The sequence below is a fragment of the Apodemus sylvaticus genome, chromosome 11 (assembly GCF_947179515.1).
Source record: "Apodemus sylvaticus chromosome 11, mApoSyl1.1, whole genome shotgun sequence".
Lineage (NCBI taxonomy): Eukaryota > Metazoa > Chordata > Mammalia > Rodentia > Muridae > Apodemus > Apodemus sylvaticus.
The window spans coordinates 98,580,829-98,869,186 of NC_067482.1; the positions used below are offsets into that span (position 1 = coordinate 98,580,829).

The 288,358-nt window shown below is 42.4% G+C and overlaps 4 protein-coding genes and 1 long non-coding RNA gene across 9 annotated transcripts; 2 read left to right on the forward strand and 3 right to left on the reverse strand.

Moving 5' to 3' along the window:
• Positions 1-11,323: 11,323 nt before the first annotated feature.
• Positions 11,324-63,664, reverse strand: Sanbr (SANT and BTB domain regulator of CSR). 3 transcript variants are annotated; one of them, XM_052198621.1, is made up of 22 exons: positions 63,517-63,664; positions 61,255-61,391; positions 58,782-58,940; positions 55,153-55,339; positions 53,564-53,657; positions 51,177-51,415; positions 48,028-48,086; positions 46,182-46,342; positions 44,723-44,809; positions 44,511-44,621; positions 39,727-39,850; positions 36,803-36,955; positions 30,413-30,558; positions 28,735-28,834; positions 26,339-26,371; positions 25,039-25,138; positions 21,124-21,215; positions 19,744-19,772; positions 19,494-19,567; positions 18,454-18,542; positions 14,272-14,363; positions 11,324-12,394 (listed from the first exon to the last, which is right to left on the reverse strand). In XM_052198621.1, exons 3-22 carry the CDS (start codon positions 58,929-58,931, stop codon positions 12,331-12,333), a joined length of 2,184 nt encoding a protein of 727 aa, XP_052054581.1. In that variant the 5' UTR covers positions 58,932-58,940; positions 61,255-61,391; positions 63,517-63,664; the 3' UTR covers positions 11,324-12,330. The 3 variants fall into 3 exon arrangements, with proteins under 3 accessions (XP_052054581.1, XP_052054582.1, XP_052054583.1); XM_052198622.1 differs by having other exon boundaries at positions 11,324-13,103; XM_052198623.1 differs by lacking the exons at positions 53,564-53,657; positions 58,782-58,940; positions 61,255-61,391; positions 63,517-63,664 and having other exon boundaries at positions 55,153-55,237.
• A 14,523-nt stretch (positions 63,665-78,187) lies between these two features.
• On the reverse strand, positions 78,188-97,577 carry Pex13 (peroxisomal biogenesis factor 13). The gene is made up of 4 exons (XM_052198689.1): positions 97,385-97,577; positions 86,102-86,796; positions 80,333-80,458; positions 78,188-79,479 (listed from the first exon to the last, which is right to left on the reverse strand). The coding sequence occupies exons 1-4, from the start codon at positions 97,474-97,476 to the stop codon at positions 79,178-79,180; spliced, it is 1,215 nt and encodes a 404-aa protein (XP_052054649.1). The 5' UTR covers positions 97,477-97,577; the 3' UTR covers positions 78,188-79,177.
• A 91-nt stretch (positions 97,578-97,668) lies between these two features.
• Positions 97,669-163,431, forward strand: Pus10 (pseudouridine synthase 10). 3 transcript variants are annotated; one of them, XM_052198296.1, is made up of 19 exons: positions 97,669-97,930; positions 99,839-99,979; positions 102,712-102,960; positions 103,434-103,520; positions 130,907-130,941; positions 133,126-133,237; positions 136,156-136,217; positions 136,786-136,831; positions 138,006-138,070; positions 140,280-140,365; positions 141,185-141,310; positions 145,119-145,184; positions 146,489-146,545; positions 147,509-147,585; positions 147,682-147,737; positions 149,330-149,447; positions 154,020-154,162; positions 157,651-157,750; positions 159,544-163,431. In XM_052198296.1, exons 2-19 carry the CDS (start codon positions 99,854-99,856, stop codon positions 159,580-159,582), a joined length of 1,650 nt encoding a protein of 549 aa, XP_052054256.1. In that variant the 5' UTR covers positions 97,669-97,930; positions 99,839-99,853; the 3' UTR covers positions 159,583-163,431. The 3 variants fall into 3 exon arrangements, with proteins under 3 accessions (XP_052054256.1, XP_052054258.1, XP_052054257.1); XM_052198297.1 differs by lacking the exon at positions 97,669-97,930 and adding an exon at positions 97,937-98,077; XM_052198298.1 differs by lacking the exon at positions 145,119-145,184 and having other exon boundaries at positions 97,670-97,930.
• A 4,754-nt stretch (positions 163,432-168,185) lies between these two features.
• Positions 168,186-168,597, forward strand: LOC127695921 (uncharacterized). Its single transcript, XR_007980139.1, has 2 exons — positions 168,186-168,423; positions 168,480-168,597. It is a non-coding gene; the product is annotated as an uncharacterized LOC127695921 (long non-coding RNA).
• On the reverse strand, positions 168,417-201,711 carry Rel (REL proto-oncogene, NF-kB subunit). Its single transcript, XM_052198204.1, has 10 exons — positions 201,153-201,711; positions 191,631-191,773; positions 187,447-187,595; positions 183,334-183,425; positions 179,224-179,364; positions 175,171-175,275; positions 174,852-175,064; positions 173,970-174,038; positions 173,772-173,840; positions 168,417-172,753 (listed from the first exon to the last, which is right to left on the reverse strand). The coding sequence occupies exons 1-10, from the start codon at positions 201,160-201,162 to the stop codon at positions 171,975-171,977; spliced, it is 1,770 nt and encodes a 589-aa protein (XP_052054164.1). The 5' UTR covers positions 201,163-201,711; the 3' UTR covers positions 168,417-171,974.
• Positions 201,712-288,358: the final 86,647 nt, after the last annotated feature.

The following is a 288,358-nucleotide window of genomic DNA, read 5'->3' on the forward strand; positions in this document are numbered from 1 at the left end:
TGATACCTCCAGAAGTTCTTTTATTGTACAGGCTTGTTTTAGCTATCCTGGGTTTTTGTTTTTCCATATGAAGTTGAGAATTTTTCTTTCAAGGTTTATAAACAATCTCAGGCTTAAAAGATGCAATAGAAAAAATTGATACATTGGTCAAAATAATGCTAACTTAGACTTTTATAGTTTTAGGCCCTATATTTAAGTCTTTGGTCATTTTGAGTCAATTTTTTTCTTTTTTTTAAAACAGCATTTTATTGTGTAGCTCAGACTGATTTAACTACCAGCCCCACCTCAAACTCAGTTCTGTATTCTTTCCCGAGTGCAGATGTGTGCCCATATGCAAAAATCTGAGCAAACTTTTGTATATGGCCCTAGGTAAATGATTTGATCCATTCTTTGATATGTGGACATAAGGACTTCCAAGCACCATTTGGTAAAAATGTCATCCTTGATGCACTGCATTGTCCTGGCACTGTGTCAGAAATCACAAGGGTTCATTTTAGGCTGTGGTATTGTTCTGTGTGTCTATACATCAATATCACAGTGTTTAGCTCAAGATATTTAAAACCTACTTTTCAAAATCTAATAGCATTTTTGGGTAGATATTTTAAAAAGTATTTCTATGTCAATATAAAAGTTAAGTCAATAGCTACTCTTTATTTGACAGTGTCTGTTCACTGCTAAGACAAAAGGCTGGGCCCCTTCGTCTTCATAATCAACTGACATGATGGCATTTCACATAAGATGGTGTCACCAGGAGTAATCAAGTAGGTTATAATGCTCTGTAATGAGAGCATCTCTAGAGATAATGGGCCAGCATGGTAGGAGCAGAAGACTGACCCATACAGGGCTTCAGCAGATATATTGCTGTATTTCAGATAATTATAGCCAAATTTCTCACTGACTAAGAGAAAGGTAGCAATTTTAAAATGGAGAGTTTGAATGAATCCTTTCTGATGGACCTGGGCTCGCAACTGTGAGCACACCACTGGTTTCCGGTATAGGTGAACTGTTTTGAGAACTAGAGAAGTTAACACTACACACTTATACCTCCTCTTCGAATCTACAGAGTAGGCTGGGAAGCTGAAACATGGCAATAGAAACTAGCCTGGCTAGGAACCAGCTTCCAAACCCTTCTGCACTCTGAGGAACTAGTGTTCTGTGGGGAGTTGATTCCAGAGAGAAACAGGCAAAATGGGCTGAGCTCAGAGCATCTCATGCCAGCTCATCTGGAAGTACTCATGAAACCACATGAACCAAAACCCAAAAAATGGAGTCCTGTACCCAGTGTCTAAATCTAGGATAATTTAAGCATCAAAATAATGAGATTTAAGGGCTGGAGGGATGGCTCATGGTTAAGAGTACTGGCTACTCTTGCAGAGGACCTGGGTTCAATTCCAAGCACTCACATGGCAGCTCACAACTGTCTGTTGTTACTCCAGTTTCAGGGAATTAAACACCCTTACACACACACATGCTGGTGAAATATTACTCCATTGAAGTAGAAATGAATTTAAAAGTGACAGTGCTTCAGGGAGGTGGTATGGTTCAGATGCTCCAAGGCCCCAGGGGAAGAAAGCTGTTTGAAAACGCCAGGACAGTATCACTAGCTGGCACGCCAGCAGACAGACCCTTCAACACCTCTCACTACTGTCCACAATCCTATGCATATTTTAAATGAATCACCACATGGAAGTTTGCTCATGGCCACTAGCACATACAAATCAAATACCACCTCTTACAGGCTTAGGAAAGGGCCAGCCTCAGTTAAGAAAATTGGATACTTAGCGTCTGAACAAAATTGGCCCCCTGCTGGCAAAAAGCAGGGGGAAATATAGCCATCCTTAAAATGTTCTTAAAGCATTTCTCTGTTTAAGTACAAATAAAAGTTAAAATAGGGGTTTATAAGTCCATTTCATAACCTTTAGTTATCTGATAACACCAAATCCACTTTTAACCAACGCAACATCTTCTAGTCTTTTTAAAAAATATTTTTAAAAGATTTATTTGTATGAGTACACTGTAGCTGTCTTCTGACACAACAGAAGAGGGGATCAGATCGCATTACAGATGAGCTACTAAATTGAACTCAGGATCTCAGGAAGAGCAGTTACTGCTCGTAACCACTGAGCTACCTCTACAACCTTCCTCTTGTTCCCTAGAAACAGTCCGGATTTGGCTTCTCCAGATCCATAGCTCATTCTGTCTAGTCATTTGTTTTCTTCATCTCTGAAGAGTGATGCATAAAGGATTATAAGCATTTTCTCATGCTTCTCCTCACATACTTGGTGGTTTAACCAGACACACAGTACACCATTAGGCTGTTTCCTCTGTTTGCTTTGAATCACTACATTGTCATCTACTTCCCTCTGATGTCCCTTGACTATCTTTTTAATGTTTGTTCTGGGGCTGAGGGGCAATGCGTCAGAGGTTTAGAGCACTTGCAGTTCTTGCAGATGACCTGAATTTGGTTCCCAGCATCAACATGGAAGCTCACAACCTTCCAGTTCTAGGAGACCCAGCCCCCTCTTAGACCTCTGCAGGAACCAGACATGTGTGCAGTGCAGACACAAACATGAAGGCAAGGCACTCATAAAAACAAATCTTACAAAAGTGTGTATGGTGTGTATATCCTATGCATGTAAGTGCAGGGACCAGTGCCCTGGTGTCCATGTGGAGATCATAACCTCGCTTTGGTTACCCTCCATTTTCCTTGAAACATTCTTCTTTGTAGCTATGTGCATCTGGTTAGCAAGTCTGCAAACTCCCAAGGAGCTTTGCTTCAAGTGTTTCCCACGTCGTGCTGGGATTACAGATGTGTGCAGTCACACCTGTTTTTGTATGAGTTCTGAGAAGCCAAGCTCAGGACATGTGTTGGCTGAGTTATGTTCTGCACACAGTCCACCGACTTAAAGGCAAGAGCTACTGCAGTTGTAGATGGAACATTGATACATTGCTTTCCTCCACAAAATCCTCCATACTGGATTGTACTCATAGATAAGGCATGGTTGTCAAGTTTACCTCATCTGTGTCCTCCTGAGAACAGTGCAGGAATATACCAGTTATAACAATGCCCATTCTTGCAGAAGACAGATGCCTTTTTCAAGCTCAACTGGTTTAAGTGGTCAGTGAGTCTCAGTAAATACTGATGCTATAATGCCAGGCACATCCCGTGTTCATATGGTCTTACCTATGTATTTGTCAGCTTTTCTACCTCTGGCTGCTGCCCCCTGCTTCCAATATTGCTGCATATCCAGGCTTGTTTCTTGTCAGTAGTGCAAGTCAAATCAAGCACGTATCCACATACTTCCTCATGCCTGTGTGTCTTATGCAGTGAACCTAGCACGGTTTTCTTCACTTTGTCATCCTTCATGTATAGATCTCTGGTCATGTAGACTTTATCCTAGTATATGAAGTCTGGTATAACCCCAATCATTTTTCCAATTCCATATTCAATTGCTCTGATGCTGTTCATTAGGAACCGCTGCAGGCACGTGAGATGCCAACCTTATGATACTAAATTACTTTCTTGAGCTTGTTTATGGGAATTCTACTGCATCTCCGAGATTTGTCAGTAATACGGATTCCAACAACTACCTAACCTGCTAACCTGTATGGATGTCTTGGGTACAGTACAATTCAGAGAACAGTGGCAGGCTGGTTAACGGGAGGTAAAAGTCATGCTGGTTGTGAAAAAAAGCCCCACAGTCCAGGCGTGCAAACAGCACAGCCCAAGGCCAGACCTTCCCGGCAGAGGGTTTCCTCACTATGTGTTAGGCAGTCCATTCAAGTGTGATATATGCAGTTATTGATGGCTAGTAAGTATCTCCAAGGATGCTGGCAGGATCATTTTGTGTGTGTCACTGCCCTTAGACAAGCCTCCATCTGTGGGCCTGTATATCCACAAAAAGCAGACTAGAATGCTGCCCTGTGCATGAAGGTGCAAGCATGCGTGTGTGCACACGCATATGCACACACCCATATTCATTTTGTCTATTTTCGAAGACAACTTGCTGGATGTATGTGTGCTGACAGGGTCTACTTTGAGCACTGCGTCTGCCCCATACTGCTCTGGTAAGTGGCTCTTAGCGGGATTCCTGTGGGTGACGAGTCATCTTTCTCAGGGCTTCGTATTTCAGCATTATCGCCACTATCAGGCATTGTGAATGCACGGAAGTCCTTGATGTTTGTGGGACTTCTTAGATGCGCTAAGTTTTCAGCTGCTTTGCCCCGTTGATCCTTCTTTTCCCACATTCATGACATGCACCCAGTTGAGATCAATGTGACCATCTCTGAGACTGCCCATTCTTCATTTTCTCTCTGCACTATTTTAAATATGAGTGTATTATGTGTTTGTTGCACAGGTAAACATTTGTCAACAGTTTATGTGTTCACTGCCATTCCTTGACAAAGAGAACATTAATGTGATGTCTCTCTAAATAAAGTTTTAACATCATCCATTAAAGATTTGGTGTGCCGGGCGTGGTGGCGCACGCCTGTAATCCCAGCACTTGGGAAGCGGAGGCAGGCAGATTTCTGAGTTCAAGGCCAGCCCGGACTACACAGAGAAACCCTGTCTCGGAAAACAAACAAACAAACAAAAGATTTGGTGTGATAATAAAGTGTTGCAAGATGAAAATCATAAAAATATTTTTAAGAGGAATATTTTAAGAGCCTGATGAAACGTTTGTTCCTTGTTTCAAACAGCAATTAAACTGATTATTATTGATAGTTAATCTATTACATGGCAAGCCTTTTTTGACAGAATTAATAATTATCCAAAAGATAAATTGTTAAAATGTGCTTCCATATGTGCTTTTATATTTCTATAGATTTATACATGCATCCCATAAAGAATGCATCGACTGTGGGAATAAAGCTCATATAATTAGATCACATGTTTATTCTTTTGAATTTCCCCTTGCTTCAGCCCAGATAATTAAATCGGGTGCTGTAGCTGCTATTTTTAAAATGTTAAAAATCAAACTTTTAATTTATATATTAATAATAAATAAATATATATAGCTCATGGCTTACAATTGCTTGAAATTATTTTTTCTTTAAAATTCTGCTAATTCTTAAATTTTACAATTATTTATACAAATACAATTCAAGTCAAAAAAATTTAGAAAATATACATATGACTATTGACACCTTTTCAAGCTTTCTAGTTACAACTGTTTTAACATAGAAGCAACTAAAAACTAAAATTAGTCATTACATATATTATTTTTCTATATTGGATGTTCCAAATCGGATTAAGACAAATATAACTATTACAGTCAGTCATTTAAGATGTTTTATTAACAATTTAATATTAATCATATTACTGTGATTCCTTATAATCCTCAAGGACAAAATATTGTGGAACAGACCCATACAACTTTAAAACAATATTTTTATAAATAAGAGGGGAGAATCATATCTCTGTATACCACAAAAATTAAAAAATTTTAATGCGAGGGAACTCTCTGAGTGCGAAGAGGGCATGTTTGTGTCTTTTTCTGCAGGATGCTGAAGGAGCATGCTAGCTGCCAGAGTATGATAATGCTGAGACAAAGAATGATGCTGATTATAATCACTGAAAATGGCCATAGTCCTCAACACCTTTGGATGCCTCCTACTAATGCTGACACCACAGACATCTGCAGACTCAATATCCCTCTTTGCATGGCAATTTTATTTCGCTGAAAATTAGACAAATTATAAACAGATTAAGGGGAGATATTGGCTACTGCTAATTGCTTCCCTTCAGAGTGTCCAGAGGCCATATATTTAAATTTTATAGATTTCAAGTACAGACCAGGTAGAATGTGACCTGCCATTTGTTTTCTTTAAGACATCCACAGGATTTACTTTGTTTGGGACCCTTGGGATAGCCACTGGACTTCTTGTGGGATTTCATCCAAGTAAAATGCAATTTTACACCCCCAGCTAATTTTCTAACAGATGATGAGTTCTTCAAGGCCTCTAATCCCTCTACAAAGGGGTGGTGTACACTTTTACAAATTAAGGTAACCACCTATGGAAAATCTTCCAATTTAAATTGGCAAAAAGGTTATGAATGGGGTCTTCACCTCTATCAATCTGGCTCAGATACAGGTATTATTTTCTCTATTAAGCTCCTTAAAGAACCTTCATATCATTCCCAGCCAGTCCCAATGGGGCCCAATCCTGTGTTGGTACCTTGTCCTGTTCCTCCTAAAGGAGGTGACCAGGGCACCACCTGTGCTTCCTCTCTTAAAGGCACCTCCCTACCTTCTGTATTTACCCTCCGACCACCAGCCAGGCCACTAGACACTATTCTACCTATACCACCCCCACAACCAGCTTCCACTAAAAATCTTATCCTTTCTTTAATCAGACCTTTCTTACCTTAAATAAAACTTCCTCCGAACTTGTCGAAAATTGCTGGCTGTGCTACCATTCCTAACCACCTTTTTTTTTTTTTGAAGGAATTGCCGTTCTCCGTGATCCCCTCCAAGTTGATGATTCACGATACTGCCATTGGCAGAAGGGCGCTTGGCCAGGTCTCTCATTAACCCAAATATCTGGCCGGGGACTTTGTGTGACCTCTAGTGGAACAAATGTCCCCTTAGTCTATGCTCATTTGTGCAATGAAATCTTTTCTCCCTCTCCTGGAAATTTTTTCACCCCCCCCCCCCCCAAAATGGAACCTGGTGGGTGTGCCTTGATGGCCTCACACTTTCTCTGCCTTGTTTTTTCTAAATCAAAAGGATGGAGAGATCTCTGAGTTTTTCATTCTTATTAAGATAGTTCCTTGTTAAAAACAAAAACAAACAACAACAAAAAAGATGGTTCCTTGTTTAGTTTATTACCACTGAAGATTTTTTCCACCGATGGGATCAATCCATATCCACTGATGGCTGCACCTCTTTGAGCTGCTCCCGCAGAGAACCTATCTCTGCCATCACTATCTCTATCCTACTTGGCCTTGGAGCTGTGGGAGTGGGGACAGGTATTTCTTCCCTTGTTCTTTCTAACTCTAGGTACACAGAAGTCAGTGCCATCATCGATCAAGATGTCCAATGCAGGGGATAGATGATCTCTCCGACTCCACTGACTCCCTAGCTGAGGTCGTCCTCCAAAATAGGTGAGGACTTGATCTCCTGTTCCTTCAATAAGGTAGACTTTGTGAAGCTTTAAAAGAAAAATGCTGTTTCTATACTAGTAAAACAGCAGTTGTGAAAGATAGCATGAAAAAAGTCAGAGAAGGACTAGAAAAACCAAAGAGAGAAAGAGAACAGGCAGAAAGCTGGTATGAAAATTGGTTTTCCACCTCTCCATGGCTCACTATCCTTTTACCCAGTATCCTAGGACCCTTTGTAAGTCTATTATTGTTATGTTCTTTTGGACCATGGGCTTTTAATCGCCTCAATACCCTAATTAAAGAACAGGTAGATGACTTAGCAGCCAAGTCCATTCAGATACATTACCATCGTTTGGCTATGGAGGATTGAGAGATGGCTACCCAGCATCCCCCCTCCCCCCAGGGCAGTTACAAAACAGCCCAAACAGCACAATCATGTGCCCTGGCAGAGAGAGCATTCCTATTACAGCCATTCTAGTCAGGACTCCAGGAGGAGCCCTCAAACTCAAGGCACCCATAATAACATTGCTGAGTAGTTAGCAGATGACAGGCACCTTCCCAGGACCACGCCCACCTAAGACAGGATTCTCTGGAGACTGGCAGAGATATCCAGCGATGGGTAAGGGATGATGGAGCATCGGGTCATACAATTCCTAACTAAGACAGGCACTGCTCCATCTTTTTGGTGCCTCATCTGCTTTATTCATCAATGGCTGTCCAACCTCTGCTCTCTGTAATACAGAGAAGGGAGAAATGCCAGGAGCCATTCTCACATAGATCTCAAAACTTCCTCCTTTCAGTCATCTTACATGCTCAAGTCTGCTTTTAGAAGAAAAAATATTAGCTTTCAGGTCTGCCAAATAGCAAGTTGGTCAGCACATACAGAGCTCATGTTGGTTAGAACAAACAGAGCTCACCTGCAGTTAGGTTACCATAGCAATCTCTTTCCACTTCACCTCCTTGTGGTCATTTTAGTTTGCCAGCTTCCTTGAAGCCCAAGCCAGCTTTGTCATGAGATTCTGAGAGATGATTCTGAAAGACTACTTCCTAGAGACAATGTTTAGAGACAGTGCTTGCCCCCTGAGACTGTGCCCCGGAGATAATGTTTGCCCCCTCATACCCCCTCTCTACATTCTGCTTGCTTTCCTTTATATTGTAGTGTGTAAAACAATAAAACTTGACAGCTTGATCAGAATACTGTCTTGCTCTCTGTCTCTTGACCCTACATTCTCTCCTAGGTGGTCCAGGGAGTCTGCTGACTGTCCTGCGGGTCAGGATATCTATCCATACTGTTTTTCAAGACAAAGTCTCTCACTGGAAGGTTAAGATTGATTGCTTATTGTGTCCCAGAGTTCTGGCTTTCTCTGCCTCCCCAGTTGCTGAGATTACAAGCACAAGACATTATACATGGTTTTTTAAAATATGGATTCTGAGAATTAAAATGTGGCCTTTTTTCTTGTGCCTCAAACATCTACGGAGCCATCTCCAAAACCCTATAATATTATTTTCATACAGAAAAAGCAAAGAAAAAGGTGGATGAAATATAAGGACAGAAAATGATTGCAGGAGACTCAACACTGGTGGGTCAGTAAAGATGGCCGAGTGAGTTATGTGCTTAGCAAACATACAGACCTGCACTCAGATCCTTGGCACCCACATAAAGGTATGAGTATGACTATGTGTGCCTATAACCCTAATGCTGGGGGCTTTCCAGCCATCAACCTGGCAGGAAAATGGGAAGCTCCAGGTGAATAAGAGACTCCATCTTGAAGGAACAAGATGGAGAATGGTTGAAGAGGGAAACTACAGAAATAATCACCGGTGAGCTGGAAGATGCCTGTAATCTCACTGTAGCTGACAGAATGCTACAGTGCCTGCCACTGTCCAAGCCCTCACACCATGTGCCAGTGAGAGGTCAAGGAGCCATGACTATAGCTTATTTAAGATGCCACTCTACTTATAACTGAAGCGGAGTAGGTTTTAACAGAATGCAGTTGGTGTCAGTTCACAATGAACTGGACTGGTATATCTATCTCCCTATAAGTGAGAGTCAGATCGGTTTTGAGAACTCAGGGTGATGTGAGGGAATCTAGCAGATGCAAATGCCCTTGCTGCTGCCATGCTGGGACAATACAGGCCTCAGAGACACAACCCACAGGCAAACTCCAGGGAAACAGAGCTTGGTGTCATCTCCTCTAATCATTTTATAATTTGGGACACCTAAGGTGGTCAAGAACCCTGGGTCTGTTCTCGTGGGGCTCACAGTTTGTAATGAGAGTCATGCAAACCAACAAGTAAGCACTGTATCAGAGCCATGTCCGATACCTACACAAAGAGCCTATGATGAGACAGGGCTGGTTTTATATTGGGCAGTGGAAAGGAAACCCAAAATGTGGTTTGTATGAAAGAATCTTGTGGACAGTGGGGCCGTGGCAATTCCTGGGGAAGCAGGTGAGGCAGTGAGGCTAAGCTGTGAGGCTGGGCTTATCCTGGGATTGCAGGGTGGGTTAGAATACAGCAGAGCAAGTTTGTGAATACTAAAGTATGAATACAAGGTTACGCATATTCTAAATCACCAGAATTGCTCTGTAACAGATTATACAAAGTCAGAAAGACATTCAGGGGAGTCAGGGCATTTTTAATACTTCTGTAAAAGATATGATGGGTAGGCATAGTGAGATGGAGGGAAACAGATTCAGGTGATCCTTCCTAAGCCCAAACACACACACACACACACACACACACATGCAAGTGCACATGCACATGCAAGTGTACACACATACACAAGCATGCACACATGCTGTGCTGTCACGGGAAAACATTCAGAAGCACCTGTTGAAGTACAACAGAAAGACACTACTGAGGACCGCAGTGGCAGGCACAGGGACCAATGTAATGGAGCACTGTAGTGGAGAAACTGGGCTCAACTCTGAATACAGTCTGACAAGAAGTTTTAGCAGAGAACAGCATAGAATCACTGAATGGAAAGCATAGAATCACTGAATGGAAAGCATAGAATCACTGAATGGAAAGCATAGAATCACTGAATGGAAATATTTTGGGGAGGAGGATTCTGGCTAAAGTGATGGAATCAGATTCTGGTTGTGGACAAGCCAGATGGTCAGACATCCCCTGCAGAACAAGGACCCTGATCTTCCAGAGATGCTAAGCAGATGGTGGGCATTGTGGGAGGTAGGCATTCTTGCAAGACTGACTAGCAGAAGGGCTAGGGGATGGTTCTGACAAAATGGCTGAGTAATGATTCTTCTTAAGCATGCACATTCTTGTTCTCCTCTCTCTCTCTCTCTCTCTCTCTCTCTCTCTCTCTCTCTCTCTCTCTCTCTCTCACACACACACACACACACACACACACACACACTAATTCAAATTATAGGAAGAGGTAAAATAGACTTTCACCTTAAAGAATTTGAAGCTACCTTCCAAAAAATAATTGCATAAATGATATATGATATTTATGGAGAGATTACTATAAGCCAGAAAGTACTGTATTAATTATTTACACCTTCTAATTTACTAACTCCCAATAATTATATAACATTATTCCAGAATTAGTTTCCTGTACAGGCCAGATTTTAGGGAAATTGGGAGTGCTAGAATTGGACTGGCCAGGTAACCCAGTGCCTCTGGCCTGTGAGTTACTCAATGATATAGCAAGGGGTTGGCTGAAGAATTACCGCCAGGCTTGGAGACAAAAGGCTTTTGATTGTTTATTTAAATTTGCCATCAGCAAAAAATATGATAGTTTCAGCCTCGGGTACCAAAACAATTAAATACCTCACAATTCCTGACTGAACACTGCAAAGAAAGGTAACACATGCTGTCGGGCAACTGTGCAGCAGCACTGTTACCAGATCACCTTTCCTGCAGCGTTTCCACTCACGCCTGTGTTAGTGGGGATCAAAGCCAGGCTGCTGTGCATCCGAGGCAAGTGCACTACTATGGAGCTGTGCACCCGGCCCGCTGTAGCATTTCAACCCTTAAATGCTTTGCTAAGTGTTCTGTGACTGGGTCTCAAATGGGGGATTTTCCTACTTCAGTATCCAGAGTGATGGCGTGTGCTGCCACACTCAGATAATAATCTTAAAACCTAAGATTCTCACCAATTTCCACAGCTAATTTTCCAGGGAATTATGTAGAATACAGCACACTGCAGTCTTCTCAAACAGCAGGATGAGTCAGATCAAGGGACTTTCTCCATACTTTTTGTCATTGCCATTTATTTCAGTAAGTTTGAACTCAGAATCTATGTAAGGAAAACCTTAAAGTACTTGGCAGAAGAACTGCCTGTCCATGTATCACAGATAGATACAAAATAAAAAGCTTATTCTGTATAGAATGAGATTTCAATAAAGTCTGCTAACATCAGTCAGTAAACCAGCCCCCTCTGGGAGAAGCAATGAGCACTTTTATGATGTGTGAAAATCAAAAGTGCATATTCCCTTCTAATTACAATGATTGCAGGCCGCTTACACATATAAATCCAAATTCTTCTATCAGAGAATTCAGGAGCCAATTATAATGCTGGTAGCACATGGGACTTACACATCACATACAAAGAAATACTTTCTTGAAAATAAATATGATATAAGCTACTTCCAAAGTGTCAGATAACTGAAAAGCATCTGTATACCATAATAAAACTTCCAAATAGAGATTAAAAACATAATTATCAAATAATTAAAGAGTTTTATACAGCAACTAAAAGATTCTAAAAATTATAATTTCTTTTTGTGCAAACTAGGTGTAAGACTTGAACTTTTACAACTGCTGTTCTGTTATGTTATCAAGATTTATTCTCTGAATAATTTGAAGACATGAATCATAAGGCAAAGAAAAACTAAACATAGAAACACTGTGCATCTCATGGGTCTCAGAGCCTATAAACAATTTACAAACACATAACTTAGTACATGCTTACAGTCTGCAACAAAATTTCCCTGAGTATGCTATCTACCTGGTTAGAAAAAAGGAAAACATGATCTATAAAACAGCTTTATTTGAACATATGAAGTTTCCAGCCATCTGATCTATCTGGGAACTTTAAGACATCTCTTCGTAACTAGCAATCACACGCTGTGAGGATGCTGCGTAGACTTAGGGAACGGATGGCTCTGGGAAGCCTGCACCTAACTGTGCCACAGAAAGGAAATGACTCACTACCTGACACCCACCACATGCTGCTTCAGATTCAGAGTGTCTTAGCTTCATCCAGGAGAGAGGCAAGGACCGGATTTTAGGCTTATATGATTTACAGATAAGTATGAAAAACTGAAAGAAACAGAAGTTGAATTAACATTGTACCATCCATGTAATAATACTGAAAAGATTAACCCTTCTTGACCAACATGGTATTGAAATAACCTTGCCTTGAAACTCTATTAACATAGCTTCAGGATCTGTCACTCCTTAATATCCATACAAACTAAATTTAACATTACTGGATAGTTCATCATACAAAATTCATTTCTCAATGCTATGCCTAAGACAACAGTTCCCAAACATACAATGATCAGTGTCCATGCATAGTAACACTACCAGTCATGTACCCTTAATTTCTCAGGGTCTTACCAACTTAGGTATTTGACAAGTTAGGTCTCTTCTTTGTCAAATAAATAAAGGGTAACAAATATTAGGAATCTTAACTATGTAAAGTTTGCAATTATCTTCTACACAGCCTAGAATTATACAAAGAGAAATTTATATAAGAAAATTTATATATACAGTTAAGATTTTAATGAAATCTAACTATATATTTGTGTAAGCATGATTTTTGTGATTTGCAGGAATGACTAATAGAGCACCTATCAGTCACTGGCATGATTTATGTGGTGTGCAGGGATAACTCATAGAGCACCTAGCAGTCACTGTTTGAAGATCTTCAAGAAGTGAGCATTTCAGATGTCCAGAGTGTGCCTTCTCTCTTTTTATATTTAGGGTGGTTTATGCAGGACGCCCTTGACCAAAACGACTTTTAGACCTAGGTTTTTTAAACAGAAAACAAAGTCAGATTTGCTTCTAGAACAACCTGATGTTGCTGCCTTAGTCTGTTTGACAACATCAACATTTGGTGAAACTTTGTGTCACTCGCCATGAATCTTCTAAAACCTGGAGTGAGATGCAGTTTGGAATTCAGATTTTTTAAAAATACTTTTTGGGCAGAGAGAATACAGTATGTCTACTGCATAGACTAGGTCAGGGGCAGACCCATAATGAATGGATGAACACAATGCTGCTTCAGGGAACAAGCGAATGCTTAGAATATGAGAAGAGTAAAAGGTAGTGATCAACATAGCAGCTCAAGAGGAACTGAGCACAGACTTATGAAGACTTGATTTCTGAGCTTTGTAGATTTCAGAATTACGGACCAGGCACATTAGTGTCTCTCACACTTGTGCCCACATCTCTGTAACTTACAGTCTAACAGAACATTTATGATAGCAAATGGTATGAGACTTACCAGTTAATTTTATTACGAGAAGTAAGGAATGTTTCTGATAAAGAATAAGACACCTATTGCCTTCTTTGTAAATGGGTCGAGCTAAGCAGGTCTGTCAACCACTTGGCAGAATAAAGGCTTGGGAAAGTTGATCGTTCAAGAGACTTTAGAAAATGCAAAGCCCACTTAAAATGTAGATGGCCAGTGCTCTCTCTGGTCCATGACCACTTCCCCACCGTGAGAATTTACTGCTGTCTACTCTGCGACACACACTGCCTATTTCTACACTAAGAGAGAGAGAGCAGAGAGAGATGGGGGCATGAAAGAATAGACATTAAAGACTTGGGGATTTCCGTTTCACTGACATGTAACCTATACATAGTATGGCAGTACTGCCAACGCATACAAGTGAATGAACCGTACCACTCAGCACTATTATTACTAGTACTTTGTTATTACTGTCTGGGGATAAGGGCACTGGGTGTGCTAGGAAAGCACTAGGAAACCTCTAGGCTGGACAGCCCCTGCCATGCTCACTTGTATCAGCAGAATGTGCATGAAACTTCCCATGACCTTTTAAAAATATTTTAAGTTAAAATCAGTTCTGACTTTGATGAAATAAGAAACTGAACTCAAACTACGTGCTTTTAGTGTTCACATGATTTACTCTGCAAAGCTAGAGGCATCCTGCTTGCTTCCTGCGATTTACCTCTGGTTTTTGTCTGAGCTGTTTTGCCGGGCAGTGACAGGCACTGAGGCTTTGATTTGTGCTTCAAGCCTAGAATAAATACCTCCTGCAAACTGGAAAACAAAGAAGGAAAATTAAGTTACCTTCAAGAAAGAAAGTCTAATATATAACATGACATATTTCCAAATTTAGAAAGTAATTTTAGTTTTAATCTATAAAACTTAGGCTTGTGATTTGTTATGTACAGTAAAACTTACCATTTTGGTACACACTTTTGTTTTTTTGACAAATGTATACAACTGTATAACCTTCAGCAGTGAACATACAGACCAGTCTGTCTGCGGCCAACCGTCTAACACATCCGCTGGCTCTCAGCTGCTTTTCTCTTCATACGGTTTAGCATTTTCCACAACACGATGCACATGGAGTTATACAGTAGGTGGAACTTTCAATCGTTTACTTCCCTTAAGTAAGCACAATGCACAGATTTGTCCATATTGGGTTATATGTGTACATATGAGGTTTCACTCTGTGCTGTGCGCCTGTGAGGCTAGAGAAAGGTTATTAGTAGCTCTCTAGCATTGTCTGAGGTAGGGCCTCTCACTGGGCCTGGAGCTCCAGTTACTGTCTGCTAGGCTGCAGCCAGCAAGTGTCTTCACTCTCCTTGGTGCTGGTTCTAGGCACACACAGGAACACAGCTGGCTCTTGTCTGGGCCTGGAATCTGAGCTCCAGTTCCCATGCTGCTCTTAGCTACCATGTGATTTCTCTGACTATTCTTTTTTAATTTTTAAAAATGTGTGGTTTATTTGTTAAGCCCCAAACTTCCCTCTCCCCTTTAGGAGGGTCTTATGTAGACTAGGTTAAGTTTCAAATTACTAAGTAGCCAAAGATGAACTTGAACGTGTGACCTGTCTGTCTCCATCTTTCGAGTGCAGGGATTGTAGCACCACATCTGCTTTATATAGAACCGGGAGTCAAACACAGGGCCTTTAACATGCTGGGTGAGCATGAATTATACCCTTAGTACCCAAATACTCTTAAGCCTGAGTGTTCTTTGAAAGAAAAGGGTTTAGTGAGCTGTTATTGAAATTAGCAAAAAAAGAAAGGGCAGGTCTTGGGGCACAGTTCATTATTAGTAAGGCTCCTGAGGAGTTGGGTCAGTGCCCATTAAACCTGGAGATTAGAAGTATTTAACCGAACACAGTTGAGCAAGTGTCCTTGTGGAATGGTGGGGCATCTTCTGTGTATAGGGGGAGGCCCCAGGAGACAATGGGGGTGACCCATCTCCTGTAGCCAAGCAGGACTCCTAGTGGAGGGATAAGGATACTAACCCACCCACAAAAGCTTCAACCCAAAATGTGTCCTGCCTACAAGATGTGCAGGGACAAAGATGGAGCAGAGACTCAGGGAATGGTGAGCCAATGGCTGGCCTAACTTGAGGCCCATCCCATACGCAAGCACCCATCCCAGACACTATTAATGATACTCTGGTATGCTTGCAGAAAGGAGCACAGCATAGCTGTCCTCTAAGAGATCCCACCAGCTGCTGATAAAAAGAGATACAGAAATCCACAGCCAAACATTAGATGGAGCTCGAGGAGTCCTGTGGGAGAGTTGAGGGAAGCATTGATGCACGCAAAGGGGATAGGGACTCCACAAGAAGACCAACAGAGCAAACAACCTAGACCCTTAGGGGCTCCCAGAGATGAACCACCAACCAAAGAGCATGCACGGGCTGGACCCAGGCTCCCTGCACATCTGTAGCAGATGAGCAGCTTGGTCTTCCTGCAGGTCCCCAACAAGTGGAACAGGTTGTCCCTGACTGTTGCTTGCTCGTGGATCCTGTTCCCTTAACTAGTCTGACTTGTCTGTCAGTGACTTGATATGTCAGGGTGTAGTGATATGGGGGTTGGGGGAGGAGACCCTCTCGGAGAAGGGGAGGGTAGAAATGGGAAAGAGGCTGTGTGAGAGGGGGGCAGGGAGGAGGTGGGGCCTGTGATCAGGATATAAAGTGAACAAATAAATACATTAATAAAAAGAAAAGTATTCAATTGTGACAGTCATCCAACCTCATCCTCCCGAGTGCTAAGACCATGGATGTGCACGATACATGCTGTTTGAGTTAAGCCTCCTCTATCTCTTTTCTAGCCCTTTTAAATCCAGGCGGTCTCAGAACTTCTTGTCACATTTACCAGGGAAAGCACATCATTTTGGGGCCTTTCTAGTTTTTCACAATTATGAATAATTCCACTATAAATGCATAGCATTTTTTGCAGAACTGTCACACTATTTTATACAATGCCCAGTCCCTTGCCTTTGTACAAACTGTATGGCAGAATTCCATTTGGTTCACATCTTCACAAGCACCTAAACAAAAATGTCAGGCCTCAGATGATGTGAGTTTGTATCTTTCTAATGGCCAAGGATGCTCCATTTGTTCTGTCTACTTGTTACCTGCAGCCCTTTTGTCCAGAGGCTCAGCTAATCCTTAGCCTTGTCTACACACTCACCATTATCTTCAATTATTCTATTATTTTGTATGTATGGGTGTTTTGCCTCCACACCTGTGTGCCAAGTATGCAGTGCCCTTGGAAACAAGAAGGGGGCCTTGGCTCTCCTGGGACTGGGGAGACAGAGGGTCGCGAGCAGCCATGGGGTGCTGGGAACTGGACATGGGTCCTCAGGAAGAGCAGCCATGCCTGAAGTGCTGTGCCATCTCTCCAGCTTCGATTATTTCACTCTGAGACAGGGTCTCACGTGTCACCCTGGCTGGTCCGGAACTTACTATGTAGGTCAGGCAGGCCTGGACCTCACAGAGATCCACTTGTCTCTGCCTCGAGTGTTGGGATTGAAGGCATGAGCCACCATGCCCAGCTTGCCTATTTATCTTTATTAGATTATTTTATTTTCAGTTATTGAGGTTTTTGAGATTATAACTTAATTTCAACATTCTCCTTCCCTTTCTAGGAATCCTTTATCAGACAAATGTTATACACATAATTTATTACTATATATGAACTGTCTTCTAATCCTTTCTCTTTTCATTTTTGACACAGGTATCACTATGTAGCTATGGCTAGCCTACCACCCAGACCAGTTGTCTTTTAGTTCTCTTTACAGTGGTTTTAAAGAAAACAATTTTCATTTTGGAGAATTTTGATTAATTATTCTTTTGTGGATCATGCTTTAGTATTGAAGCTAAGAAATTAAAGGTTTTTTTGATAATTAATTTAGTGATGCACACATGTATGTGCGTATATATGTGCACAAATTTACAGACCTTTTAGCTGAGCAAGTTTTATCTAACTGAAGGTTACAATAGGTAACTGAGATTTTCTTTTATGTTGTCCCATTTATTTCATTTAACTTTTACTGCTGGGGATTGAACTCTGGGCCCTGTTCATTCTGCACATGTGTACTACCAATGGGCTACATCCCAATAAGGAAGTAAAAATCTGCACAACAGGATTAGGGTGGAGTCATGGTGCACTTACAATACAGACACTAATATAATTACTGACAGTAATTACTGAGGAATACAAGTAGAGTTCAGGTCTGACAATGCAAGATGACATTGTACCTTAGCCTAACATCTAGGTAATATTATATAAAGATGACCAAATCCAGCACTTTTCAGTCACCTGGTCAATAATGCACAGCTAACCCACTCTTGGTGTGACATTATACTTTAAGGGCAATGTATTTTATCATGTGTGATACAGGAAACCTATGGACCACAGATAGGTTTCATGTTAAAAATAGAACAAGGAAAGAACACTTTATTTAAGTGCAGTATAATAGTTGTGGGTTTGAATGAAAATGTCCCAGATCGACCCATAGGGAATATGGTACTCTAAGGAGGTGTATCCTTGTTGGAGAAAGTGTGTCACTGGGGTGGCCTTTGCACTTTCAGAAGCTCACGCCTGTGGATCAGGATGTAGAACTCTCACCTACCTCCCCATGTCTGCCTGCACACCACCATTCTTCCCTCCATGTTTCCTTCCATGATGATAATGGGCTAAGCCTCTGAACTGTCAGCCTGCCCTAATTAAACATTTTCCTTTATAAGATTTGCCATGGTTATGGTAGAATAGAAACCCCAAGTAAGACAATGGTTAATTGTCTTATTCACATTTCATGATGAAATAAAACTAGAAAGGACATTTTTATGTAAGTATAGCATACTGGTAAATAATTCTTACTTCTTTTGATTCCTTTGCCTTGACTCGGTCCAGATCACCCAATCTCATTTTTATTAGATGCCCTGTAATTTCAGACATCCGCCGCTGATCTGAAGGTAAAAATTAGAATATTAATTTTCATGAGAATAACATAGTTTTCACTTTTTAAGAAAGACTACAATCAACAAAAATTTATGAAAATATCCTTTGCTATTTTTTCAGGTATATAATTCTATATATGTTAATAATTTAAAGTAGTATGTAGCAAATGGTTAATATACAGACAGCTATACGGACTGCCTTTCAGATTGCTAGATGTAGTCTGTGCATGTCTCCCAAAGGATGGTGTTAAGTCTGATCCCTACTACAGTGACACCGAGGGTGCTGAAACCTTTAGGAGCTGGGGCATGATGGAAAGTGGCTAGCTCACTGGGGTCACCAGTCCTAGAAGGGATCAGTGTTGCTACTTTGTGCCCACTTAATTTCTGTTTGTCATGTGACTGTTTTCTCCTATGCATGCTCCCTAGGATGGTGTCTGCTCTGCTAGGATTATAGCCAGAAGATTTTCACCAGAGACAAGGAGATATTGATATTGCAAAACTGTAAGCTTAATAAACTTGCCTTTATAAAATACTCAGCTTTGAGTATTCTATCATAAGAACACAAGGCTAAGACACAGCCTAAAACATATTTACTAGTTTTCACGGTAAAGTATGTAAGAAGCAAAGTCTAAGATATCTTAAAGTCACAGATGCATAAATAACACATCACCCTGGATAGTCTGGGGATGAACTATGACTGGTGCCTAGAGAGCCTTCAAAAACACTCAGCATGCTTCATGAAAGGCAATTCTTGGGGCTAGAGACATGGTTTAGTGGTTAAGAGCAGAGATTCTTCTTGAATGGGGCCCAAGTTTGGTTCCCAGCGTCCATGTCAGGCCCATAGAAGCCCAGCCTCAGGATATCTGACGCCCTCTTCTGGCTCTAATGGTACCCATGCTCACCACCCCAACCATAAACACGGTTTTGCTACTAACATGTGTGTTACGCAATCATACTTACCATCTTCTCTCTGTGCATCTTGGTTGAATCTCAAGGATCTCGTGGCGTCCCATTTATTCTTCTGCATACTCACACTATTGGATACATTGAACAAACAAGCACTGCTGCTGCTTACAGAAACCCCGTGTCAAAAGCAAAAAACAAAAACAAAAACAACAACAACAAAAAAAAACCCACCACCACCACCAACAAAACAAGCAAATGAAAACAAAGAATAGCTTTCCAGTTGGATCATGGAACAAATACTCACACAAAAGGAGACACATCTCTTGAAGTTGACTGAAAAAAAGGGAAGATAACATTAATGTCTAATTAGAGTATATTTATTAATTAGCGTTCTACTTAATTATAAGAACAATTGACATTTATTGAGTTCAAGACACTATTCCAAGATTATCTAGAACTGTTATTTCATTTAAACCTTGCAGCAACAGCTAGGAGTGGTGGTGCCCTTGTTATCCCAGCGGAGGCAGGCAGGGCTCCATGAGATGAAGGCCAGCCTGGTCTACATAGTGAGTTTCAGGCTAGCCAGGGCTACATAGTAAGACTCTATTTAAATAAGTAAGTAAATAAATAAATAAATAAAGTCTTGCAGCAAAAAAAGACCTATAATAGTGAAACAACCTTTTTAACTTCAGTGAAGTTAAAAATCTTCACCAAAGGAAAAAAATAGACTTTGAATTCAACTTATCTGTTGAATTTTCGCTAAGCTTATGCAGTATATAAAGATTAATATATATTGTATAAGATTGTAATATATAATCTTAATAAAGATTATATTAATAAGCTTATATTAACAAGCTTATGCAATCTCAAAAATTAATCTATTCATACATCATACTTAACTAAGATGAATGTGCAACCCATCCATTGTAACTATAGATCTTATCTTCTTATTTAATTGTATGTACATTGGTGTTCCTCCTCCATGTATGTCTGTGTGAAGGTATTGAATCCCCTGGAACTGGAATTATAGATTCTAGTCTGTGAGCTGCCATGGGGGTGTTGGAAATTGAACCTGGATCCTTTGGAATAGCAGCCAGTGTAACTCTTGAGTCATCTCTCCAGCCCCAGGCAGATCTTGTCTTAGAACTAGTCTTTAATACATTTTGGAGCTCAGGGAGTCTCTTCAGTCACCTGAAGCTACTACTGTCCTATCAGTTCTGACATCTTATTTCTTCTATGGCACAGGAAAATAAAAGTGAATTTTATAGGTAATAAAGTAGAATTAACTTCAATTTTAAAAGTCTTTTTACTTTTTACAAATGCATTCTACTGGTTAAAATTTTAAAAGGTTAAGCAGCACATATGATGCAGTGTCTGTAGAAGTCCTTTCCACGTCAAGTTCTTAGGGACAATCAATATTACCAGCTGCTTGTGCAGCCCTGAATGGACTCTGAGGCTCATGCGTGGGGAAGGAAATCTGAGCACAGCTCTCTTCTCTTCATGGAGGATGGTGTATCGTGCCTATGCTCTGTGTCACGCCTTCCTTTCCCAAAGGCCCTGTATCTATCTTCTAGAGTCTCACCCACTAGCTAGCATCCACTAAGTTATTCATTACTCTATTTGCATTGTCTTGGCTACACTTGCTTGTTTACTGCCTACAAGGACTTAAAAATCATACAATCACCTTCTCCAGTGTCTTCTCTTTCTTTTGAGAACAGGGTGAGGACAGTTGTTTTTTTGGTGGCTTAGTAAATTTCTTTGGCTTCTCCTTTTTCCCTGACAAACAAAGGAGAATGTTAGGAACAAGCATCCCATATGCCATAGCTACTTCTCAATAAGACAGACACTTCATCAATTCTCTTTCTAAGAGGGGAGAAGAGGAGGAGGACCAGCGATGTCTACACAAGCCCCCCATGCACAGGAAGCCAGGCTGAAGCTGCTGCACAGGGCTCATTCTATCTTCTCTCTTCTTTGTACCTGATGAAAGCTTTGGGGAATGAGGGCAGAGTAAGCCCACTGCTTTGGGTGCTAGTTCAAAATGCCAGGGAAACTACATATTTATTAATCTAATTTGACAGTGGAATCAACATCTTGGAAAAAAATGAAATTTTAGAATAAGGTACAGAGTGTCAACATACACACAAAAGCTTTAAATGAATTTTGTTCAGGAAGGAGGCAAGGCAGGAATGGTTTGGAAAGCAGCCTGGGACAAATTATATTCTAGAATGTAGTCTTCTGAAGTTAATATCCTAAGTCTATTCTGGCCAGGAGAGAGGTGGAATCTAGAGGGGAAGGGATAATACCAAAACAAAATAAAACAGAGAATAAAGGTAAGAAGAATTCACTGGTAACCCTCCCAACAATTCTTTGTGTACTACTTCCACACTTTGCTATTGTCACTACTGCACATGGGAAACGTATATAGAGAGATATGATGCACATACAATGAGGCTGAGGATACTACAGTAAGAATAGGCAAGATAATAATAGATTGAGCTAGATACATGGGCTAGAAGACACAATAGGACATATGGTGATGGTATGGTACAGGGCATGGCAATACCTTCTAAGTTAATTGATATGAAAACAACAAAAATACTATCAAACCTATTGGAAAGTACTGGAAAATAATCAAAGTTAGGCACAGAGTTAAGCAATTCATACCTGAGAACTTTGTGAGATAAGAACTATGAATGTTGGGTCCTCTTGTCTAAAGACACTTCCCACAGGGAAGACCCACTTTGGACCAACCCAGGGACAAAAATGACACAGTCCAAAGCAATAAATAAGCTGTCAATATGAGAAAATATGGGCATAACTCTACATACTTATCTGAGTGTTAAACTATGCCAATGTGAGAAACCCTATCCCCCTAACAGCTACCTATGCTCGCAAGGAAGAACTGTTGTTACTGGTCAGATGATAGGGATTTCTGTGACTCTGACTGAGTTCATTCTCCAAGATGCACATGTCTCAAGCTTCAGACTACTGGGTTAAAGTGTCAGAGGGCAGATTTGGATCTGGAAAAACAACTGAAAATCTATGGAGAACTTATGAAGCAAGGACACACTAAGAAGTGAGCCCTGGTATATGGATGAAAACTGTTCAGATTCTTGGATGTGACAGCCTTGTCAACTTGGCTGTGAATACAGAATGACTGAGGACCCACACTCCTCTGCCTATGTGTCTGTGAGAGTAGAAGAGACTTCACTGTGGAGGGAGGACCCACCCTGAAGGTGGGAAGCATCGCCCAAAGACTAGTTAGTCTCTACTGAATAGAAAAGTGTTTTTTAGTGAACACAAAGTGAAAGACAGAAAGCAGAAAGCGTAATTAACATGGAATCATTCTACATTAAGCTCATTAATGTTAAGGAAACATTTGGAACTAGCAGAAGAATCAGAGAGTGTGCGCAAAGAGCATTAGAAATGACTAAACGTGTAACTTTAATATCTAGAAAACCTGCACGCATTTGGAAATCAAACAACATCCTTGTAAGTGGTGAAGAAAATTAGAAAAAGCCTGACTGATGATAAACCAAGCTGGCCATGGTGGTGCATACCTATAATCCCAGCACGTTGGTGGTGAGGGGAGACTATCTTGGGCTTACACTTCAAGTACAGCCCAGCAACCATTACACACAAGGCCCCATCTCAAAAAGGAAAACAACAACAACACAGGCTTAGGGTGGAGCTCAGGCAGTAGGCTGCTTGCCTACCAGGCACAAAGGAGGTAGAAAGGGAGGATCAGAAGTTTAAGGACTTTGGGTACATGGCCAAATTATAAACTGGCTGGGGATTCATGAGACCTTGTCTCAAAGCAACACACACACACATACACACACACACACACACACACAAATTCCAACCCCTGTCTGTATGTATGAAAAAAAGGTCAACATTTATGAAGTGTATAGCAGCAGTATTTAGGGTAAAACACTTTTAAATATCTTCAGCCTTCTTTAAAAGTAAGAAGAAACTAACAATCTAGTTGGCCATTACGGCACACACCTGCAATCCCAGCAGTCCAGAGGCAGAGGCAGAGGGGGAGGGTCAAGGCCACCCTTTCCTACAAGAGACCCTGCCTGAAAACAGCAGAAACAATAAATGTGCTAACACCTCAACCACACCAATGACCCAAGCTTCAAGAATTAAAAAATCCCTTTCTGGCAGTGTGACTTCCCTGAGAGAACATGCTGTTTGAAAAGACTCACCCTCATCCCTCTCCAGGAGAGCAGAGATAAAGAAGGGCACCTGCTGCAGAGCCCAGATCCCTACTTCATGAATGTGACATGCTCAGGATGCTGTGACCTCCCCATCTTTACCCATGACAAACTCAGTTCCAAGTAATTATAGAGAAGGAAATACTATGAGAGCAAATGTAAAACAAACTATAGAGATATATATGACATACAAATCTGGTTTTTTGAAATTGTTAGTAGTAAAACTATAAACTAACCAAGGAAAGAAGACAAATTACTAATACCACAACCAGAGAAGCTAGCATTAGATGTCCTTCAGGTGCAAAAGGAAGAGCAACTTCATGCCAGTGAATTAGGTGAGATACAATTTCTTCAACAATATGCATTAATAAAACATAAAAAATTGAAAACTTGAGCAACATTACAATAAAGAAATCAAATTCATAATTTAAAACTGCGTATGCAAAAAAAAATCCCAGGGCCAGACAGCTTCACTGCTGAATTTTATTATGACATATGAGAGAAAATCTGAAACATGCTACTATGGACTAGAGATAGCAGGGCTGGGCTGCACTCGGTGATGAGCACTGCACAGCAGCCTGAGCCCTCTATGTCAGCCCCTAGTCCCATCTCCAATCCCTACCAAAAGTGTAAACAATACACTTTCTCATTTAGGAAGTTAGGACTATATGATATCAAAACAGAAAAAGATTCCTAAGAGTGCTGGAAATATTCCAATGGTCATCAACAAAACGTTCTTAGTCATTTATTAGCATGTCAAATGGTATAAAACATAAACTTCATATCTCCTTGACAAATTTAGTTTAACACTTGAAAAGCCATCGGTATTAGGCTGACATAAAGGGAAAATCTGTATGATCTTAAAAAGCATTTGCTAAATCACAACACTCCTTCACTACAAAGTCTAGCACTGCAGAAGTAGATATGATCTTTCTTAACTGAGGAATGTATTCATAGAAACCACTAGCTAGTATTAAAATTTAGTGGCTAAAGACCGGAAGTGATAAGCCGCTCGATGTGGGCAGTGGGGCTGCAGCTTCGCTCACTGCTCAGTCACGCCCCAGAGTAAAGAGCAGCAGGGTTTATTGATTCTCTCTGTTTGTATTTGTGTGAGCATGTGAGCACCATGGCACCTGTGGAAGCCAGAGAGGCAACCTGTAAGCAGAGCTGGTTCTGTCGACCACGTGGGTTCTAGGTATGGCTTGGCAGCAAGTGCCTTTACCCAATGAGCCATCAAGGCCAGCCTGGCTTAGGGAATATTAATGAATCTTCCTTTTCGTTCATTTTTCTTGTGTAACCTTACTAGACATACAAAGTCAATGCTTCCATTAAAAGATTCAGAATATAGCTGTCATACTGTGAGGGTTAATTTTAATTACTTTGTTTCTTGGCAATTTCTTCTTCATCACCAACTTCATCTTCAGTGACCTCAGACCCGGTGGTATACTCTTCCTCTTCTGAGAACAACGACTGCTGTTTCTGAGTATAGAGAAAGATTCATCTCTTTCAAATCCCACATTACCATCACACAGTTTCCCAAGAAGACATTTAATCCAGTGGGGCTGGAGACATGGCTCAGCAGTTATGCATGTGCACTACCCACCTCCTGAAGGACACTGGTGGATCCCAGGATCCACATCAGGTGCCTCAGTGACAGCCACCCATAACCTGAGCTCTGCAGTATCCAAGACCTCTGGCCTCTGGGCACTCAGACATGCATGTGCACATACAGACACTCAGATAAAGGGAAATAAATACTTAAAAATGGACTAATAAAATACTGGGTGTGGTAATGTACACACTTGGGAGCAAAAACAAAAGTATGGTAAACTTGAGGCTAGTCTGTTCTATACACTGGAGAATATGCCTCAGGGGAAAAAAATCAACAAATATACACAATCCAGTTCTACATGTCAGTGGTACCAGCACTGGTAGAGGCAGGAGGGTCAGGAGTTCAGAGTTATTCTCAGTTACATACACATTCCAGGCCAGCCTAGGCAATATAAAATTATCTGAGAAACCAAACAGCAAAACAAAACACCCCCTCAAAGGAACTTATTATTAAACTCCAATGTGATTTAGTCACATTTATATGCTTGATTATTTAGTATGTAGACATAGGTGAGAAAAGCTCAGAGAAAACTTCCAAGAGTCAGTCTCTCCACCTCATGGGTTGCAGGGCTCACACTCAGGCCTTCAGGCTTGGTGGCATGCACCCTTAACTGCTATGCCATCTCACGGCCCTAAAAGTGACTTAACAGTGACTTTAAAGAGCCTTTAAAGCAGGGCTAGAACAATGGCTCAGTGAATAAGATCATTTGTTGCTCTAGCAAAAGGACTATAGGTCATGTTCCAGGACTCAGGGACGCAGTGTGGATCAGAGGCCGGCTACTACAGCCTCAAGGGCACTGTGACACTGATGGCACATAGCCATCTTTTTCTTTAACCAGAATCTTGCCCCAGCCTTCCAAATTGTGGGAATACAGGCCTGAGTCACCACACCAGGGTGTATGTTTTTCTGAAATAATCTATGGTATTTTCTTCATAAGTACAAAACTGGACAGGCTGGCAGGAAGACAAACATTTAACCACTGTTTCTAAAATAAGATGCTAAGATTTCACTTTATCTTCAATGTAGAAGCAAGATGTCCGCAGCAATGGAAACAGTGGCTCACTTACCAACTGCAGAGTCCAGTTCTTCAGTGACAAGAACTGTAAGGCAGAGAACAGTAGGTTAACAAGCCTGCATGGGAGCTCTGTATTTTCACAAGGTTACAAGTTACATTTTCAGGTTTAACTAATTTAAAACTTAGGCTGAAAACGATATCTTAGTCTAATATGCCAGTCTTAAAATCCCTGCCTAAAATTGCTAGCATCAGGAAAACAAATCCCAACTCCGGTGAGTCTATAAAAAAGAAGGCCGTATTCACGCTGGCAGGGGCATACACTGCTGCAGCCATATGGAACTCAGGATGGAGGTTCCTCAGCAAACTCAAACCAGAACTCCCGCGACCCAGCGGAAGCACGCAGTGTTCACGCCCAACCAGCTCCAACTCGACATGTTACAAGATAGTCACATATTTGTGCTTATGGTTGTACTATTCACAAAAAGCCAGGAAACAGATCCAGACTAGATTTTTATCACCAAATGACTGGATAAACAACATATGGCACATACACATGGAACGTTATGAAGCCTTAGGGAAAATGGCAGCTGCAGGAGAATGGATGCTACTGGAAATCCCTATGCTAAAGTGAAATAAATCAAGCTTAGACAAATATTACATGTTTTATTGTATATGTAAAACCTAGTTTTAAATTATCCATATGTGTATGTGCATAAATGTATACAATGAATGTATTACATGGGTGCCTGCTTTTCTCGCCTCTAACCGGGACCTGGTCTGTGTGCTCTTACGTCAGTGTGTGAAGCCTCTCACGTCCGCCCTCTGCCTTCTGCTCCCCACTCTATCTTCTCACTGTCCCCACTTTCAACAGGCTCCTCTCTTCTTCTTGCCCTCTCCCTTCTTTCTGCTGTGCCTCCTGTGTCGTCACTCTGTTCTCCATGCGTTCTCTCCTCTCCCTCACCTCTCGTCTGTGTTCTCTCTCTCTCTGCTTGTTCTCTCCATGCCCTCGCCCTCTCTCCTACCGTGCCTCTCTCTGTTCTCTCTCCTCTCCATTTGTTGTTCTCCTCTCCGCCTCTCCCCTACTCTCTGCGCTCACTGTCTCTGCTCTCTCTGTCTCTCTCTCTCTCTCCTCTCTGTCTCCGACCTTTCTCACACACCATTTCCCCTCACACTCTCTCCTCGAGGTATCTCTCCACTCCACTCTCTTTAGCTTACTTCTCTCCCTCTCTGGGACCAGCAGGCATGCCTCGCCTGAGAACACCCTGTCTTCTAGTGGGCTCTGTGCTCTGTGCTGTGTATGACGTGGAGGGCCTGCTTCTCCCCGTCTAGGGGTCCCTCTCACTGTCTCTCCTCACTCTCCTCTGGCCTTCCTGCATCGTCTTGTCCTCTTTCCTTTTCTCTTTCTCCCCCTTCTCTCCCCTCCATCTTGCTTCTTCTTCCCCTGCCACGCTGAGCTGAGAACACACAGAGGGCAGTCCTGTCTCCCAGCGGTATGGCTGGGCAACTGTTCCTGTGCTTCTGTGTTCTCTCCTCTGTTCTCTCTTCTCTCGTGTCTCCTCTCCTCTCTCTCTCCCCCAGGCTCCCCCTTTCTCTTCTTTCTCCATTAGTTCACCCCTCTCTCTCCCTCTCCCCTCTGCCTCGATGAGAGTGCATCTTCCCAGAGATGCTCTGCTTTCCCTGTACTCTCCCATTAGGTATAAGAGAGCGTTCTCTTCCTTGCCTCCTGCCTCCCCCTTTATCCCAGCTGTCCCTCTCCTGCTCTCCTCTCCTTGCTTTCTGTCCCTCCTCCCTCTCCCTCCTCCCTCCCCTACCCCCTCCATCTCCTGTCTTCTCTCTCCTCCTCCTTCCTCCACAGGGCTCCACTTTCTCACCTGTACCCTCTATTTTGGTAACACCTTCATGTTTGCATTTATTATAAATTTTATAGTGCATATGTGATTCCTAAATTATTACTCATCATCTAGCACTTGTGTAGCTGTCAGAGTTCCTCACTTTCTCATATAGATCCTACCTCCTCCATCAAAGGCAGTGCTAATAAAAAGCAGCTCAACCAAAAGGAATCAAAGCTATTCTGGTCACCCTTAACTTTTTTAAATTTTGAAGCTTTTGAAAAATGAAACACATTTCATACCAAAACATTATAGAACAAGAAAAGAACAAAAGATGGACTTACATTTTCTTCATTTCTCAATTCATTATTTGTCCATAACAGAAAGCCTGAAGGTTTTTTTTTATATATATATAAAACTTTGTCAGTTATCAATTCATTGAAGTCATACATTATTTTACAGTTTTTACATACATTATCTTTACAGTTCTATTCACTCAGCATAATATTGTATTATGACTGCATAATTAGCTCGACTTCAATTTAAACATATTAGGTGCCTGTCAAAGATAAAATGTCATCCACAGTTTCATATATACATTAAATGAAACGTCACTCACAGCATTGAGCTCCCCAGCTTTGGAGCCCCACGGTGTATTTGGTTCCAGTAAAATTTCATATTCCAGGCCTTTTTCATCACAGGAGCCAGCCCCAGGATCACTTAAATGAAGAAGACATTTTTCAGAGAGACATTCAATTTCTTAACAATTTACAGGAGGGGTTAGAGCACTTGCTACTCTTGTGGAGGAAACACTGGGCCTCACAGCCGCCTGTCACTCCAGCTGCAGGGAAATGTGACAGCCTTTCTGGCTTCCCTAGACACTAAACAAACAGTGCTCTTACACACATGCGGACTACTTTATTATTGCAAATATTTCTTATAGCTTGTTTTTTGTTTGCTTGTTTTTTGTTTTGTTTTGCTTTTTTTGAGAAGGGGTCTCTCTGTGTAGCCCTAGATGTCCTGGAACTCACTGTGTAGACCAGGCTGGCCCGAAACTCTGAGATTAGTTGCTCTCATCTCTTCCTATAGCTGGCAATCTTTCTGCTTTTAGTATGTTCAGTAAGTACTTACCCTGGCAGATCTCCCATGAGAGGCACACTGTTACATGAGAAACCCTATCTGCCGGGTGGGAGGTGGGAAGAGGCCGGTGGACTGCTCTTGCTCTCTGAAGCCTCTTTAGAGTCCTCTAGTCCAGCTGACAGCGTGTTGCAGGCACAAACCCACAAAAGTGATCGCAGAATGACTGAATTAAGAGTTCTGAGTTACAGAACAATGATCCAGGGGCCACCGGCTTCCCCATTTGTGTCAATCAAGTACTTAACAAAATCTTGGCATGGGCCAGCTCCCTGTGGAAGTTTTTTCAGCAGGCTTGAGGCCCGAGGGCCAACCCCAGGATGATGTGCGAGACCAGGCTGGGGTGGGGGTTAAGGAAAGTAGGGAAAGAACTCAAAATTTTAAAATATTGGGTTTAAGATCTCAACAATTTTAGTTTCTAAGTTTTTTTGTTAAGTTTTTCCACACCTTAGACTTCCTGTATTTTTATATTTTATCTGTCAGATAAATGTTTTGGGTGTAAAGCATTGTAATTTCAGTGAAACTTTCTTTCCTTCCCACCCTCACCCCCTGTGCTGATACTTTTATGTCAACTTAACACAAGCTAAAGTCATCTGAGAGGAGGGAACCTCAATTACAAAAATGCCTCCATGAGATAGATCTACTGTACCAAGCCCTTAGGGCATTTTCTTGTTAGTGATTGAGGTAGAGGGCCCGGCCCACTGTGTGAGCCACCCCTGGGCTGGCGGCCCTGGGTTCTGTGAGACAGCAGGCTGAGCAAGCCGTGAAGGAGCCAGCAAGCAGCGCTCTTCCACGGCCTCTGCGTCAGCTCCTGCCTGCAGCTCCTGCCCTGTCGAGTTCCTGTCCTGGCTCTCTTCAGTGATGGACTACAATGTGGAAGTGTGAGCCAAAGAAATTAAGTCTCTCCTCTCAAACTTGTTTTTGGTTATGCTGTTTCATCACAGAAATAGAAACCCTAATTAACGCTGGGGTCAAACCAGGCCCTTGTACATGATAAACAGCTGCTGTACTACCAAGACACATCCCCAGCCCTTTAGCTTAGTGCTCTGAAATCGCAACTCTCTGAGGACGGCCAATATTGATATGGAAACACTTGGAGACAGTGGATCATGAGAGGGAAACCACCAAATAAATTGAACAAAATAGTGTTTTTTTTTTCTTACCTAACTGCATCTTTTAAAAAGGGTACAACAATGACATCTTTGTGCTTGTGCAGATCATCCAGTATTCTAGCAGTTGGGCAAGAAAGCAAATCATCACTTTCTGCTTGATCATGAAGAAGAACCATGTGGTCCCTCACTTTACAGCCCTGTCAGACATAAGAGACACTGTAGAAGTAGGTTCATTATACAAACAATCTTTTCAGATGCAGTGGTCACCCATAAATGGTACACCTATGTTAATATGGCACATATACACACCAAAGCTCAGGGAACAGTACAGAAAAGGAGGGAGAGACATAAGACAGGGAGAAGAAGCACTGTGAGGTGCTATTTTCTGGGCATGGCATGAATACTGCACTCAGGAACTCACAGCCAATGTGGTTACCTGTGTGTGGTGGTTGAATAAGAGTGGCACCCCTAGGCTGGTATGTTTGAATGACTGGTTATCAGGAAATGGCACTACTTAGGAAGGATTAAGAGGTATGGCCTTGTTAAAGAAAGTGTGGCACTAGGGGTGGGCTTTGAGGGTTCAAAAGCCCAAGCTAGGCCCAGTGAGTCAGTCAGTCAGTCAGGCTGTCTGTCTGTGTCCACCCCACCCCTGCCTACAGATCCAGATGTAGAACTTTCAGCTCCTTCTCCAGCGCCATGTTCCTGCTATGACTAAACCTCTGAAACTGTAAGCAAGCTCAATTAAATGCTTTCTTTCATAAGAGTTGCCTTGGCCATGGTGTCTGTCCACAGCAGTAGAATACTGGCAAAGACACTTTGTAAGAGCACACCAACCTAAATTACAGCACAGACAGGGTAGATGATCTCAGGTTCTGCCCCTGACTGAAGAGCTACTGGCTGTTGATAATTCCTAGGGGAGGGGAATCACTCATCTTGAAGAATGTGGCCACTGGCAGGAGCGCCATGCTCCACTGGGTGGCTGGCCACACACTCACACACGTATGGGGAATACTAACTGAACTGAGAGGCTTATCCAAAAAAGGAAGAAAAAAACCCATGAATGTAGGAGGGAAACATGCTGACTGCATATGAGGAGAGCTGGAGTAAAGTGAAGTTTAATATGATCATATTTCATATCTATATTAAATTCTTAAGAATAAAAACATTATAGATCATATTTTCTTTTTTTAGTCAACATATTTTACACCTTTACCCTAAGAAAAAAAATACAGAAAAAAAGTTGAAACATAAGTATACATCTGAACAAATACCTGGAGATGATCACCATTCACATTAAGAAACAACACTGGCCAGACGGAGGCAGGTGGATTTCTGTTAGTCTGAGGCTAGGCTGGTTTACAGAGCCAGGTCCAGGACAAAACAACAGCAGCAAAGAGAAACAACACTGGGGGTCTAGATACATGGCTGGTGGCTAAGGCACAGGTGCTGTTGTGGCAGAATGTCTTAGGATTTCACTGCTGTGAAGACACCATGACCATGGCGACTCATAAATGACCACATTTAATTGGGGCTGCCTTACGGTTTCAGAGGTTTAGTCCACTATCATGGCAGGAAGCAGGGCAGTGTGCAGACCATGGTGCTGAAGGAGCAGAGAGTTCTACATCTTGATCTGCAGGTAGCAAAAGGGAATTGTGTTCCACTGGCAGAGCTTGAGCACACGTGGGAGAACTCAAATCCACAGTGACATACTGCGTCCAACAAGGCCACACCTAACAGTGCCTCGCCTTTCCAAGCATTTACACACGAGTCTATGGGGGCCACACCTATTCAAACCACCACACTGAGGAATAGAGTTCAACAAGCAGCAGACATGTCAGGTAGCTCGGAGGATCCAACACTGCTGGCCTCTGTGTCCCTGCACTCACATGCTCATATACAAACTCAGACACACGCCTGTAATTAACAAGAAACACTGATGCGGAGAGTGCTCAAGCCACTGCCTGATGACTTTGACCCCGGGGATCACCTGGTAGAAGAGAGAACTCACCCCTGTAAGTTGTCCTCTGGCCTCCACACACTCTGTGGCACGTGGGTCCTCAAAAATGTAATAATCGTTTAAAAAGGACACTATACATCTGTAACTCTTCCTGCTCCCATTCCCTCTTATATAACTGTTTCCTTTCTCTCACAAGATGGCCCTCTGTCCCATAGTCCAATTCTGATAGTCACCTCTTTCTTTTCTTTGTCCTTTTGCCTCTTGTAGGTATATGCCTAGACACTAGAGTTTAGCGTTGCCTTGTTTTCTTTAACTTTATGTTTTATAATTGAACCATGTTACCACATGTAATTGTAATATTTGCTTTAATGTATACTGTATCCCACTGTATGACCATCTTTTCTTTCCCTAAGATAGAGTCTTTCTATGCAGACCTAGCTGTCTTGGAATTCACTTTGTAGACTAGGGCAGCCTCTCAAACTCAGAGATCTGAGAGCCTCTGCCTCCTGAGTGCTGGGATTAAGGGTGTGGCCCATCATGCCTGGTTTACTTGTGCACCCTGAGGTGCAACTTCAGGATAGACATGGAGCTGTGAGCGAGGAAGGGAAATCTGTTTAGTCAACCAGGTCATCTGAATCAACCATGGTGATCAATGAGGCGACACTTCATGGCCAGATGTCTCTCACATCTGTTCATGGTTTAATCTTAGTTCATATTAGATTCCTTTCATCCTCTCATGAAGTTTAAAATTCCAATGTTAAAAAAAATTAGTGACTTGTCTGGTAAGATCATGTCTGTGTCAAACAGGTAAAGGTCCTTGCTGCCAAGCCTGATGACTGTGGCCACATGATGAAGACACAACGGACTGTGGCCAAGCTGTCATCTGGATAAACAAGAGTGCCGTGGCAATAGTGCGCCCCCACCAACACCTTAAAAACATTCATGATCAAGAAGCCTAGCAGTAATATCAGATATCACATCACAATGTATATGCAAGGATGTTCATTGTGACACTATCATAGCACCAATTTGGAAACAATGTATTTGTTCTTCCCTAGAAGATTGATTAAATATATTATGATATATGATAAGTAAAATGTCACAAAAAGATAACCCAAGTAAGCTACTGAATGAAAAAGGAAAATTCTATACCACTCCAGGGCATATACCCAGAGGATTCCCCAGCACGTAATAAGGATATATGCTCCACTATGTTCATAGCAGTCCTATTTATAATAGCCAGAAGCTGGAAAGAACCCAGGTATCCCTCAACAGAAGAATGGATGCAAAAAATGTGGTATATATACACAATGGAGTACTATTCAGCCTTTAGAAACAATCAATTCATGAAATTCTTAGGCAAATGGATGGAGCTGGAGAACATCATACTAAGTGAGGTAACCCAGTCTCAAATGATCAATCATGGTATGCACTCACTAATAAGTGGATATTAGCCTGGAAAACTGGAATACCCAAAACATAATCCACACATCAAATGAGGTCCAAGAAGAACGGAGGAGTGGCCCCTGGTTCTGGAAAGACTCAGTGTAGCAGTATAGGGCAAAACCAGAACAGAGAAGTGGGAAGGGGTGGGTGGGAGAACAGGGGAAGGGAAGGGGGCTTATGTGACTTTCGGGGAGTGGGGGACCAGAAAAGGGGAAATAATTTGAAATGTAAATAAAAAATATATCGAATAAAATTTAAAAAAAAAATAAAGAAAAAGGAAAATTACAGAACACTGTAAGGTGTGAAAATACGGTTTAGTAGAAGAGTACTTGCCTAGGAGGTTTGAGGCTCTACATCAAATCATAGTACTGCAAAAATCAAAAAAGCCTTTGGACAGGGAATGTAGCGCAGTTGATAGAAAGCTCGTTAGCATACACAGAAAACTTGGGTTCCTCCCTCAGTATTGTATAAACCAAGGGTGGTGGCACAGGCCTGTAATCCCAGCACTCTGGAAAGATCACACATTCAAGATTATTCTTGGTTATCTACCAAGTTAAAGGCAGCCTGAAATACATGAGAGCCCATCTTTAAAAGGGGGGCTGCAGAGATGGCTCAGCCGTTAAGAACACTTGTTTCTCTTGCAAAAGATCCATGTTCAGGAGTGGTAGAGCTGGGTCCTCAGGTGGTACAATGTCCAATTTTCTGAGGAACCACCAGACTGATTTCCAGAGTTGTTGTATCAGCTTGCAATCCCACCAGCAACCAGAACCCCCAGAGCTTCCAGGAACTAAACTACCAACCAAAGAGTACACATGGAGGGACCCATGGCTCCAGCTGCATATGTAGCAGAGGATGGCCTTGTTGGACATCAATGGGAGGAGAGGCCCTTGGTTCAGGGAAGGCTCAATGCCCCAGTGTAGGGGAATGACAGGGTGGGGAGGCAGAAGTGGGTGGGCAGGTAGGTAAGCACCCTCATAGAAGCCGGGGGAGGGAAGATGGGATAGGGGGATTCCAGAGGGGAAACCGGGAAAGGGGATAACAATTTGGAATGTAAATAGATAAAATATCCAATAAAAAACAGAAAAAAGGAAAAACAAAAAAGTCCAAGTTCAGTTCCCAGAACTCAAATGGTGGCTTAAGACCACCCACAACTCAGTTTCAGGAGATCTGATGTCCTCTTTTGACCTTCATGGGTACAGGACACACATTATACACAGGCATATATGCAGGCAAAACATGCTTACACATACATAAATAAATCTTTAAAATAAAAAAAGGGTAGTGTGAAATATAACAACATATCCAGTACCAACCAAACCCAACCAAGCCACTAAGCAAAAGCCCTACCAATAATTTGTGCCTAAAATGTATTTGTTTCTGAAGGCAGGGTCCTGTTCTGTAGCCCAGGCTAGACTGAAATTCAATATGTAGTTCAGGTTAGCCTTGAACTCTTTGCAACCTTCCCACATTAGCCTCCTGAGTGCTAGGATTACAGGTGTGAGCCAACATGCCTGGTTCACGTAATTCTTGAAAAGAAAGGTAAAGGAGCAAAGAAAACAAACAGAAAGATCTGGAGCACATGGTAGCAGAGACCGCGGAAGCAGGGAGCAGGCTGCAGCTGGCTCAGGACTATGATGCCTTTAGCTTTGACCAACAAAACTTTTCTTTGCAGCACACGAAGGTGAATGCAGAGAACATGTGACTCCCTTAATTGGGAGAGCCACACTTTCAGAACAACGTCCAACAACAGAATCATGAAAGGGGAATTCGGCGTGCTTGTTAGACAACTCCAAGGAAACAAGACAGAGCCTTACAACTCTTCAGAAGCACAGCAATGTTCTGGGAATGTGCTTTCGTGCTCCTGCCCTCCAGCCGAGGCAGGCAGGAGTGAGTGTGCTGTAAGGACATTATAGCGGGTACTATTACTCGTTCACATGCCTCGTTTTTGCCCTGTGAACCCTGGCCCTGTGATCATGTACAACGTGAAATCATGACAACTTTATTCAGGCAGACTTTTTAATTTTGACAGTATAAATTGTCTGATGATGTAAATGAACTTGGCTATTTTATGAGACTTGTCTGCCTCATTTTTAGGCTCCACTCCCCTAGGTCCAACTACCTCTAGAGATAAAACCATATACTCTCTTCTAAGGTTCAGGGAGCATCAAGGAAGAGGAGACAGAAAGAATTTAAGAGCTGGATGATACTGAGGGAAGACCATGAACTCCTGTCTTGTGGGTCTGACACCGTGGTACTCACAAGCTCACAACTGCAGTGGTCCTGATAGGGCTGGCACAAAACTAAACTTGTAAATATTCAGTCATAGAGGGGAAGGGACTAAGGGGGCCTGACCTGACACAGAGGAGGAGCTAATGGCAGTTGAGAGATTCTGGAGGAGAGGAAATCATCTGTAGTGATGTAGACACCCGTGAGCTATCCATGCTCCAGTATATAGTTTCAAAACAAAGTCTGTGTGAGTGAGCCTGGTAGTATCTAGTGTGTCACAAACAAAACCCACTACAACACAGAAAGACATGAAAGTGTGATGGGAACTTCCTGGCAGGAAGGGTGGGAGACAGGAGAGACAGGAGAAGGTAAGAGAGTGCGGAGGGATGAGTGCATTTACACATCTGTGAAATTATTAGAGTGATAAAAAAAGTAAGAAAGAAAACTGAAAACTGTTAACCAAGTAGGAAGTGGTGGAGAAAGATTTCTCTGTCTCTCTTTACTTCTGTGTGTGCCCTCTGTCATTTCCTAGGTGGATGTAGTTATACTTAAAAGGAAAAAGATTTTACATAAAAGTGTTAGGGGCTGCTGAACTATAAAAGAGAATATCAAAAGTTACCTTTGGCTTTTCTGGCAGAAATAACTAGGTTTGGAGGGTTATTATTAACAATAAAAACCATGAAGGTGTGAGGAGATGTTGGGTACTAGGAGGAGCTGAAGGGGGATAGTGGTGCCTGGGTATGGCCAACATACATTGTATAGACACATGGAACTTACAAAGAGTCAAAGGTTAAAACAAACAAACAACTTACCTTTGTGAGCTGAGTAGGATCAAATCGAAGAACCTTCTGGTTACAGCAGGGGTAAGTTCCAGTGCCCACAGTGTTTAGTGAATTTACTGTGCTAGAGTAAACTACCACTTCTGAGTGATACTGACAATGTGAGAATTCAATACAGAGGAAAGCCTGTGTAAAAGAAATATATGAAAATTAACAGTTATCTGCACAATGAAATACATCTCAAAATACTTTTCTGAAGAGTGTGTATTGCATATTTCATTCTAAGAAATGCACAGAAACAGCTCTTCTGCAGAGGCTCCAAGTAGTGAGCACTGGCCAGGGTCTGAGACGGGAATACTGAGTGAGTGGAGGCACATACACACGGGAACACTGAGTGAGTGGGGGCGCATACACATGGGAACACTGAGTGAGTGGGGGTGCACGCACACGGGAACACTGAGTGAGTGGGGGCGCATGCACACGGGAACACTGAGGGGGGCGCATGCACACGGGAACACTGAGTGAGTGGGGGCGCATGAAAACGGGAACACTGAGGGGGGCACATGCACACGGGAACACTGAGTGAGTGGGGGCGCATGCACACGGGAACACTGGGTGAGTGGGGGTGCATGCACACGGGAACACTGAGTGAGTGGGGGTGCATGCACACGGGAACACTGAGTGAGTGGGGGCGCATGCACACGGGAACACTGAGTGAGTGGGGGCGCATGCACACGGGAACACTGAGTGAGTGGGGGCGCATGCACACGGGAACACTGAGTGAGTGGGGGCGCATGCACACGGGAACACTGAGTGAGTGGGGGCGCATGCACACGGGAACACTGAGTGAGTGGGGGCGCATGCACACGGGAACACTGAGTGAGTGGGGGCGCATGCACACGGGAACACTGAGTGAGTGGGGGCGCATGCACACAGGAACACTGAGGGGGGCGCATGCACACGGGAACACTGAGTGAGTGGGGGCGCATGCACACGGGAACACTGAGTGAGTGGGGGTGCATGCACACAGGAACACTGAGTGAGTGGGGGCGCATGCACACAGGAACACTGAGGGGGGCGCATGCACACAGGAACACTGAGGGGGGCGCATGCAAATGAGGCTCTTTCTGAGGTGACAGGGAAATGCTAAAACTGGATGGTGTGCTGTAAGTGGTACCAACCGTGGGAATTCACTAAAATGAATGAACTATATAATAATCTATGGCATGGACTTACACCCCAAAAAGCTTCCAGAGAACAAAACCAAGCCTGCTTTACTAAAAACCCAGATGAGAAAAACTGATTTTAATATAAGCATCTAAATTAAAACTGACCAATATTTTTAAGAATTCTGGTGAAATATAAAATAATTTCATTTCACTTGGTTATTCCTTGACTTTTGTGATGGTAAATATTTAGAATCAGTATAATTAAAAACTGTGGCCTAACAGTCATTAAAGATAATAGCTTGTCATGGTATGGTTATGCGATAGGTTTTAAATACTCATGTAAGTTCATAAAAACCTTAACGGAAAACCAAAATTAACAATTAGTTTAACAACAAAGGCAAATATCAAAGCATATTAACAAGACATGGGAAGACTGCAATGCTCACACAGGCAGCTGAGGAGGGCGAGGGGAGCCAGGACCGCCACAGAGCGGGGACTGAGGGAATTACCCTGCTTTCTAATTATAGGCGCTCACTCAAGAGGTCTAAGAGCCCGTGCTTATGTGAAAACCTGTATGGAAATATTTATAGCAATGACTTCACAATGGCTCCAAACTAGAATCACTACAAACGTCTGTCAGCTGGTGAACTGCTCAACATGCTGTGTAACACATACAACAGAAGGCTACTTCACAAATAAAAGGAAACAAGGAGATTCATGCAACATGTTTAAATTTCACATTTATTCTATTGAATGAAAGACTCTCCACTCAAGCAGTTAATACTTATGACTCTATCTGTATGACTTTCTGGAAAGGGAGAAACTACAGGCAGACAGATTTAACAGTGACTGTCAACCACTGAGAAAGAGCTGGTTTAAAAATCACAGGCGACCAATACAATGTCCTATGCTCTCATGGTAGTAACACACTGCATGCATCAACTCACGATGTACTTCAATAAATCCGGTGTTAAAAAAGGATTTGCACACAGTCTGGCATTCTAAACTCTGATGGTTTTGATAAACTGTTCTTCCTTCTCTCTATTGAAAATCAAGGGAGTAAAAAATCTAAAGGGAGGGTGTTCATATGAGTTTTATGAAGAAAACTTTGGATTTATGTAAGATTAATTAGGAATGACTGTGAATCTGTAAAAAGTAATAAGTCTTTCAAGAACTAACATACTTGTGCTTTTGCTAAAAATTCAAATTATTAAAACCATGAACAAGGCTGAGACTACAGGTCAGTGTATAGCCTGGGATCCGACTTTAGAGCCCATGCTAGTATGGGAGTCAGGGAGAGAACAAAGTATTTTAGGAAATGCAATTGTCACTAAGCAGCTAGATGTGGTGATACACATGTGTAATAGCAGCACTAGGGACACTGACACAGAGGGTCATAACTCAAGGCCAGCATAGGACAGCTTGTTTCGAAAATCAAAACAACAGAAGGTCCAAAGGTGATCCTGAATTTCTAAGGGAATTTATGGCCCAACTGAGAAATAGTTTGGCTGGAAATAAGAGCAATAAAGATACACACACACACACACACACACACACACACACACACACGCATATACCATACACACATGTATACATATGTGGATATATACAGATACACATACATACATACCTTGAAAAAATGGATTAGATAGCAAAGACTCTGTTGTCTTCCTGAAAATACTTGTTTCAGCAATAAGCATAAGAAGAAAGGGAAAAATGGCAAAAGAAATAAAGGCAGATACAAACAATATAGTACCAGTCTCACCGCTAATTTCTTTAAAACCTCACCTGGTAACACCTTGAACAGGTCAGCCAGTTGATTGTGCCCCACAAACGCCAATAAACATCTCTCCAAGATTTCAATTCTTCAAAAAGACTATTCAAATATTCATGTACATCCCAGGTTTTATCTCTAGAAAAAAAGCCTCAAATATTACAAGTGAGAAATACAATCTGTTTTAACCAAATGTTTTGGCATTTGTGGTTCATTTCCAAGAATATTTTTAAGTGATATGTGTGGTATAGACTACACAGAAAAACAGGTTCAATCTCATTTGGACATTAACTTTGTGGGCATCAAAAGAAAATATGAAAAGGTTGAATATATTCTTATTTTGTTGAAATGAAATATTATTAAGTAGTTTGAACTGGCCAGTAGTTAAGAATCATTAGATGTTTGTTAAACACGAACTTTACATCATTTCACTTTACTTTTAAAAACTCTTTATTGTATATGAATGTGTTTGCATGAGTGCATGTGTCACACTGTGTGTGTGTGTGAGATAGATGATGCACGCATGCACACACACACACACACACACACAGAAGCACATACATAGGCCACAGGACAATTTGTGGGAATCAGTTTGCTCTTTCACCATTGACTCTCTTGTGCATCATCTGTCAATAAAATGCTGTTGGCTTATTAGCTTAGGCAGAAAGTAGGAGGTGGGAGTTCTGGTGCAGAGACAGAATTTCTGGGATTGAAATGTGTGAGTGCCCCGAATTCTGAGGAAGATGGTAGCTTAAAACTGAGGAGAAGTATTCATAAAATAGAACAAATGGGAAACTGAGTTATGAGACAGCAGAAATGAGCCAAAGCTTTTGGCCTAGGCAATTGTTCATAGTAATTCACTCTCAGAGCCATTATTTCATGATCTTGGAAAAGGCCAGTTTTTACACTGTGGGAGCTGCAGGTGTTAAATCCAGGTAACTAGGCTTAGTGACAGGCCCCTTTGCCTGACAAGTCATCTCAGGAACTCTGAGACCTTTACTTTAGCTGTACATGTTGCAGGTGTATTATTATTAGTGCTTCTAAATACTTCAATTATGTGATGGCTTAATACATTCTTTTTAAACAGTGTTTTCTAGTACTTGAGCAATATAGTATTATTAAATACTGTATTTCTTTAATACTGTTGGTCTTCACTGAATACATTTTAACACTGAGCAAAGATATAAACCGTATTTGCCATGGTCATATATAACTGGAGTATTTGTCTGAGTCAGATTATCTATCTATAGCTATGTATGTATGGTCTTTTTTTGTTGTTGTTTTTTCTTTTTGTTTTTTGTTTTTTGGATTTGGTTTTTTCAAGACAGAGTTTCTCTGTGTAGCCCTGGCTGTCCTGGAACTCACTCTGTAGACCAGGCTGGCCTCAAACTCAGAAATCCACCTGCCTCTGCCTCCCAGAGTGCTGGGATTACAGGCACGCGCCATTGCCGCCATCACCACCCGGCTGCATGTCAGTTTCTTACTAGACAGCCTGGACTGGCCTGGAACTTGCTACATAGCTCAGTGGGCCCTCAAAAACTAAGACCCAAGAGCTGAGCCTCTGGAATGCTGGAGTCACAGGAGCAGACTACCACATCCAGCTTCTTCCTAAGACTCCATTCGAAACTTTAAACTTTTGTTATTTTGGGGTATAGTTCAGTAAATAATGATGTGTAAATATGTTATCACAAACTACACAGGCACATCTGTCCTCATTTTTACAGGTTAAGACAGGGTTGCACTCACAGCTCACATTAGCCTTGAACCAGCAGTAGCCTTCCTGCAATCCCTTTCCTGGGATTATAGGCATTGAGACACCATGCCTGGCTTTAAAAACAATCTATTTATTTAAAACATATTGCTTCCTTTACTTTTTATTTTATGCATGAGGATTTTATCTGCATGTATGTCTGAGCACCAGGTCTGTGCAGTGCCCAGGGAAGCCAGAAGAAGGCATCAGGTGTTGTAGAACCGGAGTTAACAGGGTCGGGAGCTGCCATGTGTGGACTAGGAATTGAACCTGGGTCCTCTGGAAGAGCAGTCAGAGCTCTTAACTGACTAAAAGACAGTTTCTGAAATGTTTGTATCAACTGTTGCCTTGTAGAAGAATAAGTAGAACACCAAAAATAGATGTTGAAGTTAACGCCAATTTACTTTTTTCACTTACTACTAGTAACAGTTATTGCTGTCAAAATTGAGGTAATTTTCAATTTTCAAAAGGCAAATAAAGTCTCGACATATATATATATACCATGTGCCTATAAATAGTGAAAGTTCTGAAATTACTTATTAAGAGAAATATGAAACATTTTAAAATTGACTATGGTATTAATACGTCAAATTAAGGGTTGTCTTGTATTTGTTTTTTAATCTTTTTTAAGTTTATCTTTTAAAAATGATTTATTTTCCTTTTTTTGTACATTGGTGTCCAACTGCATCTCTTTCTGTGTGAGAGTGTCATATTCCCTAGAACATGAGTTCCAGACAGTTGTGCGCTGCCATGAGAGTGCTGACGATTAAACCCCAGTACTCTAGAAAAGCAGCCAGTGCTCTTAATTTCGGAGCCATTTCTCCAGTCCCCCCACCCCCTGTCCATATTTCTATTTTAATGTTTCAAATATAATGCTGGAAGATTCTTTTCTGTAAAAAACTGTATTTGTGTTATAGCTGACAATGAACTGAACTGATCCTTCTGTGTTCATTTCTCAAGTTCTTGAATTACATGTGTAAGCCACACTTGCTAAAGTTATATGTGTACATGTCTATGTGTGTGTACTGGATGTATGCACTTCTGTGGTTATGTGCGTGCATACAAGTGGGTTCTGGATTCTGAAAGCTATTTTGTATGTGTGATATATGGATATTTGTACATGTGGGAGCACCTGGCTATGTGCATGTGAATCAAGGCCAGAGGACATCATCAGGGGTCTTTCTCTATGACTCTCTATCTGTTTGGGAAAGGGAGCACCATTGAACCCGGAGCTCACTGGCTTACCATCACGCTTCAGAGTTCCTTCACCCACCAGCCTTAGTGTTACAAGCACATGCTGCCACAATCAGCTTTTTATGTGGGTGCTGGGAATACACACTCAGGTCTTCATGCTTGTATAGCAAGCACTGTATGCACTGAGACATCTTTGCAGTCCATTTATACATTTTTAATACAGAAAAAGAATCATGTAGAAGCAATAGTTAATATTTTAGTGAATATGTTCTTTAAATGCTTTCTACAAAAATATATCCCAGGCTGGTCCTGAACACTATGTAGCCAAGTATGACTTTGATTTTCTGTGATCATCTTGCTTCCACATCCAGAATACTGAGAGGACATCTTCAGAGCTCCGCCACTCTGCGAGTCCAGGACAACACGTTGGGAGCTGGGCGGAGATACTTAAATCCCAATGATTCCAGAAAGAAAGTTGTAAAGAAATGGTGGCATTGCAAGTCATGCAGACAAAGCAGAGTGTAGCTGGCTGCTAGGAGGCCTAGAGTATCATCCCCAGTCTGGTCTGCAACCATCTAGACAGAAGCAGCAGGCCTGGCTCTCCCGACTGCCTGAGACTCGATTGTGTTGGGCTGCAGAGCAACATGGCTGCCCTGCCTGTGAACATCAAGAGTCGGACTCTGCCATGGGAAGGGAAGAGGAGTGTGAACACAAGAGGGGTGGAGGCTGGAGCAGATGCTGAGCCTTCAAGTTCACTAAGTACAGCTCAGCAGTTCAGAGTATGAACTGTTCTCGGAGAGGACCCAAGTTTAGTCCCTGGTACCCACGTTACGCCAGCTCCAGGGATTTGATGTTTTTGGTCTTTGAGGGCACCCACACTCATGTACACGAGTCGTTTTAAAAAAGAACTAATTTTCTATCTTTTGTATAGCTATATGGCTATATTTTAGCTTGTTCAGTCATTTAAATTTCTTGGAAAGAGGGCAGCTAGTTCATATATTACTATACTTAGTAATGAATGATCTTGTTAAACACCTTCATTGACTCAATAATACCTCTTTGTAAAAATTCCTAACAATAGGATGTTGTCAAAGAAGCTGTGCATTTTCAAAGTTTCTGTTCTTCTGAGAATATAAGCACATGTATTATGTACTGATAAAGTATAACAAATAGATGAAGATAGATTATAAACTCCAACTTTAACGTTCCAGTTACCAAGAATAAACAAAATAAATTTAGTTCTCTTATAAAATTCAATGGAATACTTAAATAGATAATAAAAATGTTAGTGATAAATCACTTTAATGGTACTGACCAGAATATTTTAAGACTAATATATAATAATTTGTAGCACTTAGAAGTTTTAGGACATTATGAAACTCACCTAGTAAATACAATGTAGCGTTTACAATAACTTTGTTTGGAAAGCACATTTTTCTATGTCAAAGTTAGAATTATGCTCAGGGGCTGTCCTATTGCTATAGAAGTAATTAGCTATACAGGATGTGTATGGTGGTGCCTGCACATAATTCTGACACTTGGAGGTAGGAAGACATTAAGTTCAATGTTAGTTTAGACTATATAGCAAACAAGATTTTTGTCTCTATAAACCAGAAAATTAAGTTATATTTTTATAAATACTCTTTTGTTTGTTTGTTTATTTTCGGGACAGGGTTTCTCTGTGTAGCCCTGGCTGTCCTGGAGCTTACTCTGTAGATGAGATTGGCCTTGAACTCAGAAATCAGCCTGCCTCTACTCCCAAGTGCTGGGATTAAAGGCGGGCACTACTACTGCCCAGCTTGATAAGTATTCTTGAAATTCACACACAAAAACTGTATTTAATCTTTACCGCACCTTATGTGGATGTAGATAATATTTCCATGTCGATCCACATTGATTTTTCCAGGGATGCAAGGAATTCTTCTTTCTGTTTCTCTGGTCAAAAGTTTCTTACACAAACAGCATCTATAACAAAAAGGAAATGCTAAAAAACACCCAAGAAAAGAATTTAATGTAGCACGCATGTAATGTAACTATTATAGAGCATGGCAAGAAGAGCTTGTTACCGATAGAGTGTTGCTGCGCTGTTTCCAGAATCTGGATTTAGGTATTCAGGGTCAAACAGTCTTTCAATCTTCTTACAAAACAGTTTACTATGAAAAACAAATGACCGATAGATTAAATGTCTATATTTAGTATCTCAAAGTTAGTGGTCCCCCTTTCTTCTTCCCTCTCTTCCTCCTGTCCTTGTGTGTGTGTGTGGGGGGGGGCGGCTACACAGTGCCAGGTGCACCTACCTATTCTAACAGTATATCAAACTAAAATCAAATAAAAATAATAAAATATGGCTAATAATTATAAGCTATTAAGGTTTACATTGTGTTTTTAAACAATACCAGGTAGAGTATCAAGAATTAAATGGTATCTCCTGTTAAGCATAATATATCTGAGCTTCAAGTCTCCTCCACATGTCCTTCCTGTCATGGTTTCCCTTTGTAGAACTTTTGTTGGTCTTAAAGGGCACATATGAATTTTGAATTCCATCCCCATTTTTAAGTATGTTCTTAGGTAATTTCATTATATATCATTCCCTTAAGGGCTGAATTCTTGGATAATCCTCTTCTTTATCAATTTCTCTTTCTTTTAATGGATCATCCAGATTAGCACATTAAAAACATCTAGTACCATCTTTAAAAACCTCCTCTCTTGAGCTTATTTACCCTAACAAAGTACCGATCTCTCTATTTTTCTAAGAAACCATTCAGAGCAAACATCTGGACACCTTCCACACCCAGGGGGCCTGACTCCTCCTCTGTGCCTCCTCCAAATCCATCAGTTTCCACCAGCCTTTGCCTCTTGACACATCTCCTTGCTTCTCCTACCTATGCCTCATTTTTTCTACACAGCAACCTAAATCTCTTAAAAACAGATCTCAAAACAAAACAAACAAATAAAACCAACTCTGCTCTGTCTAAACCTAGAATAAGGTATATTCATTCTCCTTGCTCTGACCTCAATGGCCCCTGCAAGACATGGCTATCACAGGTCTCATATCATACCACTTTGCCCCCTTAAAATGATGCCTTAATCTTAACACAGTTCACTACTACCATATGTTCATATGTTCATTACACAAAATTGCTACCAAAATGATTCTGCAGACAAAGGTAACGGCCACCAACCCTGATCACCTGAATTTGACCCTAGGAATCCACATTGTGTAAGGAGAAAACTGTTTCTGGTAAGTGACCCCCTGACCTCCGCATGTGCTCTGGTGTGTGGGTATGCACACGTGCATGTGTGTGTGTGCGTGTGCGTGCGCGCGCGCGCACATCCACACACTTCACACTAAAATCAAATGTGATAAAAAATTTTTAATCATTAAGATTTACCATAAGCTTTTGGCTTTTTATTTAAAAGTAAAATAGAAATATACTGTTTATAGACTTTAAAATAGAGATTTCACTAAAATTAAGTAGAAATATACTTAATATAATACAATAAAATTAAAGTTTAAAAAATTACCTCCTAAACTTATCTTTTTTGTCTTTTAAGTCATCAATTTCGTTGTGTGTGAACAGGTCAGCTATGCGTGTAAGAAGATTTGCGTTGATACAGTTCATGTTGCACGGAGCAGCTACTATGGCATTCATATTTTTATGGCAATACTGAATACATTGTTCAACCTGAAAACACAAAATAAAAAATTTATTTTGAAAATAGTAACACAAATGATACTGTCAGAGTAATACCTTTCAAACAAAATTAATGAAAAGTCTAACCCATATATACATAGCCAGTAACTGGGTTTTGCCAATTTTGTTGATGTATACTATTAAATAGGTAAAATTTAAAAACACACATAGCTAAATTATTTCTAATTCCTTTGACTTAAAACAATAATGTATTTTGAATGACTGCAGCAGGTATAAATCTTAATCTGTATACTACAGCTCACATTCAAATGACTTCTATTGTTTTATTTTTATTTTATATACATTTGTATTTTGCCTGCAGCTTTATCTGTAAGGATATCTTGTAATTATACAGTTGTGAGTGCTGTGACTTGAACTCAGGTCCTTGTAAGAGCAGTCAGTGCTCTTAACTATTGGGCTGTCTCTCCAGCCCCTCAAATGGCTTCTTATAGGTTAAACCTAGCTATTAAGTCTCATTCTCCTAGGTAAGAGAGTTAACATTTCAGCCATTTAAGTATTTTCTCCATCTGGTCTACCTGATCTCTCCCTTCCTTCTTTTCTAACCTGAGGCAGAGTTATTTAGTGTAAGAGTAGAGAGGTTAGTCTCGTATTTTTCAAAATACTTTGCTGATGGCATAAAAGTAATCTTTAAGGGTTTAGGCTTCCAATCTCAAAGTTTAAGGACTCTGGATTTTCCCTGTACTCCTTGCTTGAAGCCAATATAAGCAGCTCCCTGAGGAATACCAGGAATGCAGTACCCAGTACACTGCAAACAAGCCAATAAGCTCATCTGCCAACACAGTAGTGTTCAGCTCTAGACAGTTTTATAAGGAACAACGCCCAAGCATTTATTTAAAAGATAACTAGAAAATATTAACCATGAAAGCATATGAAATTATTTGAATTCTAAAGATTTTTTAGTTTTGGTTTTGTGACATCAAGTTTGACCATGCATCCCATGCTAACCCAGATATTTATTAAATAAAAAATAAATATTTAATATTATAGTTTGAAATATATGTGTATATATTATAGTTTTATATTTGATCAGCCATTCTTAATCAATAGATATGAGCTATGATGTAAACACAAAACTATACTGTTAGGTAGCTGGATATTTGTTTTTTGTTTACTGAACTATACATGAAAGACACAGAATAAAACATGCCTAAAAGCTGGGCAGTGGTGGCACGTGGCTTTAATCCCAGCACTTGGGAGGCAGAGACAAGCAGATCTCTAAGGTGGAGTCCAGTCTGGTCTACAAAGTGAGTTCCAGGACAGCCAGGGCTGCACACATACACACAAAAAACTGTCTCAAAAAAAACAAAAACAAAAACAAAAAGCAAAACCAAAACCAAACAAATAACAATAACAAAAAGCCTAAAAATGATTTAAATAGTAAAACAATATATTACAATTAATTCTTCTTTTGTTAGTGAAAGAACAAAAATCTTGGAATAAAATTTATTGTTTAGTCTCAAATTATACAAATGGTTGCTCCAATTATAGACATAACATACAAAATGATACCCAGTAATCTTAATCCCTTCTCTCCAGAACAAAGTATTGTTACAAATTATACTCTTGAACTAACAACTATTTTGCTTTCTATACATTTAAAGGGGAGAAAGCATTATGTCAATAAAGGGGCTTAGATGTTTAAAATGAATACTTACTAATGAATCCATCTTCAAGAACTCTGAAGAAATAAGGATTGAAATGACATTTCCTGGCTCTAATAAAAAGAAAGAGCATGAAATTTCCTTTTGATAGTTAACCCAGTCTTCCCTTTTCATCTTAAAAGAGTATGGTACTTTAATAAAAATTGATATTCCTTGTTTATATCAGTTAGCTTGGTTACAAAAGAGAGAAGATTTAGTGTTAAATCATATGGTATAGAGAGACTCAGCAAACTTCTTCAGTTAGGTTCACGTTAAGTACAAAGACTCTAGCTGAAGATAATGACATGCAAAGGTTGCAGTGAGAAAAGTTAAACAATGAACAGTGATAGCATTAATTAGGAAAGTTATTTCAAAAAGACATTCAGTGCTGGCAAATACTTAAATGTAAAAGACCCTGAAATGTAATAAAAAATGTACTGACAAAAGGCTGAAGTTACATGCTGCTGCCACACTACGTGGGTCTCCAGGCACACAGATAAGGGAAGAAGGTAAGTCTATCATCTCTGTGAAATAGATTTAAGAGGAGAAAAACCCAGCCATTTCCTGATAGTCATTCTAAACCCTTTGTAGCAGAACAATGGGTAAGTCATTCCAACACTTCCCAAGTAACAGTTCTACTTAAAGGTTCTTAAGCTGGTAGGAAAGCTTCTTGGGAAATAGTTCTTAAGGGTACACTCTTCAATTAAGAACCAGTGGCTTAATTATAGGGGATTTAAGTAAGCATCTGCATACCTTTCTTGGTTAAGATAAAGACTGCTTCTGGAAAAAATATATTTATAGCAGTAACTATTTCATTTGACTTTTACTATATATACATGAATATGCTGCGGTAAACAAATTTTGGTATGTGTGTATGTGTGTGTGTGCATGTATGTGCATGTGTGTGTGTGTGTGTGTGTGAGTGTGTGTGTGTAATCTTACTTTTTTCACAACAGGCTACTATCTACCAGAAAAGAGGTATGTGTATACACACATATATGAATATATATACACACACATATTCATGACTAGATGATCTGAAATCTGGTCTTTGGCTTGATTTTTTTAAGACAACTTAAAAATGTTTAAAAACATTTATTTTTTGTATGTGTGTATTTTGCATATATATATATATATATATATATATATATATATATATATATATATGTCTGACTGTGTACATGCGGCAGCTGAGGAGTACTGAAAAGGGCACAGGATCTCCTAAAACTGGAGTTATAGATGGTGGTGAGCCTCCATATTGGGAATCCAAACTATGGCCCCTGGAAGAGCAGACAATGCTCTTAATCACAGAGTCATCTCTCCAGCTTGGCTGAAAAACTGACTTAATCTTAGAATTAGAATTTTTATTTAAAACATTTTTATCTAGAAATCTTTCCCACTAGTTTTGTCATTATAATATAAAATTTTATGAATCTTTTCAATACTGTAAGCATATTAATAAGAGTTTTTTGTTTGCTTGCAGTGCTAAGAATTGAACCTAAGTCCTCATGAATGCTAGGTGAATACTCTACCACTAAGCCATACTCCCAACCTCTATTATGTGTTTGAAAATATTCTGATATTGTCTAGTACATAGATTGTATTATTTCTTATATAAATCTATGCTCATTGAAAGATTACTTATTATTCTTTTTTTCAATTAATATTTTAGCATGTTAAATAATGGGTTTTATTGTGACATTTTCATATATACATGTCCCTTAACAGCTATCTTCTTATCATTAAGAACACTGTTTCTCAAATTTTAGTTTCAGGATTTCTTTACAATCTTAAAAACGGAGACTCCTGAACAGCTTGCTTATGTATCAGTATCTATCATACTAAAAATTATGTAAGGAGAGAAATTTTTAGAAGTTAATTTTAAAATACAATAATCCTAATACTTGTAAACATATTTTTGTGAAAAATATCTTCAAAATGAAAAAGACACAGTGAGTGACACTGAATGACTTTCTGTGAATTTCTTCAATGTCTAAGTCAACTGACTACAGAATTCTCATATCTGTTTCTTTTTCCTTTCTGAGACAGACACTCTATAGCCCAGGCTGGCCTTGACCTCACGGCAATACTCTTGTCCCAGGATCCCATGTGCTGGAATTATAAGCATGAACCGCTATGTCTGGCTTCATATCAGCTTCTTCTGCATTCGATTTGTGTGTTGTTAAGTTAAAACGTGATGAACAGTATCTTCTTGGAGGCTGAGTGACAGGATCTGGATCCTACCAATCAGCTTCTACTTGGCTCAGCTCTCACTGTGAGGGAGCCGGTAACCCTTTACACAATTTCTTTTTTAGACATTGCACAATTCTCATCTGGAAAAGGCTGGCTCACTGAGTTACGCATGTTCTGAATATCCAGACACTTCCCTGTAAAGAGGTATTTGAGAGTCAGTGTGTTGTTAATAAGACTAACAGTATTTCAACAGAAAAGGTTCTGTGTGTGGAGCAGCAGGTAAATTTTCCAAACCTTGAGAATTCACTTGAGAATTTGGCTCTTTGTCACTAATAACACATACTATCAACTATTTTCCTTTACATGACTAGTCTATTTATATAAAAAGTATCAAGCACCTATGATAAATAATCATCATTTATGAAAGTTGTTTTTTCAAGTGAACATGTTTTTCTACTTTTCAGTGTCAGCGGGTTTGGCTCATAACTGTACAAATGATTTCCCTCACAACAGCCATGTACTGGCATGCATCAAGTCTGAGGACCACCACCAGAGGCCAAAAAGGATGAATACCCAAGGGCTGAGAGTTAAGAAAGTCATTTTTACTGTTTCATTAAGAACAAGTGAACCTACATTTTTTTCCCTTTCCTTTTTTAACTCTGATTGCATGGTATGGAGAAAATGAGAATACCTTGCGCAGCCCAGCTTTGATCTGGGCTACAAAGCTCAACAACCTTGCACACCATCGCCTTTTCACATTCCAAACAGACCTTGTGTAAATTTCATTAACCTGGTAGGCCTTTTTAAGCGTCTCTAGAATCCTTTCTAGGATGTACAAAACATCAGTTTCTGTAATATGAGCATAAATACTAATATTAAATAAACTCCTGCGTCTTAGCTTGGACCTGAAGCAGCCACCAGATGACACACAAAGTTCACCACAAAATAAGCAACAAATTATTATTTTTTACCTAAAGTGGGAATCTCACAATCTTTACTCTCCTTAGTGTTCCTTTTAACATATTTTATCAACCAGTTGAAAATGTGAACATCACAATGAACTGAAATGTCCACCTCCTCCCAGCGCTGGGCATCCATAGATAGATATTCAGCGAAATACTTCATCTCTGATATCAAAAGATCTCGTGGGCAAATAAAGTCTTCCTTCAGGCTCTTGGCTTCATCACACACATGGATCACCATGTTTGGCCTTCATGAGAGAATGTTACACAGAAATGAGGCTGTTAGAACCTGACAAGAGGCAAGAACACTGATATTTAGTACAGGTTAGACCACAAAGGGATTTGAAGACTTGGGCCACAGAAGTCTATTTAACAGGGTTTGACATTCAGGATTTCTCCTTTCTTGTCTATCTGATTATACCTCAGATTGTGGTTAATTTTAGCAAGCTATCTACTTACTTAATAAAGAAATTAAAAAATATTGTTACTAATGGACTAATTGTTTAGACAGCTTAAATTTTATTGTTCAAGTTTTAATTCCCATAGAGTGGGTAAATAATAGACTTTGATTCTTGTGTAATGACTAACATCTTTACACCTTTGAAAAAGAAAATGATATCTAAAATGATTCAAATTTAAATCAAATTAAAAATCAGTATCACTTAGCCACTTTTAGCATCAGCAAAGTTTGGGTCAAGGCATTCACAAAATGTATATTAATGAGTACAGATTTAGTAAGTTTAGATAACACATCTGGAGGTTTGCTTCAAAAATTAGATACTCCTTGAGTTTACCTTCTTTAAAAGTGATACATTTTTCTGGGCATGGCAACTCACATGCACGACCCTCGGTGTGGGAGTCTGAAGTGACAGACAGACTGCCATGAGCTGGAAGCCAGTCTGAACTGCACAGTGAGTACCAGGCCAGTCTGGGGCACAGTGACACCCTGTGTCAAAATGCAAAAGTCAGCTAAAAGAGGGAGAAGTAGAGGCTGGGGTACAGCTCAGTTGGGAAAGTCCACGGAACTCAGTTCCTAGGGCTCACTGTAAAAGCACAATGCCATGGCACACTTCGTAACTCCACAGCTGGGGCGATCAGGACCTGGCCACAGCCAGCCTAGACAACTTCTGGAAAGTTTCAGGCCAGAGAAAACCTGTCTCAAAAAACAAAAAAACAAAACAAAAACAAAAAAACCCACCAGGCAAATTAGGCATGACAACCAAGCTTGTCTTCTGGCTTTCACATGTGCACAGTCACACACATAAATAAAAACAAACAAAAAACAAGAACCTGATACGCTGTCTTCATGTTTATAAAAAGGAAATAGGAAGAAATAAGTACTACAAATGTCAATTATTCTGTGCTTATTTCAATTTTACAAATTCCAAATACAAAATCAGTGTTTTACCTACAATTGGGATATGAGAAAAAGTATTCTAATCATACCCAGGCCAACAAGACGGTGCAGTGCAAAGGACGCCTCTGTCAAGCCCCTGGGACCCCCTAGTGTGGGAGAAAACTGATTCTGACCACTACCCCTGACCACCACATTCACTATGGGGCATATCTCACAATGGCTTGCTCGAGGCTGGCCTGGGAACCTGCTTAGACTCTGACTCAGGATGAATGCTAAAGGGCTGCAGGCACCACTCAGTGCTGAGTGCTTCCCTAGCTGTGCAGTACCTAGGCTCAAGCCTCCGCCCCAGGAAGAAAGGGTGGTGAGGGGGTAGGGAGGAAGAAAAGTAGCTTGGTAGATGAGTTTTGCCATATGTGAACTTTATATTAATAAAGCTGTTATTATAAATCTACCACAACTAGGGGTACAGGAAGGCTGTTTTAGAGATGAGAAAAATGTTTTGTATATTCATTAGCTGATAGTTATATGGTGTACTGTGTCAAAACAAGTAATCATTTATAGTGCATGCAACTTGCCCTATAAGAAATATACAAAACAATTCAAAATATCGAAAGCTGAAGAATACTGAAATATATTCAGATTTTTAAGTATTTGTATAGCAATTATATTAAAATAGTTCTAAAATAAACATTTAATCTCATTAATAAACTTCAAGAACTAATTACTTACAAGATTTTTCTTTGAGCATTGAAATTTACTTTCCAATGTTGTTACTAGATGTTATTTCTAATTTTTTAAAATATGCCAATTAATTTTTATTAAAAAAAAACCCAAAATATATAAATAACCCAAGCAAGTAATGTGTTAGGTATTATTTTTGTTGTTCACGCATAGATGATTCTGACTCCAGTGTTTCAACAACTGTGTAACGTATACCCTAAAGTATGGTAACTGACATACATTAGCATTAACCGTGTATTTGCACAGTTAGAGGTAATATCAGTATTAAATCTCATCCAACAAACAACTAGCCTCCTACCCTTCAGATTCTCCAGTCTCTTCTCCAGCATTACGAGCAGTACAGTTTTCACTTTCTGAAGAGCAATTCCTTGTGGTGGCTATACTATGTCTTCCTTAAATACAGAAACAGACACATACAAAAAAGGGGGTGGGTGGGTTAGCATTTCTAGCCAAGAATGGGTCTGACTTATGGCATGTAACATGGTAAATATAGTTTCCAAGGCAGTAAAGGTGGTATCTGTCAGGTGGCACCTCTTGCTTTAATGTTAATATTTTAAAGGGAAACAGAAGAAACATAGAAAACGAATCATAAACTGCTAATGTTATAGTGAACATTTTCAAAAGATTGTGATGTAGTATTCCAAACTAAGTCGAGGGTTCAAAAGCACAGTACAGCCTCTTCTTCCCGCAGTAAATGTCTATTTCAATATTCTGACAGCTGCTGAACTGAAAATGACTCATTCTGTGGACTTCTAAAGCCTGCGGCTTCCAAACGTAATTCCAGCAAACACCTCTTCAACCTCGCCACTGTGTCACTTGCATTTCTGTTAAGTGCATAAGACTGGCTGTAAGAGAAAGATGATGTTAGAGATGAGCAGGGTTCTCCACTGGTTTGGTTTGGTTTTGAAGTAGTCTGGCCTGGCAGTATATTCTTATAATCCCAGCAGCTGGGCAGCAGTGGTAGGTGGATCTCAGTGAGTTCTAGACCAGCTTGATGTACATTGTAAGTTTGGGGACAGCTAAGGCTACATAGAGAGATCCTATCTCAAAACAAACAACAGCCAACCAAAACAAAATAAAAATTTAAAGTAACTATGGTGGTACATGTTTTTATCCTAGCACTCAAGATTATCCTCAGCTACATAACAGGTTTGAGGTCAGCCTGGGCTACATGGAACTTTGTCATACACATACACATAAAAGTAAAAAATAGGTCTGAGTACAGCTGAACTTACAAATTGACTCTGATTTAGTTCTAGGAGAAGAAAAAGTCTACTACTCTTTTAGGTGGAAAAATACAAATGAACAATGAACAAAACGAAATATAAATTTCTATAAAACATCTATGTTAAATTCATTTAAAATAAATGAAGACTAGGAATATAGTTCAGTAGTAAAAGATGTATCTAGCATGAGTGAGGTTATCCCCAGCACTGCGTAATCTGGGTGTGGTGATACAAGCACCTCTCAGTACTTGGGAGATAGGAGGCAGGAAACTCAGAAGTTCAAGGCCATTGTCAACTATGTAGTGAGTTCAAGTTCAGCCTGGGATACATGATACCCTTTCCCAAAAAACAAAATTACAGCAAATAAACATACGTGAAAATATACGTGAAAAACTAGGATGACAAACTGAAGTAAATGATGTTGGTGTGGTTTAAATTTAGTTATGGAAATATCACTTAAGCTATATACTTAAAGTTAAGGTTTTTTAAAAACAACAAAGACAATGGGAATTTGTAACATTCACAAAGATAAAATACTGACAGATTTTTTTTACACAAGTGTTTGAATTAGCCTCTAAATAAAGAAAGGAAGGTTGACTAGAACTTACAAAATGTAGAATTTTTACAAGGACAAGTACTACATTTTATCTTATAATCTTACCTGCTTTAGAAACCGTATCTTGATCAACAGGAGTCTCTTGAAAATCTCCTTGTGTGTCCAGAAGTGAAGATCTGATGTAAGTGGCTAAGGTTTCGACAGGACCCTCTCCAGCAGCCATTACAGGGTTGTACTGGTTGTCAACAGGTGAACTTCCGCAGCTCTTCAGCTCGTCAAACCGTTTCACACACTGAGATCACAGTAAATGGCAAAAACGCAGGTTAGATAAAAACAAAACAACAACAACCAAACAACCAATCAAACAAAACCATTTTGTATAAAAAAGTGCAACATTGGTACTTCCTGTGCTAATCAAAAAATGTAAAAAGCACATAATGATCTTATACAAGCTTATTATCTTAATACGTGCTATTATTGAATAATATTACATGAGCAACCATTAAGTAACCATGAATGATAATCTTCCGCAGCTGTGTAGCAGCCATGGATGAACTGGGTACCTGAAAGGGGGGCAGGACATGAAAAAGGACAAAGGGGAGGAGCAGGGAGAGAAGGATGAAGCCAAGACAGGGGTTTCTAGTCAAGGCTCAAAGTCTAGTATTCAGCACTGTGTTTGTATAGGGAGAGCCCACAGACCCATCCTTTGTTTCAGCTGGATTATGTTGCAAAGCAAGCTCAGCAGGCAGTCTGCTCCTGTAGGAAATTGCAGGTTCCAGAAGATTCCACATAGGTCAGCAGGAGACCAACTTGTAAGGTAGCTACTCAAGGCTGGGGGAAGTGCACACTCTCCAGTCAATAAAATTTAATGATACATTGTTAAGTGTCCTAACTAATAGTAGAGAAGATGTATTTATTCATAGTTCTGAATAATCAACTTCAATATCATTAAGGTTATATAACTATATAAGGCAAAGTAAAAATAACGGAAAAGACATTTTTTACTTCTATTTTAACATACTTCATTTTTAAATTATTTTAGATTTATTTTACTTAAAATCTGCAAGTGTTTTGCCTGCATGTATGTAGTAAACAAGTAAATGCCTGATGCCCACAGAAGCCAGGAGAAGGAAGGGGCTGCGGCCCTGGCGGTGGGATTGCAGGTGGGCAGAGCCTCTGTGTGAGTGTTGTAACTGAGCCATGAACGAGCTCTCCAGTACCTAAAGAGACTCTTCTATAGTTTTTGTTGGGAAAACAGGAACAAAATTTATATTTTAATATATAAAATTCTGTAACTTTTTTCTCCTTTAAAAGTCAGAGTAGAAGTTGTTTTTAAAATGTGTTAACTTGGGCTAGAGAGATAACTAAATGGTTAAGATCACTGGGTTCTCTTTTAAAAAACCCAGGTTCAATTCCCGTAACCCACATAGCAGCTCACAATCATCTGTTAATTCAGTTCCAGGGCTTCCAAGGGCACCAGGTACATGGTGCACACAAACACAGACAAAACATCCCAGACATAAAATATTTAAATGAACGAAGTAAAAAATACTTAACTCAAAGGAATCATGTACATATGCTCTTGGAAGAAGAGTAAAGATTATCTTTATCAGTCATATTTCCCTTTGGTATGCATCTGTTGTTATCAGTTGATAATATTAGTAAGTAAAATACTTGGCTTTTATTTTTGTATTATGTTTCCATCAGGAATAATACCTAATTCTGTCATCATCTAAGTATTAACCAGGTCTGATCTTGCTTAGCTTTGGAGCTCAAATGAGACTAGGTATGTTCTGAGTGGTTCAGCCATAGAATTCTTCCTAACCTCGGACTAGGAACGGAACCCACTAGTACTAGCTAAGCAATGCCCTTAGCCCTAATTAAATCTAATTCCAACTTCCAATGGAAAGCAAACCCAGGAGGATCTGGCTTGTAACACTCTATTTTCTTTTCTTCTACTGCATATTTCAGGCTGTTGTTGTACTGACGACTGATCCAGGGCCTCAGACAGACTAGGGAAGCACTCTACCTATGAAGCTGCCAAAACTGCCAACGAGGCCACCACACAAGGAAGCAAAACTGATGGAAATAAAGCTATCTCGGACTAGACCATGCCTAATGGTGAAGGCAGCATCACAGGTCACAGGCGAGGCCAGAGTTTTCCTAGAAGGCAGGAGTGACAGGTTACAAAGAAATAAATCTGACTCTCCCTCTGCTCCTGAGCCCCCGTTCTGTCCTTGTCTACCCTCTTCCATTTGAAACAAATGTTTTCACTGTCACCCATTAGATGGCAGAGCCTCCTGAGGACATTTCACAGTGGTCCTGTGGCCTACTTGGAGTCCATCTAGGTAACATGCTAACACAGATCTACCCTGCTAGGTTTGACTTGATATTAATATACACTTTCTTTTTTTTCTTTTTAAAGATTTATTTATTTATTTATTTTATGTATGTAAGTACACTGTCACTGTCTTCAGACACACCAGAGGGCATTGGATGCTATTACAGATGGTTGTGAGCCACCATGTGGTAGCTGGGAATTGAACTCAGGACCTCTGGAAGGGCAGCCAGTGCTCCTAACCGCTGAGCCATCTCTCCAGCCCTCATATACACTTTCTAAGGAGATAAACGATAGAGATGGCCTTTCTTGTTACGTTTTAAGTTCATATTTGAATTCTTTCTGTTTTATCTCATGCACAAAACCATTTTTTACACAAATACATTTTGCTGGTTTTTGTCTGTGTCTGGACTGTAAATGTAGATGGAATGTTTTACCATGATTTTTAATTCAGTGACATTAAGACGAATTAGAAGTCCTAAACTGAAGAAATAAAACAGAACAAGACATCTCAACACTTAGAGTAAATAAGTAAAAATGAAACCATCAGTGGAATTATTGGATACTGTAATCCCAGTACTTCAGAGGCTGAGGCAGGAGGATCTTTATGAGTTCCAGGCCAGTCTGGACTACATAGTGAGCTTCAGGTATAGTGTAGCACTCCTATAATCCCAACATTTTGGAGGTTAAAGCAGAAGATATTTCACCCTGAGTTATGTTGTAAATTTCATATAAAAAACCCACAAAAATCCGGGGCTGGAAAGATGGCTTAGTGGTTAAAAGCACTGGCTGCTCTTCCATAGGATCCAGGTTCAGTTCCCGGCACCCACATGGCAACTCACCATTGTCTGTAACTCCATTTCTAGGGCAGTCTGACACCCTCACACTAATGCACATAAAATAGAATTAAACAAATTATATGTTGATCACAACAGAATGATAGTGGTGCATGCCTTTAATCCCAGCACTGGGGAGGCAGAGACGAGAAGATCTGAGTTCAAGGCCAGCCTGTGTTCTTATATTATTTGTTTGTTTATTTATAAAAACATATTTATTTATTTACTTACTTACTGAGACAGTAAATTTACTGAGACTGTGTAGCTCTGGCTGTCCCAGAATTTGCTCTGTAGACCAGGTTGACCTCAAACTCCTGAGTGTTAGGATTATATTAATGTTCCAGAGGATATAATGCCGTCTTCTGGTCTACTTGAGCATTATATGAATGTGGTGCACAGAAATCAGTGAAATCAAAACACTCACACACAAAATAAAATAGATATAATTTTTTCACTTAGATGTTTCTTTCAATCTCATGGCGGGGGTGGCGGGAGGGTCTGCTTCACTGTGCTGCTGTTGCCATCTGTATTTTAGGAGGGATCCAGGGGTTGTTACTCACTTCTTTGGGTGTTAATCCAGGCACAAGCCTTGCCACAGTTTCCCAGTTGATGGTCTGAGGGATTCCAATCAATGGATAAAGGATCATATCCAATACCATTTGGTTATTATTAGTAAGGAAATTATTGTTTTCTGAATATCCACGACTCATCTTTTAGAGCTAGAAATAGGAAAACAAACAGTATTATTACGTCTGAAATTCAGATGTTTTCAGAACATTGTGGACAAGTTATAGTCCATTCCTAAAAGTTATCTGTCACTATATAAAGAAAAAAATAAAACTGAAGTAAAGCAAACACCAAATAATCATCTAAAATCTCTTCAAACATAAAAGCTTTGAATACTATGACCTGAGAGATGGGTCCATATAAGAACGGACAGATGGATTAAATATGCAGTAAACAGGCAGAATCTTTTGCTTGCTTGTTTGTTTGTTTCAAGATGGGGTTTCTCTGTGTAGTCCTGGCTATCCTGGAACTCACTTTGTAGAGCAAGCTGGCCTCAAACTCAGAGATTCACCTGCCTCTGCCTCCTGAGTGCTAGGATTAAAGGTGTGTATGTCAGCACCGTCTGGCCTGAAAGTCGGAATCTTAGTGGCAAACTCCAGGTGACAGGCATGCAAGCTAAGCATACTGAGCTTGCAGACATAATAATATGAAACAGTCGAGCAACTTAACACAGCAGTTAATATAGCTGTGGTCATCATAATGATGTCAATCTATTATAGTGCTGATAGTTTTTATTATACACACACACACACACACACACATACACACACACAACCAACCAACCAAACAAACAAACAAACAAACAAAAAACCTTTGTCTTTGCTATATGTTAAATTTTTTCCAAGTAAAATGTTCAGGAAAAGTTGAGTATACTCTATTTTCCTAAAAAGTCACTAAGCATGCAGTTTATATACAGACTATTCATAGATAATATAATCAAACCATGAAGAAACCAAAATATGAAGCTTGCTGAAAGTATTATGATTTCTTTGTTTTTTCCTTGAGTGAATGTTCACGGCACAAATAACGCACTATGGCTAAGCATACTGAGCTTGCAGACATAATAATATGAAACAGTCGAGCAACTTAACACAGCAGTTAATATAGCTGTGGTCATCAAAATGATGTCAATCTATTATAGTGCTGATAGTTCCGTATGTTTGAAACAACTTCTCTCTGGAAAGTTCTTTTTCAACACTGTCTTCTGAAGCAATGTGAAACTGACCTGGCTGATGTGGCAGGAAACGTAAGAGCCAAATGGAGGCAGCGGTGGCGAGGCAGAGGCAGAGGTGGCGAGGCAGAGAGCCCGTGATCGCTATGAAAGCAGAGCTTGTCTTGAATTTACAACATAAGGAAACAGGGTTGTCGGAGTCAAGCACTTTGCCCAATGCCATAGATAAATGTCCAATTTCGATCTATATTCTCTCCACTCTCTAAGGAGAGGTAGAGAGGTGGGGATGGAAAGGACAGACTCTAACAGACTACAAAGTCAGTTTTGTTTCAATAACACAACTCCGAAAGCTTTGGTCTGTGAGGTGGGCTGGGAAGATTTTAAAAAGAAAGAAAAGAAAAAGAAACTACCTGTCCAAACCTAAAATATTTCAGGAAGCTCTTGATATCAATGCATTAAGACACACTACTTTACCTATACATTTATGAATACTTGGTTATATGTCAGGCTCTGTAGCTGAAGTTGGAACACAGAATTACAGAAGAAAACACTGGTGAAGGTTCATGCTAGTCATGTTTTTATAGTTTAGCTGTCATTAGTTTCTAGCTTAGGAATACCACTTGAAAATATGAGCTGCTCTGTGGAAAAGCGTGGCATAATATAGGGCAAAGATGACTAACCGACCAAGAGCAGTGTGCCCAGAGTCTAGACGGCCAGTTTGAGGTTTAGCATCATCATAAGCCACATTAAAAGCCCATGCCAGACAGTAAACAGAGAACCAAAAGGATCACCTTGTGAAAGTTCTCTGAGGATAATAAAAGCACCTCCCAAATGAGGCATGGTATATAAAGACAAAGATACCTCCTAGGATTGTGACATTTAAAATAGCACACTAGAAAGGCAGAAGCAGTCATCAGCACTAGGTGTTGTTTACATAAACACTGATATAGGGCATTAAATAGTAGCTAAAACAACACAATCCTATGTGTTTGCATAAACATTAAAAAGCAACAGTTAAGAGCACTTAATATTATCACACAGGACCTGGGCTTGGGTTCCAGCAATCAAGTGGTTTCTTACAACTGTCTATAACTCCAGTTACAGGGCTAGAATGCTCTCTTCTGGCCTTCATGGACACTAGACATATATATATATATATATATATATATAGTGCATACAGATACATGCAAGCAAGCAAACACAGGCACACATAAAATAAAAATGAATAAATCTAAAACACAAAGGAAACACAAAACACATTAAGCATTGTAAAATAATAGCTTTGTGAGACGTACCTTACTGAAGGCCCAGTACAGTGTACGAGTTACGAGTTACAAGTACAGATTCTGAAGTCAAACTGTCCAATTTTATATCTTGGTTCTACCATTAAGATATTATCTAGTTCAGATAATCCGTGTCTCAGTTTCCTCATCTGCAAAACAAAGGTTAAACTGTAGGTGTTCTGTCTTTCTGTGCTCTTGGTGGGAAGAATCACCAGACAGTGCATTTCTGAGATTCTGAAAGAGATTCATGAAGATAACGAAATGCGGCATGAAGTATGCTGCCGATAGATAACAGCACAGCAGGCCATGAACACTTTCCAGGCTTCACCACCTCTAGCAGTGCAGTCTTGGGCTTGCTATGAGGAAAACAATAACTACTCTAAGATGACTGTGAGAATTAAATGATGCCATAAAGTACCCAGCACAGGGTCTGCATACAAAATGCGCACCTTACTTTATTACGGCCAATTGTTTTTCCTGATCCTATTTTGGCTGCTACTGACATGAATTCTTCTCAAGATTTTGTTGAATCCCTTAGGAAGCACAGCCCAGAACAGAATCAGGGTAGGTCTTGTTTTGTAGCCCAGGCTGCCTTCTAACTCATGATCCTCCTGCCTCAGAGCACAGGGATTACAGGTGTGTACCGGCATACTCAGCTCTTAGGCTGTGCTTTTTATCTTTGATTCCTCAAAAGAACAACTAGCAAAACAGATAGTGCCAAAAAATGTTTTCGGACTTAATAAAAGTCTCAAAGCCTTAAAGAAACAATGTCTCTTTTGGAACCCACTGCAAGCTGAAGAGTCACAATTTATATGAATATTTAAGTACACTTTGTTTTTTTAATAAATGTGGAATTCTCAGTGAACAAAATATTGTTCTCTACTTACATGGGTAATGTGTGCATGCCCTTTTCTTAAGGACGATTTGGAAAGGGGTATTTATTTATAATTTGTCTGGACTTTAGGAGACATTTAGGATGGGAATGGAGATGTGAGGTCCTGGCTTTGACAACCAGTACTGGAAAAGAGAAAAGGCAAGAAAACAGTTTAAAGTATAATTCAAGGCAAAGACCCTTTGTGTGCTGCTTTTTGATTTTAACTTTCAGAAAATTTAATTAAATTAAAAGACATTTAATTAATGTCTTTTTTGGTGGTGGTGGCACAGTGTACTCTACAAATGAGCTAAATCCCCAGGACTTAACTAAAATTACAAGAAAGTTGTCTCCATCAAATTCTTAAAAACTTGTATATTTCAAATATAATACTCATTTATTCATGATTATGGATAATTTAAATACTTTGGGTGTGAATTTATTTTCTGTTGACACAACTGAATCTTTCCAATTAAGGGAAAAAACTATTGTGTATTCTAGTTAAATTAATCTATGAGAATGTTTCCTTTAGGATCTGAATAACATACAGTCTTAAAACAGCTGGCACATGCATCTCATTTTGGAGAATGGTATAAACGTATAAATAACTATGACCAAAAGAAAATATCCATAACTCAAAATTATCCTCTCATGCATGATACCATATTTTAAAAGAATTTAAGGCATAACATATTTGGTAAATAAATAACAGTATTTACCAAAAGCTAAAAATTCTTTTGTTTAACATATTAACACCTTTAAAGACAGACCATAACCTATTTCCTTATTTTGGCTTATTCATATGGACAAGCATCTGCTTTTCATTTTTTAATGAAAAGGGAGACCTGATTGCAGGAGTGGAAGGAGGGGTCACTGGGACAGGTGGAAGGCCTCTGGCACAGCAGAGGGAGGCTGTTAGTCCCGATTACAACACACTTGCTGACTCTCATCCACACATGTGACTCAGGCGGTTGGCTCTGGTTCTGAAGGACGGGACATCACTGCCCACCCAGGTAAGGAGCCTTTCTAAGCCCGGGTCCGAGGCTCCCTGCGCCGCGCGTCCTCGGGACCGGGGTTCCGCGGCGTGGGCGCCGACTCGAGGCGCGGGCTGGAGAGGAGCAGACAAAGGCTTCGGAAAGCAGCCTGCCGGGGACAGCGAGGGTCGGAGTGTGGCGGCCGAAGCTGGGCTCCGTCGCCAGGAGCGCAGGCGAGAGCGGCGGCGGGACGGGGCGGCTGGCTGCGCCCGGGCGTCCCCGGGCTTCCGGGCAGCGGGGCCCCGCACGGCCCGCCCACCCGCTCCCCCGCCGGCCGGCCGGCCCGCCGGAATGGGCAGCGGCGCTCCCGGCCCTCGCCCCACTTCCAGCTCCCCGCTGGATGCCCCAGCCTCTCGGCGTCGCTCTCACCTCCACAGGGCCGCGGCGGCCCTCACCGCGCCGGTGTCACCTGCAGCGGCCGACACCGCCCGCGCTCGCGCCCAGAACCGCGCGACCCGGCGCACACGCCAGGCTGAGGCAGCCTCACCAGCCGCGGCCGCACCCGCCTGCGCCCGCTAGCTGGCCGCGCTGCAGTAGCGCCGAGGGGCGGGGCCCGGCCGCGGCCCGGCCAATCGTAAGCCAGCGTCGCAGCAGAGCATCCAATGAGCGAGTAGCTCCTGTGGGGAGGCGGGTGCGAGTGGTGCCAGAGCGCAGCCCACTGCTTCCCGGAGCCTGCTCTTCACCCTGCCCTCTCTGGCTCTTCCTCTCTGGCCTGTCGCAGTGCAGCGTCCCCACCCTCTCAGCGTCCTGTCTCTTAGCAACTAGATCCTCAGCGCACGATCTTGAACAGCTGAAGCGGAGTGCACAAGAAGGGATACATGGGAGATAGAGGGAGCTCGAATTAAAAGAATAGAGGAAATCTTTCCCTGTCACTCATTTTGCTATAAGCCGCTTAGGTACAACAGAAAAATTATATGCTCTGATAGGGCGTTGGCTGGCAGTTAGAAACATACTGTAAACTGAAAAGCTGCTGACTTCTCAGATATAGTGTGGAAAATGACATCAGTGTTAAACTTGGAAGGCTAGTGGATGTTCAGTCTTAGAGCACTGATGGAAGTGGATTAGAGGCCAGAATGTGAGTTTGCGCTGGCAATCACTTCTTGATTCAATTAAAACAGTGTCCAGTAATAAACCTGCCTGCAAGCGCAGAGAGAGAGAGAGAGAGAGAGAGAGAGAGAGAGAGAGAGAGAGAGAAGAAGAAGAAGAAGAAGAAGAAGAAGAAGAAGAAGAAGAGGAGGAGGAGGAGGAGGAGGAGGAGGAGAAGAAGAAGAAGTTTATTCAGTGTAAGCTGTATATCAAAAAGAATATGGTTATGGTTTCAATCAAATCTTCATTTCTTTTCTGTTCCCCAGAGGAAGCTGAAAGTTCTTTTCTCTTCGATCGCTCATCTGCCAAGGCTTTCCTCCTTGCACGCAAATGGATCTCCTCTTCCACTTTGGGGAGGTGGTCTCAATGTGCAGGTAGAGTCCAAACTGGGCCCAAGGAACGAGGCTTCCACCGTTGGTAATGGGCCTCAGACTTCAGGGAGCTCTGAGCAACACAGTAAGACAAACCCTGGGATCATTTCGCAGACTGGGCTTCCTGTGGGGAGCCAACGGTCGCCATCTTGCTCTTAGGCAAAGACAGTGCTCACTTCGGCTTGAACCTCAGTGGCTGCACTCCTAGCTTTCCACCTCCTAGTCCTCTGCAGCAGGTAAGCCGCAGTTCCTGATTTATGAATGCTTCGAGACACCCAGGTCTTTGTAACCAGCCTTGTGAAGGGCTCATTTGTCAAGCTAATGCCTGAAGTAAAGGAAACCTACCATCTATGGAACATTTAAAAATATATGCCAGGCATGCATCTATTATCTACCTTAATCAGCATGGCAATGCACACTTATTCTTTTTTTAAAACAATAAAATAAAATATAAAACAAAACTAACACACCAGAATTGGACAAACAGAAGAAAAAGAGACAAGAGAAAGCACATGGAACAGAGACCCACTTGTTCACACACGGCAATCCCATAAAAACACTGAGCTGGAAGCCATGAGACATGTGCAGAGGGCTGCAGCCCCGTGCTGCTGCCTCTGTCTCTGCAAGCTCTTGTGTGCTTTGCTTGTGTTGGTTTAGAGGGCCTGGTTTCCTTGGTGTCCTCCGTCCCCTCTGGTGCTTACACTGTTTCCTCTTCACTGGGTGCCCTGCCTTCTGAGGGGAGGGATTTGATGGAGACATACCATTTAAGCTGAGTGTTCAAGGTTGCTCTCTCCCTCTCCCTCCCCCTCTCTCCCTCTCTCTCCTTCTCTCTTTCCCTCTCTCCCTTTCCTTCTCCCCTTCTCCCTCCTCTCTCTCTCCTTCCCCCTCTCTCCCTCTTTCTCCCTTTCTCCCTCTCTCCTTCCCCCTCTCTTCATCTCCCCCCCTTCTCTCCTCTGCCCTTCCCTTCCCCCCCCCTTCCTCCCCCTGCACACTGCCTGGCTGTGGATCTCTGCATTTGTTCCCATCTGCTGCAGAATCAGGCCTCTCTGATGCTTGAACAAGACACTGATCTATGAGGACAACACAATGGTGTTAGGAGTCATTTGATTGTGACTTTCAAACTTTTCTTTTTATAAAGTAGCTCACTCTTTATCCTCTCTCTCTCTCTCTCTCTCTCTCTCTCTCTCTCTCTCTCTCTCTCTCTCTCTCTCTGTAGTTAGTTTTACCCTAGGTCCCTGGTCTCAGGTTCTTGGTCAACTAAGCAGTGTGGGGTATGAGTTTTGTCTTGTGGAGTGGGCTTCAAGGCAAATCAGACACTGGATGACTACTCCTACAAGCTTTGTGCCACCATTAAAATAGCGCATCTCTTGGGCAGGCCACCGTTGTCAATCAGAGGGTTTGTGGCTGAGTTGGTGTTTATGATTCTTTTGGTAGCATGGAGAGTGCCTCTGTATACCAAAGAAACTAGCACATGGGGGGAAGGCTCTACTATGCAGGCACCAGCGTGGCTTCTCCATGTTCAATGAGTGCTGCAGGTGTTGTCTTCAATAGGGCCTTGCTGTCAGTTTGTAGAGAGCAACCTATATAGTCTCGACAACAGCCTGGGTTGTTCGGGGATTCTCATGGGACCCATTTGTCCAACAACTCAATTAGTTGTAGCTCAATCCCAGGAATGGAAGCTTCTTTTAGTGACAAAGAGATGGTCGGTCGGGACTTTGTCTCCCATTATTTGGCAATTTCATTAGGATCTCCTTCATGTAGGTGCATATTTTAGGAAGTTCTACTGTATTAGGTTTCCTACTACTCAAATGGCCCTTAATTTTGGCTGTCTCTTTTGGTATTCCTTCTCTTGTCCTCTCTCCCCTTATCTTTCCCACTAGAGTCTCCCATTCCAGACCCCACTCAGCCATCCATAACTACCTATTCTGTTTCCCTTTCCTAATAAGCCGTATGTCCCTCCTAGTCCCTTACTCTATACCTAACCTCTGTGACCTATGGATTCTAGCTGGGTTATCAATGACTTTACAACTAATATCCACATATACGTGAATACATACTCTAATATTCACATATACATGAATACATTCTCTTGGTCTTTCTGGATAGGGGATACTCACCCAGGATGATTTTTTTTTCGTTGCATCCTTTTGCATGCACCTGAAAGTTTATGATTTCATTTTTTAATGAGTGATATCTCATCATGTAAATGTACCACATTTTATCCATTCTTCTGTTGGGGGACATCTAGGTTATTTCCAATTTTTTGCCTGTTATGAATAGAGCAGCAATGAACATGTGATAGGATAAAGTGTCCTTTGGGTATATGCCAGTGATGGCTAGTTGTCTGTCAACTTGACATAGCTAGAGTCACTGGAGAGGGATCCTCAACTGAGAAATGCCAGGTGCCATCATAGGACAAACTAATAACTAGCAGGTGATCTTCCTGAGATGGTCTGCCTCAGATTAAAATAATCCACAACAGATTTGTTCCCATAGGCAAGACCCTGGGCAGGTAGGACTGTGTTCTTTAAGAAAGTAACCTAAGACCATGAAAGTAGCCCTAACTAAAACAATGCCCATAATGGCTATTTTTGGTTGTTAACTTGACTACATCTGCAACTAAAACTTCCAAATGAATGTTAAATGAGAGAAGTTTTGCTTAATTTGAAGTAGAAGAAACCCATTTCTAAGGCCTTTTAAATAGGATAACATACCTTTAATCCAGATCTTGAGGTGGGAAGACATACCTTTAGTTTAGACCCCATATTGTGCAGTAAGTCTATACAAGGACATGGAAGAAGGAAGCTCTTGCTCTTTGCCTGCTTGCCTCATCTTGCTAGCAAGTCCATTCCTTCACTGGCATTAGAGCCTATGTCTTCAGGATTCCATTGTCTACTGAAGACCAGATGAGACATGCAGCCTTGTGGACTGAACAACTACTGGATTCGTGGACTTCACAGACAGCCGTTGTTGGATCAGGTGGACTGCAGCTTGTACATTGTTCTAATACCCCCATCTCTATATATAATAAATATAATAAATATATAAATTCACTCACAAGTTGTTACTTTAAACCCTAATTACAATGCCCAAGAATGATATATCTGTATCTTGAGGTAAATCGATCCATGTTCCTGAGAAGGCACCCCCACTGATTTCCATAGTAGCTGTACAAGGTTACACTTCCATAAGCAATGGCTGTGTCACCCTTACTCCGTATCCTTGTTAGCATGAGCTGTTACTTGTTGCATTGGTCTTAGCCACTTTGATGCTGTAACATGAAATCTCAAAGTAGTTTTGATTTGCATGTCCTTGATGGTTAAGGATGCTGAACATGACTTTGTTTCTTGGCCATTTGTGTTTCCTTTATAAAAAATTTTGTTTAGGTATGTACCCTATTTTTAATTGGGTTGTTTTCTTGGTATCTATTTTTTGTGGTTCTTTATATATTTTGGATATTAGTCCTCTATCTGCTGTGCAGTTGGTAAAAATCTTCCCATTCTGTAGGCTGCCACTTTATCTAAAATATGGTACTCTTTGCCATAAGCGTTTCAGTGTCATGAGGTCCAATTCATTAACTGTTGTTCTTAGTGCCTGCACTGTTGGTATTCTGTTCAGAAAATCTTTCCGTGCTAATGAGCTCAAGGTTATTCTCTACTTTCTTTTTTTTAGGTTCATGTATCTGGTTTTGTTTTGGTCTTTGATGCATTTAGAGTTTTGTGCAGAGTGATATGGATCTACTTGCATTTTCCTACATGCACCCATACAGTTTGACCTTCACCTTTTCTTGAAGGTGGTGTCTTTTCCAGTGTGTATTTCTGGCTTCTTTGTCAAAAATCAGGTGTCCATAGGTATCAAGTTTATGTCTGGGCTTTCAATTGATTCCATTGATCTGTGGTCTTCTGTATCACATCTGTCTAGGCTAACTTTGAGTCTCTGTTGAGAAGTCAGGTGTTACTCTAATAAGTCTACTGTCAGATGATACTTGGTCTTTTCCTTTGTAGTTTTTAATACTTTTTTTGTTCTGTACATTTAATGTTTTGGCGAGTAAAATTTCCTTTCTGCTCCAGTATATTTGGTATTCTGTATGCTTCTTGTACCTTGATAGGCATCTTCTTCCTTAGATTAGGGAAATTTTGTTCTATGATTTTTGTTGAAAATGTTTTCTGTGCCTTTGACCTGGGTTTCTTCTCTTTCCTCTATTTGGATTTTTCTTAGATTTGGCCTTTTCATAATACCTCAGATTTCTTGGTTGTTTGTGACATGATTTCAGATTTAACATTTACTTTGGCTGGATTATCCATTGGTTTTTGTTGCCCTCTCTGGTTCTTAGGAGAGTGTGGTGACTGTGTGTTGCATGGTAGGAAATTCTTCTGGGATCCTGATGGGCTATTGGAGGTTCCAGGTAAAATGTGTTTCTAGGAATTGAGAGCTAATGCTTAGGGGTAGTGATCAGCTGGAGGAGGATTAAGGGGGTCCATAGAAGAGAAAAAAAATCAAGATTTGCTAAGTGCCCTGGGAATCAGGGTGGGGTGTGAGGAGAAGCCATAGCAGGTGGTTTGCTATAGGGCTGGGGATAAACTGGGGGACCAGCTTTGGAGGAGCTGAGGGAGCAGTTAGCTGATCTGCTTCTCTGGGTGGAGTCTCTGCAATCTTAACTACAATGAAATGTGAGACTACAAAGGAACTTCATTATTCTTGGAAATAATGTCACAGAGCTGGAGAGATGGCTCAGTGGTTAAGAGTACTAGCTGCTTTTCCATAGGTCCTGAATTTGATTCCCAGCATCCATGTAGTGGCTCACAACCACGTGTAACTTCAGTCCCAGGAGATCTGCTGTACCCTTCTGAACTTGGAAGGTACCAAGCATGCACATGGTGCAGACATACATGAAGGCAAAACACGCATGTACATAAAATGTCAAAAGTAAGTTGGAAAGATAATCTTCAGTGTTTGGTCAAGTGTGTAACATGAAGCAGCCTTTAGTCTTTTTCAACAACCCACACAGTATGATTTCTATCCCCACTTTATAGATGAGGAAAGTGGGATTCAGAGGGTAAATTCTACAAAAATGGCAAAGTTGGAGCTCAAATTCTGCTCTTGAAAATGTGATTAATAGACAAAGTAAAAAAACAACCACAGACTCCTCAGTTGGATATTCATAACTTTTATTAATTTATCAAACATCTTAATCTTCTCATCTCCCATCCCCCCCAAAGATATTGGTCCATTTCAACATATGAAATGATATATAATTTCAAATTAAGGACCAGTTATTAGAAATTAAATATTTATAGTACTTAAAACTCAGAAGGAATATTTGTTGGCTGTTTGAATTAGCAATGTACTACGCAGGCAAGGATGATCTTGAGCTTCTAATTCTTCTGCCTCTAACTTCCGGGTGTTGGGATTATAGACAGGTATGATACCTGCTTTACACAGTGCTGCTACCGTTGAGCCTGGGGCTTTGTGAATGCTCGACAAGAACTCTGACAATTGAGCTCCCTCTCCATCTCTGCTCTTTTTTCTTTTAAATGTGTGAGTGCACATACACATGTCTCTTTCTCTGTGTCTGAGTACACACATGGCCCATGTATGGCTCTCAGGGGACAACCTATATAGGTTCTGGGGATTGAATAATATCACACAGTTTGTATCAAAAGTGCCTTTACCTTTAAACTATCTCACTACTCCCAACTGCTTCTTGGTTTTTCAAAGTTTGTGTTCTCTTATACAAATGGAAAAACAAATACTATTTAATACAATGGTTGAAGTGTGTTTTTCCAAGGAATTTGTGATTTAGTTGCTATGTATCTATCATACATGGCTAATTTTCAAGGATTTAAAAGAACATTACTATAGATTGTAAAATATACACGAACCACACATTATAAAAGTATTTTCCTTTCCTCTGATGAGTTACAAAAGATTTAAGATCTCCCAGGTCTTAAGGCACATGTTTTCAAATGCTAATTTCAGTTTAAGGCTAAGTAAGATCTTGACAAAAATGACAAAATGTTTGCCAACACCATTTCCCTAGAATCATATCCCTTTCTGTTGTCTAGCATTAGTATCTTTTAAGTCTCCCTTTTTCCTCATATCCCACCAAGAGCATATTTCTCAGCTAATTTCTAATTAAGGAATAGTTTTTAGAAGTGAATTTTTTTCTACTTAAAAACCCTAAGCAACCAAAAGAAGCAAACCCACTATATATTATTTCCCATATGGTAAAACTTATAAGTAATTTTATATTAGATCCTGAAAACTGGAAGGAATTTCTAGCTGTGGCTGAAGCACATTATCAACACTGGTGGCCTTACAGGAAGTGGAGGAGAGGAGGCACAAGTGATTAGAACGGGTGAGTGGAAAAGTGGGAAGAGGGTGGTGGAAGAGGTGAGAGGAGACATTGAGAGGCTTGTGTTAGACTCTCTGGTTGCATATCTTAGCCTGCTGATGCTTGGCTGAGCCTCATTTTTGCATGTATTTGGTTTTCTGGAGCATGCACTGATCAACATCTTCGCTCTTTCCTTCTCCACTGGTGATTTGGAAACTCAGAGGTCTTTCTCTTTGAGCTATTTCTCTCCCCATCTGGAACAGGCCCTTCTTGATGGTAAGGCCCTGAACAGAGAAAGACTACAGGCAGGACAGGCATTCTTGTCACTAAGCAGGTCTACTGGTCTTCCAGGCTCTCCTTATCGAGAATGTCCCTGGACTTTTCAAACACCTGCCTCAGCCAGAAACACAAGGAAACAGCGTCTCTTACTCCAGTTCGGCCACATCAGCTACCACGGACCCATTTCCTTACAGCAAACTGCCTCCTTGAACCTTTTTCTCTCACAAGGAAAAAGGTGGCTTGGGTGGTCGAAGTCTTTTACTTCAAACCAGATTCTATGCTGCTCTAATAAATCCTTTGAGGGGTGATTCAATTTCCCTCTCTCAATCCCCGTTTCTCCAGCCCACTGTTTCTAACTGTAATATATGCAGAGAGCCAGTTCCCATAGCCAGAGCTCTTTTCAAAATGCACTTATCACGGATGATCCTTTGTTTCTCGAATTTGCTCAGGGTCTTGCCCAATACTTTCTCAGGAAAGGTGGATTGAATATGGATGGCCCACGGGAAGCGGCACTATTAGGAGGTGTGGCCTTGTTGGAGGAGGTGCAGCCCTGGTAGAGGAAGTGTGTCACTGTGGAGGCAGGGCTCTTGGGTCTCATATATGCTCAGGTCTGGCCAGCGAAATCTAGTCCTGACTCCCAGCTGCCTGTGGACCAAGATGTAGAACTCTTGGCTCCTCCAGCGCCATGTCTGCCTGACGATGCCATTCTTCCCAGCATGATGATACTGGCCTGAACCTCTGAACCTGTAAGCCAGCACCAATTAAATGTTGTCCCTATAAGAGTTGCTGTGGTCACGGTATCTGTTCACAGCAGTGAGACACTAAGTCAGCAAGCGTGGCATTTCACTGAGCAGCTTTAGACTTTCCAGTGGGAAGAGGTAGAAAGGCCTGACTGACAAACCTGTCCATACCAACAAAAGGGAGCAAGAAGGATAAAGACTGAAGAGTAAATTGTCAAGTCTTCTTAAATTCATCTACAAATTCAGTGCAATTCCAATAGGAATCATATCCGTTTGTTTTAGGAAATAGAGGAACTGATGGTAAAACCTGCTCAGAAGAATAAAATTCATAAGTAGTTATTTCTAGCAGAGTAATAAGGATAAGTTATTTCTGTTAGACAAGAAGATGTGATACAAAGTTAAGACAATTTTGTCAGCTGGGGAAATAGCTCAATGGGTAAAGAAGTGCTTGTCATGTAACTGCGAGAACCTAAGTTTGAATCCCAGAACTCATGAACAGTTGAATGTAGTAGTATATGTGTCGGTAATCCCAGCATTCCTTCAGGGAGATGGAGGGGGAGACAGGAGAATTCCCTGGGAGCTTGTAGGCTAACTAACCTAGATGATGCAGTGGGAAAAGACAAGGGATCCAAATAAGGTAGGGATTCAAGTAAGGAGGAAGCGGAGGACCACACCTGAGGTTGTTTTCTGATGTCCACACACATACTTTGCCATACACAGACCTATGCATACACATTGTACGCACAGATAAAAAGTACTGTCATAGGTCCGGAACTATATACACCGATTGAATATTTTCACACATATAAGGATTTGGTTAATAGCAAAATGAGAGAAATTATGTATGAATATTAGGAAAGCTGGTTATATTCAGGATAGTAAGAAGACACTCAGATAAAAGACTCAAAATTATATAACCAGGCAGCAAGGACATTTAGGCTTATAGAAAGGTACGGTGCATTAAAAAACAGCACAGCAGAGGGAACATCCTTTAGGTAAGATCTTTGCTACAGAAAACATAAAGTCAGACAAATCTCTGGAGGTTCAAATCTCTGAAGTTCAAACTTCCTACAAAGGAACAGAAACAGCAGCGGCGGTGGTGGCGGTGGCAGCATGTGTGCGGAGAACCAGCTGCCGCTTGGGTTGAGACTGGCTCCAATTCACTGTGATCCAGGATCTTCCTGACTACCTTCCAAGTGCTGGACTGCAGACTTGTACCACTTGCTCTTATTTTTTCCCCTCCTTTCTTATTAATTGCCTTCATCAATGAGCAGAGGTCTTAAGCTGGACTCAAACTTCAAAGTACAGCTAAGAAATTCAATTCCAATTAAAGATATAAATGCTAATAGCAAAATTATAAAGTTATAAAAAAGTAAGATGCAAAACAAACTGGAGGGATTTTCCATTATATTAAAGATACAATGACAACACTAAGTTATTTCCAACTTTTCAACCTGATAGGTAAATGCTATTAAAAGCATAGACCGTGTCTTAGGGCAAACCATAAGCTTATGTCACAAATGAACAACTAGAATGACTGAAAAAAAAAGTATTTTCCCCATGATGGATAATATTGTTAGCAGCTGTACTGAGAAATGTGTGGTTGGTAAAGCACACCGTGTATCTGTGATGGATTCCAGAAACGGCATTTACATGTCTCTGACCAAATAAGTGGGTTAACTCTTTGGTGGACTGAAAAATGACAGTATTAATCCCTATCCTTTGCCTCCCTGCTTTATGGGTGTGACCTGCTCTGCTGCCATGATCAACTGACATTTTTCAAACACTGAACCAAAATAAGTAAACCTGTAGAAGGCACAGCTTACAGAAAGCATTAGAAAAGCTAGAACTGTGAAACACAAAGGCTTTTTCTTCTAGGTGTCTGCTCACCTGGAAGGCTGAGTGGATGCTGTCTAACAACCGTGATTTTTTGCTAAAATCCTGAGCGAACTTCTTCTCAGTGACTAGAACACATCTTGTGAAAGAGGTCCCATGTACTTTACATTTTCAATTGACAGACGCCATCCTTACGCTTACTACGAATCCTGCTCAGGCATTTACACTGAAGCCCGTTTCTGTGACTAAGAACCCGTGTCTATGGTAAAGGTCACAGGTGCTTCTAAAGCTTTGCTGTGATAACTATCACGTGGAAACCTCTTCCCAATGTTTACTGTGTTTAAGGCTTGGTCAGACCACAACCTGCTAAAGTTGTGTTGAATCAAGTTTCTTTCTTAACTTCATACCAGTTGGGAAGCTTGCAGGCCCCAACATGAGGCTGTGCTTTAGGTTGTTTCTGTCAGATGGTCACAGGGTGAGGAAGCTTCCTAACCATAGTCTCAGTAATCAGACAAAGCGGACTAAGAGAAGACCGATTTACATGCGTCAGGTTAACAAGGGGGATGTAAAGGGAAGTGGGAAATGCTGGTGGGTGGGAAAACTGGGACAGCCTCTCCAGAGAATACAGGCCAGCTTCTAAATTACACATGCACACATGAAACACTTGGATATCCTACTCTAAGACAAAAACTTAGATGTGACCAAGTAAACTCCTAAGGAGACAGACCTGCAGAAGCAGAAGATGGAATGACAAGCAGCCACTACTAGACAAATGGGCGAACTACGCGACGTAGACACAATAGAGTTGTGTCTGCTAGCCAGAGCACACAAGGAGATTCTGAAAACCCAATTTTATAAAATAAGCAGAATAAAATTTATATGCCAATAATTTATATAAAATGTAAAAAGTTACAAACTTTTATATAATTTTTAAGGAACTGTATTCAAAGTATGGAAGATACCTAGGAAAGACAAACCCTAAATACGGGTAGGAGTGAGAAGTAGGGGTGAAACTGGTGTCACAATGATGAAGACTGTAGTTCATAAATTATGAGCAAAAATCAAAATTTATTTTATGCAGGCAGAGACACCTTTAAGACTTAAAATACTCTCTTGAAATGTTACTTATAATACAAAATATTCTTAAGTTGCCACATGATTTATAAGCAACTAACTGGCTTTAAACAAAACTATTTTCCCAAAAGATGAATTAAGAGGCTACACAATATAAAGACCTTTCAAGGTAACACTAAGAAAATTTCTTGAGTCTGATAACTATTCCACTTGTTTTCCTTTTTTGCTTTTTATCTTTTTAGACAGGGTCTATGTAGCTCTGGCTGTCCTGGAGCTCACCACGTTGCCCTGGCTGGCCTTTACCACAGAGATAACTGCACTGGCCTCTCTGGGATTAAAGTGTGTGACCACAACCAGCTTCCACTTGTTAAAAAACGTTACCTTTTCAATGACCATGCCCAGCACTAATTTTAATGTACTAGTTTGCGTATGTGCACGTGCTTGTATGAGTTTCTGTGTACCACATACATGTGGATGCTGTGGGGCGACAAGAGAACCCTGGGTCCCTGGGGCTGAATCCCAGATGGATGTGGGTGTGAGGAGCTGAGCCTGGGCTGTCTGCCGGAGCCACAGCATACGACGGCTGAGCCATCTCTGAGGCCCTCATTTTAAATCCTAAGTACATACACGTGAATTTGAGGTTTAGGCTGATATACTCTGTGACACATAGGATTTAAGATGTTTAAGTGCATAAGGAAAAACATGAAATTAACACATCATTTTACTTTTTAATATCCTTAAAAAAAAAAACCTCTAATAAGAGGCAGATCTAGCAACTAGGCTCAAAGTTATCAATGATGAAACAGAAAAATAATGAAACTTAGAACTTCAGTGAGTGTCCAATCTGAAATCCAGTCTTGAAAATCAAATACACCTTTATTTATTGTGTGTGTGTCTGTGATACAATGTAACTGTGGAGGCCAGAGGACAGCCTGCTTTGGCTGGTTCTCTCCTACCACATGGGTTCTGGGGATTGAACTCAGAAAGTCAAGTTTAGGGGCAAGTATGCTTTACCCACTGAGATATTTCACTGGACCAGGTCTCCTAAAATTTAAATTTGAGGTATTTTTATTTAATTCACCTGTAGACAATGTGTCTACATTTATTTTTTAATCAAAAAGAAATAACTGGGTGGTGGTGACAGTGCACATCTTTAATCTCAGCACTTGAGAGGCAGAGTTTGAGGCCAGCGTGGTCTACCGAGTGAGCTCCAGGACGGCCAGGGCTACACAGAGAAACCCTGTCTTAAGAAAAGAGAAGAAAACAAAGAAAAGAAAGAGACTCATTGGTTTGTAGTAACATATACACAATTTTCCAGGAGAAAAGTTAACTTAAATTGCAAGTTAACATTTATCTTTAAAAAAAGAAATCAAGTTTCAAATATTTTTAATTCTCTAGTAAAGTATTTTCACAATCTGTTAAAAATAAAAAACTTAACTGTGTAATTTGTTCCTTTTTCCATTAAAGACAGCACAAAATAAAGAGCAGCTGCACTCAGGTAAGTGAATAATCTTAAATGGCCGAGACTCGAGTAAGAAGTAGAACATGAAAATGTTCTTTATCTTTTCTTTCCAAGCTGACAAAATACAATTAAAATCCTTTATCTTTTTCTTTCCAAGCTGACAAAATACAATTAAAACTTTTGACGTCTATTTTCTTACTGTATCTTATGAATTATTTAATTGAAAAATGTAGTTTCCTGTGAAGCAATGCTACTTCAGGAAGCCCCAAGGATTATAATATTGGAGCTGTGACCAGTCCATTCATTTCCTCTAAACCACAAAACTTTCTGCCATTCTGGTCCTACAACTGTCTTCTAAGATTTTACTACAGAACGGACACAGGTAGTTATCAGGTTGATACTATAATCTAGCATAGACAGCCAAACAATAAAGACCCTAAAAGAACGTTTTGTCATTCATTTGTCTAAGCTCTCGTCCCTATACAACTGAAATATTAGTCACAAAACCTATTTTAAAAGTTCATTTTCTAAAACAACACTCCCAAACCCAAATAGCGCTGACTCAACATTTTATTTCTACTTTACTACTAGTATTTAATCTAGATGTCCAGAGTAACATTTAGACATGAGAACAGTTCAGACATCTCAAGTCAGAAAAGTATGTGTTTGTTAAAAACTTGGTTTTGAGAGCCATGGCCATGGCTCAGTGGTAGAGCATTTAACTTACTTTCTCAACTGGAGGTCACTACTGAGTGTCAGAGAACCGGCCTAGAAGACAGTACTGAAGGTGCTCATCTCTACCTTAAGATGAAAGGATACGTTACTTATTATATTGTCATTTTAAAAAAGGGCTTCCTACCAAGTCTTTAGCTCTTCTTTTCCGAGTATATCTTGGGTTAGACATGGTTTAGTATGAACTGCTCTAGAATTACTTATTTGATAAACATATCTATATGAAACAAAACCAAAAAAATCACTTTTTATCAAAACCCACAGCTGTTAGTAGTATCTATAAATGAATTCTGTGTCTATTTCTGATAGTAATAATCTGTAGTATATTCACAGCAAGTATATAAAGCTTTCAATTCTATGGGGAAATATAAAATTCACTATTAAGCAAAAAAAAAAAAAAAGGCAGTGTATTTGAAATAGCAAGCAAATTATAGTCTCAGTAGTGAAAACTAAAAGAAATCTGTCTAATGTGACAGACATGTTTTCAATATTTAAAGTATAATCTGATTCTGGAATTTACAAAAGTAATTATCTTATGCAGAAGCAGAAAATTCAGGATTAAAAATCGTTACTGCCAGTACTATTATATCATTAAGTGTAATTTTTTTAAAAGATTTATTTATTATATGTGAGTACACTGTAGCTGTCTTTAGACACTCCAGAAGAGGGTGTCAGACCTCATTATGGATGGTTTGAGCTGGGATTTAAACTCAGGACCTCCGGAAGAGCATTAAGTGTAATCTTAAAGGATTTCCATCTTAGTTGAAGAACAAAAATCATATATTGTGATTCACTCAGGATGAGATCTAGTTATATATTGTGATTCGATCATGATGAGATCCAGTTATATACTGTGATCTGCTCATGATGAGATCCAGTTATATACTGTGATCCGCTCAGGATGAGATCCAGTTATATACTGTGATCCGCTCAGGATGAGATCCAGTTATATACTGTGATCCGCTCAGGATGAGATCCAGTTATATACTGTGATCCGCTCAGGATGAGATCCAGTTATATACTGTGATCCGCTCAGGATGAGATCCAGTTATATACTGTGATCTGCTCAGGATGAGATCCAGTTATATACTGTGATCCGCTCAGGATGAGATCCAGTTATATACTGATTCTCTCAGGATGAGATCCAGTTATATACTGTGATCTGCTCAGGATGAGATCCAGTTATATACTGTGATCTGCTCAGGATGAGATCCAGTTATATACTGATTCTCTCAGGATGAGATCCAGTTATATACTGTGATCCACTCAGGATGAGATCCAGTTATATACTGATTCTCTCAGGATGAGACCTTGTGATGCTGTAAAGAGGTTAAGAAGCTGTCATTCAAGCCGGGCGGTGGTGGCGCACGCCTTTAATCCCAGCACTTGGGAGGCAGAGGCAGGCGGATTTCTGAATTCGAGGCCAGCCTGGTCTACAGAGTGAGTTCCAGGTCAGCCAGGGCTACACAGAGAAACCGTCTCAAAAAACAAAAACAAAAACAAACAAAACAAAACAAAAAAAAGCTGTCATTCAGAACCATCTCCTTCACAGTACTTCCAGTGACCTCTTAACAACACACTTTTATAAATACAATAAAAGATAATAGTATCAATTATTTGCTGGTAAAAACATTTCACCTAAAGTAAACTCAACACCGGACATAATATAGATCAGAAAATTTTTATTATTTAGTTTATTTATAAGGTTAAAAAAATTTAACCTTTTGTCTGTTCTTATAAGTAGATGTTATCACTCAATTTTTGAAGACTTCAAGTCAACTAACTCAGAACTTTAAAAAGCATTAGTGATCCCTTCTGAGGCAACGTGTGTGTTCTACTGTTCCAATAAGCCCAGGGATTGAGATAAGATGGAGCTGACAACTATCTCCATAATCTTAAAGCTAGGTGAAAATGTCCTCATGGTCCACGAGACAGTCAAGTGTAGCCAAGTCACTCGACCAGCAGCCAGCGTGGGACGACATAACGTCTAGCAGCCGAACACCTGGCACAGCCATGAGCAAATGCTTTCATTCAACTGCAAATTAATTTCTCTGTAAGAAATAATTTTTAAAAATACTCTAAAATATTGTTCGCCTGCCCACAAACATGAAACACATCAAAGATCTTGTTTGTCTCCATTTTTCCCTGTAGAATCAGGTACACCAGAAACTTTGTTAGTTTCAACAAAAACAGATTCAAAGGCAGCTTCCTGTTCATCCAAAGAATTGGTGGTAGTGACTCCTCTAATTAATGCTGGGTTGGTAAAAGACTGTTGTTGCTTGGGCATGGTACTCAAAGATTCTATTGTTTTTCTGCCTCTTCTTTTACCAAGGATTTTGACATAATTTGCAGGTATAAGTCCTGTTGTTTGACCGTCAAGACTAGCCAGAAGCCAACCACGCACTTTGGGCTGTTGTTCTGAAGAAAAAGAAAGATAGCTTTTAAGTACACTTTGGAATCCAACAGCATATTAATGATAACGGATGCTAAGCAGAATCAGAGTCTTGCAGTGAGCTATGTAAACAAACAGTATATGCACACACTAGCACACTTAACTGTCTTAGATCAGTTTTTCTTTTAAAGTAAAGAGATGGACTCTCAGTTATCCAAGCTGGCAATCTTCCTGCTTTAGCTTCCTAAGTAGTAGGGACAACAGATGTGTCTAGCTTCAGTTCCATTCTTAAATTTATAGCAAAGTAATAAAATATAGTAAGTAGTAAAAATTAAGTATTATAAGTATATGTTATATACTTACTAAATATTTGTCCTGCTGTGAAATGTCTTTCAGATTTTAAATTAGAATCTGAGAAAATACTTTAAGTATTGTAAACTGTATAGGGATTGGCAGTTTGGAATTCAAGGGTCTTGACTTTAGAAGAGAGTCTACAGGGAAGTGTTGTTCCAACACTAAGGGATATTCTTTCTGAGTGTATTGTGCTCTGACATAGGGTCTCATGCACATATAGTGGGAAGAGCAAGGGGTCAGCAGGGGTGGGAGGCACAGGAGGGTAATGGGTGACCGAGGAGTCTAAGGGAGGGCTGCCATAAGTTGAAGCCAGCCTGGGCTACACAGTGTGGGACCCTCTCAATCTCTTCCTTTAAAAAAAATAAATCAACCAACCAACCAAAGCACAAAGAGAAAAACAGATGAAAGCAAAACTCTGGCAACCATCGGCAAGTAAGCCAGTGAACAAGATCCTTTGTTTCAGTTTCAACGATTTCCTTTACAATTATTAAAAACTCAAGATAATTACAACTTGTAATTTGTTACCTTTGAGGGCTAAATTTAGCATATCACCAGCACGGAAAGAAATCTCTTCATCAGACACCGCAACAAAATCGTATTCTGCTCTTGCAACTACATGGTCATCCTCACCACTTGCCCAGTTTGTGTTGTCTATAAACAAAATCAATGGTAGGTTAAGAAAGTTTGCAAAATGAGATGCATAAATCCAGTTGCCAAGTGGACAGGTCTCCGTTCCTAAGTAACTTCTGTCACAAGAATACTGTGAATGGCAAGCTTACGATCATACTATCACATCCCTGACAAACTTTCCCTTTTCTGACCCTCTTTTACTTTCAGTCAGGGGCTGATCATTTTTTTTTCCCTTTTCCCTATGAAGGGTAAGCTGTATACATTTTATATATTGAAGGCCAGGAGGAAGTTTCCTAGATATTATAGGATCATTAATGTAACAAGAAAAAGAAATTTTATGTTTTTTTTGATGAAATTCAAAATAGCAGTTTGTTTTGTTTTTTGAGTAGTAGTAGTACATGTCTACCCAGGAGAAAAGAATATTTGAGGGAAGAATAATATTTCATTTATTTTGGGTTTAATGGCAAATACTCATTCATGAATACTAACTGATAATAAGGTTTGAGGTACAATTCATGGGTATCCGAGTTTGACTAAGCACAGTCATTACTGGGGAGAAGGACAGACTAGAATTCTGTCCACATCTCTGACTGTGATGTGTACCATGTTATCACACTGCTGACTAATCACTTCCAAATGATATATCAGTGGAAGCTCGTCAGTTACACAGTCTATGAAATATCTGAAATATTGATGTTTACTTTGCAATTGGAAGTCCAAAAGCTGCTCCTGGGATTCAGTTTGAACTTGGAAACCTGTATGGGAGTGGAAATCTCAGTGATTTTAGCATTTTATTAGCATATATCAATCATACATAATGATGGATTTCATTATGACATTTTTCGTAAGTGAATACAATGCATTTCAACAAATTCACCCCATTCTCTCAACCCCTCTCACTCCTGTTGACCCCTGTCCTTCCCAAGGAATCAGTCTTCACTTTCAATGTGCATGAGACCCTGTCAGATAGTAAAACAAAAAAGACAAACACAGTATCTCCAACTTCTATTAAGAAAATCCTTTTAAAAGATTTTTATTAATATGTATGTGTATCTGTTTGTGTCTGTCACATGTCTGTAGTGCCAGCAAAGGCAGACTGTGATCACAGATCCCCTGTGAGCCATCCTGTGGATGCTGGAAGTGAATTCAGTCTTGTAACTGCTGCACCATCTCTCCACTCCCCACTTGGACATTTGACACAACTTAATATAACAGACAAGTTATGTATCACAGGGGTAGATGGAAAGCTTACCTTTGAAACTACTGGTTCAATAATATCTAGTAAATATTTTTTCTTGCTGAATAGAATAATGAATAATCATAAATTTAGAAAATGTGTTTTTGAAAGATTTATAAATTTTGTTCTAAACTTTTTTTAGATTTCACATGTATTTTGATCATCTCTTGCAATGCTACTAAGTAGATTCTACTTCGGGCTATAATAAACTAGTGCTTTCAATTTTAACATTAGTCATACTGTGTAGGTATTCACAGTGGTAAACTATATCATTACTTCAAATTTATCATTGCCTCCTCAAGCAACTGAAAAGTATCAGGATCTACTGGGTTATTATGAGCCAGAGAAAGCTACTCAAATACTCTGCCCTTTTTCTTCTTTTGGGGGAGGTGAGGTCTGACACCAGTCCTTGTGCATGTTCAGCACACGCTCTAATAGCAAACTATAGCCATCACCCTTTACTTATCTTCAGTTTCCGATGCATTCTTAAGAAACTTTTTTATTGATACAGTCTCAAAGAGACTATCTGTGGATAAATTTTTTTGGCTGAAGATTTCCTTCAATGGCTAGCTAATGAAAGTTTGGTTGTAGTTTCTATTTCCTTTATTTTTGTGGGTGCAGTAGGAAATTTTTAGTTTTCTAAGTGTTGATTTCTGTGACTACTGTTCAGTCTGGTAGCTGTAATCATTTAACACAGCTATTGTGCCATTGCAGAATGAACATATAGTACTTTACCAAAATTCATTGTACTGTGTCTTTACAATATAACTTCTCCTTTTCAGTTCTAGTGTGCTACATATAACATCTTTATGAAACTGTGACTGTGGTGGTCTGAATATGCTGGGCCCATAGGGAGTGATGATGTTAGGAGGGAGGTGTGGCCTTGTTGGAGGAAGTGTGTCACTGTGGGAGTGGGCTTTGGAGGTCTCCACCCACCGTTCAGGAGAGCTTCTTCCTAGCTGCCTGAGGACGGAGATGTAGAACTCTCAGCTCCTCCAGCCCCATGACTGCCTGGATGCTGCCGTGCTTCCCAGCACGATGATAATGGACTGAACCTCTGAACCTGTAAGCCAGCTCCAATTAAAGAGCTGTCTTGGTGTTTCTTCACAGCAAAGACATCCTAACTAGGACAGTGACTTTGCTCAGAGAGAGAGCACTAGCCTAGCGTGCTTAAGGGTGGTCTAGGTGTAATTCCCAGCACAGCCACCACCACCAAAAATTTCTGTCTTAGTCAGTGTTCTACTGCTGTGACCACATTGTAAAGGAAAGTGTTTAAAAGGCTGGCTTAGTTTCAGTTCACTCCATTATTCTCATGGTGGAGAGCTTGGCAGCCTGCAGGCAAACCTGGTAGTTCAGAATTCTACATCCAGAACCAAAGGCAGGAGAAGGGGGAAGCCACCGGGACTGGCTTGGGCTTTTGAAACCTCAATGTCCATTCCCAATGACACACTTCCTTCAACAAGCTACTTTGTTGTTTCAATACAAAATCAGTCAAAGCAATGTGTAAGTATGGCTATATTTGAATATGCCTGAATTTCCTATAATCTTCACATCAAAAATCTGATTTTTAAAAAAATGTGTTCATGTAAATGTGCATGTGTGTGTGTGTGTGTGTGTGTGTGTGTAGGTCATAGGTTGATGCTGAGTATTTTCCTCTATCACTATTTTTTTTTAAGATTTATTGATTTATTTTTTGTATATGAGTACACCATTGCTGTCTTCAGGCACACCAGAAGAGGGCATCAGATCCCTTTACAGACGGTTGTGAGCAACATGTGGTTGCTGGGAATTGAACTCAGGACCTCAGGAAGAGAAGTCAGTGTCATTTATCCACACCAACTATTTTGTTTTTGACACAAAGTTTCTTACTGAACTTGGAGCTAACAGACTGGATAGGCGGGCTGGGATTGGATCCAGGGATCAGCTGTCTTCTCGAGTCACACATGCAAGGCTCTGCTCTTACATGGGTGCTGGCGATCCAAACTCAAGCAGCTCCTCCTGCTTCTGCTGCAGGCATTTTACTGACTGAGCCATCTCTCCAGCCAATCTTCTTATTTTAAAACTATTCTTTTTTTTTTCTGATTACTGAAAAGCATAAATAGTTTCAATTTGCAGGCCATCAGCAGCCAGAACTGTAGCTTTAGCACACACCTGTCTAAGCAGCAGAGAACTGAGTTAAAGGAACCAAATTTCCTCAGTGTTACTTCTCAGAAATCTTTCTATTGCCCAAACCAACTCCTTTATTTATTCATTTCTTTTCACACGGCAGATAAAAACATCCCCTTCTTTTGACTTAGTTCTGTGTGTCACCTTTTCTCCTCTTTACTATAAAAGGCTCTTTTACTGAATCCCCAAACCAGTTTGTAATCTGTCTCTACTGCCTTCCTTTTTCGTCCTTTTTCTTTAATGTTCTTTTAAGCCTGGCTCTTACTCTGTAGCTCTGGCTGGTGTGGAACCTGCTCTGTATGTCCAGCCGGCCTTGAACTTCTATCAGCCCCACTTCCATCTCTCAATGCTGAGATGATGTGGCATGTGTATCACCATGCTGTTTTACTCTTTCTTTTGGCCTAAAAACACCATAGGTTCTAATGTCCTTTTTCTTTTCTTTTCTTTTCTTTTCTTTTCTTTTCTTTTCTCCCTCCTTCCCTCCCTCCCTCCCTCCCTTCTTTATTGAGACAGGATCAAAATATATATCCCTGGCTGGTCCAGAACTAGCTACCTAGATCTTCCTGTCTCTAACTCCAGAGTACTGGAATTAAAGGTATGTGGCACCATGGCACCCAGAGATCTAATTTCTTAAAAGACAAAGCTGCTAAGAATGCAGTTCAGTGGAAGACTACTATAAGCACATCAAGGCCTTCATTCAGCCAGCATGTGCATGAAAACCAAGGTGCAACTATACTAATCTACTTTATTTTCCCCTCTCCTATTTGTTGCTTACCCCACCCACTCACACGCATATTTTCTGACTTAATTTACCCTTTACATCCCAATGGTAGGTGCCACTGAAATACCTTTGAAGTTTTACAGTTTCCAACAGTAGCCTGGAGGGCTTTCCTCCTCTTTCAGGAAGTCTTCCTTAAGTATCTGTGGCACTATAACAAGTTTCTCTTCCTCTTCTTTCCTCTAGGACTCCCCAACATCCTGACGGCATATTTTGTTTATTGTCTCCCAGCAGATTGCCACAAAGCTATGCTTTATATCCCTGTCTTCTAGAACTGTAACTGATCTGTATTGGGCATCCAGTTAATACTTGTTTACTTAATAAAATATCTATAGTAACTTGTTTAAAAGCCTATGGCACTTTCCTTCTTTGCTTTTATAAACCATATCTAATCAGCAACTCAATCTACTGTTTGTCCTTTTTCACATACCCTGATTTAATCTTCAATCTCTTTCATCAAGTTTAGCTGAACTCTTCAAATCAGTGTTAAGCCTTTTTTCTTAAAAAATGGGCCAAACAGGTTACTAGATACTCAACACAGTCCAACCCTTCACTGCACTCCCTCCTCCCCCGCCCCCCATATGCTAGGCATCAGACACAGGGTCTTACATACACACAGGAAGCAAGCAAACACTTTACTAAGGAGCTATACTTCTAATTACCAGTCTGAACTCTTTAGAAAACTATTTGTGTTACAAATGTTTAACACAAAAACTATCAATAAAAAATCATTTCCTTACTAAATGAGAATTAAGTTTCACAACAGCAGTTAAGATCTTTCTCTCTTTCTCTCACTATTAGCTTTCAGTCTAATTCTCACTATCCTCTATTCTGTGTACAAAGATAATTGTTGGCAAAGTTTCATTTTCTAATCATATATTTCTGTTCAAGCTGTTCGACCTTCTGCTTGTATTTGCCTGATGATTCTTTTCCCCCCCTTTTCTCTTTTTGGTGGTAATAGAGCTTGAACCCTAGGCTTCATGTATACCAGTGAGCTACATCCCTACAATAATAAAGAGGTATCAAAAGCTAACTCAGATGCCATTTCTTCCTAGTTAACATGGCCAAAAATAGTGGCTTCACTATTCTAGAATAGCTAGTCCCAGATTTATTTCTGCTTCTGCCTTACTATACCATTTTTGCCTTATTAAAATGGCCTGTATATTGTTATAATTACTCTCTTTCAATGTTTTAGAAAAATAGGGATTATGCTCTTTGGATCTTTAGATATTCTATAGCACCAAGTTCAGTAATTTGTAAATGAGTTAGGTTAATAATGTGTACTATTAAACTGAATACATCAACCAGCAAGCCATACTTTGTTATATAAATACTCTTTTTCTAGTTTTGAAGCTCTTAACTAAAAGGATAATTATATTATATTAGTAAATGCAAATGAATATAAAGAATGCTAATTTAACATATCCATTCTTGAAGTTTTCTATTGTTACATGGTTTTGAAGCTGTTTTTGATTATTCTTACCTGTTACTTCATCATTGTGTGTAGATAGAAGTTTCCAGATGAGATAAGGACCACCAAGGATAACAGCAAAGAACAGGAATATTGGCCAAGATTTTGCTGAGTTAGTTGCTTGGTCCTCGGCACTAAGGCAGGCCACAGTTCCTTCACTTTCTGCCCACAGGTCCTCATTCTCAGAGCCTCTTCTTAAACCCATCATCCACTGTAACCGTCTATAAAGATATCTTATAGTCCTAACTAATGCAAAGGCTGAAAAAACCTTTGTAAAGTGTATTTTTAGCCGGGAAAAGTGATTTGCTACATCCAATACAGCCCTGAAACTGTTATAAACGGCTGAAAAAGTAGCATCCATCATCATGCTGACAGAGGCAAAGGCATGCACAATACTTTCAATGGACTGAAATGCACCTCTGCTGCTTTCTTCAGCTTGCTGAACAAACCTACTGGGAGGAAGATCATCTACACGGAGGCGGTTAAAGCCCAAACCATTGTATCCATAACTATAAGGGCTATAGCTTCCATAAAATGAATTTCCGTAGGCTCCGTATCCAGAAGAAAATGAACTGTAAGCAGGTCTGAAAGTGTTTACATTGTTGCTCCCTGTCTGCTGGGATGGCCTGGGAAGAATGGGTGGGGGCACTCTGGTAAGTGTTGGTTGTCCAGGTCTTGTCAATAAAGTAGGGCCCAAATCAGCAGATCTAAAACACACATACAAAAAAAACCCAAGTTAATCATGCACAACATCTTTTGTCCAATAAATAAGTTTTAATTATGGCTACATATTTTTTTAAGGATTTCCATTTCTCTTTAATTGACTTCAGAGGTCGGTGTGGTAGGTGCTGGAGAGATGGCACTGGATGCTTTTCCAGGACCCGGGTTTGCTTCCCAACACCCAAGGGCAGCTACAGCTGCCTACAACTCCAGCATGGAGTTACAGGGATGCAATGGCCCTCTCCTGACCTCAATGGGCACCTCAAGGGTTTAATGCTTTTCTATTGGGTCATGCTTACGTGTATCTAGTTTCCAGAGCATATTTCTTGCTTGCTATTACAACCAGCATAGTAAAGAAGACTAAGCAAGCCCATGACAGAAGGACAGATGATATCTCCTCAATGCTGGATTGTTTCTTCCACTTGGCTTTTAAAAAATTTAAACAGAAAAAAAATTGGCAGAAAACATACATTTTTTAATGTAGACTCAATAACTACCATGATCTTACCATATTTTTTTCTCTCACTTTGGTCCACAAATTCTTGAAACATCTGAAATTAACTTCTAAACTTAATATGTGACCCACTAAGTATCTCAGCATTTCCCAAGAAAAAACATTTCAGTTACTACCCGTCACTAAAAGCTAAAATGTTTCATACAATCAATAATGCAATTAATATAAAAAAGCTAATCCATTTCCCAGAAACATTAAATAGCTTTGAAGTAAAATTCAGTTCCCATCAGTTTACCCATTTAATATAAACTTCAATTGTTTTTATTTTCCTAGTTGGAACACTTTCACTACTCTGTAAAGACATGTGGAGTTCACAGGGAGGGCAATGAGAATTAGGATAAATCCTAACAGGGCATAAGGACATACATGAGGGCACCGTAATCAAACAAATTGTTAGTCACACTATTTTTTTTTTCTTTTTTGGAGACAGGGTTTCTCTGTGTAGCCCTGGCTGTCCTGGAACTCACTCTGTAGACCAGGCTGGCCTCGAACTCAGAAATCCGCCTGCCTCTGCCTCCCGAGTGCTGGGACTAAAGGCGTGCGCCACCACCGCCCGGCCCACACTATATTAAGTGGGTTAAAAATACCCTGCATTCACTAGCAGTCACTTCCAGTTTCCTTTCCACTTCCAACCTTTGGTAAACACAAACTTACTTTGTCTCTATGACCTTATCTAGTCCAGATACTTCATATATAGTTGATTTTAGTTGTTGATGTATTCTTTTTTTTGTTGTTGTTTTTTGTTTTTTGGATTTGGTTTTTCTGAGACAGGGTTTCTCTGTGTAGCCCTGACTGTCTTAGAACTCCCGATGTAGACCAGGCTGGCCTTGAACTCAGAAATCTGCCTGCCTCTGCCACCCAGAGTGCTGGGATTACAGGCTTGCGCCTATTCTTGGGAGTAACATGGCTAGGTTCCTGTGTGCTTTTGATCACGTTGTTTCAGACAGCCTACTCTGGCCTATAACTTACTACTGTGTAGCTGGTCTCTCTAGTACAGGGATTAAATGCATCTGCCACTATCTATGCCTGTCTTTCAAGTCATATTTTCATCAACTAGTTAGTACATATACTTGCTTACTGTGCATTGCTATTAAGGATATATTATTGATGTATTAATAACGTACAGTACAGTAACTCATGCTCAAACAAATGTAAAACTTACACCTTTTCTTCAGTAAAGCCTCACAACCACCTTGTACTTTGGATTATTAGACAGAATTAATGTGGGAGCCATTTTAAATGGTGAGATCAGTTTGTTAATGTGAAAAACCCAGATCTAAACAGACTATATAATAGACATGAGTTCATTCCCAGGCATTAGGATTGAAATAAGATTGAACACTGCTTTGTTCACCTTCAGCTGAGGTTCCAGGTCTCCCTGTCCTATACACACAAATGACAAAGTACTGATTTTGAGGTTATAAATGAACTTTGGTGGGCAGGCAAACTTGCGAGTATGAGACCTATAAAGAGCGAAGGCCCATGGTAGAGTGCCATAGCATATGTAATTTGTAGCTTGTTTCTCTCACTTCAGCGTATCTCTAAGGCTCACCCTACTGGAGCATGGACCAATTCATGTGAGCACCTCTCCCCAAATGCCTCAAAGTGGAAGGGACTCAGATTTGAGATTCTGGAACATGGTGTACATATAATGAAGTGTTGTGGGGATGGCATTCAAGTGAAACATGAATTACACTTGTGTTTTGTACACTTTTACATACATAACCTGATGCTAATTGCACACACAGCTTTAGCATGCCTGTAACTTTTGTCTGTTTCTGGGCAGTCTAGACCTGGCTAAGGCTCAGGACAGCCTTGAGTTCAATGGCGCCCCTCTCGCGGGAGCACACCTATTTAATTTTCCATTCTTTTATTTATTTATTTTTGAGACAAGGTCTATTTACCACAGGCTGTTTTAGGACTATGCAGTCCTGGCTAGCTTCAAATTTATGAACCCTGTGTTTCACCTCCCAAGTGCTTGAATTACAGGTATATGCTTACATTTTAACCTCAACTTATTACCTGGTGTCAGATGTAAAAATTTACCTGTGGCATTATGTCAGTACTCAGGAAGCCGACATACTAAATATTACATTTAATCGTCGCAGAAACTGTCAGACCAGTTTCCAAAGCAACCATACCACTTTACAAATATTCCCATGGGCCAAATTTGAAGACTACATTCTTTTTCTTTTTTTCTTTTTGGTTTTTCGAGACAGGGTTTCTCTCTATAGCCCTGGCTGTCCTGGAACTCAATCTGTAGACCAGGCTGGTCTCGAACTCAGAAATCCGCCTGCCTCTGCCCCCCAAGTGCTGGGATTAAAGGCGTGGCCACCACTGTTCGGTGCCCACATTCTTTCTTGTTAATGGCATTTAAACAATAGTCAATTTAATGGCCAAGAAGTTGCATCTCACTGTGGGTCTTTTAAGACAGAGTCTCATGTAGCCCAGACTGGCCTCAGACTTGTTACAAAACCAAGTATGACTTTGAACTTCTGATCTTATTGCTTCCACCTTCTAAGTGCTGGGATTATAGGCGTTTGCCTCCTGGTCCAATTCTGCTATGGTCTTGATTTGCACTTCTCTGAAGCGTAATAATATTAAGTACTTTTTAAGTCCTTTTGGCCCTTACAGTCTTACCACAAGAAACAGCTTTATACTTCCCCCATTTACTGTTTCGTGCATACATATAGGGAACAGGCACATGCCATGGAGTGCAATATGGAGGTCGGAGGACACGCGAGAGTCCAAAGATGTGGCTGCAGTCATCAGGCTTGCTGATAAGCATTTTTACCCACAAAGCTACCTCATCAGCTCACTTTCCTCACAACTAAATGGGATTCTTATCATGGTCTTTTTAGTATTTATCTTCGTTACTGAATTGGAAGAGTCAAAATGTCTTTTTTTAAAAAAAAAACGTTTATTTTTACTTTCTATGGATAAATATTTTTGCCTCCATGTATGTATGTGAATTACTTGCATTTGGTACCTGTAGTGGTCAGAAGAGGGTGTAGAATCCCTTGAAACTAGAGTTACAGAGGGCTGTGACCTGCCATATGGGTACTGTGCACCAAGCCTACGTCCTCTGCAAAAGGAGCAAGGAGTAAGGGACAACTGTCCAACTTCCTCAAAGTGTCTTTTAAAACTGGTTTTTGAATAAAAAATTTATATATTTAGTTTATATATTGTATTTAACTTTTTCATCCCATTATATTCTAAAGTAGGATAATCAGGGCTGGTGAGAGAGCTCAGTGCATAAAACATGTTGTTGCCTTGGAAGTCTGGTGACATCAGTCTGATCCCTAGAACCACAATGGGAGAAGAGAACTGCCCCCCAAAAGTAGTGCTGATCTCCACACAGGTGGTGTAGATGCATGTCCTCTCACTTACACTTGATAATTGTTTATATCATGTATGTCATGTCTAATTGTAAAATGGTAATATCTGATGTCAGAGAAATCTTTACCTTAACATTATAAACAAGCTACAGAACCTTTACTTAAAAAAAAAATAACTAAATCTGATATTTAAAAAAGGAACAAAACTTGAAAAGGGCTAACAATAGCACATTCAGGAGTTCTGCTACAAAGTAAAAGCATAGGAGAAAAGTTGATATATTTAGATTTGATACAAGATAAATACACTTACTAACAAAACACACACAAAAGCATACTTTGATGAAGGCTGATGGTACAGGTTCATTCATTTCTGTGTCAGGAACCACAAGGTGAGTCAGGAAACTAGAAACAAAATGAAGGCTCTACTCAAATGAACTCAAGTGCTCACAGAGGCCAAGAGTCAGAACCTCGGTACCTATTACAAAGTATGCTGTGAACTTTTTTTTTTTTTTTAAAGTAACAGACCTTTCCAAAACAACACATGTTATTGCTATTATTCTTGGTTGTACTCCAGAACTAGATAGTAAAATCCTATTTCTAAAGAGCAGCACACTTTGGTTGTAGAATATATAGAAATCAAGCTGAAACTGACTTTAAAACTTCCTCCCTGCTGGCTAGCTAGCTTCTGTGTCAGAAGGTGTTATGCAGGCAGCCGTGGGAAAAAACCCACCATGGTGTTAGCAGCAGTGAACCTTACATGTTACAATACCATCCTGCCAGGCAAGATACACCCAATGATGAATAATGGCAAAGAGTAACTACTTTTAGATTGGATTTGAGGCTTGTTCTACAGGAAGGAATTCATGTCTGATACTATAAATCTCGTTCAAAAACCTCATGATTAGTCAGATCAAAGGCCCTGGGGTTGGGGGTTGGGACAAGGAGGCATATCTGATACTAACTGGTTTTGCTAAATAGGCACGTTGTAAACTACCTTTTAAGTATTTGTGTTTATACACATAGGGCTATCCTCAACCATGGCTAGAGAAACTTCAGCTTGTCTCTGAAGTTAAGAGCAGAGACTCTTAACTGGTCAGAGTTAGAATGAGTGACTATTGACTGCTTAGTCCTAAATGGGACATCTCTATCAACCCTTGCTCTACAAACTTAGGACACACCAGAAAAGAGGGGTGGAAAAAATGTGAGAGCCAAAGGGTGGGTGGGTGGGTGCTGTGAACACTGTCTTCTAGACAGAACAAGGCCATCCTAACTCATGAGCTCACTACAGCTATGTAACATGCACAAAACCTGTATAACATCAAGCCAACAATATCGAAAGTCAACATTCCAATAGGCGGTACTCAGTGCACTACAAAAAGATGTAACAAGATGGGGGTGAGGTGGGTGGGGTGGTATGCTGGAGGTGCGGGAGGGAGTGGGAGTGTATAATAGATGCATTGTTCAAGATGCAATGATCAAGATGCATTGTTTATATGAATGAAAATGGCAAAGAATAAACACAAGGTATTATATTTAAAAATTTAAAAAATAAAGTCACAGACCTAAGAAAGGAGTTGGCCACTGACATACTTCAAGCCTAGGAAACAAATTAACTTACATAGTTAGTATGTAATGTCTGTGGTCTAATCCACTGTTTTTACACTTGATTCTTATCAGATGTAAATGTAGGATTGGGTGCTACAGGTGCACACAGGTAGAAGCAAGGAGACTACTATGCAGAAAGAGAAAAGTAAAATTCTAAAATTCTTAATTTTATAGAAGCCATGAACATGAAGCGTAAAAAGAGAAAAAAGAAAAGTTAAGATACCAGGTTAACAAAAATAACAGTCCAAAAAAAAAAAAAAAGAAAAAAAAAGAAAAAAAAGAAAAAAGAAAAAAATAAATACAAAGATTCTAGATATTTAAAATCATCAGTGATATTATCTAGTTTTAAGAAAGTCAAATGAGCTGGGCATGGTGGTGCACACTTTGACATTAGCACTTGGGAAGGAGGCAGAGAGTGGTACATCCCTGTGAGTTTTTTTTCTTAGATATATTCTTTATTTACATTTCAAATGTTGCTCTCTTTCCTGGTTCCCCCCTCCTCCGAAAATCCTATAACCCATCTCCCCTCCCCCTGTTCCCCAATCAACCCACTCCCACTTCCCTGTCCTGGTATTCCCCTACACTGTGGCATTAAGCCTTCCCAGGACCAAAGGCCTCTCCTCCCTTTGATGTCCATCAAGGCATCTCTGCTGCCTATGTGTCTTGAGTCATGGGTCGCTCCACGTGTATTCTTTGGTTGGTGGTTTTGTTCCTGGGAGCTCTGGGGGTACTGGGTGCCTCATATTGTTGTTCCTCCTATGGCTCTGCAAACCCCTTCAGCTCCTTGGGTCCTTTCTCTAGCTCTTCCATTGGGGACCCTGTGCTCAGTTCAATGGCTGGCTGAGAGTGTCCCCCTCTGTATCTGTCATGCACTAGCAGAGCCTCCTAGGTGACAGCTATATTAGACTCTGGTCAGCAAGCACTATAGTGTTTGGATTTTGTAACTGTATATGGGATGGATCCCTAGGTAGGGCAGTCTCTGGATGGTCTTTTCCTCAGACCCTGCTCCACACTTTGTCTCTATATCTCCTTCTGTGGGTATTTTGTTCCCCCTTCTAAGAAGAACCAGAGTATTCATACTTTGTTTTTCCTTCTTGAGCTTCATTTGATCTGTGAATTGTGTCTTGGGTATTCCAAGCTTCTGGGCTACTATCCACTATCAGTGAGTGCATACCATGTGTGTTCTTTTGTGATTGGGTTAGCTCACTCAGGATGATATTTTCTAGTTCCCATCCCTGTGAGTTTTTGGCTAGCCAGGACTACATAGCAAGTTCCAGGCCTGCCAAGGCTACATATACACAGTAAGAGTTTGTCTCAAAAAGGCAAATCAAACATGAAATAAAAACACATAAATGTGAAGAAATGTATTAGAAATCTCAGACATGATGCCACAGCTTTAGGGAATGCCTTGTAAGTATAATACAAGAAAAAAAAAATCAGTTGTACACTGAGGAAAGTGGAGACCTAAGAACTGTATGTAAGGGTGGACTCCGTAATCAGACAAACTCTCCAATTAGAAACAACTAACTAGAAAACCTGGTGGTGGTGGTGGTGGTGATGACAAAAGAAAGAGATCTTGCTTACAGACTTATAGAACAAGGTACTGAGAAAATTTAAAATCAAGGTGAAGAAAGAAGCCATCCAGAGCAGTCTAGGGACAGCAGCTCATCTAGCAGGGACAGCTGCTTAGGTCACAGCACAGCCTGGGGCCTTAAAGGACTACATGCCAGTAGGAAAACAGATTGAGAGGAAATAGATCAGCTTTGGGCTAAACAACAAAAAGTACACTTCAAATCAGCCCAATTCTTGACTAAATTGAAGTACCCTACACTGCTGTTGCTCCAACAGTGAAAAATAAGTCTCCGGAGGAAGACGGAGCTCACAGGTCTTGAATCATCTTAATCAACCAATCTAAGGTTCAGCTCTCTACAACAAAACTGGGCCTCCATGATGACAAAATTATATGTTTCTTTAAAAGACCATTAACAATATAGTGCTAAGTAGCTACAGAAAAAATCCAGGAAATGAAACAGATTTTAAATTTAAACCATGCTTAAAAACAAGAAAGACAAGGATTTCTCAGCAAGTCATAGAAAACATAAAGTCAGACCAAAAGGAAATTACAAATAAAACAAAAACCTTTCAATCTATGAACTCAATGGCTGGTTTAATAAGATACAGATTATACTAAAAAAAAAAAAAATCAAGGCTTAGGGCTAAGGAGCTACTGTGTAAGTAAGGACTGAGTTTGGATCCTTAGCACTTTCATAAAACGCTGGAGACACGGTTCTATAATCCAGAGATGAGGAATCAGGAGGTCCTCAGGGTCTCCCTGGCCAGCAGTACAGCCTAAAGGGCTAGTCCCAGGTTCAGTGAGACCCTGTTTCAAAATATAAGGTGATAGGGTAAGACTCCTGAGGTTGACCTTTGGCCTCTAGACACAGATACAGACCTGCCACCTCCCCTCACTTGAGCACTGCACCTTAACCAGGTAGTTTTGTCATGCCAGTAATCCAGTATTTGGGAGTCTGAGGAAAGAGGATCTTGAGTTTGAAGTTAACCTGGGCAATTTATCTAGACTGTGTCAAAGAGACAAAAAAAAAAAAAGGACAAAAAAAATTAAAGAGAGGGTATATAAAGAGACAACAAACAGAAGCAATATTTTAAGGAGAATAAAAAGGCTGAAATTTTTCTGAAATTCATGAAAGATACCAAAGTCAGACCTAAGTATTCCTATGACTCCTACTCTGAATGAAAAATCGTATAAAGGCCTAAAGTAAGTAGTTTACTCTACTGGTTTAAAGATGAGTGTTCAAACTGCTGAAAACCAACCAACCTCAAACAATCAGAAAAATAGTGAAAGCAGCTGGCAGGGGTTCAGGGCAGGAGCATTTTTAGGCAAGAATAAAAGATGATGACTTAAATTATGAAAAAGCTACCAAAAAAAAAAAAAAAAAAGCCAGGAACAAAATGAGGTCTCTTGATGTTAAGACAGATGATCTCTAGATTCCTTGGTAATAATAGTAGGTATTTTTACAGTTCAAAGCACATTAGATAATGCTTCTTGTATCAGATACCATATTTAGAGGTTCTTAGCCTGTGGATCAACCTTTTATCTCCAAAAATATTTACATTATGATTCCTAACAGTAGCAAAGTTACAGTTATGAAGTAGCAACAAAAATGATTTTATGGTTGAGGTCACCATAACATGAGGAACTGTACTAAAGGGTTGTAGCATTAGGAAGATTGAGAGCCACTGGTTTAAAGATGAGAGTTCAAACAATATTTAAAGGTATAATTATGTTAAATACTTAGTGAGTTAAAAAAAATCAGAACAAGGTGATTGCCTGTAAACTGGGGAAGTTTAGGTAAAAAGACCACTGGGAGCTCAAGACCAGCGTAGGCTCCCTAGCAAGACTTTTGTCTAAGAAGAAAGAATGAGAGACAGACAGAAAGAAAGAAAGGAAAAAGACAGAAGAAAAAAAGGAATGAATAAGTGATTTCTTAAATACTTTGAGTACTGAATAGTGTAGATACTGAAATGGATGGAAAAATACAGCTATATGTATATAATTATGTTACAGAGGACCTAAGTATTATATAAAATCTTTTTTCTTTTTTCTTAACATTTATTTATTTTATTTTTTATATATAGCCATCTTGAGACACACCAGAAGGCACTGGATCTCATGCCTTCTTGGATCACAACACATGGCTGGGAGCCACCATGCTGTTGCTGGGAATTGAACTCAGAACCTCTGGAAGAGCAGTCAGTGCTCTTAACTGCTGAGCCATCTTTCCAGCCCCAATAAAATCTTAAAGAGAAAATTATCTACCTATAAAGGAATAAAATGGAAACTTTTCAATAGAAAAAATTTCAATGAAAAATTTTCTCATTATAAAACTGATATAAAGACAAAAGTATAATAAAAAAGAATCCAGTATCACATATAAACATAAATCTTAAAATAATACAGAATTCAGGACAGTATATTAAAAAAGGAAGCTAAGTAGATTTCATTTAAAAATGCAAGATAAGTTCAACATTAATGGAATAACCAGTAACTGTATACTATTAGTAAAACAAATAGACAGGTACAGAAGCCAATCATAAAATTCAAGGCACATACAACAAAACAACAACAAACCCAGAAGGCTAAGTAGGGCTCAGAGAAGTTTAACAGGATAGCAAAGAACACTCTTAGAAACATTCTAATGAAAATATCAGCATAAGTGTTGATTTAACATGCAAAATACAGTTTATCACTCTATTTGTGTCTATTAGTTACTGTGCCCAAGTGTTTTGGTACTTTTAAAAGAGCACCAGATTTCCCAACAGCAGAGAAGAGCTCCAATATACTGAGATTTTTATGCGCCAGGAAAATGTACAAACTGGCTCTGGAATCATGTCGCCTGGACTAAGGTATCTATTTACCCAAAGAAAACACACACAGGTTCGTGGAACTAATTCTGTTTTAAACTTTTGAAAGTTGCAGACCCATTTGTTACTGAATTAAATCAAAGCAAATAAAAACGTTATAGGCCTTAGACGACAGTAGTGCGCACACACACAATTTTGTACACAAAGGCCACCCACAGACTTCGAATTCCTGTTTTTGAATTGTTCTTTCAACCCTCAACCTGTAACGTTAAGCTAAGTTATGCTGGAAAAGAAAGCCAAGGGTGAGAGCCTGGATTCCAGGTTGCGTAAACGTGACCTTTGGGGCGTTCAACCAACTTCTGGAGAGGCTGTAAATAGCTTTTCCATGACTTTTGCTCCCTGTCCTGTCCCGGCTGGGCCAACGTCGCGCTCGGCAGCAGACCCAAGCTCGCCGCTCTGAAGAGGGTCAGGCTGTCCTGCCCACCGTGTCCAGAAATACGAAAAGGGCAGGAAGCGCCGCGGTCTTTGTAGCGCGGGTACCCGTGGGGCCGGCGGGCGCCCCAGGAAGAACGCACGGCCGCCCGGCCAGCAGGCAGCGGACTTGGGGACCCGCTCTGCACTCGCCCCAGGCCGACCGCGGGAAGCGACGCCTCCCCCCCAATAACGGCTTCAACCGCCCCTTGCCAAGTCCCCGCTCTGGCCTCCAAATTCGCGGCCCAAACACCTCGCACTCACTGGAAAGTGGAGCCGGGGCCCGGCCCTGGGCCGGCCCCGGGAATGCGGCGAGTCTCCCAGGGTTTGGGGGGCGGCGGCGGCTGCGAGGCCATCTCTCCGCCTGCTCCGCTCCGGCTCAGGGCAGCGACTGCGACGGCTAGGTGAAGGGGCGCCTCGCTTGCCAGGCACGACGGGCAGAGCACCGAGCCCTCCGCCCCGCCCCGCCCCGCCCACGCCTGACGTCAGGCCAGGGAAGCTGGAGGAAGGAGGATGGGAACAGCTAGTTCGCTGGGGGTGGTGGGGGGTGGGGGGTGGGGAGCGCGGAACGATCCTCTTTTCTCTAGTTTGGATCTCAAATTTGAGTAGGGGCTCATCGAGATTTCTGGCAGCAGCTACTACGACCTAAGTGCCGCGTCCATCGGAGGCTCCTTTGCGGGTCGACCCTTTAAGGCTCGCAGTGAAGCCCCTCGCAGGCTCGCGTTCGCAGAGCTAGTTGGAGTACAAGGCTGCTAACCGGACAGCCTTATAGATCACCGTGCAACAAGACGGGGTTCATGCATTCCTCCGGTGAGGGACCTGGTACTTTCGTTGTAAAGCTCTGGTTTCCTTGGGGAACACAACGGCTGGGCGCAGTACGTGCGCTGTCTTTACTCTTCCCCATTCCCACCCAGGGCGGAAAAGGGTTAAGTCTCGGCTGCCGCATCTTGGGAGAAGGTAAAGCCTCGGAAGTAGGGGGTCAGGGGTTAGGGAGTGGGTGTCGAAGAGGCGTGGCTGCAGCCCTTTTTGTTTGTTAGCCAGGTGGAGTGAGTGGGAAGTTTTTAGAACCTTAGCAAATAGAGTTAAGGGCTTGTTTGGTCAGAACAGGTTTTCCCTTACGTTTCCCATACCCCATGCCAGAGGACGGATTGTGCCTGTGCCAGAGGAAATGCGTTTAAAAAGATCTTAATGGTGTGAAACTCAAGACTATCTCAGCTATACTCCCTCTCCCCGGTGCTTTCTTTTCAATATATATTGTAATTATAAAAAAGGAAAAAGGAAGAAAAAAGCAATCCTTCCTCTCGGTTTGATGAGACTGGTCTAGGTGTGTGACACGTGGAGAAGGGAGTCAGTCCCTTTAGAGATTCTCACTCCTGGGAGGGACTTCTGTTGCGACTTTTCAGTTCTTTCAAACAGCAAAACGTAACAGCGGAGATCCTCTTTGAAACACTTAGTGTAAGAGGTATTTCTCAGGGCTTATTTTCAAAGATAAATCCAATATCAGATCACAACCCATTTCTTTTTATGAAATCCTACGATTTCATTTCATCGAGAAGAAATAACCCATCTAAGAGGTCTATGTCCTCATTTTTATGGTAACTGAGGCACGATTACTGCCAGGTGAAAGGGGGTTACAGTTCTTTACTTTGATTATTCCCTCTCTGTCTCTGTCTCTGTCTCTGTCTCTGTCTCTGTCTCTCTCTCTCTCTCTCTCTCTCTCTCAGAACAGGTTTGGCAATTCTTATCAGGTTTGGGAACTTTTCAGAGCCTAGAGATGGTGGTGGTTGTTTCTTGGCTTTGTATGATACCTTTATTCTAGTGAACTATGGGGAAAGAACATTCAGTCCTTATGCCAAAAGGAAGAGCCTAAATTTGAGTGTTGTTAATTAAATCTAGAGAGAAGGTTTCATTATTAAGAATCCTTTTAAAGAGCTTACTGATTTGTGGGGTTTTTATTTTGTTTGTTTGTTTGTTTGTTTGTTTAGAGGAAGATGTATTTGCTTCTCTTTTTACTTAAAAGTTAATTCTGTATTGAGTCAAATATTTGATGTTAACTAACAGAAACAGGAAAAAGTAACTAGTCAAGTTTCTCAGTTAGAGGACTATGACGATCCCTCCTCACTCCCCTTCTTTCTCTCTAGAGTCTCACTCAGTATGTAGCCAAGGCTGGCTTTGACTATTTAGCCCAGGTTAGCTTTGAACTCATGGAGATCCTCTTGTTTCAGCCTCTTGTGTACTGAAATGATAAGCATGAGCACTTACACCTGGCAAGAAGATGCATTCTTACATAACCATCTCAGCTCCTCAGAGACTCTTTATTGACATTAAAATAATCGGTTAAGTGGGCTGATGGAAGGGATTCCGGAACTCAAACACATACTTTACCTCACAGTTTCTTGATTTTTTTTAATAGAGTATATCCCCATATTGTAAATACTTACACTTAAAAAGTGAAAGGTTTACACAGGCAACCCTGAGTGGCCCCAAGTCCTGAAAGTTTTTAATGTCATGTCCAGAGCAAGCTTGGCTTTCTTTGTTCCTGTCCGCTGCAGCCCACATACTCACATAGTCAAGTTCATATTTTAGAATATAGATATGACAAGCAGGTTTTGAAGAGTACAAAATAGAACTTATCAAATGAAAGCTTTTCTTTTTTAAGGGCATATTGGTATGTAGCTGTAAAATACTGAAACTGCCCATTTTGTCCCTCTCTTCTAGTTGTAGTGTCTCGCTATGTTTCCGCTGACTGAGGGGAGCAGGCCTGTAGCACAGCTGTTGTTCAGTTCCGGCACCTGTCCAAGATGCATCTTCAGATTCTGTGGTGTGGGTCTTCCCGCACCGTACAAACACCCAGCCAAGGTATATTCTTTTTAAATTAAAGGATTTTTTTTTTTTTATACTTTGGAATGAATGTCACTAGCTTTGAGTACTGTGAGTAGTCTATAACTCCACTAAAGAAGGAAGACTAATAAAATTATTCCTACAAATGTAATTTTGAAACTGCAGTTACATTAAAAACTGGATGTAGGAATATAGTTGGTTTTCAAGTGACTACTGTTTAACAGTTAGTGTAGAGAGAGATCTATGGTGAGATTTTTTTGCTACATTTAATATTTATGTAGACATTTTATAATAAGCATCTAAACATCTTGTAGTAACAAGATATTGCTTCTCATATATATTAATATTATATATATATACTAAAAAATAATAGAGAAAATTTTAATTTTAAAAAACATAACCAAACTAATTTTCTATTTAAAAGAAGAAATCAGGGCTATGACCTGGCCTGGCCTGTTGCTTTGCATTAATGTATATGAGAAGCAATATGAGTATGATATGAGTGTTCATATAATGTATGCGTATGTTGTGAGTGCTTGCCTGTGTGTTTGTAATAAGTTCTCTCCTTCCACCATAGACTCTGGGAAATCAAACAGGTTGTTAGACTTGTGTGACAAGTGCTCTTACCTAACAGGCTGTGTTGCTTGCCTGGTTACCAGTCCCTGGCTGTGTATTACCACACAGCCTTCTGGTGCTGGGATAGAGCCCAGTGTTCTGTCATTGATCCATGGCCCCAGCCTGCCACTTGATTCACTCAGTGAAGGGGATACGTTCTGAGAAATGTGTCCTTAGATGACTTTTTGCTGGTGAGAACTTGATGGTGTATATTTAAGATGGCTGTAGAATTATTAGGCAGTGCAATCTTAAGCACAGCTGTGCAGTCTGTTGTTGTCAGGAGCATTGTATGTTACCTGGCTTTGTGGGAAGCCTTTAAAAACAAGTGCTTATTGAAGCATTATTCCTGATACTAGTGACATAAGAAAAGTCAGCTAGAGTCTCACTGACGGTAATCCCCAGGGAGCTGTGCCATTGAGTAGAATAACATGCTTGTGACATATGGTTGATACCAACAGGGACATTCTTTTTTAAGGCAAATACTTGTATACATGTGTAAATATATACACTCATACACACTAAGTTTTTTATTTTAAAAGTTGCTAATAAACTATGCCGCAGTCACTATCATTTTTCTGTCATTGTGTAGTTTCTACTATATTAGAAATACAAACAGTGCCTAGAGTGCGTCTAATGTTGCTACATGCCAAGCTCTCATTTAATCCTTGGTAAGTACATGCTGTGATTGTCTCTATTTTCAGATGAAGCGACTGAAACACAGAGAGGTTAAGCAGCCTGCCCAGAGTTAAACAGCTTTTAAATGAGGAAGCTAGGAATTGAACAGTGTGTTTGAATCCAAAGCCTAGAATTTGGAGCTAGAAGACGTGGATTTGAATCTCAGTTCCACCACTGAGCTTCAGTTTACTACTGTGTACATGGGAATGGTGACACCTTCTACCTCATGGGACTTTAAGGGACGTTATCAATGATTAAGTATGCGAAAGCAATCAGAAACCGGGAATGGTACCTAGGCAGTGACAGTTGCTGTGTGTGTCAATGCTCAGCCTGTATCCAGCTTTCTTTAAGCTTTCTTACATTCTCTTTGCACACATGTCTCTCTCTCTCTCTCTCTCTCTCTCTCTCTCTCTCTCTCACACACACACACACACACACACACACACACTGAGATGGAATCCAAGGCTTCATGCATTGAGCAAGTTTGTATTTCAGAATTCCTAGAAAAAAAGCCGTAGTGACTTGATTACTCCTGAATTGCTATAAACCAGTGGTGTGTGAGTCCCTGTTGTTAGTCTTCTCCATATCTTGTTCTGAGACATGTATTATCCTAATACGCTTGCATTACTCTTGGGTCATGGGTTTAAGATTGTAGCTATACATTAATTCCAAGGCAAACAACTTGGAATTGTTGTTTTTTTGGAATGGTTGTTGCATTGCTCTCCTAAAGGCAGGTTAAACAGGCTGAGATCTCAGTTGTCTTAAGTGACGAGGTGTATTGTTAACTTTGGCTGTGAGGACCAGCAAAGGTTCCAGTCTCTTAGAATTTAAGAGGTGTTTCTATCACAATGCATTGCCACAAGCTCATATTTCACAATTCCTAGAAAGCCAATGCTGTAGTCACTTGGTTATCCCTGAATTGATAAACCAGTGACATGAGTTCCTGCTATTGGTCTTCTCTTGTTTTGAGACAGTGCCTTATTATGTAGCCCTAGATGTATTGAACTCATAAGCTCTCTGCTGCCTCTGCCTGAGCCTGCTCTGTGGGATCTAGAGGGTTGGGATCCAGGACATGCAAGGCAGGGCAGTACATGCCTTTAATCCCAGTGCTCAGAGGCAGGGAAGGTTTCTTGCGCAAAACCAGTTCCTGATTACTCTGAATTTATTATTAATGTACTTAATTCATACACCAATCAAATGCCTATTACATATGTGATTTTTTTTTTCCAAAAGAATTTTATAAATCAGTGAAGCTAAAACCCTGACCTTAAGGAGAAAGGCTCCTCCTCAACAAAATTACAAATCTGGCTATTAGTTCTATTGGGAAGGTCGTTCACTACTAGTTAAAACAAACAAACAAAAGTCAAAAGTCATCACACTTGGCTGACTTTCACACTTCATTGTGAGACCTTCAATGCCACTTTAAAATGTTATTGCTTTTTCTCTTACTAACTTTTCAGGAGCTGCTCAATGAGCTACAAAAATTTCTAGAACCAGAAAAACATGAATTAATTTTGGAAGTTCCAAAGCCGCCATTGAAGAAAATTCGTTTACATGAAGATGGGATTGATAATCTGAGTGAAGACGGAAAGGAGGGAGTCTCTGTTACTGAAGACGCAAGTGTGACTGCGAAGCCTTCGAAGATGAGCGTGTGCAATGTTTGCTTAGGGATTCTTCAGGGGTTCTGTGAGAAGGGGTTCATCGCAGAGGTAAACACCCACTCCTCAGCAGAGCTGTGCTGGTAGATGGGGCGAGCAGTGAAGCTAGAGGTTTCCCACACACCACTCGTACACACTGACATTCGTGCCTGGTCGCTTTAACCAAGGTGGTCACTAACATCTCTTAATTTAAAAAGGCCAACTATTCTGAAATTGTCGTATGAACATACTGCAAAATTATTAGAAACTGACACCCAATGTGTTGTCCTGAACCTGCCAGATGTGCAGGGTCAGAATCAACAAATACTTAATCTCACAATGTGTATGACGAGCTTGATGCTCCAATGTGGAAGGCTTTGGTTGTCTTTGTTTTGGGCATGTGCTAGACCAGCGCAGGACCACTGAGCCTCAGCCCCAGCTCCTCACTGGATGATGGGAAGCTGGGTAGTGTCCGAGAAATTTTATTATTAGAGCCATATTTTCAGGAATTCTTAGGAGTTTACCTATTCTTACTACTCTTTTAGGTTTGCCAGAAAGTTGAAGCCTCTGGGTTTGAATTCAGCAGCGTGGTTTTATCTGTCTCCTTCCCGCCGCAGCTGTCGGTGAGAGAGGTAAGGCCATCGACCCACGTCAGAGCATGTGTAAACTGTGCTAGGAATTTCTAATTTCTAAAACACAAGCAGACAAAAATGGGAATGTAAACTCGGCACAGAGGCTCACACTTGTAACCTCAGTACAGGGTGTGGAAGCAGGGTGGTAAGGAGTTCGAGGCCATCCTGGACACGTTGCTGCCGTGTTGCATGATGGGACCTGAGCAAGAGTGGCCAGACAGGCCTCGGATTCATTACACAGGTGGCTTTGAATAAATTCGGGGTGTTGCACGTTCAGAAACCTTTACCATTGTCAGTTTTTTCTCGTGACCCCTCCACATTCCGCTTTCTGACTCCAGGTGTGGTTGTTACCCACAGTCTAAAAGGCTACACTGATAAAAGTCACACTGAGCTGAAAGGACATAATTTGAGAATTTTTTATTTGAAGTGTCTTCTAGATACTGGGTCCTAAACTTTGAATGCATCTAAGGTTTATTCACAGATAGGCATGCTGGCTCCTACCTGCAATACCAGTACTCAGGAGCTGAGGCAGAAGGATAGCCAGGTGTTTAAGCCCAGCCTGAAGAGTTTCCCAAGCACTGTCCCAGAGATTTGTATGTATTTGGGCAGGTAGGGCTTAGGAATTTGCATTCTAAACAGCAAACTCACCAGTGCTATTGTTACAAAGACTACATTGAGGAATTAATACTCTTAAGATTTTTTTTTTACATTTTTATTTTGTTTTGATTTTACATTTTTATTTTGTTTAATTTGTGTGTATTTATTTTGTTTAATCTGTGAGTATGCCTGTATGTGTGGTACCTGTGTAGACATCAAGACAACCTGCAGTAACTGATTCTATCTTTCTGCCATGTGGATCTGAGGCATTGAACTCAGGTTATCACCCTTGGCAACAGGTTCCTTTACCTGCTAAACCATCTTGCCAGATCAAAATTAAGAATTGAAAAAATATATATCTATATATTCTTGAGAGTGGGGAGAAGGGCTGTAAACTTTGGACAGGTGAATTTCAAACAATGCAAGAAAAACTGACATAAACATCTGCCTAAAAGGTATGTTATAAGTTTTAGGAAGTTCTGGGAAAACAAATTTAATTCAAACCAATAAAAGAAAGTTATTGGTTATTATTATAACCAATAAAACTTTTGAGAAAAATTCCCATAAATATTGGGAAGCATGGCCCTTATGGTGGTAGTGCATACCTTTAATCTCAGCACTTGGGAAGCAGAGGCAGGAAGATCTCTGTTAGTTTAGATCTCTGTAGATTAGGCCAGCCTGATCTACAGAGTGAGTCTAGGACAGCCAGGGCTACACAGAGAAACCCTGTCTCGAAACCTTCCTTTCCCCCCTCCCCCCCTGCCCTTCCCCATTGGGGATTTGCACCTGTAAGTTCAGCACTTGGGAAACTGGACAGGATGATTGCTGTAAGCTTGAGGCCAGCCTGGACTACATAGGAAAGCCTGTCGTAAATAATTTTAAAAGTGAAAATGAGGATGAGGTCTATGCCTAAGACAAGAGGATCCTGAATTCATCTAAGGTTAGAAAGAGGGGTAGGGAGAGGAATATGCATTTTAAAATTTTATTTTGAAAAACTTAAAGTATTGTTAGTAGCCTGGTGAACTCCTTGTTAAGTGTTGCCCAAATTGAACTACCAAGTTTTATTTTGCAAAGTTAAGATTAGTTATTAAAAAAATATAAAGCCAAAATAGAGTCATATTAATGCAAATATTAGAGGGAGGCTCAGCTCTATTAGAATTGCAACCAAAAAACCAGGCTCTCCAGTGGCCTGCAGACGGAGTGGAGACTTGCTAAGGGAGATTTGCATTGTTAGGTCAGGAGACAAATGAAGCAGGAGACAGGCCTTCGTGGAATGGTGTGCACTGCTGATCGATGGGGTCTGAAAACCTTGCTTTGCTTTTGGCCTTTCTGTCAGGGAAAAATGTGATCTTCCTCAAAAAGAAAAAAACAAAAACAAAAACAAAACAAAATATAAACCAACCAACCAACCAAACAAACAAACACCAGAGTTTTGGTTCTGCCAAGTGACACTTTGCTAAGTGGGCTCACGTCTTCTGGCATGTCTGTAGCATGTGGTGAGCTGGCAGAGCTTGACTGAGCCTCAGCCCGCTGGGTGGCCTGTCTCTCTCCTAACCCTGATTTCCTGTAAGTGGCTGAACATGGGCAGGGCCTGAGTACAACTGACTGGGTTGTGCTGGACTGTCTGTGTCTGAAAGGAGAGGACGGGTGACTAGTCCCAAGCTGGACAGGGTTCTTAAATACGGCCTCAAGTTCAGCCTCGGGAAACTCTGCTGAGGGAAGATGTTAGAATAGATGTTGTTACTTTCTGTCTTCCCAAGTCCTAGTCTCCAAAAGTAGGACACAGAGCCCTTTGATGGCGCCTGCACACTGGACACAGCATCCCTGAACTGCAGGGGCCTTCCTGGTGTGCTTCAGGGCTCTCCTCCTCTCTTCATCCATAGCTGTGCTAGTGAAGATGCATGTGAGCCTCCCTGTGGGCTACAGGACCCAGGGCTGGGAGTGCAGCAGGGTGTAGGATGGTACAGTTAGTTCACAGACGAGCTTATGAACTAGAAAGGTCTAAAAGCACGAACTAGTAAGAATAAACATGAGTTCTTGTGCCTGAGTTTAAAAAGCAGTTGCCAAGTAAAGGAATGATGTAATGTGTTTGCAGAGATGCCTCCCAAGTGTCAACTTTAAGTGTGGAGTTGCTTAAAGAGACAGTAAGCCAATCAGATGACGGGATGGGATACAGTGTAGCTGATATTTGGCTTTAGGTCCACTGGGATGAAGAGGTGACAGTTGTCTTCGGTTAGTGCTCCTGTTCTTGGAATGCCATGTGTCCGAGGAGGTTTGTGCTTTAGAAGGAACAAAGACAAGTGGGAAGGCATTCTGGTTAGTCTGTATTCAGAAGGTAGGCTCAGGATGGATAGAATTCTCATCCCAAAGGATTTACCAGAATGCATATATTTTTTGACACAGATTAAACCAAGGACAGGCAGCCACCAAGCTGAGATACATGAAAGGATGATCATCTTCTTTTTCCATTTATTCACTCACTCACTCACTCACTCACTCACTCACTCACTCACTCACTCTGCATCCCACTCACTGCCCCCCAGCTGACCCCCCAATCTTCCCCTATCCCCACTCCCTTTCTCCTCTGAGAGGGTGGTGTCCCCCCTGAGTATTCACCCGCCCTGGCACATCACGTCTCTGTGGGCTTATCTCCCTTGAGACCACACAAGGCAGCCCAGCTAGAAGAACACATCCCAGGTACAGGCAACAGTTTTTGGGACAGTCCCGCTCCAGGTGTTCAGGACCCACATGAAGACTGAGCGGCACATCTGTTACATATGTGCAGGGAGGCCTAGGTCCAGCCTGTGTGTGTTCTTTGGTTGGTGCTTCAGACTCTGAGAGCCCCAAGGGTCCAGGATCGTTGCCTCTGTCGGTCTTCTGTGGAGTGCCTGTCCCCTTTGGGGCCCAATCTTTCCTTCTCATTCTTCCATAAGAGTCCCCAAGCTCCATCTACTGTTTGGCTGTGGGTGTCTGCATCTGTCTGAGTCAGTTGCTTGGAACCTTGGAACCTCTCAAAGGACAGCCATGCTGCGCTCCTGTCTGCAGACGTCACAGAGTGTCATTAATAGTGTCGGGGACTGGTGCTTTCTGAAAGTTTCTCCACAGCCCCCATCCCTGCATTTCTTGTAGACAGAATACATTTGGGGTTGAAAACTCTGTGGTGGGTTGGTGTCCCAGTCGCTTCACTGGGGTTCCTACCTGGCTAGAGGAGATGGCCTCTTAGGGGTCCATATCCCCAGTGCTGTGAGTCAAAGTTAAGTTCTCCCGCATTGGTTCTTGGATGCCTCCCTTTTCCCAGGTCTCGGTCACATCCTGGAAACGACCCCCACCTCCTCACCCCATCAGTTGCAGATTTCCATCATTCTCATGGCCATTCCCCTCCCCCCCATGTTCCTCCCTGTCCCGTTCCCTTCATCATCCCCCCTCCCAGCCAGGTCCTCCCTCCATCTGCCTCTTATGACTATTTTATTCCCTCTTCTAAGTGAGATTCAAGCATTCTCCCTTGGGAGATCTTCTTAAAGCCCTTTGAGCTCTAAGTCCAGCATAGTGTTAAGAAGCCCTTCTGTTTAAATGCCGCTGCATTCCTTCACCTGGGAGTCTACATTCTTTGACTTCAGATAGAGAGGGCAATGACAAATTCATGATTCCAGCCAGTGAGCTTGGTAATCCCGGAAGTTTATTGGGATTACTTACTGGATTGTAGGTGACTCAGGCAGCTATGTTCCTGAAAAGCCACCTCAACAAACAGAATGACCTGTGAGAGGAGCTTTGGAGGCTCCCGTACAGCCTGTGCCCAGCGTCTCTACCCAAGAGCCTCTTGCCTTCCTAACTTGTTTGCTCTCTGGTGGGGACCTCATGAGTCTTGTAACTTTTATGAGCTTTCAGAAGTACTGTGAAGTGACTATTTCTTTTAAAATATTTAGTGTGTGTGTGTGTGTGTGGCATATGTCACAGTGTGCCTGTGGAAGTCAGAGAACAGCTTACAGTACTTGGTTCTTTCCTTAAAATATGTGAGTACTAGAGACCCACGAGGCTCTCTGGCTTGGCCCCGATCCCGTCAGCTGCCTGACGTCCTTGCCAGCTCGCCTGTCCATTCTGTGAGCCTCCTATTACCCTGCCCTGTTTATGAGAGGATACGTCCACCCCAAGGGAATGCCTGCACAGTGTGCTTCCCTGTCCACTGGCCTTTACACTCTCCGGCCCCTTCTTCTGTGATGTTCCTGGGGCTTGGGGGGAGGGGCAGTGTAAATGTGTGGTTACCATCTTCTGTGTCTGGCTGAGCCTTGGGTGCTGTGCCACACAATAGACACTTATTCTCAGCTTATGCAATAACTGTCTCCCATCGCAAAAGGGGCATTTCCTCCCATCAGTGAGGCTGAGAGCAGCAGTCTGGGCGTAAACACAAATGTTTGGAAATCAGTTTGAGAGACACCTATGTGTTTGATGAAGCACTGACAGCTCCCCATTGTGGCCTGTGGCCTCCTCAGTCATGACTATGTGTCCTGGGCCTGCAGCACTGTTCCGGCTTCCTTCCTGTGATGGGAGCCTTAATCCAGGTGGACTGTGCTGCCGCAGCCACTGCTCTGCTCTCAGGATTGGCTCTGTAAAGCCACACCACAGCATGACAAGGATTATGGAGGCTGCCCCAGACTGAACTGGGAAGTCTTGGTCATTCTTTGAGGGTTCTCTTTACCAGCTGAGTCCAGCAGAGGGCGGTATTGTACCATCAGTTGGGTTCATTTCCACCTTACAGCTAGTGTATGATGACCCCTTTGTTCACCCTAGTGACCTTAAATGAGTTATGTTGCATCATAAATGTTACTCTGAGCATATGAAACAGCATGTTTCTCAATGTGCAGTATGATATAGTTGGAGTTTTGTTTGTCAGATCAAAATGTATTTCTTGTCTCCATGTTTTATATTAAATACTCTGAATTAGTTAATAAAAGTCCCGATTCTGCAGCAGCACTCTTTGTTTTATTTAAGAAATTATGCTTTCTTATAATTTCATAAATTAATATTTTTAAAAATTTGTTTTATTTAAATTTGTGGTCTCCTTAACAGTTTGGATCTGTTACTCTCATTTAGGATCTGAAGAAAATAATGAATTCCTTTGTCCTAAGAAAGCAGAGACTCACTTGGCGTGGTGTAATTCTTGTAATCTGGCACTCAGGAGGCTGCGAGGATTGTGAGTCTAAGGCTGCCCAGGCTGTGCAGTGATGCCCTATATTAAAGGGAGTGCCGAGCAGGAGAACTAGAAGTCCTTACTCAAAGTTTTGCGAGCATTTACAGGTCGTGGATTTATTGGACTTAGATGCTTTGGTAAGGTCTCCCTGTCTGCTAGTGTCCTTACGTGTTCTAAAGGATGGTGGTTTCTGTTCTGTTAGTCCACAGATCAAGTGCAGATACAGGAGCCACTTGTTGTTGATGTGTGTGTGTGTGTGTGTGTGTGTCTGTGTGTGTGTGTGTGTAGGCCTGAGCTGGCTGTCTCATGACTTAGCAGTGATATTTTCTCCTTTCTCTTTATTTTCCATACTTTTTCAACTTAAAATTTGTATGGCAGACACCCCTCTTAGATATATAACACCCCAAAGGTCTACTTTATTCTGCTGTCCTTTCTGAACTTAGAAAGGCAGGTTTAAAGATTGCCTTAGCATCGATGGCCCCTGATAAGTTGGTTATAACTTTGTTCAGTCTCTATGAGGTCCTTGGTCCAGGGGTTTTAGGTCTGCAGGCTATGTACCTGCGTTCTAGTGTGTGTGTGTGTGTGTGTGTGTGTGTCTGTGTGTGTGTGTCTGTGTGTGTGTGTGTCTGTGTGTGTCTGTGTGTCTGTGTGTCTGCCTGCGAAGAAGCCAGAGGTCAACCGTGGAGTTCTTCTGGAACTTGAGACAAGTCTCTCACTGACCTGGGGCTTGCCCATTTGGCTGGCTAGACAGAGCTCCAGGAACCCACTTGTCACCACTGTAGGTCAGCAGGCCTAGAGTTTTTCTTTAGTTCTGGGGATCAAACTCACATCCTGGTGCTTTTGGTGGCAAGCATTTTACTGACAGGCACTTTTTCAGCCTTATGGGTTGCAACTGTGTCTGTGTGATGTGCAGTTGCACACAGCCTGTTAGTGCACACTCCAGAGGAGGGTTTGGGGGCCCTGTTGCTTTGAGACAGCCTCTAATTGAATCTGAAACTGGATAACAGTCAGCAAGCACCAGCAAGCCTCCTGTCTACCCTTCCCCATAGGACTGGGGTTACCCATTCATATGCAGCACAGTTGGCCTCTTAAATAGGTGCAGGGATTTGAACTCTTTACTGCTTGAACAGCAGTGCTCTTGCCCACTTGATCATCTTTCCAGTCCCCAGGCTACAACTTTAAAATCCTTCATAGCACACAAGTCTGTTTATGCAGCCACCAACACATACAATATTGCACTTTTGAGAGACATGGAGAAGGCAGGGAGGTGACTCAGCAAGTTAACACTGGTTCCCAAGGCCAGCGCCCCAAGTTCAGTTCCTTGGACCACATGGTGGAAAAGAGAGAACCAGTGCTCACAAATTGTCCTCTGACTTCAACACACACACCATGGCATGCACAGATGCCCATATGCACACACATGGACACACACACGAGAATGCAATGATAGTATTTGAATGTGTTTTCTTGCTCTTTTCAAAACACTGTAAAGCCTTGTTATCTCTTCATCCTGTGAATTTATGTGTATTTGACTTTACCTGATTGCTTTGGCTGCATGAGAATCACCTTACGTACTTACATTGTTTTATAATCCATTTTAAATATGCAAAGCCTTAAGATTCACTAGGGTGTTTTCTTACATGTGTATTGTACTTTGTACTAATTCCAGCAGTGCTCAAGTAGGGCTGGACCACTATGGACATGTACTATATATGGGATCCAGGAATGCAGTTGAAAACATAGCCAAGCATGTGTTTGAAATGATTAAAGACTTACATTTCCTTTCTAGTTTTGCCTTTTTACTGGCCTATCTTCAGCTGGTATAGGTGGAGAATGAGCAAGAAGGGAGAGGTTCGTTGCTATGGGTTTTCACCATGTGGAGGTATCCACGGGCTGCATTAAGAACAGTGAAGTCTACTGCTTTGATTTGCATGTTTCTATACCTGTGAATTATCTCACGGCATCTTTAGAACGGAGTCGGAATCCGTGGTGTGTAGAACTTAAAGGCAAGCACGATGGAGCAAACCCCTTAAGCGTGTCTCTGTTGGAGGTGCCACGTTAGCACACGGCCACTTGCCAACTGTGGAGATCCTTATGACACGGTTTCCCAGTGCATTAACTGTTAGGACTGTGGTCTAGTGTGCTAACTTTCAGAAAAAAGGAACTTCTAATTTAGGCTCTTCCTATCTCTGATTTGAATGACAGAGAAGTCATGTCAACCATCTTTTAAATTTTTTTTTATTTTGTTTTGACTGATATAATCACTTTGCTTTAGATTTAGTAATTCTGCCATGATTGTATCTGAAAGACATGTATAATGACTGTAAAGCATAGGTCACATATAAAACAGCTACTCTAAGTTTTTTAGGAAATAAACTATGGGGTTTTTTTTGTTTGTTTTTTTGTCTTTTTTTTTTTTTTTTTTTTTTTTTTAGCAAGATAAAACTCTTTTCTTATGACAGTAAGACATTGCCATTTATTGGGTATTTGAATAGGCACTCACTCAGACATCACAGGCCTCAAAGAAGGCTGGGCTTTTATCTCCATTTTTCTGTGATAAAATTGAAACTGAAGGTTGCATTACTGATGAATAGTAGAGTTAGGATTTGAACTCTGAACTAGCCTACCCCAAAGAGAATATTTGTAATTGTCACTGCCATATTGCCCACACTGTGATTTGGTAATACTTTAAACACAGGTTGTGCTTTGTGTTTCTAGCACGCATGCACCTTCTTTGATACTTTCTCCAAATACTGTGATATCTTCAAAGTTAGGGAAAGAATCCTTGGCTTTCTGTTTGTTTTTAAACAAGGGCTCTTATAATATTTTAATAAGAGAAATAATTTAAAGGTATCGGGAGATGGCTCAGTCAGTAAAGTGCTTGCCACACAAGCTTGCCCTGAGTTCGATCCTCATGCCCATGTAAAAGGATCTCTAGTATCCAAACCCCACATCAGGGGCACTGGGCGAAGATACCAGCACTGGGGAGGTGGAGGACACAAGAGGATTCCTAGAGCTCCCTGGCCAGTCAGCTTAGTCTAGTTACTGAGTCCCAGGCCCTCAGTGAGAGGGTGACTCAGAGAAACAAGGGGAGCTTTTGAGGGGCAGTACGCAGGCTGACCTGTGACCTCCATGTGCGTGCACACACCTTTGCAACACCAACAGACACACACATGATGTGAGTGATGAGTTGCCAGGTTTTCTTGCTATTTTAAAAAAGGTAAAAACATTTTATGATAAAATTGAAGATATACATGGAAAATATTTCTGATAAAATAGAAAAGATATATAGAAAAACACGTTAAAATTGGCAATTTTCATGGAAAATTAAAGAGTAAAGTGGTAGACATAAAAACATTGCTAAGTTAATTGAAAAAAGAAGTAGAAACATTTTATGATAGAATTAAAGATTTATGTGGAAACTATTTCTGATAAAATCGTAGAAAAACATGTTAAAATTGAAGATTATCATGGAAAATTTTATATAGATATAATAATGGTAGGCATAAAAGTATTCCTGTTGATTGAAAGTGGAATTATAAACATTTTATGATAAAGTTGAAGATTTACATGAAAAATATTTCTGATAAAATTGAAGAAATATATAGAAAAACATGTTAAAATTGAAGATTATTATGGAAAATTATACAGATAAAATGGTAGGCATAAAAATAATTCTAAGTTGATTGAAAATGGAATTATAAATATTGTCAGGTAAAACTGAAGATTTACATGGAAAATAGTTCTGATAAAATTCAAGAAATATATAGAAAAACATGTTAAAATTGACTATTTCATGGAATTTATACAGATAAAATGGTAGATATTTAAAAACCTTTCTAAGTTAATTGAAGGTGGAATTAAAAACATTTTGTGATAAAATCAGAGATTTACATGGAACACATTCTTGATAAAATAGAAGAAATATATAGAAAAAAATGTTAAAATTGAAGATTATCATGAAAAATAAGGCAGATAAAATGGTAGACATAAAAAAGCATTACTAAATTAACTGAAAGAGGAAGTACAAACATTTTCTGATAAAACTGAAGATTTACATGAAAAATACTTCTATTAGTCTATGTCTTTTTATTGGGGAATTAAGTCCATTGATGTTAAGAGATATTAAGGAATAGTGATTGTTGCTTCCTGTTATTTTTGATGTTATTTTTTATATTTGTGTGGTTATATTCTTTAGGGTTTATTGGAAGAAGATTACTTTCTTGCTTTTTCTAGGGTATAGTTTCCCTCCTTGTGTTGACGTTTTTCCATCTATTATCTTTTGTAGGGCTGTATTTGTGGGAAGATATTTTGCAAATTTGGTTTTATCATGGAATATCTTGGTTTCTCCATCTATGGTAATTGAAAGTTTTACTGGGTATAGTAGTCTGGGCTGGCATTTGTGTTCTCTTAGGGTCTGTATGACATCTGCCCAGGATCTTCTAGTTTTCATCATCTCCAGTGAGAAGTCTGGTGTAATTCTGATAGGTCTGCCTTTATAAGTTACTTGACCTTTTCCCTTACTGCTTTTAATATTCTTTCTTTGTTTAGTGCATTTGGTGTTTTGATTATTATGTGCTGGGAGGACTTTCTGGTCTGGTCCAGTCTGTTTGGAGTTCTGAAGGCTTCTTGTACGTTCATGGGCATCTCTTTCTTTAGGTTAGGGAAGTTTTCTTCTATATTTTTGTTGAAGATATTTACTGGCCCTTTAAGTTGTAAATCTTCACTCTCATCTATAATCCTTAGGTTTGGTCTTCTCATTGTGTCCTGGATTTCCTGAATGTTTTGGGTTGCAAGCTTTATGCATTTTACATTTTCTTTGACAGTTGAGTCAATGTTTTCTATAGTATCTTCAGCACTTGAGATTCTTTCTTCTATCTCTTGTATCTTGTTGTTGATGCTTACATCTATGACTCCTGTTTTCTTTCCAAGGTTTTCTATCTCCAGAGATGTCTCATTTTGTGATTTGTTTCTACGTCCACTTTTAGATCCTGGGTGGTTTTGTTCAGTTCCTTCACTTGATTGTTTGTGTTTTCCTGTAATTCTTTAAGGGAGTTTTGTGTTTCCTCTTTAAGGGCTTCTGCCTGTTGACCCATGTTCTCCTGTATTTCTTTAAGGGATTTTTTTTGTTGTTGTTGTTTCCTCTTTAAGGGCTTTTACCTGTTGACCTATATTCTCCTGTATTTCTTTAAGGGAGTTATTTAAGTCCTTCTTGAAGCCATCTATTAGCATCTTGAGATACAATTTTAAATCTTGCTTTTCCAGTATGTTGGGGTATCCGGGGACTGGCTGTGGTGGGAGAACTGGGTTCTGATGTTGCCACATAGCCTTGGTTTCTGTTGGTAGGGTTCTTATGCTTGCCTTTCACCATCTGGTTATCTTTGGTGTTAGTTGGTCTTGCTGTCTCTGGCTGGAGCTTGGCCCTCCTGTGGGCCTGTAAGCCTGTGTCTGTACTCCTGGGAGACCAACTCTCTTCTGACAGAGTCTGTGCACAGAAGGCTGTGGAGCCGCCTGGCTCCCTGGTGCAAATGGCAGCCTGAAGACCTCTGTCCCAGCAGCCCCACTGATCTTAAGCCCTATGTGCTCCTAGCTGGTCCCCTCCAGAGAGGAGGTAGAGATCTCACCTCTGTGCTCAGAAGTGAAAGTGGAGTTGTCAATTTTTATGTTCTTAATAACTAAAGTTTTATAAATTGATGAGAAAATAATTTAAAAGCTCAAGCTTTGTTAATTGAATTCATACAAAAGAATTTTCACATAAAATGCATTAAATTCTTTATTATTGCCGTGTGTATGTGTGTGTGTGTGTGTACATGCGCGTTGTCTCCCTGTGTGTATGTATGTGTCCACATGCACCATGCCATAGTGTGCCTATGGAAGTCATAGGGACTGGAGTTGTGAGCTGCCACAGGGAATCGGAACACAGGTCCTCTGGAAGACCAGCCACACTCCTGACCACTGAACTGTTTCTCCAGCCCCTTTCTCACATCTTAAAGATCTTTATTTATTTGTTTGGCTTGATGCAAGGTCTTATGTGTAGCCCTTGTTGGCCCAGAACTCAGCAACCCAGAACTCTCTACCTCTTGTGTGTTGGGATTAAAGGCCTGTGCCACCATGACCAGGTCTATTATTTTGTTAATCATGCATACATGCACACAAGTGCTGGTTTCTGTACCAGCTGGAGGTCAGATGCCCTGAAGCTGGAGTTACAAGCAGATATAACCTGCCCGAGGTGGGAGCTGGGAACTGAGAAACAGATTGAATGTCCTGCACACAGACTCCATGCCCTTAGGCACTGAGCCAACTCATTTTCTTCCATTTTAAATGATTGCCTTATAGGAAGAAAACAGGGATTGCTTGATGGGAATTGATTTGTTGGAATCTGCTGCAGAATAGAAATGCTTTCTTCTATATTTGAATAAGTCCTTGGTTGTACCTGCAGTAGCAACTTCCTGCACTGTCCCTTCAGGTGCATGAGGAGACTGCTGTTAGGGTCAACATTTCAGCTTGGTCAAAGCTCATAAAACAGCCACAATGCCATATATGTCGTGCCTTTTGCTTAGCATAACTTTTTTTTTTAAAGATTTAGTTATTTATTTTATGTAAGTGAGCACACTGTAGCTGTCTTCAGACACACCAGAAGAGGGCATCGGATCCCATTACAGATGAGTGTGAGCCACCATGTGGTTGCTGGGATTGAACTCAGGACCTCTGGAAGAGCAGTCAGTGCTCTCAACCTCTGAGCCATCTCTCCAGCCCTGCTTAACATAATTTAAGAGACTGTTTTCTAATAGATAATGCTTAAAAGGTTTTTTTCCATTTTCTAGTTTTTGCCACCCTTTGTGTGTATTTTAGAAAAATATGACTGTGCTGTTTGACAAAATCTTTTCTCTTTCTGAGAATATTTAGTTGCTGTGGTTATAATTTTCTTCTTTTCAATTTATTTTGATTTGACACATGCTTGTCTATACTTACAGGGCAGATGTGATGTTTTTATGTCTACATTGTATATAATAATCAAATCAGGATAATTGATACATTGTTTTAAATATTTATCACTTCTTTCTGGTACAAACATTTTTTAAAATGTCCCTTTCTAGCTACTCTGAAATATATATTATTTCTTACCATGCTCATCCTGACACCAGAGAGTCGAGAATCCATGACTGCGGACAGGCGGCCCACCTCCCGGGCTCCCGTCCGCCCCACCTCTCCCCCTCTCCCAGTCACTGGTTTGTTTTCCATCTATGCTATCGACTCTAGCTGGTACGTCTGTCTGTTCTTCCTTGTTTTCTTTCTTTCTTTCTTCCTTTCTTTTTATTTGTTTGCTGTTGTTTTGCAAGTGCTTCACAAATTAATTTTATAAGTAATATGGAGAAAAATGTGATAAATGAATTTCTATTATTTTGGGAGTTAATGGAATTTATATACAATCTAGACATGTAGAATGTCAATATGAGGTTATATGATGGGAAAGTGCTAGGTAGAAGAGAAGTGTGAGGAAAATTTGTTATTAATTAAGCTCATTTAAATATTTAATCATCTTTTTTTGGAGACAGTTCCATGTAGCCCAGGCTGGCCTCCACCTGTGTCTGTAGCTGAGGATGACCTTCACCTCCTGATCTTCCTGCTTCCACCTCCCGAGTGCTTTGTGTGCTAGGCAAGCGCCTTCCACTCAGGTCCCTTATTGATCCCCTCTGAACCAAAAGAATGGGCGTTTCCACTCAGCCAGCGCCGACGAGTGAGCGGCTATGGTTCTCACACTTGTGTCCTTGTATTCTGGTCACCTTTGCCTTTGTAACTCTCCCACCCTCTCCTCCCCTTTAAAATTAAGGTTTTTAAAAAAAATGTTTTATTTGTTTTGTATGTGTGAGAGAGGATGTAGGAACGTGTGCTGTGGCATCCGTGTGGGATGTTTATGCATACGTACCCCAGAGGTCGGTCAGAAGAGGCTGTCCGGGCCCTGGAGCTGGAGTTGGAGTCAGAGGGTTGTGAGCCAACATGTGGGTGCTGGGACCTGACTCATGGCCTTTGCAAGAACAGCAAAACCTCTTACCCTCTGAGTCATCTCTCCTAAATGTCTTTGTTTAATTATTTTGCTTTCTATTCTTCAGAAATTTGATTGACGTTTCCCATACAGCCAGCCTCTGTCATTAGATAGACCTAGCCTTTAGACAGTTTGTCACCAAATTATTCTTCAGAATCTGGGATTTTCTTCCCTCACTGGTCTTAAGCCGTCGGCTTCCCCCTTCCCAACCTCCTGTACCTTCTCTGCACATGTTATGTCAAGGTTTTCTAATAAAGATGTTGGCAGGTTCTGCACTGAACAGAGCACAGTTCTGCCTTTTCTCCTTAGGATTTTTTTAAAAGGCATTGTTGTTGAGAATTTCATACATTTGTATAGTATTACTGTCGTTTCTGGTCTTTCTTCTACACCTCAGCTTCTTCTCTGTCCCCTTTTAAGTTCATGACCTCTTCCTGTAATTATTATGACACACATGCTTGCATTCATGTGTGATTTCCCAGAGTCTGTGGTGGAAAGAAATAACTAACTTTCATATGTACATCTGTGTGCACACGCAGGGATGGGGGTGGGGGAGAACCTACTGACCCCATTACTAATGTTGTAATTACCTGTGGGGCTCGTCCCAGAGACTGGCTGTCCCTCCCTCTCAGCTACTGTTTACTTACAGCTCCTCGTATTATGGCCAATAATCCTTACTGCATTAGCGTGTGGACTGGAGAGGTCCCTCTGCGGGCTTTGTTTAGGCAGTCCTAGTGTTGAGGTTTCATGAGTGCAGCATCCCTGCCATATAGTAGGCATTATCTAGCAGCAGGAACCCTGGTTCTTGGGCCCGTACAATTTTCTGCCCCTTCTTCAGTGATGTTCCCTGAACTCAGGTGTAGGGTCATATGTCAGGGTACCAGCAGGGGCTGGGCACCTCATGGCCACTCCTGCATTTTGACCAGTGTGGGTCTCCTGTGGTGCCACTGGTTCGCACCACCAGAGATCTCTTGCTGGGTTTGTCACGGTTGTGGTTCATAGGCTTTATAACTATGTAGGACTATTGATTGCTGTTTCCCTTGGCACCTTACGTGGTGCCTTTGGATTCTATGAAAGCTAGTCTTCAGGGATCCTCCAGGTCAGTTCCAACTTGACTCCTCCAAGTCCTGCTCCAGACCGTGCAGTGTCTTGACAGTAGGGTCTTCACGTTCTGGAAGGCGACCAAGGGCGAGGCAGTCGCCTCTCTTGTTTGGGAGGAGCCTCTTAGGCTCCACTGACAACAGCTTGCAGAGGTTTCCCTTGCCTAGCATGGGGGCGTTTGTTAGAGAGTCTGTGACACATGTAGGGGAACCTCAGCCTCACTTAAACTTTACCCATTTATATGCACTCTTGTACATAAGTATCCACGGATGTGTATGTACATAAGTATTTAACACGTAAGATGTGTGTGTACATAAGTATTTAAACACACAAGATAATGTTCAGTGTTTAAAAGCCATCGTGTTCTTGATTACTGTCTTCTCTTCCCTCTGTTTTACCCTCACTCTGTCCTCCCCTCTTAAGAGTTCCTCCATCTCTCCCTTTCCCCAGAGCTGGTGTGTCCTACAGTGATGTTTTGTTGGCAGGTGTGATTCCATTTGCCTTGCTCATTTGTCTTTTTTGACCCGCACGTCTGTTGCAAAGCATTAATAGCTTGAAGCCAGCTCACTACAGACTGTTCCATTCAAATATTCATCTTATTACTTGCCTTAAAGTTTTTGCCTAAAATTAGAATTAAACATTTGGAAGAGACAAGGAAGGCTACGAGAATCCTTCTTTGTTAAAATGATGTTCAAAAGCTGCTCAGAAGGCTGGGTGTGTTGGCACATGTGGGGATCCCAGCACTAAGCTGAGGCCACAGTGCTGCAAGGCTGCAGTGTGATGCTAGCCAGGGCTGCATGGGGAGCCACAGGCCAGCCAGGGCTACTTAGAAAGCCAAGGCAGGAAAATTATGAGTTCAAAACCAGCCTGAGTACGTTAGTGAAACCCTGACTCAGGATACAAAAAGCACAGGGAGTGTGGAGTGCTTGGCCTAGTCAGTGCTAGGACCGAGATTCAGTTTCTAGTATCATAAGAAGAGGAGGAAATAGAAGAAAAAGAGGAAGAAGAAGAGGAAGAGGTGAGGTGGAAGAAGAAAAAATAAGCATCTCTATTTTTAAATCATTGTACAGAGCTTCAGGCAATTGTGTTATAAAAACAATGAGCATTTTTGTTGATTATTTAATTTAAATTTTCAGATCTACAAGGGGCATATTTTCTATAAAGTGCTTAATTTGACTGTGTCATTTGCTGTAAAATAGGAAAGAGAACTTGCACCCAGTTCCAGTTCTAAGACAGTTCCAGCTGTCTTAGAATCTAGTGTTTCCCAGAATACTTTCTGGCCTCCTCCTGGTTCAGGTGCTGGGCCTCCACAGGCAAACCCTGGAAAGCCAGTGTCTGGCTGGTACAGTGAACCTCAGTGCACAGGGAAAGCTTTATGTGTACATAGGACACTTTGTTAGACTTGGTAGTGTGTCCCCTTAATAGGTTTAGAAAATATAGATATCAGTAGCTTGACATGTAACCTAACTTTTACATTATAATAATGGATTTCATTAATTTGGAGAAATATCTTTCTTTAATAATGAGATTGCTGTGTGGGAGGCTCTGGTGCATTTTATATTTTACAGATGATTCTGTTATCACAGATCTTGAGTCCCTAGTGCAGGTGGAGATGACGTTTACAAAGGACTGGGGGACTGTTCTCTTTTGAACTGAAGAAAGTAAGACATAGATGATTTTAAAATAGTAGCACTTACTGTCTTTAAGTACATGGAATAAGTATGTAACTGATGTGCTCCAGTTAATCAGATTTTAGCCTGGAAGTCCCATTGGGCTGTGTCTTTTAATGAACAGTAAAAACAAATTTGTACTTACCATGTTAATTACATGGTCTTTAAAAATGTCTTGAGAGCCTGTTGGTTTTTAGAGTCCTTTAAAGCTGTTATCTCTTTATTTAGATACAGGTTGACCTTGAGTGTGCTAAGCAGCAGAGGATGGCCTGGAACCACTGATACTCCTGCTTCTGCCCACCTCCCAAGCCCTGGGATTGCAGGTGCAAGGAGCAGTGCTATCAGGCCAGGGCTGTGTGCTGCTGGGACATAACCCAGGGATTTCCTGCCCACCCACTGCATCCCCATCCCACCCCTGTTTTAACATTTACAGAATTCCTCTGAGTCTTTGTTTCTTGAAGAGAAGATGCTAAAGAAAGCCAGACTTCTTTGGAAGAGCATAGAAGGGATCTGAAAGGGCCAGCTGGGCTCACATAACAAGTGCAGCCAGTACTGCCTAGAGAGACCCTATAAATAAATAAATAACTAAAACATGAATCAATAAATAAAATAGATTAATAAGTAAATAAACATTCTTCCAATAGCTGAACAAAACAAAATATTTTGTACAGTGAATATACACTAATAAAAGTTTTAAAAAGAAAAATAAGGCAAAGAGTCTTTCTGCTCTAGTCAGTCACAGGGTTCTAGTAGTTTCCAAGCAAATACACCATGTAGCATTTAGTTTCTGATCTGTTGCTTTTACCCAGAAGTATATGAAGTTAATATTCCTCCTTCCTACCTCCAATTTTCTAGAGCAGCATTTTAGTGTATTTTTTACACTTTTGCCACATGCATAAAACACATATGTATGCTGTATTTTAGTTTGGGCTTTAATGGGGTATATATGCTCTATAAAATTACAACAACATGTGATGTACTCTTCAATATACAACTCACATATGGGTTCAATTACATTGCCTTAAGTAGTTCATTTAGCCAATTAACTGGCACTTAGATCTCCTTCAGGTTTTATGACACGTGAAATCCACAGTGAGGGTCATTGCACCAGCAGCTATGTATCCATCCTTGTCAGAAAGATGTTCACAGTGAGAATTGCTGTGACCAAAGGAAGCAGACATTAAATATGGTAAATACTTAAAAACAGATCTCTTAAAGGGGGCGGTTCACAGGGGTGTGTGCAGCCTCAGGCCCTCACCAGCCTAGGACTAGTGTAATTTAAAATACATTCTAACTTGCAAAAGTTATCTTGTTTTAATTTATTCTTATTTGATTTCTAACCATTTTTTAAATTTTTTACTAGGTATTTTATTTAATTTTAACTTTGCTTTCTTTTTTGTTTTATTTATTTTTTTCTTTAATTCACACTCCAGATTTTATTCCCCCGCCCCACCCATCCCTACCACCACCCTCCCACTGTTCCACATCCTATACCTCCTCCCCACCCCCTGTCTCCACTAGCATGTCCCACCTCCCAACCCCTAGCCCACCTGACCTCTAAGCTCCCTGGGGCCTCCAGTCTCTTGGGGGTTAGGTGCATCTTCTCTGAATGAACACAGACCTGGCAGTCCTCTGCTGTATATGTTTTGGGGGCCTCATATCAGCTGGTCTATGCTGCCTGTTTGGTGGTCTAGTGTTTGAGAGATCATGGGGGTCCAGAATAGTTGAGACTGCTGGTCCTCCTACAGGGTTGCCCTCTTCCTCACCTTTTTCAGCCTTTCCTTAATTCAACCACATGGGTCAGCAGCTTCTCTCCAATGGTTGGGTGCAAATATCTGCGTCTGACTCTTTCAGCTGCTTGTTGGGTCTTCCAGAGTGCGGTCATGCTAAGTCCCTTTTTGTGAGCTCTCCATAGCCTCAGTAACTGTGTCAGGCCTTAGGACTTCCCCTTGAGCTGGATCCCACTTTGGGACTGTCACTGGACCTTCTTTTCCTCAGGCTCCTCTCCATTTCCATCCCTGCAGTTCTTTCAGACAGGAACAGTTTTGGGTCAGAGTTGTGACTGTGGTATGGCCTCCCTCCCTCATTTAATGCCCTGTCTTCCTGCTGGAAGTGGGTTCTATAAGTTCCCTCTCCCTACTGTTGGGCATTTCATCTTCCTTGAGTCCTGAGAGTCTCTCACCTCCTAGACTCTGGTGCATTCTGGAGGGTCCCTCCAACTTCCTGCCTCCCGAGGTTGCCTGTTTCCATTCTTTCTTCTGGCCCTCAGGGCTTCAGTCCTTTTCCCTCACCCAATACCAGATTAGGGTCCCCCTCCTTCCCACAGTCCATTTCCCTCCCAGGTCCCTCCCTCTCCCCACTTGTGACTGCTTTCTTCTCCCTCCCAAGTGGGACTGAGGCATCCTCACTTGGGCCCTTCAGCTTGTTGACTGAATTGAGTGAGCTCTGTGGACTGTATCTTGGGTATTATGTACTTTTTTTTGTTTTTTGTTTTTGTTTGGCTAATATCCACTTATTAGTGAGTACATACCATGCATATCCTTTTGGATTGGAGTTACCTCACTCCGGATAATATTTTCTAGTTCCATCCATTTGCTTGCAAAACTCAGGATGTTTTTAATAGCCGAGTAGTATTCTATTGTGTAAATGAACCACATTTTCCATATCTATTCTTCTTTCGTGGGACATCTGGGATGTTTCCAGCTTCTGACTATCATAAATAAGGCCGCTATGAACATAGTGGAACATGTGTCTCTGTAGCATAATGGGGTATCTTTTGGATATATTCCCAAGAGTGGTATAGCTGGGTCTTCAGGTATATCTGTTTCCAATTTTCTGAGGAACCTCCAGATTGATTTCCTGAGTGGTTGTACCAGTCTGCAATCCCACCAGCAATGAAGGAGTGTTCCTCTTTCTCCACATCCTTGCCAACATGTGTTGTCACCTGAGGTTTTGATCTTAGCCATTCTGATTGGTGTAAGGTAGAATCTCAGGGTCATTTTGATTTGCATTTCTCTGATCACTAAGGACTTTGAACATTTCTTTTAGGTGCTTCTCAGCCATTCAAGATTCTACTGTTGTGAATTCTTGGTTCAGTTTTATACCCCATTTTTTTATTGCATTGTTTGTTTGTTTGTTTGTTTTTGGTGGTTAGCTTCTTGACTTATTTATATATTTTGGATATTAGCCCTCTATCGGATGTAGGGTTAGTGAAGATTTTTTCCCAATCTGTGAGTTGCCAATTTGTCTGTGAGTTGACCCTGTCCTTTGCCTTATAGAAGCTTTCCAGTTTCGTGAGGTCTCATTTATCATTTCTTTATCTTAGAGCATGAGCCATTGGAGTTCTGTTTAGGAAATTTCCTCCTGTGCCAAGTAGTTCAAGGCTCTTTCCCACTTTCTCTTCTATTAGATTCAATGTATCTGGTTTTATGTTGAGGTCCTTGATCTACTTGGACTTGAGCTTTGTGTAACGTGACATATATGGGTCTATTTTCATTTTTCTACATACAGACAGCCAGTTGGACCAGCACCATTTATTGAAGATGCTTTCTTTTTCCATTGTATATTTTTTGGTGTCTTTGTCAAAGATCAAGTGTCCATAAGTTTGTGGTTTTATTTCTGGGTCTTAATTTCTATTCCATTGATCAACATGTTTGTTTTTGTACCAATACTGTGCAGTTTTTATCACTATTGCTCTGTAGTAAAGCTTGAGGTCAGAGATGGTGATTCTCCCAGCTGTTCTTTGATGGTTAAGAATTATTTTCACTATTCTGGGTTTTTTGCCTTTCTAGATGAATTTGAGAATTGCTCTTTCCATGTCTTTGAAGAATTGTGTTGAGATTTTGATGGGGATTGCGTTAAATATATAGATAGCCTTTGGTAGGATGGCCATTTTTACTATATTAATTCTGTCAATCCATGAGCATGGGAGATCTCTCCATTTTCTGATTTTTATTTTAAAATTTTTATTTGTTTTAGTATCTTATGTGAGTGTTTTGCCTACACGTGTGTTTGTGTAACAAATGTGTGCCTGTACCTGAGGGGGTTAGGAAAGGGGGTTGGGTTCCCTAGGAGTAGAGTTTCTAAGGGTTGTGACCTACTATGCGGTCTCTGTGAGTTGAACTTCTCCAAGAACACTCATTTGCTCTTAAGTGCTGAGCCAGTTTTGCTTTTTGACAGGGTCTCATGCAATCTAGGCTACCCTTCCACAGCTACCGAGTCCTGGGCCTTGGCCTTGAACTCCTGACTCTCCTGACTCCCTGCCAAGCACTGGGAACTAGTTGGGTTTCTTTACCCACATTTTAATCTTTGCTTCTGATTTTTTACAATTGAGCAGTAAGAGCTGCCTGTGGCGAGCCTGTGGCGGTTAGGTTTTGCCTGTCCTATTTCTGCCAGCCTACTATTCATTTACTTTTGTTTATGGTCAACTCAACAAGTGTGAATTTATAGTTTTTATATATAAAACTTTGGTTTGGAGAAAATTTTTCTATAATTTTTATATTTCTTATGTCTCTCAGTTATGTAATATTTAATCTTAGGTATTTGTCAATGTATATGTTTTAAATCTTAGTTGAAAGTTTAGTGGGATCTATATTTTCCTCTAACATTTTCTTATTTTCTTATTAAGAAATTATATTTATGTTTGTGTGCACACATGCTCACACATGCTCCAGTACTCACATGTGTTGTTTATCTTGTGATATCTCAGTCCTATAATGCTGCTAGTTGAGGTAACTATCTTAAGTATACAGTTAAATTTTTCCTTTCTAAATCATTTTGTTTGAGATGTACATTTTTGCAGGGCGTTATGTTGATAGGCAATGGGTTGTGTTGTTAGTGACTTAAATGAATTAGACATGTTTAAAATCTGTGCTTTCACTTTATGATCTGATAAGCAATGGCAGGCACAGCTAGCATAAGCAATGTATTTGGGATCCTCAGAAACTTTCCAGAATGTGACAGATCATTTAATCAAACTTTTGGAGAGCCCTAGTCTAGATGTGTGTCTGACCATGACCAAAAGCAAGTTGAGGAAGAAAGGGTTTGTTAGGCTTATGCTTCTGAATCCGCTGTCCATCATGGAAGGGACTCAGGACAGGAACCCAAAAAGGGCAGGAACCTGGACACAGGAGCTGATGCAGAGGCTGTGGAGGGTGCTGCTTACTGGCTTGCTTTCCATGGCTTGCTCAGCCTGCTTTCTTATAGAACCCAGGACCAGCAGCCCAGGGGTCGATCCACACATAATGGGCTGTGTCGTCCCTCATCAATCACTAATTAAGGAAATATACTACAACTAGATATAATTAATTAATTAATTAATTAATTAATTAATTGATGGTTTCTCTGTGTAGCCCTGGCTGTCCTCGAACTCGCTCCGTAGATCAGACTGGCCAGAACTCACAGAAATCCACCTGCCTCTGCCTCCCAAGTGCTGGAATTAAAGGTTGTGGTACTATTAAAGATTGTGCTACAGCTGGATCTTATGAGACATTTTCTCAACTGAGGTTCCCTCCTTTCATATGACTCTTGCTTGTGTCAAGTTGACATAAAACTAGCCAGAACAGTGTAACAACTTACCTTTTTTGCAAGCTCATGTTTTCATCTTCTGTATTGCAAATGCAGTCATCTCTGTCTGTACTCCTGTATCCTGTGTCCGTGGATGTCTTGAGCTGAGCTGCAGCACAAAGTCCTCCTGGCCACTTGCTTTGCTTCCTTGGAGCTGGTTTGGTCCTGTTTGCTCAGGTGCTCTAGATGAGCTAGTGTTCATTTGAAATTAATTCTATCACTTTCTCTTCTTAATGCTAACATGCTTCCCATATACCTCCTCCCTTGCTTCTCTCGGACTCTCAGCCTCTGGCCTCTTTCTGTCTAACTTTTGTTACCCATGTGACTTGTATGATTAGGGTGGGCCACTTGGGATGACATAGCCACATGGGAGGTTCTTCCTCCTGCCCTCAGCATTTCTTAGGAACCTGTAGCTCTATGTCTAGACTTGAGGCCCCATGAGAACTCTCCTTGCATTGCTGTCAGCATGTCTGTTGGTGGGGTTCTTGTCCATGTCTTTTGATGATAGCCTGGAGGAAGGCATGGGATCCTCTAACTCTGGGATTGAAGAGTTAGGAACTTTTCCAAAGAAGTTGCTGCTTGTCTTGTCTTAGGTTGGTCGAGTGAATTCTTGGGACAGTGCTGTGCCTGAGGCAGGGGCTCGGAAGTCTCTAGGACAAAGGTTTAGTCACTGAGTTTTGTAAGGGTAGGTATTCCAATACTAAGCTCAAAGGAAAATATATTTGCAAATCCCAGCTATACCCATTGGCAACAGATGGTTAGTAAACAGATTAGTAAAAACTAATGTTTTTAACTCCAGAATTCCCTGGATTCAGTTGCTAAGTTGTAGGTCATGAGTAGTTTTCCTCACAGGCATTCTGCCTGTTCGAATCACATCCCTACCTTTTCTTCACCCCCCTCATGGATTTTCTTAGTTCCCGGTTAAATAAATTTCTTAGAGCTAAGAAAGCAACAGTTTTGGAAGGCACCCTGGAAAGTCTTAAAACTCACAGCCATTCTAGGACCTGGTGAATAGACCTGTAACATAATGGGCCTGCAGATTTATCCCGTCTGCTGATCTCTCCTGAGCAAAGCCTTTTAACACTCTCCAGTTTTATTGTAGCATAGCGGGGAACCTAGAGTAAAGGAGTCTTAGTGTCTTGTTGCATTTTCTTTTTCTCAGTCCCTGAGAGAAAAACAACAGGCAGGATTTCTGTCTCTCTCTCTCTCTCTCTCTCTTTCTCTCTCTCTTTCTCTCTCTCTCTCTCTCTCTCTCTGTGTGTGTGTGTGTGTGTGTCTGTGTGTCATCTGTGTGTGTTGCGACATTAGCTATGAGAAAAAGGTGTTTTGATGCCCCTAGCTGCCCACATAACTGTCAGCATTCCCTACTGAGAGAAGTCCACACGTGGGCCACCTTTGTTGTAAATAAACTGAAGAGACACGTGGGCTTCAGGGCTTCAGTGACAGTGCTAGTGTTTAGAAACTTCCAAATGCCTGCTGGTGTGGAAGTCCTGCTAATCTGTTCCTTTCTTACCTCTTTAACATTTTTTTTGTGAATGTGTGTGTTTTGCATATGTGTATGTATGTGCACTGTGTGCATGCAGTGCCCACAACCAGCCAGAAGAGGACGTTGGACCCCAGGAGCTGGAGTTACAGAGGGTTGTAAACTGTGGGTGTTGGGAATTGAACATGGGTCCTCTAGTGCTCCTAGCTGCTGAACCACCTTCCCAGCCCCTTTCCTCACTCCTCAGAGTCACCTCTGCTTCATCTTCAGCCGCTGGGCTATAGCACATCATTCCTGCCTTGAATCACTGGTTTATTACCTGGTATCTTTGGTTTGCTGAGTTCATGTCTTCCTTCACCCTTCAATCACAGTGGGTGTTTCTGGGGACAGATATGCTCATCCCGCTCCATTACATGAAATGCTTTTGAGTTTACCTTAGTGTGGAATCTTACTGTGTCCCTATGTGTGGGGACAGTGGACCTGTGAACTAAGTTCCTGTCTCTTCCTTTGCCTCCCTCGCCACCCAGGCTCAGCATTGTTAGAGCTCCCAGAGCCTTCCTGCACCCTCTGGCTTTGCACCATAGTGTTTTCTCTCTTTGGAGTATACGTTCTCCATTGGTTACCCAGGCGGTTCTCGGAACCAGTTCCTCAAAACTCAGCATGTATGACAGGGGTCCCCTGTCCTCAGATACAACCAAACGATGTTATTACCCCACCCTCACCCTTTGCCGCCCCCTTGGCATTTCACTGCCTTTTCCTTTTATTTTTTGGGTTTGCTCGTAGACAGAGACTTGTCTGTCGCTCTGCATGTCAGTAAGATCTTACTATACAGGAGGTACCCCCACAAATGACAAAATGTTGAGCCCTTTTACCTTAGGGCCAAGATATGCAGAGCCAAAGACAGAGTCACTTTGCAAGCGCCTGCCTCTGTGCAAGCCTTTGTTCCTTCCCTTACGTCTTGGTTACAAACCTAGATGTCTGTAGGGACCAGGTAGGAAATAAGGAATGAAGAGTGGGCTGGTCATTCTCTCTTCGTATTTCTTGGATACATGGCTACCTTTTTAAATAATATTTTTCATGTATTCTTTGAAATTTCATACATGTACACGGTGTATCTTGATTATTTCCAAGCCAGACCTTCCCTTCCACTCCCTCCGACCCTGAAACTCAGGACTTTGTTGTGCTAAATCTCCCCATGTGTGATGAATGTCAGCACAAGTGCTTCTCCACTGTCTTCCTACGCCAGCACAGAAGGAAGGTAGCGATGCCATCTGATGCTGGTGAGCTGTGCAGACTCGAGGACCAAGGGCTGCTTCTGTACACTGCTGTGAGGTGCTGGATGCGTAGGAACTTGGCCATTCCTAGGTTCTGGTTTTAGTCTTTGGGTTCATGTCCTGCTTTGACACTCAAAAGATTCTGACTTTTCCAGTTTTGTTTGTCTTAATTACTAGTCTTAGACAAGGGCATGGGAGGGTTATTTTGGCTCAGAGTTCCCAGAGGTTCATGGCCAGGAAAATATGGGAGCAGGCACAGCAGGCGGCTGGTCACGCTGCATCTGGTCAGAGGGCTCAGCGAGAGATGGGTGCTAGTCCCCAGCTCCCTCTCTCCTCCGGGTAGAGGAGTGCTTCGCCTCCAGGCTGTGTCCCCAGTGAGCACAGCACCTCAGCAAGCAGCAGGTCAACTGCCCTGGGATCTGCCTAGCTGAATGACGGCTCAGCTAGTGTTAGGTACATCTAGGATTAAACTTTGGGGCTCCTGAACTTTTGGGAGTTGACATATTGCCTCTGGTATCAAACTTAATTAAACTTGTTAACTTTAATGCCATTTGAATCTGTTGGGGCAGAAGAATTTATTGATTACTCTAGAGAATGGGTTTTTTGCCCCCAGCTGTCTAAAGAATTTATTAAAATTTTCTTGGTGACCTGAAAAGGAGAGATATGCTTCTTTTTCGTAGGCAGAAACAGGTCTGGGGCATAACATGTGGTAAAAAATTGAATAATTGAGCAGTACTACTTCCTGTGGATTCAGCCTTTTATCTACTGCTGTGTGCTTAGTTTTGTCCAGCCCGCAGCTTGCTTGAGCAGGGAGCCGGCAGAGGATTAGGAAGGGAAACCTTGTTAGCAAAGTGCTAAAGGCTTTCCACTTAATTTTGTGCTGCACCTGGTTCTCTGGTTTCCCTCAGCAGCCTCCAGTCTTCCGCCACTTTATGATCATGATGTGGTAAGATATTTCATACACTGATGTCTTAATGAGGAAGGAACTCAAAAGAAGAGACAGAAAGGTCACTAAAAAGTACAGAGGGAGCCGGGTGTGGTGGCACACGCCTGTAATCCCAGCACTCTGGAAGGCAGAGGCAGGTGGATTTCTGAGATCGAGGCCAGCCTGGTCTACAGAGTGAGTTCCAGGATAGCCAGGGCTACACAGAGAAACCCTGTCTCGAAAAACCAAATAAATAAATAAATAAAGTACAGAGGAGCCAGGCGTGGCGTCACACACATCTAGTCCCAACACTTTGGAGGCAGTGCAGGCAGAACTCTTGAGTTCAAGGCTAGCATAGTCTACATGGTGAGTTCCAGGCCAGCTAGGACTACACAATGAGAACCTGTCTCAAAACAACAAATGTGCAGAGAAAGGAGTATGAGATTGTGCCCAGCAAGGTTTCTATAGCGCATATTGACCAGTGAGGGAGACTCTGAAATTACCATAGCAGTATGGGGGTGCAAAGGAGTGGATTGCATCCTGCAGCCATTGGAGACACCTGATTTGTGTTGTAACAACCGCACCCTCTCCTTGGTGGTCTAGTTAGAGCTCAGCACTCAGCACACCTGTAACAACTGATGTGTGGTAAGTGCGTGCTTACTGAGTAGTAACCTGCCTGTATGTGTGTGCACACCTGGCACCCATGTGTGGCACCCATGGGGCCAGAGAAGAGTGAAGGACGTTGAGCACCTGTGTGGATGCTGGGAACCATACTCAGGTCCTCTGGAAGAGCAGCCAGTGGTTATAGTCTCTGAGCTGCCTCTCTAGCCTCCAAAATTTTACAAGTTTTAATTATTTTTTCCAAGAAGAAGTTTTCCCTAACACTGTAGAATTTTTAAATACATGAAAAAAGTTGAAAGACATGTCAACCCACATTAGATTCTATAATTATTACCATTTTACTATGATTATTTTATTATATGTTTTATTGTATATCTATTCTTTCGTTTGGGTAAATTTGTCTTGGTTTTTGTTTTGTATTTCAGAGAGTTGCAGGCAGAAGTACTACATTAACTCCTGACCATATAAGTATATCATAAGCCAGATAGAGTTATAAAAACAATTAAAACCAGAGTCTTCAGTTCTGTGTTTTAGAAGTAGTGTATGTGCTCAAACACTTTGGGCTGTTGGTTTTTGAGATGGGGTCTTATGTCGCTCAGGTTGGCCTCAAACTTGCTAGATAGCCAGGGCTAGCCTTGAACTTATGATGTTCCTGACTCTACCAAGTGTTAGGTTTGTTGCTGTATACCATGAAGCCTTGCTACTTTCAATTCCTAGACCACAGTGTGTCAGTTCTGCAGAGTGAAATCTTACATGTTTTTATTTGAACGGAGCCTGAGGTCACTGCAGTAAATACTGGCTCCTCATCTAATAGAGGAAGCTTAATTAGCGACTTGTTTAAGCCCTTTGCTAAGGATGTTGGAGCTGCATTCTTACTGAACACTTTCCCTTTTTTCTTTCTGGGTGTGACTAACTTGCCTACAGCATGCTGCGTGGTTGCTGGTAAAACAGGAAATGGGGTAAGTACTTTAAGTAGGGAGTTTTTACCCTCATTTAAACACTAGCTAGCTAGTTCTTAGAGTACCTTTACTACACTTTGGGTTAGAGTGGACTCTAGCTATAGAGACATTGGCACAGGAGATACTTTCTTTATGTGCCATGACCAACTTGCTTCCTTACACAGCAAGGACAAACCGCCTCAGTTAATGTGACTGTAGATACATAGTTGCAAGCATTAGGCACTTTTTGAATGTAGTTTGGGAGGCCATCTTAAGGTAGTAAATTTTAGATTTGTACTTGAAGCTAAGTTATAAATAAAACTAGATGATAAACCATGAAAAGTAAAATTCTGCTTAAATCAGAGCAACTGTGAGTTTATAGATAACACCTATTGGCAATCTCTCAGAAGACAAATAGGCTTTGGAATTTAGATCTTTAGATGTAAGGAATGTAATATGGTGTTAAATACAATATATAATGTATACCTTTCTCAGGGTGGTACTATGTAGTTAAATGAACCATTTCTATAGTGAAGAAAACCACACATGTCAAGTTATGGAAACAGAATCGTACATGTTCAAAGCAGGATTTGGTTGCCAGCTGCATTTAAAAATAACCTATTAATTCTTCAGAGTTTTTTTTTTTAACTTAATATTCTGTGACTTAAAGAGGAGCTGTGTGATTATTGGAAGTTCCTATATACTTCAGTGAGAAAAACTCAGAAGAAAACAAAGCTTTCTTCTATATTAGAAGCTTATCTATGGTTTTGAGGTTTATAGAAAAAGAATAATTAACCTGGTTTTTTTTGTTGTTGTTGTTTGTTTTGCATTTTATCTCTGAATCTTTCCTTTTTAAAGGAGAAATAGCCACATTTTTATCAAAGATTGAGGGCTTAATGAGGTTTTAAATTTCTAAGTTTCAAAGCCCTAAAATTTAGGTATAATAATTTTTTAAGTGTATAGAGAACATTTTAAGAGGATTAGCTTTTGTTGTAGCTCTTTAGATTCTCAGGTTTATAAATAATTTTAAAATACCTTATTTTTCTGTTTCTACTTTTTATCCTTTAAAGTATATTTTCTTGGGGCTGGAGAGATGGCACCACAGTTGAGAACACTTGCTACTCTTCCAGAGGATCCTGTTTGATTCCTAGCACCCACACAATCTCAGATCAGTTCTTTGTAACTAATACTTAACTGACTGTTTCTGGTCTGCAGTGAGTAGTTTCTGCTGGTCTTGCCAATTGTAAGGGTTACTGTTTTAGGTAATAACTCTTATCAGTGAAGATTAGACAGTAGTATTCGTGACTCCTGGGAGTTCAAGGTCTGGTCTACCAGGACAGCCAGGGCTATATAAAGAAACATATCTCACAACAACAACAACAACAACAAAAAACAAAAGAGATTACTCATAATTGGACTCTGCCCTTTCTGTTGTTACCAGAAATCCTGCGACTGGCCATCACAGTGTTTGTTATTTCTATTACTTGAATGATATAAGCTTGTTAGTTCAGTAATAATAACTTGAGGTAGTAGATTGGTTTTAGTAATTCTGTACTCTATTTACTTCCTCAATTCCTTTTTATTAACAATTGTAGGTTGTATGCTAAAGCTAGCTCTCATAATGGGCATTTATCCACACTGATGTTTTGGTTCATGAATAGATTTTTAAGGGAATGTGAGATCTTTATTTAACTCATACTGGTGAACATTTCAGAATGTTGATACTTGAGAATTTAATGTTTCTCAAGGCAGTGGGGATTGGGGAAAATGCAGCTTTTACTTTGATTCCCACAAATAAGCCCCACTGTCAGCAAGGGGGAAGATACAAATGTTTGTAGCATGGAGATAACATTTGTATTAGTTTTATAATTCCAAGCAGTAAGCATTCACCTTATTTGACCTTTCTGGAATGTATAAATCTTGGAATTCCAACTCAGGAAAATAAAATTAGTGTGCTTTTTTTTCATTGAATCTTCAAAAATAGGTTCACATGCCACTAAAAATGCCAGTTCTTTGCTGTCTCTAAAATACAGGCCGATGAGGTGAGGAATTTTTCTTGGGTTTATTTCATTTTCTATCTACTATATAAAACAGTCCCTGACACATAGTAGGCACACATTATTTTAAAACAGTTGCATTTATTTTCCTTCTTAACATGAACAATGAAGTTTTTCATGTAAGCGAATTAATTCTTATGTTATTCAGAAAGCAGAGTCTGTCCCTGGGAAGAAATGATGTAGTTCAGCTGAAAGAAGCCTACAAGTGGATAGCTCACCCCCTGTTCTCAGAGGAGCTGGGAGTTCCCACGGATGGAAAGGTATCGGACAATGGCCAGTGGCACTAGTGACCTCTGGGTCAGTGCTTCACCTCATGAATGCTGGGTACCTGGTTAGCTAGCAGCTTATGTAACTCTGTGACAGTCTCTAAAGGTTTTAAATGTTCATTTATAACTCTCTAAATTTATATTAAGGCCTCTTACTTGTTTTTTCTCTTTGTAATCCAGGACACTTAGGAAGATAACAAATCCCGGAACTCATTGACCTTAAGAGTCTAGAACTGACCCTTTCCCTGGCGTGTATCTGTGGTCCAGCTGGAAGGGCTGACTTACTGATGCAGAGCAGTCTATTAAAGCTGAGCCAGGAGCCAGGAAGATGGCTCAGTCGGGAAAGGTGCTGGGCGTGAAGCCTTGCGACCTGAGGGCAGTCCATACGCGCGCACACACTCACGCACCATACACACACACACATACTCACTCACGCACGCACGCACGCACGCGTGCACACACACACACAATACTCTCATGCACACATACACACGCACAAGCATGTGCACACATGTTGTACATGCACAGGATTTAAAAAAAAAAACATCTAAGCAAGTATTGAATTAATTCCAGACTATTTGATTTTGGTTTATCTGTGCTCAACTTGCTTTCAAATATATCTACATTAGCTTTTCAACTACAGCAAAATGGGTTCATCTCATAATACCTGAGTTACTTCAAGTCTCTGTTTCTAGGCCTTTGAATCTGGGACACCTGGCCACTGTTCCAGTTCTAGAGATAGTCTGGCCTCCGTCCTGGCAGAGCTCACCAGGTTCACCCTGTATAAAGCAGGGCAAGTGCCCAGCTCAGGAGACTGTAGGCTTCCCTAGCCCAGGGTCACTGCTCGTTTTTGCATGGAAGGGATTCCCCAGGTATTAGATATATCCCCACTCAAGTAAAGTCACAACACCATCTTTCTAAAGCTAACCAGGTGTTTGAAAACTATTCTAAATGAGATGCTCTATATCATTGTAAAAATAATCCCTTTAATTTCTTTTGCTGTTTGAGACAGGGTCTTGTAACTCAGGCGGGACTCTGAACTTACCATGTAACTGAGAACTTCTGACCCTTCCCCCCACCCCCTCAAGTGCTGCAGCCAGCAGGGTCGGCTCTGTAAACAGAATACTGAAAGAATAGAGTAAAACTACCTCACAGATGGTCTGAGAGGGGACAAAGTAATGAAAGGACTTTGGAAATTAGAGAATTCATTAATAAACAGTTCTTACCTCAAATTCCAGTTTTGAAGCAGATAATTTTAAAATTTACATACTGAGTCAAAGAACAGAAAGTGGGAGAACAAAAGACCTAATAATGTGTGAGTAGGTTCCAGCCGGTTCTTTAATAGAAAATACTTGTTTTGTTTACTTTTATAATGTAGATTAGGATGCAGAACAAACCAGAAGCCATTTGATAGTGTGGTCCTAGAGTCTAGGATTGGTAAGACTGCAGAGCCCAGTGTCAGGAGAACTCAGTACAAAGACACTGGGCCAGGGCATCTGTAGCTTGTGCTTCAGGATCACATTTTGAATAGTCTCTGCAGAGGTAAGATGTATATAGCATGAAATTATTTGTGTACAAAAAGTCTTGCTGCAGCAATTTTTTTAAATATCATGAGAATTTTCTATAACTTAATATCTCATAGTCCTTATAACTGAAAGTTATCCATGAAGTAAGATTAATAAGACAGCTTTCCAAAACATCTAATAGAAGTGGCTAGTGAAGAAGAAACCACAGTTTATGGTTTTATCTTGGTGGGATGGTATTGGAAAGCCGTCTTGTATTTGATTATTTTATAATGGGGAAATATCACTTTTGAAAAACCAAAAATTAAAAACACTTTTTTTTAAAAATCAAATTTGAATATGTTAAGAATAAGCTAGAACTCTGGGGAGATGACTCAGTTGGTGTTTGCTACACAAACTTTTGGACCAGAGTGAGAATTTCCAATACTGCATAAAAGCCCAGCAGAGTTGGATCTCCAGAGTGTGCTGACTAACCTGGTCTAACTGGTGAGGGACAGTTCCAGTGCAAGGTCCCCATCTCAGAAGATAAGGTTAGCCTCTAGCCTTCACATACACATGTCCATATGCACGCACACACACAGACACAGAGACGTGCACACACACATAGAGACACACATATACACAGGTATAGACAGACACACACACACACACACACAGAGGGAGAGAGGGAGGGAGGGAGAGAGGGAGGGAGAGAGAGAGAGAGAGAGGCTTCATCCAGACTTTAAAGATTTGAACAAAATATTTTTGTCCTGCTAGTAATTGTTTAGTAGGAGCCTGGAAGTGCTCTTCGATTTGTAGCTATTTCCTTCCAGCTCCTGACTTCGTATTCATCTTCTTTCTAATGTATGTATTTGTCCAACTTGTGTCAACAAGTTGATTTGACTTAAAATTTTATTTGGGAGGAGGAGTATTGGGCAGGTTTGGGTGGAAGGAAGGGAAGACAGAAATGTTGGAATTATGTTACAATCTCAAAAGATGACAAACCAACAGCCTTCTTTTTAGCAGTTTTGGTAGTCTCACGGTTACTGGGTTTAGAAGAAGTGCCTCCCTTCTAAAGCAAGCGAGCAGGTGTGAGGGTTTGAGGATTTTAGGTTCCTTGTAGCTTTTCTGAGCCAACCTTTGGAGTTGATTTATATTTCCATTCATAAGTTGGTAGCTGTTAGTTTCCTTTTGCTCATTTAAAAACTGTCTTTGTGCCAGGCAGTGGTGGCGCACACCTTTAATCCCAGCGCTTGAGAGGCAGAGGCAGGCGGAGTTCTGAGTTCGAGGCCAGCCTGGTCTACAGCCTGAGTTCCAGGTCAGCCAGGGCTATACAGAGAAACCCTATCTCGGAAAAACAAAAAACCAACCAACCAACCGACTGACCAACCCTGTCTTTGTCATTTGCAGAGCCTGTTCGAAGTGAGTGTTGTCTTTGCTCACCCCGAAACAGCTGGGGATTGCCGTTTCCTGTAAGTTACCCCATAACAAAGCAAGGGTCAATTAGGTGAAATTGTTAGTGTTTTTCTTTTTCATGGAGATAGTATTGTTTTTCTTTCTTGTGAATATTTTAGAACTTGTCACGTCTTAGCTTTAAAATGTGCCCCTTTGTAGAGATTCCTCAGAGAAACCAATACAACTCACAAATATATAACTATAGGTATATAAGATGTATTTAATTATGTCCACTTATAATTTCATTAAGTGTTCTTCTTCTTCTTCCTCCTCCACCTCTTCTTTCACCTCCTTCTTTCTTCATCCCTTCTTCCTTCCTTCCTTCTTTCTTTCTTTCTTTCTTTCTTTCTTTCTTTCTTTCTTTCTTTCTTTCTTTCTTTCTTTCCTCTTCCTCTTTCACCTCCTTTTTTTCTTCTTTTTGAGATAGTGTCTCACTATGTAGCTATGGCTGTCCTGGGCTCACTATGTAGACTAGGCTGGCCCCAAACTTATATACATACAATTGCCTCTACCTCCCAAATGCTTGATTAAAGGCATGCATCACCATTTGGCTAAATTTTTAACTTAACTTGAATTTTATTTCAGAGGTGAAGTTTGCCCAGATTGTTTCAAACCAGCCAAAAACAAACAGGTAAGTATTTTTACTTGTTATATTACCAATAAAGTGAGTATGCATTGGGTATGTGGCAAGATACCCAAGTCTGGGCTTTAAATATTTCCATTTGGTCAATGTATTTTTACCTTATGAATTTATTTATTTTCTTCTGGATTTTTTGAGACAGCCCTAGACAGGGTCACCTAGAACTCTCTGTATAAACCTGCTTGGCCTGGAACTTGAAGCTAAGGCCTTTTTGCAGAACTCCAATCATGCCACACATTCCCCTGCCTCAGCTCTTCTCTGAGCCACACAGCAGGGCTCCATAACCCACCAAATCTTGCATCTTCTGTACCTAAAAAATAGTGCTCTATGGGTGTGCTGCCAAGTTCTGCTCCCAGCTCGGGGTGTAGCTCCTTTAGCCCACAGTTGTATCTTCTGCGTGCTGACCCCAGGAAACACCTCCATTAGCATTTACCTCCAGGGAGCCAAGAGCCCCTCTGACTCAGGCTTACTTCCTTCAAATGAATTTGACTCTTCACAAGATGGAACCTTCGGGGTGTACGGTTTAGACACCTTTCCTGTTGTCCCAGTGCCGGGCAGGAGATTCCTCTTTATCTCTTTAATAGTTGTCCCACCTCATAGAAGCTGTGTTCCCCCTGACACCACAGGAATCAGGCCTGTACGTCTGAGTTCTCATCAGAGTTCTTAGCTTGCCAGCTTCGGCGAGAATGGCCCACTAGGCTCTGCCTAGATCCTTCAAGAGCTGCTCTCACTCAGGGTTCCTCGCTCTCCCACATTCTTCCCACAAGGCAGTTCTGCCGGCTTCGGCCACAGCAGGCTTGTCACACAGCAGTGGGCTGGCTTCAGCAATGATCCTACCTTTGTTACTTTGCCACTGCTTCGGAAAATACCCTGACAGAACATTGGAGATCTTGGCTCATAGCACTGTACAAAAAGGAGACAGTGAGCAGGTCTCTCCTCCTGAAGCCTTGGTCGGCCCTGGCCGCTTTTGTTAAGGACGTGGACTGGAGAAGAAGCCTGGAGAAGCCTCCAGGTGCAGCTAACAGTAGGGGCACTGAAGTTGGACTTGCTTTCTTAGGACGCTCAAGTATTCTTGATTTTCAATCTGTAGGATGATATAATTCCTCTAGTCAGTTGTGTTTCAGCTCTTGTTTAGCTGATGTCTTTTTCATTTCACCCTATATAGTCAGTATTCACCAGAATGGCAGTTTCGAAAGCTTTGACTAAGATAAAGGAAGAAGACTTCCTCACGTAAGTATAGAAATGAGGAGCACTATACACATTCAGGAGCAATGGGGACGCCAGCCTGGCTTCCCTCAGGCCGTGCGCATCTCAGGCCTTCTCATGCCCTGTCGCACAGCACCGACATGCACAGCACTTAGTAACTGTTCATCAAGTTACATGTGAGGCGCATGACTTCCATGTCGTACAGAAGAGGAGCCACACTGTGGCCCAAGTACAGGACTTACCTGCACAGTGGAGCCAGGCCTAATCCCTGGGACAAAACCAAACTCGTGATTTTGAGAGGACATTGATTTACAAAGCAGGACTTGCGCTGCCTAAGTTTTCAATTTAGTAATTTACTAGCCTAGTGCTATTCCTGTTCCATTCCCAAATCTGATACTTTGTAGTGTGGCAACCTCTAAAGAGAGAGGAAGAGGCAGGGGAGTGAGCGCACTGGGCACTGGGACAGAAGCAGGCTGGAGACGCAGGGGGCCTGGCTGCAGCTCTGCTCTGCGTCTCGTCCACACTTGGAATCTTAGCCATCTCAGCTGCTTCTTTTGACATCAATGCCCTTTTCAAAAATACAAATTTTTAACATTGTAGAAATGCAATAAACTATATTTTAATTATCAGTGCTTTGAAAAAATGAATTACTGTAGCTTTCCTTCTAGAAGATTTTTGAATAAATATCAAGCAAAAATTAGATGGGGCTTCTTACTATTTATGAAATAAAGAATGTGTCTCACAGTGGGATACTCTCATTAAATATAAAAATAAAGGCATTTTATCTAGAGGCTGGAGAGATGGGCTCGGTCCAGTCCCAGCACCCACATGACAGCTCACAACTATAGCGCGCTCCAGGGAATCTGATGCTCTCTTCTGGCCTCCTAGCTCACTAGGCCAGATATATATGATGCACGGACATACACGCAGGCAAAATATACATTCATACACAGAAAATTAAAACTAAAAAGATACTTTATATAAACACCAGTTCTAGGTTTCTAAATGATTTTATTGTTAAGGTACTGTGGGAAATCATAGAAAAGTTCTAAGCCCCCAGTTTGAGACTAAATCAGAATTTAATTATTAATAAGTAGCCTCTAGTTGGTGCTTTGGCAATTTCTAAATGATGGACAGAGGATACATTGTTACTTCTTCTCAGATTGATGTCCGTCAGCCAGCTAAGAGAATAGCACCCCAGCTTGTCCCTTTTTTCCAGACTCTGTGGCGTGACTGCTAGACTCACAGTTGAAATGAGAAGGAAGAAGGAGGGAAAGTGGAGGAGGACTCACCACAGGAAGGGCAGACCCCCCACAAGTGGGAGCACTTACTGCCGCAGACCAGCTTTACCCAAGCAGTGAAGGTTTATTCAGCGGCAGCAGGTGCCCAGACAGAACAGAAGGGTTACAGAGCCCCAAGGGGCTTCTGTGGTGTACATGTGGGTTTCCCCAGAAATCTGCAGCCTGTTAGAAATTACCACTGGGGAAGGTAGGATCCCCTGACTGTGTCCGACAACATAACAGCCCCAGATTGCTTAGCGCCACTGCTGCGTGTTAGAAGTGACTCTAAGGGCTGGAGTGTTGTCTCAGTAGTTAAGAGCACTTGTTGTTGCAAAGAGCGTGGGTTTGAATCTCAGCACCCACATGGGAGTTCACTGCCTCCTCAGGCACCAGGCACACATGGGGTAGGTACACAGATGTACATTCAGGTGAAAGAATTATACACATAAAATAGTAAAAATAAATCTTAAAAGGAAGTGGTTCTCAGTACTGATATCATAGCTTATGCCTGTAATCTAGTTCTCAGGAGGCCTGGTCGATATGGCCATACTGTGCAACACAGTGCGTTCCAGACCAACCTGGTGAGGCCCCCTCTAGAAACAGACGTGGGAACTGGAAGATGGCTCCGAGACTAAGCATACTTACTGTTCTCTCAGAGGACCTGGGTTCAATTTCTAGGAACCAGCGACCATTTCTGGCCCCCATAGGCCTTCTATACATGTGGTATACAGACACACATGCAGGCAAAATAGCCATGTACATAAAATCAAAGTAAATAAAGACAAGACGGTAAAATTTGAAAAGTAGTAAAGAACCCTTTTTGCTCCAAAACTCTTAAGGTAGGGAAAGGTTTTGTCCTTGAGTTCAGAGTTTCTCAGCCCAGGCTAAAGCAGCTCAGTTTTGTGACTTGTGTCTTAAATACTAGTGTCCATAAAATTTATTGTGTTTTTCAGGCAATTTCCTTGTCCTCCAAACTCACCAAAGACTGTATGCACTGTTCTTGAAGTTGAATGCACTCATGGTGCTGTTTTTGTCGCTGGTAAGTACTTCATCTGGAATGGACGCGCCCTGTGAACCTCCTTCCTGAACATGTCCACGGTCTGCCCTTCCATTCTGCTCTCATGATATAGAGAGGCCTGAAACTGAGCAAGGGAAACCCGGGGAGGCAGAGGGCAGCTAGTAACACTGAAAACAACCCTAACTTTACTATCCTCCCTATGACTAAACACCTGGCTTTATCCAGAGAAAAAGAAATTTTATTGACTTTCCTAATTGGTATATAACAACTAGGTTTTTGCTTTGTTTTCAAAAGTTATAGTTGCTGTTTAATAAAAGCTTAAATGAAATTGTTTTTTTATTTTTGATTGCCTCTGGTTGCTGCTTTTTTTTCTTTTCTTTTTTTTCTTTGTAGCTTTATTTGTAAGGCAGTGAGTCACAATTTGGGGAGTTTTTGTTTTTTTAGAAATGCTTAAAATTTTCACAAAATTAATTCTCTGTAATACATCATCAACAGTGACCATGATATTTTAATGATTGCCAGTTATCTGGAAAGGCAAGTCTTTTTATGATCATAGTGTTTCACAGTATCATGTAACTCTTTCAGTCTGTGAGTCACATTAGTAAATTATTTCAGTCATTGATACACTGTCTCTCTGTTTCTAAGCTGGCTATTCTGTTGTTACTTTAAACATGTTTATGTGATGGCTTCCCAAATTAGACTGTTTCTTAGTTAAGGTCTTGACCTCCTTTTACATCCTAGCATCCAGAATAGGAAACTTAGTAAATGTTGTTACTTCCCATTTTATCCTTATACATTAATCACAGCATTCTATCCAACTACCTGATATTTCTTTGGCAGGCAGGTATAATAAATACTCCAGAAATCTACCACAAACTCCTTGGATAATTGATGGAGAAAGGAAAATGGAAACTTCGGTAGAAGAATTAATCTCAGATCATCTGCTGACAGTGTTCAAAGCAGAGAGTAAGTGCTAAGACGGTGGCGTTTAAACCTTGTTACTCAGAAAGACTGCGAAGCTGCAGAAAGACGTCTCTATTTGGTAGTCATGCCAGCCTGGGCTCCTTGGCTCCAGGCTTCCCCAGAACAGCCACTATTAATGTTCAAAGGGCTTTCCAGCCCACGCTAGGTTTTAGTGCAGATAGCCAAGGATAGCTGTCCTTTCTCAGTGACTGCTTTCTCCTGGGAAACTCAAAACAACCAAGATTGCTTTAGACAAATGCAGTAAACGTGGGAAGCTCCTTTGGGGGAACATGAAGAAGTTCCCCCTCTCACGGCCAGTGCTTGCTCAGGAGTACTTAGCCCCTTAACCCTTAACAGAGGACATTGGGAGGAAGTTCAGGATTGGAGAAAATAGATCAAGAGCAACCATTTTACAGAGGTTTTATGGAGTGCATTGTGTCTAATTTCCTAGGTATTAATGAGCCAGGTTTGTGGGATGAGTTTCTGGGAAAGCTTATGTTTTCCTGTCCCAGGTTTCTGGGAAAGCTTATGTTTTCCTGTCTCAGCAGGCCTGGACGTCAAAGGCCGCTTCAAGTCTGTGATTTTACGTAGTAGGAATAGATAAGGAAAGGTCTAAGACTTCAATTGTAAAAATAAACTGTAGGCAATAGGCGATGTCAGTCTTTGGAGGGGGGCCTCTCATGGGTCAGCTAGGCCCTGCCTTTCTCTCTGAGAAGCACCTGGGAACACGCTCTGAAGTCCAGTGGAACTCTAGCAGTGCAGTGGCATCCTCCCGTTTATCCCGCTGACTGGTTAGGAACAAACACTTTAGACCACATCTCTCTCCTGATTTATTGTCTGTCATATGAGTAAGCTCCCTTTTATTATTTACTTTATTATTTTCACTCTTATGCACTGGCACTTACAACTGAGTGTTAAGTGGTACCGGATCTCCTGGAGCTGCAGTTAGTGGGCTGTGAGGTGCATCCTGTGGGTGCTGAGAACTGGGCTCAGGTCCTCCGCAAGAGCAGTGCATATTCCTAACTGCTGAGCCATCTCTTCTGTACCCCACCTTGTAAAGGTTTATATACATTGCTTCCTTCTGTGTGTGTGTGTGTGTGTGTGTGTGCGCGCGCGCGTGTGGAGGCCAGTGGTCAGTGATGGCTGTTGTCTTGGTGGGTTTCTTGATGTAAGCACCGTGACCAAGAAGCATGTGTGGGGAGGAAGGCGTTTATCCGGGCCATAGGCCACCATCAGAAGAAAGCAGGACACGATCAAGTGGGGCTGGACCGTGGGGCAGGAGCTGATACAGAGACCATGGAGGTTGCTGCGCTTGCTTCCCGTGGCTTGTTGACCCTGCTTTCGTTTAGAACCCAGGACCACCAGCCCAGGGATGGCACCACCCACAATAGGCTGGGCCCTCCCCCATTGATCACTAACTGAGAAAATGCCTTACAGCCAGCTCTCAGAGAGACGTTTTCTCAACTAAGGCTTCTTCCTCTGTGATGACTCTAGCTTGTGTCAAGTCGACACAATGGCCAGCACATCTAGATGTCTTCCTCGGTCGCTTTCCACCTCACTTTATGAGACAAGGCGGAGCTGAACCTGGAGCTTACCAAGGGGGCCAGCCAGGCTAGCCAGTGAGCTCCAGGGCTTTGCTCATGTTCACGCACCCACCAAGTACCAGGGTTACAGTTGCATGTTGTCACCCTTCCCTGTTCAAAAGTGTGTGTGCGCGCGCGCGTGGGGGGAAGTGTACGCGAATGCTGCGTCCAGGCTTAGGAGCAGTGAGTCTTTCGGAGCTGGAGTTCTGGGTGTTTGTGAGCTACGTATGTGGGTGCTAGGAACTAAACTCAGGTCCTGCTCAAGAGCAGCAAGTGCTCTTACCACAAAGCCATCTCTCCAGCTCGGGCTCCTGGTGCTAACGTGGCTGCTGCACCTGCACTCTAGGGTCCTCATGCTTCTGCGCCTGCGCGCTAGGGTCCTCGTGCTGCTGCAGGAAGCACTTCTGTGGCTCAGCTGTTTCCCTAGCTGCCATGCATTATTTTCTGAATGGAGAAAAGTGACCTAGAAGACTAAGGTTTTCCAAATTTTTAGGAAAAAGACTTTGTGGCATTGCTATGAAAGGTAATGGTTGCCGGGCGGTGGTGGCGCACTCCTGTAATCCCAGCTCTCGGGAGGCAGAGGCAGGCGGATTTCTGGGTTCGAGGCCAGCCTGGTCTACAGAGTGAGTTCCAGGACAGCCAGGGCTACACAGAGAAACCCTGTCTCAAAAAAAGGTAATGGTTTTTAATTTTCCACCTGAAGAGGGAAATATTGTCCCCTAACTGAAAACGTGGAGCCAGTTGTGCCTGGGATTGATTCTCAGTGGTGCAGCCTAGAATCCTGGTACTTGGAAAGCGAAAGCAGGAGATCTAGAAGGTTAAGGTCATCCTTGCTAAATAGTGAGTTTGAGGCCAGTCTGGAGTCTCCTGTCTCAAAGAACAAACCAAAAAACAGGCCAGGCATGGTGGCACACACCCTCCACCCCAACACTCAGGGGGCGGAGTCAGTCTGATCTCTGTGGGTTCCAGGACTGCCAGAACTATACAGTGGGACCCTGTCTTAACAGCAACACAAACCTCATCAAAACAAAAGACAAAAACAGGCTGGGCGTTTGTGGTGTATATCTTTAATCCCAGTGCTCTTCGAGGCAGAGGCAGGTGGATGTCTGTGAGTTTGAGGCCAGTGTGGCCTATATAGTGAGTTCCAGGACAACCAGAGATATACAAACCCTGTCTCAAAAGACAAACAAAAAAACCAAATACCAGACATATAAACAAAACTAGGTTGTATATCCAGTGTGTTCACTAAAAAATTAATATGAGTGCAGTCATCTGGACCTGGATGCTGACTGGCTCCTATGTGTGTGGTAGTGGTGGGTGCTAGAAGCTTGCTCAGAATCCCTGATTGATAACGGTCAGCCATGTTTCTCAGCTAGGTGACTTGTAACCTCTGATCGGTGGTTCATATCTGAGGGCTCTAGGAAGATGAGCTTTAACGGTTACTTCCTTGAGTTTGACAGCATATGAAACAAACCAGTGTTGGATGGAGCAGCCTTGCTTCATACACAGCCATTTGTCTCCTAAGGCAGACAAACTTGTCTCTCAGTTGCTTTGAACTAGCCCATCCTGTTATGTACCTGCTAATTCTGTAGGTAATAAGTATTAAGTGTTGACACATTCTCAAAGTCAGTGAATCTAGGAAGGTTTTCCTATTAATACATGTACTGCCTTATTTCTGAATGAAATGGTTGCTGGGCCAGTTCCCTGTGGTCTAAGCTCTGTGTCTGGGCTTTCTGGGGCCTTAAAGCCTTCAGCCATCTGCCCTGGGTCTGAAAGCCACCACATAGCTACACTACCACTTTTTTGTTTTTGTTTTTGTTTTTCAAGACAGGGTTTCTCTGTATAGCTCTGACTATCCTGGAACTCACTCTGTAGACCAGGCTGGTCTTGAACTCAGAAATCCGCCTGCCTCTGCCTCCCAGAGTGCTGGGATTACAGGCATGTGCCACCACGCCCAGCTGGACTACCACTTAATGGTCCCTGATAATCCTTGCTTTTCATTTTGCTTTTGACCTGACCTTTCCTTTGAGGAGATGCCTTAAAAACATGTAGAATTAGAGGGGCAAGGCAAGGCACAATGCAAGTTTAAAAGAGTAAATTGTAAGCATGTATTCTCCAGTACTAAAGACTTTCCCCTAGCTGTTCCTCATTACACACTTAACAGAGTCTTGAGGTTTTCCCTATAAATGGCTTCCAGGTTCTATCTAGGATTCAATCTGTTTTCTTAGATTTCAAGTCTGAGAGAGCTGTTGGTGTAGCTCAGTGGCTTCAGGGATGTGCTGCTAAGATGGATGGTGAGTCTGGTTCCCACCTCCCCCATGGTTCAAGGAGACCCTGACCTCCGTGTGAACACTGTGCCATATGCCTGTACCCGCAACACATCGCACAGACATGTAACACAACAGTAAACAGAACAAAGGGTAGACAATGGAACTGTGCTGGCAGGAATGTGTGTGCAGGGATGGTCTTACATTTGTTTTTTGCCCTATGTCTACATGCCACATCATACTTTTGCACCAGTGGCAACTGCCTGAGGATGCGGACGGAGCCCACTGGCCTGCCTTTGTTTCTCTGAAGCCCAGTGCTGCATTGCCACAGCAGGTGTCCTGAGGGATTGCAGCAGTGTCTTTGTGAGTCAGGACTCTGATGGTCTCCCACATTTGTCATTGTCCTTGTAGAGCCGGCTCCCAATGCCTCCCAGCCCCTCTCAGTCCTTGATCCCATCCTCTACTTCTGTCTTGCTGGTTCCAGTATGACCCGGTGGTTAATTGGTTCTAGTATTGGAATGTTGGGTCCACCAGCCTAGCTACTACCAGGCCTGCGTTTGCTAATCTGATGTGACTTCTGGCCTTTGCTACCTGCTTCTCCTGTCTTAGAAGGAAAATGACCACCTGTGGCCATATGGTTAAAGTGTCTGGAGTAATGGCTGCAGTGGTGGGGAAGTCTTCTATTTGATCTGTATCTATAACTCTGTTATATAGAGCTATAACATTGTCATCCCTGTTTGACATTTTTTAAGTGTTTCGTCTGTGATGATAAATCCATCTTGGATTGTGCATTGGTTTTAATATGGCTCCATGGTGGGTCTGGTTATATAATTAATTTACTATTTAAAGGTCAGACCTTTCTCTCAATTTAGCATGATTGGTCTTGTTGTTGGGCTTGTTTACTTGAAAGAAACAAAGACAAGGTTTTTGCAGAGAGCCAGTGGCCAGGGAGGTGGGACCTTCCTCGCAGCCTTGGCTTTGCATGAGATGGTATGGATGCCAGCTGGACTCTGGCTCTGACACCAGAGACACGCTGCTCTGCCAGGGGGTTGCTTAGCCCTGGGGTATCGCCTAAGTCTGTGAAGCTTGACGCTCACTCCTTTGACGCTTCAGGAAGTTAGAGTAAGAATTAAGTGATGTGTGCAGATTTACCCACACGTGGCATATGATGAGTAGTATTTATTATTACCATTACTGCTTTATAAGATTGAGATTAGAGAAGAGGTCATTAGTCCCTGGGGTCGCCTCCCATGGACTGCTGGGATGATTTCCACCACAGGTTGGGACAAAGAATCTCAGAGCTTCTGTGTCTCATCTTTTCTCTCTTACAGGTTTTAATTTCTCATCCTCTGGACGAGAAGACGTAGACGTGAGAACATTAGGAAATGGTAAGATGGCATCAACACCACCTGGTTAGAACCCACCTGCTCACTGCAGCCACTTAGAGCCAAGGGAAGACCAGGACCCTGCAGACGGGGCGCCTTGTGCACTGTGCAGGTCCTCTGCAGACTGACCAGTGTCTGAACAGAGTCATTCCTCGGAGGCAAGCTGTAGTGACTGTGTGCCTACAGAGGGCAATTTATTAGTTGTTCCACCTCAGAACTTCTCGGGCACGCGCTTTTAATCCCAGCACTTGGCAGGCAGAGGCAGGCAGATCTAGTTTGAGGATAGTCAGGGCTACCTAGAGAAAACCTGTCTCAGATTAGAGAGAGAGAGATGGAGACAGAGCCCCGGGGACGGGCATGGGGTGTACTTGTGGGGCAGAGGCGGGACAGCCACGGCTATATCGATAGAGCATGTCTCAGAAAACCAACAGACTATCTCAAAATGACCAATTTTCAAAATGTCTGTCTGTGTTTACAAATGACTGTTGCAGCTTTCATTTCTTTCCTTATTTACCGCGGTGGATTATAAGAAAGATGGTGAGGCGTCCTTCAGCTGTCAGACATTTGCAGTCCCTTCTCACAGGGTCACAGTTGTTGTGTGTCACGAGAAGAGTGGCTGGGAGAATGGATCTCACTTCTGTGCATTTGGCCGGCGCTCTCTGTGACAGTGCTAGGCCCGGCAGTGTGTCTAACTTAATTGGTGTCCATTGAAGTCTCATTTTGTAATTAGCACAAGCCTCTGTGAGGGCCTCTGGGAAAGGCGGCCATTTTCATGTGCTGCCTGGATGGGTTAGCAGCCCCCTTGCTTCAGCCCCAGAAGCCCCACTACTCTTTCTCGCCTACTTCAGTCCTACACTGCACTGACCTCTCAGGCCTCAAGCTCAGCCTGCTTCCCACGCCTCCAGCATTTGCCCAATGGTAACTCTTGTCAACACGCTTCTGTCTCCTGCCGGGGTGTGCTGCCAGGAAGGCCCTTTGCTGTGGAGCTGCTGAATCCTCATCGAGTCCATTTCACTGTGGAAGAGATTAAGGCGCTACAGCAGGTAAGGGCTGCGTGGCTCCACCAGGCCTGCGTTTGTGCGGCGCTCTGACTGAGCGGGACTGAGTCAGTAATTGTTCTTCTTTCTCTGCTACTGCAGAAGATTAACAAATCATCTGACAAAATCAAAGTCCGTGACTTGCAGCTTGTCACCAGGTAAGGATGGATGTGCTAGAGAGTTCAGAAGGGACTCTTTCAAAAGCTTCCAAAGATCATGTTTGTAAGGGAATTATATACAGAGTTTATTAAGGAAAACAAAAATCTAACAACCCAATTAAATGGGAAAATGATTAATTAAGTAGACTTTTTTCAAAGGAGGGTGTACGAGTAGTCCATGAACATGAAACAATGCCTAGCATCTTGTACAAGGGTTGTGCAAGTCAGAGCCATACCCAAGAGGATGGCTGTCACCAAAAATGAAAGTATCAAGTGCTGGCCAGGATGCAGAGGAACTGCCTTGTGTGTGGCTAATGGGGTTGGAAGCGTGGCCACGTTGACAGTCTCTCATAGGCTCAAACATACACTGATCACGTGACGTAGCTGCTCCACTTCTAGACATCACATCAGTGATAGAAATGAAAGTATGTATCAATCAAAGGCCATACGCAGATGGTTAGAGTAGTGTATTTACAAAGCAGAACAATAGCCACTGGTAACAGACCTGTAATTCTACTAACTGCTAGGTCAAGGCAGGAAGGCTGGAATTCAGGCTATCCTTAGCCAAGTCGTGAATATGAGGCCAGCCTGGGTTATAGAATACTCTTATTTTTAAAAAAAAATAAAAGGTAGTAGTAGATACTATTTGCTATTTGTCTATCTATTGAAAAACACAATGTGAAATCATCTCTTCTGATCCTTGGAAGTCCCAAGACTTGTTCTGGACACCTGAGACTGTAGATCGTACTGAATCTATAAATAGTGTGTTTTTCCTGTACACAATTGATGAAAAGGGTTGACTAAAAAAAAAAATGAGCACAAGTCAGAAGCAGAGAGAGCACTTGCTTCCCTTGTAGAGGACCTGGGTTCAGTTCCCAGCACACACACACACACACACACACACACACTTGGTGACACACAACTACCTATAACTCCAGCTCTGCCTCACAGGACACCAGGCATTCATGTGGCATAGCACACACACATACATGTAAAATAAAAATAAATTATTTAAAAAGTAAAGCATAAAAATATCAGCTAAATAATAAAACAGCACAATTATGGCAGTATACAGTAAAAATGTTAAGCATCGATTGCCTCATTTTAAAGTTTTGAATGTAATACTTTTGGCCTGAGGTTGACAGCAGGCAAAGAGATCCCACAGTAATGGGAGCCTACTGTCACGCCCACCCAGTGCAGTGTGACAGGGAGCTAGGGAGTGCCCGTTCATACTGCGCCACAACATTGTTAAGTGAATCCAGTTGCCAGATAGCACACGCTCTGTGGTGTGCCTGGCAGGAAACATGTAGGGAAATGGTAAAGATAGAAAGTCAGGTAGTGACCGATGGTCTTGGGTTTAGGGAAAGGAGTGGGAAGAAGGTGCTCATGGGTCTGGAGGGCCTTTCTGGGGGCAGTAGAACTGTGTGTCATAGGTTAGACTATGCTAGATGCACAGCTCCGTAGGCAGTGAAATTCATAGGAAGTATCCTTTAAACGGAGGATGCATGCACGCTATACTTCAGCCAGGCTGTTCTAAGGAAACAGCTTTGGGACAAGGTCTGTGTGTGTTGTTCCTTTGTTGTCTTGTTTAGAGAGGCGATAGGGCGTATGAAGGAAGGTGAGGAAGAAAAGACTAAGACCTACAGTGCCTTGATATGGACGAATAACGCCATCCAGAGGAAGGACATTGGGTTCCTGGATGACCTGAAGGTATGACATGGAGTCCGCTTATTTCCCTCTCCTTCTGCTTATGAACAAGCTCGTTGTCTTCTGCTGCACTCCCAGCACCACAGAGCTTAGGCGCTGGGGTCTGCACGGCCTGGCCCGGGGATCAGATACCTGCTGGGCTGACTCTTTGGGCCAGGGTTGCTGACTCTGAAGACAGACTCCTGGGCACATTCTTTTTTGGGAGTGGTGGAGGTGGGGTTTGAGACGGGGGGGGGGGGGGGGGGGGGGTTTTCTCTGTGTAGCCCTGGCTGTCCTGGAACTCTGTAGACCAGGCTGGCCTTGAACTCAGAAATCTGCCTGCCTCTGCCTCCCAAGTGCTGGGATTAAAGGCGTGCGCCACCACTGCCTGGCTGCTGGGCACATTCTTAATTGTGTAACTTTGGAAAAATTCCTTAATCTCTGTATGCTGTAAAATTAATTTAGAAAAATTAAATTAGTTCAGTTATACAAAGCATTTCAAATGGTACATACTACATAGGAAATACTCAGTAATGCTATTATTTGTCTGTCTATAAAAGTTAAATATAAAACAAGCTATGTTACTAGATATTGATCCTAAACTCAGATATGAATGAGTACATGTGGAAACTGTGTGTGCCACGTGCATTCTGGAAGCGTGGCACCGTGAAGGACGAGCAAGGTGGCCACCGTGGCTAAGAGTACTTGTACTGTGCGAGTGTGAGAGCCTGAGGCGGGACCTCAGCTCCTGTGCGTGTTGAAGCCAGCCATGGTCATGCGTGCCTGGAACCCCAGGGCTGTGGGAGGCAAGGCAGGAGCTCACTGACACTTGCTGACTGAGCCTAGCTCCGAGGTCAGTGAGAGACCCCATCTGAGAGGAGAGGTGAAAAGTAACAGAGTGGGGCGCCCGTGGTCCTTCCTGTGCATGAGGGATGTGGGAGGGGAGGGAGGAAGGAGAGGGAAATTCAACGCAAGGTCTGATAGTGCATAAATGAGCACAGAGTTAGCTGATAGTAAGTGGGTGGTATTGTGTAGCAATCTAGATGACCTCCTAAATGAATGACACTTGTTTCATATATAAATATGTGTGACACTTGTTTCATATATGTGTATATATATATATGTGTATATATATATATATGTTTCATATATGTGTATACTTACACACACATATATATAGACACACACACAAAGTTTATCTGTATAATGGAGTTTTACTACCCTTGGGTATGGTGGCTCAGAAGATCAAGGCAAGAAGATGACAAGTGTGAGCCCGCCTGGGCTATCCAGCTAGACCTACCTAAACGATCCAGATTATTTAAAGTGGTAACATAGGAAGAGTGTTGTCCTAATGCTAGGGGAAGCTGTAAGAACACCTAGAGGGTGGGGCCTTGTGATCCCAGCACACCCCAATGTGCCGTGTGCACACATTGATGGCTACGGAGAAAATAAGATGGCAAAAGTTTCCAAAAGTAGGATTTATCATTAGTCACGCAGAGTAAGGTACCCGATAGGTTTAAAAAAAAAAAAAAAGGATAAAGGATCTGAACAGATGGTTGAAAAAGGAGAAACTCAAGGTGACCAGGAATCGTTGTGAATGCTGCTTCACCTCCACGACAAAGTAATATATGACTTCACGTTGTTCCCTTAAACCAGGAAAGCGGACAGTGAGTTCAGTGGGGAGGGAGGAGTTGCGTGCTGAAGCAGAGATGGACAGTGTTTTAGATGGAAGGCAACATGGCTGTGACTGCAGGAAGGAAAAGATGCACTGATAGACCCAGCGCGCCCTCTGTGACAACCTCACTGCAGGAACATGACTCCTGTGTGAGGGTGGGCATGACAGGTGGCTTCCTGACTCAAGGGTGTGAGTTCAGGACCAGCCTGGGCTGCAGAGACCAAGCAAACAAGCCAGTCTCTGAGTGAGCCGTGCTTGGATAGCAAACAAGCCAGTCTCTGACAAGACCAGAAGCAGGGCACGCTTTCCCTTCCTGGCTTAGAGATTATCTGCACATAACCTGCCTGAGTCTGCCTCATGAGGCAAGAGCAAAGCCACGGCTGGCGTGGGGCCGCAGGGAAGCCCACACTGCTGTCCACAGAACCGTTCCACCCCTCCACCTCTCCTGCTTGGCCCTGCTGCCTTGGGCCTTTAAAAACATTGGAATTTTTGTTTTTGTTTCTTTGTTTTGTTTTAATTAATGTCTGAGTTGAGACTATTGAGGTTTAAATGAGGTTTTCATGAGGCCCAGACTGAGCTCAGGATGTGGCTGGCCAAGGATGCTGTTGAACTTCCCGTTTCCCTGAGTCCACATGAGCGCTGGGTTACGGGACGTGTCACCATGCCTGTTTTTTTATACTGTATTAGGGATTGAACCCAGGGACAATACACATGCTGTTGAAGCACTGTCCCAGATAAGCCATAGCCAACCTCAGATGAGGAGATACAACACAGACAGATTCAGACACTCAGTAGATCATGTATTCCTTCAGAGACTTGCAGATCAGCTGGGTGTAATAATGTGCATCTTTGATCGCCAGCACTCGGGAGTCACAGGCAGACGGATCTCTGAGTTCAGGGCCAGCCTGGTTTGTAGTCAGTTCCTGTCTATAAAGAAAACAAAACAACGGCCAAACAACCAAACAAGCCAAAAACCCACCAAAAATCACAGATGTAAGAATCACGTAGAATGATGTTTAAAAAATTGTCATTGCAAACAGTACGTTAGGGGCTGCCATCGAGGCTCAATGAAAAGTTAGCCCAATAAAAACAGGTTCAAGGGCTGGCCTGAGCTCCGTGGCAGCGGCCTGCCTGGGGCAAGGCCTGGTGTGATTCCCAGCACTGCGACAACAAAGCGTATTTGGGGGTTACCATAGGTCTAGTTAGAAAAATAACACAGAAAGGTGGTTTTATAGAGTACAGAAATCAGAGGCCACTCCCAAGTACACTGTTAGGTCTAGGTGGTTTCTAGCAACACTTTTATAGTTTTACAAAATTCCCATTGCTGTAACAATAAAGCTGAGTTAGTTCTCTATTCTGAGAAAAGGACTACTGTAGGTTCACTGCTGCTCTACTCCTTTTAAAGGGCAGCCTTCTTCTAAGGAAGAAACTGTGTGTGTGTGTGTGTGTGTGTGTGTATGTGTGAGAAGAGGGTGCGGGGGAGAAGTCTGTGTAGGAGAGCAGTGCTAAGAGCGGGTGTAATGGTTTCCTTTTGTGGTCTGAAAAGCAGACCAGAAAGGACACATGGCCTGAGAGCTGATGAGCTCTGCTGGGATTGGCTCTGGGGACTGGCTCATAGTCACTCCTGAGAGGGAGTAGCAGAAGCGGGGAGAGGAGCGCTCATTAGATATTTATTATTAATATTTGTTATTTTTAGACAGGGACTACTATGCAGCTCTGGTTATCCTAATGTAGACCAGGTTGGCCTCAAACTCACAGAGATCCATCTGACTGTACCTCCAGAGTGCTGGGGTAAAGGGTGTGCCACCATGCCAGATGGTGGCAGCTAACTCAAGGCCTACTGTTTGTGCTTTTTGCACATCCCTATATCCATCATTGTAACCACTCACTCGGTTCAGTCTTGAGCATAATTGTCTTTTTGGCTAGAGAAGGGCAAGCCTCTAGAGACACCTATACCATAAGAACTGTGCCCGCATCAGAATCGCAGCGGGGAGGCTGTTGAGTCTGCCCCCCTGGATCTCCACGCCCTTCAAGTATGCTCGTTGTTGAAACTTGCCCTCACTGCAGTGTCTGGAGGGAATGTAGATGTTCCTTTCTTAGCAGAGCAGTGGCTGCACACAGTCATGCAAATCAGGAGGAGCTGTTCCAGCAAGAAATCGCACAGAATTCAGAGTTCGTAAGAACCAACTTTTCTGGTTTGCCTAAAACCTATTTTTAAAAGGTTGAAGTAGTTGACCTTTTATAGTACGAATCCCTGTTTGTTAATTTATATCGTCTAACGTGAAGGGAATCTCTAATTTGATGTAATTATAAGAAAAGGCAGCCTGTATCACTGAAAAGCATCTGAATTGTTAAAATATATGCAGGTATTTGTAAGTCTGAGCTAAGAATCCTGGGAGAGTGTGAGTCACTGTGCAGGCGTAGCCCCCTGCTGACCTGAGACATTCTGATAAACACTGATGCGCCTTTCCACATAGTCTGTGTACAGCAAACCCCAAATAGTATACTGTTCGTAAATTGTGCTCACGTCCCGTACACACAGGTGACACTCAGGTCCACCATTTCCCTACCACTTCTCCAGCTGGAAGTCCTCTTTGTGGCATTAAAAGACAAAGGTAACAATGTTGTTTTCTAGCAAAGTCCTATGCCAGAATTCCCAGTGATTCATTAAGTTTCAAGGCAGGAGAGCCCTCGGGATCATTCCCTTCTGAGCCCCCTCTGTGGGAGTAGTAATATTCAGAAAAGGAGTAATTTGGAACTAGGCTTTGAGAAGGCCCCCTGTGTTAGAGCCTGAGGAGGCCCAGCTAGCTCTGACATCAGCCGTCCGCACTGACTCCAACCACAGCAGGGACTCCTGCACTGAGCTCAGGAGGCAAAGGCAGTGCTCAGGGCTGACTCTGACTGCATCGTACCTCCTCTAGGACTTAAAGATTGACCAGAAGACACCCCTCCGGGTCCTTCACCGAAGGCCTTTGGCTGTGAGAACTCGGGCCATTCACTCTATGGAGACACACTACCTGGATGAGCACCATTTTCGTCTGCGTTTGAAGACCCAAGCTGGAACGTATCCTTCTGCCTCTGGAGAGACCTAACCAGAATGGGATCAGATGTCCATGCCACCCTAACAACGCGGGCCAGTTGATCTGGGAGCTTGCCTTTGTTTGTTTGTTTGAAATGTGTTCTAATATACCATACCCAGATTTCATGGATTCCAGGCTGGAGGTGAACTCCTGCTCCTCCTGCCTCTACCTTCCAAGTGCTGGGATTACAGGCCTGTGCCGCCTTAGGTCTGGGATATTTTGAAAAGGACTTGAGTGTATTAATTCAATATTTTGAAATAGAATCAACACTTTGTTTGATGTCTATTTTCCTATTTATGCTTCAAAACAGAGTTTTAAACCATGAAATAGCCATCAATTCAATGTCAGCTTTAGCATTCTACAGTTGTATTACAATGTCTTACCATTGTGTAACATATGATATACTCAGGAAGTACTTTTGATTCATTTGCTGTCCTTACATGTTTTACAAGTCACATGTTCATAACCCTATTTGGTCCTCTTAAGTATTCCAGTGTTTGCCCAACTGGTTAGACAGGTGATTGAAGGAAACTGGTGTTTTACCTTCTGTAACGTTGAGACAAGCTCTCATGGTGTTGCCTGGGCAGGCTCATTATAGACACTTAAGATAGTCTCCGTTTCTGCCTCCCAGGAATACAACAGCAATACAGACAGACAAATGGCCTGCCCAGTGCTTCCTGACATGCTGATCGTAGCTCATATACTGGCCTTGTGAGAAAAAGGAAAAGAAACTCTACATATTGCTTACTTAAGCAATAATATATTGGTGTTAGTATTGACTATGTTTCAAGTAGAAAAGATTGGTACTTGGAGTTCTAAATAGCTACAGGTCAAAGCTGATATTTGTGTATAACATATTCTGACGTGTGATATTGGGGTCAGAACTGAGTTTTTAATTGGAGAATGTCAGTATTTTAGGCTTAGTTTAATATTCATTTTTTTTACAAGACTGCATCTCACTGTGAATCCTAAGCTGTCCCCGGTCTCAAGATTCTGCCTCTGCCTTCCAAGTGCTGGGATAATGGGCATGTCTCACCGTGCCTGGTTTTGGTATGTATGATAGAGGGGTGGGGAGAGGGCAGAGGAGAGAGGAGGGGGAGAGGGAGAGAGGAGGAAGAAGGAGGGGGGAGGGAGAGAAGAGGGAGAAGGAGGGGGGAGGGAGAGAGAAGGGGGAGAAGAGAGAGATCCAGTAGCATGAAATGCTAAGTGCCCTCTCACTGGCATGAAGGGAATGCCAGTTTTGTGTACAACACAAACCTGTCCAAGTGGGAGGAGTCAAGGCTGGCCACCAGAAGCCTTGTCCTGGTCCTGTTGTAAGGCACATGCCTCTCCGCCTCACACACTCCTTTCCTCCTCCTCTGGATTACCCTAGGCTGGATTGATCCAGCTGCACTGGAGGAAGAACTTATCTACTCCAAATAGCTTTCAAATCTTGTGGTTTGAATCTAGGGTGGTTTGTACAGACTCTGGTGGGCATCGTGTTTTATCTTTATTGTCTGGAGCACATTTGGCTATTGCATATGGAATTCAAAGAAATTACAAGTTAAAATTTATTTTCACTTTGGTATTGGGGACTGAACCCAGGGCTCATTCATAATAAGTATATATCCTACCACTGGGCTTCACAATCTACCTCAAATTATAAAGGCAAAGTAAAACAAATCCTGCCTTTAGTTTTACATACCAAGAAGAAATGCTGTGTCATTTGGAGAAACTAATACCTTTTCAAGCCTGTTAAGACATTTTGGAAACAGCTGTGTACAGGTACTTAATATATTAGCCCAGAAACACTGGTAAAACTCTAGCTAGCTTGTAGAGTATGCGGGTCTTGATGCACGAAGCTCCTTCAAGCTGCTGGTCTCGTGTGGCTCAGTGCAGGGCTGTTTGCGCCCTGTGTGGCGCCTCTGGCGTGGACTCTTGCCCTATGTCCGGCGCCTCCATCGTGGACAAGGCCCAGGCCTTTCAGCTGCCTTCTTTGGGGCTTTGCGGTTTGCTGCTTTCTTTATTGTTACTAATTTTCTCTGTAGAAAACCAGAGAAAAGGACTGGTAATTGAAGAGAAATTATGAATTAAGGAAAAAGAGTCACTAGCTAATTGTCTGAGTAGAGCAGACAGGGAGCAGTGAGCTAGCCCGCGCTGCTGTTTCTCTGCACCCTTCCTGTGCAGACTATTGGCTGCTTTCTACTCCATTGTGCTTTTACTAATGCAGCTTTTGTTTGTTTGTTTGTTTGTTTAGTGAACATGGAGAAAAGGTGTATTTTTCAGATAGAGTTAGGGCTACAGTACAGTCCTGTAGAGTGCTAATCTTAACAACAAATTCCAGATTTAACCATTGCCTTCAGAATGTAAAGACCTATATGAAGAAAACAGAGTTGCTAAGACCAGTCTCCCAAAAGAATTTAGCCAGGCTCCGATGGTCTGCAATGCAAGCCTTGCACTTGGGTTGTTGTATGTTCAAGACAGCCTCAACCACTCAGTGGTTTCAAGGCGGGGCACCCAGAAGTGTAAGCACAGAAAGAAACAAAAAGCAAAACAAACACCGCCCTATTCCCTGCGTGCTCCCACTCCTTTTCTGGCCTGTGACTCCACCCACACAGGACGCCAGACACCCACAAGACACACTTGCATCCTAAATAATAGGCATTAGTCTTTTTAGACAGGCGGTGGTGGTGTGAGCTTTTAATCCCAGCACTCCAGAGGCAGAGACAGTCCAGTCTCTGTGAGTTCAAGGCTAGCCTGGTCAAAAAAAAGAAAAAAAAAAAGATTAAATTCCTACTTTAATTTTCTCTTCCACCTTAATACTAATATATTCCAGGGTTCCACGGTCACCGAGGGTACTTTCTGTGCAGTCCTGTGGAGACATCATTGGTAGATACCAATTAACCATTATTGACAAATGGGACAGATAGCAAATAGAAATGGTGAAAACAAACACACACACAAACGTTTAAAAAGCAAAGCATTGGGTTGGGCATGGTGGCGTGAGCCTTTAACCCCCAGCACTCAGGATGCAGAGGCAGGCAAATCTTTATGAGGTTGAGGCCAGCCTGGTCTATACAGTGAGTTCCAGGCTAGGTTCACACGGTGAGATGCTGTCTCAAAATCAAATAAACAAAAAATGGAATTATAGCTGGTTTAATGTATACTCAAATCCTGGCATTTTAAGATGAGATAATTAGAAAAATTCAGAGCCTGGGGCTGAAGGTGGGGCGCAGTGTTTCCAGTCCCTCACTTGGAAGGCGGAAGCGGGAGGGTGGTCTGGGCTGAAGGCACCTTGCCTCAGTCAGTCACAGCACGGCCGCAATAAGCTTGACGTGAACAGGTCTGGTTGTACGCTGGCATCCAGGCTGGGACCATACATATCTCAGGTCAGACTTTAGAGATGTTGTAGCATTTGTAGATTCTATTTATTTTTCCCTTCTACTTGCCGAAGTAGTTGGTACTGCATAATCTTTTCCTTAAAGAGACCTAGCTACATTAAAGAATTTGTGCATGGAGACTTTGGGAGAACCAGGCCGAACATCGGCTCTCTGATGAACATGACCGCAGACATTCTCGAGCTAGATGTGGAGGTAAAGTATTGTATAGGAAACGCACATCTTCACGGCACACTAGATGTGGAGGTAAAGTATTGTGTGGGAAATGCACATCTTCACGTCACACTAGATGTGGAGGTAAAGTATTGTATGGGAAACGCACATCTTCACATCACACTAGATGTGGAGGTAAAGTATTGTGTGGGAAATGCACATCTTCACGGCACTCTCAGCTACATTAGATCTTGTGACAACAAACCGAGTAGCACTACCTGTCTTCATGGGTGTTTTTACACAAAGGGTGTTTTGTGTGCTAGACTTATTTTCTTTTTGTCTGTGAGTATTTCGTCTGCATGTGTCTGTGCACCAAATGTGTACCTGGTGCTCCCAGACATGAGAAAAACGTGCTGGGTCCCCTAGAACCAGAGTTACAGATGGTCATGAGCTGCCATGTGGGTGCTGGGAATAGAACTCAGGTACTCTGAAGGAGCAGCTGACCCTCTTAACCACTGTGCATTTCTCCAGCCCTGGACTGCAAAAAAATCATCTTTGGAATTTTTTTTTTTTTTTTTTTTGGTGGTTCTTTGGATTTTTGGATTTGTTTTTTTTGAGACAGGGTTTCTCTGTATAGCCCTGGCTGTCCTGGAACTCACTCTGTAGACCAGGCTAGCCGCGAACTCAGAAATCCGCCTGCCTCTGCCTCCCAGAGTGCTGGGATTACAGGCGTGTGCCACCAACCCCCCATCCCCCTACCCCCCCACCCCCATCCCCCACCCCAGGCTTGGAATTCTTATTAAAACAAACATCAACAATTTGCGGTACTTGTGAGTCACCTTGTGGTTGCTGGAATTTGAACTCTGGACCTCTGGAATAGTCAGAGCTCTTAACCACTGAGCCATCTCACCAACCCACGAAGCTTTCTCTTAAGATCCCACAGAAAAACCAAGATAGGGTATGTTTGGCCTTCCCGGAATGTGAGTCTGTATTTTTGTGTTTCTGGAATGTGATTATATGGGCTGGAATAGATTGCTTGCTATGATTTTTATCTACAAGAACAAAGTGAGGGTGAGTAGCCATGGAGACTAATTGGATTTATTTAGTTATTTTATGTTGTGGGACAGGGTCTTATGGAGCCCAGGTAGGCTGTGAACTCTTATATTTTATGGTTGTGAGCCAAGCCTTTAACGACTGAGCCATCTCTCCAGCCCGGCTGTGAACTCTTGATCCTCCTGCCTCTATCTCTGAACTGCTAAGATTCCGGCACATTTCATGACATCTAGCTTGAAGAATTCTGAGATGAGAAGACACAGTGCTTGTCTGGCTCTGCTGATTTTCTGTATTCATCTGCCTTTCATTTAAATCACTGACTGCTTGAGCCATGTGCAGTGCTGGCCAACAGTGGTCCCACTAAGTGCCACCGGGTGACATCATTCTGTAGTTTAAGTCCACCATGGTGTTTGCCCAGTGATGGAGTCACCTAGTGACACATTTCTCAGCATGTGGCCCTGCAGTTTTGCTATGCTAAATAGGAGGGTGGTGGAATGAAGGACAGTCAGAGCAACCCTTGTTGAGACTTCTGAGGAAAAATAGTGTGGCTGCCCAACTTTGAATTTGTTTATACTTTACTCATAACTGACATTACAGTGTTTCAGTTTCTTCTCTTAGGAGTTGAGAGGCGTTTAATAGTAATTGTGCCTCGGTTAGTTCAGAAATGGTGGTCAGTGTTGCCGCTCTTAACAAATGTAATTAATTCTCTTGTATTACAGTAGAACTGCCCCAGAAATGTTTGGCAGCATTTGTGTTTTGACGACTCGCTTCCCTCCTGTCAGTCTGTAGATGCCGACTGGCCGCCTGCGCTGGATGACTAGCTCTCACGTTGGAATGCAGAGGGCTTTCCTGGCATGGTGTGGACATCCAGGTGGCATATCCTGGAAAATGGCTGCTTACCCGCCATAGCGGTGTCTTCAGAACCACTTGGATCATGTTGATCTGCTCCTAAAGTTCACTGTAACATCTCAGGATCTATATGTATGCATATTTTGTGTTGTGTTGTTCTAAGAATGTCTTATGTTTTCTCATTCCCCATCTCATGACCACAAAACCAAAATAGGAGGAATCAAACCATTTTCCTTCTGGTCTGTTACTTAGATATGAAATGGGAGGCACTGTCAATCAGGAGAGCTGGGACTTTTAGCATGATCTCCTACAGGAGATGATATCTTTAAAGTAATTTGCTAAAGCTTTCAGATCATCTGAATAAATGAATAAATCTGAAAAACTAGACACATGTAGAAGAGTGTCCTATAATATTCCAATATGTCAAACACAAATCTGCTTCTAATATTTTTCCACTTACCCTCAGGCAAGCTTCTATTATCAATACTTTAAGGAATGATTTGTCATGGTCCTTATGACCCCCAGGTTACTATTTTGATAATCGGAAATTGTCAGTACGTGTCTCCCGCAAAAGCCAAGTGACACCTTACCACTCATTGGAAGCAGACTCTAGACACTGCCTACATCTTTTGTCTTTTACTTAAAGAGAAACAAGTGCCTTCAGTAACTTTTGTCCCAGAGTTATAAATTTGAAAATTCAATAATGCTAAAGAAATAGTGTTTCAATTATTTTCTAATTTCAAATGTTTTCTAAATATCTAACATATCTAATTACATAAACAAGGAAACAAAAGTTAAATGACACAGTTACTCTTGTCTGCATCTCCAGGGTCCTTTCTATAACCTTGCCAGGAGCACCTGCCACTCCTGTGGGTGACAGTGCCCTCAAGAATGCCAGCAGGTTGGCTTCTGGAATTGAGAGATCAAGTGGTACCCCTGAGAAATGGCTAATGTATGTCTTATATGATCTCATAATTGTCACTTATAATGGCATAGTGAAGAAAAATTTTAAACATATTGAACCAGAAGAAGATGAATTAATCATTAAAAATACCAGAAGGGAAGCTCAATAAAATGTAGATTTAAGTAAAATTTTCATCAGCTAGTCTAACTTCTTGAGTTTTTTTTTGATGTATTGATTTGAATAGCATTTGATTATTCACATTTCTCATCTTTGCCCACAATTCGCACTGATCCTTAAGATGTATTCTATGAGGAAGATGTTTTTGATTGAGATGAAAGGGCAGCCTGCTCTTTGAAACCAGGTTTCATCGTGTGTGAATAATAGCAAAGGGTTTTTCATTGTCAGAAAATTGCAAAGGGAATAACAGAACCTAATTGATAAAAAGTGAAAAGTTAAAGACTTCTATGGAATGTTTCTTGCTTCTGATGAAATTTTGCTAAAACATTTAAATCATTTGGAAAAAGCCTTTGAGCATGCTTTTTTTTTTTTTTTTTAAGCTCAGTTTTGAATGAAATGGACTCAAAACATGAAGGTCTGGGACTCCCAGCAAAGCATTCCTTGAATTATTTCCTGTTGAAAGATAAACAGCGGCTATAGACACTCAGTCCTTGGGCGGAGGGCAGCGGCTCAGGGAGGCTGTGTGTCTGCCTCCCTCTGCTCACACTGTGCCTTCACTTTGCTCCTCTTCTATACGGTTTGTTTACATTCAAAGCAATGTTTATGTTATTTGCAGAATGAGTTAGGTCTCTGTTCTTATCTTTGTTGCAGATGTAACCTGTAGCTTATTTTCAGGAAAAATAAAAATAAAAAACAACTCTGGAGAGCTAGAGAGAGCAAGAAAAAGAAAAGGGTTGATAAAGGAGACTCTTCCGAGTAAGATAGCTGGTTACCTGTGCAAGTTAGATGAAGTGACTAAACAAGTTAGATTTACATTTCCTAAGAGACAGCCAGCATTGTCTTTCCCTTGGGGCTGTATAATATGTTTCTAAGTTTATTTTTACCAGTTTCATACACAATATAACACAGTAGTCACACTTAGTCCATTTTCTGTATTGTTTCTGAGACAGGCTTTCTCTCTATAACCCTGTTGTCCTAGAGCTCACAGGTTTCTGCCTGCCTCTTCCTCCAAGGTGCTGGGATTCATGGCCTGTGCCAGCACGCTGAGCCCCACTTTATCCCCCCACCATCTCCAACAAAAGCCCTCCCTACAAGACCCTTTCCACTGTCGTGTCTTTGTTCTGTGACCCACTGAGATTAACTACCTTTGTGGGTATGGATGTAAAACACAGAACTCACAAACAGAAGCAGCATTTAAGCCGGTGCGCCTTCAAGCATCTGTCAACAGCTAGTAGTTCTTGGGGAGAGGCAGGGCCCCGTGACCCACTCCCTACCCACGCGAGCATCATGGTACCGTGAGGTCATGACTGCTACAGTCGTGTCATCTTGTCGAAGGCTGTTTCGGCAGTCCTCAGCTAGCTCATCGACTCTTTTAAACCTACCCTTGAGAATGAACCGAGTGAAGTGAGCTTTGTGAGGGAGGTCACAAGACACAGGGTTTCACTTTGTAGCTTGGGCTGCACTTGAAGTTACGATTCTCCTTCCGCTGCCTCTCAAAGTGTCTGGATTATATTCATGAGCCACAACCCCCGTCCAGATACAAGCTTTTCTGACTGGTTTTAAGATAGCTCTTAGTTAGGCTTTCTGTTGCTGTGATGATACACCATGGACAAAAGCAACTTGGGGCAGAAAGGGTTTATTTCTCTTACACTTCCATTATTGACAGAAGTCAGGGCAGGAACTCAAGCAGAAGGCAAGGAGGAATGCCGCTTACTAGCTTGCTCTGCTGAACAAGAGCTCCATACACCCAGGGCCATGTGCTCAGAGTGGCTCCGCCCACAGTGGGCTGGCCCTCCCACATCAATCATTAATCAAGTTTGTACTGTAGGCTGATCCTATGGAAGAATTTTCTCCATTGAGATTCCCTCTTCCCAGAGAGCCTAGCCTGTACAAAGTTAACAAAAACTAGCTGGCAGAGTCTCTGTCTTACTATGAAAAAAGTATTACTTTCATATCTTAAATTTTTTTTCCTTTCAAAATGATTCAAAACTTAATTAAAAAGTACAAAGGAACTTTCCCACGGAGTTGCTGAGTCAGCCCCACCTCATCATCCCAAATACATACATAGAATGTAATTCCTAGAAGACATCTTGTAAATTACAGGCCACCCACCATACCAGGAAGTGAGCTTCCATAGACCACCATTACCTAGCCCAAATGTATCAGCCAGGTTGTCTGTCCATCTGTCTGTCACAGGCTCCATGAGCGAGCCCTCCCACTTTGTAGTCAGTGTATGCTGACATTCATGAAGCAGTTGTACAACTTCAGACCAGTTCTTTAGTGGATGATGCTCAGCTGCGGTGTGCCTGGTACTAGATTTAAGCACGTGAGAGCACCACAGAGGAGAGGTTTCCTCCTTGCATCTTACCAAATTTCCCAGTCCCCAAGTTGGTAATTGGGCAAGGTATTGTCTATCAAACTCTTCTGGTCTTAGCGTCCTCTCTTGTCCGTCTCTACTCAGTGCCTTGCAAATAGACCAAATTTTCATTCATCAGATTGGAATCCACGGAAGATCCCTACCTAACGCAGTTATTACTGATTCTAAGGAACAGTTGCTAATGCCTGTCATTCTTTTCACACGTATTGAATGGTATCCCACTGAGAGGGAGAGCCTTCTCTCCCTTACTGCATGGGTTTGGATTGTAGCCTGGGCTTGCTTGTTTGTTTGTTTGTTTGGTGGTGTTTGGGACTGAACCAAGACAAAGCAGTGTTGTCACTAATAGATTCTCATTTTATTCAATGACTTGGTAATTTGTCACTGATATCATTTCTAAGTATTAGTCTGAGCAGTGGGAATTCTCAAGCTCATTTCTATGTCCTTTTCACATTATTTCCATCATTCTTTGAGCATTCTTTTTTGTTTGTTTTGGTTTTTGGTTTTTTCGAGACAAGGTCTCTCTGTGTAGCCCTGGCTGTCCTGGAACTCACTCTGTAGACCAGGCTGGCCTCAAACTCAGAAATCTGCCTGCCTCTGCCTCCCAAGTGCTGGTTAAAAGCACTGTCTGGCTAAGCATAGTCTTATAAAACAAAGATATCCCATGCTTTTTATTTCTTCTGCACTAGCCACAAAATAGGCAGTTTCTCTAAAAAGACCAGGTTCCATTTATGGAAAACGGTATTTTTTTTCTAGAATAAATTTCTTACATTTATCATGTGCATATCCATGTGTGATACAGCATTCATGTGGAAGTCAGGATAATTTGTGGGAGTCAGTTTAGTTCTTGGTTACCATGTGGATTCTGGGGATGGAACTTGGGTCATCAGGCTTGGCAGCAAGTCTTCTAAAGCAAGCAAAGAAGAAATGCTCCCAAATTCTGATGGCAGAATCCAACAAAGATGTCACTAAAATGAAACAGGCCAGTACCCCTGATGAATATACATCAAAAAAAAAAAAAAATTAGATGCTAGCAAGACAAACTCAGCAGCATACCCAAATGTGGCCCATTGTGACCATGTGGGGTTACCTCCAGGATTCAAGGATGGTTTAATGTGACAAAAGCAGTCATAAATCCAATGTTATTTTTAGAAGACCCATCTAAGATATGTATCTCACAAGATATCTAAGGTATGGTATCTCACAAGAGATACCAAGCAATTGAAGCAAGTTTAGGCCATCTGAAGTTGGAGAGGCAGGGATGGTGACTCTACCTGAAATCCTAGGACTTAGATGGCAGGGTGGGAAGAATAATGAATTTGAGGTATAAAACATGATCTAGGCCAGCCTGACCCCATTCCAAAATAATAAAGATCAAGGCCTGCAAGGACTAAAGATGTAGCTCAGGTTGCAGAATGCTTGCTTAGCATGCTTGAGACCCCGGATCCCACGCTCAATACCTTGTTAAAACAGCATGGTAGTCCATTCCCAGAACCCGAGAAAATGCAAGGCAGAGACGTAGGAGAACTGAAGTTCAAGGTCATCCTCAATGACCCAGGGCGTTAGAAGCCACCCTAGACTACAATATTTGATTTCAAAATGGTGCCTAAACATTTCAGCAGCCCAAGTAATACGCACTGGCCCAAGTGTACACACTGTAGCTCATAATCAGCTCATGCGTTTACATGCAGCCGATCACTGACAGAAATGTCCAGAACACATCATGTTTGAAAGAACAGCAGAAGGCATTGGGAAACTGAGTCTACTTGCACATGTATACAGTAAGTTCCTTAAATCACATATTAAAGGTCACATGAAAATCACCTCAAATTTTCAAAGCTGAAACTAAAACTAGAGAAAAATAATATGGGGGGCGGGAAGCACCCTGACTGGTCTAGACAATTGTGTTTTTGTATTTGCCACCAAAAGCAAAAGTGGATAAACAAGACTGCTTTAAAAAAAAAGGCTTCTTTGGGACATCTAAGAAAAGAATAAAATGGAAAGAAGCCTGTAGAATGAGAGAAAATATTTGAAAGTATACATCTGGTAACAGGTTGCTGTCCAAAACTCACTCCAATAGCAAGAAAACAGGATGCACTGGTCATCCCTGAATCCCAGCAGACAGAGCTCTGAGTTAAAGGCCATCTTGATCCACTCAGTGAGTATAAGACCACATGTTTTAAAAAAAAAAGTTTGTAGTTGGCAAAATGGATCAAGAACCACTACTACCTATGTTCTCAGAAGACAAAGGGCCAACAAGCCTAAGAAAAAGAAAATTCAATCATCAGGGACACACACTTAAGACTGAAGTATCACTTATTAGAATAGCTATTGTCCAAAAGAGGAAGAGCCGAAGAGATGGCTCAGCAGTAAGGACACTGCCGTCCCCAGCATCCACACAGACAAGTCTGAGTGAGCACATGGAGGAAGGGGAGACCCTGCACCATGGCTACGGATGGACACTGCTTCCGCTGTGCTGAGATTTCCTCAAAGAAAGCCATCAGCACTGGGTTTGTATCTGTATCCCAAGGGGAGGAAAGCAGTATGTGATGTCTGTGCCCCTGTGTCCATGGCATTATAACAACCAAAAGAAGCCAATCAGTGCCCATTAATGGATGAATAAAGAATATATACTACATACACACAGTGAAATAGTACCCAGACATTAAAAAAGGAAGTCCTGTCAGTTGCAACAATTCAGATAAACATAGGACAAGTGGGGCACAGACAGACAAATAGATAATTTACAAGTGAAATTTAAAAGTGCTGAAGTCAGAGAATGGTATGTTGGGAGGCTGGGAAAATGACTAGTCAAAGAGCACAAGTTGGGGATGGGGAGCTCATCTCCACAGAAATAACATGGACTGGTGAGAAGGCTCAGTGGGTAGAGGCGCCTGCCCCACAGAAACCCAGCGACCTGCGTTTGCATCACGGAACCCACGTGATGCAGAGAACCAACCCTTGCAGCTGTTCTCGAGCTTCTACAAGTAGGTGAATAAAATCTAATGAAAAAATGTAAGCCTGCGAGAGAGAGTCACAGTGCCCCATCTCGGCACGGCTCTCACGCTCTTCTTCCTTACCCGGTGAGGGCACTGAAGCAGCCGTCTATCTGCCAGCCAGGGAGAGAAGTCTCAACCCGACCACACTGCCACAGGGAGGCTGAACCTCTTAGTCTGTGGGAATGAGTTGTAGGGGCAAGGAAGGGGGACAGGTGTGGAGGCATGTGTCTGGAACCCCAGTACTCAGGAAAAGCAACGCTGGTATCTGTGATTCTGAGGGCAGCCTGATCCCATTGTGAGTTCCAGGTCAGCTTAGCTACATGGTGAAACCCTGTCTCACAAACAAACCCAAGAATCCTTGAAAGGGCATTTCAATTACTTCTTGAGACTACTATTTCAAAGAGTGGTTACAGATAGACATGGATCCTGAGAACATTTTATAAAAATGCCTAATGTTCCTAAACATAATAAAAATGTTAAAAAATAAAGAAATTACATTGATATTTTGTAAGCAAATAGCAAAATTTTAACAAGAATTTTTAGGAAATGGTTTATTACATTTCATTTATTTTATTTATTACAAAAATCACAGTATACAAAGATATTACAATAGGAAAACAATATGCTGTATAATAAAAGGCATCTTGACATTAAAAAAATATTTCATCTTGATACAAAGCTTAACTAAGGTACTAGCATATGAGAACTTAAAAAAAAGATTCATCAGAGCCTTGAAATTCATTCATCATTGAGCACGTAACGTCAGCTTCAATGCTGACAACTTAGTGGTAGGGCACTAACACTAACCCTAACGTGTACAAGACCCTGGGTTCAATCCCAGCATGATGCCCCCCTCCTCTCCGAAATCTAATCCTAGCACTCAGAAGGGAGAGGCCAGTCAATATTCAGTTTAAGGTCAGAACAACAGCAAAGATTCCACTGTTTTGTTGAGGGCCTATTAACCATGGCCACCAGTGTTTTAAAGTTCTCTGACTGATGGCTGAGGTCTCCAGTGTTACCCACGCTGATTCCAAGTTCCTACCCTCAAGCATCTCTCCTGCCTCAGCCTTCCAAGTGTTGGGGCTACAGAATACATCACTATGGCTGCTTCACTGAGAGCAGTGAAGTCATAGTTATCCCAAGGTACCCCGGCCTTATCTGACTCCATCTCGTGGCAAGTTATACTTTGGTTAAAGAAACTTAGAAAGCAATCACCCTAGATAAATTTGGTATTTTATCAAAAAATATGTATCTGCTAGAAACTCAATTTGTTGGAGTCAACATTTCTTTTTATTTTGTTTGTGATTTGTTGTTGATGGTTTGGTTCAGTTTTGGGTTTGTTGTTGTTTTTTGAGACAGGTTTTCTCTGTGTATTCCCAGGTGGCCTGACACTCTGTAGCCCAGGCTGGCCTCAAACTAATAGAAATCTGCCTGCTTCTGCCCCCTGGGTGCTGGGATTAAAGGAACGCATTACTGCCGCCTGGCTTGTTTGTGATTCTTTAAAGTTCTGAAAGCTAAAATAAAAGTAAAAATAAAAACAATTCCTGAAGTTGTTTGGAAGGCAGAAGCAGACTTCCATGAGTTCCAGGACAGTCAGGGCAACACAGAGAAACCCTGTTTGGAAACAACAAAACAAAACCAACCTCCCCAAAACAAGACAAAAAGACCAAAGATAGGAAGGACAGGAGTGAGTTTTGGGTCTTTCTGCATACCTTTCAGTCAGATCTGATTACTTTTGAGATTTGATTGCATCCACTATTGACCTTGACGTTTAAATTCTGCCATGATGTTCAGTTTAAATATTCAAGGGATGAAGTTGGATAGACAGGGGTCTCACCTCATGCCTATGGCCCACTGCTGGGCTTACAAGAATAGCACGGGCTTTCCATTCATAGATACAAAGGCATTCTATCCTCTTCTTTGCATATCCAACCTCTGAACAAACCCGAAATCCTGCAGTGGCAGCATCACAAGAGTCAAAATACTCCCAAGACTCTCAACTTCTGCAAAGACACGTAGTCACAAAATTCCAAAAGTAAAGCCAGTAACTGACTTCCCTCGATAAGGTCCAAAAGAATTTCTCCATATGCAACTTAGACATTTGTCTAAAGAGAAGCCTGCATCACAGCTTTCCCAGAGTGTTCATCCACCGTGTGATTTTTTCTCTCTGGGTACTGAGTGGCTGGGGATGTTTGGATAATACACTAATCAGGGCCCAAGAGAAACACAGCTATTTGTTTGTTATCTTTAACCCGGTGTTTCTTTTCAGACATTGCTCAGCACAAACACAGCCTGGGAAGTGGGAAGGTCAGGCTTGTATTTCTCTGGGGGTGGGCACTGAGTCTCAGCTGTGTGCTAGGTGCACTGAGTCTCAGCTGTGTGCTAGGTGCACTGAGTCTCAGCTGTGTGTGCTAGGTGCACTGAGTCTCAGCTGTGTGTGCTAGGTACAGCTCGGGACACGCTTTGTTCACTTTATATTTTGAGATAGGAGCTCACAAAGCTGTTCCCTTGAACTCACTCTGCAGACCGTGCAGGCCTGGAACTTGTGATCTTCTGCCTGAGTGTCTGAGGACCAGCAAATCCATTTAGGCTGCCTAAAATCAGTCTCTATTCTTTATCTTGCTTCATGCTGTCTGATAGCTTATGGTAAATCTTCAATATGCCAGCCAATGATTAAAACTTGATATGGTACAATTAGACAAACTGGATCATCAATTTTAAGTCTCAACATGGAAAATATAGCTTTTCTGAGGCTGTGGAAACACCACACGGCACAGGAAGACAACTGACAACCCAGTTACTCTACACTAAGGTTTTCTGAATGGAGAACTAATTGACAAAAGAAAAGTATAGGAAGCCAGAAGGCTCTCCCGACCAAAATTGGAACAGTGGTTTGGAGGTATGGAAGAGAACTTCTGGGGTCCCAGGTATAGTGGGTTGCATAGTTTTTACATAATCAAGAATTCTTCAAATTGTACCTAAAAGTTTGTCCATGTTAAAGTGATTGGCTGTATGTGTGAACCCTCACAAGAAAAGAAATGTACCTTTGTGAACAAGAGTTGACTACCATCACCCTTATTTTCTACATGGAGCATGGCACTTTGTACAATACACACTTACAGAAATGTCGTATGGACTACATGAACACAAGCTACTGACATGTCTGTGCAGAGTAAATTGTCAAGGAGTACCTCTGATCCGCAGGCAGGATCTCTACCTGATACTATACTGTTGGTACTGTGATTTCCAGGAGAGCTGCTTTAGGTATCAAAGAGCCTCAGGATAGTTTTTATAATTTTATGATTTTGTTGTTGTTACAATTCTGGGTATCAAACACAGGGCCATGCTCTCCCATGGCTATGTGCCAGTCTGCATATATTTTTGTAGGAGGGGTAAGAAGAAAGAGGAAGAAGGAGGAGGAGGGGGGAGAATAGGAGGAAAGGAGGAAGAAGAGGAAGGGCAGCAGCAGTTGGCCAGGAGAGAAGCCTGGCTCACAGGACAGGCTATCTTGGCATCATTACTTTCCCTGCAGGGTTAAGCACCTTCCCCATTAAAAACTATATCCTCAAATATGACTTTATAATCACCCTCCCTTTCTAACAAATAGTTACGATTTATTCAGCACCAGTTAGGCCAGAGTCTATGTCAAGTGCTAGAGTCCCAGAGATATATGAGAAACACTTAGCTGACTACCACCCACTGGGGGGCTGTAACACAGGGGCCGTGGCAGCAGCACCAAACCTTGCAGAGAAGCCTGCTGTTAAAAGGAAAGTGTTGGGAGCAGAGGCAGAATAGGTTACATATTATAGACACCCGTGGGAATAAGTTCAACATGCTCCAACTACTAGTATAAGAGGAATAAGGTATTAAAAAAAACCTTAAACATATGGAAAAGATATTCACCGAAGAAAAAGAATGAAGATGTCCAGGAACAGAAGGGGCAGACACATGATACTGAGTGGGCAGACTCAAAAGGACAGTGCATGACTGGAGGACAATCAGCTATGCCTTGGAGGTCGCTATTGAACCTGTGACAGCAGTGATGCCATGAGGGAAGCAGGGCTGAGGGAGGGCAGTTACTTTACCATGAGCATCCCACAGTGCTGATGAGAGCGCAGACAGCACAGGCCCTCAGGATCCTGTCCATCACAGGCAAGGAGCATAACGGCTGCTAAGACAAGGAACGTGTGTGTGTGTGTGTGTGTGTGTGTGTGTGTGTGGACTAAAGACATAGATCGAAGGCAAAGGAGAGATCGAGCAGTGAGAAGACAGAGGCGCCTTACAGGTAAAGATGGAAGGATGGGTGTGCAGGGGAAGGGCTCTTGGTATTTGGAGGGGATACTTTTCAACCTTTCCTTTTAAGCTCAAGATATTTATTCTGTTTATACAAAGAAAACAAGACTAACTAGTGAAATGAGGCCATTGGAACAGGAGGAGAGATGCCATACACAAGTGGAGTCTGGAAAGGAAGGCCAATTCTCTCCACACCATGTGAAATACGAATGCAGCAGAGCGAAAGGAAAGGCATGTTTGTAAATGCAGTGTAAGGTATAAACTGAATGCTGTGATCAGTAAGTAGCACCTGAAAATAAAACATCAGTCGAAAATACTCTAAGCACATATGTGGACACACCTTAGTTCAACTTAGAAATAAGTCGATGTGTAAGTAGCATCTGTTGAGCTTTCTAATAGCTGTGTCTCGGTTTATCAGTGTACTAATACAAAATGCCTGCGGTTTCTGAGCTGAGCAGATACCTCAACTGTGAGAACACTTCTCCCAGCAAAGACCTGTCTTTGATCCCTAGCACCACACAAACCTGGTGTGGGGGTGCACACAGCAATCCCAGCACTCCAGAGGCAGAGAAGGAGAATCTAGAGGTCGAGGTCATTTTTGGCTACAGAGCAGGTTTGAGGCTAGCCAGTCTCAAACAAAAGTTCTAAGGAGATGGTGGGCTTTGGATGCATCCTGAGGAAAGGCCTTCTGGGTCTGACACTGGATTGGACAGATGTGGGAGGTAAAGGAAGAATAAAGGTCCACCGAGGTGTTTGCCTTAGCAACTGGAAGCCTGGCATGACAACACACACAGTGGGTAAGGTTGAAGAAGACACAAGTCTGGGAGAAAAGTTCAAAACTCTGTATGGCTATATTGAGATAAAACAAACTTGTTATTTTGTTTTCTTCTCCACAGGGCCCTGTAAGCACTGAGCAAGCTCCGCCCCTGCATAACATCCTTGGTCTTTTTAATGTTTGAGACAAGATTTCCACAAGTTGCCCGAGCTAGTATTGAATTTACTATGTAGTTCAGGAAGGTTTTGAACTTACAATCTCAAATAGAGAGATTACAGATATGAGCCCAGAATACCTGGTTAGATTCTTTATAGAAAAGTAGACAGGCTTTATGAGATCAAACAGAATGAGAACATCTAAAAAAAATGGTTTAAGAAAACCTTTTCTTGAAAATACGGATATAAAGCTAATTTCACCTGTAACTTTAAAGATGAAAGTCTAAATCACAGCAAATAGAAAAAAAAATCTTCCATACCTTGAAAGCTCACACACACACACACACACACACACACACACACACACACACCTAAAAATACCAAGAAACCTCAGAAAACCCCTTAGGGGTCACTTTGGCCTATGGGCCTCAACAATAATGAGTTTATTTCCCAATGGCATAGCCATTACATGTTTTACCTTAAATCTGCTTGAAAGCAAATATCATTTCATTTCACTAATACATTATAAAAGACACATAGCTTGTCTTGGGGAAATACAGAAAAACAATTCAAATCAAGCACATGTACTTTAGGAATATCTTTCAAAGTAAGAAACAAAGTAAGCTTTTAAAGTTTCACTTCTGAACTTTCTCTTAATATTCTATACATCTATTTAAGTCCCACAACTTATATTTTAAAAAGACCATATGCGAAGGAATCACTCAGCTGCCCACTCTGCAGAGCGTCAACACTTGAGTACTGACCACTCTGAACAAAGCTAGGATTATTTGCATCATTTGATAGTCCAGCATCATTCATCAGGCCATTATCTACACAACTGAAGTTTGATCTATCAAATGCATCTGACTGTGGTGACACAAAAACAGAATTGGAACTGGTGCCCGCTGACATATTGGCAGGCGACATCTGATGTAGTTGTGTCAGGTTTCTTGGGTCTAGCCTGGCATTACATGAGGGGTTTTCAAGATTGATGCTCACAAGTCTCGGGCTGTCAGTGTCCCCCATGCCATCAGTGCTGGGTGCCATCACATTCACAGGCCGATTAGATAGCATGTTGACATCAGAGATGCTGTATAAGTCAGTTGGTGACATGGACGGCGTTTCCATTTGACCTAGGTCATCACTATTATAAAGGCAGGTGTTAGACGCACTTAGGTCGCTCACATTGGGCCCTTGTAGGAATGGAAGGATACCTTCTGAATTAGAGGAAAGTGTTCCCGCCGAGAAACTACTCAGGCTATTTGTGCTGACTGGGTGCGAGGTGGGGTGTGTCACTGGTGACCAGCTTGTAGGCTGATGGGCCACTGAGGGCATGGCTGGTGGGTGATGTGGCAATGCACTTGAGGCGGACCCTGGGGAAGAATAGTAGGCTTCAGCTTGCCCTGGAACTCCTGAAGCCCTGGGCATTTCGGGTAAAGCTGCAGCATGAGAAAACAAGCTTGATTCTGTAGAAGAAAAAATATATTTCACAGAGTAAGATAAGCTAATTCATTGAAAGCATTATTTCTGAATTGAATTTATCAGAACATACTAAAATCTTTCTAGGGAACTGACACATTTCAAATAATTGAAGCATAAAGTCATTACTTGAAATCAAAACTACATTCTGTAACATGCAAATAGTTATATAAATATATGGAAATGTTTTTCAAAGTTATTTTGGCATATGTAATTTTCTTCCAGTTAAATATGAAAATCCAGCTTCTTGGATTTTTTAAATATTAGAATTTCAATGAACAGGTACCTAACAGCTGAAATCATCTTCTAGTCTCTGCCTAGGGAGGATGGGAGGATGGAGAGGACTCAGAACTGCACATAGCTTTCAGGACTTAAGACAGGACCAAAGAGCTCACAAAATTCCCACCACCGAAAACTGAGGAAAAATGCCTACATTTATTTACATATTACACAAGTACTATAAAAACCAGGATAAAGTACCAATTTAAGGATACAAGATAGATAATTTGTTGGGGGATTACAAAATATGCCCTGTAAAAGGCCAGATAGTTTTAAGGTGTGTGTGTGGAACAACCTCTGTGGGAACTCTCCAGCTCTGCTGCGGTAGCAGAGGAGAGGGGACTCTAGGTCTGCCTGGGGCTGGGCATCACAGCAGGTGGCCAGCATAGCAGAGGTCCTACCTTAGAACCCTTCTAAAACGCCGGGAAAGACAGGGCACAACCAAGGGCCGCAGCCATGTTCAAAGTGTTAACAGTTACAAGCAGGTGCCCACCACAACCACGCCATTTCTTACATGACATAGTCAAATTTGTAAAAGCACCAGTGCGTGAACAAAATGTAATTTCTTGAACAATAAAATCCCCCAAAATATAATCAGTTCCAACACTACCTTCAGAGGCACTAGCTTCACTCAACGGTGAGAGTGTGAGGGATTGTAGGAAAGAAAGAGTAAAAAGCAGTTATTCCTAAAAAGTGGACTAACAGTATTTGACAGGGATGAAATACCTTTTTTGATGAATCTTCCTTCTCCGATTGGCCCCAGAGGGACAGGTTTTGGTTTCTCAGTAAAGTGACCTGGGATGATAAGTTTTTCTATTATTAAATGTAATTTGAAAAATAGTTTATCACTTAAAAAATTTAAGAACAGAATAAAGCAAATAAAACACATTTACTTAAATATAACTCAATCCAAAATATTCTCACCACAATCTTGCAGCAGTTTCTGAAAAATCAGAGTTGTTTTCTGTTTCTTTGATTTATTGCCATAGGCATCTGATTAGAAAAGAAAGTGGGGAAAGCAGTGAGTCGTGGGTTCTCCCCCTCCGCCGGGAACAAGTGCTCTGTTGGCGTGTGGAAATGTGTAAACTACACACGACTAATACAGGCCTGGAAGTACATTGCAATATGTCCAATATCAGTTATAAAGGACACTTCACTTTTAATTTCAAAAAGCTTAAAATAGTCATTTTCACCCTAAAAACACCTATAAATCAACATGAGCTAACCCAATGGACCCAAATAGATACAACTTTATGATTAACAAATTTCCCACCTATAAAAGGGTACAAAAAGTACAAAAAGTAAATTCAAAAATTACATACATAATAGAAAATACAACCTAACAGTTCAAGAACTCTAAAATTATTCACTCTCCTAAGAAATGCAAAGAGTATGAAGAAAAAAAAACCAAAATAAAAACACACAATCAAAAACTTCTAGGGGGAAAAATACAGATTCTGAATATATAAAACTACACTCAACTGTTTATTTTACAACGCCACAAGCATGATCAGCAGAGGCTGTAACTGGTCAGCTCAGCACCTGCCAGTGCACATAAAAGCCCGAGTCCAGTTCCTAGCACCACATTTATAAGGGCCGCAGGGAGAGCACTGCTGTCATCCCCACTGTCAGCTGAGCCATCTGTAGCTACATAGGGAGTCAAAGACAGCATGGGATATATGAGACAGTTTCTACTCAGCACACATGTGCACGCGCACACACACACACACACACACACACACAGACACACGCATGCACTCACGCACGCACCACACGTGTATACACGTTACTCCCAACTTGCCATACCTTTTTCATCGGGCAGGTATCTGAAGTCCATAGACTCACTCACTTCCTGGTCAGAAGGCCTCCGCAGCTGCATTTTCACCGTCACAGGCTCCAATATAGCTTTGCAATATGGAGGGGTCTTGAAAACAATGGCGACTTGGCGGTGAACATCAGCTTGTGAAAAAACACCTTTAGCTTCCCAGTCATTCAACACAAAACGAACTTCTATATCATCTAGGGAATAAGATGTCAAAGAATAATAACAATGGGGAAACAGAGTAAAATACATATATTGAAGAAATATATATTACTAATTCAATTAAACAAAACTGAAAAATACCTTTCTGAACTTTGTCACAAAGCAGAAATATTTCATCTCCACCCCTGACACTTCCACAGTTCTTGTTCACACGGCAGATCCTTAGTTCTGCAGTATTTGGGGCACCTAAATGCAAAGGATTAAAAAAAAAAAGGGTCTCACATTGTCTCGCATTGTCTTAGTTAATGTTAGTTGTTGTGATGAATACCATGACCAAAAGAGGAGGAAAGGGTTAATTCACTCATAGCTCCATGTAACAGGTCATCATCAAAAGCAGTGAGGGTGGACTGGAGAGACGGCTCAGGGGCTAAGAGCACTGGCTGCTCTTCCAAAGGGTTTGGGTTCAATTCCCAGTGACCACATGATGGCTCACGACCATCTATAATGGGATGGTTCTTCTGGCGTGTCTGAAAAGAGCAACGGTGTACTCATATACATAAAATAAATAAATCAAAAGAAAAAAAGCAGTGGGGGCAGGGACGTGGAGGCAGGCCCTGATCCAGAGGCCCTGGAGGGGCACTGTCCAGTGAGGTGCTCTTCATGGCCTGTTCAGCCTGCTTTCTTACAGAACCCAGAACTTCCAGCCTAGGGTTGGCCCTGCCCACAATGGACTCCCCTCCCAACCCCCCGTGAATCACTAAGAACATGCCCCACAGACTTCCCTATATCCAGATCTTCCCGGGACAATTTCTCAACTGAGGTTCCCTCTCTGATGACTCTAGCTTGTGTCAAGTTGACATAAAACTAACCAGTATAAGCACAAGGGGAAGAATTTGAGGAAAATAATTTAGAGAATAGATAAAATGTTAATGAACAGATAAAGGAAACAATATTTTTAGGTGTATTATAGGTATGTGGAGGTATGTCTGAGGTATGTCTGAGTTATGTGTGAGCACAAGCCACGGCATGTGTGTGGAGGTCAGAGGGCAACCTGGGGGCTTGCTGGTCCTCAAGTCCCACCTCTTTGAGACAGTCTCATAGCTTGCAGCTATGTACACAGGCTAGCTGGCCTCTGAACTTAGGCAGTTCTCGCCCTTTCTCCCATTTCTTGGTAAAGCACACTTATATCACTGGCTCTATCCCCAGGGCAAGGCAGTCGTCATTTCTCTGCTGAATATCATTATGGTAGTTGTCAGGGGTACCCAGGGCTCTCAGATGAGAATAATCCACCGCTATACTCCTATGGTCCAGTTCTCTACATGCAAATCCGGGGTGGCATACACTACTGGTGAATGTGTGTATATACACAAAATATTTTGGAGGAAAGTTTTAAAATCTTTTCAAATAAACTTCTATATCCTTTGATGTAGGTGTTTGTCAAAAATTATCCTTTTAAAAATGAATGCCAGAACCTTAAGAAGTGCTCAACATCATTAGTCATTAGGGAAATGCAAATCAAAACAACCCTGAGATTTCACCTCACACCAGTCAGAATGGCTAAGGTCAAAAACTCAGGAGACAGCAGGTGTTGGTGAGGATGTGGAGAAAGAGGAACACTCCTCCACTGCTGGTGGGGCTGTAAGATGGTACAACCACTTTGGAAATCACCCTGGAGGTTCCTCAGAAAACTGGACATGAGACTTCCAGAGGACCCTGCTATACCTCTCCTGGGCATATACCCAAAGGATTCCCCAGCATGCAATAAAGACACATGCTCCATTATGTTCATAGCAGCCTTATTTATAATAGCCAGAAGCTGGAAAGAACCTAGATGCCCCTCAAAGGAGGAATGGATACAGAAAATGTGGTATATTTATACAATGGAATACTACTCAGCAATTCGAAACAATGAATTCACAAAATTTTTAGGCAAATGGTTTGATCTGGAAAATAACATCCTAAGTGAGGTAACCCAGTCACAAAAGAATACACATGGAATGCAATCTCTGATAAGTGAATATTAATTAGCCCAGAAGCCCTGAATAACCAAGGCACAAATCGCATAACAAATGACTCCCATGAAGAAGTATGGAGAGGGTCCTGATCCTGGAAAGGATTGATCTAGCATTGGAGGGGAATATAAGGACAGAGAAAAAAAAAGGAGGGAGGTGATTGGAGAATGGATGGAGAGAAGAAGGTTTATGGGACATATGGGGAGGGGGCATCTGGGAAAGGGGAAATCATTTGGAATGTAAACAAAGAATATAGAAAATAAAATATTAAAAAATGGATGCCAGAAATATTTGAATAAGACATAAACATTCAGGCACCAGCAACACAGTTAAGGACGTAAAGGTACCTGTTGCTAGGCCTGACAACCTAAGTCCAACCTCAGGGAAAAATATGAGGAAAAGGTAGAGCCAAGTCCTGTAAGCTGTCTTCAGTCCACACACACACACACACACACACACACACACACACACACACACACACAGATACATGGTCGATAGGTAGTTGTCTTTAAATGCACACATAAATGTATTTACCTCAGTATAATTTGCTTACAAAAGGAAACAAACCAAATATAGTCTTAAATATGATTCTTAAGTGTCATCTTAATGATTTTTTAACATTAATATATAGTCATATTAAAAATATGTTTCTGGGGGCTGGAGAGATGGCTCAGCGGGTAAGAGCACCGACTGCTCTTCCAAAGGTCATGAGTTCAAATCCCAGCATCCACATGGTGGCTCACAACCATCTGTAAAGAGATCTGACACCCTATTCTGGTGTCTGAAGACAGCTACAGTGTACTTATATATAATAAATAAATAAATATAAAAAAATATGTTTCTGAACAAGGCGGCACAGGCCTTTAATACCAGCACTTGGGAGGCAAAGGCAGAAGTAGAGACGGGTGGATGGCTGTGAGTTCAAGGCCAGCCTGGTCGACAGTGTGAGTTTATGACAACCAGGGCTGATACACAGAGGAACCCTTGTCTTGAAAAACAAAAACAAAAACAAAAACCAAAACCAAAAAAACCCCCTAAAGAGTAAAAAGCAACATGAAGGAAGGAAGGAAAGAGGGAAGGAAATATTCAGTTATTGGAAACCTAAGTGGGGCCTAGCCTATAGCTCTGTATGATATCCTGGTTCAATTGCCAGCATTGTTTAAAAAGAAAAAAGAACCAGTACTTGGGAGGCAGAGGCAGGTGGGTTTCTGAGTTAGAGGCCAGCCTGGTCTACAGAGTAGGTTTCAGGACAGCCAGGGCTACACAGAAAAGCCCTGTCTTGAAAAACCAAATAGATAGATAGATAGATAGATAGATAGATAGATAGATAGATAGATAGATAGATAAAAATAAAAATAAAAATAAAAAAGGAAAAGAAAAGAAAAATTGAGATTGAAAAAGGATCAAGATACATTGCTAAGAGAAAAGCTTTGGGATTTTTTTTCCCTCTATTAAGAAAGGATCTCAGGTGACATAGTAGGGTCTTGAATCCCTATTTTTAAACACAATAAAGGAAAACTTAACTCTTGATCTGCCTGCCTCGACTTCCCAAGTGCTAATATTATAGGCATGCACCACCACTACTGGCATAAAAAAAAAAAAAAAGGGCTTTTTAAAAATCATTGATCTTTTTTTTTTTTTAAAGTTGCCAAACTTGGAGGGTGAATGGGGGTGAAGAGGAAGATGGGGTGTCTGTGCTTGTTCAAAGGGACTGCACTGCTTGGGGACAGTGGCTATTTAGGAGGAGACTAATGGGGATCTGCTCTTCTTTCTTATATATGTATATTTGCTTGAGGTTTTTTTCTGTAATGGACATTGCTTTGTTTGTTTGTTTTTTGTTAGGGACAGGAACTCTTTATGTAATCCTGGAAATCAGGATGTAGACCAGGATGGCCTGGAACCCACGGAGATCTGCCCATCTCTGTCTCTGAGAGCTGGGATTAAAGACATGCACCACACCTGGCTTCTTTTTGTTTCTTGAGACAAGGTCTCAAAGTGTAGCCCATAAGGCCTTCAAACTTTATCCTCCTGCCTCAGCCTCTGGTTGCTAGAATTATATGTGCAAATCACTAATCCCACCCAATGTACTCCTTTTCAGATTACAACAATCCTTTAAACTTTTTAGCAGCTGAGGAAATGAAACAAGCTAAAAGTACAGACATAAGAAAATTACAGCACTTACGGTTGTCATAAATTGGGTTAGAAACAATGGGAGGCAGAGCCGTTGTGAAGTTTCCAAGTTCATCAGGAAGGAAAACTTGAAAACACAGCCTCACCACATTGAGGTCGCAATCTTCAATGTCCAGCAGCTGCTGTTCAGGGACTGAACAATACAATCTCAGGCTTAGAATGTAGAACACATAATACTAATACGCTACATAATACTAAAATCCTGCTGTCTTTCTCTCTGCCCACAACATCCAATAACCTCAATCCGCACCCATGTCTGCAGAAAGCTAAGGGGATGTTCTGTCTCAAGAATCGCTTTCTTTATTGTGCAGTTACTGTTTAACAGTAACTGATAAACTCTGGCCATGCTCAGGGAGAGATGAAACCAGGGACCAGGAACTTATGGGTAGAATCATAAACTGGCCACCATAAATCAAAAATGTTATATATGGATACAAGTTATAGATGATGGGAAATAGGCATTCTTCATTTAACATAGCACTTGACCCAGTCTTTAATTATCTTCTAAATCCAGCAAAAATCATCATCATCCCTGTTCTTATAGGTAAGACATTAATTTTAAGGAGATGACATTATTTGTCTAAAGTTTTACAGCTAAATAATAGCGTGGAAATTTGAAACAGAGGGTCATATTAATTGTGCACCAACATTTTAGAGATGCAGTGTGAAGAAGATACCAGATGATATAACTTTATGTGTAAGTCAAGTCAGCTTAAAAACAAGCTGCACACCAGAGCATTTTTACAGTACTGAAAAGAAATATAAAAACTTGACCTAGAATATAGTACAATAGTCTCTTTGTACTGATACCTGAAAAGAAGCCCATTTCTAAAACAAAATATTGGTGCCTTTTGAAATACTTTAAGCATATAGCAATAAATTGTTACAATATATTTTAAAAACATGAAATTCATTAAATTACATAAAAAATTTACTTGGAAAGGACATTATTATTAAAATTAAATATGAAAAACAATTAGCTAAATTCCCCAGCCTTACAGTAATTAAAAGAAACATATCTCACACAATGCCAGTCAAATAGTGTCAGGATTTATGCTAACACTGAAATTTATTCCAGTAAAAGCATTCTTAAGCCTGACATTTGAGTCTATGAAAACATACTTGTATGACCTGAATGGTCAAAATGGGGCTGAGAGAGATGATTCAGTTGGTAAAGTACTTTTCTTGCAAGGACCAGCTCACCCCTCCAACCCGTGCAGTGAAGTAAGCCTCCTGGGTAATAATCCCAGCTCTAGGAAGGCAGAGGAAGGATACTGGTCCTGCTCTAAGCCGGGGAGAAGCCCATTTCAAAAAAAGGAAGGCAGAAAATGCCTGAGAAAAACATCTCCATTCCTACACACCCTTATACCATATTTAAGGGAAAACGTGGTGAGGGCTTCGAGCTGTTAAGACGCCAGCACCTGTGTCACAGCTGCCTGGGACCAGCACAGAGGCCGGCAAGAGCATGGCTCTTGAAAGTCTTACTTAATAACAATGTAAACTTTAGAGTTCAAGGTTTCAGTGTCTTCATTTCAAAAGTGAGTAATCAATATTATGAAACAGACAGACAGACAAAAACAATGAATGGCTAGGTGCTCCTGACAGTTTACAAATAAATTTATGTTAATAGAAATAAAGTGTACTACAGTCATACAATGGACAAAGACTCAGCAATAAAGAACTATGGTTATATTTTCTAACAATATACAGTGCAAAAACAGTCAGACCAAATGGAACCAGACAGGAAAGAATATAGAATATAAAAGAATATACTTCCACTTCTATAAAGCCCTAGAAAACTTCGGTGTGCTGACAGAAATGAGAGGAGCTGTTGACCGGGCCAGAGCTGGCAAGAGGGAAGTGACTGAGAAACGGGGGCATGGTTCTTTGCCTTGAGGTTACATGGCGGACTGAATCTGGGCGGGTTTATTCACCAATAAGAGTCTAAAGTATTAAAATGATATATAAGAGAAAAATAAAATGGCTAATAAACTAAAATATAAATATATTTAGCCACACCATGATTCTATCAAAGGCAAGAAATTCTATTTTCACAAAAGATTATCATTTGAGGGATTTTGCTTTAAATTTTCTCAGTATGTAGAAAAACAGTTTTCATTGTGTCAACATTATTCCCATCTCTGTACAGCATGGTTAAAAACTACTGACAACCAGGAATCACAAGTGATACCTTGATCAGAGTAAAGGCTGAAAACCCAACTAATAACTGCGTTGTGTGTTCACAGGTATGTGCAGACAGGCACTGGCCTCTGTGGAGGACTAAGTGTCTTATCTGCTCTCCACCTTATTTCGAGTCTGAGCCTTGCCAGCCCCAGAAAGGCACCTGGAGCCGCCTCCCTGGTGTTGCAAACACCAAGCTCCTTCCAAATGCATGCTGGGATTGAACTCAGATCTTCATGCTCGTGCGGCCAGCACTTCAGTTACTTGGTCATAGTCCCTACCCTGAACTAATTTTCTATAAAGCCTAACCCTTAGCCTGGAGAGGAAGACATCTCCTCCTCACTGTCAGAGCAGTGCCAGGTCTGTACTTAGGTTTTATCCTACTTGACTGCCACCGACAAGTGCTGCCTCCATCCTATCAGGCATAGTCTTATGACTCAAGATGGGTGTGTCTGCTGCATCTTTGTATTTTCACTAAGCACTGAAGATAGGAGTTTACATATGATTGGTTATTACAGTTCTTCAATTAATGAGTGACTAAGGCTCAGACAGAATTCAAGGTTAGGTATACATGTCTACACAGTAAGTTTGAGGATGCAGTCTCAAGCAGCGAGAGGATGAGTCACACGTGTGCTCTACCATCGTTGAGACAGGCAAAGCCATTTACAGAGCTACACACAGGGATCATTCACCTACTTAACAATGTAGACTGTTAAAAGGTACCAGAGAAAAGGTAGTCAAGAGTGTCATAAAGAGTAAATTCTTAGTGGCCAAGGAAGCAGCTCATTTGGCAGAGACCTTCTTTAGCACACACAAAACCTTGAGTTCAATCTCCAATGATTCATAAACCAAGTGTAATGATGAATGTGAATGATCAAAGTACTGGGAGGTGGATCGGGGGCTCAGAAAATTCAAAGTCATTCTTCGCTACATAGTGAGTTTGAGGCCAGTGCAGAATACATGAATCAAAAGCAGAAACAGAAACAAAAGCAAAAAACATCAAATGCTTCAATGGGAAATGGCGGTTTGTGCCTATAACCCAGCAGGAGGGAGACTTGAGAGCAGAGGGAAGGAGGAAATTAGCCTTCGTTATGTGGTAAGACCTTGTCCCCGAAACAAAAAAATAAAAATGAACTTCTTAGTAAAGTGCTATTCACAAAGAAATGTACTAAACAGCAAGATATATTTTACCAATAAAAAACATACTACAAAGATATTTTGAAGGGCTGGAGAGACGCCTCAGTTCTTAAGAGTACTTGTTCTTGCAGAGGACCTGGGTTTGATCCCAAGTTACATCTTGCAGATGTGTGTCACATCTGCAACTTAAGTTCCAGGGGATTTGAACTCCAGCTACATATGTAGTGCACATACATATATACAAGCAAAACTTTCATACAAAAAATCAAGAGAAATCTAAAAACTATTTTGAGTGTCCAGGTCTGGAGCTCATGCCTGTAGATCAAGGGCCCAAGGCCAGCCTCAGCAAAACAGCAATTCAAGCTAGCTGGGCGGCATGGGATCAGTACTAACAATGGTGTGGAAGGGAGGAAAATACTTTATCCATTCAACCGTCAGAAAGACAGGAATCCCGACAGCTGGCAGGCTGGCATAAAGAAGAAGCATGTTGAAAGAATCAAACCGCTGGGAGAAGGCTTCAGGTTTGGGGTCTTTTGTTTAGCTGGGCATGGGGGCTCACGCCTACAATCCCAGCCCCTGGGGGCGGATGAGGGTGGATTGTGAGGAGTTCACGGCCAGTCAGGAGTGGTAGTGAGTAATAGAGAAGCCAGAGCTTACATCTACATAAAGAGGAAGGGAAGGGGAGGCTTCCACTTAAATACAAGCCAGCAAATGGAATTATAATATGAATAGAAATCACAGTCCATTGATAGACAAATAGAAGAAATTATAACAAAACACTTACCATTGAAAGGATTGATTCCTGCACTAATTCTTAAAATAATAGCTTCTTTCACTTCCTTTTTCTTTACACATCGAATACCCAAATTTTGAAAACTAAAAGCAAAAAACGAAACTTTCAAAATCACATAGTTAAACAAAACTATGACAGAAATTAAACATACTCAACACTGAGAAGTCACCTCTCTGACACACTAGCCTCTAGGTCAAGGATTCTGTTTCTAACTGTGATAATAAAGATACAAGAGAAACAAATGTAAGCCTGTCTAAGAGAATTGTTAATAGAAAAATAGAGCATGTGGTGACATGCCTTTAATCCCAGCACCAGAGAGATAGAGGCAAGTAGATTACCTTTTTACCTAGCAAGTTTGAGGCTAGCCTGAATTATGGGAAAATCTGTCCCAAACTGAAAAAGTATACAGAGTATTGTATAACTTTAAAATATACTATTTTATAATTACATTTTGCCAATATGCTTAGTCAACTAACCCGAGGTAGATAAACATTACAAGCAAAACAAACAAAACCAACCAGAAGCAAAATTTCACCTTCCAAACAAATTCATGATCAATTTACTAAAATTGGTGTATCAAGAGGTAGAAAGACAGCTGGACCCTGAAATACACAGGTATGTTTTACTGAACTTAGAGCAGTGTTAATCTATAAATTTAAAAAAATGTATAGAAGTGGCTAGTGCATTCTTAGAAAAAATCTATATACATTACCAAACTAAGAAGTCAAGTGATTAGAGCTGACCATTATTTCTTCTGGCTTCATAAACATTTTAGAGTTTTGCTATCACCACTTGGGCACAGAGACGATCTGTTAGAGCTGAGTACCCGTGGCCCACTTACACACACTTGTCCACTCTGATAAGGGACCAGGCTAGCCTTCTTATATTTGATTTCCTCTGCTCACTTATGCTGCCTGCCTAGCTTATCACTGAAAAATGTACCATGAAAACCCAGCTGGCAGCTGTACAAGGTCTTGCTGTGTACTTTAGCCTGGCCTCAATTTTTTTCATAGACAACAGAATATACTTTATGCCATATTATATGATTGCAATAGAAGAAATGAAGTATTTTTATTAGAGAGGGTAAATATAACAATATTTAGCAACAGTTTCAAAGGGTCATTTATGGAAAACTTCTCAATAGCTACAAATATTACTCATTTGCATATGTGTAATACAAATGAAGATGGGGAACTCCCCTGCCACCATCCAGTCATACTTGTTCCCACATGGAAAAACCATGACATCATCTGCGATGGGTGGGTGTGAATAAGGAAGCAAAATGCAATGACAAGAACATCACTAATTCTTCAAACTTCACTTGGCACTTGAGCCAGAGGCTGCCTGGTATGCCCCGCTCCAGGTTCACACTGCCTGGTGTGCCCCACTCCAGGTTCACACTGCCTGGTGTGCTCCACTCCAGGTTCACACTGCCTGCTGTACCCCACTCCAGGTTCACACTGCTGTATATTCATGCTTCATGCTTAGCACTCACACCTGTGACTTCATTAGCACCTAAAATAACTTTGCCACTTCCTTCCTCCTCCTCCTCCCATAACAAAAATTAAGTTATAAATCTTAATCCTTTCTTGAAATCTTGCAACAAAATAATTCTTCTCTTTAACATACACAACTTGGTTTTCTTTCTTTCTGAATAACCACATCTGGTAAGCGGTTTAGTAGTGCAGCGCCTGTCCTGCACATCACACCCTGGAATCATCCGAGTACTAAAGAAAGAGGAAAGAAGGAAAAGAGGTGAAAGCTCTGACTTAAGGAAGCCAAGAATCATGGGGCATCTGATCATTCATTCAACGAACGCCTTCATAGTCATTCAACACAATTTGGAGTCCCAGCTGTGCACTAAAACTCTCAAAAGGAATGAAGACGCATTTTCTCCCTTCATGGAACTTAGTGTCTGGAATGGGGGTGGGGTAGGGGGCTGGGGGGGTGGCAAACTCTAAATCATGGGCCAAATTCAGCATACTGCTCATTTTGTAAATGAAGTTTGTATTGGAACACAAGCATTCACATTTGTGGATGCTTTCCAGTCACTGAGTAGGACATAGTCCACGGGGCTCACAAGGTGCATGATACGACTAGAACTTAAAAACAAAGAAAGAAACAAACAAACCCTGCTAGCTCAAGTCTTGTGAATTAAGTAAATCACATGCAAAAAACAGTAGGAACTGAACTAGGGAGACAAAAGAAGTAGCTCCTCTGAAAGAACTCTGTGAGCAGAGGGAGCTACAGGCACACACTCATGACTTCAATGTCAGATTAGAGGCACCGAGCCGGGCGGTTGGAGGCTCACACCTTTAGACCCAGCATTTGGGAGGCAGAGGCAGGCGGATCTCTGAGTTGAGAGCCAACCTGGTCTACAGAGTGAGTTCCAGGACAGCCAGGGCTACACAGAGAAACCCTGTCTCAAAAACAAACGAACAAAAAAACCCAAACAACAACTCTATCTATCTATCTATCTATCTATCTATCTATCTATCTATCTATCTATCTATCTATCTATCTATCATCTATCTATCCCACTAGAATGGGACAAAAGATAAAGACCAGGGACCATACGGAAGAACAGCCAGAAAACTATAGGTTACAACAAGTTTGTCTTCACAGAAATCAAGAAAGAGTATTTCAAGACACAAATGACTGAAAGTTTGAAACACTGCTGGAAGATCAAGACATGCAGGAGGTAATATTTCTTGTCAAATGTGTATTCCTAGGATTTTTTGTGTTTTGTATTATTACTATTAATAAGAGGAACTTTTTCGGAGATAAAGTCTTGCTGTGTACTCCAGGACAATCACAATTTTTTTTCATAGATCATACAGAATGAAGAGATTAATCACAACATATGTTTTTTTTTTTTTTTTTTTACTTTCAACAATGATAAAGCAGTACACCTATCCAGACATGGTAATGTATGCTTACTTATAATCCCAGTGCTCTTGGGGCTGCGGAAGGAGGATCCCTACAAGCTGGAAGCTATGCTAAGCTACACACTGAGATTCTGTCTCAAAACAGTCAAAACTTAAAAACTGAGAAGCAGCAGACAGGTAGCTCACTTAGCAGATCTCTAGCCTAACATGCGTGAAGTCTTAAGCTCAATCTGCACAGCCTGGAGGTCTTATGGCTATGATCTAACCCCTGGAACCTCAGTATCTGAATCCCCTGGAAGGCAACCCTGGCCTACAGAAAACTCTGTCCTAAGGGGAAAAAAGCCAGGTGGAGGTGGCGCACACTTTTAGTCCCAGCACTTGGAAGACAGAGACATGTGAACCTTTGAGTTTGAGGCCAGCCTGATCTACAGAGCGAGTTTCAAGACAGTGGGGGCTACACAGAGAAACTGTTTTGAAAAATAAAAAGAAAAACAAAAACAAAAAGAAAAAACAAACAAAACAAAAAGGGAAACAAAATAATAACATAAAAAAAATGCCCGGCCATGGTGGTGCATGCCTTTAATCCCAGCACTTGGGAGGCAGAGGCAGGCGAATTTCTGAGTTCAAGGCCTGCCTGGTCTACAGAGTGAGTTCCAGGACAGCCAGGGCTATACAGAGAAACCCTGTCTCGAAAACACAGCAAAACAAAACAAAACAAAACATAAAAAAAATACTTCTGCTGAGCCAGACACGGTGGTGTTACCTGTGATGTCAGGACATGGGGACTGGAGGCAGGAAGAGAAGTACAAAGTCATTCTACACAGTAAGTTTGAGCCCAGCCTAGGCTATATTAGGAAGAACTAGCATGTGTGCTATCTATTAATAAAGAATGAACGCAAGTGGTAAAAACAAAAATTTTAGTATCAGGTCGGTGAGATGGCTCAGTGGGTAAAGGCATCTGGAAATCTGACAACCTGAATTCAATCCTCAGGGTCCACGGGCTGGAGAAAAGAACCAGCTCCACCAGTTGAACCAACTCTGACCTCCACATGCACCCCACAGCACATGTGTCCTCCGCCCCAGACAAAAAATAAAATGTAATTAAAATGTAAATGGACATATTATAGTAAATTAAATACAGAATTAATTTATTTTGCTAAAAGCTAAAATTATATCTTTGTCCTACTGCTGAAGATTTCTGTTGCTATATACTTACAACAAAGGTCTGCGCTCGGGTCCGAATTCCGCTTCATAGTACCCATCTCTGCAGTCTTTCCCAACTAAATCATGAGGATGAGGTTTATATGGGTCATTCTTTGTTACTAATGTAATTCTTACTTTTCCTTTTCCATAGTAGTTCATAATCTGAAGAGGAAAATTAAATATACAATCTGTAAGTATAAGATCTTGTTAACAACAGATCTCCTAGACAGGTATCGTGGCACATGCGTATAGTCCCAGCATTTGGAAGGCTGAAGCAGGATCAGTACAAGTTCAAGGCCAGCCAGGGCTGCATACAATAATGCCATGTTTTAAAGCAAACAAATAAAAAGAAATGATCCATTAATTTAAGTTCAATTTATATAGTACAGTCAGCACATAATAAAGTTCAAATATTCAGCAGTTTACTTGAGATTAAAGTTTTCAGAGAATATATCAGGCGGGAAAACTTATCTTTCTATTCCTAGAATGTTCCTTTCTGCTAATTTCATCTAGCTTTATCATCTGCTTATTTTCCTTTTAAAGCAGGTAAGCAGGCCAGGCATTGTGGTGCACACTTTTAATCCCAGATTTGGGAGGCAGAGGCAGACATCTCTGTCTGGTCTATAGAGTGAGTTCCAGGACAGCCAAGGAAACACAAAGAGACCCTGCCTCAAAACCCCAAAATAAACAGGTTTCACATTCACCAGCCTTCGTTGTGCACAGCTTGCTCCTTCATGTAAAGCTGTGAGGCTTGCTCTGTGGCTAGGTTCTGGGATGCTGAAAACTGGCCCTGGTTGCTTCTGGAGATGGAAGATCCTCATGGTCACCAAATGATACTACACAACCTTGACCCCCAACTTATCCCCAATTGGTCAGTAAAGATGCCTATAGCTTATAGCTGGGCAGAAGACAGATGGGTGAAGTTTTGGTTCCTGGGCTGGGGGACTGAGGCAGGAGACCATGAGGGAAGGAGGAGAAGGAAGGTGCAGAGAGGAGAAGACGCCATGGGAGGTGAATCATGAAGACATGGCCCTGAGGGCTGGCCAACTGCAGCAGGAGTGGCCCAGGCAGAGCATGTCAAGTTATCACTCGGGTTGTCGATAGGAAAGTAGATACTAATTGCTTCGAGGGTAGATATCTGCCCAGCTCTAGTGCTTTAAGGACTTATTGTAAATATAAAGGTTTTAAGTTTTTAATCCGGGAACTAAATGATCCCAGGCAGAGTAGAAACCCCTGATTATTATTTACTACAGCAAAGACCTGTTGGGACAGAAAAGATATAAACCTTACATATAATTTTGATGAATAAATAAGACGATTTGAGAAGAACTAAGACTGGTGAGATGGTGCTGCAGGTAAAGGCACTTGCCACCAACTTTAATCTCTGGATCTCACAGTAGCACAAGGAGAGAACACACACACACACACACAGAGAGAGAGAGAGAGAGAGAGAGAGAGAGAGAGAGAGAGAGAGAGAGAACACACATACATACACAGAGAGACAGAGACAGGGAGACAAAGAGAGAAAGAGAGACAAAGAGAGAAAGAGAGAGAGAGGGAGAGAGAGAGAGATAGAGATAGAGAGAGAGAGAGAGAGAGAGAGAGAGAGAGAGAGAGGTGTCAAAAAAAAGCCAGAGTCCTCTAAGACCATCTAGCCCATGAAAAATCTTGTAGCAAAGGAAGGTAAAAACAGAAGTAGGTTTTGAAATTCACCCGACTGTACCCACGCCATAGGTGAAGGAAACGCTGGGATCCTGGTGGAGGCTGAGACCATCAAAGGCGCAAGAGCAAGACCTGCCTCTCTGGAGGCACTTCCTTCCAAAAGTATCTGAAGCATCTTTCAAAATACATCTTAAGAGCCATCTGCAAAGTGTGTCTGTATGCATACTGCAGACAGCAGGGCAGTGTGCTCTGAGCTGCGCGTGCTGCTTCCAGGTCTGCCAGGATGAACTGGACAGGGCAATCAGGCGAACACACACTGTTCTGCAACGCTTTAGTTTAAGAACAGTCAAAAATGACTCACAGGGTTGAAAGCATAGAATTTTAATTAATTTTTCACCGTATGTCTTTCATTTGAACACTTAGAAATAATTTAGATAATCAAAAGCAATATTGTTGCAAAATATGTGATTTAAAAACATGAAGTTATGGGCCTGGAGTGATGGCCCAGCAGCTAAAAGCACTTACTGATCTTCTATAGGACTAGAGTTCAGATCCCAGAATCTCAACTGTTACACAGTTCACAACTGCCTGTAACTGCAGATTCAATCTGGAATCTGATACTCTTTTCTGGCCTCCGTGGGCCTATGCATGCATACATACACATGCACACACATGCTCACACTTTCACACACACACACACACACACACAAACACACACAAAATTAAAGTTTATACAGTAGACAGGAAAAAGGCTTTAGGCATACTATTGTACAACATGGTAACTATGTACAAATGCACTGTATATTTCAAAAAACTAGGAGGACTTTGAATGTTTCCACAAGGAATGATTAATATTTAACTTGATTTAAGCATTACATGATGTATACATGTATACATTACATGGCATCCCATTAATATGTATAATTTAAGCATCTATATATCAGTTAAAATATCAAAACAGAAATTTGAAAATTAATATATAACTTGGCCATTGACTTATTTTTTAATTTTGTAATTCTTCTTAGGTTCAATAAAATAAACTGGAAATAATAAGCTACTTATAAAACAGTGATTTCAGATCTACTGATGAAAACTTAAGAACCATATTTCAAAATCCATTTTGAGACGGTGTCTTCCTTTTATCCAACGAGTCTCTAGGCTCAGGCCATCCGCCCAGCACAGCCTCCCAAGCAGATGAGATTTGCTGGGTGACACTGCCCCTGACTTGCTATTAACTTTGTTTTCATTTGTTTGTAGAGACAAGGTCTTGCTTAAATAGCCCAGACTGGCCTGGAACTTCTTATATAGCCAGGTAGACTTCAACTCAGTATCTACCTGTTTTTGCCTCCCAATGCTTGTCATGTGCTACCACACCAACTCACTGTTAAGGTTTTTAATTGGCACTTAAATGATAAAAATTAACTAGGCATGATTGCACATGTCTGTAATTCCAGAATGAAGGAACAGAGGCAAGAGGCAAGATCACTACAAGCGTGGGGCTAATGATTTTGTTTCAAAACACTAAATGTGAATAAATGAATAAATAAATTATAAAAATTAAAAAATAAATTATAAAAGTTAAAAGGCAAGTAGATACAATTTATAAATTTAAAATATAAGAATACCTTATAAATATGGTATATTTGCTAAATTCATTTTCAACCAAAAAACTGTTTTCACAGGCTAGGGAAATAGCTCAGTGGTAGAACACTTGTTTAGCATTCCTAAGATTCTAGGTTCAAAATGCAAGAATGAGGTGTCAACCCACCTAACGCTGTCCTGACGCCCACACGGGCACTGAGGTACCTGAGTGTCTGCATTCACACACACAACAGAGCATATACTCACACACTTTACACACACACAGAAAAAGAGTGATACTTTAAATGATGTTAATAACCCAGAGTTTTGGAGGTAAGCATAAAGGTATGAAAAAAGGAAGGGAAAAGTTATTAATAGCTGCTACAGTAAAAGATCAAAACATGTTCCAAATCCATCTTTAACATATGCAATAACTCCCTGACCAGTATATTAATAGCTATTAATAGCCACTACACTAAAAGATTAAAACACGTTCCAAATCCATCTTTAACATATACAATAATTCCCTGACCAGCATATGCACAGAATGCTTTTTCCTCATTAAGTGCTTTGTGTTAACAAAAGGGATCCGATCCAAAGCTGTCAGTATACGATAAGCACTGCGAGTCACTGCAGTTATATTAATACATGAACTTTATAGCAGGAAAGAGTCCACATTTTTCAGAGATGTCCCTACACATCTAGCTAATGAAGAACAAATACAAAGAAAGGGGACCAGAGCATGGGGTTGCAAAAGACTGTTAAACTGAGCCTTCCGCTAGGTGGGTACTGCATACCTTTAACTCGGGAGGCAGAGGCAGCGGGATCTCTGACCAGTCTGGTCTACACAGAATGAGTTCCAAGACAGCCAGGACCACACAGAAAAACCCTGTCTGGAAAACAATAAAACAAAATGAGGCACTAAAAGTGAGATGCTGAAGAAAGGCACGTTACCTGGATGGACGGGTAGGTCCGGTTGTTGTCTGTGCTGCGCTCCCCTGGGATGCTGCCTGCTGATCGCCCTTCACACTTGTATCTGAACCGCATGCCCCTCTGCCTTGGCTGTTCAATTATTTCTACATATGGATTATATCCACCTGAAGGTTTTAAAAAGAACAGAGCAATGAGATTAGAAGAGTCATAGAATAGACTTTAATGGCTTGGTATTTTAAAAGCAAAGATCTTTTTCCTTCCTAACATTAAATAACAAAGTTAAAATGTAATCATCAATTAAATGAGGAAGATACTATTTTCTCATACAAACTAAGTGCCTATGTAGTATTAACACATAATCGATGAGTGCTTTATTGCTTAATATCTATACCTAATGATTGTATTAAGTTCTGAGACAACAACTTTTAGAATTACCTGTCCACATGAGGCCAATTAGAAGGTTTTTCTCCCAACATTTCCCAAGAAAGGTAAAGAAAATAGTGTTCAGAAATAAATTATATTCCAAAACTGAATAAAATGTACTTAACTGCTTCATTTTAAATTAGACTACCACTGCATGAAAGAACACTTGTTGAAAATTAAAATGGACTTACATCCTTGCCTAGGTAAGTCTGGACTATCAAAGGATCTGTACACAGTATACTAAAACAGTATATTGACGTTAGGCTCAACGAAATTTTCAAATCAGTTCCATCTAAATCTTCTCCAAAATGTAACTTATAATGTGGAAATAATAAGGTTATTTACTTTCCATAACAAATGTAATTCAAAATGTGTACCCTTGGGGTAAAACACTATTAATATAACTACCAAAGTAAGTGTGTTGAGTGAAAGAAGCTAATCTAAAACAAGCACATACTATATGATCCATTTGCATGAAACTCCAGAACTGTAAGCCAATCTATAATGAAAGAAAGGTGATCACTATTTGTCTGAACTTGGTAGATGAGAAAGTTTGGAGGATGGTGGACATGTTTATTTCTATTTTGTTAGTTAAGATATATATATATCTTATATATATGTGTGTGTGTGTGTATGTATATGTATACACACACACACACACACACACACACACACACACATTATATTTCCAAGTGTGGAGGGCCAGGCCTTTAATCTTAGCAATCTCAAAAACAGAGGTAGGCTGATCTCTGTGAGTTCAAGACCAGTCTCAACTATATAGCAAGTCCCAGGCCAGCCAGGCTACATAATAAGATCTTGTATCAAAAAACTGAAAAAAAAAGTTTCTATATAATTAGTACATTACAATGAATTAAATATGTCAATAAAACTTTAAAAATATATGCATCTTCACCCTTTAGCCAAGTCATAGAAGTAAAGTTCCATGAAATCAACTGTGTTTTCATGTTAGGGCAGGTAACCATGTGATTTTACTTTAGGAGTATAAATTCCCCAAATCATAAATCCATTTCACTAAGGCTTATCCTGTTAGAATGTAAACAAGCTTCAGAAATGGTGAAACAATGAATTTTTTAATATAGTATGGGACCAGGCCTGTTCCAAACTGGGCACCTTTCTTTTCCTTGTAGAATTTACTATGTAGACCCAACTGACCATGAACTGCAGTGATTTTCCTGCTTTTGCCTCCAGAGTTCTATTATCAAAACAAAATAAGATCCAGCAAGACCCTGTGGTGTTAGTAATATCTTATTATTAATATTCTCTGTAAAACATGTGTTAACGTCTTCCAAGTATCACAAATATAAGAGGTAGTCAGTAAAAGTGCTACTATTCCTTCAGATGCTCTCTGGAAGAAGTGATACCCTTACTATCACAACTGCTACTAGAAGGACCTAACACCCAACAGTGAGCAGTGACCAGTGTGCCTCGCAATTATGTCAGTGTACAAAAGGGGGAAATACTAACAAAATTCTGCAGAAAGTTATAATAAGAACAAAAGAGGAATCTAACAGTTTAAGAGAGGGAAAAATGTAACAAAGCAAGAGTGGAAAGACATTTTAGAAAAGGGGAAGTAATTGTCCATGACATCAACCACCAATGGAAGTGCAGCACAATTCCACTCTTAGAAAGAGAACCAAAAGTTCAAGTACATTCAGTGATGTGGATTTTGTTATACATGTGAAAAGCAATCTATGCTTTTATTCATGGAAATCACAAGTTCAGATTAGCTTTCTAGAGAAAGAATTCTGATGGTAGTGGATAGACTAAAAAAAAAAAAGAAAATATCAGTTTAAAGACGACTTACATATACACACATACATTTTTCTATAAATACATACATACATAAAATATACATATAAACAATAAAATAGACAATTATAACAATTGACTAAAACAAGTTATTTAAAACTTGAAAATTTCCTTTTAATATTTTTGAACTACAGTTGATTACAAATAAATGAATTGAAGAAAATCAAACTATAGGTAAGTGGAGAGTATTGTCATATGAGCCAAAATGTGGGTTATGTCTGAAAAATGGTTGTTACAAAAATAAAAGATTATTTCAAAAAACAAAACTGACATATTTTGGTATCTAAATATCAAAGAGAAATTAATCACTAGTGGCGAGGGTCTGGGGAGACAGCTCAGTCAGAAAAGTGCTTGGCATTCAAGTACAATGCTAAGTTCAATGCCCAGCATCTGTAAAAACAGCCAGGCATGGCAGCATATCCCCGTAAGCTGGAGAGGAGATCGGAGGATCCTTGGAGTTCACTGGCTTGCCAGCCTAGCCTAAGGAGTGAGAGTAGGTCCCCATCACTCACTCACACACACACACACACACACACACACACACACACACACACACACACAGCAGTGGGTGAGGGGCTGGGGTGGGAGAATCACTTGTGGCCATGTGGTTTCTACTCAATAAATTATTGCTGCTACCTTTAGTTTTATTCGTTTTGACTTAGACCTCTTGCATTTGATTCTATCACTCATTTGCTTATTCAAATGACAGAAAGCAGGCTGAAGGATCTAGGTGCAATCTCAGCAACAAATAAACAGTAACTCAGATAAACAAACGACAAACACACAGAAAAAGAGAAAACTATTTTAAAACAACAAACTCCATAATAATTACTGAAAATATAAGGCAAATGAATATTTTACAATGTGTGTATCATTTACATCGTAATTTTAACTATCTGATAGCCTGTGCATTCTTGTAGGACTACCCAAGAGAATGTACTTTTCTCTTCAAATGTGTTAAATTCAACATGATTTTTTTTTTAGTGGCATCTTAAAGAACTTATGTGGTTGAACTAAAAGGTCAAATAAATCCCAGCCATTACTTAAGAGGTATTCTGGTGAGAAATTGATATATAATGGCATTATTAATGGTAGCTGGTTACCTTTTTTGAAGGAGAAATATAAAAACCATCACAGGATCATTCAAAGCAAGTTACACATTTCTTTAAACCAGTGAGTGCACTTAAAAAACTATGAAATATAAAGGACCTAAGACTAAGTAGTTTTTAAAATATATTAAAGTAGTAAGAATTACCTAAATATTGCCATTTAATTTCATGCATTTATATTTATTTTTCTTCCTGTAGGAATTCTTCATTGAGCCAGGCAGTGGTGTCACATGTCTTTAGTTCCAGCACTGGGGAGGCAGAGGCAGGAGGATCTCTGAGTTCGAGGCCAACCTGGACTACAGAGCTCCAGGGCAGCCAGGGCTACACAGAGAAACCCTGTCTCAAAAAAAATATATATATATATATAACAACAATAAAAAGGAACTCTTCATTGGTAACAAGCCTCACTCAAAAGCAAATTTCAGAATTTAAAGTCTACTTTCCCCATTGGGAATAACTTTTCCATCCTATAAACCAAGAAACATGGTATTTTTGTTTAGAGCAACTATTCAAAAAAAAAAACATTACTTTAGGGAAAATTAACTATTGTGTTCTTTATGTTTTGAGACAATATATTATCTATCTAGGGCTAACCTCTAACTTGTTTTATAGCCTAGACTGAACTTCAAAGTCTCTGGCTTCCACTTTCCCAGTGTGGAAATTGCAGGCTCCACTATCACACACTCTGTACAATGCTGGGTCCAGTCAGGGCCTCTCAAGACTGTGAACTACTCTACATATTGAGCTACATCCTTTCTGAGACAGGCTCTCGGGAAGCTAGGCAAGCCTCACCCAGTGTGCAGCTTGAGGCTTTCTTTGGACTTCTGATCTTCCAGACGCTCCCCTTCAAATACCAGGATTACAGATTTCTGCCACCATCCCCAGCTTTGTTATAGAAATAAAACTGCATGTTTTACTTCTTCAAGTTACTGAATGGCAGAAATTGTATTACTCATTCATGTCCTAAATTAACATCTGTAGGGAGATTAAAATTCCAAAGCTCTTTTGTGCCAGTGATTCAAAAATTAAAGGACTATATTAATGATTAATCTGTTCTTCTTTATATTTCTCAATAACTGAAAAAAAAAGTACTTTGTAGATACTAGAACAACTATACCTTCTTGCCTCCTCATAATTGTTCATATTCTGATTTAACTGTAGCCCTCCTCCCTAGAAAATCATTTGTATTATGTGTTAGTAGAATGATCCAATCATGTCCTTCCTTGGTACTGTTTTACAATGTCATTCCTCTTGAAGATGAAAAATGAAAAACTGTAGTCGTCTATGGAGAGTACGAAGAAAAAATTATAAACCAAGGAATCTTAGGGAAATACTCTTACCTTACAGAAAAAGTCACTATGGTTTTTAAACGCACAGAAACGTTTTCAAAGTTGTTTCTAAACAATTTAATTAAGGTATTTTTCTTTAACCAGGACAAATGTAAAGTCTGGATTGCTCTCTATATTCTGATTTGCATTGTAAAGTGCTAATATCTATCTACTAGAACAATTTTTGAATTATAGCTAAAACATTTGCAATATATTATGATTTCATATGCACTTAAGTAAAAAGGATTGCTCTTTGAAAACACTGAGCCTATTTAAAATCTCAAGTATGAGTTTTAAAATAAAAAAATTAGAAATTATATTTTAAAATGAAAAGGAAATTAGAAATTTCTTTTATATTAAAAACATTAAAAATAGATTAATTGTCACAATTATATACAAAATAGATGTACCAACAAAAATATTATTGCTAGAATGAGAAACCATAATTAAGTACACAATGAGAATATGTTACATATATTAATTATAATACCAATTAAAAGACATACACAGGTATTTCTCACATATTCTCTTAACTTTACTCTTTATAAAGAGAACTGGTGATCATCTTAGAGATTATAAAACTTCAAAATAATATAAAAATTTGAGGAAAAGGATTATTATTATTGATTTATTTTTTGAGACAGTTCTCATTGTGTGGTCTGGCTGGTCTGGAACTTGCTTTATAGAGCAGACTAGTCTTGAATTCAGAGATCTGCCTGCCTCTGCCTCCACATGCTGGAATTGAAGGAATGGGCCACTGTGCCTATAATAAACACATACACACACACTACAGTAACAGTTTTTAATAATATAGTGGTCAGGAAGTCATAATCCAAGGAACTAACAAATCTGACTATCAAATAGATGTCTTCTGGGTCTATAGCCACAGAAGAGCTAAGCAAAGAGTGACAGAGTGAAACTCTTCCATGAGATTTTTTTTTTGAAAGAATTAAAGTCATAGGTGTCATTAAACTGCAGAGGTGTAATTACAACCAAGTTTTAAAATAAAATCAACTTTTGAATTTATGTATCAAGAAAAAAGTTGTTAAGCATAAAACCTCAACAACAGATATGGCTACAATCTATAACCTAAAACAAATAAAAATATCTTAAGAATATAAGCAAATATTTAGATTCAAAGTCCCTAGAAAAAAGTTTGTTCTGGGGCTGTACATCAAAAGCCAAACAAACCCTAACCTAACCTCAGAGAGGTCTGAGAAGAAATGAAACACTTCAAGAATAAAGCCCAGACAGATCTCTGAAGAGACCTTCCAAACTAATCTAAATACTCTGCAGACCCACTGCCTAAGACGTGAAGAAATAAAAACAGCCATGCAGAGTGCTCAGGGAAGCTACCAACGCAACGTCCCAAGCATAGACAGGATTATGGTTAAAGCAGGCAAAAAATGTCTGGCAAGTTGTCATTATCCCAGTCACCAAACCAACCAACCAACCAACCATCCTCATTCAACTGAAACAAAACATTCCAAAGATAGCCTTTGATGGCCCTTTGTATACAACATTACTCTGAACCACGATCAGAGCCTGGTTGTTTACAATACAGCACACAGATGACAGTCAGAAGCACAGCCGAGAACAGCCGACTAGAGAGCCTCTTTTTCATAAAACCCTGGGGAAACAGATTTTGCCTGGAACCCAAAAGAGCAAGCAGCTAATAATCATACACTCCCAAATATCATCTCCATTCAGAACTTTCTGACGGTATTCAACTGACGTATTTATCACAAGGCAAATCAAAGCGATGTAAATGCTCTGCAGTAAGGTTTCGCTGCTGTGGGTACAGGAAAAACAAATCGAAGAACAAACTAAAAACCAGTCCTAAGAGAATGCAAAAGTAATGTTTAAAGTCTTTCCTAGAAACAAAAATACACTGCAGGGCCAAATCATCTCTATTAAGATTTCAGACTTAAAAATACAAGAGACCCAGTTAAGTACAAATTTCAAGGGAACATTTTTTTGATAAATATATCTTCCTCTGCAATATTCAGATCACGTGCTCATAAACACAATTATGCAGAGAGTCCATATGGGAGAAAATTGAAACAAAAAAAAAATCCTGAGTCCCTTACTTACTTGAGAAAGAGACCACATCTACCCTGTGCTCTTAATTATGACTGTGCCCCATCATCTTCTCATTCATTCTTGTTAGTGTACATCACTGATTAGTATAACACCTTCATCTCTTTTTCCTGTGCTTCATTTCTGAAACATCTGTATTTGTGAGCAGTCTTATTTTAAAAAGAAAAGTCATTTGTGTTCGCTAGTTACTCCTAACTTCTAGCTCTACTATTAAAGTGTAAGTTGTCTCGCAGCTGCGTTCACTTTTATTGGGGGAAAAAAGGTTATCTTGAAATTCACATACGAAAAGTTGGTAAGTAGTAAGGTCTACAAAAATAATTCCTTCCTGTACTTCCTGTTATGTGACACAGCAGAAACATATTAAAGAAAAAAATATGATTAAATACAAACTTTCTAAATTTTAAAGTACATTTCACCAAAGACAGTGTTAACCATTAGTAACATCGTATGTGCCTTACAAATTAACTGTGCCCCTCCCTCCATTTTGTTCTTTTTAGGAAATAATGAGAAGTTTTAAATATGGACATAAAGCATCTAACATAACATGCAGACCTTTGATCGGGAACATTTTCTCCACGTTGCCTGCTATAATTAATCTTATCAAAAAGCTAGAACCAAAGCACAGTATTGTTTAAAAGGCAATGGGAAACAACCTAATGGCTGGCTAGGAAGTCTTAATTTGCTAATTTACCTGTACAATAATTAGAATCATCATATAAAAATCCTGCCTTCTCACGACATTTATATCATTCTGCTCATGAGATTATGATCTTCAACACTTTACATTTATAGGCACCACCTATTCAATTGCACATACGTATTTACCTATTTACATATGACATCCGGAGAGGAATGAACAAATGGTCTTAAATGCTTGGTAATCAATATGAATACTTTTCAAGGTTTCAATACTATATTGCAAAAAAAATATCTAAATTACATAATCATAAATCAAGCAGTTTTATTGCTTTTAAGTTTCTATTTCAAATGGAATAGGAATTTAAAATTTATTTCATAATTTTTCTCTATTATGAAATTTTCTCTATATGGTCTTCATAACTGATAAGGTACCTAGACTCTTTTAAACTATATTTTTTGCCTAGAAACTTCAAATAGCTGAATTACAATTTAAATGACATGAAGTATTTTAAGTAGTCTCATTTAGTGCAACCTTTGATAAAAGATCAAAAAGCAAGAAGATAGTGACACTACAACTTACAGATTTGTTCTCTATGTTTGCTGGGATTTTTTTTCTCTGACAGTACTAAGCACTGAACCCAGGGCTTCGGAGAAACTGGATGAGCCCAGCCCAACTTCTAAGTACTTAAAACTTGACATTTCTTTTAAAAGTTCCCCCTTTCAATTTTTGGAATCGTTTCTCTAACAGCACAAAATATGCATCCTTAGGCAAACTGCAATTGTATTACATTTTAAAATCATAGCTGTCTTACAGTTCTTTAATAAGTGATTTTTCTGTTGAAAATTTTCAAGTATTGCAGTCACACACTATATTAATAAAATCCTATTAAGTAGACAAGGGCAGAACTGTCTTAACAAAGCTTGCCACTCTACAAATTTCATACAAAAATCTTTCTGATTACCAATGAATTAAATATTTAAAGCTTTTGCGCTTCTAATCTGAATATGAGCTAAATTTATGAATTTACTAGAGCATCTGAAAGCCTGGCTTCATTTAAATGGGTAAAGAGAAAGTTGAAATATTTTAAACTACACTTGTTTTCTCATGAAAACCACAGACAAACTGAAATCAAGTGTCATGTGAAACACCCCAGTTTCCTTTACGGCCTACAGCAGGAGTTATTGGTATTGTTCTGCTCAACTCTTAAAGAGTTCACTAAACTTTCTACTTCCTCTTCTCTGCCAGACATAGGCTGCCTTCTACTGAGGGTCACTGGGAAGAGAAGGGTCAGCGTCCTGCTACAGCCTGAAGGTGTCAGTTTAGCTCTAGCTACCTCAGGCTGCTTCCAGCACTTGCTTTACATACAGCAGGGCTGTCACACCAGACTCCCCTGTCCTGTAAAATGTCTCTTATAAATATGTCCCCCGCAAAGCAGACGACCCGTACTTACTAGTGGCAGGCAGATAAACGCTGACATTCAATGATGACATTTTCATCCCTACTTTAAAGCATAATCAAAAAAAAAAAAATCTTCTCGACCTCTTGCTGCTAACAAAATGTGCGTGCAGGGTTGGGGTTGGGTGTTGAGGGGGTCGAGGTCTCTACACGGTGAACTAGACTAGCAACACCTTTAGCTCGTGGGAACGGGGAGGGTCTTTGCTTGGAACGAATTAAAACGCCGCCGAGGACCTTTACAGCCAGGCCACATTCTGTGCCAGTGTCAGCCCAAGAGCCATTAGTTACTAGCACAATTGGACTTAAAAAGAAAGCTCGCCTGAGGTCCCGAGGTTCCTCTTTTTTGTGCGAAAATGTAAAAGCGGGTCTCCATACCACTGAGTCCCTAAAGGAGAGGCGGCTCTGCTCTCCTTTACTGAGATTACCCCCTGTGATCCTAAAAGCGCGCCGTTGGGGATTTCGAAGGTTCTGGCTATTAGGAGGAGATCAGATTACACTGCGCCGCTTTGATTTCTCAGGCAAACCCCGGAGCAGGTAACTTTTTAAAAGGCTGACAGTTTGCCAGATGAGAAGACTTGAAAGGCAGACCGTCCCAACCCCAAACGGAGCCCCCGACAGCTCCTTCCCGTGACCCGCAGGTGCTCGCCCCGGTACTCACTCGAGGCCATGGCTCGGCTCCGCGCGCCGCTCGCTGCAGCTTCCAGCGTCCGGCCAGAGACTGCAAGCCAGCCAGCCAGCCAGCCGGTCGGTCGGTCGGTGAGTCAGTCAGTGAGTCAGTTAGCCAGGCAGTCGGTCAGGCAGGCAGGCAGCTCGCCAGCCAGTGAGGAGGCAGAGCAGCCTCTGCAGCCAGGACCCCAGTCCTCGGACCACCCCCGGGCCTCCTCTTCTTTCCCGGCTCTTCTGGGTTTGCGGCTCACACTTCCCACCCCCGAATCTTCGCGCTCCGGTCACTAGTGTCCTGCCGTCGCCCTGCCAGGATGCCGCGGCAGGGGCAGGGGGCGGGGCGGACCGCCCAGCGGAACCGGGGATTTCCCGCTGCTTACGTCACTCGCGCCACCGCCTACCCGGGGCAGGGGGCGGAGCCTCGCGGCGGGCTTACGACCCCGCTCGGGCGGTGCGCTCCCTTCCCGCCAGAGCCACGGCAGCCTGCACGCTCGCGCGGGGAGCTCCCGGGGGCGCGGCGACGGCTCCGCGCGTGAGAAGCCGCCGGCCCCTGAGAAATCCCCCTCCTCCGGAGTGCTTGAGTGAGCCGCTCAAAGCCGAGGGGCGTGTCCGTGACGTCATGCTGGCCGAGCAGCTGGAGGCGGGCCGGGCGGTGCAGCGCGCGAGCTTCTTGGCCGCCGGAGGCCCGCCCGGGGTTTTCGACCGGTGGTTCCCCGTCTTCCCGATTTCGCACATGCAAATCTCCGCCCCCGCGCCGGAGAGCGCTGCCGTCCGGGTGCTCTGGAGGGGAAGTGCGGAAGCGCCGGCGCCTGCGTTCGGCTGTAAGGGGCGGATTTGCATACGGGGACCCCCGCAGCCTTATTTTCCCTCTATATCTACATTACGTCTTTTACCTACCAAAGTTTTTTTCAGCTGCACTGCGAGGCCGCTGCCCCGTTCTGTATAAATGAACACGACGTCCAGAGATTGACCGAGATACCCACTGCCTGAGGCCTGGACCCAACTTTTAGTGCTTTGACAGGTCTTGTTTGCCTTCAGTTGCTGATACGCACCTGTTCTCTGGGTCTATGATGTATTAGCACTTTATTGTGTACACGAGAATTCCAGTTGATTGGGATTTGGAGAAGCTGAGTTCTAGTAAGGAAATGCACGATCTAAGTTTAAGATTATCCATCCCAATTTAGCGTTCTCCCAGCACTCGGGAGGCTGAGGCAGGTGGACTGTTTCAACTACATAAAATAACTCAGGGCTATCTGGCTCCCTAAAACAAGTAATGGAGGGGAAATAGAGAATATCATCTTGCATGGCCAACAAGATGGCTTAAGGAGTAACTGCGCTTGCTACCAAGCCTTACAACTTGAGTTTGATCCATGGAAGGACAGAATCAACTTCCAAAAATTGTCCTCTTCCTCTACCTGTGCTGAAACGCATGTGCTTAAAAGAACGCCAAAGGGGGGAGGGATTGGATAATTAAAATATATACAATATCCTGTCATACAAAAAAAAAAAAAATCCTGTTATCCAACTCCCCCAAAGTGAAGGAAATAATTAAAACCTGCTAATTTCAAAGTGTCTTCACAAAGAGTATAAATAGCAGTTGTGCTTTCAGCTAAATACAATCATAGATAAGCCACAAAGATTTAAAATTTAAAATAAAAAAACAATTAGCAGGGTGAATTATGTTCAGCACTCCAGAGGCCAAGACCACAGGATCATAACTTTGAAGCTGTCTAAACTCCACCCCACAGTTACCTGGCAACATCAGGTATGCCCCGCCCCACAGTTACCTGGCAACAGCCAGGTAGGCCTGGCCTGCTTTTAAAAGGGCTGCTCAGCCCCTCCTCTCTCTCTTGCCTCTCTTTTCTCTCACTCTCCTGGCCTCTCTCTTGCCCCCTCTCCCCCTCTCTCCACATGGTCATAGCCAGCCTCTGCTTCTCTCTCTCTCTCTCTCTCTCTCTCTCTCTCTCTCTCTCTCTCTCTCTCTCTCGCTCTCTCTCTCTCTCTGCCTTTCTCTGCCTCTACTACTCCCTTAACTCCCCTCCCATGCCCTAAATAAACTCTATTCTATACTATACCATTGTGTGTATGGTCTCTCAAGGGCAGGGATGCCTCTGCACGGGCCTCTGAGGCAGCCCCTTCCCCCACACCGCCACAGAACATAGTCTCTAACCTCTTTCTCTTTTTATGATCACAACAGCTAGAATGAGCCACAAAACACTGAACACACACACACACACACACTCATACTTCAGCCTTCAACACAACCATATCCATATGACATAGTTTCTACTATTGTCTTTATTCAAAGAAAAAGTAAATCTTGAAGCCAAGGGAGGTTTAACTTCTCACCGAGAGTTTTAGACCTTGTGCTGGAGGAAGGTGCCACTCTACACCTATAAGGCTGCTTGTTATTGGGGTTTATAGAGACTAACATGTGGTAGTCTTAGTACTGAGTGGCATGTCTGTAATACCAGCATTTGGGAGGTAGATGTAGGAGGATCAGAGTTCAAGGTCATCCTCCACTATATAATGAGTTTACAAAACCAGCCTGAGCTGGGAGGGAGCCTGTCTCAAAACATAAGCATACATAGAGCTTTATGTTACTGTATTTCTACAAAGAAAATAAGGTGGTGGTGGTGGGGCAGTAGAAACCGACTGGGCTCTCCAGAAGGACACTCTGTGGACGCCTTGTTTGAGCTGAGTCAGTGGTTGCTACTGGAAACTTGAGCCATGCAACTGATGCTCCAGTGCATTTGGAGATGTACCCTGGCTGTGTGTTACACTGTTAGCTTATGCTCCCTAGGGGCGAGGGTGGGGCAGTTACACTGTTGCCATGATGGAAATTTTAGAAAGGAGATTTGGACTAGTGTTTGTGCAGAAGACATGGTGTGAAAGGAAGGTCAGATGTTTGATGGGCAGGGCCAGGTGCTAAAATTGAAACAGCTGAGGATTTTTGTTTTAAATGAACTAGAGTATGGCAAAATGGAGGTCATTAAACTGGGTGGCATAGCTCTTTCCAGTAATCCCAGGACTAGGCAGGCTGATGACAGAGATTCTGAAGTTTAAGGCTAGCCTAAGCTATATGGGGAGGCCCTATCTATGAAATAGCTAAAGAATGGAGGTCATTTGTGACTTGAGAAATGTGCCTTCAAAAGAACGGTTATAAAAGCCAAATTGAAGCCAGTTGAAGAGAGAAGGATGGGTATGATAGGTATAAGCTTTTGGAAGAGCGTCGAAGAAAACAGAAATGCAATATTAGCTGATGCAGGGTCTGGATTTATAGAGTGTTCCGGCTATCAGTAACAACCGCAGGCTTAATATGTAAGTCAAAGTCCCCTGTGAGTTGATGGCTCCCTTCCAGGAGTGACCCAGGCATCATCCATACTGCAAGCTAATGTTGAGAGAACGGGCTGGACCTGCCCTGACCAAGCCTACGATGCAGAATATCACCTATGAGGCTATGCCTAGTGACCTTAGTTGCATCTCTATTATGGTCATAAAACACAGAAATGACCAAGGCAGTGTATAAAAGAAGCATTTAGTTTGAGGGCTCATGGCCGTCATGGTGGGGAGCGTGGAGGCCAGAGCCCTGGAGCAGTAGTGGGAGCGTACAGCTTGAGGTAGCAACCACGAGGCAGAAAGCTGACTGGGAATGGGGTTTGAAACATCAGAGCCTTCCCCCAGTGACACACCTCCTAATCCTTCCCAAATAGTTCCACCTCCTTTAGACAAGTTTCACTCTATGAGTCTGTGGGAGCATTCTCATTTGAACACCACACTCGCCTTGAGTTATTCCATTTTACAAAGCAACCACCATGGCCAGAGTTACTCTGTTCTGAGTGAGAGTGGCAAGAAAGGCTGGGCGTGGTGGCACACACCTGTAATCCCAGCACTCAGGAGGCAGAGGCAGGCGGATTTCTGAGTTCGAGGCCAGCCTGGTCTACAGAGTGAGTTCCAGGACAGTCAGGGCTACACAGAGAAACCCTGTCTCAAAAAAAACAAAAAACAAAACAAAAAAGAGTGGCAAGAAAGATTGAGTCTTCTCATTCTTGCTTACACAAGCAAAATCATTATCTGCCAGCATGATGTGAGAACAAACTAAATATATCAAATGGTGGTCAGAAGCTCAGCACACAGGAACTGACATGTTACATGGAATCCATCCCCTGACCTGAGGGACTATAAACGCACCCTCAGACCAAAACATGACAGGTGTGACAACTGTCCCCCAGTTACCTGTCATAAGCCTCATAGAGGATAAGTGCTATGTCAAGCACTCCTTTTGCCTCTGCCTCAGTCTCCAGCTTTAGCAAAGAGTCTCCTGCAGGTGACACTCAGCTCACATCACCCTAGAGATGTCCTGTCACTTGGACTGGTGTTTGATGCGAACAACTCTATGCCCACAGTTTGTAAGAGTTCTTGGCCAGTCCATGCAGTCTTCCTGTTGCCTGCATCTGCTTTCTGCCTTTGACTTCAGGAAAGCCTCGGAATTCTGTAGTCTGTCTTAGACATCATTTAACCTGGTACCTATATGCATGTATACACACACTCATGTGTGTATACTGTGCGATCTGAGAGTTAATGCTAATAACTGCAGTTAAAAGAACTGATTTCCAACTGTCTGCTGGAGACTTGGGAAACTGTAGCCAACAAAACTGATGTAGGTTGTAAATTTATTTTTACTCAGTGCATTCTGACATTTTAGAAAGACAGAGACATGACTGTCCGTGTTTCTGACATACATGCCCATAACAGATATGTAGCCCCTTTAAGGCTGGCTTACCGGGGGAGGAAAAGGATGACAACTGAAAGATGAATGCGGGCCAGGCGCAGTCTGCCTTCTGTGCCTAACTGCACACCAGGACAAGACACACTGGACACACTGCCTTAGCTTCCAAAGGGATTAGGAGGCAGAAATTGGTAAAGGAAAATGAGAAGCAAGCTTATTGGCTCAAAGCTGTAATCCTAGCACTTAGGAGACTGGAACAGAATTGGTACAAGTTTCAGGCCAATCTGGGCTACGGAGTAAGACTTAAAATGCAGAAGGAGCAAACAAACAGAATTATCACTAAGCACTTCAGTGATAGCACTTCAGCTTGGCAATTTGGTTCCCAGATGGCTCTTCATGCAGGGTAAAGCCTGGACAGGCTGTGAAGGAGGGGGCTGATGCCCAGGTGGCGCTTAAGTGTGAAGACGGTGCTAACAGGATACCTCCCTGTACCAGGGAAGGAATGTAGGAGTTGCCTTTGCTAGAAAGCTCTGACCACTCACTTGTTTCGAAAAGGCTTTAAAGCAGTGGTTCTCAATCTTCCTAATACTGCGACATTTGACACAGCTCCTCATGTTGTGGTGACCCCAACCATATAGTTATTCTCATTACTACTTCATAACTGTAATTTGCTAGTTACGAATCATGGTGTAAATATCTGATGTACAGGATATCTGATATGTGACCTCTGTAAAAAGGGCATTTGATCCCCTCCAGGAGTTATGATCTACATGTTGAGAACCTCCTCGGTAAGCACAGGCCTGCACCCTTCACTCTAGTTGGAGGCACAGCAATGAGGAGTTACAGACTTGCACTACCACATCTGGCTTTTCTTGAGGGTGGGAACTCTGCTCCCCACGCTTGCTCAGCCCACGCTTTCTGGCTGAGATGTCTCTGCAGCTGGGAGCCATCATTGGCTCTCCCATCACCTCAGCCTCCCTTACAGCATCCATTCACCATGTAGCCTCTTGGGATGGATCCTTCTTCTGCTGCTGCTGCTAGGGATTAAATTTAAGGTTTGGAGACGTGTCCAGTCTTTTGACATTGTTATGATACACTTGTCACCTATAAAGTTCACACTTGGGAAAAGCATAGTTAAACTGAAAAAAAAAAAACTTGCAAAAAAAAATCTGCTCATGCTGTTTTAAGTGTTCATGATTTTGTGTTGGGTTGCCCCATAGCTATCCTAGGGCACATATAGACCACGGACTGCAGGTTAGACCCACCTGGAAACATGCTAAGCATGCTAAATCTGCCGCTGAGCCATGCCAGCAGGCCTCTTCTTCATTTTGACCGCCATTGTCATCGGGACGTCTTTGTTAGGTCTCTTCTCAACTGCTGGAATGTTCTAAGTGTTATTTTACTTCTGTCCCCTTTAAAAATACGTTCACATGTATTACTGCCTGAGTTAGCTGTGGGGATACACATCAAGCCACACCAAGTCTGCAATTGAAACCATCCTGGGCCCAAAGTCATGGCTTCCCAACTCTTCAGTAATCTGGCTGCTTCCAGCAGGCCATGCCCCATTTCTTACGAGCCGTTCTTGTATACATTTGAACTGCTCTGTAGCCCCTGAGATGTATCAATAAGATGGTTTCTTATTTATCTGTTCTCGTTCTTCTTCCTCTTCCCAGAATATCCCTTCCTAGAGACCTGCCATGTCTATGAATCAGAAATGTCAGAATGTAAATAACCACACTGTCCTAGCTGTGACCCCGTCTTACACACTCAACACGCATTTGTTTCCAGGAGCCTACACTACGGTTCTGAGCCTATGGAGATTGATACTGGAGTTTATACTGAAACTTGGTTATAATTCCATCTCTTCAGTTTGATGGCAGCTATGTCTTTGTTCTTTCAACAAAAATCTCTTGTAACAATTTTAGTTTTTATTCTTTTAATATTTTATTTGGGGTCATGGACCCAGAGAAGACATCCATTTGCTAGTTAGCATTGTTAGTTTCTTGAATTATGACTTCTTCGCTGCTGTGTTATTAAACATTATAGTGTGTGTGTGTGTGTGTGTGTGTGTGTGTGTGTGTGTGTGCAGGCATGGTGATGCATGCCTTTAGTGCCAGAACTTGGTAGGCAGAGGCAGTCAGATCTACACACTGTGAGTCTGAGCCAGGTTGATCTATACAGTGAGCCCCAGGCCAGCCATGGCTGTGTGGTAAGACCCTGTTAAAAGAGTTATTTTCTATGCTTAAGGTATGTTCATTAGCATCAAAAATACTTCTCCACCTTATCAGGTCAGTGCCCATTGTTTAAAAACGTATGCATCTGACATTACCCTTGTGAGATCATAATCTACCTTATATGTGTGCTTTTAAATATGTCGAGGTCATGCTCAAACAGCAATAGGAAGGAAGAATGAAAAGAAAAAAGGTAATAAAAAATAACATTGAGTCACGCATGATATCTGACATATGTAATTCCAACACCCAGGAGGTGAGGCAGAAGGATTGCCATGAGTTTGAGGCTGGCTCAGCTGCACAGTGATGGCCATCCTCGATACAATTTCAATTTGACTCTATAAAATCTCAACAGGGTTCAACTTCTAAGAATATTTATACCTAGAGATATTATTTAGTGTTCTTATGTTTTAAAGCAATAAAAAGGCAGTAGCAGTACTGGCAGTAAAATTTTATTACTGTCTATTATAAACAAAAGCAAAAAATTCCAAGTAATGAAAATTGCAGTAATAGCATCAATGACTCTGTACCACTGTGGAACACGTGTAAAATTTAAAGCACAGCTGGTAGCTGTGGTGATGGAGGAAGGAGGAAAAGGATCAGGTCTCAGGGTTAAGAGTGCTTGGAGAGCATGAGGTTAAGTGTCACCTATCAGAGAGTCCAACTCAATCAAAGACTAGAGCGTAAGTGACAGCCTGTGCTTGCTTCACCCCTACACCCAGCCAGGAACTCTCCTTTTCCAGTGTCAGCTGTGACCTGAGGACAGCTGTGTCTCGGCAGAGGCCCCGGGAGTAGAGAGGTGGTCCATCCTCTAGTCCTGAGTCACCCCTTCCTGGTCCTAGCTGTTTTCAAGGCAGTGTCCTACACTAAAGGCCTGGGCTTTGAATCTGCGTGAGACTGAGATAATTAACTGTGGGTCATTAAAGGTGTCACCTCACCTCTGTTTGCTCATCTGGGGCTATCATATAATATCTGCTCCATAGGCTCACCATAAGACTGAACAAGATCCCTGAGACAACACGCTCAACATGGGCTGAGAATCTGCTCGCAAGCCCAGCAGCCCATTTCTTCATCATTTTCAAAGCCAGAGATGGTGGTGCTTGACAGGCTGAGGCAGACCTGCTATGAGATGACATCAGATGGGGTTCCACAGTGAGTTTGAGGCTAGCCTGGGCTATATGGTGAGACCTCATCTCAATACCTCTTCTCACCAAAATTTCTACTTGTGACCTAATAGAGAGTGGCTCTACTGTATTTGTATATCTGTCTCTCAGATATACAAATTTCTTTTTTTTTTTTCTTTTAATTTTATTCAACGGGGAGAGTTTGAATACAGTTCCTCACTGTAACAGCTATGCAGTGAGTCTCCTACATCTGGAGAGGTCACAGGGTCAACAGATAAGCCTCTCTGGAAAGCTGCCTTCACTTTCAGGGTCTCTGCACTGCCAGGCAAGCATCCAACACTTCCTCAGCAGGGATATGCCTCCCCTGCTCCCAGTCAGAGGCTTCTAGAAAGCAGTTTTGTTTTATATTAGGCTATCCTGTAGAGCCTACTACAGCTTAGATCCTATACTGTATCTCCATCTCCTCTGTGGAGGAAGGCAGGCTTCTAGAGATGGCTGAGAAAAGAGAAAGAAGGAGCCCGAGTGACTGTGTAGAGCAGACAGTTAAAAAACAAGGTAGAGATTTTTTTAACTCTCTTGTATCGAACTATTATGTTTGGTAAAGTAGCTAATATTGACTAATATGGGTATATATTAGTTTAGGGAAAAAGGAAATAAAGGAAGAGTCCACCAACAATGGAGTATTTTGTTTGTTTCATGGGGGGATGCTCTTTTGTTGAGTAACATATTTATTAAATTTTTATTGTGTGTATGTATGTATGTGTGTGTGTATGTATATGTATACACACACACACATATATGTTTACAAACCATTTATTAATAGCAAATGACAGAGAAACTTATTTTAAAATAATTCTTGGACTGGAGAGATGGCTCAGTGGTTAAGAGCACTGACTGCTCTTTCAGAGTTCTTGAGTTCAATTCCCAGCAACCACATGGTGGCTCACAACTGTCTTTAATGGGATCTGATGCCCTCTCCTGGCCTGCAGGCATATATGCAGGCAGAACATTGTATACATAAGAAATAAATAAATCTTTACAAAAAATTCTTAACTGGTGATCTCTTCACTTGGGGGGTAGAGGCTGGGGGATCAGGAACTGAAGGTCACCCTTACCTAATAGAGAGCTCGGCGGAGCGTATGTGCTACAGAAGACTCTGTTTCTTACCCAAGTGAGGTGTGGCTCACAGGTTTAGTCTCAGCACTTGAAAAGCTGAGACAGGATTACCACTGATTGGAGGCCACAGTGAGCTACATGGTGAGTTCCACACCAGCTCACTACAGTGTTAATTAAATCTTGAATAGCACAGAATATAGAACATTTTCAGTGCTTTTCAAAGTTGATAAACATTGTGCCTTTATAACTGAATGCTGAACATGCTGCTTTATAAATACGTAATGCACAATACCAGAAGCATGTGTGAATCTGTTTTAGAAAGTGTTAGAAGTTCTAATCCTAAACAAGATCAAAATTACTTTAATGATTTTTTAAGTGAAACTCAAGTTAACAACTCAAATTAAAAGAAAGAAAGAAAGAAAGGAAGGAAAGAAAGAAAGAAGGAAAGAGAAAAGAAAAAGAAAAAGAAAAAGAAAAAGAAAAAGAAAAAGAAAAAGAAAAAGAAAAACTTAACAGAGTTTTGTGTAGCCCAGGCTGGCCTCAAACTCAAACTAGCAGAAAGTGACTCCTGGTCTTCCTGTGTCTACCTTTCAAAGAGACCAGAATTACAGACATGGACCAGCATGTATAGTTAAATAGCAGTTCTTAAAAATCAAATATTCAGGCTGAAGAGATGGCTCAGCGGTTAAGAGCACTGACTGCCCTTCAGAAGGTCCTGAGTTCAATTCCCAGCACCCACATGTTCACTCACAACCATCTGTAATGAGATCTGATGCCCTCTTCTGGGGTGTCTGAAGACAGCTACAGTGTACTTCCATATAATAAATAGATAAATCTAAAAAAAATATCAAATATTCTAGCACTATACAACCCAAAAGTATACTAACTAGACACATAGATGCTAGGAATGTCATTAGGTAAATATTGAAAGTCCTTGTTTCTATGATGTTCTGTAAGGACGGCAAAGCTCACCCACACAGCTAAAACTGCACAGCTTACACAGTACAGAATCTCAGATCTGAGTCTAGGAGCTTCGGCTGCAGATGTTGGCCTGGGGGCAGTGTGATGGCCCCTGGCCATGAGTGTGTGTGATCCAGCGCTGGTGTGTCCCTGCAGAGTCTTTATGAGTTTTCATTTGAATTAATTTTATGTAGTTGTATGTTCAGAAACTTTTTACTGTTGCCAAATTTATGTGGCCCATACCTTCAGTTATATGGGACTGAGACCCACAGTACGAGTTGTATCCAGAGAGAAATGTGACAAGCTCTTAAACCAGGGAGTGCTGTAACAGAGGTTTCGTCTGAGGAAAACCAGATGGAGAACAGAAAACCCTGCATGTAGACGTCACTGTAATAAAGCAATGTGAGCCTCAGCCAGTCAGGGAATGAAGTCAAAATTAAGCGGAATGAAAATATCCAGGAAAGGATCTAGGAGAAGTTATCCACCTTGGTGACTGAATGGATTTAGAGAACTGGGCGTAGGAACTGGATACAAGTACGAGTCTGAGATGCTTTGGGTGCAGCAAGAAATATGTATGACCACTTCAAAAATTAGTGATAATTCAGACTGTGTCATCGCCTAAACCCTGCCATCAGCAACAAGGAGGGCATACACACCCATTGTAAAGTAAGCTGTAGGGACGAGGGACGGTCCCCAAGGTGAGAAACAGCTCTGAGAAAGCTGTCACACTCACCTAGGCTAAAAGGAACTGAAACACTGGGTTAGTGAAGTCCCAGAGAAACTAAATTTGAGTACGTGAGAACTCCTAAAGGCAGTCATAAACCATCCAGAAACTTCTGTCTTTCAGTCCGTATACTTACACTGGGTAAGCCCCGGAGGATGGAGCCAGTGTTGTGTAGACAGCACGGCTTGTAAGTGTGACACAGTGTACTGACTTCATTTCTGTAACAGGAATGACAGCTGAGGTGATATGAGACCCATTAGTTCATACCTCCTGGACAGAGACTTGCTGTAACTAGCTTCTGCACTCACTGTGGCCCGAACTGACGCTGAACTCGTGGAGCAGGACTTGCGGCCAAGGCTGGATGCCTGGCTCCATTCATACAGCTCGTATTTCACAAGCGGGAGCTCAGTCACAGAGGGGGAGGTGCAAGCTTCAGGTGCTACCTGAGGGACTCCTTAAGCAGAAGTCTGTTAAAAATGCGTTTTAAAGTTTTAGACAGTTACAAGGATATTAGGTTGGACACTAGTATGGAAAATGAATTATATGTATATATTTGTTTATCCAGTCAGGGTTTCTCTGTGTAGCTTTGCCTGTCCTGGAATGCACTCTCTAGACCAGGCTGGCCTTGAACTCAGTGATCTGCCTGCCTTTGACTCCCAAGTGCTGGGATTAAATTTGTACTCCACCACTGCCTGACTAATTTTATATATACTTAAGAAGACTAAAAATAGCCCAAGATAATTTGACTCTTTTCTGTAATATTCTAACTGGACTAGAATGTTTGACACAATTGTGACTTTTTCTTTTTCCCTCCAGTTTACAGAGAAAACGTTTATACTTCCTGACAAGCTCAGCAGTGACCTCAGCAGTGGGGAAACACCAAGCCAGGGGGTACTGGGTACATGCGTGTGTCCCGCTAAGGGACAGTTGGGTACACGCGTGTGTCCCGCTAAGAGACAGCTGTCCCTATCTTCTGAACATGTCTCCCTGAGTCCCATTTATTTTTTGTGCACGTGCGTGTGTGTGTGTGTGTGTGTGTGTGTACCTGACTTATGTCTGCGCGCCTCATGCACGTAGATGACTTCAGAGGCCACAAGAGGGTGTCAGTCCCCCTAGAAATGGAGTGAGGTACTGGTGGTTCTGTGGGTGCTAGGAGCCAAACCTAGGCCCTCTGGAAGACAGTAAACACTCTTAACTCTCTCAGGCCACAGCCTCACGCTTCTCGAAGTTTCAAGAACAGAATTGAAAATATTTTATTACATGTATTTATTCGTAGGGATGGGGGGGCGTAGGAATGCTGCAGCTTGCATGCCTAGGTCAGAGGACCACTTTCGGGACTCTGCTCTCTACAGTTGATCCCAGGGGTGGAGCTCAGATCCTCACTTAGTCTCAGGCTTCTTTCCCCACTGACCTTCCAGTGGGAAACAAAAACAAAGTGGGTAAAAAGCAAACACGTTTAAAGAATTTTCTTGTTCAAACTACTGACAGTCCCATCTAGATTAACTCTTAAGAAAGGAAATAAACAGCCTGGTTTGGTAGCATACGCCTGGAATCTCAGTACACATGTGGCAGGGCAGGTGCATCATCACAAACTCAGGCAAGCCTGATCTATGTGGTGATATCCAAGCCAGCCAAGGCTTCACAACAAGATCCTGCCGCTAACAGACAACAAGGGGGAGGGGGTCCTGAGGGACGACATCAGTAGTGCACCTGCTGCTTTTCCAACATCCCCATGGGGGCTCGCGGCTGTAACTCCAGTTCCAGGGAATCTACCTTCTGACCTCCTTGGACACCAGGCACTCAAGTGGTGAACAGACATACATACATTCAGACAAAACAATCATACACATAAGATAATAATAAAAGAAGACAAGAAGGGAGAAGACAATAAGGTATCTTCTCTTTGTACTCATCGTTGGGCAGTATAAAATGTACTATATCCACCCAGGGCCACAGACACAACTCAGAGCCCAGATGCCAGACAAACATCAAGGCAGAGAAAATGAGTCAACCTTGTTCCCACTTCTGCTTGATAATCTCCAATCGTAATCATTTAAAAAATATATCATGATGTAGTTGCCAGTTGCTTAGAGAATAGCGCCATAAGGGCGGATGTGGCGCGCACATGGCTTTTGTTTTGCATTTTGCCATTGTGCTACGGAGATTTTATACTGAGCTCTAAAATAGAAGCTGAGCGGAGAGCAGCTGTTCTGGAGGCCGGGCTCATTCTGAGGCTGCCCTGTCCTCTCAGGCTAAAGATTGTGGATGGCGGCGGAGTAAGAAGACTGGAAGAATGGAAAAACATGAACTGGAGCCTGGGCTTTCTAAATCATTAGCTAAAAAAGAGAGACTTCTGTTTAGATATCTAATGTAACTTGAAGACAAGTATAACTTTCATCTAACTCTGAATTTTATTTTTTCGTGTTTCAGGTAGTATTTTCATTTTCATAGTAAACATATTTATTTATGTGTTTATTTATTTGAGCCAATGTCTCATTGTGTGTATCTCAGGCTGGCCTCAAAGTCTCAATCCTCCTGCCTCTTCCCAGGTAGGAAGAATACCCATGTGTACCCATGTTTAAGTACACCTTCAGTGTTATTTAGTGCTTGTTTGAAGTAATTGTATAATTGATAAAAGTGTACTTTTATATCTCTAGATTTACTGAATAAAGTGAGTATATGTTTGTCATAGTCATATTAATTCTGTAACTTGTCATGGAATTGTGAATATATAAGTGAAAGTCAAGCAATAAATGTTTGTTGAATGAACCCATGATTCAGTACATACTTTGTGCTAAGCATTGTTCTAAGCATGAAGAGCGATTATGTCCCAGCGTTAGTGTCTTGCTTTCTAGTGGGATTGTGGATTTGCCATTCCAGTTACGGTGGTTAGCCCTGAAATGGACACAAGGGAGCAGAGCATGGTCTCTTCCCTCCTGTTTGATTTAGTACAGATCTTCCTTCTGTCAGATAGCATATGACACGTTTGCTATATACACTTCAGTCAGTACTGCTTGTGCTCAAAGTTTTTCTAAGCATACGACACGTTTGCTATATACACTTCAGTCAGTACTGCTTGTGCTCAAAGTTTTTCTAAGTGCATCCTGAGTACAGTTCCTAGAGACTGTGGCTCAAAGGTCTTCTCTGGAGCTCCAGCCCAGTGGGGGGCTGCTTGTAGTACACGACCACTGAGTCTTCTAGTACTTCACCTTCCCATCTATCTCTTAAAATTAAAAATATGAATACAATTTTTACCTGATAGTTGTGTAATTGTGGCTATTGTCTATGGTTTATGAATATGAAAAGTCTTTTATTGGACTAAAAGCGGGAGATGTTGGAAGAGGGTCTTGTGCTCTGTGTATTTAGATGCTAATTTCTGTGCCATAAGATCCAGTTACAGGCATTGCCATGAATACTGAAGAATCTCCTGTATCAGTGTGCTATAAGGAATTCCCCAATTAGCTCTGATTGGTTAATAAAAGGCTGAATGGGAGATAGAAAGGCTGGGCTTCTGTTCCCAGTCAGGGAACCCAGGGAGAAGAGGCAGGAGAAGGAATTGGCCACAAGGCAGGTGAGATAACCTCCTACTGTGACCACATGGGCAGCACGAACTGGGCTTGATTAGCCATCTGTCTATCTGTCTTTCAGTCCATGCATCCACGTATCCATGCATCTGGAGCAAGCAATGTTCTGTTCTTCTTTAATGTCCTACTCTTACATACACTAAGAGGTTGGTGTTTTCCACTCACAATTCATTGGACTTTACTGTATCTGATATGACAAACTATAAACGTCATCTTAAGATCACTAGTTAAAGATAAAACCAACATGTTTGAGACTTCAGAGAAGAACAATCTGGGAAGATTCTGAGGATTTTTACATTAAATTTATTATTTACATGCATGTATGTGTCATGGCATGTGTGTGGAGGTCAGAGGGTGCAGGATCCTCAGTGATCTAGCTAAAAGCTAGATCAGGTGAACAGATTGAGACCTGAACTCCCAGGAAACGGTCTCCTCTAAAACATATATTTCTTTAAAATGGCCATTAAATTCTTTCTATTTTCTTTTAAAGATAGAATCTCAGCACAAGCTGGTTCAGACTTGCTATGTAGTTGAGGCTGCCGTAGAACAATCCCTATGCCTCCTCCATTTCCAAAGGACTGGGACTGTAGGCATGCCCCATCCACCACACATGACAAATTCTATTGATATAAAGACAGACCCAGTGTGGTGTCTAACACCTGTAATTCCAGCAAGTGGGAAACTGAAGCCCGAGACTTGCTGCAAGTTCAAGGCCAGCCTGGGTAGGATACACACATAGTGTTCCAGGCCAACTTGAGCTACCAAGTGTCAACAAACCAAAGCAAAGCAAAACAAAACGATGCCAACAAAGGGGGCAGAACTTAAATTTCATTTTCTGTATTACATTTAACAGTTACCATACTCCTACTCTTGCCCAAGACTGCTGGTAGATTTGAATATAGAACATAGTTCCTACGTCATAATGGAAGTTCACAACCTTGACGAAGCCTTTTGTCAGCACAGGAAATAAAAAGTTAACCAAACAGGAAGCACAGAGCTGCACAGAACAGCAGGAAACATTCAGGCCTAGTACAAGAATGCGTAAGAACCAAGTATAACAGCTGAAACCTTAAACTTTCAAGCATTTAAAGGGCATCATGGGAGTGGGGAAAATGAGGAGTCATTGCTACACAAGCCAATGAATGTAGTCAGCAGAGGTACAGGTACAGGCAGTCAGTCTTAAACGATGTCTGCGACTACCTTGACCATTCTCCTATGAAGAGGAGAATGTTGTGGCTCCTTTCTTTGAAGCTTGGTCGAATCATATTGCTTTTGTCCAGTTAGAGTAACTGTTCAGCCTGGGGCATACAGACCCTCCCTGGCTGTCTGTGTCATGGCGGCGGGGAGAGAGACATGCACCGTCACTTGCAGCAGCCTTGGGAGTTTCCCTTGATCTCCTAGGGTATCAACTCACATAAAATCATATCCTTGGGACTGACACATAAAATAATTTTGGGAGAATCTAAAATGAAGCAGAGTTGGAATTTATTAAAAGTCATTATAATTTATTCTTTATTGAGATAGGGTTTCACTCTGTAGTACTGGCTGGCCAGGAACTCACTGTGTAGATCTACATGGCCTTGAACTCACCAGCCCCTGCCTCCTGAGTGCTGGGCTTAAAGGCAAGTGCTGCCATGCTCAGTTTAAAAGACATTTTATATAGATTGTGTGCATCGGGAATAAAAGAAAGAAGGCATTCTAGAAGAAAGTAAATCCCCAGAACATAGTGTGGGCATATCTAAGAAATTCACAATAATACCATTTTGTTTGAAGCTATTATCTCTATTAAAAATCAAAAATACATTCTATATTTCATTATAGCAATACAATTTATATGCTAAATAACACTATTGTAGAATGATTTGATGTAGTTTAAAACAGAAGAAATAAGGAAAAAAATTCAGATTATAGAAGCTTTCTTCTCAGAACAAAATTTTAAATTCACTTTTTCTAAATAGGCCAATCTGCTCTATGCCCCTTGGTAGCACACTACTGGTCAACGGAAATAGATCGATCTTCGCAGCCACTGCTCCAAAGGAATAGCGCATGCTGCACTGTTCTAGAACACAGAAATCATCGTGCTGGCTCAGAGCCTGGGAAGTTGAATTCATATTTAAAACTATTAAAGGACTGCCGGAGAAGCCGAATGGGCTCGCAGGGTGGCTCTTGAGCGATTTCAGGTGACAGCCTAGAACACAGAGAGACACAGTACGTAGAGTAGCTTCACTGTTAACACATCATCTCAGTTAAGATTCCCCAAAATGTCTGTGAGGGGAGTGAGACCCGAGCTCTGGGCACAGACATTTGTGCCTTAAGCCTAGTTCATCGCCATCGGAACTTGAGCTATCTGCGTGTAGAGGAGTGTTACCTTTATGACAATAACCTTCATTGCTAATGTAAATTGTGCTGAAAGTCTTGTTTAGCAGGGGAGAGAGGTTTCAGCGGCTCTGGGGTGAGGGGCTTCTTTCCCTTCCTGTTCTACTTCAGCCATGCTGTGAGGAAGCACAACCACCCCTCGTAGAAGGCCCGCGTGGAGTGGCTTGCTTTCCCTGTACAGTCATGTCTGACTGCACGGCAAATCCTCTAATGGTTCGGACGTAAAATGTCTCCACAAAGTTCACGTGCTTGACCGTTTGCCCCGAGGCTGGTGGTGCTGTTTGAGGGACTGTGGAAAAGGTGGGGGTCTCGGGAGGGCAGAGCTTGAGAAGCAGAGCTTGGTCCTGTTCCCTCGAAAAGGGCGGAAGTAGCAAGGAACAGATGGGCTCTTCCAACCCCTGTGCCTTCCCTGCCGTGATGGTCTGTAAACCCAAAGACCAAAGAAATCCTTCATCCCTTTGTCCCTTCTTGTTATGTGTTTGCTTAGCAACAAGAAAAACAATTATTGCAGAGCATCAGCCAAAATGGTCTGCTAGAGCTCTTCCTAAATTCCTGACCCATTAAAGGCACACTCTATCACAAGGTATGACATCATCATGGTTAGTGTTTTAAGCCAGAGCTTAAAACTTAGGGTGGTTTTTTTTTTGTGCAACAGTAGAGAGGTGATTTAAACCCCGTAGTTCTTTAGCAAGTAGGGAAAGAACCCAAGGGCTCACTAGAAGTCATTATAACTAATTGCTATAATAAGCAAGGCAAACTGGTAGTTTCCAGTCAGAGGCCCTGCTTTGATAATGAAAGCAAATAATTAATTGATGAGGCCAAGTAGTTCCAAAAAGAGGTCTTTGTTCTAGAAAAATGATAGTTAGAATGAATGTTTAAAGAGCACGCCATATTTCTCAAGGGGGAGTTTTTATAGATAATTCTCTTTGTATTACTTTGTCTATTTCATACCATTTAACAAATTGCGTCAGATATTTTGGGTGATTTTTGACATGCCACAACTCAGCAAGTCCAAATCTACAAACTGGGAAGTTTAGGACCCCTGCGAAAGGGGTTTAATAGTCTCAGAATAGTCAAGCATTTGATGTCTCTGAAAAGAACCTATCAGTGGGGCCGTATCTGGGAGCTGAATTTCAAGATGAGTAAGATGGATGTCAGACAAGTCAAAGCATTATAGGGCTTGAACTCTGGGTGTTGTTCTTCTTTTAAAGTATTGAAGGAAGACTAAAAATTAAGCGGCTGGTGAGATAGCCCAGTGGTTAGAGGCACCTGATGTGAAACCTGATGTTCTGAGTTCTATGTTTGGGGTTCACATGGTGGAAGAAGAGACCTGACACCCGCAAGTCATCTGTGCCTCCCATGCACATGCATGCGCCCTATGACAAATGCAACGGGAGCGAAGAAAAGAGGATAAAGACCAGCTAAACATGCAGAAAAGTGGCCAGGAAAATACTTACATGTTCATGTGTTTGGAGTAGCAACTTAATGAAGACAAGGGAGACGTAGAGAGCATTTGCCTAGGGGCTGGGACACCGGGGACCGACTACTGTGAGCACAATGAGTGTGGCTTTCCTCTACGGGGTGCTGAGAATACTCTAACATCGATTGTGATGAAGGTTGCAAAGCACCCCAACCCCAAAGATCTGAAACCCAAGAGCATCCCGTTAGCCTTTGGAATGCTGACATGGCTTCATGTGTGACATGACTGTCACAGTCACAAAGCAGAGTTGCAATAGCTACAGAAGATCTTGGCCACCGTCACAGCAACAAAATGAGCAGAAGGACAGTTGTAAGATACTTACATGAGATTCCAATCACTACCTCCTGCCTCCGCTGCACACGGTTTTGGGTAGGTATTAAGAATGATTTGGGCACACGGGCAGTAGATGTGTGTGGGAACAGGACCGAGGATGGGGGTGAGAGGTGGTGGAGTCACATGATGAATCCCAGGAGTGAGACTCCAGAGACCAGCTTCAGGGTATACATCTGACTTTACAGAGCAGCACATAGCTTATATACAGTGTTGAGCCAACCCCAAGCCCCTATATCCTTGGCCAATCCTATTTCACCACATCAACACTGTGACCCAATGAGAGCCCTGCCTGAAGAGGGAACTCCGAAGGAAGGAGGAAAGTGGGGGGATGGGGACACAGGACAGACAGGGGTTAACATGTCACCTGTTAGGACTCCATGAAGAGAGGGGGAAGCAGCCAGGGGAAGCAGCCATTGTCCTGGTCTCAGTTCCTTTTTGCTGTTTTACCCAGGTTCTGGGGGCCATCTTAGATCTAATGCTGTAGGACAGACAGATCAGGACTCTTCCAGGAGTTGCACGAATTGTGGCACCTCCTCTCCGTCCTACCTGTTTCCTTCACAAGGTTGACCTCCACATCCTCCTCAGATGACTGACTGGGCAGGGGCTGGGATCCTTCTGTGTGTATCTGCTTATGAGTTGACTACCATGTGCTGTCAGTATTTCCAATTAATCTACTGAGTAAAAAGCTAGGTTTGGATGAAAATCTCCTTATTTGTCTGTCAATGTTCTCTGTCTGGTATTGTTGGGTTGCTAGAGCCTTGGCACAGCCCCTAACAAAGTTCAACCACTTGTCTTCAGTAGACCAGATGAATAAACAAATAGTGAAAAATTTTATATGTATGCATGTATATACACACAAACACACACACACACAAATAAAGCTCAGCCACTTGTCTTCAGAAGACTAGATAAATAAACAAATAGTGAAAAGCTGTGTGTGTATGTATACATATACACATAAACATATACATACACATATACAATGTATATATGTACACACACAACATTTTTTTCCAAATGTCACCACACTGAACAAAAAAGAACAGAGAAAATCAATGACCAGCCCCTCCTCCCATAGTCCATGTCTGGGTCCTAATGTGAGGTTTGAGGTATTTATTCATAACTCATAATAATATTCATTATTCATAAGCCATCCTAGGAAAGATATAGTTCTGCCCATCATCACTGGTCTGCAACCTCTCTTATTGGGGGTCTGATATGTCAGAATTGTATGAAATCTATTTCTAGAAGAGAAGTTCCAAGCTGCCTGGCCCCAGCCTTCAGTCTTTTTCTTCTCCCAGCTTGAGACTGGGAGTTATCAGGGTCCATTTCAATAGTCTGATGGCCAAAGAGAGGAACATGCCTGTCTCATTAGAACATCATCACTCTTGTCAATATGATCACAGGGTGGAAGGTTACACAGTAGCCAATATGTTGCCACAAGTGAGAAATCTGCCCCTGATACTATAACATGACCCTGTCCTGAAGTTGTAGCCAGAGAAAAATAAACAGAGACACTGTGTCTCTTCTTTTGACTATAAGATTAAGACATCTTTGTATCTTACAAAATTAGTGTGTTGAGCAGGAATGAGGGAGTGGGAACCAAAAGGCGACATCCAAAGAGAAGATACCAAAGACTCCACCAGGCTTCTGAATGGGCAGAAGGTGTAGATCCCACAAAACCCAGTTCTTCTCTCTTCCAAAATGTGGGATCTTGAGTGCCTCATTTTCCTCAGCTGGGATTGAAAATCAAACTGCTTGCAGGGTTGGAGAGAAGGCTCAGGGGTTAAGTGCATGTACTGTTCTTGGGTCAGAGAGAGAGAGAGAGAGAGAGAGAGAGAGAGAGAGAGAGAGAGAGAGAGAGAGAAATCAGGCCATAATGGTGGGATCCCATTATATCAGGGTGGAGCACGTACATGGGGACAATATGTGACCACAGAGATGGCCTTTAGTGATGACGGGGCTGTTGGCACTGAGCCATCGAAGGTGAGGAGGATGCTAGCTAGCTCCCGAATGTGGGCGGTTCTTAGTTGACAAACATCCCTCCCTTTTGTTTATTATAAGAGGTAAGGAAATAGGAAAGATGTCTAGTGAGGTAGGAGTGAGGGTGCTGTGCTATTTGGATTGCTTCCTGCTATCTGGAGGCATCAACATCTTTTGGGGCCCAAGAAAGTTGGGATGCTGGCCAAGGCGAGGAAGGGCAGGCTGTGTCACTGTCCAGGATCGGCAGGACCATGTGGGGCTGGGTCACTCTGGAGCAGCTTGCAGTCTTCAATCCGTCAGAGACCCACTAGAATAGATGTATATTAAGGACAAGGTAAAGTTTAGGAGTTTAGGGGAAAACTTTTATCTTGAGCTCATAGTTCTGGTAGTTGGAAGAGGAGAATCTCAAGACAGTGTGTGTATGTGTGTGTGTGTGTGTGTGAGAGAGAGAGAGAGAGAGAGAGAGAGAGAGAGAGAGAGAGAGAGAGAGAGAAAGAGAGAGAGAAGAAAGAGGAAAGGGAAGGAGGGAGAGGGAGATAGGGAGGGGGAGGGGAGGGGGAGGGAGAGAGGGAGGGGAAGAGAAGGGGGAGGGAGAGGGGGAGAGGTCCCACCCTTAGGAACAGATAAGCGAGGAAACCTAGGAGTACTTATCTGGAGTCTGTTTGGCCTGTGAGAAGTGATTCCCTGAAGCTTACATAAAATTTTTGGTTTATGAAAAGCAATAAGGTAACCTATACTGAAATCCACATCATAGAAAAGATGATAGACTCATGCCTTTGAGTCATAGTAAAAGCTTGGGGACCCAGAAATGATTCTGAGTTAAAGGCACTAACTACCAAGTAATTGCTATTTAAATGATCTATTTTTTCAGATCTGTTTTAAACAAGAGTTGAATCTTCATTACATATACAGTGTTTCTAAACGAGAGCTAAATTACACATATAGTATGTTGTAGCAAATTAAAATTATCTATGCATATATTTTAATTGTTGGATTTTGTTATAGATTTTACAGCTTTTTTACATTGTACCCAATGAATTTACAAATTCTAATATAAAATTTATAGCACAGTCTTAAGAGATGATTTGTGATACTGAGAAATTCTAGAGTTAAACAATTTTTAATACAACTTGTGAGAATTTGGAAATCAAGTATGCCAATTTTTGGCGATTGATCTGAACTGAGGCCAAACTGTTTGTAATACAAGGAGGAGGGTGTGTGTGTGTCAAAAAATGGAACTCTGCTGGAGGGGACTTTCCTAGGCTCCAAGAGTGTGCTGAGAGTAGCACTGCGGACCTGCAGGCAGGAGCCAGGAGGTAGACTAGGATTGCTCAGCTTGGGACAGGGTTAAGGAAGCTGCGGGGTTGCACACAGGAGAGCAGGGGACAGAAAGGCAGCAAGTGTCCCTAGGAGAGACATTCAAGATGTGCAGATGTGAGGAGAGTGCCGTGGGCTCTCTGGGAGGCTGCGGAGGAACTAGGAACTGGAGAGACGGCTATGGCACAGGCGTGGAGAGGAATGGTTAGAGTACCTGCGTGCACGCGGAGGAGAAGTAGCCGAGAAAGCAGACTCCAGAATTCGGGATCAAATTCAATGAATGGCAGGATCTGGCAGAAACAAATCATTCATACATACCTTAGGAGAGTCAAATCAACAGCTTGGTTCAGATAGGCTGGGGTACTCGGAAGGGAATATATATATATGTATGCCAATCCTGTGGTTTTGGCACCAGATGAATGCAAAATAAGAAAAAAGAAAGGACACAACTGTTCCTAGGTATGGTGGAGGAGAAGGTTTATTGTAGATAAAAGGAAGAGCAGAGCCAGGGCCAGAGACACCTGGGACGGCCCAGAGTGAGCATGAGCCTGAACTAGGCCATGTGAGAAGATGGAGGGTGTGGGGGGGAGGGGGGAAGTGTGGGGGGAAAAGGGGGGAGATCCAGGAGAGTAAAGTGTGTCAGGAGCCATCTAGGAAAGGCTAAGGCTGGCAGACGACTTTCCTGAGACGTCCCATCTTTCTTTTCATGGACTGGAATGGATGAGTTCTGGGAGGCAAGGCCCTCAGAGACGTCTCAGGATTGATTCTTGAAGCTGATGTGCCTTTCCTGGCATTATTAAATTAATATAACAATTCTTGGGCATTAGCCCACCCTATTGGGCAGATTTTCTGCAGATCAATGAAGATGTGCTCTTTTGTAGGAATGCTACATAGACAAATAGGTGATTTCTTAATTCCTAATTGTGATTCTATAGAATTCCTAAAATTATACAGGTAATTTTGAGCCCTCTGTAATTTGAAAACTGCAGTTAGGATTCTGGACCCTTTCATGTGTCCTGGGCTATTTGGACTAAGACAGAAAGCAGGCATGGAACAGATTTATGATTAAGGACAACATTTCTTTAGGCTGTAAAACCATTCTCTGATAACTAATGCCTATAAAAGTTTATTGTATGTGAAAAGACAGAAGATAAAATATTGACTGGATTTATCTATACAAAACTTCAATAGTAATGAGACATTAGGCAGATGATTTGCCTCTTGACAGTGTTAACTTAGAAATAAGAATTAGTTTTTAACTTTTTTTAAAAAAATGTATTTATTTCATTTATATGAGTACACTGTAGCTTATCTTCAGACACACCAGGTCTTCAGATCCCATTAGAGATGGTTGTGAGCCACCATGTGGTTGCTGGGAATTGAACTCAGGACCTCTGAAAATGCAGTCAATGCTCTTTTTTTTTTTTTTTTCTCGAGACAGGGTTTCTTTGTGTAGTCCTGGTTGTCCTGGAACTCACTCTGTAGACCAGGCTAGCCTCAAACTCAGAAATCTGCCTTCCCGCCTGCCTCTGCCTCCCAAGTGCCCATAATTTTTTTTTTATTTTTTTAAGAGTTACTTATTCATTATATATAAGAACACTCACTGTAACTGTCTTCAGACACATCAGAAGAGGGCATAGAATCCCTCTTACAGAACCCATTACAGATGGTTGTGAGCCACTCTGTGGTTGCTAGGATTTGAACTCAGGACCTCTGGAAGAGCAGTCAGTGCTTTTAACCACCGAGCCATCTCTCCAGCTCCGCAGCCAGTGTGCTTATCCTCTGAGCCCAAACTTGTGAACTTTTGAAAAAGATGCTTAGAATATCACGTACATGTGATCATGTATCCTAAAGCAGTACAAGAGCTAGGAAGTGTGACAACAGAGAGCAGCAGAGGAGAAGAAGAACACAGCAGAGCAGAAGCAGCAGCAGAGAGGGCAGAGAAGGCAGGCAGGCGTCTGCCTACCAGGGGGCAATTTTGTCTTAACAGCAGGGCTTCTTACTGACAAGGACAGGGCTTCTTTTCTTACACACTTGGGTTTCTTTCAGTTAGCAATAGAAAGGTAGAAGCTTTTTCTTTCTCTGAGCAATAAAGGTTGGAGCTTATTTTTCATGCAGAGAGAGTGAGCTCTTCTCCGTGCTGGTGTCTGCTCTATGAGGCTTGCACACAGGACTTCTGCTTTATCCGCCAAGTATCTGTGTGTGCACGTTGATGAGACAGGTGTCTGGGCCTGGCCCAAGGATAGGTGTGTCTATGCACACTTGCTTGTGTAAAAGTGCTTCTTTCTGAGACTTTTCTTTCTGAGCTAACAAGGAGTTAAACAAACAAACAAACAAACAAAGCAAATTGAAAGCCTCCCAGCCCGGGTCAGGAAGGACCTGTGGGGACAGGACCTGTGGGGTGTTGGGGGAAGGGAAGAACCACTTTATTTAATCCCCTACTTCTAAACAAGTGAGTGTTACTGTTAGAGGCCTGCAGCTTCTGGCCTCAGAATAACTTAAGTCAAGACAGGGGAATGTTGTTTAATAACAAGCAACCTTACCTTGCTTCTGCAACCACTCTTCCCCCCTGACTGCCTTCTAGAGAGAACCAGGGCTCAGGCAGGCTCCTGGCAAAAGGGCATTTGGGGAAAGGCTAGGTCATATAGAGGCCTGAAGGTGCATTTGGGAAACAGGAAGAACACAGAGAAGGCTTAGAGGTGGGAAATTGTTGTTGTGGACAGAAGATGCTGCAGGAGGGAGCTGAGAAACTCACCAGGCAAGGAGGAATGTGTGAATGTCTCTCTGTCACCCTCTCTCTCTGTCTCTGTCTCTCTCATGTGTGTGTGTGTGTCCGTGTCTGTGTGTGTGTGTGTCCATGTCTGTGTGTGTCTGTGTGTGTGTGTGTCCGTGTCTGTGTGTGTGTCTATGTATCTCTGTGTGTGTCTGTGTGTGTGTGTCTGTGTCTGTGCCTCTGTGTGTGTGTCTATGTATCTCTGTGTGTCTCTCTCTGTGTGTGTGTGTGTGTCTATGTATCTCTGTGTGTGTCTGTGTGTGTGTGTGTCCGTGTCTGTGTGTGTGTCTATGTATCTCTGTGTGTGTGTGTATCTGTGTCTGTGCCTCGGGGATGGAGTGAGGCGGGAGATGATTACACTCAGCTGGCCGACTTCTTTTTCTTTTTCCTGCTCCTGATAGGTCCAGCTCTTCTCTCCTATTTTGCAACAAATGCACAGGTCCATCAATAGTAGCTTAAAGACAGGATATTTACAGTATGTTAGGGGAGACCAGACAAAACGGGGCTTGGAGCTAAGAAAAGAGAAATAAGGAATGGAAAATCTCTCTACTTTTCTGTATTGTAAAAATCCCAAATAATATTCAGATCCTGGGTTCCACAGCCATTAGGATTGGGTATCTAAGGGATATTTGAGGCCAATTTTGATTGTAAAAGTGAATAAAATTGAGATCCTTCAGGTTGGGTGCCAGGTAGAGAGTCTGGAAGTTTTCTAAAAGGCATCCCAAGGGGAAGCCAGGAGAGATGGAAGACACCATTCCTACGGGCAAGGAAGAGAAGAAGATCATAAGCCTGTAGTTGTGAATGTCCCCAGGTCTCAGGGAAGACCAAGAGGAGACACGAGAAGCCTTCAGTAGGCCATCACTACACTCAACGGGGCCGGGCTAATAGTCCGAGGAGACTCAGTGCCTGATACCAGGGCTTCTGAGTGATGCTAAAAAGTGAAAAACCAAACTTAGGAATGATGCCCCACCCAACAGAAAGGGTGGGAGTGGGGTCGGTTGAAGAGTGTCATCTGTGGCCTTAAAGGCTGTGGCTGGAGGTATGTCTCCCTCCAAGAGCACCAGAGGGGGTTCCCAATGCTCAATGGCCACTTCTTTGAACTCAAGAAAGCTTTTACACCGACTGAGGGGAGTTACTTTAGCAATTGCTGGCCAGAGCACTGGGTGAAGGTGAGTCCGTGTGCAGTGATGGGGTAGGGTCCTGGTGTGGCTCAGGTGCTGGAAGGGAGCGCTAGCGCCAGCAAAGCTGTCTGTGTCAACCCACCAATGAAGGGTTTTGTGCAAGAGAATCCTGGCAATTGCGGCCAAGGAATGTCAGATGATCACACCACAGGACAGACCTCAGGCAAGAGATGTCCTGGGGGAGAGGGACACAGAATGGCTGCCCCTGAGCAGGGGTGGAGACAGAGGCAGACTAGGTTGTGATGGTGGCCTTTATAAAGGGTCTGGAGCATGTGACTAGGGAAATGTCGCACTGGCTCTTAGAGATGGCAGGTCATTGGTGCAGTCACTGAAGGCAGGGAGGTCTTCTGGAATGTGGGTGGTTCTTAGTTGACGAACAGCTTGGACATGAGACTTATCTCTCAACAATGCTCCTCCAACTCCACCCACCAAGCTAAAACAAATGTACACATACAAGATTGCCTGTCTTTGGAATTTGAAACATCATATAGAAGAAGGGGGAAAACATCACAATTTCCCTGTCCTTAAGATTTAAACTACTGCATGACCCTTAGCTGTGAATTAGACAAATGGGAGGAGGGTGAATATAGCAGGGCTTTATTGAGGCTTCTTAAGAGTAGGCTATGTCCTCCAATAGAGTATAGCCTTTTAATAGATTCATTTTTATTATTTTGTTCTTTTAAGTCTTTATTTCCTTTTTATTGTCTCAGGGCCAGAGTAGTTATAACTTTGAGTTTTACCATAATTAGCATACCCTTGTCATCATTAAATCTAGAGTGCACCCCGTTGAACCACCTTACAATTCCCTTATAGAAAGAAATTGAGAAAAGTAAATAATTTTTAGCCCTTTCAGCTGCTGTCAGGTTACACGGAGGCGGAGATGGAGGCGGAAGCAGAGGCGGAGGCTGGACACATTCAGGATTTGGCATTCCCTGTAATTCACTGCAGGACAGAGAACATTGCTATTGGAGGAGAAGTGGGTGTTAATTCTGCTGCACCATAGGTGCTGAGTTCCATCCCCGTCTAGCCACAGACACGTTGGGGAGAGCTCTGCTGCTGGTGGAGTAATAGCGCTTAACACTGTTTTGGAAGAGGCCTGAAGACTGCCTACATCCATGATGGCCTGGTACATGCGATGTAAGAGTTGCCAAAGCCTTATGTCACAGACTTTAGTAGGCCCTCAGTCCTTAGGACAAGTGACTCCCTGATGGAAATGCTATTCAGGCTGTAAAGCTGTAGCTAAAATTAAAACAAAGCCCTAATGTATCAAAGAACTCTATACAGTTCTGGAAAAGTCTCAAAATGTACTAACCTTGCTTTTTAGCTTCTGTAGTTCTGCTTCTGGCTAAATTTCTTGTTAACTGAAGTATGTCAACACAGAACATGGTTTCTGTGCTTAAAAGCTCATCCTGAGAAAGGCTCGTTGCTGTACCAGGATCCCAAACACCCAGTGTAGCCAGCTAATACTCCATAACACTTAGACAAACACCATGCCTGCCTTTGTGTGGCATCCAATGATGAAGAGTCTGTGTGCGTCAAGTTTGTGGGAGTGCTTTAAACTGAGCACCAATCAGCTTCATTAAGGTTGATGGAAAGAACCCCAAGGAATGGGTAGACCTTTGTAAAACTAATCTAGAGAGGAACCCCTGTAAAGTAGTTGGCTCTAGCTGTGTAGTGGGTAAGGACTATGACAATCTAAGGCCAAGGATGTCAACAAAGAGTTCTTCAAGAGAAGTGAACAAATTTTAATCTCATCTTCTGATAGGAAGAGAGAAGTAGCCATCTCTGATGGTTAACCCTGATGGTCAACTTGATTGGATCTGGTATCAACTAAGAGAGATATGTCTGGGCCAGTCTAGTCTGTGAGGACATATCAAGAGAGGTTTACTGTAGGTAGCCTCTTCAGGGGTGAGCGGCACCCTCTGGCAGCAGCCTAGATACAGCTAAGGACAGAGCAGTGATGCTTCTTTGATTGCCTTCACTTCTTGCTGGTGAGCATGTCTATCTCACGGTTGTTGCTGCTGCTGCTGCTGCCGCTGCCGCTGCTGCTAGAACCCTGGCTTCAAATGGCAGAGTCTGCAGCAATAGGGGAGGAGGCGCTGCTTCTCCCTTGTGGACCTCTATTCAGGCAAAACCAGGATTCTTGGCTTTAACACAGAAAGTAATTTCGGGACAAACCAGTATGAAGCAGAGTTGGCGTCTATAAAAAGATGTTTGTACCACAGGTGTCAAATGCAGGAGTTAATAGAGAGAGGCTGGGGGCTTAGGGAGATAGCTTAGCTGGTAAAGTGCTTGCTGTGTAAGCATGAAGATGTGTATTTGACGACACCCCCAGGACCACATATGAAAGCTGAGCATGCTAGTGTGCATTTGTAATCTCAGTGCTGGGGGCAGGTCAGCCTCCCTAGTCTACTTAGTGCGCTCTAGGTCAATGAAAGATCCCATGGAATCATACTTGAGTTTGGCCCCTGAACTTCACATCCATGTGTACACACATGTCTACACTCGTATGTGGGTTCAAGCGCAGCCATTTATATGTACACACATGCACATACATATATACATGCACACACATGTACATGCACACACAAATACACACACACACACAGAGAGAGAGAGAGAGAGAGAGAGAGAGAGAGAGAGAGAGAGAGAGAGAGAGAGAAGAAACTTGGATCTTGGTCTCTATCATCCAGGAAACTTGGTTTTCACTTACCAAGATTCTAGAATGGGATAGGACATGGTAATCCCAATTCTCCTAAACAAAAGGGAATTCCCAAATCATTCAAATTCCACTTTTATTATTAATCACCTCTCAAGCATACCCTTTATAATTGGAATGAATTTGATCCCAAATCTTATGAAGGAAGAAATTAACTTGGCTACAAAGCAATGTAGTCAAGCAATTTCAATTAGATGACAGGGAAAATGACAAATAGCTGACAACTCTTGATCAGGGGCCCAGTAAAGACCCCAGATCCTTCTGAGAGCTCCTGAAGGAAGCCCTACAAAGTGGACTTTCCCTCCTCCTCAAAAGGTAAACACCTTCTCAGGGACAGAGCCTTAATCTGCCCCTGACTTCAGAAGGAAATGACAAAAAATGTCATTGAGACTCAAGACTCCAGTGATAGCCTGCTAAATATTGCAAATTCTGTTTTCCATCCCTGTGTCTCAAGGGAGGGCCACAGGAAAGGCCAAAGCCACTAGGAAGAAGAGAAGACACCCAGAAGTCCTTGCAGTTTTACAGGGTGGCTTGAGATCTCCCACCAGCTCTTCTGAATTTGTTTTGTTTTGTTTGAGAATGTAGTCTGTCATGGAAAAGGGATGGTGGCAGAAATGTGAGGCAGGAGGATGCTGGTGTTCAGCTTGCTTCCTCCCTCAGGACCCTAGATCCTGGGGTGATGTTGCCCACATTCAGGGTGAGTTTTCCTTCTCAGTTAACCCTCTGAAGAAATGACCGCACAGACCGCACAGAGGCTTATCTCTTAGCGACCCCACGTCTAGTCAAGTTGGCAGTGAAGCCTGTCACAGATCTGATTGGTTTAGAGAGGAGGTGAGGCCTTGTGTCTAAAGGTTATCATGATGGTCACTATTGTCAGCTTTACAGGACATAGGATCAGTAAGACAAACCTCTGGACACAGCTGTGGGGATTATCTGGATAAGGGCAATTGATGTGGGGACTGAGATGAGTCCAGTCATTTCGTTGCTTTTCCTTCCTGACTGTGGATGCACTGTGGTCAGCTGCCTCCGGCTCCTGCCACATACTGTCCCCACCATAATGGACTGAGAACAAAGATAAACAGTTCCCTTCTCAAGCTGCCCTTGTCAGTTCTTCTGCCATATTGATGGGGACAATCCCCAGTCACGATTGTTTTGTCAAGAACTGGTGGTGGCTTACAAAGGTTGCAGGCGTGATGATGAAGAAAAGCAAATGGATTCCTGGTAATGTCCACCGATAAGATAGAAAGCATTTGAGAATTCTGTCCTGGAAGTGGGAAGGACATGTGAAGAAGAACAATTTTTCTGGTTTGGGCCATGCAATGTGTGGCTAGTGGCAGACTGAAATGAACGAAACAGGGAATGCTGGAAACCGGGTTTAGGGACGGGAAAAGGAAAATTGTGGGTTTGGTTTGCATGTGTTCAGTTTGAAAGGCTTTGAAATGGCAAGGTCATTGTCTGAAATCAGCAGTCTAAATTTGAAGGGAATCACTGGGATTTGAGGGGACCAATAAGTAATGACCCTTGCGATCTGGATTCCAAGCCCCCTGAGAAATAGATACTGATCTGGGGGATCCGGCTCTCAGTCCTGTCAATGAGATATCAGATTGCAAGCCATCACTTTGATCTGTAGGCCAGGTTGGTTTTCATTATTATTATGTTGTTGTTGTTGTTATTATTATTATTATTATTATTATTTATTATTATTATTATCTTTCCCTGAACTTCACTTACTGGTCCAAACTTCAAACCTTCCCCTTTATGGCAAAACAAAGCCGGGTACAATTGGAGCGCGCAGCACACAGGAGAGCATTAGTACCTGTGGCAGGACGGAGGTGCACAGAGGGAGGAGCCGGGGCTGCTGTGAGTCACTCCTGGAGAGAAGAGGGAGCCCTCAACAGGAAGTCAACAGTGCACTCAAAGTCCAGGAATCATAACAATTTACAAAGGGATGCTTTGCAGAGGTGTGGACAACATGAAAGCTACCAACAAGGGAGGGAGATGCATCCAGGAATCGGGGACTGGGAAGTTCTAGGAGGGCGGGACAAGAGGTGCGAGCTCTTCCCAGAACTGCAGTCAGGGCAGAGGTGTTGCCTACCAGGAAGGAAAAAGGAATCCTGTGCCCAAACTGGTCCTCCCTGGGCAGAGGGATGGCAAGTGGTGAATCGTGCGAGGGTAGAGAAATGCCTAACCTGATTGCTCTGCCCATCTCCAAAGTCCCTGAAATATCCAGCACGCCAGAAGCCAGAGGCGTCTACTGACCAGGAAGTGTATCAGCTGCCCAGGACAGAAACGGAAGGGAAGGATGGAGAACGGCGGAATCAGAAGTCTGGACACTGGCCGTCTTCACGTGAGGCTGAGGCCAGACTGCTCTCACTTCCTGAGTTTGCCTCCAGCTCCTCTTCTTTTGAGCTCCTTTTAATCATGGATGGATTGTTTAGTCTTTGCTCCAAAAAGGCTTTGAAACAGGAGCACAATAATTCTACGACTAAATTTCCCAACCTTGAGACGGCAGCAGCTTTTACCATCCTCGCTCTAGTTTCCTGTTACTTCAGGTGTGTTCTCCAACTCTCTCACCAGAAGCTACACAATGAGATCATCTGATCAGGTACATAGCTTATAAAGTGTGATGGAACAGTAATGCTCCCAATAACCACCTCTGTTACAGCATTCACTGTTATTAAGAGGTAGATTTGTTTTCATTCACATGATAACTTTTCTGAAACAGAGGCACAAGTTATAGTCTTCTCTGTCAAAGGAAGAGTTGATGCTGTTGGTGTTGCCTGTGTATGTCAGTCAAAGTTTGCCGACTGGATCCCAGCAGCATTGAAGAGAGTCTTCAGACAGAGGAGGGGTGACCCCCTAATGTCTTTACTGATATGAGGGTTGGCACAGTCTGAGATGAACAGTTTGTTCTGAGTTTGAGATTAATCATAGAGACAAGAAATAGACTTATGATTGCAGGGGCGGGGGCCTACAGAGGGAGAACAGCTGCTGATGGAGTCACGGTTTCTTTTGGAGGTTGATGAACAACCTTGTGAATGCACTAAAAACTATGAAATTGATATAGTATGTGAATTAGACCTCTTTAAAAAAATGATTTATTTATGTGAGTAGACTGTAGCTATCTTCAGAGACACCAGAAGAGGTCATCAGATGGTTGTGAGCCACCATGGGAATTGAACTCAGGACTTCTGGAAGACCAGGCAGTGCTCTTAAACACTGAGTCATCTCTCCAGCCCTAGACCTCTTTTTTTACATCTATCTATCATCTATCTATCTATCTATCTATCTATCTATCTATCTATCTATCTATCTATCTATCTATCTATCTATGTGTATTGTATGTATTTGTGTGTGTGTGTGTGTATGTGTGTGTGTGCACATTCAGGCATGTTAGGAATGTTAGGGGACAACTTGGGGAAGGTGGTTCTCTTCTTCCACTATGTGGGTCCCAGAGATCAAACTCAGGTCATCAGGCTTGATGGCATGTGGCTTTAGTCACTGTCATCTTTATGACCCTCAATTATTTTTTGAAGCCAGGATCTCAATTTGTAGAAGACTCAGGAAGTCTTGCACTTCAAAAATTTTTTAAAAAAATGTTTTATTTGGCAGTTTTGTGCAGGTCTATAATACATTCAGCTCACACTTACCCAGATCGACTCACTCTACATCGCACCCCTACCCAACAAATCTCTGTCCCACTTTCATGTCTTTTTGTTTGTGAGTTTATCTAGTGCTGTCCCCGTGGGCACGGATGTGGATCTCTGTACTAGGGCCCAGAAAAGTTACCAGTGCTCACATTGTTGAAGACAGAGACTCTTCCCCAGCATCTATCAATAGTCAATAATTCTTTAGTAGTGGTTGGGCCACACAAGCACCTCCCCTATCTGTGACCTAGTGTTGACCAGCTTGGCTTTGTAGGCAACTGCAGCTGCTATGAATTCCTGACTATAAGAGGCATGTTACACCCAGAAGACAGTGTCCCACGACTTCCTACCCATTGTCCAGCTCTTACATTCTTTCCATTCCTAATCCATTGATGTTCTCTGAGCCTTGGAGGGAGTGAAATGAACATCCCAGTTAAGGATGATGATCACTCAACAGTCACTTTTATGACATCCCATTTAGGGATGATCACTCAATAGTCACTTATTCTCAGTACTTTGACCAGCCATGAGTTTCTTGCATTAGTTACAAAAAGAAAAAGACGTTTGACAACATGATAATTTAGCAAAACAAAAATAATAGATTCACATCTAGGGCCTATGACTTCTTCAACCATTGGGCTTTGATTGTATCCTTAGTACCAGATATAAACTCCCTCCTATGGAGTGGGTCTTCGATCTTGTCAGAAAGTCGTTGGTTACCCCATAACCACTGTACCAGTGGCTTGACAGGCATTGTATTATAGCATGCAAGGTCTACAGTTGGGTAAGACCACTTAAGACCATTAACAGCTCTTCTCTTCTGGCAGCCTGTGCAACAACACATAGTACCACCAAAGGTAGCCAGGAAGGAGGAAGATTCCTTTATGTCCCACCACCATAGTATGTGGTATCATCAGCAATGGCGTCTTATTGTCTAGTTGTAGTGGTTAGCCCAGAGCAGTGGCAGTGATGTTATTGTTTTTAATACAGACCCATCTTCAGGGACTTCCTGACCAGCAATTCAATAAGGAAGTATTTCCCCAATACACACACACACACACACACACACACACACACACACACACATTAGGACTTTCTTTTAATAACCCATGGGTTCTGGGATCTTTTTTTTGTTACTATTGTTTCTGACTAGTCTCGTGTAACTCAGGCTGACTTCTAACTTGTTACATAGCCAACAATGACCTTGAAATGTGAATTTCCCTGCTTCTACCTTCCAAGAACTGGGTTACAGATTTGTAACCACTATGCCTTACTCAACTTTCTACTGTTTTAATAATATAGTCACATTTGAAATTGTTTAAAAATAAAAAAAGCTTAAAGTGTTTTGGGGGGCTAATATTAAAAGTTGGGGTTTTATATAGAAAATCTATATTGAGAATATATTATAGTGATAAACTATCTCTTAGGGGAAGTCATAATCAATAAAAGCTCATTTTTAACTTTGAAAACAAACATAATTCATAAGATTTGGATTTTGGGGGCTGGAGAGATGACTCAGTAGTTAAGAGTACTGTCTGCTCTTCCAGAGGTCCTGAGTTCAATTCCCAGCAACCACATGGTGGCTCACAACCATCTGTAATGGGATCTGATGCCCTCCTCTGGTGTGTCCGAAGACGGCAACAGTGTTCCCAGCTACACAAAATTAATAAATAAATCTTAAAAAAAAGATTTGGATTTTGAATCTTAATTATTTTGATAGTTTATTATTTTGTCTATATTTTCCTTTATAAGTATACAGATAGGCAATATGATTTTTAAAAAATCTATAGCTAAGTAAATATAAAAGATTAGCCAAGTATAAAATGGTCATTTAGGTCTCAGAGAAGCATTGCTCTGTCTGGTTGGCAGCCTTTCCATCTTTCCCGCTCAAAGCTTAATGCCAGCCACACACCCAAGAAAACATGCCAGTTAACAGCAGTTAAACTCGTTATGTTGGTTGGAATTCTAGGTTATGAGCCACAGAAACCAACAATTCCTGATTTAATTTAAAAAGGAATTTGTACACACCCATTGGACAGTTAGGGGAATTACACGGAAATCCTGACTTTGAGGTGTTATGACCTATGAACCAGTTCAGAGAAGAATCTGTTGTTGGCAGTCGAGTGTGCACCCACACACACCATCATGAGGATTTTCTATTGATCTTCAACTGTGCATCACTAACTAACTCATGACTCAAAGATCAAGATGTACATCTCGTTACCTGAGCCTTGGCCACACAGCTGCATGGGAAGCTAAGGAAGTGGGGATATTAGGCTTCTTTTGAAGAGGTTGGTTGTGTTTTGAGGATCTCATGTGGCTGAGATTGGTTTTAAATTCCCAATCCTCATGCCTCCACTTCCCTCTTGCTGAGATTATAGCCATGTTGTACCATATCTGGCTAATTTTCTGTTTCCATAAAAGGAGATGGACTCCAATTCCCACCTAAGAATTGAGAAGTTTAGTTGGTGAACAGCCAAATATCATATAAATGCCTACTCCACCATGTAAAATTAAACCCTGAGAATCCCAGAATCCACAGACAGAATTGGCATTAACTAATGATCCCATCAGTATTAGAGAGAAGAAAAAAACCAGAAAATACATAAAGAATTAGAAAATCTGGGTAGCATCCTTGCCTTATGCCTTTAAGACTATTTAGTTTCCATAATTTTTTGACTCAAACTTTGCACTTTGCTGAGAGATTTTTTAAAAATAAAAAGCTAATTATTATCTAGATTTACCATATCTCATTTGGAATTTGAAAATGATTTAGATTCTTGAAAAATTAAGCAATCTCCTCTACTGTCTTTTTGAAAAAAGATTTATTATTTTATGTATATGAGTGTTTTGTTAGCATGTATGCATATGTGTCACATGTGTACAGTGCCCACAGAGGCCAGAAGAGCACATCAAATCCCCTGAGACTGGAATTAGACAGTTGTAAGTCACCTTGTGGGTTCTGGAATCAAACCTTGGTCCTCTGAAGAACAAGTACTCCTAACCACGGAGCCAACTCTCCAACCTCTCTTTGAATAAGGTTTACTCTGTAGTACAGTTTGACTTTACAATCACATCTACCTTAGACTTCTAAGTACTTGGATTGTAAATCCAGCTACAATATTTCCTTTCTTCTTCATTCATGTGTGTATGTGCACATATATGTGCATGTCTGTTGTATAGAGGCAGAAGTTGATAGTTGTCCCTTCCCCCACAGCATTGAGCTGGCTGGCAGCCCCCAGCCTCCCTCTGGTGTTATCTCTGGCCCTTGCTCCTTGGGAACAATACAGTGCTTTCACCTTGCTGACCAAGGCTGCCTCAGGGCAGTCTCACCTGGAGACCAGCAGACAACTGCTAGACTTGAAGCAGGCGACCTGCTGAGAAGTGGAGCCAAGGAGTTCTCGGCCTGCTCCTTGATGTTGGGGGGCAGGGTTGTTTTCTAAAGACTATATATCTTGGCAAAATAATAGTAAAGTCAGTCTCTATCGGCAACTGTCCTCTTGACTCATCTCTCTTTCGTCCCCTTCCCGTTTATCCCCAGAATTCTCTTCCAGGGATCCGGTTCACATGTGGCCACGGGCGGCTACAGATAGTGGGTGTCTTCTATGGCTGCTTCTCTATCTATCTATCTATCTATCTATCTATCTATCTATCTATCTATCTATCTATCTATGTATTTATTAATCTATCCAGTTATTGATAGATTTTCTGAGTGAGTCAGAGTTTGACTGAACTTTGGACTCATTTCTTTGGTTGGAACTGACCGTCTAAAGGGCTCCAGGCAGCCATCTGTCTCTGCCGTCCAGCACTGGAATCAGACTTGCCATGGCAAGGCTTTTAGATGAGGACTCTGAATCCGAACCCAGGTCCTTACACTTGTATGGGAAGCATTTTGTTGACTGAGCCATCTTCCCAGTTTCTCCCATCTGGGGGAGTTTTCAGTGGTGCTTCAGAGCTTATAGGAGACTTCAGTTTCTCAGTTCCGCATTACCTGACATCCTTTCATTTCTAATTCCCCCAGGTTTTCATCTGTTTTCACGTTGATAACACAAACTGAAAAACTCGTAAAGGAAACAATCCCACATTTCTTGTAGCCCAAGAGCCTAGGAAGTCCAAAGTTGAGGGGGTCTATCATTGAGGACCTTGTTGATGGCAGGGAATCTCCAGAGTTCCAGTACAGCACAGAATCACCTGCTGAGAAAGAATAAGCTTGCTCAAAGAGCTCTTGGTTTATAACAGCTACATATGTGATAGCTAGTCGATCTAGTTATTGATCAGTAGGCAAAGCAATCCTGAGCAAAAAGGATACTGCAGTACGTATCACCAAATCTAATGTCAAGTTGTATCACAGAGACAGTGATAAAACTAGTATGACACTGGCAAATAAATAAATAGACTGATGGAGCAGAATGTGTTTAATTTGGAGTGTTTGTACAGTTCAAGAAACTAGAAATGGAAAGGTAGGAGAAACTGTCTTAAGGGGTCAAGGGATAGTTCAAACACATATGACACAAAGGTTGGGGGAAGGGATCCTAGAATTAAATGAGGTTTAACAAGGGATGAGGACAGGAGGACAGAGAAAGGACGAATGTAGGGGGCCGGTTAGCCAAAACTAAAGATGTTTGAAAAACCCTTTATAACCTGCAACTTTATAAGCTAACTAAAAGTACAGTTTAAAAAAAGACTTAAGGCTGGAGAGATATCTCAGTGGTTAAGAGCACTAACTGCTTTTCCAGAGGTCCTGAGTTCAATTCTCAGCAAACACATGGTGGCTCACAACCATCCATAATGGGATCTGATGCCCTCTTATGGTGTGTCTGAAGATAGCAACAATGCATTCATATATATAAAATAAATGAATCTTTAAAAAAAAAAAGACTTAAAGGTTATGTATCCTGTATGGTGGACAGGACTGTCACAAGAAGACATGGGTTATTAAAGGGAAGGAAACCTTAGTGCTAAGTGTGGAATACTGCCCTGGGAATTCTGGGTCAGCCCTAGAGGCTCCCAAAAATAATGTCAGCCATTCCCATTGCTCTTTGTGACCAGATAAAAATAACTCAACTCTATTGCTGAGGACAATACAGTTTGGTTTCAAGACAGAGAGAAATCAAGCCGGAAGCCACCGGAAACTTCCTCCTAGCTCTCATAGTATCAGGAAGTGCTATCCAGGATGCTAGGGAGGAAAAGCCATTAGTAGTGAACCCTTGAATTCTACAACACTCACCTCTTGGGCAAACTACTGGGACAACAGTGGCTGGAAGATTATGGAGGAAACCAACCATTTTTGGATTGGTTTTAAAGCCTGCTTCACAGGAGGGATTCATGCCTGCTACTATAAGCCTGGTTAAAAGCCATGGGTCAGGAGGTCACAGACCTGGAGTCAGAGGGCTCTAGTATGTATCCATGCTATCAGACTCCCTTCCATATCTGTATGTTTGTGGACAGGGACTAGTGCCATTTCCGACCTTTAGAGATGCTTTTCTTTGCAGTGGTCAGCAGTTCATAGAGAGAACTTCCATTCTCAAATAAGTGACTCTTGAGTGCCTAGCTCTAAATGAGATATCTCTATCTGCACCCTGTCCCTAGGGCTCAGGGAACGTCTCACAAGACAGGGCAGAAAGTATGTAGGAACTGGAGGGTGGGAAGGAGTGCTGGGAAATGCTGTCCTCTGGATATGACACGGCCGTTGCACCTGTGAGCTCACGGCAGCTGTGGACGCCTGCACAAGGTCAAGTCGCTCACAGTCCCGTGTGTTACAAACAAAACAAGACAGGAAAATGGAAGGGGAGAAGAACTGGGGGTGCACATGCATTGTTTACTTGTATGACATTGCAGGGGATAAATAAAAGACATTCCTTTTCTTTTCTTTTCATTTTATTTTTGTTTTTCAGGTAAGGGTTTCTCTCTGTGCCCCTGGCTCTCCTGGAACTTGCTTTGTGGACCAGGCTCACACTCACATAGATGCCTCTGCCTCCTGAGTGCTAGGATTAAAGATATGCGCCCCCTCTACCCGGCTTCTTCCTCTTCCTCTTCTCCTCCTTCTTTTTTCTTTGCTTTTCTTTTCAAGATGTTAGTTTTTGGAGATGTTAGTGGGGATGTAGTTTTGTGATGGAGTACTTGCCTGGCATCAGAGGCCATGGGTTTGAGCTCTAACATTGTCAAAAGCAAAGAAAAGTGGGGCCATCTTTAAATCATAACACCCAGGATACAGCCCACGTCCTCTTGTGAGCAGGTTTTGCAATGCTATGCTGGTACACTGGCATTCTAGGTGGCATGAGTGAGTATGTGTGTGCTGTGTGAGTGTGTGGTTTGTGTGTGTGTGGTATGTGTGTGTGTGAGCGTGTGTGTGAGTGTGTGTGTGGTATGTGTTTATGAGTGTGTGTGAGTGTGTGTGTGGTATGTGTGTATGAGTGTGTGTGAGTGTGTGTGTAGAATGTGTGAGTATATAGTGTATGAGTGTGTGTGTGAGTGTGTGTGTATTATGGGTGTGTGTGTGTGTATATGATAGAGAGAGACACACACAGAGACAGAGAGAGAGTTGTAGTGTTTGTACTTTATTTGGTATAAATATATTCACTATGGAAGGTTTCAAGTTGCCAAAGCTATGCTTTCAGAACCTCTGAATTATTTCTTATCTCGTGTGAGTCCTGAAAGCATTGTCTCTTGCCTCAGATTTCTTTGGTTGTGGGTTGCTGTCCCCAAAAGCCGCTTTCTCACTTTAATCTGAAGATAAAACTCAGGATATTTTTGAGCTTTAGTTGCTAGCAAATGACCCATGCCCAGTGCAGGGCCTGACCTAGCCAGGAGTAAGTAATGAGGAAAGGGCACACACACACACACACACAGACACACACACAGACACACACAGACACACAGACACACACACAGACACACACACAGACACACACACAGACACACAGACACACACACAGACACACACACAGACACACACAGACACACACACAGACACACAGACACACACACAGACACACACACAGACACACACAGACACACACACAGACACAGACACAGACACACAGAGACACACACACAGACACACAGACACATACACACAGAGACACACAGACACACAGACACACACACAGACACACACAGACACACACACAGACACACAGACACATACACACAGACACACACGCACACACACAGACACACAGACACACAGACACATACACACAGACACACACGCACACACACAGACACACAGACACACACACACAGACACACAGACACACACACAGACACATACACACGCACACACACACAGACACACAGACACACACACAGAGACACACACACACAGACACACAGACACACACACAGACACATACACACGCACACACACACAGACACACACAGACACACAGACACACACGCACACAGACACACAGACATACACACAGACACACACGCACACAGACACACAGACATACACACAGACACACACGCACACGCGCGCGCACACACACACACACACAGACACACACACACAGACACACACACACAGACATACACGCAGACACATACACACAGACACACATGCACACGCACACACATAGACACACACAGACACACACAGACACACACACACACACACACACACACACACACACATGCTGGGGCTTGGGCAGTGTGCACTCTGGACTGGAGAAGCCACAGCATCTGGAAGCTCAGCGTGTTCCTCGTACACAGCTGAACAGAGAGGCAGGGATACGGCATACAGCTGGACAGGCAGGGAGGATTAGTTCATATGGATAAGCAAGGAGGCAGGCTTATTATCCACAGATGAACAGGAGACAGGGCTGGCTGGTCTTGGTAGAGGTGAGTAGTCTTCAGGCTGTAAACATCCAGGAGTGGGAGAAAAGAAAGCCACGGTGAGAGACATTTTCGGTACAAACTGTTAACAGGTCCTGCAAGCATCACCTGGGAAGGACTTTGCCCCTCCCACTGGGCCGAGGCAAGGGGGTCCTTGCTTGGTCTGAGTGTGAAACAATATACTCTCACCTTCACTGGCTGAATAAGATAAGACAGATGTTGTAATTTTATTCATATCTTCTATTAATATCTGTACTCCCAGAACCCGTGAGGCAGTTCCTGCAAATGCTGTGGCCAGCAGAGTAATGATCTACTCAGCAGCCAGTGCTGGTTCAAACTTTCAGAGTCTGACCTGGAGCACTTTATTATAGGCCTATTTAAATACAGTACAACTGCGCAAAAAGGTTTCCTGATAACTGATATCACAAACTGTTATCACAAAATTATCCTTAAAGCTTAAGGAGAGACTACTCAGAAACTCTTGCAAAGTACAGATGGCCTTTCCCATAAGAATGGATTCTATAGTTCATGGGCCTCAGGAAGGATCTGGGATGGTATAGGCAGGTCCAGAGGCAGGCCAACCCTCTAGAGATAGCTTCTCTTGACTGAGAAACAATGCTCAAGACAAAGGTCAATGGAGGAAGAGTCTGGGATAAACAACCGTCTGGAGGATTCAGATGTGACCTCGCTCTATAGACAGCACTGGTCAATGTGCTCCTAATTACACCCACTCCCAGCCTTCTGGGTGGAATCCAGTTTTACTCTCCTCTGCTGGGGAGATAACGCTGGGTGTTTAACCTTCCTGGGTTTCCTAGTGCTTGCTGTGAGCACACGGCCCTCCGGCCCTCTACACACCTGGAACTCTTGCTTACAGACTGGAATCATCTACACCTCTCCTCCACCTGCTGTGCAGAAGGCTGTTGCCGTGTTTGTCGTGGGTCTTAGTGAGGACACTATTTTCTTACCGTGTGTGGATTTGCAGTCATTGACCTCCTCTGCTTGGTATTACAACTCTGTGGCAGGCAGCAGACGTTCTCCTGCCCCTGGGGGAGTGAAGCATTCAGTGGGTCTTCCATGTGCCTCTGTTGCTCCTGTCATTTTCCTGAGGCGAGGACTTTCTCTTTCTTCAGCTCATTGTTTCCTTCCTTGTCATGCGTTAACTGACACTTGTCACACTGTCACACTGACTAGCGTTTCCTCCTTATTTCATTTTGATCTGGCATCTCGATGGTTGTTTTTCTGGTTGACTCTGTACATCCTGTAGGTCTGGTCCACCACATGGAAGCACGATATTCTGAATCTGCCAACAACGTGGCCACGAGGCAGAACCTATTCTTTCTCCTTCTTAGGCATTGATGTCCCTCCCAGGCCTGGGCTCTATTTTCCACTGGTTGCATGAAGCCCATCTTACCTTCCCACGTCTGAAAATCCCTCTTCAGTCAGTGCCCTCGAGGTAGGAAGCCCTAAAGTCGGCACTCCCATGACGACTGCCGGCCTCACAGGCAAGCCTGTGCCCCTCCCTCACAGCGGGGTGACTGCATGGGACAATGGCAAGCCTGCTGTCCCCTTCTCCTCTGACCTTTGCAAAGGGCGCCTCTCAGGAGCTTCCTGGAACTGTGGCTACACTTGCTTGAGTGTGGAGGGGATGTGTAGATGATTCCAGTCCGTTTCCTGAAATATTTCCTCCTTCAGACTTCTTTGGATATCAGCCTTGTTTATGTACAGTAACAGAAACTGAAGGGCTGTTAATCTTGTATTTAAGAGAGGTTGGGCCAGCCCGGTGGTGGTGGCACATGCCTGTAATCCTAGCATTCTGGGAGGCAGAGGCAGGCGAATTTCTGAGTTTGAGGTCTACAAAGTGAGTTCCAGGACAGCCAGAGCTATAGAGAAATCCTGTCTCGACAAAACCAAATCCAAAAAACCAAAAAAACCGAAAAACCAAAAAACCAAAAAAGAGTTGTTGGGCCAAAGTATCTTGGTCATCTCCTTTCATATTGAGCCAGGCTTGCCTCTGTCTATACTCTATTCATCCTTCCTTCCTTCCTTCCTTCCTTCCTTTCTTCCTTGCTTCCTTCCTTCCTTTCTTCCTTCCTTCTTGCTTCCTTCCTTTAAATATGTATTTTTTGAGAATTTCATACAACAATGAACTACAGTAAGATCTATACCCGATTTTTCCTCTCAAACTCCCGCCATCTGTCCTCAGAAAGCTCTCCTTCCAACTTCCTGTCTCTTTTTAAGAATAAGTAAGTCTGGTTAGTGCTTATCCATTCAGGGCTATGCACTGGAGCGTGGAAAGCCATGGCTAGAGCACAGGAGAGCCTCCTTCCTCTGGCTGGTGCACTCTTTGTGCCTCCTCTTCCGAGTGTACCCTGAGTCTCAGTGGTAAGGCTCTGACCACAGCTGTCTATCCAGGGTGAGCCTCTTCTTCTCAGCACTCTGATCTGTCAACCATCTTCCCGTTAACTGCTTCCCACTACAAGAAGGGACTTCTCGGGCCTGGGACATTTGAGGGCAGGATCTAATGCAGCCCAGTCAGCTTTTCCTGTCTCCAGGAAAGCATTGAACTCCTGATCCTTCCACCTCCTAAGTGCTGGGATTCTAGCTGGTGCTGCCACAGCAGCCAAACTTTTCCCATAAATAAACAGTTCTCTGTAGTGGCAGTAAGACCCAGGACCAGCCAATCAGATTTAGCACTAGCTACAAGCAAGCAAGGCGTGTCCTTTGCTGAACCCCAGATCCGATCTTCTGGCCTCCTCCCACCATTATCAGCCTTACTTGTTTATTTCTCTTTCTCCAGCCACTCTTATTCTGACCCCAAATTCAAAGTTTTTACAGCCATCCACCTGCTCCTTGATGCTTAGAGATGGCATGCTCCTGGTGTGGCCCTATTCCCGGCCTCCTCCCACCATTATCAGCCTTACTTGTTTATTTCTCTTTCTCCAGCCACTCTTATTCTGACCCCAAATTCAAAGTTTTTACAGCCATCCACCTGCTCCTTGATGCTTAGAGATGGCATGCTCCTGGTGTGGCCCTATTCCCGCGTGGTGTTCACATTCACTATTTCATGGAGAAGGCCCTACCCTGGAAAATCAAGTTTCCTACACTCTGCAGCTGAACCTCCAACTCTGAGTCTCTGATCAAAATTATGGCTAGGATTAAAAAGCAAATCTTTTAATGGTTTCACCTAAGTTCTGGGTTTGAGGGCAATTCTGGGTGTTTGTAAGTGAGTCCTGTGGGACCAGGTTGCTCCTCCATGGCTTTCTTCTTGGCTTTAAAACCAGATTCAGTTCAGCACCGTGTGAACGTTGAGGCAGTTGGGTTGGTGCACCTGAGGCCGGAATGCTAGCTAGCCCATGAATCTCAAGTGGCCCTCAGACCTGCAGCACCAGCAGCACCCGGGAATCCGCTCGAAATACAAAAGTATTACAGAATAAAATAGGAGCCCAGAAAACAGCATGCTAATTAGTAGTCATTCCTGTGTTTATTAGACTTAGAGACTCATAGCTCCAACCCACAAGGAGCTTGCTTTTCCTTTTCCTGCCTGGAAACAAGGTAGGAACAGCAAACGTTTATCCCAGCGTAGAATGCCTAAGGAAGTTGTTCGTGGATGTTTTAAGTGGTCTGATAACTTCACCCCATATTTGGCTTAGATCTGTCTATTGCTAATGTCTGTGCACCTTGTGTAGATTAAGGTCGCAGAGGCCTGGGTTTGCCAAAATTCTGCAACATAAGTGCCATTTAAATGTTCTGTGCATAGCAGTATAAACACCGGAAACATCCATCTTTCTTGGTATATGTCAAGTCTCCAAAGCTGTGTCCTTCTGCCTGTTCCTCGTGTGCTCCTGGTTTGGGGTGCATGGAATGGCTGAAGTCTAAACAATCTGCCCTTTGCTGATTTGGAAAGGGCACCAAAAAGAAAGATAGAGGCCACCATGAATAATCTGTAAATCAAACTTATTACTGATAAAAATGAATTGGAAAATAGAGGTGGGAGTCTGCAGATGCCCTTGGATGTGCTAATAACTCCCCTCTCCAAGTCAAATCTCCCCACCCTAGCTGTGCATCCCACCAACAGAGGCAGAGCTAGCCTGGTAGCCAGAACCAGACGTGTGTGTGTGTGTGTGTGTGTGTGTGTGCGTGCATTTGGAGCTAATGTGGCCTCCCAACCTCCCAGCCAGTTCAAGTGCTTTGCTGTCAGAGAAGAGTGTCAAGTGACTGGAAGGGAAGTGTCAGGACAGATATGGGGCAGGCGTAAAGGCGGAGACATAAGGGAACAATGCTGTGGAACAATTGCTGCGATCTGGATCATCTAGGAAGGGAAGAGAGGAAAAGTCAGGGCTGCGGCTTGAGTGACGCTCACATTGAAACCGGTTTCAAGGAGGAAGTGAAAGGGAAGGCCATAGAGTAGGAGGAGAGATCCCAGCCTGTGGTGTCACAGTGGCCAGTGGGGAAAGTACTCAGAGTCAGAGCCAGCAGCAGGGGCGAGTCTCCTGATCTCACTGAAGGATGGGAGAGGGGGCTGGGCTTCAGGGTGGTCACTGGCAGGGCAGAGAGTGGGAGTCCAGCTCCTGCAGGGGGAGGAGCCAAGCCACATGCCCGGGGTGTGGGGCTGTGTTGGTGGCTAGAGCAGCTCTCTCGGTGACCTGCAGAGACATAGCCTGAGCTCAGGGAGCTCTACACGGGAAAGACCGTGGTATACCAAAGAGGGGAGAGTGTGTACACAGTACGTCACAGTCACTGAGAAGCTGAAGGTTCCTGGATCTAAGCAGTAGAGAGTTCTGCTGCCATGCTTCTCAAGTTGCTTGGGTTTTGTTTGTTGGTTGGTTGGTTGGTTGGTTAATTGGGGTTTTGTTTGTTTGTTTGTTTGTTTGTTTGTTTGGCAGCTCCTGATTATTTTTCTATCCATTGACCAAGAATCTAAATCCTGATCTGGTGTAAATGGTCCGAACCCCAAGGCCCGCACTCTCACTTAGATGGGGCTAGCGCCTCAGCTTCCGAGAAGCCTGATGGGGCTTTAAATTGTTGCTGTTGTTGTTATTATTTGACGAGGTCTCTTTATGTAACCCTGGCTCTCCTGGAAATCACAATGTAAACCACACTGGACTTGAACCCACAGAGAGCCTCCTGCCTCTGCTTCTCAAGTGTGTGTGCCACCAAACTGTGCAGGAACTTGCCTCTTCAGACGATGGGGAAGGTGTGTCAGAGGTAGCAGCTGTGGCTCTCGGGCTGGTCGAGTAGCCCTGGGCCCTGCTGTTTTGCCTTTCTCTTCTTATCCCAGGTCCATGCCCTCCAGTGGCCTCCAGACAGGCGTCATAAGCAAGCACACGGTGACTTTCAATTTTGGTATTATGGAAATCTTATGGCTAGACCTTTCCTAATGATGAGCCTCCCCATGCTAATTCCACCTCAGCTTCTAATAGTTCTGCAGAAGGACCCCAGAGCCTGAATCATGCTAAGTGAGTGCTCTACCACACCCACAACCATCGACACAACAGTTTTACTTGTTTCTTACCCAATTATTTCATGGCCACATTTCTGGAAAACCAAAATAAGTAGACTCGGAAGAAAGTATTGGCTAATTCTTCTAAGGATTTTATGGATCTCTTTGCATTTGCTTTCCTATGTGATGATTTTTGCTTTCTGTCATTAATCCAATAAATAAAAATACGTGTACTATCATAAAGCTGGGGATTGTGACACATGCTTATCATTAAAGTGCTCAAGAGGTAGAGCAGAAGAATGGGTGCAAGCTCCAGGTTAGCCTGGTCTACATAGTCAGATCCTAAGCTCCAGGCTAGCCTGGTCTACATAGTCAGATCCTAAGCTCCAGGCTAGCCTGGTCTACATAGTCAGATCCTAAGCCTGCCAGGCTACATACTAAGATCCTGTTTCAAAAAATAAAATATACATGAATATATACAATTTTAGCCAGGCAGTGGTGGCACACACTTTTTAATCCCAGCACTCTGGAGGCAAAAGCAGGAAGCTCACTGAGTTTGGGGCCAGTCTGTTCTATAGAGTAAGTTCCAAGACAGCCAGGGCTACATAGAAAAGTCCTGTTGAAAAAACAACAGCAAAGAAAAAAAATAAGTTAATTATAATCTCTGCATGTTTCTGATTTCCAATGAGTGTTGAAATGACAAATTAATAATGATTGTTATTATTGGAAAATGATTGGAAGAAATGCCTGCAATATATGGAGAGATATTGTGTAAATTTGGTTTTATCATGGAATATCTTGGTTTCTCCATCTATGGTGATTGAGAGTTTTGTTGGGTATAGTAGTCTGGGCTGGCATTTGTGTTCTATTAGGGTTTGTATGAGACCTGCCCAGGATCTTCTAGCTTTCATCATCTCCAATGAGAAGTCTGGTGTACTTCTGATAGGTCTGCTTTTATAAGTTACTTGATCTTTTTTCCCTTACTGCTTTTAATATTCTTTCTTTGGTTTAGTGCATTTGACATTTTGGTTATTATTTGCCAGGAGGACTTTCTGGTCTGGTCCGGTCTGTTTGGAGTTCTATAGGCTTCTTGTATGTTCATGGGCATCTCTTTCTTTAGGTTAGGGAAGTTTTCTTCTATAATTTTGTTGACGATATTTACTGGCTCTTTAAGTTGTAAATCTTCACTCTCATCTATAATCCTTAGGTTTGGTCTTCTCATTGTGTCCTGGATTTCCTGGATGTTTTGGGTTACAAGCCTTTTGCATTTCACATTTTCTTTGACTGTAGAGTCAGTGTTTTCTATAGTATCTTCAACACCTGAGAGTCTTTCTTCTATCTCTTGTATTCTGTTGTTGATGCTTGCATCTATGACTCCTGATTTCTTTCCAGGGTTTTCTATCTCCAGAGTTGTCTCCCTTTGTGATTTCTTCATTGTTTCTACTTCCACTTTTAGATTCTGGATGGGTTTGCTTCACTTGTTTGTTTGTGTTTTCCTGTAATCTTAAAGGGATTTTTGTGTTTCCTCTTTAAGGGCTTTTACCTATTGACCCATGTTCTCCTGTATTTCTTTAAGAGAGTTATTTAAGTCCTTCTTGAAGCCCTCTATCAGCATCATGAGATACGATTTTAAATCCAACTCTTGCTTTTCCGGTGTGTTGGGATATCTGAGACTTGCTGTGGTGGGAGAACTGGGTTCTGATGTTGCCAAGTAGCCTTGGTTTCTGTTGGTGGGGTTCTTGTGCTTGCCTTTCACCATCTGGATATCTCTGGTGTTAGTTGGTCTTGCTGCCTCTGGCTGGAGCCTGTCCCTCCTGTGGGCCTGTAAGCCGTGTCTGCACTCCTGGGAGACCAACTCTCTTCTGTCAGGGTCTGTGCACAGAAGGCTGTGGAGCCGCCTGGCTTCCTGGTGCAAATGGCAGCCTGAAGACTTCTGTCCCAGCAGCCCCACTGATCTTATGCCTTGTGCGCTCCTAGCTGTTCCCCTCCAGAGAGGAGGTGGAGATCTCACCTCAGTGCTCAGAAGTGAAAGAGCTGCTGGAAGATCACTCTCTTTACTGGCAGGTCATGCACTGAAGGCTGTGGAGCCACCTGGCTCCCTGGTGCAAATGGTGACCAGAAAACTCCTGTCCCAGCAGCTCCGTTCAATACCTGCAATATGAAAGGTACTGGGAGTTGGAGAGGTGGCTGAGAGGCTAAGAGCAGGGGTTACTCTTCCGGAGGACCCAAGTTCAAGTGCCAGCATCCTCAGTGGTAGCTCACGATCATCTGTAATTCCAGTCCTAGGGTATCCAGTACCTTTTATGACCTTGGAGGACACCAACATGCATGTAGTACCCATATACACATACAGGCAAAACAGTCATACATGTAAAACAATAACATAAGTAAACCTAATTTTTTTTAAAATTGCAACATATGTGGTAGTCAGAAGTGTAGATTTTTGTCCAAGAAAAAATAGTACAGATACATTATTCTATCTACCATACAATATTTATGCAGCTCCATAGAACATTAGGGTCTAATAAGCTTTGAACAATACTACAAACATGACAGAGTTTATATAGATAAAAATAACTTCTAATGAGATTTGTGTTTCTCTGGTAAGGGGTCCAAGATGGGGGTGATTTTTCCATAAGCCTATTTAAAAGCCATGGAACTTATTTATAATGTGGTCTAATTGTCCTGTGAAGCCTAGGACAGAGCTGGCTAGATCCTCTCCTCAACACAGTAGGCACAGGATCGCATCAAAAAGACATAATAAACCTTGCACGGGAATGGTCTCTTGGTTCATCGAGGGTTATTATGCTCAGATACGAAGAGAGAGGACCTGCCTGCCCTGTGTTGTATATGTAAGAAAATATTACAATTGCTGACCACAGAAACTCAGGCTGAAGAACAGGACATAGAAATGGGTCTGGAGATGCAGTGCCGTTGATGGGGTACTTGCCCGGCATGTGTGGAGCCTTGTGCATGTGCCTTGTATACTGGTGCCTTGTCTACTGGGAGTGGGGCTGCTTAGCTATAATCCCAGTACTTGGGAGGTGAGGCAAGATCAGAAGAGAGGCTAGCCTGTACTACATGTGGCACCGTCTCAAGAAAGCCAGACCAAATTGAACCCAAACAAACCTCTTACTGTGGATGTTTGGTTTCAGACCCAGCTTGGATAAGGGACTGAGGTGCATATTTTACTATCAAAGCAGTCAGGCCTCCAGGTTCTCCCAGCATCCCTCAGTCCCTACCTGGCACTCCCTGCCCCCAACCCTGAACTTTCCAGGCCAGTGGTCAAGTTGACCTTACCCCAGAGGATCCTCCTCCTCTCTCTCTCTCTCTCTCTCTCTCTCTCTCTCTCTCTCTCTCTCTCTCTCTCTCTCTCTCTCTCTCTCCCTCTTTCTCTTCTGCCTCTCCCTCCCCCTCTCCTCCTCCTTCTTCTCCTCTTCTGCATGCATCCCCTTTCTCTCCTTCTCCCACCTCCACAGTGGCCTCCTTCCTTGGAGCCAGTGAACTGGCTCACCGAGAGCAGCTTGCGAATAAACGTGCCCGTAATATATTAAATTCTAGTTTGAATTGGCTCGTTTCACCAGCAGAGAAATAAGCTATCAGATGGTGAATGACAGGCAGTACCATGAACTGCAGAGTCAGAGGTCTCATGGAGAAGGCTACGCTAAGTAAAATGTGCACAGGGACATGGGCTTCCCTGTTGGGTAGACTTGCTTTTAGAGATGCTCCACTCACCTCGGTTCCAGGGCTCCTTTCCTGACCGCTGACCTGGACTTCTGGGTGTGCAGCAAGTCTTCTAGGTGGACTTGGCTCAGGCATCACCTGATGCTGTCCGCATATTCTTTCCTTTTGGGACTTCTCTGCCCTTTGTCTCACTCTCTAGGAGTGGCAAACACTGCACTTAGGCCCAGACAAGAAGAACCCTGCCCTTCAGAAGGTCCTGTGCTCCCACTGTATCTTTTTCCATGATGTAGGTGTTCTTAGGAGCCAGTGTACGTGCCCCCATCCAGTGCCACACCCCCACCCTTTAAGACCACATTTTGAACCCTTGTCCCATGCCACCCTCCTCATGCTACGTCTATCATGTCAGTTCTGGAGAGCATGCTGTGCTCCTGTGTGTGCGCTCAAAGCCAGGGTGGTCAAGGGACAGCTGTGCACCTGGAGCTACACGCTGTCTATGTTCATGGTCAGGAGAGCCCGGTGATATGTGAGGGAGCCATGGAGGGAGAGGAAAGGTAGATACAGGCCAGGAAAGATTCTCAAATGTCAGCATTCTGATATAAAAGTGTGAGGAGTTTGAGAATCTTTTGCTATTTTCTTTCATATTTTTTAAGCTTTTTCATAATTCTTTTTTTCTTAGATACTTTCTTTATTTACATTTTAAATGTTGTCCCCTTTCCTGGTTTGCCCTCCAAAAACCCCCTATCCCATCCCCTTCCCCCTACTTACCAACCCACCCACTCCCTCTACCCTGTCCTGGCATTCCCCTACACTGGGGCATCCAGCCTTCTCAGGAACAAGGGCTTCTCCTCCCTTTGATGACCAACAAGGCCATCCTCTGCGTGAGCTTCGTTTGGTCTGTGAATTGTAACTTGGGTATTCCAAGCTTCTGGACTAATATCCACTTATCAGTGAGTGTGTACCATGTGTGTTCTTTTGTGATTGGGTTACCTCACTCAGGGTGATATTTTCTAGTTCTACCCATTTGCCTAAGAATTTCATGAATTCATTTTTTTTTAATTCATTGTTTTTAATAGCTGAGTAGTATTCCATTGTGTAAATACACCACATTTTTTGTATCCATTCCTCTGTTGAGGGACATCTGGGTTCTTTCCAGCTTCTGTGTCCTTATTACATGTTGGAGAATCCTCTAGGTATATGCCCAGGAGTAGCATAGCTGGGTCCTCAGGTAGTACTATGTCCAGTTTTCTGAAGACAGCCAAACTGATTTCCAGAGTGGTTGTACCAGTTTGCAATCCCACCAGCATTGGAGGAGTGTTCCTCTTTCTCCACATCCTCGCCAGCACCTGCTGTCACCTGTGTTTTTGATCTTGGCCATTCTGACTGGTGTGTTCTCTGTGATTTCACTGAGGTGAAATCTCAGGGTTGTTTTGATTTGCATTTTCCTGATGACTAAGGATGTTGAACATTTCTTTAGATGCTTCTCAGCCATTCAGTATTCCTCAATACTGTTCTTTGTTTAGCCTGTACCCCATTTTTTAATAGAGTTATTTGGCTCTCTGGAGTCTAAGTTTTTGAGGTCTTAGTATATATTGGATATTAACCCTCCATCAGATATAGAATTGGTAAAGATCTTTTCCCAATTTGTTGGTTGCCATTTTGTCCTATTGACAGTGTCCTTTGCCTTACAGAAACTTTGGAATTTTATGAGGTCCCATTTGTGAATTCTTGATTGTAGAGCATAAGCTATTGGTTTTCTGTTCAGGAAATTTTCCCCTGTGCCCATGTGCTTGCGATTCTTCCCCACTTTCTTTTCTATTAGTTTCAGTGTATCTAGTTTTATGTGAGGTCCTTGATCCACTTGGACTTGAGCTTTGTAAAAGGAGATAAGAATATATCAATTTGCATGTTATCCACAAGTTGAACCAGCACCATTTGTTGAAAAGGCTATCTGTTTTCCACTGAATGGTTTTAGCTCCTTTGTCAAAGATCAAGTGACCATAGGTGTGTGGGTTTATTTCTGGGTCTTCAGTTCTGTTCCATAGATCTACCTGCCTGTCACTGTACCAATACAAGGCAGTTTTTTTTTTTTTTAATCACTATTGCTCTACAGAACAGTTTGATGTCTAGGATAGTAATTCCCCGAGAAGTTCTTTTATTGTTGAGAATAGTTTTAGCTATCCTGGGTTTTTTGTTATTCCAGATGAATTTTATAATTGCTCTTTCTAACTCTATGAATAATTGAGTTAGAATTTAATGGACATTGCATTGAATTTGTAGATTACTTTTGGCAAGATGGCTATTTTTACTGTATTAATCTTGCCAATCTATGAGCATGGGAGATCTTTCTATTTTCTGAGGTCTTCCACAATTTCTTTCTTCAGAGATTTGAAGTTCTTGTCATACAGATCTTTCACTTGTTTGGTTAGAATCACACCAAGATACTTTATGTTGTTTGTGACTATTGTGTAAGGGTGTCATTTTCCTAATTTCTTTCTCAGCCTGTTTATCCTTTGAGTATAGGAAGGCTACTGATTTGTTTGAGTTAATTTTATATCTGTCCTTTTTGCTAAAGTTGTTTATCAGCTGTTGGAGTTCTCTGGTGAAGTTTTTGGGGTCACTTAAGTATATGATCATATCATCTGCAAATAGTGATAGTTTGACTTCTTTTTTTTCAATTTGCGTCCCTTTGAACACCTTTTATTGTCTAATTGCTTTAGCTAGAACTTCAAGTACTATATTGAATAGATATGGAGAGAGAGTACAACCTTGTCTAGTCCCTGATTTTACTGGGATTGCTTCAAGTTTCTCTCCATTTAATTTGATGTTGATTACTGGTTTGCTGTATATTGCTTTTACTATGTTTAGGTATGGGCCTTGAATTCCTGATCTTTCCAAGACTTTTAACATGAAGGGATGCTGAATTTTGTCAAATGCTTTTTCAGCATCTAATGAAATGACAATGTGGTTTTTTTTCTTTGAGTTTGTTTATGTAGTGTATTACATTGATGGATTTTCGTATATTGAACCATCCCTGCCTGCATCCCTGGGATGAAGCCTATTTGATCATGGTGAATGATTGTTTTGATGTGTTCTTGGATTCAGTTGTCAAGGATTTTATTGAGTACTTTTGCATCAATATTCATAAGAGAAATTGGTCTGAAGTTCTCTTTCTTTGTTGGATCTTTGTGTGGTTTTGAAATCAGCATAATTGTGGCTTCATAGAACAAGTTGGGTAGTGTTTCATTTCTGTTTTGTGGAATAATTTGAAGAGTATTGATGTTAGCTCTTCTTTGAAGGTGTGATAGAATTCTGCACTAAAACCATCTGGTCTCGTGCTTTTTTTGGTTGGGAGAATTTCAATGGCTGCTTCTATTTCTTTAGGGGTTATGGGACTGTTGAGATCATTTATCTGATCCTGATTTAACTTTGACATTTGTTATCTGTCTAGAAAATTGTCCATTTCATCCAGATTTTCCAATTGTGTTGAGTATAGGCTTTTGTTGTAGGATCTGATAATTTTTTGAACCTTCTCAGTTTCTGTTGTATCTCCCTTTTTATTTCTGATTTTGGCTAAGGGTTTATCTATTATATTGTTTATCTCAAAGAGCCAGCTCCTGGTTTTGTTGATTCTTTGTATAGTTCTTTTTGTTTCTACTTGGTTGATTTCAGCTCTGAGTTTAATTATTTCCTGCTGTCTACTCCTCTTGGGTGTATTAGCTTCGTTTTGTTCTAGAGCTTTCAGGTGTGCTGTTAAGCTACTGCTAGTGTATGCTCTCTCCAGTTTCTTTTTAGAGGCACTCAGAGCTATGAGTTTTCCTCTTAGCACTGCTTTCATTGTGTCCCATAAATTTGGGTATGTTGTGCCTACATTTTCCTTACATTCTAAAAAGTCTTTGATTTCTTTCCTTATTTCTTTTTTAACCAAGTCAACATTGAGTAGGGCATTGTTCTGCTTCCATTTGTATGTGGGTTTTCTGTCGTTTTTGTTGCTATTGAAGACCACCCTTATTCCATAGTGATCTGATAGGAGGCATGGAATTATTTCAATCTTCTTGTATGTGTTGAATTCTGTTTTGTGACCGATAATATGGTTAATTTTGGAGAAGGTACCATAAGGTGCTGAGAGGAAGTCATATCCTTTTGATTTAGGATGAAAGGTTCTATAGATATATGTTAAAGCCATTTGGTCCATAACTCCTGTCAGTTTCACTGTGTCTCTGCTTAGTTTGTGTTTTCCTGATTTGTCCATTGATGAGAGTGGGGTGTTGAAGTCACCCACAATTATCGTGTTAGGTGAAATGTGTGCTTTGAACTTTAGGAGAATTTCTTTTATAAAAGGTGGGTGACCTTGCATTTGGAGCAGAATTGAGAGTTCATCTTGGTATATTTTTCCTTTGATGAGTATAAAGTGTCCTTCTGTGTCTTTTTTGATAACTTTTGGTTGAAAATTGATTTTATCTGATATTAGAATGGCCACTCCAGCTTGATTCCTGGGACCATTTCCTCGGAAACTTGTTTTCCAGCCCTTTAATCTGAGGTAGTATCTGTCTTTGATACTGAGATGTGTTGCCTGTATGCAGCAAAATGCTGGGTCCTCTTTATGAATCCAGTCTGTTAGTCTATGTCTTTTTTATTAGGGAATTGAGTCCATTCATGTTAAGAGATATTAAGGAGTAGTGACTGTTGCTTCCTGTTATTTTTGATGTTATTTTTATGTTTGTGTGGCTATCTTCCTTTAGTTTTTTTGAAAGATGATTACTTTCTTGCTTTTTCCAGGGTGTAGTTTCACTCCTTGTGTTGGCATTTTCCATCTACTATCCTTTGTAGGGCTGGATTTGTGGGAAGACATTGTGCAAATTTGCTTTTGTCATAAAATATCTTATTTTCTCCGTCTATGGTTATTGAGAGTTTTATTGGGTATAGTAGTCTGGGCTGGCATTTGTGTTCTCTCAGGGTCTGTATGAGATCTTGTAAGCACTCCTAGGAGACCAGCTCCCTCATGGTAACATTTGTGTATGTAACTCTGTGGCCCAGGATCAGTTCTGGGTGCAGATGGAAATTAGAAGACTCCTCTCCCTGTATGCCCCTGGGTTCTTGTGTCCTGAGGGTTTCAGTCCGGTTCCTCTAAGTAGCAGGGGTGGTCCTCCCTCCCCCCTCTTCTCTCCCTCCTTCCCTTCCTTCTTTCCTTCTTTCCTTCTTTCCTTCTTTCCTTCTTTCCTTCTTTCCTTCTTTCCTTCTTTCCTTCTTTTTCCTTCTTTCCTTCTTTCCTTCTTTCCTTCTTTCCTTCTTTCCTTCTTTCCTTCTTTCCTTCTTTCCTTCTTTCCTTCTTTCCTTCTTTCCTTCTTTCCTTCTTTCCTTCTTTCCTTCTTTCCTTCTTTCCTTCTTTCCTTCTTTCCTTCTTTCCTTCTTTCCTTCTTTCCTTCTTTCCTTCCTTCCTTCCTTCCTTCCTTCCTTCCTTCCTTCCTTCCTTCCTTCCTTCCTTCCTTCCTTTAGTTCTAGGCCTTAAAAAGTAAATAAAGAAGTAATATATGTATAGGGTAGAGGTGGGTAGGGATGTAAGAGGTAACACCCACCAGTTAATTGTTGGATCTCTCAAATTCCATCCCCACTCCTAAAAACCTGTCTTTCTGCTGTGCTGCAGTGGGAAGTGCACTTTCTTCTGTAGTGGGAAGCTCTATTCTTACCAATGCCAGGGCAGTTTGAGCTGTGCTTCACAAGTGGGGCCTCAGTTGCTCACACCACAGGCTATAGGGGAATTCCAGCAAAGACCAAAGAAGCACTCAGTACCTTGGGGATTGCTGCAAAGGCTTCTGCCTGTGTCAGAGTTCTGCAGTCTTGTTTCCATCAGGATTTCCACCCACTTAGTGCAGTGTGAGTCTGATTCAAAGCTGCCTTTCTGCAGTCTCTCCATATTCTGTTTGTCCTTGTGATGCCTGGTCTGAGTTTCCAAAGAGTGGTTGTTCACAGAGGGGCTCGGGCTGCAAGCCCTGGCTCTCACTTCCATCTGACTGCTGCATTTAGCACCTAGCGTAAGCATCCAGAGTGAAGGAAGAGAGGTTTTCCTGGCTTTTCCCTCTGCTGATGTACATGTTGTCTAGCTCTGACTCCTCTCAGCTCAGCTGGTTAGAATTCCTGATAACAGACTTTCAGCTTCCCCCAGATTATACTCTGGAGACTGGTGGACTGTCTGGGTGTTCTCTGTCTTCTCTAGTGATATGTATAGTAAAGCTTTTGTGTCTTCCTTTGAGTGAAATATTTCAGCAAAGTCTTTGCTATGATTGGGTCAATCAGTAGGGACTGAGAACTTGTTTTAAGACTGTTTGAACCTTGAGGAGATGTTTCTTAGAGAATCAGTACGTGATGCTACACAAGAACTTGCAGCAGTCCCAACCTTGGTCCTAAGATACTTCTAGCCAACCTAGAGCTCTTATATTTGATGATGGTTAGCTATGGCCAAAAGGGACTGAGATTTCTGTGGGATGTCTGCTCTCGTGGGCAGCAAGGGCAGGATAACTTTGGTAGCTGGAACCTTTCCCAGCCCCAATTAACCTTGTATAATGTTTGAATAAAGTAACTGGAGTGAGATAGCTGGGTATCAGTCTTGTCCAATAAGGCTGAAGCCCTCTCTCCTTCTGAAAATGAAGGCTTAACATCTCGGTGAGCTTCTCTTTCTACTGCAGCATCTGTGACCAACATTGATCAATAGTCATCTTAGAAAAAATGCTGCAGTATTCCTTCTTCAGACATTGTTAAATGATGGAATGTGTGTGCTCATCTATGTGCTCATGTACATGGAAGCCAGAGGTACACACTGGCTGTGGCTCCTGAAGAGCCAACCACCTCACCCCCACCCCCAGTGTGTATGTAAGTGTATGTGTGCATGTGTGAACATTAAGCTCATTATTTGGGCTAAGCTAGCTATACGGCTAGCTCACATGATCTTCCTGCCTCTGCCTCTAATTCTGGGGCTACAGACATGTACAACCATATCTAGCTTTTATATGGGCACTGATTATCAAAGCGTGGGTCCTCCTTTTTACACCACCACCTCCTCAGTCACAACTTTGTGGATTTGAGGCAGGGTCTCCCACTTGCCTGAGGCTTGTGGAGTAAGCTATGCTGGCTGGCCAGCAAGCACTAGGAATCTGTCTGTCTCTACCTCTCTAGTTCTTAGAGTACAAGTGTGTACCACCACGCATGGCTTTTTTCACATGTGTTCTGTTGTGGAATACAGGTCCTCCTGCTTGAATGGCAAACAAACACTTTACTCATGGAGATATCTGATCTCTCTCATCTTCTGAGGGGTTCATGTGTCTTGGACTGGCCTCAGATTCATTATGTCACCCAGGGTGACCTTGACCTCTTACCCATCTCTCCCAGTGCTGGGAGAGTATGCATGTGCCACCATAAATGCATTTACTGGTGGTCAAACATAGGCATTGTGCCTCCCAGGTATGTGCGTGCACGCACACACACACACACACACACACACACACACACACACACACACATATACACACCTCTTTTAAAGACTGGATCTCATGCTACCTAGGCTAGCCTTGAACTTTCTGCGTAGTTGAAGGTGAACTCATGATCTTCCTGCCTCCGTCTCAGTGTTGGAGTAGCAGGTATGCGTCAGCACATGTGACTTAGGTGGTACTGAGCACTGAGTACAGGGCTTGCTACTTGCTAAGAAGGCACCACTGTGTTAACTGAGCCACATGTCCAGCTCCAGTGATGAACGTTTTGAATGAGTGCACTGTTTAAAGTTTAAAGAAGCTCACAGTGGTGCAACTAGGCAGAGGACTCTTCGGGTCTGAGGAAACTATGATCATAGGGTCCAAAGAACAGAGTCAGCCAAAAAAACTTGCTTCAGGACTTGCTTGAGGCCAAAAGGACTAGGGGAAATCTTGTTTCTCTGGCTCTTGTATTCCAGGGGGTCCTCGACCTTCATTTCCTTGTCTGCTTGCTCCCCTTCCTTGCCTGCCCTCTCTCTAGGCACCCGCTTGCCATTCACCTCCTTGTTTTCATGAAGGCATACTAAGCATTTGGAAGGGATTCCTGGGGACTGCCATGGCCATCTGCTAAATACTACTTTCAGAAGCAAGGGGGAAACCAAATTTTTTTCCTCCTATAAATTCTGTTTCTCAGTCTGCCTGGGATAGCCCACAGAGGTAAGAGGTGCAGTATGTGGTCCTCTGAGCTTTGTTGTCTAGATCTGGCCTTGCTCTTTGGTTCAACAGAGACTTGAAGGACTCTGAGAGTATCCTGCCTCCTTGTGGAAACCTTTGGAGGCCCAAAAACTGACCAACTTGGAACCCTGCTTGACCAACATCCTAGTTGGGTCTGCCCACCATCTCAGATGGAATACAGCCTGCAGAATAGGGTCTACCAGTGACACAGCAGCAGAGTAGGGTCTACCTGAGGCACAGCCAACTGAGTTGGATACCCTGACCTTCATTGTCTGGCACTCGGTTCCCCTCACCTTCCTGAGAAGTTCTGCTGCCATCAGGATCACTCAGCCAATACCAGGGAAAACCAGATGCCTAAAGGAGAGCTTAAGAACACAATCAACAAGACCCAGGGCAGTGTGGCACCACCAGAGCCCCGCTATCCTGCTAAAACAAATCCTGCATATCCTAATGAAACTGAAGCACAGAAGAAGATCTTAAATCCATTCTTCAAAAGATGATAGAGCCCTTTAAAGAGGACGTGAATAAATCCCTTAAGAAAATACAGGAAAATACAATCAAACAGGTAGAGACATTAAAAGAGGAATCAAATAAATATAAATAAGGAAAAAAATCAAACAGGTGAAGGATATGAATGAAACTGTCCAAGATCTGAAAAGGGAAATGGAAGCAATAATGAAAACACAAACTGAGGCAATCCCGGAGATGGAAAATCTAGGAAAGCGAACAGGAACTACAGACACCAGCATCATCAACAGGATACAGGAGATGGAAGAGGGAATCTCTGGTTTAGAAGATATGATAGAAGAAACCAATGTATCAGTCAAAGAAAATGCAAACTCTAAAAAAAATTATGACACAAAATTTGGAACACTATGAAAAGACCAAACCTAAGAATAATAGGAACAGAAGATGAAGACTACAATGACGACGATGATGATGATGAGGAGGAGATTCCCAGCTTAAAGGTCCAGAAAATAGCTTCAACAAAATAATAGAAGAAAATTTCCTTAACTAAAATAAAGAGATGCCTATAAATAGACAAGAAGCCTACAATATCTATCCACATTCTACTGTAAACAAGAAACACATCTCAGCAACAAAGATAGTCATTATCTTACTATAAAGTTTTGGGAAAGGTTTTTCAAGTAAATGGACTCAAGAAACAAGCTGGAGTAGCCATTCTAATATATAATAAAATAGACTTTCAACTGAAAGTAATTAAAAGAGATAGGGAAGGACACCTCATACTCATTAAAGGAAAAATCCACTAAGAAGAGATCTCAATTCTGAACATATATGCCCCAAATGCAAGGACACCCACATTCATAAAAGAAACATTAAAGCTTAAATCTCACATTTAACCCTACACATTAATAGTGGGAGACCTCAACACCCCACTCTCACCAATGGACAAGTCATCAAGACAAAAACTAAACAGAGAAATAACAAAACTAATAGCAGTTATGATTCAAATTGACCTAACATTATCTACAGAACATTTCACCCAAACACAGAAGAATATACCTTCTTCTCAGCACCTCTTCACAGAACCTTCTCCAAAATTGACCATATAATCAGTCACAAATCAAACCTCAACAGACACACAAATGTTTAAATAACCCCACGAATCTTATAAGATCACAATGGATTAAACCTGGACTTCAACAACAGTAGAAACAACAGAAAGCCTATATACTCACGGAAACTGAGCAACTCTCTACTCAATGATCACTGATCAGGGAAAAAATAAAGATATTAAAGACTTTCTAGAAGTCACTGAAAACAAGGGCACTTCCAAACTTAAGGGATACTATGAAAGCTATTCAAACTTAAGGGATACTATGAAAGCAGTGCTAAAAGAAATATTCAAAGCACTAAATGCCTTCATAAAGAAGTTGGAAAATTCTCATACTAATGAATTAAAAGTACAACTGAAGGCTCTAGAAAAAAGGAAGCAAACACACCCAGGAGGAATAGACGGCAGGAAATAATCAAAATCAGAGCTGAAATCAATCAATTAGAATCAAAGAAAACAATACAAACAATCAATGAAACCAAGAGCTGGTTCTTTGAAGAAAAATCAACAAGATAAACAAACCCTTAGCCAATCTAACGAAAAGGCACAGAGACAGTATCCAAATAAACTAGATCAGTAATGATAAGGGAGACATAACAATGGACACTGAGGAAATTCAAAGAATCATTAGGTCTTACTTCAAAAGCCTGTACTCCAAAAATTGGAAAATCTAAATGAAATGGATGATTTTCTAGATCGATACCAATCACCAAAGCTAGATAAAGATCAAATAAACTATCTTAATTGTCCTATAACCCCTAAAAAATAGAATCAGTTGTTAAAAAATTCTGGGCCAGATGTTTTTAGTGCAGAATTCTACCAGACTTTCAAAAAAGACCTAATGCCAATACTCCTCAAAGTAGTCCACAAAACAGAAACAGAAGGAACACTGCCAAACTCATTCTATGAGGCCACAGTCACCCTGATACCTAAACCACACAAAGAATCAACAAAGAAAGAATTTCAGACCAATTTCCCTTATTGATGCAAAAAGTATTCAATAAAATACTTGCAAACTGAATCCAAGAACACATCAAAGACATCATCCATCATGATGAAGTAGGCTTCATTTTAGGGATTCAGAGGTGGTTCAATATACAAAAATCTGCCAATGTAATCCATCATATAAACAAACTGAAAGGAATAAAAGGCACATGATCATCTCATTCGATGCTGAAAAAGTGATTGACAAAATCCAACACCCCTTCAGGGTAAAAGTCTTGGAGAGAGTGGGAATACAAGGGGCATACCTAAACACAATAGATAGCAAGCCAATAGCCAACATCAAATTAAGTGGAGAGAAACTTAAAGCATTTCTACTAAAATCAGGGACAAGACAAGGCTGTCCACTACGCCCATATCTCTTCAATATAGTACCTGAAGGTCTAGCTAGAACTAAAGGATACCAAGGAGACACAAATGAGAGAAAGAAGTTAAAGTATCACTTTAGCAAATGACATGATAGTATACATAAGTGACTCCAAAAGTTCTACCAGAGAACTATAGCTGATAAACAATTTCAGCAAAATGGCTGGAAATAAAATTAACTCAAAGAAATCAATATCCTTCCTCTACACAAGTGATAAACAGACTAAGAAAGAAGTTAAGGAAATAGTACCCTTCACAATAGCCACAAATAACATAAAATACCTTAGTGTGACTCTAACCAAGAAAATGAAAGACCTATATGACAAGAACTTCAAGTCTCTGAAGAAAGAAATAGAGGAAGATATCAGAAGATGGAAAGATTTCCCGTGCTCATGGATTGGTAGGATTAGTATAGTGAAAATGGCCATCTTACTAAAAGTAATCTACAGATTCAATGCAATCCCCACCAAAATTCAATAAAATTCTTCACAGATCTTGAAAGAACAATTCTCAGCTTCATATGGAAAAACAAAAAACCTAGGACAGCTAAAATTATTCTGAACAATAAAAGAACTTCTGGAGGAGTCACCATCCCTGAACTCAAGCTATATTACAGAGCAGTAGTAATAAAAACCACATGGTATAGGTAAGACAAGTAGATCAATGGAATTGACTCAAAGACCCAGAAATAAACCCATATTTCTATGGACACCTGATTTTTGACAAAGAATCCAAAACCATACAATAGAAAAGGGAGAGTACCTTCACTGATTGCACTGATTGCTGCTGTTCTAACTGGATGTCTGCATGCAGAAGAATGAAAATAGATCAATATGTATCACCCTGAACAAAACTTAAGTACAAATGGGTAAAAAAAAAAAAAAACCTCAACATAAAACCAGAAACAGTTAATCTAATAGAATGGAAAGTGGGGAATAGTCTTGAACTCATTGCAACAGGAGACAGCTTCCTGAATAGAACACCAACAGCTTAGGCAGGTGCTAAGGTCAAGAATTAATAAATGGCACCTCATGAAACCAAAAGCTTCTGTAAGTCAAAGAATATCATCATCAGGACAAAATAACACCCAACCGATTGGGAAAAGATCTTCACTAACCCTACATCTGACAGAAGGCTAATATCCAAATATATACAAAGAACTCAAGAAGTTAGACACTGATGATTCAAATTAAAAAATTAATCCAGTTAAAAAATGGGGGTACATAACTAAACAGAATTATCAGCAGAGGAATCCCAAATGGTTAAGAAGCACTTAAAGAAGTTTTCAATGTACTTAGTCATCAGTACAAATGCAAATCAAAATGACTCTGAGATTCCTACTTACACCCATCAGAACAGCTAAGATTGGAAACTTAAAGGACAGAACATGTTGGTGAGGTTGGTGAGCAAGGGGATAAACCTCCACTGCTGGTGACATTAATTTGGCAGTTTCTCAGAAGATTGGGAATAGTCATACATCAAGACTCATCTATACCACTCTTGGGCACATACCCAAAAGATACTCCTCCATCCCACAAGGACACTTGCACAACTATGTTCAGCTTTATAGCAACTTTATTCATAACAGCCAGAAGCTGGAAACAACCCAGACGTCACATAACTGAAGAGTGGATCCAGAAAATGTGACATATCTGCACAATGGAATACTACTCAGCCATTTAAAACAACACATCATAAATTTCACAAGCAAATGGATGGAAGTAGAAAATATCATCCTGAGTGAGGTAACCCACACTCAAATGGTCACGCATGGTTATGTACTCACTTATAAGTGGGCATTAGACATAAAGAACAGGATAGCCATACTGTAATCAACAGCCCCAAGGAGAGAGAACACAAGGGCGGGTGGTTGACTCCTTCTCAGAAGGGGAAAGAAAATAGATATGGGAAGTCAATGGAAGGAGGGAACTGAGTGGAAGAGGGGATAGGGAGGGGAGCAGAGCAGGGAGGGGAGATCTTATGTAGGGAGAGCAGGGGAGAGAGAATGCAGGGAGTCTGGGAGGCGAGGGTAATCTCTAGGATGTGCCAGAGACTCGGGATGGGGAGGCCCCAGAGGGTGACTCTAGCTGAGACTCCTGGCAGTAGGGGATATGGATCCTGAAGTGGCCACTTCCAAGAGCCACACAGGACTCCCACGGAGCAATAAAGACACCAACCACCCACAAAGCCTTCAACCCAAAATGCGTCCATCCTACAAGATGTATAGGGACAAAGAGCAGAGACTGAGGGAATGACCAACCAATGACTGCCCAAACTGAGACCCATCCCATGTCCAAGAACCAATCCCTGACAGTTAATGATACTCCATTATGCTTGCAGACAGGAGCCTAGCGAAACTGTCCTCTGAGAGGCTCCACCCAGCAGCCAGTGGAAAGAGATGCAGAGACTCACACCAGATGGAGCAGATGGAGCTTGAGGGGTCTTATGGAAGAGTTAGTTGGGAGAAAGATTGAGGGGCCTGAAAAGAACTGGGACTCCACAAGAAGACCAACAGAGCCAACCAACCTGGACCCTTGGGGGCTCCCAGAGATGAACCACCAGCCAAAGAGCATGCACGGGCTGGACCCAGGCAGATGAGCAGGCAGGTTGGTCTTCATGTGGGCCCCCAAACAACTGGAACAGGGGCTCGTCTCTGAGCCTGTTGCCTGTCCGCCTATGGTTCCAGCATGCCTAAATGGACAGCCTTGTCTGTCCTCAGTGGGAGAGGCTGTGCCTAGTCCCACAACAACTCAGTGTATGGGGTGGGAGGAGAGATGGGGTGTGGGAGTGAGGGAGGTGACACTCAGAGGGAGGCCTTCCCTTCTAAGGGGAATGGGGGGAGGATTTACATGAGGGGATACTTGGAGGAGAGGAAGGGCTGATACTGGGTAGTAAAGTGAATACATAAACTTACTGTAAATAAATAAATAAATAAATAAATACATAAATACATAAATAAATAAATAAAATCCTGTTTCTTTGAGGCTAAAGATCTCCTGGGGATTTTCTTCAGGACTGCTTTTCTCTAGGGATACGTGTTTTGTTTTAGTTTTGGAGTAGAGATGGATTCTTCCATTAAGCCAGTATCTCCAGAGCTTGTATTGTAACCAAACCCTGCTTCAGGCATCAGGAAAACCCAGAGAACTGAAATGACCCAAGCCTTGCTTTCATATCATATTTAGTGCATGGGGGAAATGAACACTAAACTAGATAAGTGACAACAAGGTGTATGTGTGTGTGTGCATGTGTGTGCATGTGTATGAGTGTGTGTGTCTATGTGTGAGTATGTGTGCATGTGTGTATGTGTGAATATGTGTGTGTAAATGTGTGTATATGTGTGTGTATGTGTCTGTGTTAGTGTCTATGTGTGCATGTGAGCATGTGTGGTATGTGTGAATGTGTATGTGTCTGTCTGTGTGTGCATGCGTGTGTATGTGTGTGTGTGTGCATGCGTGTGTATGTGTCTGTGTGTGTGCAATGTGAGCATGTGTGCATGTGGTGTGTGTATGTGTGTGTTTATGTTTTGGATATGGTTTATTGCTTATATTATGTTAATTGGATTCCAAAATTACAGGAGAATTCGAATGTCTGTGTGTGAGATGCTGACAGCCCCTGCCCCCAGCTGGTTCTAATTGGTAAATAAAGTTGCTGGCGGCCAATGACTGGGCAGGGAGACAGAGGCAGGACTTTGGGGTTCCCAGACAAGGGAGGAGGAGATCAGCACTGCAGGATGGAGAAGGTCTTGGCCTGAGAGGTGGAGGACAGAAAGACAGACACTGCCAAGATGTACCAAGTGTGTCAGCATGTCCCCGTCACCCCAGCTACACAAGAAGATGAGACAGGAGGGACACTGCCAGCCAGGGTGGGGTCAGCCTGGCAACACAGCGAGCCCCATCTCAGTAAGCAATCAAAAGTGCAAGCATCCAGGTGGCTGGACAGAGGACAGGAGGCTTGGAGTTTGATTGACGCTAAGTAAAATGGGAGGCCTTTGTGTGGTTTAACCTAAGGAATGACAGGACCTGCCTCATATGTTAACAGGGTCTGTCTGTGTGTTGAGAATAAACTGTGAGACACAAGGGTGGCGCCAGTTATAATGCCGCCCTAAACAGCACGGGGAGAGAGGGAGGAAGATGCTTAGGCCAGGGCAGGAAGCAGAGCTGGAAAGCATCAGAGTTTGATAGAAGAGTTAAAAAGATTTGAGAATGAAATGTTTACAGGTTGAGAAAAAGAAAAGCATCAAATAGATAAGGGTTTTGTTTGTTTGCTTTTGTTTTCCTAAGCAAGTAGCAAAAGGAATTTGCAATGAAGATTCCTGTCAGAGAGTGGATTTTCATGAGGAAGTTTGGGTGTATACTCACGTACAACAATGCACATATGATTGCAGAGGCAAGCATATTCAAACGATGATATTCTGTTTTGGGAACTATACCTCAGTGGTCCATGTGCTCAGCATGATCAGCTATCATGTAGGTGTCTCACCCAGGTGTAGACGAGAGCTGCTGGTGGGATTGGGAGTTGGGGCGGGGCTTCCTTTTGAATAGAAACAAAACTCAATGATGCTGTGGATAGCAAGGATGAACCTGGTCTTCACACCATTGAGGGTGAATAGGATGGTCTTCACACCTCTGAGGGTGGGTAGGCTGGTCTTCACACCTCTAAGGGTGGGTAGGCTGGTCTTCACACATCTGAGGGTGGGTAGGTTGGCCTTCACACCTCTGAGGGTGGGTAGGCTGGTCTTCACACCTCTGAGGGTGGGTCAACTAGTCTTCACACCTCTGAGGGTGGGTAGGATGGTCTTCACACCTCTGAGGGTGGGTAGGATGGTCTTCACACCTCTGAGGGTGGGTAGGATGGTCTTCACACCTCTGAAGGTGGGTAGGCTGGTCTTCACACCTCTGAGGGTGGGTAGGCTGGTCTTCACACCTCTGAGGGTGGGTAGGCTGGTCTTCACACCTCTGAGGGTGGGTAGGCTGGTCTTCACACCTCTGAGGGTGGGTAGGTGTCTCACCCAGGGCAGTAACTGAAGCTTGCCACCAGCTTTCAGGGACTGTATCGTCCGCTGTCCTTCCTTCAGAAGTAATTCCTAGGAGTGCTCCAAAGACAAGTTGGACTTCATGTAGTTTGTTTGTGAGGTTTTTTTTTTTTAAGCTTTATTTATTTTATGTATGTGAGTACACTGTAGCTGTCTTCAGACACACCAGAAGAGGACATCAAATCCTGTTACAGATGGTTGTGAGCCACCATGTGGTTGCTGGGAATTGAACTCAGGCAGAACAGTCAATGCTCTTAACCACTGAGCCATCTCTCCAGCCTCCATTTTTTTTTAAGAGAGAGAAAGAACATAAGCTTGGGTAGTTAGGGAAGTGGAGAGAGTATGGGAGAAGTGGGGAGAGAAGAAAGAATATGATCAAAATATATTGTATGAAATTCTTCAAGAATAAATGAAAACATTATTTGAAAAGTAATTCCTGAGCTTAATTTCAAGATTCCTAATTAAAACATTTATGAAAGCGTTTAGTTATTTTTATTCACTTGATTATCTGTAGATTTTGTATTTACAGTTGTATTCTTTTGACTGTAGTGACTTGTTTTCATTCAGGCCTGCCTTGGTTTTAAAGGTGACTGTCAATCTGCCCTCTGCTGAAGTGTGTACGTGCTGCTTTCTGTGTCCTGCTTTTAAGGGACAACGACATAAGCAAATCCCAAATACCTCCATTCATGATCTTGGCTGGTCGCTATTTTACTCATCTAGGAAAGGGTGGTGCACTCTGGGAAACTCTCTCTCTTTCTCTCAATCTCTCTCTCTCCTCTCTCTCTCTCTCTCTCTCTCTCTCTCTCTCTCTCTCTTCCTCTCTCTCTCCCTCTATCTCTCTCTCTCCTTCCTTCTATCTCTCTGTCTCTGCCTCTCTGTCTCCCTCTGACTCTGTGTCTCCCTGTCTCTATCTCTGTGTCTCTCCTCTCTTGAGATAGGGTCTCTCATGATGTAGCTCTGCCTGTCCTGGAACTCAAAGTGTGACCAGGCTGGCCCCAAACTCACAGAGATTTGCCTTCCTCTGCTTCCCAAGTGCTGGGATTAAAGGTGCCCTACCACGCCAAGTATCTTTAAGTCTCTTGGTCTTTGGCCTGATTTCATAAACATAAAAATGGCCATCCAGCCTGGAAGCTGATGAAGACACTGGGTTTCAGCATGTCTTTAGACTTTTTACCAAATTAAATATGTAAGATTCAACCTCAGATGGATTTTAAGTCTAAATAGTTATATGGCTTTTCATTTTTCTACGACAAGATGTTATTTTGTAGTTCCGGCCCACTTAGAACTCACTGTTTAGACCAGGCCATCCCACTGCCTCAGGCCCCACTGTAGACATTACAGATGTTAGCTGCTGGGATGGCTACTCCTGGGGCGTCAACTTGACTACATCTGGAATGAACTACAATCCAGAAATTAAGAGCACTCCTATGATCTAGATCTTGAGGCTGGAAGACACATGCTTCTGATAAAGATCTTGACATGGAGATCTTGAGGCATAGAGGTCATGACATGTTTAGGCCCAGGCAAGGTTGTATAAGCCTTTAATCCCAGGAGAGTGAGGCAAGCAGATCTCTAAATTCAAGGCCAGCCTGTGTCAGAGCAAGTTCCAGATCCAGGCATGGTAGACACACCTTTAATCTGGGCCACACCTTCTGCTGCAGGCCTGCCCTGGAAGAAGAGAGACTCACTCTACTCCACCTGCTTGCACTCACTATCCAGCACATCTGTTGGAACCTACTGCTTCAGGATTCCAGCTTCTACAGAAGACCTGCTGAGACACCCAGCCTCGTGGCACTGAGCAACTGCTGGACTCTTGGACTTCCCATTCACAGCTGCCCATTGTTGGGTTAGTTGGACTGCCGACTGTAAGTCATTACAATAAATTCCCTGACTATATAGAGACATTCCCTAAATTCTGTGACTAGAGAAATACCACACCCAGTTTTTTCTTCTACCCCCACCACACTCAGCTTTAAGTTGGCTATTTTTATTACATAGTATCCAAGAAACTATCACAAGAAATAAAACTTATTATAGTTCTAAACTCAAGGCAACATTTACTGTATAGAATTAATAATAAAGGACATGAAAATTCATAAAGAGTTTGCCAGGTACAAAAATGTTCTTTATGATTGTGAAAATTATAATAGCTACCTATAATATGTAGTAGTTACTGTAACTTCTACATGAAACCTATCCCTTTACGTCTGTTGTTCAGAAAAGGACATTTATCATAATTGTCACTGGATTATGAATGATTTCAGTGTTTGTGGTTGTGTGTGTGCTTTTTTTTTCTTCAGTTAAAAAAAGATGAGAAAAACTAGAAAACCTGAACCTGAAACCTTTTCTGTGTACAGTTAAGATCTTGATAGCCAAGCAAATAACAGAGAGTCAAGCACAGTCAGCAACACTGGGAAGCTGTGGGAACTGCAGCTTCTACTTGCGAGCCCGCCCACTGCGAAACCGCCCCCTGCGAACCCGCCCACTGCGAGACCGCCCACCGAGAGCCCGCCCACTGCGAGACCGCCCACTGAGGGCCCGCCCACTGAGGGCCCGCCCATCTGCTAAGTCAGCCTCTTCAAGGAGGCCTTGTGATCTGCCATCAGTAACCCAACTGGAGAGCACTGCCCTTAAGATTAGCAGAGGAAATGAGCATGGAGTCCCACACGTTTGATCCCAGCACTTGAGAGGCAGAGGCAGGAGGATCTCTGAGTTCTAGGCCAGCCTGGTCTACACAGCAAGTTCCAGGAAAGCCAGGGCTACACAGAGAAACCCTGCCTTGAAAGGAAAAGAAAGGAAAGGAAAAGAGAAGGGGAAGGGAGGGAAGGGGAGGGGAGGAGAAAGGAGGGGAGAAGAAGGGAGGAGAGGGGAGGGGAAGAGAGGACAGGAGAGGAGAGGAGAGGAGGGGAGAGGAGGGGAGAGGAGAGGAGAGGAGAGGAGAGAAGCAAGAAACAAACTCATAAAGATCTGTTTTGTTAACTGTGTGTTTTGTCTCCACTTCATATTGTCTCAGACTGAACCTTGACCAGCTGTTCTCTCTCATTCTGCCTGGGGACACTTTAGAAATGCTTTTGTCCAGATGTCTCTCCAGATCGTGTTCATCTGCTGCTTAGGGATAGTCCCAGGTGTCCAGGGCTCCGCCATGTTCCAGGGCTGATACACTGCCTCATGTGCAGGCTCTTCTGTGGTTGGGAGAGGCAGTGGTTAGCACCTCCCTCACATTCTCATGGTTGTTCCCTGCAGATTCTGCAAGGCAGAACTCTGGTCTCTAGTGACTACTTGTCCAGATATAAGGGTGTTTCCTGCAAGACACTTTGGCTGTGCGTGCCAGTATCTCTGCCAACCATAGCAGCCTGCAGAAGACATGACACTCCCTCTCGGCACACACACACAGAGCTGGCGTCTGTACTACACATCAAACACCAACTCTGTTGCCCAGGAAGATACCAAGTAAGATAATGTGCATTAAGAAAAATGTCAAAGACCGTTAGCTACTCTTATCTTCACCATATGAAGCAATGGCTCTCTTCTCTGTTTTAGCTGCCTACCTTTTCAGAAGACCCATCTTGGTTTGTTTCATCTTAAACTCCATGGCTCCCAGCCTTTATGCAAAGCCCGAGAACGACCACTTATTCATATTCAGGAGGGATGTTCTAAAGCAGTCGTTCTTAAACCGTGGTTGTGGGGTGGCCAGCAGGCAGAGAACTGCATGAGATCTGGTTAGTCAAGCCAACTCCTAGGATGACAACGTGAACTCTGATGGTGTGGGCTAGATAACCTGTGTTTCACAGGGTGCTACGTGGTTCCCGTGTGTGCTTGCGGTTGAGAGCCATAGTTCCAAGCCTTAGTTTCTCGGGAGACTTAGAAAAGCTCAGTACCCAGCCCTGACCAGCTGCATTGTGTATGCAGGTGACCTGGACACACGGGTGGCTTGGGAACCCGCGTTCCCAAACCATTCTTAGCTCCGCCACAACTGAGTTACAAATAGAGTGCCTGAAAGTGAATCTCTAGATCATAGCTTCTCCAAAGATACAAGAGGCCTTTCTCCATCTACGGTTTCCAGCTGTACTGCCTTTCTCCCCTGGATGGAGACTGCAAGCCAACTTCTTAGAGTTCAGATTAAGTCAGTGTACCTTTTCCTTTTCCTAGAGAAGAAGTTATGAAGTCATTTATGCTTAAAGCTGCCTTGACTTTCAGTGTTTACCTGTACCCTAGAAAATATCTTACTCTGGATTCTCTCCTCCAGCCTTCTTTTCTCCTCCAGTGTTTTAACTCTTGTTTTGACACTCTATTTGTGGCTGATTCACGAAATTTTAAGTACTCTAAAACACAGTGAGGGAATATAAGGGGTTGTACCAGAGGAGACATCTTTTCCTTATGTAGTGCTAGGCTCATGTGGATATGGTGGATACCTCTATCAGAGAAGACAGATGAGTGTGTGCGTGCTGTGGGGACCGTGAAGCCTCCCCCACACAGCCCTGTGTCCTCGCCCCACTCATAGGTGAGGAGCTCTCAGCAGCTAAGGCAAGTGAGCCGAGTCAGGTTGTTCTTCCCGAGTGACTAAGCTGCTGCTGAGCTCCATGCCCACCAAACTGACTCTACCCTCAGGTTCACACCAATGAACGGACGACACTGGTTACATTCACACGGTCACTTAAAATAGACTAAAGAGACATCAAAGTAGGAGGGGTCTTGTGAGGAAGGGGAAGCGGTCCAAGGGAGTTGGATAGAGAATGAGAGAGAGAGAGAGAGAGAGAGAGAGAGAGAGAGAGAGAGAGAGAGACAGAGAGACAGAGAGACAGAGAGAGAGACAGAGAGACACAGAGAGACACAGAGAGAGACAGAGAGAGACAGAGAGACAGAGAGACAGAGAGAGAGGAAGGAGTATGATCAGCATGTGTACGTGGATAGATGGATGAGTGGATGGGTGGATGGGTGGATGGGTGAATGGATGGATGGATGGGTGGATGGATGGGTAGATGGATGGATGGGTAGATGGATGGATGGGTGGATGGGTGGATGGATGGGTGGATGGATGGGTAGATAGGTGGATGGATGGATGGGTGGATGGGTGGATGGATGGATGGGTGGATTGGTGGATGGATGGATGGGTGGATGGATAGGTAGATGGATGGATGGGTGGATGGGTGGGTGGATGGGTGGATGGATGGGTAGATGGATGGATGGGTGGATGGATGGATGGGTAGATGGATGGATGGATGGGTGGATGGATGGGTAGATAGGTGGATGGATGGATGGGTGGATGGGTGGATGGGTGGATGGGTGGATGGGTGGATGGGTGGATGGGTAGATGGGTGGATGGATGGATGGGTGGATGGGTGGATCGGTGGGTGGATGGATGGGTAGATAGGTGGATGGATGGATGGGTGGATGGGTGGATGGATGGATGGGTGGATGGGTGGATGGGTAGATGGGTGGATGGATGGATGGGTGGATGGGTGGATGGGTGGATGGATGGGTGGATGAGTGGATGGGTAGATGGGTGGATGGGTGGATGGATGGATGGGTGGATGGTCAAGGATGTATTAAAAAATACTTCTAGCCAACATACTCACAACAGAAAAGCATCCAAACTTACTGTGTTATAACTTTATAACCTCAAAAAGAAAATGAGCACCAAAGGAACAGTTGAATGGTTTATGACAGGAGTGGTGGAGAATGGACAGCTAGGAAGAATGTAATTGGATAAATGGCATATGATCTAATTGTAGTGAACTGGGGGAAATTAAGAGCTCATGTGTGTCTCAATTCTTTATCTGCATCTGCAAGAATAAAACTGTTTCCTTCCTTTGGGTGTGAAGAGGTAAGTGTGTGGTGGGGGGTCTACGACCTGCTTCAGGGCAGGGGAGAATCATCTGCCTGATTCTGTCATCCTCTCAAATTCCTTTAGCTTGAGATGGTCAGTGCCAAGATCAGGTCCTGACCCTGACCAGAACTAATAAGAAGGAAATGATTGTGACACTGGCGAGATGGATCCATCAGGAAAGGCCTTTTACCCTGTGTGTAATCCTGATGACCTAAGCTTGATCCCTGGAATCCACATTTCCAAAAACCCAAACCAAACTCACACACACACACACACACACACAACCCAAATCAAACACACACACACACACACACACACACACACACACACCAAAATTGTCAGTGCATGTGCTGTGATTCACCTCAGACTATTTAAAGCATAGTGGTCCTAAAGGCTCAGGTCAGATGCTGTCAGCTCATGAAGCCTTGGCTGTGTCCACACTGGCATGGAGTGGCGTCCAATGGTCTTGAATGACATTGTATGTGATCTGTCATTTCAGATCACAGTCTCAAGTCACACTTGGTGAGTTCACGTCTGTAAGTGCTTACAGTGTAGTGACATGGCAATGCTCACTGTCACGGTCCCAGGGATTCTTGTTGTTTTATATGTGTGGGTGGGGCTCTCCTTCCAAGGAAGGCCTTGTTGGGATGAAGAGAGGATCTTCTTTTCTGCTCTCTCTCCACCTCAGTCTTGAATATGTTACACTTACCACAGAATCTGACACATTAATGGTTACAGAGCATTGAAAGGAAAGCATGATTAATTATAGTTAATCCAGTCACCGAGTCTTAACTGATCCTGTCAGAAAAGAGAAGCTGTTAGGTAGATAGTGCCATGTCCCTTAGCCTCAGTTCAGAAGGCGTCAGAGGAAGGAAAAAGGAAGTGAGGGGAAAATGTCATTAAAGTTCTCAGTGAAACTGAGTTCAGAAGAAACTCTGACCAAAACCAAAATGGAACGATCAGAATATGTTTGTGGTCATTTTAGTTTAGTCACAAGAACATGAAGGAAGGCTATTTTAACATGTTCAACAATTTCGTTTTCCAAATGGCCTGAGAAATTCAGATGAGATGGTTTCTTTCACAGTCTCAGGCCAGCTTTAAGTCTTTTCCAGAAAGTGGTATGGTTTCCTCTTCAACAACCTGTGGGAAAAAGAAACAAAGGAGCCAGCGTCTTAAGGAGCTGCTGACAGGAGGAACCACACAGGGTTGACTTCTCCAGTTTATGTGCTAGGAGGTCGGGGAGTTGAGGTGTGGCCAGACAAACGCACTAAGAACCAGGCTCACAAGAGGAAGAGAATAAGCAAGATTGTAGGAGACCGTCGGAGCCCCTCCATAACCTCCAGAGGGCCCTACTAGTTTCATATTTATAATTTGCATTAGTAGACATCAGAATGGCTTCCTAGGTTTCCTAGATTTTTGGAATTGGGAGCCGCTCTTTGATGAAACACCTCTCCATCTCTGCAGCTCTGTCTTCAAGATTTGCTTTTTTGCAATCCTTTTGGTCTGCCTTGCCTGTTAGGTGATGAAACTGTGGGCTTTGGTAATGAGGAAGCAGGTCCTTAGAGGGCTAGCCGGAGGGAATATGGTCACAGTAGGGTAAAAGTACTGATGAAATGTAGACACTGTCTGTTTCTCACTGAGGATTAGACTGTCACTCCAGGTTAGTGACTCTCACTTAGAGCAGTGTCTAGGGTCACAGCTGGATGGGAGTGTTAGGTCTGTTAATGGCATTTAGTATACAAAGGTCAGAGATGCTGTTAAACTGCCCATAATATCCAGGACTGGCCCTTACAGCAAGTGATTATTTGGCCTCTGTGCCAAATCTCTGCGGTTGAGTATCTCTGCTCTAACATACTCGCTTTCACTGCAGATCAGCTGACCACCCAAGGATCAGCAGGCAGGGTGCGATGCTGGTCTCAAGGTATTCTGCAGTCAAGAATCCCTTATAAACCACTGATCATCAAGTAGCTGGCTCCTCCTTCATGAGTAATATGCCCCTGAACTTGGCACCAGTGTTTGAACAGCAGGGTCCTCCATCAGTGTCTCTAGAATTAAAGCAATCAACAGTTCCCTTCAGAGGTGTGAGACAGGCTGATAGACTGTCGATGGAATGGTGGGTCCACCCCTAAGCTGCTGAGCACTGGGTGAAGCCCAGAGTGGCCCCCACACTGCCCTAACTCCCTGCTCTCTGGCTCTAGCTAGTCTTTCATTGTTCTTAGCTCTCCTCTAGTCGCCTTCTGATTCTTTCCCTCACAGCCCTTTGGTAGCCTGCATCCTCAGGCCCTAAGCCATCTCTCCATTTCCTTCCTCTAGATCCCTTGTTTTTTGCTTTCCTGAGTAACAATAGTACTTCTCATTGCTATCAGTGATACTGCAGCCATAAGCATCAGGCCAGTGTGATACTTACACTTCGTTTTCTAGGCTAGTACCACCTACTGTGTTCTGCAGATGCTGAAGCCAGAGTCCCACAAAGCCTCTAACTCTCTCCAAGCTTCAGTGTGGATAATTGTCCAGGCATGCTCATCTCCAGGAGGAACTCCTGACACCTCTCCTGAAAACTGCCTATACTCTTGGAGGAAAGAAACTCTTCTTCCCAAAATTTACCCCTCCGTCCTGATTTTTTTCTTCTTCTGGCAAACCCCCCCCTCACACACACACACACACACACACACACACACACACACACACACACACTCCCTATTCTTTTTGCCTCGTTTCTTTCCTATCCTCCACCACCGACATTCTCCTGCCTCATTTTCCTTGGTTCCCTGTTGCACAGAAGAGGATTCCACTCTGCCCACCTCTTTCATTCTCTGCTGGTTCTTGGACTGTCCAGTCATCTTCAGTGAGCGTGGTCTAGCTCTCTTATGGAACTCTATGTCTCTGGTGAGATTTGTCTGTGTGCCTTGGGTGCTCTAGTCCCTCTGGATGGATATTGTGACTCTCTCCATTGTGCCTTGGAATGATGCCTTGCAGAGAACTGTTGTGATTTTGAGCATCTCACACATCCCAGGCATTAAACACCTCCCAGGGGCAGGGCAATGGCTGAGCAGGACTCCTAGGGAAAGTCCTTTGCATGGGAGCTCTCTGTTCAGCAGAAGAACGATACATTATTGACATATTTAGAGCAGTGATCACCTCATGGAAATACCCTATTTCATCAGGGACTGAGATTTGAAGTCACTAACTTTATATCTAAATGTCATTTACCTCTTCACTGTAACCAAGGCTCTGAGAAACAGAAGCACATGACTATGTGCTAGGGGATTCAATTCCTGTTTTCCCTTCCTGTTTGTTCTCGGCTAAATAAAAAGAAGAAGAAGAAGAAAAGACAACTAAAGAAACTTCTTGGTATTATTATCCTGATACAAGTTACTACTGTGTACATAGAAATGCAGTTAAGAAGAAACAAGTAGTTTTGAGCTGTTGTCATTAAATATCATTATTTTTTAAAGAGAATTATCTAACAGCTGGGCTCTATATTTATGTTTCTAAAGGCAGATATCCTTTCGAGGGTAAATGCAGTCTTATACCTGCCCCAGTGATATGATTGAAGGAATTTCCATCATTGATCCGGTTGGCATCAGTAAGCTATGACTTCCATTCATAAACTCATTCTTTAATTCAATCAATGTTTATCAAAGCTGTGAGCCCTGTGATTGGACAATAGACACAAACTCTATGCTCAGGAAGTGCTGTTTAATTTAGTATCTATAATTCTGTGTGATAAAAGCTGGATAAGACAATTAAGGTATGGTGGGAACAGAGGTACAGACCTTCATCTTGGGCCACCTGGACAGAGATGGTTCTAGAAAAGTATCATTTAAGGCATAATTCAAGTGCAGGGAGAGGTTGTTTCACATCGGAGAAGGCTGAGGACTAGGGCTGGGGAAGCAGGGAGGAAGAAGATGGAGATGGAGAGGGATTATTCTCATAATGAGTACTTCAGTTACATAAAATTAGTGTCATCTTCTTCCCTGCAGGAAATCAAACCCAGCACTTTGTGCAAACCACACAAGTGCTCTGTAACTGAACTACATCACCAAGAGCGTGTGGGGCCATTATTATCTTCATTTACAGGTATTGAACTCCCGACAGGTTCAGTCACGGGTAATTAGTAAAGGATTGCCATTTTCTATGATGGAAGACTATAGATAATAGTAAATTGTAATCAGTTAATGAATTATTAGTACTTAGCTACTATGGAGTAGGATCTATCTCAACCTGTATCCATAACAAACACAGTATTGTCCGCCATTATGCTTTTTCAAACTCTCCCCTCCCTGAGGTCTGCAGCCCCTGAGCATAAGCTGGAATCACCATTTTAAGGCTCCATGGGAAGTCTGGTGGGAATGCCAACCACAGGACACCTCTTATTCCTCTACCTGCTATCTTCTATCAGATTTTGGCAAAACTATTGCTCTTTTTAGAGGGACAGTCATTCAAATGCAAGAACAGGTAGCGACAAGTTTCCAGGGACTACTGACTGACAAGGTGATGTGGAGGGAGACTTTTGGAGGGTACAGACTCCCCCCATCAAGGAGAACAGATAACATAGAAGACACCAACCAGTCAGATACTCACGCGTCTTTTTTTTTTCCTGTAAAGGTTTGTGGGAATCATTAAACTCTTTATTTTTCAATCAGGAATGACTTAGGAAAGCTACACATTAGAAGGTCCTCCTTTCAATCACTAGTGACGTAGGAGAAATTACTCAACGTGGCTCAGGGAGTCACGGCTTATTCAGAGGGGCTCAGTCTCATGTGAGGCAGAGACTGTCTTGGAGCAAAGGACAGATCTCACTATTTGTGTGTTGTGGGATGGGGCTCAACTCTATAAAATATGCAAGCAGAGACTTCAGAGAGGTGAAGGGTGTGGACAATTTGCTCAAGCATGGAACATGCTGGTGACTTTTCATTACTAGACAGTCTCTCAGGGGTGATTTCCCCCAGTTCAGTGAAACCTCGAGTCAATGAGAAACAATGGATTCTTTCTAGAATAAGATATTTAAATTTAAGAAAGACCATGTGTTACTCTTCCTGAATTTTGCATTCACCTTTCTGCTGTCTTTCCAGTTGGACAAAATACCACCTTATTTGCCAAGACTGGCTAGATTAAAATGTCCATTCCCAAACATCTTGTGGTAACATGGAAGGAAACATGTTTATGCCCAACACTAATAGAGTTGTTTAGAGAACACACACACACACACACGCACACGCACACGCACACGCACACGCACACGCACACGCACACACACACACCAGATTGAATAAATCTATTTTTAAAATCCCTTCTCTATAGATTCAACCCATTCCAGGTCAAACATAGTTGGACAGATATTACAGCTATACTGAATATGGACAGACATTTTGTCATCATTATTGGCTAAACAGTACATGACAACTGTTCGCATTGCATTTCCATTATATTATATATTATGAGCCTTTTTTTTTTGTTTTTTTTTTTTCAAGACAGGGTTTTTCTGTGTAGCCCTTGGATGTCCTGGAACTCACTCAGTAGACCAGGCTGGCCTAGAACTCAGAAATCCTCCTGCCTCTGCCTCCCAAGTGCTGGGATTACAGGCGTGTACCACCACCGTCCGGTTTATTATGAGCCATTTGAAGGTATGCTGAAGTGTAGTCCTCTGTTCAGGAGGGTGAACCCGGGATCCCCTGGACACCAAAATCCCAGAACTTGTATTTTCTTATTCTTGTTTTTACTCATTTCTAGGAAATTTGTTGCTGTCTAGAAATCAGATACTATTTATCAGCTACCCCTCCTTTCTCTGTTTTCCATCCTGCTGCCAAAGAATAGCCGATAGTTCCAACAGTTCTTCCCCTAATACTTGAAACTACTCCCGCCTTGCTGGATGTGATTCCTCTTGGGCAAATGGACAAAAAACTGGGTGCATGCGTCCAGCTTGTTAAATTCCTGTGTTGATAGTCAGTTGACTCACCACTGTGAGGATTCAGGAATGTCACTTATAAAATGATTAATCCTTTTTCATTTGAACACAGTTTGTCCCTGCCCTTTAGGCACAAAATTGTGATCAGAAGTGGAGAAGTTATCCTGACATTGGTGGAGCATGCCTTTAATCCCAGCACTTGGGAGGCAGAGGCAGGCGAATTTCTGAATTCGAGGCCAGCCTGGTCTACAAAGTGAGTTCCGGGACAGCCAGGGCTATACAGAGAAACCCTGTCTTGAAAAACCATTAAGGAGGAGGAGGAGGGGGAGGAGGAGGGGGAGGGGGAGGGGGATGATGATGATGAGGAGGAGGAGGAGGAGGAGGAGGAAGAAGAGGAAGAAGAAGAAGAGGAAGAGGAAGAGGAAGAGGAAGAAGAAGAAGAAGAGGAAGAAGTGGAGAAGTGAGCAATGTGTCCTTATCCTTGTTTGTCTCTGTTTGTCTCTCTGTTGCTATTGGTCTACTTATAACAGTAGCTAGGAAGTCCACAATTGGCCTCTGGCTGGGTGGGGTTATTGGGAGAGTCTCTGAGGAGAGAACTGAGGTATACACTGGATGAATTGAGCTTGGGCAGGCGTGTGGCGTCATGAGCCTGCTTGGTGGCTCTCACTCTATAAGCTCACTTGGACAGGGAGCTTGTGAACCATCCCGTAGGAAGACACAGAGGTCTCTGCTTTTCAGAGATCGCATTTAAGACTCACTCAAAAGTGGGCCCATCAACTTACTGTAAGCATTGATCTGTCCCTGCACCCAGGAGGCTGTTTTCTCTTCTCACAAGCACAATGGATGGTATTACTTCCTACATGCTGCAGTCTATGGATGTCCAAGGCTCTTACGTACAGTGATGTAATATTTATACTCTGAATAGCCTCTCATCCATGCTATATCTTTTTGACTTCTAAGACCTAATGTAAATGTCATATAAATGGTTGCTATACTGTATTATTTAGGGAGTCATGACAAGAAAGCAGTCTGTACATATCTAGTATGGGCAGATTTTGCAAAACACATTTGATCTGAGTTTGGTTGGATGCGTGGTTGTGAGTTTTGTAGCTATGGATGGGTGGCTGTCTAGTAAAACTCCAAGAGACTGATTCAAAATGACTTGACAGAAGCTTTCTCGGCTGGAAGGCTTATATTAGGACCTCTCTCTAGGATGATGGGTGGTGTCCCAGTCTCACCCCCCATCCTATCTCTCCCCTTACTGTCTCTACAGTGGACTCAGTCCCCACTGGACAGCTGGGGCGGGGTGGGGGCTGCTTGAGCCCCATCCTGGAGCTATCTGCTCTTACAGCTTCACTCTGTAACCTCTGTTGGCCTCTGACTTGAGAGTCTCTAAATTTATTCTTCAGTTCAGACTTGTCTCATTCTTTCAAACTAGAAATGCCTACCTGGGATCTATTCTTGGCTTACTCCCTACCCCATTTATTGGACAGGATCTCATGCTACAGCCCAGATGGTCCAGAATTTACTCTGTACCCCAGGCTGATCCACACTTGTGGTCGATCCTCTAGCTTCAGCCTCCGAAGTGTTGGGATTGCAGATGTGAGCCACCACACCAGGCTGTTCTTGGTCATCACAAACACACTTGAAACGTTCTTCCTTCTTGGTAACAGAACACACATGTTACATGTGGCGGTAGAATGGACTGTTTCCCAGCCTCCCTTGCAGCCATAGATGGACAATGAGATGTAAACAGAAGTAATTAAGCTGAGCTTCTGGGGAAAGTCCTTTAGAAAAAGGCTGATGCAGATAGAGTTTCTCCATTTCTCCATCTTTGCCTTTTTGTTCTTCCTTCTGCTTGGAATATGGACATGATAAAGTGGTTACCTTGGGACGGTGCAGGGACTACAGTGTCACCTTGGGACGGTGTAGAGACTACAGTGTTATCTTGGGATGGTGCAGAGACTACAGTGTCATCTTGGGAAGGTGCTGGGACTACAGTGTCATCTTGGGATGGTGCTGGGACTACAGTGTCATCTTGGGACGGTGCTGGGACTACAGTGTCATCTTGGGATGGTGCTGGGACTACAGTGTCATCTTGGGATGGTGCTGGGACTACAGTGTCATCTTGGGACGGTGCTGGGACTACAGTGTCATCTTTGGACAGTGCAGGGACTACAGTGTCATCTTGGGATGGTGCAGAGACTACAGTGTCATCTTGGGACGGTGCAGAGTATAAGAAGGAAGCTAGTGTGAAGGCAGCAGTGTAGGAGGTGGAGCCTTTTCTACCTCTAGATAATTTTTAGGTGAGAATTAAACTTTATACCTTACTTCTTCTTCTTACATGTCTTTAGCAGCTAATCACAGTTTCTGACAGATAGAATGGCCTCTTTCAACCTTCTGCCCACATCTCTCTCTCTCCATACTGACTCTCGTCCCTTAAAACTTAACCGTGCTCCCCCTGCCGCTTAGTCTTCCCATACACCATCCCCAATGCCCAGATCTGAGCAATCTCTCTCCTCAGCTACTTCCTGGGCCCATTAACCCATGCGTAGGCATTCAAAGCTTTCCCTGTCACATCTGCCTTTACCAAAATTTTACATTTATTTGTGTCATATTTGGACACAATATGTATTCTCTCACCAGTTTCTTTTCTTTTCCTCTCTCTCTCTCTCTCTCTCTCTCTCTCTCTCTCTCTCTCTCTCTCTCTCTCTCTTTCTCTCTCTCCCTGCCCTCTTTTTTTTTTTTTGAGACACTGTAAATCAGGTTAATCTAGAACTCATGTTGTAGCCCAGGCTATAGGCATTAGCCTCCTATTCTCAAAGCCTAAACTCAGTCCTGTTAGCATTCTGTTTAAGCTCCACCCCTAGAGTTACCTGGCAACAGCTAGGTAGGCCTGGAGCACTAGAAAAGGGGCTGTCTGCCCCTCCTCCCTCTTCTTGCTCTTGCTCCTCTCTTGCCCTCTTAGGCTCTCCTCCCCCTCCCCTCCCCCCTCTCTCCACGTGGTCTTGGCTTGCCTCTACCTCTCTCTCTCTCTCCCCTCCCTCCCTCTCCCTCTCCCCCTCCCTCTCTCTCCTCTGCCTTTCTTCCTTGTGGCTGGTCCCTCAGGGGAGGGGACACCTCCGCCTGGGCCCGCTGGGGCCTCCCTTCCCCCACACTTCACCACACCCCCTTATCTTTTACCTCTTCATCTTTTTATAAACACATCCAGTCCTGCCTCCGAGGCTTTGTACCTCTGTTCCCTTCGGCCCCAAGCTCTGTAGATCTTGGTAAGGCGCTCTATGAAGCCAGCAGGGTTGCTATGAACACGTTTCTAGGTTATGTATGTAAAGCTCATGGACAGCATGCTGGTGAGCCTGAATTCAAAGTGTTGTCCTCTGCTTCACAGGCCTTAAAGAAGACGCACAGATTTCTTCACCAAAGGTGGAGTCCTTCAGATGGCGCCTCTGGGGCAATCTTTAGCCTTTGTCAGTACCACAAGAAAGTAAGTGGTAGCCCTAGGCAGAAAACCTCCTTCTCAGAGCCTGAAGGCTTTCTTCTCTGTTGTTAACCCTGTGGCTAACTCAAGCCAAGGTCAATCCGGTTAGCACATCTGACCTTGGTAGAGGGAGGTGGGGCTTTGGTTCAGTTCCTTCTTGACACCAAGCACTTCTTTGTCCTGTAGATTCTGAGCTCTGGTAGTGGATAGCCTAGAGGAAGACAAAACACCATGAGTGTCCCAGCAGGGAATGGTCACACAGTGGTGGGGCCAGGATGGTGAGGTGGATGGGGTTCTGAGAACTCTTAGTGCAGTAAGAGCATGTGTGTGTGTGTGTGTGTGTGTGAGACAGTGTGTGCAAATGTATGTGTGTATGCATGAGTGTGTGAGTGTGTGACAGTGTGTATATGTGTGTGTATGTGTGACTGTATGTGTGTGTGTATGCGTGTGTATGAATGTGTGTGTTTGTGCATGAGTGTGTGACAGTGTGTATACATGAGTGTGTGAGTGTATGTATGTGTGTGAGTGTGTGTGACACTGTGTGTGTGTATATGAGTGTACGTGTATGTGTGAGTGTGTATGAGTGTGTGTGAGAGTGAGAGAGACCTATGGGCAATGAGGGAGGATATGAGATCAGTGGTCACACAAAGGTAAGACCTAATGGAATCTGGCCTGGCTCAAAGAATCATAGAGTCCTGGTTTCTAAATGTGACTAATTTATTCCCACAGGTGTTTCAAACAAGGCTTGGGGGGCTCTAAGGGAAGAAAGGCTGTTAGTCATCGTTGGAGTGACTTTTGTAGACCGCTGTAGAAAGTTATATTTCAGAGTCCAAGTGAAACAGAGCTCCCTGTGTGTTGGAGCAGGATCCCTTCTCCAGCTCAGAACTCAATGCCTTCATGCTGGGATGTTTCTCTCGGGTCGGCGGAGGTCAGCGGAGGTCAAACGTGTACTAGCACGCCGTTGAGCATGGGCCACCACGGCTGTTTTCAGAGACGTTCTATATCTTCTAATGACACAAGTCCCCTTGGAAACGTTGACATCGTGACAAAGTGCCACAATGCTCCAGTCTGAGGCAGCCACAAGGAGATTCTGCTGACCCACCTCTGCTGCCTCTGCTCTCCCCGCATAGGAGATGCTTCCCGGAAACTGGGTTGAGGGAGTCTAGGGTGGTTGCACTTGGTCAGTCATTGCTACTAGCTGATCCCTTCATGGTCACACAGTGTTGCCAGGTTCTAGGGCCATGGGTAAAAACTCTGGACACCCAGCACCTCATGCCTCTCCCTGAGGACAGGTACTAAAGCCACACATCCTGCTTGAGTCACCACAGAGCTTCGGAGAGCTGCTTTAGTCATCTTTGTATCTTGTAGTATCAGGCTTGGCACCTAATGCATGGCCAATCTCTCACTTCAGAACAGGTTGACTTTTGAATTAATCAAGCCCATGAAAGAGAAGCCAGAAAGTCTACATAGCTGGATCTCATCCTCACCTCAGTCTTTACTTTGTTACTTTTCTTTCTGGAATTTTCTATTTACCCTAAGACATTCAGCTCAGGAAAGCTCTGAGAAAATTTCCCTGAAGCCCCAAGACTGGAGGGGTGTGGCACCGTCTTTCTTCTCCAAAGGTTTTGTGTTCACCTCAGCCACGGTAATGTCTGTCTGCCTAGGGCCCTGGTGGAGCACAGGCTAGGTTTCTACTGTGTTACACTAGAACAAAGAGTATAAGTTCCGAGAGAACGGAGAGAGCCACACTTGGGAAGCTCCTTTCATAGGTGATTCCTGTGACGGGCTGCAGAGAGTCACTCCTGAAGGCAGCACATTGGTATTAGGGTAATAATTTTCAGCTGCAGGAAACTAAGGAGGAGCAGACTTAAGGGAAGTTCTCTCTCCTCCTCTTTGTCTCAATGCAGGCCATCAACTTTTTAAGTCGCTCCTTTGCCCTCCTATAAAGGAAGAGCAAGTCAGTTTGGTTCCCAGAGGCAAACCTTGTTGATTCCAGGGGAGAGTCCAGAGAACATATAATTCACCTTCCTCAGTGCCTGGTCTGTCTTCTACAATTTCCCTCTCTAGGTCTCGCATTCATTAAACTTTTGGTGTTGCTGTGACCAAGTATCCCGACAGAAGCATCTTCAGGAAGGAAGGTTTTATTCCGGCTGGCCCACCGCTTCTCCACAGAGTCACCACGGCTCTGCTGAGATGCCGGGAGGCCGGGCCCTGCCTTCCTCCTTGGGTCACTCAGCGTGGACTGCTCTTCTTCCCTCTTTTGCCAATTTAGTTGAGAGGAAAACTTAAGGGGCTAGAAGGGAAAGACTTCGTCCTCCAGGCATAGTGACGGACCCTTTCTCTTCCAGCTGTGAAGGTCAACTCCAGCCTTGCACAGAGGACAAAGTGACCCAGGCTAGTTAATAATCATCTTACAGAGAATCACACAGCTCAGCACAGTTTTAGGGTCCACGTAGTAATCCTTTTTACAGTGATTGGGGAAGAGTGGAGCTAGAATACTCTGTTTCCATGATCAGAAACTGCTTATCTTAAAGATCCACGCCTCTAGTTCTTATCAGACACCACAACTAATTCCTTGATGGTAATAAAATGCCCGAGGTTGGGTGCTCTGGGGTTTACAGTGTAGGAGGTTGAAAGCGCAAAGACCAGGACACCAGCTTTGACAGCATCCTGCTCCACGCTGTACACCTCCACCCCATGATATGGAGGACAGCACATCGGGAAAACGGAAGAGAGGGCAAAATCAGGTGGGGAGACACGTGGAAAATCACGTGGAAAGGTCAGGGAGCATTTCAAGTGTGGAGCTCCCTGTCAAGAAGTAGAACTCTCTTGAAAGCTAGGGAATCCTCCGGGGGTGGGGCAGAGCTCTCAGTAGACCACCTCCTTCCCGACAGGCAGTGGGCGTCCTATCTCTTTGAAGAACCCCTTAACACCGGGCACAATCAGTCCACCTCCAGCATAGCAGCGGTAACTGGGAGCCCTGAAGAGCCCGCTGCAGAGGTTAGGGAGAGTACGACGACACCCCTTCATTTGGCCGGGGTGGCCTACAAGTACCGGGACAGGTGCTCAGAAAGAATCCAAGCAGCCCTTGCTGGAGTCAGCACAGGGACCAAAAGGCCCAGGAGAGGAAAGGAGCATCGCATTCTCACCTTCTGTTGAGGGAGGAAGTGATGCAAGTCTCTGCCACCCCTGCCGCTGCAGATCACATCTCCCGTGGAGGAAACTCAGGAACCACAAGACAGCCGCACGCCGGAGGCTCACCGGGCGGGCGCCCGGCGCCCAGAGCTCTCCTCTACCTCATGTGCAATCTTTCCGCCCCAGCAGACATTCCCCAGTGACAAGTGGAAAGCTAGCTTTAAAAAAAAAATCTGGAAAGAGTGAATGCAGCAAAGCGAGAGCAGATACCACGAGTCTGGCAAGAGGGGACACACTGAGGCCTGGACGCAGGCTGGAAGAAGGGGGGCTTCCCGAGGAGGCCCCGCGGTGCTAACTAAGCCAAGTTCTCTGACGCCTGCGCTTCTGACTGGCCCTCTGGACTCCTGAGTACTAAGTGGTCAGCTGTGACAAGGGCCACAGGACAGGTGCTGCCTTCAGCCCCAAGTCACACACACGGCCAATGTGGTACTCCGGTCAAACTTATAATCAGAGTGACCCCGGCAAGTCTCATATCCCGTTCTAGCTTCCTGTGCCACGGTCTGCTTTGCTGAAAAGTCCGAGTGTTAATAACGGTGTCTAAATTAGTGAGGATATAGAAAACTGTCCGTGGGACTGAGTCTCCCCGTGTGAGCACACTGGCTCTGATTTCTGCGGCTGATACCTGCTCTCGACTCAAGCTGTTCCTGCAGGGAGGCCACCATCTTATCATTTAATACTTAAGTGAAAGTCAAAGGCTATAAAATAATGATTTTAATAATCTAGCTTACTCCTCTCTATGTTTCCACCAAGAATATCACTGCCCACGGCACCATGGTGTCTTGGTGAGTCTCCTTGTCGTTTTCTCCCCTCACACTCATGTTCTAGAAGGGCTGGGGAAGCAAACACTGTCCTTGGAGTAGGATGGGGTAGAGAGGAAAATTTGATAGAGCGCCTGATGACTCGTGACCTGTCCATGCTTAGACGAAGAGCCCAAACTGGAGTCTTTCGGCCACGAATTGAAGCTGTTTCCACCTGGGGAGGACGTGGGCCCTGAAAACCATAGTCTTGTTCATTTTGTTCCTACGTAGCATTGGCTTGTCTGGATGCAGGTGTGGCCTTTGGGGGGGACCTGGCTAATTTGTTTTGTTTCTAGTTTCCTAAAGATCCTTCCATCTTTGCGGAAAGCCATGGATGTGCGATTCTGAGTACACCCCCCCGCCCCCAGTCATTCTGCAGAGGCCACGCACAGGACCTGCAGTGGGGACTTGACTGCTCAAGGGAAGGACTTTGAGGGAAGAACCTGGGGTAGACAGGACAAGCCAAGCTCTTAGGTTGTCACTTAAAGCCCCGGAGCGCGTGACCACTTGGAAAGGAGTACAGAGCCGACCTCTGGTCCCTGGGACACTGCCAGAGGCTGCTTTCTCTGGAATCAGGCAGTGGCTCTCAAGTTGGGGCAAATGTCTGCAGGGGCTATGTCTGCAAGCTGCAGCCACAAGCTCTCTGACAGCTGCAGGTGAGCTCCCAGTGCCCTGGAGCAGCCGCCAGCTGTACTTTGGGCCCTTCTTCCTCTCCCTTATTTTACATACTTTTTTTTTTTTTTATTCTTGAAGGTCCCACGGCGTCATAATTAATGCCGGGTTTTAGCAGTCTAACAGGCGTGCGCTCAGATTCCATTCCTGCTGTTCGGCTGAGAAGGTGGCAGCCTCTATGTCTCAGGTGCTGTTCAAAGCGCAGAGGAGTGTAAGGGAAAATCTCAGAACCTCTGCCACTGGAGCTGACTCGAGTTGAAGGGACATTGGCAAATAAAAACAAAACCGTATGCTAAGAAAGGTAAAGGAGTAGCAGGCGTGCTCGGGCAGCTGCTGGGAGGCCTGGGTTCAAGCCTCAATAGCAGAAAAGATACAAAAAGTATAGCAGGGTGGTCTGTGCTTCCTGGTCCTGTTCACTCATGGTTTCCACCACGCTAAGGAGTCAGCGGAGTGCCGGGGACCAGCCCGGCAGGCAGGCGTTGGCGGGCGCTCTGTTTGCAAGTTAGGCCATGTGAGCATCAAGGGGGAACATGGCGCGCCGCGCAGAGACCATAGGGGAGTAAGGGCCACGGGCTGAGTGCAGGGTGTGCTGGGAGGTGTCCGCCGCCCACAGGGACAGCGTGCTCAGGAGATCAACACAGACAACTAGGAAATCCAAAGCAGGTGGATCCGCAGGCAGAAAACAAGGTTGCCCGGGATTGGGTAAGTGGGTGAGCCTGGGTAACAGGGTTCTTCCCGAAGTGATGAAAATGCTCTATAGTTCCCTAATACGATGGCTGCACAGCCCTGCCAAGGCACTAGAGTCACACAGTTTTTATACCGAGCGCGGAAGCTTTCTACCACGTGAAGCACCTTTTCATAAAGCTATCTAAAACCAGAGCCAATATCTGACTGGGGTCAGGACTGTGTGGGGCCTGTGGACCAGGTGGAAACTTGCTTGAAGGATCTGAAAAGCATCTCTTGGTGCAGAAGGGCAGCGGTGGGAGCAGGGAGCAGCTTGTCACAGTCCTATGGAAAGGCCGCGGTCACAAGGGGCTGCAGGCTGGGGAGTAAGGGGTTGTAGATGTACAGTCCTTAATGGGGACACCACAGGAAAAGAAGTGTGTGTGGGTGTGTGTGGGGGGCGCAGATGGGGTGACTTTTGGTACTAAATGGCACAGTCCCCACTTTCCAGGCTGGAGAAGGCCTTGGGAGTATTGAAGCTGAGAGCTTGTGAGGTCTGCAGCTCCGTCTCCCAGGCCAGTGGTAGTTGTGCCTAGAAAGCAGGCTGGCTAGAGACGGAATCTAAGGCCACCAGCATGTGTGTGCAGTCTAGTCTTGGGACTGACTGGATGAACCTTGAGAGCTCTGATCCAAGCGAAGGCTTAGCGTCTGGCCCTTTGAAGCTCGGGGTTCTAAGCCGAGGGAGGGAGGGCTTCCTTGTGGAACTGAGTGCTGTCGAGGAGGCTGCAGACAGAGCTCTCTCTCTGAGTTTCCATCCCAGACTTCCCAATGCCTATGCTTAGCGGTCAGCACACGTTTGATCTTAGCAGCGTTTGCTACATCCTGAACTCCGGCTGCAGCTCGGCTATCTTGTCGGGAAGATCTGGCTCCCACGTGCCGCTCTCTAGAGGAGCGCCTGGCCTTGCCTTCAGAACCCTAAGAGTGCAGTCCCCTGCTTTATAGAAAGACTCAGCCTTTGTTCGCTAAGTGTCTTTCAGCGTGGCAACCGCTGGTCCCTTCGGGGTAAGTGACCAGTGGGGAGGGCAGGCCCGAGGCTGGGCGCTCCAGTCGCTCCGGTCTAACAGCAGAAGTGGAGGCCATTGCTTGAGCAGCACTGTTAGACACGGCGCGAGGCAGCGAGCACAGCTCTTCCAGGGGGTTATACAGAGCGTCAGCACCAGGAGCTCACCCGGCAAGTCTTGCCAACTGTC

Excerpts from the sequence above, each read along its gene's own strand:
- Pus10 (XM_052198296.1), top strand. The coding sequence starts at position 99,854 with ATGTTTCCGCTGACTGAGGGGAGCAGGCCTGTAGCACAGCTGTTGTTC. Across the intron at positions 130,942-133,125 it reads CTGGTAAAACAGGAAATGGG|AAAGCAGAGTCTGTCCCTGG; the intron begins GTAAGTACTTTA and ends TATGTTATTCAG. Across the intron at positions 141,311-145,118 it reads GACAGTGTTCAAAGCAGAGA|ATTTCAAGTCTGAGAGAGCT; the intron begins GTAAGTGCTAAG and ends CTGTTTTCTTAG.
- Rel (XM_052198204.1), bottom strand. Across the intron at positions 179,365-183,333 it reads AGGAATCAATCCTTTCAATG|TCCCTGAACAGCAGCTGCTG; the intron begins GTAAGTGTTTTG and ends TGTATTGTTCAG. Across the intron at positions 174,039-174,851 it reads ATACCTGCCCGATGAAAAAG|ATGCCTATGGCAATAAATCA; the intron begins GTATGGCAAGTT and ends TTTTCTAATCAG.
- Sanbr (XM_052198621.1), bottom strand. The coding sequence starts at position 58,931 with ATGAGTCGTGGATATTCAGAAAACAATAATTTCCTTACTAATAATAAC. Across the intron at positions 46,343-48,027 it reads TCTTGAAGATGGATTCATTA|GTTGAACAATGTATTCAGTA; the intron begins GTAAGTATTCAT and ends TTGTGTTTTCAG. Across the intron at positions 26,372-28,734 it reads AAGCTGGGGAGCTCAATGCT|TTCTTGTCACTGAAGAACTG; the intron begins GTGAGTGACGTT and ends TCTGCCTTACAG.
- Pex13 (XM_052198689.1), bottom strand. The coding sequence starts at position 97,476 with ATGGCCTCGCAGCCGCCGCCGCCCCCCAAACCCTGGGAGACTCGCCGC. Across the intron at positions 86,797-97,384 it reads GGCCCCGGCTCCACTTTCCA|ATCTGCTGATTTGGGCCCTA; the intron begins GTGAGTGCGAGG and ends TGTGTGTTTTAG. Across the intron at positions 79,480-80,332 it reads GCTAAATTTAGCCCTCAAAG|AACAACAGCCCAAAGTGCGT; the intron begins GTAACAAATTAC and ends CTTTTTCTTCAG.